Here is a 248,211-nt window from a genome sequence, read left to right as displayed (position 1 = left end):
CCTCCTCGGTAGTAGATTCATCTGACATTAATTTGCGCTGGTAGCTGATCCCGGGGGAGTCCACAACGCCTTCCGTCTGCTCTGGACGACCGAGCGATTCTCCGGCGGCCACCAACTCCTCCATGGTCACCGTGCGCCCCTGGCCAAGCAGCAGCTGTACGAAGGCTCTCTCCGGATAGATCAGACTCCCAACCGATGCCTCGAGAAAGGTTAGGTAGAGACAAATTAACACTGTCAGACGCATCCTGTACGCGGGTGAATTCAGATAACGCCGGGTCGTTTGAGGATCAAGCTCCTTTCTAGAGATAATCGAGCACAAGAAACCTTGGACAACGCGCCTCTTCCTACGCGGACACGTTCCACACTGAATGACTCGTGATATTTTCGGTCTCGAGAGCTGGCCGCGCTCGAGCTGCTGGCCCTTATCAAGGCTCTCGAACGGCTCAGTGCAAAGATGTGACCTATTGGCTCCTGCCGGTCATGCGACGTGCACCCAGGAAGATTGCAGCCATCGTGGAAGAGGACATACGATCGAAAGCCGAACGTCAGGTTTGGAAACGTGCATACGATCGAGATTCCGCTGATCCACACCGTAGGTTCATCTTTCTTATCACTTATTAGCGCTAGCAAAGGACTTCGAAGAATTCGAAACACAGACTTTTTTCCAGTCATTGGACAAGCAAGGTTTATTTGAGACCAAAGACCGAATGGCGTTGCAGGTGGCAAGAAACTTAACTTTACTGTTATACATCATACTTAACGCTACGGATCTGTAACAAACAACGGTTGAAAGAAATCCCCCCGGGCGAGTGGATAGTTTCGAAAGGTAGCCGCGATTAGGCAAGACACTCAGAAGCCCCTCTTGGATCAATTTGGGGCTGATTGTTTTTTTTTTATTTTCACAGAACAGAGGGGTTGCTCTCGTTTTGGAAGTGGTATCCGGGGCTGGTCGGCTCCATCGGACGAAAGTCAGATTCCCCGACGGCCCCACTTCTGCGCTAAATTCAAACGGGCAATCGTTTCAAGGTTGCAATAACAAAGGTGTCCGATCCTCCGCAATCACGCATCGCGCTCGTTTCCCCGTAGACATGAGCGTGTTCGAGGTCTAACCTCCGCCTGGTCACTTTCACCTGACGTGGCACGCGGCCTATTGTTGGAGGTGTTGGAGGCTTCGCGTGCCTACACCTGGAGAACGATGGATGTCCGTAAAATTAGGCACCGTTTAACGACGTGTATGCTTCCAATTAACTCGACGCCCGATGGCAAGGCTGTGGAATGATGGTTTCGTGGTTTCGTTGGGGAGGGTTTGCGTAAAAAGCAGCGTGACTTCAGCCCTACTGCAACACCGTTTGGTTGAATTGAGCCCCCGTGATAGGGCTGGTTGAATTCATCGAAGGCACCGGTAACTGAGGTCCTTCTGAGGATGGAACCGGCTGCTGTGGAGCTGGTGCTGGAGCCATCGGGAATGGAACCTGCATCGCGATCGGAATACCTCCCGGAGGAATCTGATCCCGGCGGACGTACACGATGTGGAGCAGCTTGTTCTCGTCCTGAACCATGACCGGGATCAGCTCGGAGTTTGCCAGCGGTACCGCGGGAGTAGTCACGTTACCCTCAACGGGAGTCACCGGAGTGGTCGTGGTGGAACGCCGACTCAATCGCTGCTGACGACGCATTTCCCGCTCTTGTGCACGCTGGGCCGGTGATTTGGTGACAGGCTTGACCGGTTTGACGTATGATGAAGCCGCTCCAACCACTCCAACAACGACCGCAGCCTTGACCAACTCTCGCGTGAGGCTTTTGGTCGGTTTAACGAAGTTTACGGTGAGCGAGCTGGGCTGGCTGTATCCATGCTGCATCGGCATGTAGTAGCTTGCCTGCGTTGGGTATGACTTCCTTTTGGGCTTCTGCTGGCTACCACTGCTGAAGCTCCATCCAATCGGTCGTTTTGTCACCGAAGTGCTGGCACTGAAACTCCAACCACGCTTCCGACGAGTCAATTGGGCACTCGCATCCTCGGAGTCAGGATTCGCGAACACCGCACCGACATCGCGCTGGACGAGAAACACCAAATAGAGCAGCCCGAGTAGGCGCATTTTTTCCAGAAAATCACGGTTATCAACTGCACACTAGCGCGACTGGCCACAGAATGGGCTCCGGATCTCCGGATCCTCGGGAGCGATCGAAACGTACCACCGGTTCCATCGTCGAATGTTTTCGCGAGGTTATCAAATTTTGAGCGTGGTCAATTTCTCACAAAAACTCTTATCAACTACTAACTGCCATCCGTGATCCGGTGTGACCCGACCTGGAGGCATATCACATTCGCAAAACGGCTCTTACGCCGCGCCAAAATGATACGGTCGTCGCTATCGACAAAACCAGCAGCATTGGGAAGCTTCGTTGCGCAATGACCCCGGTACTTGGGCAAGGCTGATCCGCGACCAGCTTCATCGGCACCTCGGGTAATCCCAGCTTGGTAGACCGGTCTTCGAAAACCGCATCCTCGTCCACGTCAAGGTCGGGAAGGTCTACCAAAAGCGTCACTCTTCGCTTGGGTCGTGCGTCCGTTCGAGACGACGATGGTTTGGTTGATGGGGACTCGTGCTCACCCGGCTCAGGGTTGGTCACCTCCGTCGTGGGTACAGTTGTTGAAGGTGTTGACTCCAGCGTGACAAGAGCCTTGCCCTTGCGACCATGCCTACCAGAAGGACCCTTCGATGGACCCGGCTTGGGAGGATCAAGCACCTTGGCTAGCTTCACGATGCCCACGTTCACGAAATCCGTAGCTATCCTATCGAAGGTGACGACTGTCCGGGGGTTTGTGTGACGCGAAGGAAGCAGATCAGTGATCCTTTCGCGAAGAGCCGCCCATCGTGTGGCCAGCACGGACTTGCGTTCCGCGTGTCGCTGACCGGGCGGTGGTCGCTTTGTAACGTGCTGGAAACGCACCCGATACAGCGATCGTATGTCCCAATCGTTCACGTCCGAAACACCCAAGGATCGGGCCACTTCCTGGGTCTGCTCCCCAGTGGCCTGTTCCAGTAGGCAGCTCCCACCGGCCACAAGGACCCACACGGCCAGGGCCAGCCTCAGAAAGCTCCACGAGGGTCTGGTCATCGTTTGGCTGTACGCGGCTCGATCTACGCGGTACGATCACTAACGCAGCACTAGCGTGGCCCTGCGCTGAAGCTCGCGCTACTAGCCGCAGGCCTAAGGGCTCATTAGCAGTGGGGAGACTTTTGCAATGGCCAGCGAACGCGAGCTCAAGCGCGCGTGCGAGCGCGCCTTTCGATCGGAAAAACCGGTCACGAAACACTTCTCGATCGACATTTCTCGTGTTACGCGCGGGCTGGTCTCGCTCGAGGGTCCGATACCGTGATACGGACCGCGCGGAGGTGGTTTTCTGGGTGTTTGGTGGCCCAGCGTCCAAGAAGGAAAATTCACGCCGACCTTCGCCATGGCGAAATTGAAGGCGCCCTCGAGGGTCGCCGGACGGGGCGTGCTCCGTTCTGGCCGGATTCGGAATCCGGAAGCGTGAATGTCCGCTTGGGCAGTGGGTTAAGGGCGGTTGCGTCGCATGCTCGAGATCCGAGGTCTTGAGAACGAAAGTCACCGGGCCACACGAAGCGCTGTTGCGGCCGCGGTGCCCTAATAATAGCGCACACGTCAAACCTGTTTGCGAGTGGGTCGACTTTCCTAGAATCGGACGACGGTTAATTGATGCTCGAGCCGTTGCAGAAGAAGTGTGCACACCTGCAACGCAATCGAACGCTACGGGCTCGAAATATCCGCAAAAATATCCCAACAATTCACGCTGCCTTTTGCCAAATGTGCGCCATTTTGCCGACTTCCTAGAGCTCCACCCGAACGTTCCCGAAGCGTGCAATGGCGCTGGGAGCAATGGCGCCTTTTTTGGTTCTGTTTGTGCCACCACACAGCAAAACGACAAACACGCCAGGACGAACACCGCCGGCGCCAGTCTGTCTCAGCGATTATTGATTATCATCGTGCGCTTCGCCGCTGCAGGATTCGCAGAGCACGCTAAATAGCGGCATCCTTACCGCAGACACGTTCCAGCATCCGTGGGCGCAGCATCAAGTGGTCCGGTGGCCGAAGGATACGTGCTCCTTAGGCTAGGCCGGGATGAAGCTAGTGCGGGTATTCTGGGCCGTGCTGGTTCTCTACCAGCTGTGCGGAGGTCGTGACCGAGTGGAAGCGAAGGTTCGTAACCGTGTGCAGAAGTGGCAACAACGCACCTGGAGGGCTCGCTTTGGTTCGGCCCTTCGACGGGACTGGAAGGATGCTTTCGAGCCAGCTAAAACGCATCGTCGTTTCCGGTACGGGTTGTCCCCGCGTGAGCAGGATTTCTTCTCGCCGGACACCGTCCCAAACTCGTACTCTAATTATCACTATCGACGCATGGAAACTCCCGGATCAAAGGGCCAACGAGCTGCTTCCGGTCGACGGAGGGATCACTACGATGGGCGGCTTTCTATCGCGAGCAGACCGAAACGCCACACGTTGGCACCTTCCGAGGAACTGAAGGATTACCTGGATCCGGTGGATCTAATGCTACTCGGAGACGACCCAAACGGAGATTTCATTCCATTTCAACCCGAGTTTGGCCAACAGCACGGATTCTACGGTGGGCCTGGCTCGGAAGAGATGTCCTTCCCAGCTGACTCAGATCCCACCGAACGGCACGTAGCTGCGGATGGTAAGAAGCTGAAGGAATTCAAAATCATCTTCCACCATCGACATCCGAGTGGAGGCGGCGACCAGACCGGATTGAGCCGCACTCTGCTCTTTATCGCGACGCTCTGCGCCATTCATGCAGCCCGCAGACGGCCTTTCGAGGCGTATTTCTAGTCCCATCGATGACTCCGTCCTCCGTAATCGGCAACGCGCGTCAAAAGCCCTGCCACATCTTATCGCCCTCGAAAAGCAAATACAACCAGCAATCCTTCGGCTCGGTGCAGTCTCGTGGAGGAACTGATTTCTCGCAGTATCAAATGGGCCGTTGCACGATGACGTACCAGCGAAGTTCCGTGTTCTGTTGTTCGTGGTTTGTGGTGTTGTGCTTCTTCTTGCTGCTTGGTGCCGGGGAAATGCTGTGGCAAATCGTGGCTGCAACGCCAACATCCGACTGTGGATCGCAGGCAAACGGAACAACCGAAGGGCTGATCTCTAAGCCCAACGTGCCGGCATTGGATCCTCTTCGGTGGCTTGTTTCGAAGATGGGTTCGTTTTTCAAGGGCTAGTGAGATGAATAAAAATATGGATAATGAGTTGCCAGAATCAAACAAAGTGTTGAAGTTTCTTTATTTTTTTTACGATTCCAGTTCCTTGACTTTCCTGTTGATTTCATTCGTTTTTCGCGAACTTCGGTTGGTGTTGCGCTTGAAGGAGCAACTAGAATTAGTGATTCAAGCTTTTGCGCCTGATACTATGCAACAGGCGCTACAAATATATTGGGTGGGAAAAAGCTTTCCAAATCTAACTTTCCTAGACAAGGGGTGAGAAAAACTAATCTACTAGAAGTAATCTAGTTAGTAACGAACATTACACAGATCTTGTATTCCACGAAGCTCTAGAGACAACTAGAACGGGGCATTTTGTGTTATTTCATCGTAATTTCCTAACAGCTCGATATGGTCATCCTTGAGCAAAGTCCACTTATTTTCTCCTATTTCACAATCGTCATCGTGATTCTTTTCTACGTCAACTAAGAAGCATTACAAAGTGCTCTCCGTGTCAGAATACCCTCACCTTCACTGCACTATCCAAACGTCGTCATCTGCCCATTTCATTAGCAATCAAACAAGTGCTCAGGATCGGAAATGGGAAGGCGCAATAAACGCGTCCACTAATGGTGCTGCGAGAGATCGATTCTGATCTACCACTCATTTCCACCTCGAAGGAAGGGCCACAAGGTGGAACGGTGTAGGGCCGCTACTTGTTAGGCATTGCTTGATGACAATTGCGAAGGCGTCGCGGTGGAAAATAATAATGGATAAATTACGGTAATCGCACACAAGTCATCGGCATCCCATTAGCGGCCATCGAGATACATATGCATCACACGTATGTGTCTGTGCGCTGGGAAAGGTGTGGAAATGTAATGACGATCTTCACGGGTGAATCTATGCATTAGAACGGGAATAAAGCTGACTAAACAAACGTTCCAAGGTCATCCGGCAATCTGATTCAGAGCAAAGTGGGTAATCGTATGTCTCGGCTACTTTTACAGCCTGCTGTGGTATATTTAGAGCTACCAATAGAATTGCTTCACAAGCCATGCGATTTCGTAATTTTTATTTCCTTTCTCGTCTGTTGTGGTTCGTTCTTTTCTCGATGTTGACTACAATTTAACGACATACCCGCCTTAAAAGCCACCTCAAAAAGCAGACCACTGTTGCTTTCCCCGCGGCTTGACCCAATCTTCTTCCGTTCGCTTTCGTCGTGCGAATGTCCTTTGAAGGACCTCCGAAGGGTCTGTTTGGTTCCACCTGGTACCACCTGGTGGCCGGCAAAGAAAGAAACGACACGCACACGACGAAACCAAACGCAAATCCTGAATCGAAAGAGGGTCAAACAATCCTCGGGTTTCTAGAAGGACCTCCGAGACTGCGGAACAAAAGTCGAGCGGTTACATCGCGCGTCGTCTTCTCTTGCTCACTCGCCAGCACAACGAACCGGTAGCCGTTGGAATGCGCAACACTGGGCGTTCGCAGTTGATCCGTGCAATTAACCACCCCTAGTTGTGGTGGTGGTGCCTTTGCTTTGCGGACATCGAGCCAGCAACGGCTGGAGTGCGCTCGTCCAAAGCCCGCCAGGCGGCCATTTAACGTTTTACCATCGAACGAGCAGGAGGTGTCAGTACCGAGCGGACGAAGCACCGGTTGCATTTCCCGAGCAAACGGGGCAACGAGGTAAGACAATCGTGCAGTGGAACCGTATGAAGATCCCATCATTATCGGATTACACCGTCAGCTCAAGGTGTCCATCGATAAAAGTACGCTTCGGCGCTTATCACTCGAGCGGTGTAACGCTTAACGTGGCTTACGAACCCGGTGTGTGTGTGTGCCTGTGTGAGGTTTTTGCCTTTTGTTTTTTTTTTTGTTTTGCCTCCCATAAACGACCCACGAGACACAGATGAGCCCAACCACAGGTGGTAGTGAGCAGGGAATGCAAATTTCGGCACAGCGGAACCACTCATTATCAGCTGCCTGGTTGAGTGCGGCGCAAAAACGTTGTTTGTGAAGCTACCCTTTTTTCTCATCGCATTCTTCTTCGTTTTGTATTTTGTTTCCCTCCCTACCTCCCTCTCTCCTGTACAGTGACTCACAGATAACGTCGTCGTATCTCGTCCCAGCGTCCCATTTGCCGCTCACAACCGGACCGACGACCGAGCACATCGCAACACACCTGAGCTAAAACAGCATCCGCGGGGATTGATCACGGGACCGAAGTCAGCTGTGTGAGCACCCGATACCCGGTGGTGTTGGTGGTGAACAACCGCTGAAGTGCGGACGTGTGAATTACGCGCTATTGAAAACGCTTCAAAAGCTTCGGTCGCGATCGCGATCGTGTGTCGGGAAAAGATATTACACCCTCACCGATCGGGGACAGTTGGCAGGCACTGAGATTGTATGTAAATTTCGCCACCATCCGAGTTTGAGTACTGTTCGAGCTAAGGGTGCCTCTCGAAGCTCGCTATTATTAGTTACCGCGCTATCGGTGCCCAGTGCAGACCGCAGGCTTGCTCTGCTCGAAGGCCAGATTTGCGGGTTCGATAAGACTTTGTGTGCGTGCGTGTGTCGGTGGAGGTGTCGGTGCGATCGAGCGTACGAAGAAAGTCGTGTCGCGATTTCGGTGAACATCATCCGCGAAATGGTTGCCCGTGTGGTTCGAAACCGACCGTTGTCGGTGAAAAGTAAGCAACTGCTGGCCGTCTGCTTCTGCCTGTTGCTTTCCCTCCCAAGTGCGATCGAGGGCCGAAAGGTGGCCGTGTCTCGTGTAACGAAACCAACGGCACACCGTGGGTACGCTAATGCGGACATTGCCAAGTTGAGTTATTCCCCAAGCCACTCGGCACCAGCTCCTGCCCCACGGCCCATTGCTCCCTCGTACTCGGCACCACCGCCTCAACCACCTCAATACCACGGAGGTGGTCAACCTTCGTACGGATGGAACGTCCCTGGAGGACATCCTGCTCCGGGAGCCGCGTCCGGTGGAGTGTATCCTGGCGCGGCTGCAGCTGGAGCGGCCGGAACTGGGCTGGTGGCGGGCAACGTGTACCGATCGCATGGACATAACGCAACCGCGGGAGGATTCGGTGGTGGATTGGCTCATTCGCCTCCAGGAGCATACCCGGCGTATCCTGGTCATCCGGCTCAAGGATTCCCGGGTGCGCCTGTGCAACATCCCGGTGGTGGATTCCCTGCTCAAGGATACCAACCGCAGCCCGGTGGAGGGTATGTACAGCAGCAACCGGGTGCGGGATTCCCGCACCAGCCATCATACGCTCCCGGAGGTCACTATGACCAGGGTCAACAAGGACACTATCAGGGACATCCGGGACAGACGGCCGTGCACCATTACGAGCAGCCTGCAAGTGGTGGTAGCGGAATTGGAACGATCCTTGGAGCAGGTGCAGCCGGATTGGCCGCAGGAGTCGGTGGTGCTGCCTTGTACGATGCGCTAAAGCCAAAGGAATCCAAGGAGGAAGCTCCTGCGACGACCGCTGCTACGACGACGACTGCTGCAGCCGCAGGACCAGCCAGTGAAACTCCTGCACCAGTTCCGGCCAATCCCAACGGTGATGCACCACTTGCTCCGATGCCACCAGCAAATCCCAACGGCGAAGCACCGCTTGCCCCAATGCCACCGGCCAACGCGAATGGAGACGCTCCCCTAGCGCCCATGCCGACCGAAGGCACCCCATTGGCAACGGTTCCACCAGCAGCGGCAGGAGTTACAGAAGCTGAGAGCACCAGCACCACCACCGGTGCGACCAGTTCGTCGGAGAATCCGCTGGGAATGGCTCCTCTGGCACCGATGCCGGATGCCACCTCCGGTGCCCCAGTAGACCAAGCTTCAGGAGCAGACGTTGCTGTTCGCAATTCGGCCCTCAACGTCCAGCCAGATCTATCCGCCTCGATGGCGGAACCGGCCAGTGGAGATGCGCCTGGAGCAGTGCGCCTTTCGGGTGCCCTTTCGATCGCCGCCCTTCTGCCACTGGTGGTGAAGTACCTGCGGGTGTAGGAGACCGCAGACGAGCGGGGAGAACTGTTGTGTGCCACTACTGTTTTGTAGTTCGCGCGAGGCGCCCGTATCGGTTGTACGAGCTCGAATAAGTATTGCCTGTTGCTGTAACTGTTAGTATCGTAATCGTTATTTCCGAACATCGCACATAGCTCAGCGAGCAACTGAAAGCCCTCACGGAATGTTCAATGTTTGAATTTTCGGACGAATCCTAATAAATAAGTGTACTTAAAACCACAACCACACCTTGCAGCGGTTTTTGAATTTTGTTCCGTGTTTCGAGGGGGTGAATAACTTTCCGAACAGGCGAGACGATCGAAAGCATGTTCGACTGATTATTGACAAGCGATCGTATGCCGTCGATCGGTGTACTTGGTTGCTACACAACGGGCAACTTTGCTCCTTTTTAAGGTATTTTCTTGTGGCTTATGCTAACACCCTGCCATGTCCAGCTTATCGTGTGTCGAATTCCACCAAAAACTACTCTTTCTGAGCACCAGTACGCGCATCCGCACACGAGGAATTCCAACGCGCGTATTGTTTTTGCGCGAGTCCGAGCTCTCGCGTTAACGTAACGCGTGGCGTTTCCATTGTTCGCGCACAATTTCCCGCTATTTCCCAGCGCGTAGCGCCCTGCGGAGTAGGGCTCGAAGGGCGGATGATTCAATTTTTGCCGCCAACATTCCCCATTCCCTCACCGCTTGACGATCGATTGCGATGGGTGACGTTATCCATCGGCACATCGGATTGTCCGTTGCACAATCGACGTCCGCACGAAGCGCCACTGGACCGTTTCCCTTCCCGGCGCTGTTGATTCACATGGCTATGATAATGAGCAGGAACACAAACCTTGGCGCGTTGGTCAGTGCGTCAGTCGAGCAAACGAGCGCTTTGGTGTGATGCACTAATTTAACAAAGCATTACCGGCATTGTGAGTACGGTTGTTTTTTTGTTGTTGTTTTATTTGCTTCGTGGTCTACCGTGATCTCGTGAAAGCGATCGTTTTCCTTCTCGATTTGCAAATACGCTGATCTGCAGCCACGTCTGGAGCAGCGAAATCCTCATCGAAAGCAATTTCTTTTGATTTATTACGCACACGCTGTAAAAGTGGAGAATGTTAATACAATTCTACTCAACGGCAGCTCTTTGTTGGCACCAAACACGTGCTTTAGTGTGTAGTTTGAAACGGCCCTGTCGTGGGTCGCGAAGTTGGCGAGTAGTCGCGATAGAACCTAACCTCGTTGTAAACGTTCACTACCGCGTGGACACGCGAGAAACCGATTACTCTCGAAACGGATCGAAGTCTCCGGCGAAGCTGAAAAAATCCCGCCGAACGACGACGCACCGTGCTTGCGTGGGATATCGTCATTTCCGATTCGCGATACCACGCCGTGGGGTCAATGTTGGTATCAAGCGAAGGCGGAGTAAGTTCACTAAACTGGCGCACCCTGTTGGGCGCGAATCTACATTCGAATCCGAAAATAAAGGTAGGGCCTGTGACGACGGTTTCATCAGTGACGTCACAAATAAAACTCACGGCAAGCTTTCGGCACGTTGTGAAATAGTTTTCGTGAAGGCCGAGAGCCACCCCTTTTCGAAGGGCAAACTAGCATATGACGAATTTGGCATGAAGGATCCGATGCTGTGGAGGTTGGAAACGAATTGAAATTAGTTTTGGCTTTTCTCTTGACCGTGAGAATACCATCGAAAACATGATTGACTTGGTTGTTCTGCGTTTTGACTGTACTCTCTACTAAGGGTGTTATGAATCACTGCGTTTATAAACTTCAGCATGGAGCTTTTTTTAAATAATACCAAACTTGGTTACGGATCCTCCAAGTTCCTACACGCTTCGAGACATCCTTTTACTGCATAAGATTTATCTTTTTATTACCATGTGGTGTTACATCGATTCTTGTGCAATAGTGACTATACATCATAGCATATGCGAATAAAAACACGTGTACTTTGACATCATCGTTACGCGATTTGAATCGTGCGTACGCCTACGATTACCTTCCGTAGCGTTATCGGTACCGGTACCCTTATTGATCCATCAAATAACACCTCAAGTGTAACCGCTTATGACGATATGAGTTGTTGAGCCTATGACGATGTGAAACAAAACATATATATACTTATAATATATTTCATTTTGAATATTCTTGTACTATGTTCTAAACAAATACTTCAAGCACTTTTCTTTTAATAAATGACCAATAGTAGAAGCATAGTTATGCTGCAGGGCTGCTACAGACTTTAAGGGGGTAGTTTTGTTATGTCAAATATTGAACACTATAGACGATGCAGAGACCCATATTTTGAAAATAAATCGAAACCAATTTATATGTAATATCTAATTTACGGGTAGAAAAAGAATGAATCAAACCCTAGGGATCATAAATTAAGGATAAATTTTATTCAAAAACAAACAATATTGGCGAAAAATTCGTTTAACAATCACTATATCGATGTGCGATATATTTCAAACAATTTAAAAGGCAAGATGGTTTTTGTTCCTCACTCACCTACTATGAGTGCGTAAGTGAGAGAGCGTGCTAAAGTAGAGCGAGAGAGAAATAAAAGATGGAAGGTTGGTCGAAACCAGCATTCCAATTTAGTATTAATAATCATTTTGCGTTCGCGGGCTCAAGAGGTGGCGCAGTTTACTGCGTGTTTTTTCTTCTGTAACACGCATCAGGTTTAACTTTTAGCATTGTTGTTTATTGCGAGACTAGTGTGGTAAAACATATTTGGCAATTGGTGAATAATTCGCTCAGTGTTGATAAGAGTTTTCTGAGTGCGTTTTGTCTGTGAAGGTCACAAGCCCCTATTCGTTAGGGGTGAAAATGCAATTAACAAGAGTGAAAGAGAAAGTGCATCCACACGGACTGAAGATGGGGCGATATTACGAAAATAAACGCCTGAAAGCGATGGCTATTTGCATGTTGCTCGCCATAACGACCTTGATTCCGACGACCGAAGCACTGAAGCTAAAGGGTCGCAAATCTTCCTCGTCGTCGTCATCGTCATCGTCAGGTCGTGTCTCGAAACCCAGCACCTCATCCAGCTCGTCCTCTTCCAGTTACAGTAATCCGGGCAGTCTCAGCTACAGCAACTACCAGCCGAAACCAGCCCCGAAACCATCCGCTCCTGTCGACACCTCGAACCAGCGCAACATCGGATGGAACGTAAATAGCCAGGCGAAGCCAGCAGGATCGGCCGTGGCTAACAAACCGCCCTATCCAGTGCAACAGAACGTTCCGCACCAATCCAGTGCCGTGGCCAACAAGCCGCCCTATCCGGTGCAACAGAACGTTCCGTTGCAATCCAGTGCCGTGGCCGCGAAGCCCCCGTATCCAGTGCAGTCGAGTGCCGCGAAGCCGTATCCTGTACAGGCAACGCACAACACGCACCAGACTCAGTCGGCTCCTGGAGGTGCTCCTCCACCGTATTCCTACGCACCGCCTCCGGTGTACAGCCCCGGAAACCAAGGATTTAGGCCTGGTCAGCCTGGTTTCGGACAACCCGGATCGTACGGCCAGCCCGTCCATGGTCAACCGGGCGGATTCGGTCAACCTGGAGGCTTCGGACAACCTGGAGGATACGGACAACCCGGAGGATTCGGGCAACCCGGAGGATTCGGACAACCCGGTGGATTTGGTCAACCGATGGGAGGCTACGGAGGTGGCGGATATCATCCTTCGGCAGGAGGTTTCGCAGCTCCTCACGGCACCTTCCAGGGTGGTGGCGTTGCTCCACCAGTTAACTATGCACCGGCACCTTCTTTCCCTATCTCGGCCATCCCCGCGGGAGCATACAAACCGCAGAGCTCGGGCATTGGAGTTGGAGGAATTGCTGCCGGCATCGGCACGGGCCTGTTGGCCGGAGCAGCCGGATCAGCGCTCTATAATGCCCTTCGCCCAGAGGACCGTGTGCAGTATCGCGAGCGTGTCACGATTATTCATAACCATGCTGCTCCAGCGGAATCTGCAGCTCCGGCTCAAGCGGCCGCGGCTGCTCCTGTTGCTTCTGTCCCTGTAGCCGCTCCGGTTCCAGCTCCAGCTCCGGGTGTCGCTCCAGCTATGCCTGCTGTACCTCCAGCGGCAGGTCCCGATGGCCAGGCTGCTGTACCTCTTGCTCCGATGCCCGGCACGACCGATAACTCCAATGCTCAGGCTCCACCGGCAGGCGTTCCTGATGCTCCGATAATCTTGAACCAGAACGCCACCACCGACGGACAGCAGGCAACGAATGGAACCGATCCCATGGTTACCCCCGCTGAAGGACTGGTTCAGGCCGGTCCCGTCGAAACGACCACCGTCGATCCGACTGCCAAACAGTATATCCCACCCCCCGGCCAGTACTATCCCGCAACAGGCCAATACGTGCCGCCGGGCGAATATGATCCGGCAACCGGAATCTTTACCCCCGGCCGGTACATCCCGGATACGAACATATTCCAATCGGGCCAGTACGATCCCTTGACGCAGATGTTTACTCCCGGCCGCTACGAGGCAGACGGACAGTTTATTCTGGATCCTAACCATCCTCCCCTGTCCCTGGCACCGAATGGCACCGCTCCTGACGCTGTTGCTGCTAGTGTTCCCAATCCCCCACCGGAATCTGCAGCTTCACAATTGAAAACCAACACGAGCGGGGCCAGTATGCAAACCTTCTCGCTCCTAACAACCCTGGCGGCGTTGATAGTTTCGGAAAGCTTCCGGCATCTAATGCGATTCTAAGTGTGAGTCACCACTTCCAACGCTGGATCGATCGATGAATTTTGCTGGTTTATTGCAAACATAAATTTCTACTTGCTCCCTCTTGTTTCTAGTCCTTGAAATCGATGAATGATGCGCATTGCTTATGGTTATAGGAAATCGAACAACCAATAGTATCTGGTTCAGCAGCCAATGTGTCGGATCGGCATTTAATAAGTGTAATCTCTTGAAACAACTCAGATGAACCCAGATAAGAGGGATAGAAAGACGTTAGAGCTTCAACAAAATCACGTATAGAGTTTTATATACACACACGTGCAAAACGAGTTTGCCACTTGGAAATGAAACACCAGTACCATTTAGCGCTTCGATCACGTTAGCCTTGTTTAATATTCGTCTCACTATGGTAAAAAGAAGAGAGTATATCCCCATTTCCGTTTCCGATCGAACCATGACATGGCCAACCTCATATTTTTACAACCTGCACCAGTATTCTAAACGGTGGTGACTTTGTTGTCTCTCTACGAAACGCGTTAGGATCCTTCCGCGCAATGCAATTATCGAAGCAATGTTAATCATTGCTGGTCCACTTCATTCACGATTTTATAAAACAGAACCGAGATTAAATAATACGCATTTAACTGACGCTCCTAGGCTAACATGTCTGAAGGCGTAGAGCTATGTCCATTAAAATGATGAAAAAAGCTTCTCTATCTTTACACTCTTAGTCGCAGATAGTTCAAGACTCATGAAAAGTATCTCGTTACATTTTGACTGTAATTATATAGCGACAGAAGACTTCTTTACTCTCTGAACATGTTAAACCTATTTACCCTACCGAAACAACTAACTTTACCTGCTATCTTTCGGGAATGTTGTGTCTTAGCGGAATCGAACCAATAGTAAATGATATGATACAGCTAAATTTACATCACGGTAGATTGTAAGAGTAATAGTTTTTGCGTCTATTTGTATCGATGTTTCCACAGACAAATCCATCCGGATTTGGTGGCGCCAAATGGTAAAAGAGATATACTTTTATGCAAACGTTCGGATCGCAGGTGCAGTATATGATCCCAATAATAATCGGCGTAACAATCAGTACCAGGCCAACACTATTTCTCTAGATTACATTGACGTTTTACAGCGTTCAGTTGTTCGGGAGGTATTTTGTAACTTGTATTTTACTATTGCATGCAATGCTTTTAATCTATATCAGCGGCCACATGGCCAGCTAACCATGGCTGAGGAGCGTTAATTTGTAAATTTTGTATTGGACTGTTTCTTTATGGTTTACGGATAAAGAGAAGGAACAATGATTGTGCTTTTAAAGCAACGTTAGGAATGAGATAAAATAAGTGGAAGATGAAATAGCTTTTTTTATTAATTTCGGCAGCACTTTTTTCACCTAATATTTGTAGGATGCAAAAATTAAATAAAATTTTTAATTGGATGCAATCCGTTTGGAACGTGGCGTTTCTAAGTTTCCGTCTTCAACAGCGTTTTCCATTTTTTCAAATAAAGTAAGTATGTTCGATATTTGGGCGTTCGAAGGCTTATGTTCCGGCATGTGAACAACGAGCTAGTGTTCCTTGTGCTTTGTAATTAAACTTTACCTAGCAGGATGATTCTTCCTTATACAACAAAAGTTATTCAAGATGCCACGGTGCCGCGCGTTTTGCGAGCTTAATCGCGATTCCGCTTTTACCTAATGCAATTCATCTCATTCGCAAGAAGGCAGTAGCTGCATCATTCCCATCGAGTGGTAATGATTCATAGCATTCGCGGAAAAGCAAAAAAACATGAATATGACGTCATCGTTACGCACCTTCAGCCATGCAGGTTTGCTCATGTATACAACATTCGTCTTCCGTAGCATTAGCGGTCCAACGCTCAAACTAAAGGCCAATAAATGGCAACAACGAGCTACCTTGAATGCATGTAAAGCATGTCTACAAGGTTTTCCGTGAGGCAACGCACGTGCATCCTTGAATACTTAAATCAAGGGAGTCGAGGCCCCCGCGCCTGACAAGTTATTAGTTCTAAACAAACAAGATCTAATCAATTAGTATTTTACTTTATTTTTCAATTTAAGCCAGCAAATATATCTTGATAATTGCCAAAATAATTAATTTGCCGCTGCCTTACAGCATATGTTCACCATTTGGAACCTGTTCGCTGCAAATCCAGAGACGTTTGTTCATCGATTGTATTTAAACGATTGGTTTATCATTAAAAATAAAATTGCAAAATTAGTTTTAATTTTTGTTTTCTTACAATTTGTGCTGATTGACCCTGGAAGCATCATTCCCTATGTTGCAGATTTCTTTTGCAAATTAAATGCTTGGTGCGATAGAATGTATTTAAATGATTGCATTTTAATGTCATATTGAATCATACTGAGAACTGCTCTGTTTAGTATATTTGTATTTGAAATTGTTTTTAAATTGCTTTAAAAATATGATTTACGTGTAAATCGTGATTATTTCTACGCAAAAATGCTTTACTGTTGAATTACTTAACGTACCCTTAATGTCAACTGTCACTGCGTCCTCTTTATATTGTGTAGCTCCGACTGATATTATTCCCTAAGTTTTGCACAAAATATAATAAGTAATGAGATAAATTAGGTGAATCCTAGATGGAGGATTTAAATTCAGGAAAAAAAATCAAAGCAAGATTATAGCAAATGGGCCATGTGCAGAACCAGTGTAACATAACCTCATTGACAAATGACTAGCACAAACAAACTGTAATGGAAGAAGCAAGCGCAGAGCAAATATGTAATGCTGAATAATCCTGAAAACCATTGGGCAGACGAAAAAACGTAAAAGTGCAGCTGGGTTGATTAATTTTCCCTCAACGAATGACCGCAGGAAGAAGCATAGTTTTGAAAAGTGGAATTTGACAGCAGGGCTGTGTCAAATTGTGACGGAAGAAGTCTCTCGCATTCTTACCCCTCGACCTAATATGGTTGCCATCTGTCTATGTGGCCATCTTAAAAAAAAGCAAAAAAAAGTGTGGTAAAAAGCGGAGCGCGTGGTTGCAGCGAAATTGTCGACTTTCTGAAAAGAAAAGCGAACACTGGAAAGCGCGAAGTGAACGGAACTCGGTCGGGTTTCCCACACGGTTTCGTTCTCTAGGTTTTTCCGATTATTTTTCCGTTTTTCGCGGCGGCGGCGGCCACGACGGCAGTGGGCGAAACTCGCGGTGTGTGTGTCCTCTGTCCCCGCCTTCGTTCCGTTTCGGGATTTCGGTTCTTGCCCACTCGATACCACCCTCCGCAGTGTGTGTGTGTGTCCCGTTCCGAGGCCCGGGATACCGATTGCGATAACGTCGCAGCCCCCCCGTCGTCGTCGTCATCATCACGCTTTTCCCGGCCAACAGGCACGCACGCACAGTGTGACTGGGTGCGTGCGTACGTGCGTGCGTAAAATTCCGGTGCTAAGCGAAAATAGCTCCCCGTGAGACCGTCCGGCCCGTGCCGAGGCGTAAGCCGTGGAAAAGTAAACGAAAGAAACCCGCAACCACCACGGCACCGCGTGTGCAGCAGCCGAGAGTTTCCGCAACCATCATCGCAGTAGCCGAGTGCAGTGAGCGCACCACAGACGGCAGTAGAAAGTGAGTTTCGACCCAGCAGCAGCAGGCGACCGCGTAGCAAAAATGGCACAGGAAAACGACAGCAACGAGGTGAGCGCCAAGTTCAGCACGCTCAACGTCAACGCGGTGGAGTTCGTACCCAGCTTCTGCACACCATCATCGACCGCCACGGCTGCATCGGTGGTGGCCGCCGCAGGCACCGGATCTCCTACGGCCGCAGCTCCGGCTCCGGCTCCATCGGTGGCCGCTCCGACGTCGGCCACGTCGAGCGGGGGCAGCAACAGTGGCGGGGCAGGTGGTGGTGGTGGTGCTACCACACCTACGTCCACAGCTGCCACGCCAACTCCGCCGTCCTCGTCGGCCCCAACGCCCATGGAGAGGGACGAAGATCCGGTGAAAACGCCAGAAAACAATGGTACGCATCCATCCTGTTCCTGATCCTTGTATCGTCGTGAGGAGGCGAACCAATCGAATCGCCGCTATCCTTCGCATTCTTTGCGTCACTGGACGTCTGCAGCGAGTACTAGCAGAAGAGTGGGTTGGGGGGAGGGGAGAGGGGTGCGGCAGGACTTCATTGACCGATGGTGGTGTCCCATATGGGTGCGGGAAAGCGGGAGTAGTAAAAAAATAGTAGTTCAGTGGCACTCCTGCCTCATCGATTCGTTCTCTCGCTCTATCCATCTCTCGGGCTCTGTTCCTCTCGCACATGGCCACGATCGCAGTGCGTGCATGATGTGTCAAAATGCTGTCGGCTGTTTCCTCCGCTCTTGCCTACCCCCCGATCGCGAGTTCCTGCGCCCGCCAAACGGTCCTCATTTTCGCGGTACCGGTTTGCACTGGCTCGCTCTACATCTCTCTCCGATCCTTCTCTCACTCTCTCACTCTCTCTCTCTCTCTAGAGTGTCGCGTGTGCATCGTCATTGAAACGTTGGCGGAAAACTCGTCGACGCATTCCACCGGGGGGGAGAGGGAGCACATACAACGGGCCGAATTGGCCCGAGGGGATTTCCACTGGCTGACTTGTGGTGCTTTGTGGTCTGCCGGCGGGAGCTTTGGCCTCGTTTTCATGAATGGGCACCGATCCAATGAAGGTGCAGCGGAAGACGCCAGCCGTCGCTACTTGAGCTTTTTGCCCTAAACCGAATCCGTATCCGTCCTTGTTGTGGGCGGTGGCGCGTTTTCGTCGCTGACGAAAATTAGCCGAAAAAGAAACCAAAAGTCGTTAGTGGAAAATGGCGAGTTTGTTGTTTTCTGCACCCAACCATGCGTCCCGGTGGCGGCACCCGACAAACGTGTTCGCCCACCACCCACCCACTCACCCACGAAAACGTGGAGTCAGGGGTTTCCTTCTTACCAGCTGGCGCAATTGAATTTCCACTCGTCGTCTGCCTGTGGTCGCTTCTTGGCACTTGAACATGAATTATTGAGCAGAACGGATGCAGTACACCGAACCGGGTAGATCCACATTGAAGCATAGCCGCATCATCACTCGGTAGATTATTAGTGCTGTAGGGCGACGATAACATCGTGTTCTAGAGAGCGAGTTAGTAGCTGAAGCTAATGTATTGCAGTGTCCGTTGTGGTAGGATCGGTACGTATAGTAGCGTAACTATCGAAAATGCAACTTCTGCCTTGGGGGTGTTGTAAAAACGGAAACCAAGTGCTGGCATGGGAATAGGCACCTCTATCTAATCGCGCGATACCACGGCTAGTTGGGTTATTAGCGTGTTAAAGGCCTCAACATAAAAAACCGATTAGCCAACAGTAAATTGCACCAGTTAAACCCGTCATGATGATGTCATCGAAAGGAGTTTAACAGTTTCACGAGTCGATAACGTCATCCTTGATATAATTTTAATTTTGATTGCAAAATAAGTCAAGTTTTGATCTGAGATCCAAGTTATCCCCGTTGTATAGTCAAGTTGGTATGACAGTGGACTCTGGCTTTAGTTGTCTGGAATGGTAAAGTTCTTTGTGTACGGTACGGTCTGCGTCTTAGTGGGTCAGGGAATCATCAAGGACATCAATCATGCATGCTGTAGTAGACCAGCTACCATGAATGCCCAAGTGTCTTATTCGAAACCGATTCTCAGCGCTGAATGTCCTGTAAGGTGTAGTGATTGAATAAAAATCGATGGCGAATCTCGTTTTTCCACGAAACACCCTCAAAGAGTGCCTTGTCCTGTGACCTAAATTTGGCGCCGAATGTTCTAATTCGCCACCGGTTTGTGTTGTTCGACTGCACAATGATGGCTACAGTTTGCAATGTTTGTTTTATTCAGATAGTTTACAAATAACGTGTTCAATATTGCGACACTATATTGCTATTTTAAACAGTTCAATGTTGAGCGTTATCCCCCACGGGAGGGCATTTAATTAGGTTGCTCATAGAAACGAAGATGACGCGCAAAGTAAGAGGAATTAACGTTCAACGGTAATGTAGCTTCCTACAAGCTAACAAGTGGGATTATCAGTGGGTGGTGTGACGTCCTTGTTGCTTGATATGCATCAGTTTTCGCTCTCGCATTCCAGGGAAATGCGTAGGTGTGTAGTGACTGATTGGACATCACACCATTTATTTACATCAATCGTTCAGCTCTCGCTCGATTCGGTCGGATTCTTACTCATTTCTGCAGTAACGCGGATTGGATAAACAGTAACAATGGCTTTCACGTTTGATTATCGGCACCGCAGAAAGTGAACCCCTCGACAGCTGGGACGCAGAGGAGGACTCGATCCTGACGCCGGAGGATGAGGAAATGGAATTGGATGATGGCGAGGTGGACGGAGAAACCGCGCCAAAAGTACCGAAAAAGAAGCCGCCGAAGGTAGAGGAGAGTCGAAGCAAAAAGGAACACGTGAACGTAGTTTTCATCGGGCATGTCGGTAAGTTATACATCGGTGCTAGAAAGCATGACTTGCGTCAATAACGTATTTTCCAAATGCCTGTGCTTGCAGATGCCGGTAAATCTACCATCGGTGGACAGATCATGTCGCTTACCGGAATGGTGGACAAACGAACACTCGAGAAGTACGAACGCGAAGCACGTGAAAAGTCGCGAGAAAGCTGGTACTTATCGTGGGCGCTCGATACGAATCAGGAAGGTGAGTGAACGGCAAATTGGCAAATAGTGGCCGTCCTGGAAATTCAGCTGATGTTCGTATTTGTCTTCGTCTGAAACAGAACGTGACAAGGGTAAAACGGTGGAAGTTGGTCGTGCCTATTTTGAGACTGAGAAGAAACATTTCACCATCCTCGATGCACCCGGGCACAAGAGTTTCGTGCCAAACATGATCGGAGGCGCCGCTCAAGCGGATCTAGCGGTATTGGTTATTTCTGCGCGAAAGGGTGAATTCGAGACTGGCTTCGATCGAGGAGGACAGACTCGAGAACACGCCATGCTAGCGAAGACGGCAGGCGTGAAACATTTAGTCGTGCTGGTCAACAAGATGGACGATCCAACGGTCAATTGGGACCTTGAGCGGTACAACGAATGCAAAGACAAAATCTTACCATACCTCAAGAAACTAGGGTAAGGGTGGTTTTATTAGAGAATTTTATCGTATGTGGCGTTTTGTAAACATTCTTGCTTTAATGTCTTTTTTCCTGTACACAGATTTAATCCACTTAAGGATCTAACGTTCATGCCAGTGTCCGGCATAACTGGACAGGGATTGCGAGAACCAATCGATGATTCCACGTGCCCCTGGTACCAGGGTCCGGCCTTTATTCCGTTCATTGACGAACTGCCGTCGTTGAATCGCAAAACGGACGGTCCGTTCATTATGCCCATTGTCGACAAATACAAGGATATGGGAACGGTGTTGATGGGCAAGGTGGAATCTGGCGTGGCGAAGAAGGGTACCAATCTGCTAGTGATGCCTAATAGAGTGAGTATGGAGTAAAAACTGAGCAAGGGCTCATAAACGACGAATTTTTTATTCGTATTTTTCGCGTTCATACCTGAACATTTCAGACTCAAGTGTGCGTCGATCAGCTATGGTCCGATGATGAAGAAGTGACCTCGGTGGGGCCAGGTGAAAATGTTAAAATCAAAGTTAAGGTATATTTCGTTCGCTGAGGAGCCGTACATCCATGCTTGTAGCTCGCATTACACCGTTTAACTCACGTTTCGTACGTTTCCGTAGGGCATAGAGGAGGAGGATGTTTCGCCTGGATTTGTCTTGTGCGACGCTTCCAACCCAATTAGAACAGGCAAAATTTTTGACGCACAGGTGGTCATTCTAGAGCACAAGTCTATCATTTGTGCAGGATATTCGGCCGTGATGCATATACACTGCGCTGCAGAGGAAATTACTGTTAAGGTATGTATCGATCACGTGATTAAAATGACTGTTGTGTTTGCTGTAGCCTTTTAAAACGATCTTTTTGCTAATCATTTTTTGTACAATTTGCAGGCTCTTATTTGTTTAGTGGATAAGAAGACGGGAGAAAAGTCCAAGACAAGGCCTCGCTTCGTGAAGCAGGATCAGGTCGCCATTATGAGGATTGAATGCTCCGGATTGATATGCTTAGAGCAGTTTAAACTATTCCCGCAGATGGGACGCTTCACGCTTCGAGATGAAAGTGAGTATCGGGTTCGTTGGTGGAAGCACCAAACTGATGGATGGGAGTATGGTCAGTTGTTTAATTTTGTTTCTTGTACTTTGGCAGATAAAACTATTGCTATCGGAAAAGTCCTGAAGGTCGTAGAGTAAGATGCCCTAGCTCGAGCAAACCTTCGTCTACACACCTAGTTTGATTGGCAGCGAGAACGCAGGCAGAACGCCCTTCAATCATCCAGCATACCAATCACGTACACACCAACACTCATCAGCCAATGCATTGCGCAACAAACTACGAACTACGCCACTCTTCCCCTCGTTGCGCTACGCACCGTTAAAATATTGAAGCAAAAGTTTATCCAAACCATGCTTATCCGGCAACATTTCACGGACATCGGGTCCTATTTCTGCTTTTCTCTGTCGCTTCTCTCTCTTGACTATGTGTGCTCAGCTCCTACTTCTCGATAGTGTACATCCTCAAATCATAAACTCTCATCGCCTGAGCTCGTGCAATCGTGGACGAGACAACCGGAGAACCACGTAAGGGTCAGGGGCGGACCTAAACCATCCCGACTTTGGTGTTTCTCCGATATGAGAGAAAATGAGCTAAAAACTAAGGTCCGTATTATAGGTATATTTGCGCAAACAATACATTAAATAAGAAACGAACCAATTGCAAAAGAACACTCAGCAAAAGTAATCAAGCCAGCGAATTAGTCTCTGTCCAGAAGAAGTGACGCGAACCCTTATGAGAAACCATATGGTCGTATGGTAACAATTGTGTACAGGCGTTTTTTACACCCATCCCAGCTTCCTTTCGATAGTGTTGCCGTGGGAGAACGAATGCCGGTAGAGAGCGGGGCCAGGAGAGAGCGAGGGATGAAGAATGCGGAAAAGGGACATGCAGGTTAAAAATGAAAATACAAAAAAGTAACGCATCAATCGCTTGAAATGGCGACACGGTAACAAAACTCAGAACTAACTAGAAAGTAATAAAAGGAACACCACGCCACAAACGAACCCCAAACATACATTCAAACGGACAACAGTCAAACGAAAGTCAACCGAAGCAACTAGCTAAGTACATAGGCAGGCAAACGTAAAACTGATCGCACTAGCGACGTGGACTGAATGAATAATGAAACTACAAAACACTAGTAGCGTAACGAATGCGTTAGGAACCGAAGCGACTTGCTGTGTGTTGAATCCAGTAACCACGGGATTTAGTAAGGGACAAGAGAGCACGCAACATCTAATACGCATCAGGAACAATAATATTAAACAAGATAATGTATTTGTATCGGAGTGTGTGCGCATGTTCGGCCAATCATTTCCATATACACAGGACGTATCGTGCACGCTTGAAATCCTTGCACAGGCGCCATGGTAAAATCAGTGTGCATTTGGCGGTGAACCTAAATCTCGCTGAGCGATGGCTGGATGAGCTAGGAGCAAAAGCAGCTAAAGGCAAAGGTGTGAAGTGATAGCATGGAGGACATTGGATCGGATAGTTGCCGATTGTAAAAGAAAGCATCTCCCTTTACTGTAAGCAGAGAACTTTTAAAGTCGCCGCCTGTTAATGAAGTCTTTGATTGTTTTTTGTTTTTTAATTTTCACTTTTGTGTAATTGTACGGACACGCGAAGCATAGCAACGCATGCAAATGACAGCAAAAGAAATAAGCAAAGAAAAAAACATCTCCTCTAAGAAGGATGGCTAGTAGTGGATTTTTCACCCCCGATTGAGCCATGGAATCCAAAAACAAACCTTTAACAGCTCAGAATGATCGGCTGAATTAGATATTGCTTCGTGAAACAATATTGTTACATTGATTTGTTCAACCTGATTAAGACCTAACGATAATAATGTGTGAACATTATACCTATTTTGGGAACGTTAAATGTTTCGTTTGTCACGCGCAATTTTGTTCTCCAACGTTGAGAAGCTGCTAAAATGGAACGTAAAAGAGATCGGGTTGTTAATAGAGTAGGAACGTTCAGCATGCATACCTAGAGCAAATACACTTGAACCGGTCGATCTGTTGGTTAGTAAAACGGCGTTATCTTTCTCTATCAAAGGTCGTTGTAAGCAGGGGCAAAAGAAACGTAAATCAGAAGCAAGAACTGTTGGTACAAGGAGACTAAAACATAAACCCTGGTTCGAAAAGGACTTAACGGTGGTAAAAAACGTAATACAAAGGCAGAAACGACTTTCGGTATAAAACCTACGCTACATTTAATCAAAATACGGTAAACAGAAACTTGTTGCGCATAACCATTACTGGATATTGATCATTTCCTTTTCGTCTGGTTTAGTATCGTTTCATTTCTGTTCATATTGTGTTATTTTTCGTTCTTTTAAGAGAGACACTAGAAACACGCAAATGGGACTTGTGAAAAAGAAACAGAGAACGAGATACAATGAATCATGAAAATAAAGCGGTCTCTTTTGAAAATGGAATCAAACTCTTCATCTATGTCATCTATAAGTACATCATATCCATAACTGGCACATGTTCGAGTGCGCATGAAAAGCAACACGTGTTTCTAGGCTGCACTATATTCAACCAAAAATTCTCTCCAAAAAGGTAAATCTGCGTCATAGGAGAAACTCCTTCGTGCGGTCGTTTAATTATGTTCGTCATACACCTCACGAATAGTGGGCCAGGTCCGATAAATTGCCCCGATCGATCGATCGATAATATCCACGAACGGGTCCACATACGGTTCTAAGGAGCACGCTTTTGCTTGCCCAACCGAACAAGTTTTATTCGTTTCATTATTAATTACACCCTTAATTGCAGTCGGACCCTCAATTTGACCGATATGACGTACAGCCGCGGCGGTGAATTTTGAAGTGATAGATATGAACAGATAGTTACGCTTGGCACCACCCAAACGATGTTCGATTATGCTCGTTGCAGCATGAGAACGATAAAGGGAGTTCGTTCTTTGTGTTCTGGGGATCGTCGGTGAAGTCATGTTTTGCCGTGAGTGTGTGTACGTGCATAAATGCGGGAGAACTTCACCCCTTAGGTCTGGTCATTCTCTTTTCTGGCACATACGGGTTCTTCGTCACCGGCGCATAGAATCAGTGGTGCTGGAAGAGTTCGAGCATACGTGGTTGTAAACAATACACAACCACTCATCATGCTTCCCTTTTTCGTCGCCGGGGAGATCTGCGCCTTCCCGTAGTCCGTGTCGGTAGAACGGGGAGAGCATAGCACGTGGAGTACGTCCAGCAGTGGGCGGAAGGACGGATGTGAGCACTCGCGCGCGTAATAATAAAGCCGAGAGGCGAGTCACACTGCTCGCAGGTTGCGTTCAGTTTCTGTTTGCGCGTCGAACCAAAACGTTGGCGTTAAGAACGGGCCGGTCGTGGCAGAACGTGACTGCTTGTTCGAGAGCCGGAGTGTGTGTAGCTCTTTGTTGCATTCCAGACTTTGTTTCCTGTGTCTCGTCCCTGTGCCGCTCGCTACAACGCTTCTTTGGGCGTTAATTGCTGCCGTTTGTCTGGTGATGTGAAAATTCCTTCACCTTGGGAACACCAAACCCCCTCAAGGTGCAACAGAATAGTAGTGTCATTCTTGCCAGTGTGTGATCGAAGTGTAGTTGAATCATACCCGAAAGCTAACGCTTTACGTACGATCGGATTACCTCACGCACTGTGTGTGGATCATTATTTGCACAGCGGTGGTTATTTGAGAGGTATGACATTTTCGATCCCATTCCGCTCTAGTTCTCTGCCATTTCGTTGATCCGGCGCGCTCTAACAACGTGACTAGCATTGAACAATTGTAGCAAAACATTTCTGATAAGAATTATCACTGACGTGACCTCGATTGAAGTGCTGGACCTCGCGCTGCTTTCAACTGTGTGATTCGAGCGCCTTGAAACGAGAAAATGAGGCATTACGTGAGGAAAGCTTTTTATAACGGAGATTGAATATTTGTGTCATATACCACGCAGCTGTGTTGTATGATGGCTTGCAACCGAAGAAGTATTCAGTTTATGAGCCTTTTTATCCCATTAACAACTAATAACTACTAGCAATCGACGCTTTCTGGATGACAAATGGCAGTTATAATTTGAAACGATTAAAAAAAGAGAGGAGATTGTGACTCGATTGGATACAGTCAACAACGCTCCCAGGGTTGCCACAGTCTCCCTTTGGAGTTGGCCATCTCGAAAAGCAGAAAGCCTGTCTGGTGACGTCCGTATGGTCCTTGAGATTGAATATTTATATTTCCATGTTCCAACTGCTTGCAATGTCTTCCAGTTCTATCTCGAGAGTCTCCGGTGTCTCCATGCTAGCCGGCCTGGTTGAACTTGAAGTGCACGTCGGATGACATCGAGCGAAACATTCGTTATAACTTTGGCTCTGGCGGAAGCATTCGCATGCAACAGTTGCCCTAAACTACATCTGCTCGAGACTGGAACGCTGGTCTGTGGGGCAAAATTATCCTCTCAATGATGTTTGCGTTACTAAAGACGCCGTCACCGTAAAACGATGTGCTAATTGCTGCTCTATTATCGTCAATATTTGAAAACGATGAGTGGATAGATTTTTTCTTCATTTTGAAGCGTGTGACGCGCCTTAAAAGCTTAATTAAAGTCCGCGGCACCGAACTGCGAACACGTACGGTGTGATAAACTCTGCATTGAACATTTGACAAACTTGTGAATGTTTTAATAGCATGTTTTTGTAAAACTATACGATACAAATAAGTGCTGTCCATGATGTCCATTTTAACGCTGCAGATCCTTGGCAAACAAACACTTCACGTAATGGATTATGCTAGTGGTTTTATATTCGTCATGCGTACGTCTGCACGGTAGACGACTGTTTTGAGATCGAGGCGTTGATTTCAACTTCTTTCGATTCTTCGTTGCCCTTTTTTCTTGGAAGAGGAATAGTAGCTTAAGATTGTAAAAAAGGGACGATAATCTAGGAGCTGTAGCAACGCGAATGTGATAAAACTTTACTGCGTGGTTTATTTGCGCAAGTCACCACGTTTGACGAGGCATGGCACGGGTGATGAAAACGCACCTACAATCATGCGATGGACAGAGTTTGCTGAATATTATAAAAGTGCTTCCTGAATGGAAGATAGTTATTATTCTGTCGGCAAATATTGGAAAAAAATCTGTGTACGTCATTATTCAAACATTTGAATAATCGTTTTGCGATAAGTCGTTTTGCTTCAATATCATACACTTGATTATGATTTATATAAAATAATTTGTCCAAATCCTTTCAATTTTACATTGGTTAGCTAATCCTTTAAAGTATACACTGTAAATCTAGCACTTTAATTTCTGTAAGGACTGTAATGATCATTAAAGCTTCCCTAGCGGCTGTTTTGACGAATGACCTAATTTATTGGACCCAACGTCGATGGCTTATAAATATAAAGATAAACAGCTATTCAGACGCAAGCTTTAAAAAACAATTTAAGCCGCACCTTTCAATCCGACGCTATTTAACGTTGGATAGACGGATAGACGCTGATCAGAAGCGCGATTATGACAGGCTGCGAAATAACCACAATTTTCAATTTAAGCACCGAGCTAGTCACAGTAAGAAGAAACGAAAGAACGGAACCAGCCTCCCTCTTCTGGGGGTACCTCATTGCAGTTCGAACACACAAAAGGTTCCCTGCTAGGTTCTAGGCCTGCAAGGGGCGTTTAATAACCGATCGTGAATGCTGGGTCGTTTGGTTTTCTCCACCCGGCCGGTTTCTCGAACTAGTCGCAGAGGTTAGGCAAAGTTATTAACCTTTAGGCTACTCAGGACGGTAGGGTAGGGAGTAAAACCCAAGAAGAATATTGACCCCGAAGATAGGATTCCGTAGAGAATCGACTCACGTTTAGTATGCAATTCGTTCGATCGAGCTGTGTGCGCCAGCTTGCATTGGAAATCCCAATTCCAATGCACCCGCGATAAGTCCACAACGTTGCGCAAATGCAACGAAACGATACGCAAATCTGGGCCACGCTGCGGGAGGGAACGATTCCCTCGGTCCTCCCACGGCGTGACTCATTAGCTCCGCAAAATGGGAGTAATTGTGTGGATGATTCCGGTGGTTAAAGTTCAACTAGTTTTCTCAAGGTTTCTCGATGGCCTTTTTTTCCTAAATAAAGCTAACCTCGCGAGCTCAATTTACTCGATCGCGTGTGACGGCGCGAGTTGTCGCCAGGCTGAGATTGTTTGTCATCGCGGTACAAACTTCATTTCCGATTTCATGGCGAAGTGAGCTGTTGTTGCTTGTCCATTGTTGCTGAACCTGTCACCCGTCGTGGGAACGCTGACCCGACCGTCGTCTTGGTTGCGATCATGCTAATACTATCTTTGTTGGGTTATATACCATGTTGGACTTGTTCAGAGTTTGACCTTTTGTTTTAATTTTAATAAAACTAAATTAAAGCGATTCGTTTCTCTTGCAATTTTATCGTTCTAAAAGCTTGTTTGCGACACTCTTCGGCATAAATGCTTATATTCATTTTTATTGAAGGTCATTTAGCGCGTGTTCTTTAAGGCACGTATACGTTTCACTTAGGGAATTCCTCTTTGTTCTACTATGATGTGGTTAAAGTCATCATAGCTATGAGCCGGATTAAGAACAGGAACCGGTATCAAACCGTTATGGGCCGTCAAACTCATCAAGGACTTCTTCCCATGCTTGTCGATGGTATTTCCGAATCCCTGCCTATCGTGAAATCTCACAGAAATGCTGGAGGAAATCGTTCTGAATGATCATCGCCGTGGATCGACCTTGGAGCGAACAGGCCCTCAGGAAGGTACACGCAGAGGTGAATGCCTCGACATCCAGAAGGGCCCTTTCGAGGAGGTGGCTCTCATGAGAGAGATATAGAGCGAAGGAGAGAGCTTTCAGTGGCTCGGGAACGGGAAAGCAAAAACCCGTTTGGACCTCTACGATCTATGAGTTATCCGTGACTACACGTATTCGATCGTGCCATTGTGGAGACACCTGCGGGAGTCTGTTGGACTAGAGAATTCGTTCTGCAAATCAGTTCAAATCTGGTCTCAAGCGTATCAAGCATCTTCAGGGCTTGTCTAGGACAGATTCGCATCTATCCTGTGATCGTGCATAGCAACCACAACTTGTGATCGTTTGTGAGCTGGTGGAAACGTGATCCTTTTTGACGGAAAAATCATACACGGAAGATGAATTTTGCCGCGCTACAAGCAACTCCTGTCGATGGTTGGAAAATCGTGCAGACAGGTCGAAATTTAACGAATACTGGCGCACAAAGCAGCAATGCGTGCAAGCTAAAGGTATGCCCAAAGCGGTAGTGGAAAGGTATCATCACAATAGTCGACCCTAATGATCGATCGAATTATCGATAGAAGCGTGCGTTTGCTAATCAGCTGTAATGAACACCCATCATCATGGCAGGAAGTAACCTCCAATGCTTCACGACAGGCGCGTGCATTGTCGGGTGGCACGCGATCGCACCCCCAATCGAGAGATGATCATTTCTGATGAGGACAAGCTTCAGAATTAGTGCTTCCAGTGGTATGGAATGACGCAATCCAAGGGCAACATTCGCCCAATACACGATCGTTTGGAAGATGGTGCTGAAAACGAGTTCTAACACTAGTTCTTTTTTGGCTCTCCGAAAGGTGGTAAAATCATCTTAAACTATGAGCGGTTCTGCGGTGTTATTTGAAGATTCCTCTTAAGTCAGGCATCAGGATAACCGAAGCCGGCTGTGACCTATATTGGCAGAGCACCCGGTCGTGTGGAAATCCCAATTTAAAACGGCATACTGCCGTTATCTAGGCACGTGCAGGAGGTGTCTACCTGAGTGCTGCTTATTTTCTCCACGATTGGCCCAGATTCAGATCAGGTTTTGCGGCGATCCGCCTTTTTCTCGCGACAAGCCGATGCAGCGTGCAATGCTGGTAATCGCTGTGATAATTGCTTGCGGATTTATAATAGTAGCGTTCGCGCAGGTGAGCCATCGAATGGCGGTGAACGAGTCGTCTGATTTACGATCGTCTAATGAAGCTCTCCGCATGCAGGAGACATAGCTGAAACGCGCTTCTCCACCAGAAACTGCCTCGACTAGGGCACGTACATTGCGCACGGTTAGAGCCGCTAAGGTCAGTAGCCGCCCGCTGTGTGGTCGTCTCGTGTTGGGCGTTAATGCAATTTGTTTGGCATTCTATTGGATTATGCTTTGTTTCGAAGGAGAACCCATGAAAATTAGGCCACCTGTTGTGCTGGTTGGAAAAACAAACACAGCGGAGGTGCGTGCAGTGGGCCAGTTTAACATCCTTACCGCGTAAACGATGGAGAGGGTAAATACGATCCAGAGCCTTAGAATGCCGCATGCCTTCATTCGCCATGTACCGGGCCACCTTGGTGTCGAGATGCCGTCCCTTGGTCCAAGTTCAGCGTCATGGCCCCTGAAACGGTGCCGTTGTGTAAGTTGGCAGTGGTTGAGGAATGACGGCGAGTCGCATCTATGGTGCACATTTGGACGTTAAACCAGTTCCCCGTGTCGGTAGCCCTGTTGAACTGCTGGCCCGGAGGTCACTGCTAGTTGCATTAGACCCTAAAGGGGAGTTGAGGTAGACGAATCGTCATCCCGTCAACACCCAACGAATTAAGATTGAGAACAGTTTATGACACCATTATCAGACGCGGATGTCATCGGCATGCAGTGTCGGCGACGGGTGTGTTTCGTAGTCATTTATTTTATTGTTTTGTTGCCACACTCTGCCTTTAAGTATAGACATAATTTTTTGGATCCCCATAATGCACACAATTTACATAATGAAGAGCAAATTAAGGAAAAATCTGATTATTTCAGGCTCTTGAGATACTGCAGCTTGCCGCTTAAATTTCTGTCTTTCTATTACGCCGCGTTATTTAGCCGTTGTAGATATGCAAACAAAATTTACATCAACAACAACTGCCAAACTGGTATCAGATTCTAAAGGATGTAGTAAACACTTCCATTGTAGAACTCGCATTTGCAGACAGTTGCTCTCATCCGTTTTGTAGCCAAACGCTCGTGTCTGTTGCTTGTTAAGATCTCGTTGCTCGTTATCCATTGCGTTGAAAATTAATATTAGCCAAACACTTACGGCAACTTGTTGACGATAGCCACGCAGGCGAGCGTTTGATATGGAACATTCAATTTGTCGCTGTCGACACGTGTAATGATGATCGGTCTTGTTATTGTTCAGTGACTCTTGCAACTCTTCGTACTCGAGGAAGATTTTTGGAATACAAACCTGGTTCTTTAAAGGATTATGATATTGTCAGGATTTGAAATGTTCAGGATGTACCAAACAGTTTTTTTTTCAATCTGATAGTGCTTTGCTTCTTCGAATACAATCCATCTTTGTTGAAGGATGGAACGAATTGTACGAGTAGTATTAATAACGTACGGCGTCCTTGTTATCAACCGGTTATGAAGTTATGCTTCAAATCAAATGTCGACTGTTCGTCCTTCAGAACGTCCAACGCCGTCAGTGGGTTGTCCAAAATTGATCATATGCTTCCGAGCCGCCAATTGGGTGCTAGATGGTAGTGTGTTTGGCATGCTTCATGGGTTCTTGAAGCATATCTGCACGTCTGCAGCGGCCTGCATCGATCGTTGACAGTACGCATGCATTCGTGTGTGGAAGCCAATTTGTCATTGACCGCGAAACCGATGGACCCACCCCGAAGACGCTTCAAATCGAAAGTGGTGGGAAAACGAACTGTTCCGCCGGACCGTTGGCGGCAATCAGTTGACTTTGGTCTTACGGAGCGATCACCACGGCTTTTCCGCCAGCATATATTTTGTTTTAAATTTGTGATCTTTTATCGAATGCAGTTTATCACATCAAAGTGACAAAATGGTACAGCATTTCAGTTATTCTTCTTACAGTAGCAAGTGTCATTTGATTCGTCTATAAAACCTCCTACGCGACAAGTATTACCTTTAAATATAGGGGTGACGAAAAATAAAGCAATGTGGCACAAAAAGGCAGCGCCGAAACCAAAACGCAGCCTAATCAACGCCGCATGTTGCTAATTAGTGCTTATCGGTTCATTTCTGCCGAGTTGGTTTCGTTTCGGTTCAGAAGAAGAAGTCGTAATATAACGCTAAAATGTGATTTCCAAGCAACTCATAAACTAGCCGTCATTTGGCAAAACAATGTTAGGCCATGGCATATGCAGCACTCAATCGGATGTCCTCTTTATGTGGTCTATTTTAGGTGAAGAAACAAATTGTAGCACCGACCCGCCGTCGCTCGGCGTGTCGTCTGTGGAAAGGACCTAGAATCACTTGCAGGATGCCGGAGCCAGAAGGAGTCCTTCATAAGCTGTACCTAGAGCGGGAGCTTCCACCCAAAGTCGCCGAAGTAGCTCGTGTACATGGGGAAGATCCAGACCGAACCAGCCTGTTCATCGAGGAGCTGCGCGACATGATATATGGTAAGAATCGCTATTGATTGCGTATATTCTTTGTCTTGATATTTGGTTTACTTGCTTTTTTAGAAAAAGGTGACTGCGTACCTCACCGAGTTGATGATGATTATTTGATCAAATTTTTACGCGCTCGCTTCTGGAATGTACCCAACGCCTACAATCTGATGGTTCGCTACTACGGTTTTCGAGAGAGCAATCCGGAGTTCTACGACAACGTCGACCCGATGTCCTTGCGATGCCTCGGGGATGATGACATCATTAGCATTTCGCCCTACCGCGATCAGGAGGGACGTCGTGTGATTTTCTTCAAATTCGGCAAATGGCGACCTTCCAAGATTCCGATTGTGGATTTGTTCCGGGCAACCATGCTGCTGCTGGAGGTGGGATCGTTGGAACCCCAGTCTCAGGTGCTGGGAGGTGTGGGCATTATGGACCTGGAGGGTCTAACGCTGAACCATGCCTGGAACCTCACACCCACCGTAGCTCAGAAGATGTTGGCTTTGTTGGCCACCAGCATGCCGCTGCGTACGAGCCAGATTCATATCGTCAACCAGGGTTGGGTGTTCGATACGGCATTCCAGATCTTCAAACCGTTGCTGACGGAGAAGATGCGCCAGCGGTTGTTCTTCCACGGTACGGATAGGGCTTCACTGCATAAGTACGTCGATCCGGAGGCGCTACCGGAACGTTACGGTGGCACGAAACCGGAGTACCCGTACACGTATTGGTTGGAGCATTTGAGTCGGAACGAGCAAGTTGTAGAGGAGCTGCAACAGCTGGGCTACGTATCTGACCCACTGCTGGAGTCCTGATAATCGATGACAGCGGATCGTACTGCAACGATTGGAGAGAATGTTCGTACAAGTTGATGTTGGGATGTCCTGGAGGCTAGGCAGGCTTGGGGAGCACCGGATAGAAGCCAGCATATTAGCTATAATCAGTCAATTAGGAGATCAAACCTATCAGATAGCGTGATATAGATTTTTTTCACGAAAGTACATAGCACATAAGAACATAAAACTGTATTTTTATGGCCACCATCGAATAAATAGTAATACTTTTACTGAAATGAAATTAACATTAGCTATTACTCCTATGTTATTATCCTATCCTGGCTCAGAATTATCCTGTATTCTGATTTAAAATTAAATAGCTAAAAAATGAGGTCATTTTGTAGGAATTATTTGTTAGGTTTTTAAACCAACACATTTTTTGTTCCTGAATTTAATTTACTTATAATATTTTTTTGTCAAATGATCCTACAAATTGACCATTTGTAGATATTTACCCATTGTGTGGATGGACCGAAGAGAACTATATCTGTCCCATTCATAACTGTGTTCTCTCGTTTACTCAAACATAATGCGTTTCTCGCTCTTTTAAACCCCTTTTTACAGTGCGGTGATTATAAGTAAGTCTAGGATCGCTAATCCAAAAAGGCACCGATATTAGGCTTCAAACAAGATTGCAAAAGCGTCCTGCACAATTGATTACTAGTACAAATAATAGTTTTTGCAAAACACCATTATTGGCCCATAGTACAGCAATGCAAAAAAGTCGATCAGCGAGCACCCTGCTGTCTGGTGATGTTCGTTGAACTCCACCTGCGACAGGGCCCTGAAAAGTGCAATCTTCAGCAAAACGCACCCCAAATTGCTCAGACTGGTAAACCCGACTAAAGCTAATGAAGCAAAATGCCTAAAAAGTATATGGAAACTACAAATTTCCAACGAATAGGCGGGAGCGTTCAGAAATGCTACCCAAACGCCAAGAACGATTCCGCAGACGTCAGCAGGTGGATCGCTTACGTTTGCCCATGGAATAAAACCTTCCGGACGCGTGTCGGTTGCCTACATTCGAGCTGCGTCAGTCGATCGGCACAGAAGCGAAGCGGTAGATTTAAAAGTGTGTGCCTTAGGTGTATCGAGTGATAGAGTTAGTGGTAAGTGTGTTTCCAGATTGCCGGAGCAACAGAGTCCGGCCGTAACCGCACCACCGGTGTCCGTTCGTCGCTGCCGGTTGCATTGAAGTCTCTCGTCCCATTCGAACCCTTGCGGGCGCATCAAACGCGCGCCCGCGTTAAGTAGTGGTCCACTTCGCTATCGAGGCTTATCGGGATGAAGAGAGCATTTCGAGCCTACGGCATCGTGGCCTTGGAAATATTCAACGCATCGGCCACGACGGCGAGGTGTTCACCGATCGAAACCCTTCCCTGTGACTGAGACCTGAACGCCGAAAAATGTTTCCCCCCAAAAAGGGACATCCACGAACGATGGAGGCATTCACGGTGGAGCTGTGGGTTTTCTGTTCGGTGCCGGTATTCCGTCAATATAGCGACGGTTTAGGGCGGTAGGGAGTTTTTGAAATCAGCCCCAATCGAGGGAGGCTCGGTGAAAACGGTGGTGCTCCGATCACATCCGTTAATGAGTAGGAAATTATGCAACGGCGCTCCTTCATTTCGATGGTTTCACTTTTCATTGCGTGTGATTATTATTAAGGTGAACTTGCGATTTGTCGGTGGACGGAAGAGTAACTGGCTTTTTGACCCCGCGAAACTACAGCGTGTGTTATATACCCTAAGCCCCAAACTATTGTCCATTCAAGGCCATAACGTGAGTGTTTGGTGTGTCGTGCGTTTGAAGGTGATTTGCAACAAAAATGGAGAAAAAAAACGGAACTTCAACGCCCCGTAGGTGTAGTGGGGTCTGCAGTTTTCATTTTTCTTAGTTTCGTAGTGAAGGGATGTCGAAACGTTCCGAATTGTGTCGCCTTCCAGTACAGTGGGGTTGGATTTGTGGTTGGTGCGTTTGGTTGCGTCGAATGTCCACATTATGCATGGGAATCATGTTCGACGTGCGCTGCCCCGGATGAGCATGCCCACATTCGCCCATCTAGCCTCAAGCTTATTTCTTTAAGTGAACGATTACATAGAGTTTCATATGGTGTCTTCGTTTTATAGTAGCGCTTTTACTGGCTCCTTGGACAGATTAACGTGGTGTGCCTCGTACCAAAGCGCATTGCAGTGAGTTATAATTAAACGTTTTAATGGTTTAAAGCTTACGTAATAGCTTGAGCATCTAACGATCTGACGAGAGTACTTCCAGCAATACTGCTGGGAAATTAACATACATCACGAGCTCGTGAGCATTCCGGCATTTAAAGTACATCTAATATCGACCTAATCCTAGTGAGAATAGCCGCAAGACATTACCAACCCTGTTTGAAGCGCGAGAACGACAAGACAAGTTGTCCTGGCTGGCTGACCTTGCATAAACGAATCCGCGTTGTTCGCGATCGAGCTATTTGCTATTCAGCATTAGTACAACTTTCGCTATCGGTTCGTTTTCTACTTGCTTTGGATGGCGCCTTGAGATTGCATGGGGAACCGTTATGGCTGGTAGGCTAAGTATAGACAAGAAGACTTGAAGTTTGTATGGCAATACAATGATTTTTTGTTCGGAAATCTAGTTTCTCGCGCTCCATGGCAAGCAAGGCAGGGCGTGGAATATAGGCGAAAAAAATCATAGCAAAGTGAGTGTTTCCAGCGGAAGGTGCATATGGAAAAAAAAACTAACCTTGATGGAGAGAATGCTACTCGTCAATCGAAGACAATCACAGCTTTGAGGCTGTATCGTTAGTGACTTTTAGTGAACTAAAAATCAATGCTCTTAACGGGCCGTTTACCTCGATGCATTTAAAGGCAGACTTTGTTTCTTAAGGTGTTAATTGGATGTTTTATGGTGGTTTCGTAGGCTTTACGCTGCATTGGAAGAATGAATCTGTAGTGACCAGTGTTCCGTTACTTCAGACAGTGGTAAACTCTTAGCATCCCTACGTCAAATACATCAGATGAAGAACAAACAGACAGTTTTAATTCTGCAACACTTCAGCAACAGGTTTTACTTCCAGTCAGAGCCCATTTCGAATAGCTCTAGTCGGTTATTAGTTATCAAAACATTTTTCCACCAGCTCTTTATTGCTTTGACCAAACAGATGTTTTGTCTCGGTAAACGACTTTTTCGTGAAGGGCGCATTTGAACAGTCACGGGACCTTATATTCTTTTGATGCCGAACCTTTTACGTCTCAGCATAGTTATTGAACACGCTGTGTCGACGTATTAGTTCTTCAATTTGAATAGGTAACCTGCTACGCCTAGTCAACGGTCGAGCTTCTGATCCGTCTGAACATCACACGTTCCGCGTCAGGTCGCGATGTAATTAACCTTCGACGATATTCAAACCTTCCCGGCATAGATTTCGCTGTCGTAGCAGCAACATTTGAATGCCTTAACATTCACAAGTCAGGCAACCATCAATCGATTCTAAATAACTCGCCCATTCGATGCTGGTCTCAACCTTGCTGTATTTGGAGGATTTTTATCCGACGATACCGCCAGTCAACGGCGATCGGCGATCGGTGCCGCGCGACGTGCCTGGCATTTGAATCGTAAATTACACCGGCATCCAACCGAAACCTTCATCTTCACGTATACTTCCTGTCCCGATTCGCAGCCACACGTGTCGTCACCATCAGTATGCCGGAAATAAAAACGGCAACGAAAAGTGCGCCAACCGGCAAGGAGGAGCCAACCGATGCTACCGACGTTCCAGTGACCCTTTTCGCTGACCAACCCGAACGCATGAGGAAGATCAACGAACTGCGCAAGCTGATCCAAAGTAAGTTCACTGGGTGTGTAGGGTGCTTCTAGGGCTCGTAGTGGCCAACCCTGCCAATGCAGCGTGACATTGAGCGTGCCCGTGCGTGTTAGAAACCTTAAGACTGGACCGCGGATCGAAAACCGGAAAAGCGTGCGTGGTTTTATTCATAAGCCATTCGGATGGCGATCAAAACGTCACGATGGACCCTGTGGCGATAAATGATCCCCCTCTCCGTGGCGTATTCATCGTAATCAAAGCAACCGTCGATCTCCTCGCAGCGGTGCTTCTCTTTTATTCAAGCTCTTTCTTTGTCCAATTCATCGCCTACTTGATTGAGCTTATGGGGTGATATTTTTACTCCAAAGTTACGGATCGTAAGATAACGAAACTCAAATGAAAAGAGCGTGGAAGAGGAAATAGACACGACGTTGCACTGGATGCTCTGCTGGCTGCACGTGCAATAGATGGCTCTTGTGTACTTCCCCTTTCTGTACAATTGAAAAGAAACGTGTTGGCCCTTTACGACAGTTGATTGTAGGCCGAGCGAAAGTAATTTCTATCCGCTACGGCTGCTACCGAGCCAAATGCACTTGCTCGAGGCGAAAGTATCCGGGAAGTGTGCAGAGATCTTCGTTGAACACGAGTTGAGCTAATTTAATGAGTGAGATGAGTGTGAATAAGCTCGCTAATGCAAATTGTTGCTCTTGGTGGCATTGTGCAATGTTACGAAGGAATTGTAATTTACCTCACGACAAAACTACCTCATCTCGCAGCGTTCCTTCATTGCTCATATTAAACGGCTTCCGTTATTACCGTCACCATTATACGTCCCCAGTTGAGGGTTCATGTTCAATTAAGCAGTTAGCAACGTTGCGAGCATCTAGCAGCGTGCAAACTATTAGTTAATAGCTCAATCGTTCGCGCAAATTCCAACACACGTTTCACCGTTTCGAGCTACCATATACCACCCAGAGAGACGGGCCCGATATGGCACGATACTGCTGGAAGTGGCCGTTTAAAACAACACACTTACCGTCAGCTTTGAAGCTGCTCGAGACACTTCTTGCTTGGAGGGGATCTGATGCGGTCACTGTCATGGACTGACGCCCCCGCTTTGAATGGTCACGCTTATGGCAACGGATTGGCTGAAGCGAGCTTGATGAGAAATTCCCTTCCTCTCGTTTAAACGGGGTGGCTGATTAGAGCGCTAAAATAAACAACCGCCGGTAGGGATGAAATGCGTAAGGCCTTGCAGGATGTATGAATTAATGAATATTTTGGTGAATTTTTAATGCGATCGAACGGCATTGAGAGCTTGTTTAGTGGTTATTTCCAGCGCGTACTAAAGCTGGTTTCAAACCACAACAGGAACTCTATCCATCTCAAGGTCACAGTTCTTTGTACGGGTTTGAGATAAACAAATTTGTCCATGTTCGCTGTTTTAGTTGTGCTCTGATAAACGGAATGAAGAAATGTGCCAGCTGAATCAAAATGTTAACTCTACTCGAGTAGTTTATTCGGTTACATCGAAATGAAAATATGTCCGCGAACTTCACCTTGACCTATAGTTGAGAGTCGTGCCGGCGAATTCGACTGATGCGTTAGGATGCGATATCACTCGGTAATTCACATTATCTTTGTGTTTCCTGCGTTTCAGATTACGATGATTGTAACCGAAGGTGTGACGATTTATTCCTGTGCAGGTTCCTCTACTGCTGCGATTGGGATGTCGAGGAGTCGTTTGGACGAATTGTGAAGTTGATCAAGCTGAAGGTGCGTATGTTGACGACTCTTGCGGTTAGATTTAGTGGTTTCTAAAACTCTTCGTAATTGTCTTGTTTCGCACACAGGAAGCGAATCCGGATTGGTTCTTCCACAAACCGATCGCTACCTACAGTGAGTTGCTGCATCGAAACGTCAAGTTCGCACTAGATCGGCGCGATCGTAGAGGACGAAGAGTGTTTGTGACACGACTAGGAGCGATCGATTTCTCCTCCATGGCCGTCACCGACCTGGCCAATCTGGACGACATCTGGTTCGAGCTGATGCTGAACGAGCTGGACACGCTCGAGAACGGTGTCACGTGTCTGATCGACATGAGCGGCTACTCGCTCAAGAGCTTCCGCTTCCTGACGCCGCAGAACATCCGGATCGGCTCGGCGAAGACCGATTTGCTGCCGTTGAAAAACATCGAGTTTCACGTCGTCAACTCGTCCGTGTTCATGAATGCGGCCGTCGCCATCCTCTATCCCATGTTGAGCAAGAAGGTGAAGGAAAGCGTGCGTTTTCACTACTCCAACTGGGAGTCGCTCCATGAGTACATCCCGGCCGATCTGCTGCCACAGGAGTACGGAGGGACAGCTGGAAAGTCATTCGACTTCCAAACCATCCACGGACAGGTGTTGGATAGAGCGAACGCCTTCGACAGACTGCTGACATATGGGACACGTGCGGTGCCGGTCCCTTCTGTGGCGACTTCGTTGGCTTCCAAAGGGAAGAACGCAAAGACGAAAGGAAAGCACAGGGATTCTGATAAAAAGAAATCGACAGTACCAGCGTGTGTTGTCGAGGCGTAGATTCAATTATAGCGTCGAGTCAGATAATATAGTTGATAATATGTAAGTTTTTTTAATAATGATAAGAAATAAAGTGCAAATGGGTATTAACAGCTCGTGATCTTGAATGATTTCTATGGCAGTATCAGACGTGCTCTTATTTTAGCGCGTGGAAATTCTCGGAGACTCATTCCAAGTATCAGATGGGAATACAAACGAGCGACTAGACTGGGATTTCCCATACTTACGATAGGCCCTGTTTAGCAAAGATAGCTGAAAGATAGCACACTCATGTCATCCAATTGACGACTCAATTTGTTCATTCTTTTTCTACAATTTTCAAGTAGTTTTGTCATGGGCAGTGAAGTGAGGATAAATCAAACATAGCATCGATATAAAAGGCAGTCTCAGATTCATTTCAAAAGGTTTTTTGTGTGCACTTAGACATGAAGGTGCTATCAGTCGGTGTTCTCCTCTTTTGCTTCGGCCAGGTACACTATCCGGCAGTAATTCGCAAGGTTTCGTTTATGGCAACGTGTAGTTTCAATTCCAGCTGTACGCCGGTCCGGTAGCGATCCCAGCGGAACGGGCTCTTTCGTTGAACACACGGGGAGAATTCTTCGTTGAGTTCAACAACTTGCTTGATGGCATTGCGAAAGAGGCCCTCGCAAGCCTCTCATCGTTGGAGCAAAGCACGGGTCAGCAGGTGCAATCTGTCGAAGATGCCATCCAGGAACTAGAGAATCTGTACAACGAAAAGGTGCTGAAGGAAATCGAGCGCTACGACGGTGCTCTGGATGAGCTCAGCTCAAAGGTGTCCCCATGTTTCGCTTCCGTCCGAGAAAGCATTCGCGAAATTGTCCAGGGCGCCCGTGGTAAGGCAGGCCAGTGCGCAAAGAATGCATTGGATCAAGTGCGCGGAGTACAGCAAAACATCGAGGCACACATTGGGGCTGGTGTGGAGAAGGTTAAGCAAATTGTGGATATCGGCAAGAAGTGTCTATCGGAGAACTCCTGGATCGTGGATCAAATCAACTGCGCGCTGCAGAATGTAAGCAGATGGGCATGGGGATGCGTTCAGGATGATAGCTAATGCGTAATTTTACAGGCTCCTGTAGCAGTCAGCATCGTGGAGGATATCGTCCGAGACGCAGCAGCTCTCATTAAACAAACCTCCCAGTCGGTTGGAGCATTGGCTAAGGATACCGAACAGTGTCTAGCCGTGGTGGTGCAGGACGCCGTGGAAAACTTCAATGACATGTTGGAACAGGTGGTTGAATGCTTGGGTGAAGTTGACCAAGCTGATGCTGTCGATGCGTTGTCCGGAAATTAGCGCTTTATGGCCGTAAAGCAGTAGCTCCCTAAGTTCCACGTTTAAGTTGATTAGTGAAACATTTGATGCTGTGAAATATATTTTAAATATTCCCAAGATGAGGTTCTGGTATTAATTTTGTTCAGTCGCAAGCCTATAGTTCGTATGCCATAAATGCCATAAAGTGCGCTGTAATAGTGTGACTTTGTGACTATGGGAAAGTGTTATGTGAGCTTGACGTACAAACGAGAGCTATGAAATTCTAGTATAGGCAGTGATGGTCATTTTCAACTACATAATTTTGAAATTCTATTTGATTGGTTAAGGACAACAATTGCCTTTCAGACAGTCATTGACAAACAACTGCGAATCGGGCCAACTGTACCACTCAGCTTAGCTTCGTTTGTCTAAATCAGAACTGCTTAACGCAAACATGCTTTTTTTAGTTTCACGTGACTTTTCTCGCTTGTTCTCGATTGTTTTCATCTGATTGTTGCTCTTCACCTCCAACGCAGTATTGTAGCATTATGAACCAAAAATTGTTTAAAGAGTATAAATAAAACGCCCCTCAACGGTGACAGCTGCTCGGGAGTAACGCACCGGGAAAAACATCTGTTTTCCCCATTTCCTGAGAGGAAAACAGCGAGATTGCAGGTGAGTACCGGACTTGAAGAGAGAACTGAACGCGCCCTATCGACGTGAACACTCTCGGGCGCGCTCAGGAAGCCAGCATGTGTCAGTAGGAACTGAGCAGTCGTCGCGTTTAATTCGTGAAACAGAAGAAACATCCACCCCCAATAGAAAAGGGTGTGAAAAACGAAAAGAACCCTGCTCATTTATCACGCATGCTGGGTGATTACGCGAATTTTGCCGTTTGTGTCAGGGAAACAATTCCAACTGGTCCGTGAGGGTTGTGCCGTGCGCAGAAATAATGCTGGCAGGTTCAAGGACATGACATTTCGGTGAAGATTACGTTAGGTGTGTCCTCAGGTGCCTCAGGTTGCCTTCGTATGGTGGTTGTTCATCTCGATTTCGTTTCACCTACGGGAGAAGAGCACCTTTCGTTGTAACTAAAACACCACATAGCGTAACGTTGTAACGCCAACATCAGGCATGTGCCAAGGCGATAGCTAAGAAAGTACAAACGGAAATTCACAGAAAGCAGCAGCATCCCAATTCGCAACCGGTCCTCCGCACGCGCCATGTAGTTGATGTGATATTTTAATTAATTTTCCTCCACCAACGATCTCGCAGCTCTCGGCTCGCCTCCGCCCGATTGTTACTGGTAAGTATAGGTCTAAGCCTACGTAAATCAATCTCTCAGCTTGATGATGACGGCGTAACATTTTTCACCGGGAGAACAGCGCTTTCAAGAACGAGGCAATAACGAGGCCTGATTTTTTTCACACTGCCCCATGCCATTTTCTTTCCACTCGACGAGAAAAACTAGGCGGGCGTCTGTCTCCACCGAGCTGGTGGTGTTTGTAAAATACATGCCTAGATTTTCCCTCGCACAACTTTCACTTCTGTGGGAGGCTCTCAACTGAGAAACAACTCCGAGTTTCGAACCACGATGAAGATAGTGCCGCCAGACTCATGTTACATATCCCATGGTAGTGTTCAAAAAATTGTAATTAGAGTGTTCTCCGAGAACATTTGATTGGAATTTATGGCTGGGACATCAACATATCCTGCCCTCCCTATTTTCACAACGCATTTGCCTCACAAGTCCGGCTGTTGTATCGATGCCCGGTGGAGTATGCGCCTTGAGAGCGTATCTCAACAAACCCACCGTCCTTAGAACTCTTCAGCAGGACGATGATGAGTGCGGCCCTGCTAAGGATGGCTGGCGGTAGCACGTATCAGGGAAGGATGACGCAAACCAAACACTAGTGCACACATACACGGCAGTATGTGCACGTATGTTGGTGTTGAGCTATCACCACACGAGGTTTGTTTTTGGCGCCACATTGTCTTCGGCCTGACATGGAAGCGACCTTTCTCCGTGTCGGTATGGTTAACTGCTAACGCTTGAAATTGGGCGCTTTGGGAGCTGTCGCGTGACCGCTTCCAATTATCGACTCGGACCAACCGGCACATTCGATAACGTTCAACGGTGTCGCGACCGCTGGGCTCCTGAGCAACAGGATTCGGGGCAAGGATGCATGAATCCGGTCCCGAGGATGATGGCTGTGTATGATTTGCATTGCAAAATAGCCCATGGACTAATGCCGGGCTCAAAGTACTGCTGACGAACGGGGAATCGATTCATTAGTGGCTGGCGTGCTTGGCATACGAAACGGGATCCAGAACCAACGAAACTCTGGGTGGGAATGATAGGCAGTTTCGATGGACCCTTCCCTGGCACCATACGAGCGTTTCGCTTGCGTATTGATTGGACGTTTTCTTGAACCGTTCCGGGCAGGCTGCCATTAATCAGCGGCTTAACGGGGGTTAAAATAAAATCTGAGCAAAGAGTATGCTAGTAGCTACAGCATTCGAGTACAGAATTTCTAGCGAGAGATACTAGAGATTCGGTAAGGTTGAAATTCAAACATTTTTTCTTTATAAAATACAATATAGTGAGATTGAAATGCATGTCAAGAACACGGGTACAATTTCTCAAGCAGAAAAATAAATCGAGGAAGGAAAAACCGACAATATTGATTACTTCGTCGTATGTTTTCACAAGCGCCGCTGTAAAATTATTGTCTTACTGTGGCATTCACACAAAATTGGCCCTCAACTCAATGCCACTTCGATGCACTAAAAGCGCATTATCCGCGCGATGCAATGACTCTGAACGAGCTGCTCCTCTGAAACATGATTGGCGGCATTTCGCAAGCAGGACCGGGACGAAGGTGCAAAACTACGCGCGTTGTCATGTGGCGAAAGAATCGGCGAGAATTGTTTGTTCTAAAAATAATCTTTCCCCGCTTTGTGGCCTCATCTGAGGCGTAGACGCCACTGTTCAGACCCAGGGTAGATCGGCAGGTGGTCTGGGAAGCGTATTGACGATGTTTCTTGCCGGTAAGCCTTTACGGGCGAGTTCGTTCACATCCTGAAGCAAAATGAAAAAAAAAATTAATCACTTGATTGGTAGCATGCATTATCCTTGCCGATGGGTGCGATAAGAAAAGAAACGTTTGAGACAAAACACAAAACAAATTGATCAAATGCAAATGAATGCGAACAGTTTTATATCGCATCACAAATATCGATCTCAATCGGACGAAGCATATCGATTGCACATTAGCCGAGAAATATCGGCTATAGGAAAATAAACAAATCCGTCCCATGTTTATCCGATTCGTCTACACGCCGCGGACGCCCTGGTGGAAAATCCGTTCAGCCATTGGAAGCGATCTTGTTCGAGAAAACGTTTGTGCCGTCCGGGAAGAGATAAAAATACCGATTGACCTGTAAAGAGTACCCGGACAAGCTGGTTAACGTGGACTGTTACGTCCATGCTTATCGAGGAAGGAATTATTTGTGTCTAGTGAGCACGGATGAATCATTGATAACATTCATTTCAAACCAGTCGCTAGGAATCCATCGGTTTCTCTTGGTGTAATCAATGGCATGAATATTACTCTAATGTATCACCACTCCATCTGACCTCGTACAATAATTTTCAATCGTTTTTCCAGCAAATGACGTTCAATAGCAATCAGCAGCTCAAGCACAGTAAAACGAACTGCATCTAAGTCGGATAGAAAATCTGTTACAAAAGGACTCTCTTGTCGACCAAGGGCAGATCCATTACACAGCTTCCTTCTCATTTCGAACCAAGCACCGTTCGAATTCTTTCGAACACGTAACACGGGTGTGCATTGAAACAGCAAAATAAAAAAACAAAGCGAAAAAATGTCCAGCAACGACAGCACGCCGCTGAACAGCCCGCGGAAAATCTTCGGAAAAACCGCCACGCTCGACAATAATGCAATGCTGGAGTATGAGATGAACAAAAATCTAGGTCAGTAGAGAAAATGCACGGCTGATGGGTGCATTGTCGGTGCATATTTCGCATCGCTGTGCATTTGCTGCCTCGAGCGCATACGTTGTGTTTGAGTTCGGTTTTACCTCTTTTCTTTTCTTCCATTTCCCGTACCATAGACGCCAAGTTCCGCGAAAAAGCAGACAAGGAGCTAGGCGAAACGGGTGGTGAGCTGACGTACACGAAAATCCGCCAGCTCCGGCAGCAGCTCAACATCTACAACGAGAACCACCAGAGGGTCCTCGGTTGTCGGCGGGATGATTCGTTTCTGCTGCGGTTTTTACGCGCTAAAAAGTTCGACGTTGAGAAAGCATTCAAAATGGTACGTCAGGCGTGAGAATCTGAGGTGGACAACTGTGGAGCGTGCGTTTAATTGGAACTTTTCTCCGAACGGGATAATTTCAGATGCAAAAGTACTACAAAATGAAAGAGGAGTACCCGGAAATATTCAAGGTGTCCCCACCGTCCGAGATGAAGTTCATGCTAGAGATGCAAATCCAGACGATGTTGCCGAAACAGGACGAACATGGACGACAGATCTACCTGTTTCGAGTGGGTGAGTTCTGGGAAACGGTAACTGCTGCTCTGCAAATTTACTTCAACATCCTTTCATTGCTGCTTTCGTGCAGAGAAATGCGACCCGTACAAGATCCCGGTAGATTACGTGTTTCGCAGTAACGTGTTGGCACTGGAGGACGCCGTTCGGAGCCCGGAGGTCCAGATCGGAGGTTTGGTGGTCCTGCTGGATATGGCTGGTCTCGGGTTTGCTCATGCTCGGTATGTTGCGGATATTGTACGGGGTAGCATCGGGTAGCAATGGACTTCATTAATCAAATGATTCTTCTCCATTCGCTTACTTCGGCAGCTATCTTTCGCCTCATCTAGCGAAGAAGACGGTTGAGGTGGTGCAGGAAGCGTTTCCACTGCGGTTCAAAGCGTTCCACGTGCTTCACGAACCGTTCTATTTCGATGCCATTCTTGCCGTGCTGAAACCATTCCTCAAGGATAAAATTCGACGCAGGGTAAGCAGTGCAAAGAAATCACACGAGCCGACTGTACACTATCGCCATGGTTGTTTTTCTCTTCTCTTTGTAGATACACCTTCATGGAAATAGCCTGAGCTCGCTACATAAGTACGTTTCAAAGGATCTGCTTCCGGTGGAGTATGGAGGCAACCTGGGTCCATTCGATAACACCGAATGGCGCCAGACAATACTGGACAACGAGCAGTACTTCATCGATCTAGAGACGTACAACCATCTCTCGGAGAGTTGCTATCAGCTGGGGACAGCCAATGGGGGTGATGGCGATACAGAGAGCATCGACAGCTTGCAGTTCGGAGACACGGAAACCGAGGATAGCGAGTTTGACGAGGATGATCGGCGTGTCCTGAGCCCGAAAAGGAACGCACGCTCGGTGCAGAACATTGAGGAGATCTTCCTGAAAAACGGCTTCGACGGGATCGGGCCAACTGTAGCCCGGGTGGAGCTGGAGAAGGAGGTAGAAGAGTTGAAGTAGACCGGAAATGGATGTTGTCCTCGTGCTTGTGAGCTTTAAAGTACAACTGATCAGCACGAGCAACGGAACATGGCGGCATCCTAGGATGAAGAAGCCCGTAACGCTTAAAGAGCACCAAAAGTATTATGCTACATGTAATGCGAAACTAGATGAGCCTTCGCGAACCCAAAGCCACCCTTCTGTTCTGCATGCTTTCGTTTTCGAGAGAAGTACCGTCGGGATGACGCAAACAAAACGATCACACAAATAAAAAGACTCAGGCAAATGTCGACAGCAGCTACTGGATTGAGCTTCATGCACGCGTGCAGAGGTTGATGGTACTAGACAGCTAGCTTTACATGTGATAGAGACTAGGGATAGCCAACTGCAAACCTAGAAGCAGCCTGTACGATAAGACATAGAGTTAATTATAGTCAATTTAAAAATGGTTATATATTAAGGTTACCCAGACCATCTAATCACGAATGGAGGGCAATGAAGACATAGTAAAAGTACCTGTCGGCCCCGACTACGAATGGGTGACGTGCTCAGTTTTTGCCTCGGAAAACTTGAATTGACAAAGAGTTTATAATTTGATCAAAAAATGCTCCAACTTGCGCTGCAATGTGAAAGGAAAGTTGCCCGAGGCCGTTGCGAGAGAGTATAAAAAATTTTAAAATTTTGTTCGGGCGTGAGGAAGGAAACTCGTTACACGATAGTCAATTTAGCGTAAGTGCCACTGCTGCAAAAAGTTATTCCATATAGCAAATATCTTCCACTAGGAAACATACACACATTCATACAAAAAATTGTACAACAAGCACAACGTAGCAATACGTTCCACCCGCCCCGTAAACAACTGTTACAAACAATCAAACGATAGCAAGAGTTAGGAAATGCCGTTCATATTTAGCTAGAGCCTGTTTGCTATTTACATTCAGCCCTGATAAACTTACATGGAGCTAGCGAGAACGAAATAGACGAATTCGCAATATTAAATCAAACTCTACTACGACTAGCGATTGTTGATTGACATTTTGGTGTATTATAACAAAATGAAATTGTCCGATGCAAATAAAATTGAACCTATTTTTCCATTCACCACAAACACTCACGATTCCAAAGGGTAGTAGGAATATTACTCCCCTGGTGTTTTTTTTGCAGTAACATAGACGAAAGAGTGGCGTCGGGACAAGTCAAAAAACCCATCCAAAATTCACTCAGCGTAGCTCACTAGAATGAGCTTAGGGTGGAGAAATCTGTTCATTTTCCAGCGGGTATTATGAGAGAGAATTTTCATGTGCTCTGAGGAGCGTGGCGAATAATAATGAGGCGAGAGCAAATAGCTTCCTCACGAGGACGCTGAGAAGTGGTGAGCAGTGAAAGTTGTTTGTATACAATCACGCTTGCCTTTCCTATCCCCCTAGATTCTGCCTTGTTTTCAAGCTCATGCTCGTACAGTACAAAGGATTCCGTATGGTAAACCTACGTACTAATGAACACAAACTGGAAGAGGATTACAATTTTCCTTGCAACATTTACACCATTTCCTTTGATAATCATTCAAATGGCAAAGCTATCGTGTACTGTTCCTTATATTTCGCAAACGCGCGTTAGTCAAACAACGTGTAGGCGAGATCTCAGAGGAACCCAGCAACCATGTGCCCGGTGCTAGGTTACGTCCTTCTCTCGAACTCTCACACAAACGATACGATCTCTGGCTCGCTCTTATCTGGGCGCTCTTGTTGCCGCAGGGAAAACTGCACGAATCGAAGGAAAACTCTCCGTCACTCACTCGCTCGGTCCGTTCAGGGCCACGGCATCGGGCGCCTCCATCGGTCCAGGTGGTGCAGTCAGTCTGTGAGTGAAGTTTGCCATCCTTGGACGTGTCCGCTTGGCGTGTGGCCACTCGACCGCAACGCACAGAGCCGCAGGCTGTTTGGCAGGGTTGCTGAAGTGTGTGTCCTCCATTTTGTGCCACCGTGGGGTGCGACGGGGTCATCAAGAGTCAAGCAGTGAGTGTGTACGAGCGTGTGCGTGTGTATGTTTGAGGAATTGACGTTTTTTTAGTTGTCAGTTCCGCGGTTCTCCCAGTCAGCAGTGTGCGGGTTATACCCATCGATCCTGTCACTCAACCACCGTGGATACGCGTTTCTCTAAAGAACAGCAGTCGGCCGCGACGACGAGGGCGTGCGTTATCAGACCAACAGCCCAGGCGAAGTTCATGTTATCGCTGTTCCACTAAACGCTGCCCTTGTACAGCTCGCGGTGTGGGTGTCTGGGAGCGTGCCCAGTGTATGTGCGTGTGCGTTGTGTTTGCTGAAGTGTTGGTGCTTTAGAAAAGGATTTCAGGCCGTAGGGTGAACCGTGGTCCGAAGCCCAGTCGAGCCCGCGACAAGCGTCGCTGGGGGAAATAATTTATTCCACCTTCTCTCAGCGCGAGTGCTTCATTTTAGCTCGGAATCGGAGCAGTCTTACCCGACCCGTAGGTTCGTTGGTGTGCAATTATAGTTTTCGTGCATCGATTTGTTGGTTGCGGAAACGTTTGCCTCACAAGAAATCCGCCTCGCAAGCCCAGGGATGGATGGTACTATTTCGCGCTGGGGCTCGCGTAAGAAAGCAACAGTAAAAGAAAAGCGACGACGTTACGTAATCTGATTCTTATCATTTCGCATCCTCCCACAGCAGGTACGCTTGGCGCGTGCCAAGAAACACTTCCGTTCGTTTGTCTTGAGATTTACTCGCAGATGCGTGCTGCAATCGTCAGCCCTTGAAGCCTTGTCAAAAATGTTCTTTCTTCTTCAAATGTCTTTATCCAGTGAGCTGGAGGTTGTGTCGAAGATGAGTGCTCTGCTGGAGTGTTTTGCAAGAGAAAATGAACGTGTTAAAACCCTCCGGGATAAGTAAAAACAAACAAACCTCACGCTCGAAGTGAGAAGGCAGAAGAAGTGAAATTAAATTCCAGCACGTCTGGCGGGTTGGCTGTGCAGGCGGCATATTTGAAGGTGGCTGCGGCTGACCCTTTAGGGTGGCGGGCTGGTGACACTGGAGACGTGGGACCGTGGTGCGATGAAAATAGATGCTGTCGGAAGGGATACGTTTTGGGCAGGTTGATAAAAGAGATAAAATCGATCCATTGATGATGCCTTTGCTTACCTTCGCGTACACCCAAACAAGCAGTCAGGGATGGCAGTACCAGCTTCAATGGTGATATTAGTTACCTCTTGGGATCGTATCGCTTTGTACGAGTTGAAGCACGGTTTCTTAGAAATGATAGAATCGGAATAGACGAGATGGAACACAACGAGCGTAGTAGAAATTTAATCCAGCCCCAACAGGCAGAGAGGCTATTTAGGCCGTCAAAAAAACGGATCGAATGCCACGCTTACTTTTGAACTCAAGACATAGCCTACTTCAATAGTACGCCAAACGAGCCGTGAATAATTCCAACCATTTCCCACTGCGAAACCCGACGAACGCTAAGGGTCGATTTTTTTTGCACCTTCCGTTCTGTTTCCCGCGGCTGGTGCGGAAGTTATGGAATTTTATTTGCCGCAATCCCGCTGCGACCGAAGGTCCTGCTATTGTCCAACAGACCCGTCTAGGGGTTTTGATCACCGTTTATAGGCTCGCTCTCTTGGGTGCGGGCTGCGAATCGCCCATCGTTGGCGTGTTGTGCCGCGGGGTACGATTAACGGGAAATTATTGTTTCCCAACTTGCCGGTGGCAATGGAGTTTCCATGACCTGCCTATCCGGTATGCGAACGGCAAAAAAAATGAACAGGCACGGGTATGGCAGGACGATGCGTTCCATGAAAAAGGCATTAAATGCTTCAAGGAGCAAGCGAATGAATGGTCATATTCATCACTTTCCGGATCTGGCTTCAGTAGGGCATCCTGTCGGATGGTTGAGCTTTTGCTTGGGTGATACTATAAACGGTTTACAATGTCATTAAGTGTCGTAAAATAGAAATAAATTTGGTCGCATGTCATTAATTTCCAGGGAAACCCCCGAGAGGCGTTTATTAATTTATTTTTATATATCTTGGAAAAGAACGTTCTTTTTTAAGTACTAGTGTAGTTAATTGTGGCAAGGGTAAATATTTATATCAACCAAATAAGGTCGGATTAAATAAAATATTATTTGATATTCAATATTACACATTTAAAAGGATGGATTGAATACCATAGCTTTCTTTGGAAAATGAATTCTGTAAAATAAAGTATCTGTTATTTTAAACCGATATGATCGAAACCCAAAGAAAAACGAGCTTTTCTGGTTTGCGAAAGCAGCCATGAAAAACACTGCCCTTTCACTGCGTTTTTTTTTTCAGAGTATCCATTACGCTCCAATAAATAACGGACTGTTTATTCAATCTATTCAAGCGATATTCACTGGCAGTATTTCCTTTTCAACAACGTCCTGAGCCTCAGAAGTGCACATCCAATCACGTTTCTGCAATATCCAACCACTAATATCGATCTGAAGCCCAAAATCTACCCGAGGCGAGGAAAAAAATCGCTGCCCGATGCTTCCATTGCAAGGACGCAGGCAAATAACGTCCACGCTATCCACGGGGAAAGCCAATATGTCAATATGTATGTATCCATTCGTTCGATTACGATTTCGTTCGTTCCCAAGGGAGATTAAAGGCATGCAGAAAGGCCAACCTTTGTCCGAGATCCGCATGTGGCGAATGCCCCAAAGGAAGGGCGAGAGCAGGAACGATGCAAGCGGGTTAATACTTTACCCCCATTGGAGAGTGTGTGGGTAAAGTATTTTGCCTGCTAAAATATTCATCTCGGCGACAGGAATGTGGCTGCCTGAGCCCATCTCCATACGGGAGGGTCATGGAAATGGGTTGTGATTTATGACAAACATTTTCCACGACGTTGATCGTAATTCAATTATAACGAATTCGCCGAGAACGCTTCCGTTAGCTTTTTCGTTGCATTAACTAAAACACGTTGTGAATATTTTATTTAAAGCAAGTTCTGTTCCGTGAATCCATCAAGATAAGCGGTATGCGAAAGGAAAGTTTGATTAAAATGAGTGCTTACACGCATTCGAAACATCACAAACGTGGAAAAAGGTGAAAACCTTTCGAAGCAGGATTGATAATTTCATTACCATCAAGGCAGACTATGTTTTGGAAAACTTTTCCCATCCCTTTTACCTCCCTTGCGGAAGCAAATCTTTTGCCAAAGTTTGATTCCAATCAAAGCCAACATAAATTTACCGAAAGTTTTCAAAACCATCCCCTGGGTAAGCCCGGTTCGATCAGCCTAAAAGCACAGACACATGTATCGCGAGCCCCAAAAAAACCTTTCATCTATTTATCTTTGGCTCACAACTTTCAAAAAAAAGCCCGAGGAAACGAAAGGACGAAAGCAACGCTCTTGTCTTGATTGCCATCTTGTTAGCAATAAATTCGCCAACTCATACGGAAACTCCGTTGAAACGGTTCGTCCAGTGGTGTGGTGGGAAAAAAGTTTCCACTCGGACAAACAAACTGATAGCAAGTCAGCCAAGCGTTGGGAGAAGTAGTTTTGCATATAACTCTACTATCCACCAGCCTGGCAACACTCTTGATGGGCTAAGGGCAAACTAAGTTACGCCTAATGTCACCGTGCTTCCGGTACCTTAGCGTACGCGGTTCTCTCGGAATAAAATCATGCACTGCAGCACCAACTTCATTTCCATTCAAACTCATTTCCTCCCAGCCATGCTGAAGAGAACTCGCCGGCCCAGAGGCAAGTAAGAAGTATGCAAATGTAATAAGTCGCGACAGCTAACGACCGCCACTTTGTGTGCTGAAGAAATGCTTGATTATTGAGTGTGAATTGCATTTTACAAATTACTCATGCAAAGCACTTGCACTTTAAATTCCTGCAAGAGATTTACCAACAAAGAAGGTGGCACGAAGGGGTGCAGTAAAATATAACCAACCGTAAACAGCTCATAAAAAGACCGTTTTGCGTTTCAAGTATAATTTCCGATACCATTGGTAGTATTAGTTTAGCGGAAAGTGATATGATCCTATCATCAATGTGATACTCAATGCATTTTCTGAGGACTGCATTTCGAGATAAATGCACAGCTCCGATTTCATCTCTTTTTCATCGTTTCCCAGTCCACTCAGTGCACTTATGTTGAGTAAAATTTTCTCGGGAACATCGTATTTTTTAGAAGGTAGCAGCGCTTCCAAGATATGGCACACTTGTACCTTTTTTTTATGCACATTCACATCGAGGAAGATTCTTAATTGCTCTCTCGGTACGAGCACCCATTCTGGATGGATACGGCAGCAACGTTCGGTCGTTCGGAAACATTCCGGTACAGATGGAATCTGAGGACCAGCTGCTGGAGAAGCGAGCTTCATTAGTGAGGAAATGGAGCGCAATGAGGCACCCGCCGTATCCTCTTTCACTTGACCCAATTGATCATTCTGATGCTGAAGAAGACAAATTGAAGCGACAGCAGTAAGAGCGACGCACAAACTAGAGCATATTTCAACTGCAAACCGTGAAGTAAACGTACATCAGATGCACTAGAAATGACTTACTGCTGTGGATGCTTTTCTATTCGTTTGAGTTTAGTTTTATTTCTCAACCTTCGGTAGAAGGTGCAAAATGGATGTTGAGAAGCGAAGTGAAAGTGTATCGCTACTCACGTCCCAAATGTGCCATTACATTCCACACTGAATTATTCATCGCCTGGCTCGTATTTTTATTCATTTGCTCATCTTTTTTACATCGGAAATTTGTCACTCTCGTCCCACGGTCCATGACATGAGCGACATTTTCCTGCCCATCACTGCCAGCATAAAATCCTGCCTCGAATGCTACGAATTCCAGCGGCTATTTTCGAAACACTATCCAAATCAGAACAGCTCATCCCTTGCCCGTAAATCGGTACTCGACCGTCATTAACGTAAGATTGAGTGGCCTTTTTTTCTACACACGGGTGTGCGAACGTATTAGTCAGCGACGGAACGGAACGTTGTGTCTCAAGAGACGTTTTCTTCTATTCCATGAATGGCGTTTGTGACCTAGGATGAGGTTCCCACGTTTCCACATTGCACGGTTCAAACGACCCAGTTAATCCTGAATTCGATGTTCATGAGCCGGTGAGGTGAGAAGCGTAAATCTGCTGGGAAATGCTTATAGGCCTAAGCCCAAGCCTTGATAAGCATGCGGTAACCAAGGTGTGCGAGAACCGAGAAGGGTCAAGTATTTTTAGTGAAAAACTTTCGTGCCAGGCTCACATTTTGGCAGCCACCACCAGGACGTGTCGTGAATTTTCTGCCGACAAAGCGAACGAAAGGAATACCGAACGAACTGTTGACAATGCTGACCTTTCAACGGTTATTATTATTTTTTGGCCTCGAACCTCCAGACGAATAATGCACATGTCGAGCAATTGGGTTTCCATGTAAAAGCCCTTCCCCACCTGCATTTTTCATTGTTCCTGTTCTACGTTTTCCACAGCTCCACTAGCTTCAACAGGGAGTGGAACAGATCCCCATTTATTGATTTATGCTGGCTGCTAGCTTGGGAATAGAGCAAAGCACACGAAATGCATTAGGCTAATTGAATGTTCAACAAAGTGCCAAGAATGGAGTACGCGGTTCTCGGCACTAGGCCAGTCCGTGACGATCGCCAGCGGCATTTTGCAGATGCTCCACGCGGGCCTACATCGCCGAGTGAGGGAGTCGTAAATTTCACGCTGACCTCGGGAAAAACATAATTGAAAGGTAACAACGATATACTATACCACTTTCCTGTGGCTGCACCATTTGCATTCTATCATTGCCGTCAGCGTGAGAAGAATAGGCGGAAATATTTTCCATTTTCGCGGCACAACACACCATTCATTGGCAGTGTGACGCAAATGAGAACCTCCAAACAAGAGGTGTTGGGGTGCTTTTTGGTCAGCGTTCATGATTAGATCTAGTGCACTGTGTGATTATAAATAGGTGAAGCACGACCACCCAGCGCCACCATAAATTAGCCGCAAAACATTGACTAACGTTGCAGGACGTATATAGCTCTAATTTACTTACCGTATGGCAATAGTGCTTAGGTGATGATAAAACTCGTTGGTGATTGAGAGAGCGAGAGACGAGGGAACTGCACATTTAGAAACCACAACCTACAAACTCATCGTCCAAACTTATTGCGCCCTGATAACTGTTAACACATTTGCAACGATGACGGGTGACCACTTTGTATGTTTCTGATGTTACACAGGCAGGAGTTGCTTGCTGCGCTGTGTAAAACAAACTAGCGAAATAATAATATTTTGTACCGGGAGATGGAGCGATGGAGGCGCCTGGTGTTTTTGGTCCGGTACGATGGAGACGCCTGGTGGCTGTTATCGCGGTACGAGGTGGTACACTAATCCGCACGTAAACGAGGCGCCCGGCTGTTCCGGAACGATGAGTTGAGCGAATGCATTTGTTCGTTTCCCAAGCATGCCCGGTGCCGTAAAAGTAATGCTACATTATTTGCAATACTGCGCTTCGGTTGTTGGCAATGGAATGAATGAATCCACTAGCGTACAGGGGTTCTTTCATGCCCTAGCGTGAATAAAAACAGTGAAAATCATTCGTTTTTTTGTACTGGCTATGATGCTTACCGCTAATATATTCCGCAACTAATGTAAAGTAAGCTTGTACGGTTTGCTGAACTTGCTTGTTGTGAAGCAAGCAGCTGTTCCGATGGGTTGCACCATATAATCGACTACGTTACAACAACTACCAGCAGAACGTGTTATTTTACAAACAAACAGATACATTCCTGATGAAGCTCCAAAAATGGAACATTTTATGTGAGCTATTCTTTTTTCGTTGCAAAACTTAAGAACACATCTTGCTATAAAGTTTTGCGTTAATTAATATTATAAGAACATGTGAAACTCGTTTGATTTTGTTATGAATATAGCTGTATATATTGCAATTAATTTATTGAAACACTTTAGTAGATGAAACAAAGCTTTAAAACATAGGCTTTTATGTCAATAGTAATACCTTTCCTTTGGTATAGCTGTGAAAACCTTGAGTAGTTGCGAAGTGGCTCATAAAAATCTGGTGCTTTATCAATCTCAATAATAGTCAGGTGCAGAAACGATGCGCCTCGTCGTTGATCGTAAAACGAAAATAAAACCTTAACGCAAATTGAAACTCGTGGCAACGAAGCGTATTCGCTTTACACCGATTGCAATCTGAGAGCCTGCAAAGGCCCGTAGCTATCGTGCTCGGTTGCTGGTTTTTTCTTACCTCTAGGATGTACTTTTTTTGTTTTATCCTCTTGGTGCTAGCTCACACAATTTTCAATCAATCTGCTTTGGATGTTCAATGCAGGTGTGGATTACAAAAGTATGATTGATGAATCACACAATTGAACTAATTGTGCGCTGCTTTCGTTGGTGGCGAACGCCAACGAAGCAAAAAGCAGAGTTTTCATATACATCCTGGCGCATTTCCAAAACGGAAGAAAAAGTTGAACGCTGATGAAAGTTTTCTATTCAATACCTACCATCGAAAGGCTTCGAATGATATTTATTCCCCATTCAAACAGCTAATAAATGCACGGTGTTAGATTGTTTGGCTTTTTTGAACATTCTCAAATCGGTTTTTCCTGACTTTGGTCCGTTTTTGTGCTGTCTCCTTTCACTTTCGCTGGTAATCTAGCAGGTAAACGAATCCTGCGCAAACTGCACGTTGGAGGTTTTGGAGCGTGATGGAAATGCTAAACAAAAACTAAACGTTTCAACTACAGGCCAACGGTTAACGAGCGCAAACTCGACCCTCCCGACCGGTGTTTCCGGGCTCTCGCGGCAAATTGTGTACAGTGCGCGACAGCGATAACAGTGAAAAGGATAGCAAACAGCAACGTCAAACATGTGATCTCGTTAATCAAACACCGAAGAGCGGAGCCGAAGCTCATCGAAACGAGACATCAACCGTGGGGTCCCAGAGATAGCGGCCTGTGCGAGGAAAAACCCAGTTGCAGCTAGCCTGCTGAGCGATTTACAGTCGATGATGTAGCGTCTGTGGGGAAAAGGTGAACAAAAAAACCCGGTAAATCGCGCTCCCATCGCTCCGAACATTCGTTAGCATTATCATCAACATCATCATCAACAGCAGCAGCTTCGTCGTCATTGTCGTTGTCAGCGTGACCGGCAGAAGGCGACGGACGACAGTCGATCATTTCGCCTCCCCGAACAACGCTTGTAGCCAGCAGCATAGGTATGCTGTGTGTGCACCTTTCGTCTGACATCGCGAGAAAATCGAAGCAGGCCAAGTGAACGAGTGCAAGCCTCCTCCTGAAGGCATACGACACGAGCGCGACGGCAAGGACGCTGATTGAGTGAGTGCAAGTGGAAGAACAGTGAGGCATAAAATCGAAAGACCATTGCCAGTGACGTCGAGTGACTAGCACGATGGACGGGACGATGGCGACGACGGTGGGAATAAATCAGGCAACCAGCGGTGGCGGTATCCCACTGCCCGATGCCGTCCTCGACAAGCTGTACCAGAGCTACGCACTCAAGCAGAAGCGAGTCGCGTTCCTTTGCTATCTGATCGCCTCGATCCTTTACGACTGTTGGGCCATCGCCGTGCCGCAGGGACAGAGTGTGGAATGCACAGGTAGGTGTAACGGTTACGCATCCGAGCCTGTGACATTTTTTGTCCTCCCGAACAGTCGAACACCTGCGGCGATGTAGCAGAAGGTCCCTAAAGATTGCGACAGGCTACACGCGGTACTCCAAAACCCTGGGCGGTGATTTTGTCTTGCAGATCAAATGAAGCTTTAAAACAAACCATAGCTGACCTAAGCTCCCTTTCTAACCTTTGCTGCGCTTCAGCTCTCACCGTCCCCATGAGGATGAACTTTTCTTATCGCAGCAAACTTTTCCAATTATTACGCGTCCTTCGCCATTACTTTAGCTCCACACTCAAGCTGCCAAGGCCGTTTGAGTGAAATTAACATTTGATTAAAATAAGCGAATTCATTTCCCTGGACAAGCTTGTTTCACTCAATTTAATAGTTCAATAAGCTAAGCATATGACAATAACCGATAAGAAAACTTTTGCTATCATAGATATGCACAAGCGCAAGGGGGCGTTGGAGATATTCTAGTGCTTTTGTAGCTTAAGTAAGATAGCTCACTAATCAAATAATGTATTGTAAACTGCTGAACGCTACTTGCGCTACACCGCTCGTACATCATGTACAACGGACAGAAATGCGCCGTTACTTGTTGGAGTAAATTGCATTTCGATTGGGTCAATTTGCGGCTCCATCGAAGGAAAATAAACCACAGTGGGCAAGTCGCCGCTAGAAGGACACAAAACGGAAGAGCTTTCAGCCCCACCGTAGAGCAGCACCGTACGTCACCTGTAACACGTAATCTAATCGTGGTCTTTTCTTATCTTTACTTCCTCGACGACGCTAGCCGTTACCTGTGTGTTTCTCTTCATCAACGTCTTCCTGGCGGTGGTGTTACGCTTCTTCGGGCGGAGCCGATTCCGTGGCATCATCTGGGAAATCGCCCCACATTTAGCGTGGCTGCTCGCCATTATGCAGCTCTTCCTGCAGCTCTTTCTCAAAGGCTCAGTAACACCACGGTAAGTGTTTTTCGTCATGTAGCGTGTGGGTGTGTGAATGTGTTTCTGTCCGCGACAGGGCGATAGGGCACGGCGCGAAGAAGTTGTTTTGTTAGTTCTTTCTTCAGCAAAAGAAGTACCGGGTGCACTGTTTGCCTTGCGTGGGTACCGGTTTGTGCTACACACCCCCGGGAGCTATCCGGGGCAGGAAATGCAGTCGACCAAACCAATCAAATCGATCCAGGCACGGCCAAGCCCGGGTTAAGCGGTGTCGTTAGCGGTTGCGGACAGCGCGATGTTCGTCTATTCTTCACTCGTGTCAGCGATATGCCGGCGGCGGTACACGACATGCACCGTAATGATCCTGGAACAAGTGTCCGGGGTGAATTCCTGCCAATCGTCCTCGTGCGCGGTCGCACAAATAAGATTGTGTTCCCGTTGTGATTCCGTTGCTTGGGCGGTGTTCGCCCGGCTAACGAGGGCACGAGCTCTAAAATGCCACAAAACGAGGTCAACTAGCACGAGCTTGCGGAAGGGATAAGTGGCTTAAGAAAATAACAGCCCTTTACGTCCCTGCATCCTACGCGTGAGTCGGGATTCATTTAGGACACATGTTCGAAATGGGTTCCAGTACGTGCACGACACGACCCACTGAGAGCACTCGGAAATTGAAGCCCAGCTGATAATAAATTCTATTTCCATCGTTGCACCATGGCTTGCGGCCTTTTGCCTGGATTTCCTTGCCATTTGGTGGCGCAAAATCGCTCGTCTGTCGGATTTCGCGCAGGAAAATTCATTAACGTTACTGCGCGCCGTAATTACTTCATGCCAGGTTTCCGGGAGATCTCGGTGCTGTCGAATCGACCCAGTTGATGGAATCGGTACAATGTTATCAATTTGCAACCCACTCCAACGAACTTGGAGCACGAATCGGTTGGATAATCGGTTCGGAAGCGAAAATCGCTCACTCATGGAGTCGGTGAATCAATTCCAATCTCAAAAGCTCGTCATGCATACACAATCTACACCACAAACAAGGCCCATGGAAGGATGGCAAGGCTCAGGCTAGGCCACGTGCACCAAACACCAGCCTCGCTGCAATGAGGCCACCAAAACAAGCCACAGGGCAATTCATCCCACGCCAATGGGAGCCTTCGGTCGTTCGCGAAAATTAAACCTGCCCACTCGCATCAGCATCCGTTTGGCTTTTCCCCTGTCTGGTCTGCGAACCACATCCGCTGGTCGATGCACAAGGTGGATAGCAAATATCAATTTTCGATTGACATAAGCTCGTATCAACTATCGACAACGGTGCGCTATGGGTTGCGGATGGGAGCTATTCATACTGCGGCACGGAGCCGATAAGAGCGAACTAAAAGGATGAAAAATGCGCTCGTCCTGTCGATGTAGGCCGGACAGTAGAGCAGGGCGGATGCCGCGTGCGAATGAAAAGCGAGTCCATTAATTTTATTGACAGTGTGCTTGTAACTTTATCCGTCATCGGCTGGGAACATTTTGGGAGGGATTGTGTACATGTGTGGCTCACATGGGGCTCCCTGTTTGTCCATTTCATCATACATGGCGACCACATACACACTTCCTCACCCACACGCACTCGCCACTAGCCGCGTAGAGTCGCACCTACCCGTCAAAATAATGTAAATGAATATTCATGCTAAATAGGAGACTCCCTAATTTAAACTTAATTATCCGGCAAATAGCGCGCATCCAAACGTGAGCTCGTTCTTGCGGGAACCGCTCTTTTGCTGAGCGTCTAACGTTTCCCATTTTTTCTGTGTGTGTGTGTGGGTTTTTTATCCTCTCTCCTAACACTTCTCGTCACCGTGCCGGCTGCCGGGAGCGCTACCGGTAGGGTGGGCTGATAGACTAAAAGCTTTCCGTTTATGATAATTTAGTAAGAGAGGCGGTGCTAGCGTCAGGCGCGTTGTCGCGTCCCTGACACTGCCTGGCACTTGCTGGAAGTACACAATTTTTCCCGGAGCCGGAAGTCTGACGAAAGGGAGGGGAAGGCTAATTTTTCTTTCTCTCGGACGGTTCAGGTTTGAGTAATGCGAACCGTGGCGTATAATGGATCCCAAAATGAACGCAATTTCCAGCGAGTGATTCATTCGCGTGCTGGAGCAGCAAAAAATGGGAGCTCTGTAGTTTACATCGATGACGATCAGCGCAGGAAATTGTGTTGAAAAATGTTGATACACCGACATCAATCTTGGCCGCTCGGGCTTGTTTTCCAGCGACGTCTTTGTCTCTGAGCTTACAAGAAGAAGCTCCTACGCAGCCGGCCTTTCCGTTTGGCAGCTTATGAATATTCCTAAATCATTCAATATGCTTGCTTCTTCACGGGAAATAATCCGACGGCTCGGATCCAACACGGAGAAAAGCGAAAATAATCAAACCTAATGCGAGGCTCCTGCTCCTGGAACAATCCATACAAATTTAAGGAACGGACGATTGGTGGAACACTCCTGCCCTTCCCGGGGTTCTCGCTTCCGAGCGACCTAAATCCCAAACCCAATTATTGCCTGGTAGAATTATAGCACCACGGGCCACGAGCCGGACGTGTAAAAACGGATTCTTGTTGCGAAGTCAGACGTTCTCGAGAAAAAATACAAGCTCCTCGTGCCAAGTGCAACCATCCTGTGTAATATTTAATGCGCTCGTTTCTTCTTTCTTCCAGAGATTCACTCGGATGGGCCGTGTTGCTTAATTTTTTAGTATACGTAACCCTACCAGTGCTCCTCAAGTACACCGGCCTCCTGCTCGGGCTCGGTTCGTTCGCAACCTACGTTAATGCCATTATTGGGCTCGCCAAGAAGGAGAACTATTTTTGGGAGCAGGTAAGTCGCTGAGTTCTCGACATTCTCGCCCACCTTCTTCGCAACCGGCTGGCAGCATCTTTAAAAATAAACCCCAACATTCTCCGAGCTCAATTGCAGCTTTATGATCCGGTTGCTGCCCTCCTGGGAGCCGGAGAATTCCACCTTTTCCATTAAATCCCACAGGTCACCAGGCTGTCGTCCGTAATGGTTGTCCTTTTCTTTTGCAGCAAGTGGCAAACATACTGCTGCTCGTGGCCGCCACCCTCATTGGGTTGCTATGCTACTTCCTGGCCGAGGCGAAACAACGACGAGCTTTTCTCGAAGCAAAGCAAGGCCTAGAAGTGAAGATGCTGATCGAGGAGCAGTCAGCCGAGCAGGTCAGTAACGGGTACCCGTACGACACAGGGTGTCTCATAGCCGAATTGGAATGCGGTTTTAAAATAAATCAATCATAAGCCAACCAGCCCGCAAGGGGAACTTGATTTACGACCGGCTTGCATTCACATTTGTTTCACAGCGTCGTATTTGGCTGCCGCAGGGCGTTGTGTTTTTGAAAGAGAAAACAGATGCCAGCGTAAGGCCTTTTGGCAGCATGCAAGTGGCAATAAATCAACCCTATACCGGAGGGGAACATGTGTGTGTTTGTGTATGGGACGTGTGGGTGAAGCCGAAAGCACACGAGTCGAGAGACTTTTCCATTTCCTCTGAACGGCAGCGGTCGCTTTAATGCGCCCAGAAAATGACGGCACACTTTCTCAGCAGAAACATGATAGGGGCAATCAAGCAACAGCTTGGATTATCCCTCCGAGAACCTCTCCGGAGAGCTCGGCATGCAACAGCAATGCGATCGATTAGCATATCCCTTGATAGCTGAACGCTCACGCATACGCTATGATTTCAAATCCATTTCCAAGCGGTTTTTCTCCATTACCAGCAGCTACTCTTCCGAATAGATACCCCTTTTTTACGTTGCTTCAGAACCAGTGGGATTGAATATGTAAATTTACAGTGTAAGCCAACTTGACGCCTGCGAAGGTGCCTTCTGCGTTGCCGTGCAAATTTGTCAACATGCCAATTAGTGATAGTTACCCCGGAGCTCCTAATTAATTCCAGCTAGTTGGATGGTTTAATCTGAACCGTTTAATATTCACCAACGAACTTAATGATATTGCTGCCTCGGGTGGGTCCCGAAACGAGCAAAGGAGGAGCTCAGTATTTCCTCTTTCTTGACTGCCTGGCAACGACTTTCCCGTCACCATCCACGGCCGCGACAGTGTTCCACGCGGCCGGGTTTATTTCCGGAGAAAAACAACACGTTGCATGAACTACTCCGCTCAAGGTCAAACGGTGCCGGATCCCATCAGCCGGACACTCCGAGCGAGACTCGTAAAAACGTACTCTTCTCCCTCCGGCACGCGCGTCATTTACTTGAACTATCCATGCCCTTGCCCACCCTGGCGCCACTGGCCTTCACGGGCCGGACGTCTGTAAATAGTCCGTATTTTTACTGCAGTTAGTGCGCGGAACACGATTTCGATCATCGGCGACAGGCGCGAGTCCGTTTGGTGGTGCTCAAGAAAATAGACGCCGTCAAACTCGAGTTGTCCGAGGGACATTGTTTTCCGTCACTCCGGCCCGGGGAAAGATGTTTACTGACCGGGAAGGATACCGGAGACGGCTACATTTATCAGACAAACGATCAGCAGAAAGAGGCGATGGTCGTAAACAAAGTTTTTCGTTCCGTCGACGATGGTGCCCTTTCAAAGTAGTTTCCTCGCCTGCGGTACTTAATGCTCCAGTGAGAGCAATGAACTCATTCTAATTGAATTGTCGTGAAGCGCGGATAGAGATTTTAGGAAACTGTTCTCCCTCTGTTAACCGACACACAAAGCAAGTTACTCCATTACATGCGAGGCGAAGTTAGAATAATGCGAGGCGAGCCAGAAGCAAAAACGCGATCTGATCTAATTTAGCCTACCTTTGGTATTCCAGGAACGGTTGCTGCTATCCGTGCTGCCCGAACACGTCGCGGTGAAGATGCGACAGGATCTCGGTTCCACCAACTCGGAGCAGTTTAAGAAGATCTACATGAGTCGCCACGAAAACGTCAGGTAAGTGAACGTTCGAACACAACCTGCAAGCAGCGATAAGCGCGTTGAGTTGTCGAGAGAAAGCATAATTCCTTCATGCTGGGGTTTTTTTTTTTCACGGGAGGACATCGCTACCAAAATCACACTCTGTTTACGCGACCCGTCTTGGTAGGCTCCAGGGCGATTGCGTCACTGTGGAGCCTGGCGTTTTGATTGCGCTGGAAGAGGAAGAAAAGACGCCAACCTGCGGGAGAGGGAAATGCAAACGTTGCTCGAGGTGGGGCTCGTCAAAGCACAATGAAATCCCAAAGCCGGCAAAATTCGATACGAAAATAAACACCACCACGAGCGTCGGGCGTCCTGGGAGCTGGAAAATCGAAAAACAAATCATAATAATGAAACATAAGTAAATAAACATGCCGGCAAGTTTTGACAAGAGATCGTTGGGCTCCGGAGCCGTAGCCAGAGAAGCCCTGCTAGAGTTATTGGTATGCCGAGATTGAAGCGAACGGCTCTGACACTACTTCTGGCGCGATCCGGTAACAGTCAGGGGACATTCCGTGATGTGGCTGGAGCATCAAGCTCTTAAATCAACATCAACCCGTCGCAAAACCGAGAGCTGGAAGCGAGCCCGGTGAAGGAGAATGAAGAAATTATTCTTGCAAATCGCAAACAACTCGCAGTAGCAAGACGACCCATTTTTGAAAGCACGCTCAAAAGCAGACGAGAAAAACCATTTCTTCACGGTGGATCCATATTTTCCACTTAATCAAACGACAATTACGTCATTTCGTTGGGTTGGTTTAAACGTTAATATAAATTGGTTTCCACAGTCCAACGGACAATTTCGTGGCGTTTTCCCTGCGACCAAGCTAGCAGAGAGGGCTAGCGTGCGTGTTGATAGGATCCCGTTAGGACGATTCCCAACTTCAACAGGATCTCCAATTTAGTGAAGCCGTTAACTAGATTTCCGAAACAAGCGGCTTGCCTTTAAACGATTCGTGACGGCTCGACCGACGAGGGGCACATTAGAATCTTTTCGAGGAAAATCAATCAAAACCGAGCCGATCCGATGCGGCGTAGTGCTAGGATTACATCCCGTTTCGTTTCGTTTCGTTTGAAAAATCCATTTCATGTGAAACACATTCTCGCCTTCGCCATGGAGTGAATAATCCACCCACTGTGTGCTATGGAAAAAAATAGAGAGACTGTAACCTTCATACAGGTCACAGGGCATATCATGAGCGGTGATAGTGAATCGTGACTTATTGGCTCGATGCCGATGCCGGACGTGTTTGGCTCGACCCGGATTTTAGAACCCGGTCATCATCGAGAACATTCATCGAGCTTAATTGGATGGAGAGGAATGTGAGCGAACAAAGGAACTAGAAAAAGATTTTGTTACTGTTAGTCACACAAAGTTACAGTGTTGTTTGAAACTGTTAGTCACGCATTTTGGACCACGAGAAAAGTGAAGTTATTTAATTATGCCAATTCGGAATCGTAACCGCAACGCGTGTGTCTCGCCTCCGAGACGTTCTAATTTTGGAAATGAGCTTTTCACCATGATGACATTGCCATCCCGGTCCCGGACCCGGTTTTTCACGAAACACATCGTCTCCGGCCGCAATTATTAGGCTCGAAAAACTTTTCGGCCCCATCCATTCGGGCGAAAGTTAATTGAAGAGTCTTGAACATGGGAACCCTCCTTTGGCGCTTGCACTATTAAGAATGTTCGCGACGGCCCTGCTCTCGGTTGGGTGGGAGAAACACGCGCATATACATCCTTGCGTTTGGAGGCTGTTTATGTCTGCCTTTTTATGCGGCCAATTTAGCGGAGTCTCAGAAGAACGCTACACAACCAACCGGCGTATGGAAAAGCAAGGGCGGAAACATCTGCCAAGGGGACGAAAAAGAAGTGAAAGAGATTCGCGCTCGTACCCATTGTTTGTTTAATAAGTTATGAAGAGCCAGCCGCTTTGTGCCACGCCATGCAGACCTTTTGCCAAGTTGAACACTTTTCCGACCGGGTGCGCCTTGCGCTCTCACCGTCCTTCATCTGCCGGGAAACTGTCATGCTGTGAGTCACCCCAAGAAAGCAGGAAGAAAACCAGGGTCGTCCTTTCTTTGAGCTAGTCGAACAAAAAAAAAAGGATGCATCCAACCGGGCCCGATGTAGGTGCTCGTACACACGAGTCAAGACAGGTAGTGGAGGAATTTTTTCGCAATAGCATCCACCAAGCCAACTTCTCTGTCACGCCTTGGATGCTTGTGGCGGCATTCTTTGGCCGCAGGGTGAGCTCAGCGAACGGCCCAAAGGGAGAGTGTTGTCGGAAAATTAAATTATCCTTCTTCGCCACACACTCGCGCAGCGTGTTTGGAGGGAAATATCTCCAGTGCAGCCTTTTCTGCCAACACTGGCGGCAGTGCTTCCAGGAAGGAATATAAAACTGACACCCAGGCGAGGTTGTTGATGCCAACCCACGCGACCTGCCCGACGTGCCCGTGGGCAATTTGTCATGGCGATTCGGATCCATCGAAGATCTCGGGTAGGATTTATCACTTCGTAGCTCTTATCCTTTCTTTCGGTCATGCGTTTTATTTTTGAAGCTGATTTGGATGAAGAATGAGATGAATATCTGTCTTACACCTTGCGTTAGATTGAGATCTGACAAACCGGTTGTGTCCATCGGGATGGAAATTGGATCCGTAAGGCAAGATTAATCGAAAGCAGCTGGCAGCAAAAAGGGCTGTTCCAGCTCACCTCCCAAACCCTGTAGTGTGAAAGATCAACGGTGGTTTGGTGTTATATTATGGCTCGCAAAACTATGTATATTGCCCTTCAAAGCTGAAGTTAACGCATGCCACACTGTTCGAAGCAGAGCTGCATCACGACCGATGCTGTGGCTCAAGCGCTTTTAGACCTTGCCTCGTGATCCATGAAATGCACCCCGCTGGGTGCTGCAAAATGCGATGCACAAGGATCCGCTGCACCGTAAGCAAGCTGCGGTTTCGCGGAGTCGACTGCGAACAAAGTAGCACGCGTGGAGCTTCACCCTGCCTAGAGGGCAATACACAGGTATGAAAGTCTGGGAAAAACCACAACCACCCACGACAGGATACTATAGTCTGCGGTGGGAGCGTTCACTTCTCGTCGGCATTTCAACGTTGTGCACCACGCGTAATCAAGCTGCGTGGAGCGTAGAGCAAGGCGAATGAGTGGTTTTCCCAGGAAGGTTCACCGATAACAGGTACGGAAAGGGAAGTCCATGCATCCTCTAACAACGCCATTTTGCTGCCACGCCGATGCTTAGTCAAGCAGAATTTTCCAAAAACGGAACTATAGCAACGAAAGGGTAGACACAGGCAACATAGGTGACACGGTGCTGTTTGCCGGTCGTTGATAATGTTTTCAATAATCCTCTTACAGCGTACCAGGAATCCGATATTGCTGAAACTGTGAGATAAGCGCAACACAAGCGATGGGCCTAGCAAGGGTCTATAAACGTATCAACCAAGGTAGAGTGCATATTGAATTTATTTCACTGAATAAAAAGGCAATTGAACAACTTTATGCTGGCTGCTGAGTGTTCGGCATATTTATTGGAAAACATGCAACAAAATATCAACGAATTTGTTTCCTTGAATGTGTCATTAAATTGGTAAATTTCGGTTTGCAAGGCTTTCTGCGGATTTGCTGAGTACAAATCTCGTTTCAATAAAGAGTTGATATTGCATTTGACTTGAAGCGAGTAATCCTCGAGGAATAATTGAAACAGAGCGCGAATGATAGTTTTATTTTCATCGAAAAACCAATGCTCATTGCAGTCTAGATTTTGGTGATTCCCGGGGCCACGACGCGATCGTGAAATCTCATTGCACGGTTCGAGCTGCGTGCGAGCTGGCGTGGATTAGTGCTGGGATTTTATTTTCCCAAGACCAAAATCCCACATCGAATTCCGAATTCCGAACCACGCAACGGAAAAGCAAGAAAAAAACGTGCTCTGTTTATCCCCTGCACGTCCGGAGTGGTGTGAAGTCCAAAATAACCCTCTTTTACACCTTTTTCCTCCGCTTTCGTAATGCTTTTCCAGCACTACACCAGCTCCCTTCCCATCACCAGAGCAAACATCGGAGCGATTCCCCACGAATGATTGTTTGCTCATCATAACGCGGACGAGGAAACATGTTGCCGGTGCTCCGGTCTGGTTTATTTATTTGCCAAATCTCCACACAAAACATTCGCACCGCGGAATGGTCGTTAGCAAATTAGTACCGACCCTTTGCCGGCTTTCGTGATATGGCGGCGTAAACGCGGTTTCCCGCCAGTCGGTCTGTGCCGTGGGCCGTTGGTTTTAACTATGCTGCGGTTTTATGTCGTGCGGCTTGAAGCGATCCAGCAGTGGAGCAGCAGTACGAGGCACGCAGACGGGACCGATTTTAGCGCCCTTCACCTTTCGCTAAACCCATCGATCATAGGTCGTGCATTTTCCGCGTGGGTTTAATTCACCACCGCCAGTGTTGATCGATGCGAGAACGGAAACACCTGTCGGATTTCGAGAGGGCAGATTTCAAGCAAACAGTAATTTTATTCACATTAATACGGGCAGCTCAGTCCACTCTGTATCTCTGTGTGGGAGTTTCATCGATCGGTCAGACCAAAATGGATGCCCCCTCGGCACAGGGTGACCATTAAGAAACGTTCGTCTGCGACCTGGCTGACGGGTACTTGTTTTTTTTTTTCGATTCTCTTTCAGCATTCTGTATGCAGATATCGTCGGCTTCACGGCCATCTCGTCCACCTATTCGGCACAGGACCTGGTGAAGATCCTCAACGAGCTTTTTGCTCGCTTCGACCGCCTGGCCGAGGTAAGTTCACCGCTCGTTCTCTCTAGCAGGTTCAATTTGGCTTCCCTCGTCGGCACCTTCCGAGGCTCCGAGGGGTGCTACCGGAAGGAGCTCGGAAAAAACCGCCCTATCAGCATCGGAGTGGTATGGGACGAAGCCCAGCATAAATTAAATTTCGCAGACGTCGTACCGGAGTCGGCGTTTTTGTTTGCATCGGACAAGCGAGACAAACCACTCCGAGAAAGTACTCGGGCCTCACATCCAACACGTTGGATCTGATATCTATGTCACACGAAGACGGGCAGCTTGGACGAAATAGAACAGCACAGGAAAAAAACGAAACCGTATACAGACACGACACAATGCACATCACGCAGAGCCTGGCCTCTATCGTAGTCATGGGGCTTCCGTTTTTTTTCTGCTGCCCCTATTGCCGCTGCCTACCAGAATACAAAAGTGTCTCCTGCGGAAGTGTATAGAAAAAGCATTACGGCCCACCAGACCTTCTCCGGTAAGGCCGTATCTGGGGCCGTTTTCGTTGACGTTTGAAAAGTTTCCCTACACGGCCGCACCGGAAGCGGAGTGGATTGGACCTAGACCAGACAAGTAGACTTTTATGAGGACTTTGACGAACTTTCCATGACGCCTTGGTCGGTACGCGCTTAATGGTGTTCTTCTTTTCGCGTGTGCGTTTCAGAAATATCAACAGTTGAGGATAAAAATTCTCGGCGACTGCTACTACTGCATCAGTGGGGCTCCCGTTGAGAGACCGGATCATGCCGTTCTCTGCGTGCACATGGGTCTGTCCATGGTGAAAGCGATCAAGTAAGTGTTCGATCAAGAGGCGCACCGAAGCGGTGGATTCTTTGAGGCGTTCTTACTTTCTTCATTCCCCTTCGAAGGTACGTCCAGCAGAAGACCAACTCACCCGTGGATATGCGCGTCGGCATACACACCGGAGCCGTCCTGGCCGGGATCCTGGGCCAGCGGCAGTGGCAGTTCGACGTCTACTCCAAGGACGTCGAGCTGGCGAACAAGATGGAATCGAGCGGAAAAGCCGGGTAAGGGCTTACGAATCGGCTTATACGGACTAAAACCGTCCCTGCCAGCGGGAGGGTTTACTGGCCTGAGAGGACGGATATTTGACGAAAGTGCCCCCGAGAAAATCTGCATAATCACAACCCCGTAACGAATCGCAAATCGTTCTCCAGATCGATTGGCCGATGAAAAATTTCCAAGCCTTCAGGAAACCGGGCCGCATCGACGAGCGTTATTTGCGCGTTTTTCAACACATTTTCTGCGGTGCCCTTTTTTCTCAGCCCCCAGCTCGAGCTCATTAAACTTCTTATCTCAATCAGTCAGTGTGGGATTTTATGTGTGCCCTACATCGCTTCGTGGCACTCGGTCCCCTAGGGGCGGCAGTCGATGGATGTTTGCGTTTTGCAAGCGAAACTTTCCTTATCCGCAAACACGCTCCATTTTCCTCTCGTCCGTGATTTTTATGTTTTTCCTTTCAGCTGTCAGGAGCTTAAATTTGCAATTTCGTTCGTGTTTTTCTCGTTTTTCCGCGTTCCATTTGTAAGCCCCGAAATTACCAGCCACCTTCACAACGCTGTGGAATGTGATTTACCGTCGATGGGTGTGGGAGGCGAACGCACCGAACAAGTGAACAAGTAATGCCTCAAATGAAAATACTCACCGTACGTTTCGCGTGTCACCATTTCCCATTGCAGGCGCGTCCATCTGTCGGAGAAAACGCTCAGCTTTCTGAACGGCGAGTTCGAGGTGGAGCCGGCGTTCGGCGAGAAACGCGAGGAAGCCCTCCGAATTGCGGGCCTGAAGACGTACTTCATCTCCAAAGTGCTGAAGCCGGTAAGAAATTATTATCCACCAGCTACGCCGGTACCAAGGTTTAGGGGAAACTTTTTTCCTCGCGTGCTCGTGCGTGCCCGTACGCGTGTCTTAAAGCGGTCCCATCACGACCGGCCCGAAATCTAATCACTGTAAGCACGCATGAAGTCGGTACCATTTATCACATTTTCCATGCTGGCGCATCCCGAGCCGGGAAGCATTCCGGTCCACAGAAGCACATCCTGACACGCACGTGGCTGCCATCCAGCCAGGCTGTAAAATAAGGCTTCTTCGAAGCGGATTTTCTGCTTCCTCGCGTCGTGTACCCTTGCGCTTGGGTGCTCCATTATCGGCGCACTGGGAATGCTGTTAACGGAATTTGATTTCCCATTTTCATTCGCCCATCAATTGATTCGATAATGCTCTCGGCACGACGGATGGGTACCGATCGAGAAGGCTGTGCCACGTGGGAAGCTGATGTCGTCAATCCCACGGTCGAAACTTGCGGAAAATTTGTGGTGGCGCCACACCACCGCACGCGTTCGCACGTTAAAGCGTTGTTGGGTGCTCCGGCGTGGGTTCACCGGGCGTCATTTTGTATTTTATACCGACAGTGGTGGCGGTGGAAACATATCACTCTCCCACGTAAGGACTCCGACAAATGTCTCAAGTGTCAGCTCGCCGAATAAAGACGCACAACTTCAGGAACAGCAGGAGCGAGGCGAGATAGGCGAGAGAATAGAAAAAAAAGCACGCACGAGCTTTTGTCTCATTTTGAGCACTTTGAGAGCAGGAAGAACATTTTTCTTCCCAATCGATCCAAGCCGTGTGGCACGTTACGCATCACTTGGTTCCGCGTACGCTTTAGGTAGCCCTCGAGAGGCTCGTAAGCGCACCTTTGCTGGTGTTGCTGCCACCCTGTGCGAGGGATGATAACCCAACTGGCTCAGATGTTGAATCACTGCGTGGTGGCTCAAGTTTTCATTGAGTTGTTGCCCGGCGCCGCGGGGGCCCAGCGAATATCGGCGCATTCGGGGTTTTATTTATGTTGCGTCCCTCGGAGGGACCCGGGATTTTAGGTTGAGCTTCCATGCCCACTTTGCCCAACGTTGACGACGGTCCACCCGAGCTGGGGCAGGATCTCTAAACGATGGCGACAGGATTAACGACATAAACGCCCAGTAGCCATCGTCCGCCATTTGCCGGCTCGTAGACCGCTGCCCCTGAGCCACCCTTCGGACGCCTCATGATTAATGCAATTACGTACGGAAGGCGTTGTCACTGGCTCCACCGTCACGGGTCGTTACAGTCGTCCTTGCGAGCAAGGAGTAACCGGATTGTGGTTGGTGGACGACTCCCCAGGGATCCGAAAGCTATGTGTTCCACCGGGGATGACCCATTCCAAGGACATGTAGACGGTGAGAACCGATTTGTTCGTCGCCAATTCATTAACCGCTTCGGATGCGCTTACGATGCCCTACGGGATGGTATGATTTTTCGCCGCAAGCAGCCGGTGTCTGGCTTTTCCAGTCGGTTTCGAATAAGACGTAGCAGACAAGCAACCATTTTGCCTGAGCTAACTGAGAGTCGATCCAAGCGACGTCTGTGTTGCGTCTATTTTGCGAGCTTTTAATAAATGCTACCGGCTCATAACGCCCGCGTTGGGATCCTTGGACCAAAAAGCATAAAACAAAAGACGCCCAATAAATACGGTTCTATGCTATTAAATCTGCCCCCTGACAATGGTGCTGACGAATGTGTCTCTCTTCCGGCCGCGTGAACCCTGCTGCTGGGTTTAGTTCTGCCCGTCGGAGCACAAAAATGGCTCAGCCGACCCGAAGGACGTGGTCATCGAGGCAGACGGGCCCTCGGAGACCTTCCGAGACGAGGATGAATCGAAGGTGAGTAGCTGCCGCACGTGCCAGGATGGTGTAAGCAGGAAGGTGGGCAATTAATTTCCGCCGCAGCCCGTCAGAAGCTCACCCCCGGAACATTGGCAAACGGCGTTATCTGCCGTCGCCGGTTTCAATCGCTACTCGTGAGCCTGCCTAGCCTGAGCCTGCTTACATCTTCATCTACGAGCCGTGTTGCTTTGTTGTTTGCTCAAGGGCGGTGGGTGGAACCCAACCTGACGCCCAACCCCGGTCGGTTGATGAGTCATTAATTCATGCGTTCCGTTTCGTTGTTCTGCTGTCTTCCGGCCAGGCGGCACATGGAGCTAGCGGCGACGAGCCATCGACACCAGCGACAGAGGACAAGACAGATGCGCTTGAGGACGAGCAGGCGTCCGAGGACTACAAGATGCGCCTCCGCAAGGAGCTTGTCAGCCGAGACGGGCACAGCGAAATCAGTAAGGATACGAACTGGTTCCTCACGTTCAACGACAAGACACACGAAACGGCCTACACCGAGTACCGCGAGCCGCACAGTGCTGTGCCGCTGTTGGCCGCATTGTTGGTGCAGCTCGTGGCCATCATCTACGCCATTTTGGTTCTTCCCAGGTACGTTCCGTGGCCATGCACGCGAGCTTTCGCCATCCATACTTGCGCTAATTAGTTTCGGCTCACTTTTCCGCCCACTTTCGGTCGATGGTGGTTGAGATTTCATATTTTTGTGTGTTTTATCTCTTCGTGTTTTCTGTTCGTTTCATCACACAGGACGGCGGCACATTTCGAAATCGTCACACCACCGTTGGTCATCATTTTCGCCATGGTGTTCATCTCCGTCGCGGAGAGCCTCACCGGGGTAAGCTTTTTTTCACTTTCATTCGGTCGGCAACAATGCGAATAGTGATTTAATTTAATGGGCAGAAACTTCAACGAAATCACTGGGTTTTAAATATGCAAATTGAATTGTATGAAACGAAAACGAGCAAAACCTCGCGCTGCATCGGTGCAGCTAAATTTGCATGCATTTTTCTTCCAAGGACATTTCTTTCGCCCTCGAAGAGGATGAAACAAGGCGAGTCAAAGAATCTGTTTTGTGTCCATTTCAGGCTCTTCTGAGGAACGTTGGAAACTCCATTCCAAGTTCCATTTGGCTACAGCTCGAAATCGGTGTTTTATTCGTAGCTCCGTTTCCCGCTCGTCGGAAATGGACTCCTTGGAAGCGGTGTCGATATCATTAATTTAGGATAAAGTGACCGAGCTGCTCGTTGGTCGCGGTCGGAAACGAACAGCGCGACCGGTGGATGAAACGTTCATAAAATCGAACGATTTAAACTTTTCTTGTCGTAAACTTTCAATCGCTTTCGCGTTATACAACCCACGCACCATATGGTCTGCCAGTCAGTGTGAAGCGCGAGCTGGTTAACCTCAGAGTCGTTAAGAAAGGACGCGGTGGAAAAGGATAAGGAAAAAAAGCCCTCTCTCTCTAGTTTGCCGGGGCTCGTGCAGCTAACGATAAATAACGATTTCACACCACATCGAGCGGACAGAACAATCGTTTGGCGATCATTTGGTGCGAACAGCAGAGACGGCAAGCGTAAAACAAGGTCCGTCCTGGTGACGCTTCTGCCGCCCAGATAAACGACGGCCGGACATGGCAACTTGTTCCCATTTTCGAACTGTATCCTCGCTGCCTTTCCGGCGTTTTGCTAGCTAGCGCTTTTCTAGCGCCTGACAGCTTTTGTCCCACGCGACGGGTAGTATGATTATTCGTTCCGTTTTCAATTCCCTCAACTCTCCGGCACGCGTCCTTCTGCCACGGCCCAGTCCGTGCAGCGCATAATTTTTCTTACTCCCTATCCGAACCCGGCCCAGAACGGGAGGGTGAGTTTTTAGCTGCGCAGTAAAAATTGAACAGCGTGCACAGTAAACGAGGTAGCAGCGTTGCATTAAACGAGCACATATAAATCATCCACCAAGCACGGACTGCCAGTCCGTCCGGGTGTGCTTGCAGTTGGATCTTGTCCGTGGCGCGTTTGCAGAAGAAAAACGAATATATAATTCACTTGAATGCGATTCGTAATGGTTGGTGATGGAAAAAGAATACACCTCGGCACCGAGCCGAGCTTATCATAAAGGACGACATGATGCTGCGTGGGTGCGCGCACGAGCTGACGGAAGCAGCGGAAACGAATCCACCTAGCGCTCGTTGCTCATTCGCATTCAGTAGCCATCGAATGGATACGCGGCTGGTCCCTGCATGCTGTGTGCTGGTGATTTATTCCACTTTGTCAGTGTGCTTTTTTTCCCCCGATGTCCATTACACCCGCTCGATGGTGGCATTGCCATTTTCCACCGTCCAGGCGTTTGCATACACAATCAGCCAATCCTAATCTCGTAATAGAATTTTCCCACCGAGCGTGAGGCGCGCTTCAAAGGGTTTAAGCATCGTGAAACGACACCGCGGGGAATTAGATGGTGATTTCGCTTTTATTGCATTGTTCCGGAAAGCCCTCCCCGAACAGACTGTCCTTCCCATGGAGGACGCTCCTTCGCGTGTTGGCACGCCTTTAACACTCTCGCTCTGTCTGTTTGCAGGTTTTGCCGGCGTTTGTCACTCTAAACAGCAAGCGGTACAACGACAGCACTAGCCTGCGCAAATCTACGGCCATCATTATCGTCCTGCTACTGGGCGTTTCGAACGTGAGCGACATGGTAAGTACGGACGATCGTCATTCCCGGTGGAGTGAAAGTTTTGCGATTTGCTTTTCCGGAAGATCGACCACTGTGGGCTGTTGAGAATGAGGCTCCAACCAACAGGCCACAGTTTGTCTTTTGGAACCCTGCGGGATTACCGCCAGTTCTGGAACCGTTTCGGGCGGTAAAGCAATGCAACTTGCCCATAGCAAAACCACATATTGTCACTCGCTAGACTCATGCGTTTCCTTCAAACCTTTCACCCCAAAAACCGCCCATCGGACACCATCCCCTGGAACACGCTGTGCATGCTAAACGGACCTGATGCAGCTGGCGGCCTCCCACAGGACACCGTTCGGCCTCAACATCACGAACGTCTCGTTTGCCTCGAGCGAGATGGAACCGTCGAGCGTGTGTCTGTTTCCATCGTACTTCAGTAACTATACCGTTTTAATTCTAATTGCCACCTCAATCATAACGCAATTATCGCATCTCAGCAAAATTTTATTAATGATCATCATAACCGGTAAATACAGCATTTCTCCAGCCCGTACCGTCCTGCCGCATGCACTTTTCCCTCCACCATCCGTTTTCCCGCTTTCCACCGAGCACCATCGATGACGCGTTGGACGTGAGAGTACCACGAGTACCACTCCCTTGTGCCTGGGTATGGGATTGGAAAATTGCTGGCAGGCCAGTGAGCACTGATTCGCCACAAATCGGTCCTGCAAGCGACGGAAGCTAGTGTGGCAATCGGTCCCGCAACCCGTTTCCTGTGTGCGTGGTCGCATGCAGTTTGATTAAATTTATTCATATATCCTCCGACCGGATGTCGGGTTGGAACTACCCTCGATCAGTGTAGCAGCGGGAGCATGCCATATCCAGGCGAAGACAAACCCTCACAGTCCAACTGTCGGCACATCTCTCTAACACCCTGCCACACTGCTGGCATTGTTCCACTGGGACGTCATGGGCGAGAAAAGTTACTGCCCAGTGCATCTTTTATGCCACTGTTAAGTAATGGTAGCAAACGGTTTGGCCCGTTTCACCTCTCTTGATTACTTTGCCACCAACGGCGAACGGAAGTCGTCGTTTGGATTTATGTGCTATGCATTGAATGATTCCCGCTGACCACCATTAGCACAAACTAATTAAAAAGTAATAGCTTTCCGGGTGAGGGACAGTCGACGTCTGTTTGGCTATCGCAGGATTATTTGCCCACCGTCCAATGGTTTGTGAAGAAGTTGGCATCTCGGAAGGTTTTTTTTTACGCTGCCATCTCACACGCTTCAACCCTTCCACGAGCCGAAGAAATTAGCTAAGGGAAAGCTAATCTACATGAGCTACGGGAAAACCGATTTAACTTCTTGACCCGTAATCTCCGCTCCTCCCTGTGGACTCCTTTATCCCGTCTGACACTAGTCCTACGACCTCCACGAGGAAGCATGCACACGAAGCCTGTACATCCGCACACAAGCACGTGCTTATACGGTTTTTTTTTCTTCCTTCGTCCTTCTTTTGCGGATCACCATCGATGTGGGAAATGCAGCGTCCCACTGCTACGTGAACATTTTCCACCTGGAGGAGGCGTTCCGGAACGAGGACTCTGGCATTCTCAACGCGTACGTATCATAACGGCGGTTGGGCATTTCCGTTCGTTTTTTCGTTTCCCATCCAACGTTTCTTGCAAACAAAAACCATAATCAACCCGAACTCCCGCTCAACGTTGATGAGGCTCTCGGACTAATTGGGATACGAATTGCTTCCTTATTTTTTGCTGCAGATTTCCGCTACGCTACACACTGTCCGCCCTGCTGGTGTCCGTCACGATAGCACTGTCCTTCCTGGCTAGACACGTAAGGCTCCGGAACCGAAAATTAGGCTCGCTCCCTTTCACGGCGGCCATCTGCGGTGTGTTACTAATGGGCGGGTGTGCCCGCCGTTCGTTTGCTCTGTGTTTTCTTTTTTTTTTTTGTGGCTCATCTCATTTCCGGACACAGATCGATAAGGTGGACCGGGTGATATTCATGTGGAAGACCGAGGTGATCGACCAGAAGGAGAAGGCGAGTGATATGCGGCGCCGAAACGAGGCCCTCGTGTACAACGTCCTGCCGATGCACGTGGCCGAACACTTCATGGGCAACCGGAAGCGCTCGCACGACGAGCTGTACTCACAGAGTTACGCCGAGGTTGGCGTCCTGTTTGCCAGCATGCCCAACTTTTCCGACTTCTACTCGGAGGAGACGGTCAACAATCAGGGGCTGGAGTGTTTGCGCTTTCTCAATGAGGTTATTTCCGACTTCGATGCGGTAAGTTGGTGTCGGATATCGCGATGGATAGAGAGTCCTGAACATTGGCCTTATTTCAGCTGCTGGAGTTACCGCAGTTCCAAGACATCATCAAAATTAAGACGATCGGTTCCACATACATGGCTGCGAGTGGCCTAAACCCGTCCCGTATGGTCAAACCCGATGATCCGGTATCGGTGCGATGGGCGCATCTGGCCCTGCTGGTGGAGTTCGCACTCGAGCTGAAGAAAGCCCTACAAGGCATCAACGAACAGTCCTTCAACCACTTCGTCCTGAAGATGGGCGTCAACCATGGGCCAATAACGGCCGGTGTGATTGGGGCTCGCAAGCCTCACTACGACATCTGGGGCAATACGGTGAACGTAGCGTCTCGCATGGAAAGCACAGGCAAAGCCGGGGCTATCCAGGTGACCGAGGAAACGTGCCAGATCCTGCAAACCTTCGGTTACACCTTCGAACAGCGTGGTCTGGTGGCGGTTAAGGGCAAGGGCCAGCTCATGACATACTATCTGCAGGGTAAGGTGCCACGACCGGCTGCACCAACTGCTTCACCGATCCTGCAAAACCTCACCGCTATGGAGACGGTCCAGGAGGTTGATGAATCCAAGGAAAGCCCACCAGCTCTAGCCCCTCCACCCACCGAGAGTGTCACCTCACCAGCCCACCAGCTGCATTCAGTGTCCTCTAGCACAACCAGCCCGAACAGCGTGCGGCTCAACCAGGAATACGTTGAGATGAAAGTAAGCGGTGCGACATCCTCCAGCACGACGAGCACGGTTCAGGAGATCCAAAGGCACCAGGAGCAGAAAGTTACGCAGCAAGCCAGCAGCACCCTGACGGTTGTGTCAGAGAAAACCACGACCGGCAGTATCTCCAACACGAGCAGCAGTTCGACCATCGAAACCACCGTCAGTAAAACGGCTCAATCTAGCGTGCGATCGTCAAGTCTCTTTAATGGCAGCGAACCAGCACCAACGGACGAAAGTGACGTCCAAACGCCACTGTTGGAGGGCAAAAATAGCACCAACGCCAACTCAAACCACTTCGGGGAGGGCGAAAAAGATGCCCTGTTGGAAAATGGCTCCTAAGGAGTGATCACCGTCTGAACTCTTATTTTGATGATCGTCATAGTGTAAGCTTTAATGTTACGAACAAGATGAAACGAATACTGTGGCTATACTAGAACCGATCGGGAAGCATACCTGGAGACAGAATCGAAGGTGTCAGGAGTGTGTAGCTAGCTCAAGGCGGTTTTTAAGTAAAAGTTAGCACAGTCTTTTTATCCACTCATCAATAGTCTCCATTATTTACGTTAAGCCGAGTAAGGCTACTCTTCTGAATCTGGAGGAGCTCTAACAAGTTTTGTTTCGCTTTGCGATGAAAGATAATCTATAGAGCCGATGAGTATCGTTGAGTATTTATAGGTAGACCCAATGAGTAGTCTAACCATTCATTTATGTTTCTTGTTTGGAGCAAATTTTTACACGCTTGTTGGCATTTGTAAACTTTGTTACATTGCATTGATTGTGCTAGCGACGGGGCGCGGATTTGTTGGAGAGATTATGCGAAACGACGATTTAAAAGACTGCCAGAAAATGATATGTACTTACTTTTGTACCGCAGGAACAGTTGAGTACAATCATTCACACCTAATTTTAGAATCTCTCGTTTATATTACTTAGTGTTTGCCATTTTTATGGATTTTTTTTGCCGTTGGTGTCGACCACCGATAGCGCGTGACTGCGTGCTCCTGATACGATCATTTGGTTTCGAAGCACACAACATACGATGTCGCACGATAGACTCTGATTATATTGCACACCGCAGTGCTGTGTGCTGAAAAGCATTCCACCGAACCAATTGAACTACGCGCGAACAAGGCCGCGAATATCATAGCCTGCATTGAGTTTACGATAATTACAACGCACACTTGGGATTAGTTGTACTTTTACAAGAATAGGTTTTGTGTAGTGTTCGAATGGAAAAACATATCTTATCAGCGACGCAAATGCAGAAAACCGGTGAACTAAGTACGACACAATTTTAACGCCACCAACACTAAACAAAACAACGCTATCGATGTTTTTACTTTTCGCACAAAAACTCCGTTGTGGGTTGAGGGAACTATTCTTTGCTAACGTTAAACTTCGAAACGAAACAAAAAAAAAAAAGAAACACCAGTTTTCATATGTGAAATTTGATTAGAAACAAAATTGGCAATAAAGCTGTATGAAACGACATTTGAGCAACAGGAGGAAGAAACATTAAAGAACACACTAGTAGCATTCATTAAATGTGATTAAACACGCATCGATTCATAGATATGATGTACTACTTTTTGCGCTTCGTACAAGATGGATATGTCTACGGTAAAGTTTAAGACACTTTGCAAAAGTGATATACAACAGCAAGAGTGAACAAACATGCATTCAGCAACCCAACTTACATTAAAGCAAAATCATCCGTTTAGGAAACAATTTGATGTGTATTAGAGGAAACCCAAAGCAAAACAATTTAACGGAAAGAGAAACTAGCATTAGGCGGACTACGAAACCTTTAAACATTCAAACAAAGTAAAACAAAGAAAATCCAATCAGAACAAGGATGCTGGAACTGCATTTCCTTCCTTGTAGATTACCGCGATCGTAGTATTAGAAGTAGTCGTAAAACTGAATGGAGCAACTATACAACAATCCGTAATGAGGACCGAGTGTCCATACTCAATCGTTGAGTGTGTTAACATTTTTCTTCGACGTCGTTTCTTGAATGATGAGCCATTTGTATCGGTGGGGGCGTGAGGTGAAAGAGTATAGAGAGCATCTTTGAATGGTATTTCTAGGAAGCATATTGTGAAAGGAAAAATAGCAAACTCGAAATATGGCTAAATGTAGGGCCAAACCTAAACGCCTGTAGCGAGTAAAAAAACACTGGAACCTAACCAATGAGATCCAGCCGAGAACTTCTTATAATGTTATTTTTCTATGGTGGAAGGCAGTTTAAGATGTTTTATATTGTCCTAGTCACTGTCCAGGTATACAGTAACACAACAAACTTAAGTACAAAATCGATCCCAAAACATAGTACACCGAGAAGATACGAATCTCTTTGCATGATCTCACGCGATCACCACGAAGATCGAGTACATACGTCAACTTCATGTTTATTTTAAGATCCAACCACAACCTGTAGAACTGCTTGTCTCACGTGTGTTCCTGATTGGGGCACGCGCAACTCATCCACGTTTCCTCTGTGTAAGCGAACGGGCGAGTAGAACTCGACCGACTCCCGAACGCTCTGCCATGACGAATCTAACGCAGTAATAAAATCGCTGAACAAGAGAGATGATTTGTCTCTGCGCCTTTACTGACTTATGACTTTAATGATGACAGCTTAACAACAGCTACGTCCATCACTGCCATCACTGGTGCCGCAATGCCAGTTTGCAACCAGAAATCTGACCTTTCGGTGAGGATGCACTACTAGCATTCGCAGAACTATGTCACTGACAGTTGTATTAACCGCACTTGTGTTCTCACAGCTCCCACTGGATGGTGAAAGCGTGCGCACCTGCGAAGTGAATGCTGGAAAAATCGTTCATCGGTTCTATCCGTTGCGGCACTGCCAACGTTCGAATCGAACCGTAATCGGGCTTAGCAATGTGGAATCTGTACGCGAATGCGCTGAATTTGCACGCTACAAACAAGGCCTGGCGTTCAACTATGCTGAGGCGGGACGAAACACCAGCAACCTGTTCGATGTTGTGAAGGAACGTGAGCGTAATAAAACCAACCCCACTCCATGGAAACCAAAGTCGCCTGCTGTGTCAACATCGTTGGAGTTCGAGGATTTTTACAACTGCCATGTGCTGGATTGTCCAGAGTATCGCAATCTTTCAACGATTGTCAACGACACACGGTTCGACTATTACACGCTCTATGCACGGCATTTGCGTAAGTGGATTCTGCAACGAGCAACGACGCATACATCTCAACGATTTTTCCTCCTATCGCAGCGACTATGAACTCCACTTGCATTCCATCGATTGGGATGTTTCTGTTCGAAGACACAAAGTTGAACTTTTCAAAAGCCTACAATTCTTGTCGCACTTTCGGGGGTAGTCTGGCGCATATAGCGAGCGATAGTAGAACATTTCACTTGGCAAGATATATCTCAAACGAACCACTTCTGAATGAAACAACGACCAATGCTTCGACCATCTCTCCTGGTGCGATGGATCAGTTATACTACGTCGGTCTGAACGAAACAGAGAAGAATCGGTTTTTCACTTCAGCTGAGGAGCGTTTGGATTGCTTCACCTTTCGAGCATGGGCTCCAGGACATCCGGAGTGTGTATTGGAAATAGTAAAAAAAGAATCATGCCCTTTCAATGCTAAATTCCTTTATTTCCTATTTTGCAGCCGAAATCGTCATCCTCCTAGCTGCGTTGCATTAACGGACGAAGGCTCCTGGAAAGTGTTTAACTGCAACCGTACTTTACGTTACATTTGTGAACTGCATACTTCTGGTCCGGCTTTGTACGAGCCAAAGCTTAAGCGAAACTGTTCCGTAAAGCGACCAAACAACAGAATTGCTCCTTCACGACGGCACACGGCAACGTAATGGAAAAACGCACAAAAAGGGATTGAGCTTGATAATTTCGTTATTTAATCTTATTTATTAGAACAATCTCTCCCGTGATTAGGCGCTTAGACAAAACGACAAAACTTTAAAACGCTATCTTTGGCTTGAGCTACATCTTGTACAACAGGGACAGTTGGCAAAGTTTAAATGACGATCAAAACGGCAAACATCTTTTGATAGATTATGCTACGCTAAATAAATCCTACACCGGCTTTAGTTTCACAAAATTGCTTGGATTTAACACAAACGTTCATTGCCGCTAGCATCTTACAGCTATTATTGAACTTGATAAGCGTATTTGTTTGTTATTTTTTGCCTTTTGTGATTCCTTCGGTTTGGCGGGATCACTCCGTGTTGTGTAGCACCCGGTGCGGCAAGTGTTCTTGCAAAATGCGGTCGTCTCAGATCCTGGAGGCATCCAAGAATCTCACTCCATCTTCGACCGCTGCACGTGTAGATGATTGTGCATTGATGCTGGATTGCATGCGCTGATAAAGCTAACGAACAGTATCTCTTAGCAGATTTACTTTTTGCCCTTTTTCACCATCAGCTCGTCGATGGCTTTCTCGACATCAGCGAAGATTTCCTCCGGAGCACGCTCAGCGTTAATCTGTTGGCAAACGACAACGGATATTAATATGCAACGACCAACGTGTCGTAATACTTACCCTCTTCAACTGGGTCGGGTATTGCACCAGAATCTTTTCCGTATTTTCCCGGAAGGTGGCAATGCGCGTCTTCAGAGTCTCCTCGTTATCGTCCGCACGAACCGTAGCGGATTCGGAAGCCCGTTTCATGATGCGAGCCACCAACGTTTCCTAGAAAAGCAAGCATCCTTTGTGTAGACAACGCAAGTTCTTTTATATCGTGGAAAACATTGCAGGGATTCTTTTTCGCCATCGTGGTATAAAAAAACTGCCAATGTATAACCACGACTACCAATCATTTTCCACCTTTTGGCAACCCTGAACCCATATGCTAGCTTTTCAATAATCGACACTAAGCTGTCACGGCGTTAATTGCAATGTTTAGAGTCTGAACTATCGATCGAACCCAAAAGACCTTGGTTGCAAGGCAGTTGCATTGGCAGAAATTGCATGTGCTGGCACGGGTTCGCTTCACTGCATGCACGAAAGGAACTCCTAGCCTAGTTATTGCGCGCATTCTGTTCCGTACACATCGTGAGAAACCGTTTGAAATTTACCCTAAATCATGACTAATTGGGGTGGTATGAAGATAGGACCGAAGCAGTGAGTATACTCGTTCAACCATCTGTTCATGAAGATATTTCTAATCAGACCCATTCCCCCAAAGACCTCAGTCAAACAACAAGCAAGCTCCGGTGCGTTTTTCCGACACCTTGACAGCCGCGCTTGCGAATCGCAAAAATAAGTACAAAGATGTTTCGAAAGACCTCAACAGCCTTATTAGTCGCGAAGAACTGGAAGAGGAGATCTACGTGCCCAATTATAGCATCCGCAAGATCAAAGCAATAATCGCCCGTGTTGTTAAGCAGCAGTTTGTCCTCCGAAACGAAGACGGTGATCTGCTGACGTGGGTGTACAATCCTGATAAAAATCTTGAAATGAGCCAAAACATCGCAAAGGCGGTGAAAGATCGGTTGCGTAACCTGAATCTGCCCCGTTATCGTGTCGTGTGCTTCTGCTCAATTGTGGAAAAGCAGCTGCAGGGTCTGCACTATAAAATGAAGTACATTGTTGATCCGTACATGGACGACTACGTGCAGTACGTGTATGATGGGGCGATTTTTTGGATCATAACAACCGCTTTTCTGATACACAAAGATTAAAAAACCCTCCCATCAACGAGACTGCCTGTTTAAAACTAGTGAAAAGGATATATCTGCATTTAGAATACTTACGTTCGAGCACTCAAAGTATAGCACGATGTCAACTGGGGCGATAAACTTCTCGAATTCCGGTCCTTGAGCAGGCTCACGAGGGTAGCTGAATTTGTGCGTAGAAACCAACCCGATTAGCATCCTGTAGTGCAGCACATTACTAGCAGTGATATCTGGACCACTCACCCATCAATCAGGTATCCAACGGTGCCGTTCAACGCCTTAACCATGGCAGCCTCCAACAGTTTCAACACGCTCTCGTTTGGCACAAGAATTCCCTGCTTCATCATCTCCTGCAGTTCCTTGCCCTTCTCCGAACCGGACGCAACCTCATCGCGTAGCAGATCGCCGGTGCTGAAGTGCGAGAAGTTGTACTTGGCCACGATCTTCTCACACTGGGTACCCTTACCACAGCCGGGTCCACCGAGGACCCAGATGATCGGAACGTTAGCGTCGCGCATCTACAAAGGGATAACAAAAACCGTCATCTCAACATTAACCCGCATCGTAAATGCTCCTGATGCCGTCTGTTAGACACGGTGGTGTTGAAGTGAGTGGAAAATTAGCATAAAAACACATTACGGAGGGGCATGAAGCGCATCCTGAATCGCGATGGCGAACGAATCGTCGCCCTTCATTGGCTGATGCCGTGCTAGCTGCTAGGTCATTGTTAAAAAGGCAGAAAAGCGTCTTCAAGCTCGGGAATAGCACAGGGCCTTTCGGGGAAGCTGTAGACGGTCCGGCAACTCGAAGCAACTTACATGGCCAATCGGGATGCCACTAGCGTTTGGCGTCTGCACCGCCGGTGAGCTGCTGCCGGAGGACGGCGCGGACGTTGTTGCCTTTTCCTTTGCTTTGGATTCATGCTCCAGCGCCATCTGGTGGCACATGAACAACTGAACCACGTGTAGGTAGGCAAGGAAAGATCGATCCGCAATGGAAAGCACAAACCAATAAAGGGATACAATGAAAACACGTTGATGGTCGACAGTGGTTGCCTCCCGACATAATTGGGGTTTCAGTTAAGCGTTTCAGCATCGACAAACTTTCAAAAATCAATCCAAATCTCTCAGCCCTGTAATTACTAGTATTTTTATTCCAACCGTGGAGGTCCGAACAGATGTCTACTTTTAAATTGGGGGTCAAATTTGTCCGTGTGACACTGTAACTCGAACCGGTACACTTTCAACAGGCTATTTCATGGACGATTAAGGATAATCTACATTTTTCAACAACCGGTACCACGAAAATAGAACACTCATATTATGTCCTCCGCGATAAATGATTCCCTCCGACGCATCGCTCAATCCTGCTATATTTACATCGATAAAAAATAAAGGTCTTGACGTGGTGTTTGCGTCGAAACTGTTGTGTCAGTGATAACGAATACCCTACATTAAAATTTCACTTTTCATTGCTACTGCCGGTGAGCACGCTTCGTGGCCGAGGAACAGGAAAAATCGAAGAAAAAATAGCCGTACCGTTTTCTTGCCAGAACCCAAGGAAAGGCAGGAAGGGTGAGAAAAACACAAATTAGAAAAAAAATAAAACATGTACAGTATCTGTGCTACGGGAGGTCAAAATTTCATGCCTTGAAATTGGTCGACTTATTTTTAGCCCGACGAGACTGTTGAGCGCGCCATTCGTGCCGTTCGTTCATTCGAACGAACGAACCAACCGTTCTGGCGACCATCAAACCAGATCCTGGCGTTGATGCGCTCAACCTAAATGACACCGACTGATTCAAGCAGGTTCAAGGGCCATATCCTAGATTGGGCCAAGTTTGAAGGTAAAACAAGCTAATGATTCTCCCGACCAGGTGGTGCTGAAACGCGTTACGCAACAAGGTTTGCTTAAGCTTGAGGTTGCTCATCACTACAAATATCGATCGAACAGGAATAAAATTGTCGGATACTCTTACGTTTATCCACCACTATCGGCTGACGACACACGTAATTAAAATATATTCCATCCTCGCACAGTATGAACGCACAATCGGGGATGAGGAACAAAATGCAATAGGGTACTGATGGATAGAAACCAAAATCCAGAACGAAAAAACCTTTAGCCACACCGAACACCGCAACTCACCATTATAACGAACTTTGCGAGGCTGGCCTGCTGCACGAAATCCACAAGTAATACTGACTCAAGCTCGGTTGCGAGCTTCTAAGCGGGGTCCGAGAAATGCGAAAACTCGCGGTTCGCTATTCTGCCGCCCGTGAGAACCGACCGGTGGGCCGCGCAATTTCCTCGCGTTCCACGTGTGTGCTCGCGGATGTATGCGTGCCAAAACGCGCTGTTTAGCTGGCAACCATAGAGGAAAACTCGCGGATAGGGTGAGTTAGGTGGAGACGTTTGATCGTTCGTTCGTGCGCCACCGTTGTTTATGGCGTACGGCGGACTGGGGGAGGTGGTTTTGTTTTATTTATATAATCAACCACTCTCGCCCAACCGAAGCGATATGAGCTCGCTCCCCCACGATCAGTAGATGCTGTTATGCGTAAGTACGGGAGCGAATGCGTGCGAAGCTAGCTGTAGTGGCGTTAATTTGGTCAAGTGCACTTCAACGGTCAGTTCCGTGATGATCGGCCTGGATGATCTGCGAGCGTCGGTTGGAAATGGGATGCTGAAATGAGATGCAATTGAGTATAATACATTGGACAACCTTGGCCTTGATAACGATAACTTGAATGGACTCTCGACCGAACCGTAGTAGGTTTTCGCTGACAAGGGGAACCTTATGGTATACGTTATCAATGCTTTTCATTAAAAAGTGTGAGCAGCATAATACGAAGTCAACTTAAATCTGTTCTAATTCTTCTGAAAGCGGTAGAACTTTTTCCTCGATTTGAAGGCAACTTTCTCCCATCAAACTGATGCAAAAGGCCACCCATTAATCATTGATTGTCAAGGACAACATACAACTTCCTGATGTTGACGCACGTCGTTAGCATTTAAAACATTTATGTAATAAAAACCACATACATTCATTATCACGTGACACAAAATGGAAGAAAAGAACTATTGACCAAACAATCGCTTACAACTTGTCTGATATATTTATTCACCCTCAACGATTGTCACTTGCCAGCAGCATCAGCAGACATAAGGACAAACCTGTTCCCATACCTGTGAACCGCAAATGAATTCGAACGATTATTAAAGTACACTTTTACTAGTACGATGTTCCTCGCAGCTGCATGTTCACTGAGGACATTTATTTTCTCGACTGTAATCAGTTTGTTTACATCAGTGAGCTGCATTACTGATGGAAGGGAATGCTATTCTCTCAACGGCGACGTCTCTTTCTCATTCTCGGGATACTTGCATTGTCATGTTCTAGTGATCGATGAGAGAGCAGCGTTAAGGAGTGAGCAAAGTCTCCACTGAACGCTGAAACAAGCGGAAAATACTAGAATCTACAAACAGGAGAGCGTGAAAATCCTGCTCCATTTCCGCACAGTACTATTGTGGAGAGTGCGCAATGGCAACCAAGGATGAAGTGATTCGATGCCTTCGTTCGATGCCTTGTTTACAAAACAATACAGCAAATCAGTCCCTCGAGGAAGCAACGTTGTACTATGGTGCTACTATGCTTATACGCTGAAGCGATACACTGAGAATAAGTAAGGCGAAGACTCAGCTTTATATTAGATTCTAACGAAAAAGCTAGAAGGTTTTTTATTTCATACTTTGAGAGTATCATAAACAAATGCTATTCTCCGGTTCAAATATTCAAATGTTTATGGATGTTTAAAAAAATGATAATGTACTTGTTGTGTTATACAATTCTAATAAAATGTGAGGCCTCTGCATCAAGTTACGGCTCGAATTTGAATGTCTCGTCTTTTCTCTGGTTTACTATAAACGGGTAATTTGTAGTTTTTCTTCTTTCCTCACTAAACAACTGCGCTACCCGCACAACTTTCGAGCTGAGAGGAAATATTTGTCGCACTAACGTTAATTCATGGCTTTACTATTCCCATACTCATATTGCGTTTCGCCTCGAGTTGAATTTGGTTCGATTTGGTTTTGACATTTTTGGCACTATGCCAAGATAGGAAACCGACACTAAGATCTTCTCGATCCCTACCAATTTCCACATTAAAGCTGTTAGATTCCGTTCAACGCTCGTCCTATGGAGCATATCCCTACAGGATGCGATCCCCCAAACGCTTTATAAGCTACACCTCTACAAATGCCTTCGATCCCTTTTCGATTGAGCCGATCTTTTGTACTTATTGCTAACGCTACCAGGCACCTTCCCACGAGGCCGACCTATTCTACTTCTAAATGTGCGAATCTATCGGATAGCTATCCGCTTCCTCGAGCATGTTGCGGAAGTTTGGCCGACCGTTCGGGATGTAGCCGTTCTTTGCCGGTCCTGCCTTGCCGCTGCCTGGCAAATGTCCATTCGCAAGACTGACGTGATGGCTGATCGTGGGAACAGCTCCGGGCATATCCGTGTCCAGATCGTGCACGATCGCATCCATGCTGGACTGCTGCTGGTTCCGTTGCAGTACGTGCTTGAAGGTTCCTATCTGCACCGGTGGAATGTCGTCCTTGCCGGGGTCGTTCGTGGCCACATCAGAGTTCAACACTCGCTCCATATTAACGCGAACGATCCGCTCGAACTCACGCTGCACGGACGGACTATCCGTGTCACCGTCAACCTTGAACCGGGGAAGAGCAGAAGTACGCGTGAGGTTAAACCCTGGGGTGAAGGCTGGCTAATTGTGGAGTTGTGCGGAGGCGTGGTGAATAATACAAACACCCCGAAAGGCCTCGGCATCGGCGGGAAGGACGAAACCCCGAACTCGACTGACATAGTTCGGGCGATTAATAATGCACGAGTGATATTAAGCTATCGCCGGTGGTAATGGGAGGAGTCCCAAGCGCTGCACCTCCGCACCGGAAGTCGAGGACGTTCTAGGACAATCAGGTGACGCACCACTAGAGTACTTACGATGGTGAGCCGACCTGCGGAATCCATCTCTTTCAGCATGGGTAGCGTTAGCTCCCGGAACAACTCCAACCGGCGCCGGAATGACGACACGGTGTCATCCAGACGGCCACGACCCAGCTGTAGCTTCGAGCAGTCCAGCAGAATTATGGGGGGCTTTTGATTGTACTGTGAATGCACCGAGCGAGAGGCAGAGAGAGAGATACATTGGTTATGGAAAAATGCTCCACTCGCGCTGACTCACCTTCCTTTCGAAATCGGCGACCTGGTCCATATCCCGTGGGTATCCATCGATGATGACACCTCGTTTATCGGTTAACTGAGCCAACTGACTCTGGATCAACGCATCGAGTGATTTCTTCGGTACCATCTCGCCCGCAGTTATTGCCTCCTTCACGGCGTAATTGTCTGAGCCCACTCGAGGACCTGACTCAGCTACAGCGCGCAGAGATCTCCCAACACTACTCCAGTCGATAAAAAAAAAACAAACAGATAGAGTTGATGTCCTATCTACAGTGGGAGTCACACAACAACAAAACGTTACCTGAAATGACCCCAGCCGGCATTGAGACCGACGGCCTTCATGCACAGTGTGGCTTTATTGCTGCCAGGACCTCCGATCACCCAAATGATGGGTGGTGGAGCCGCACCACGGTGGCGCAGACGTTCGGCCGATACCTCGCGGTATCCACCTACGGTGGCCGTCTCGCTGGTCTCGTTGTGCCGTGCCGTTTGGTGTAAGCTGGAGCGTGACTGTTGCCGCTGTAGCAACCCGTGCGACGTAGGACGTGCCATCTGATCAGCTGCAACCATCGGCCGAACACCGTTTGCTGGGGGCGGAGGCGTGCGAGTATGGTTTAATTCTACTTGATGTGCGGGAGCTGCAATGACCTTAGTTTGACTAGGTGCCGTGTCTACACTAACTATACTGCCGGGTATGTCATCTACGCCCCTGCCCATACCTGCGACTCCGTTCAACAGTGCTTCCTGATTTTCTTGCGCACCGAGTATGTCGAGGATAGCGGTGCGAAAGTCTTTGTACACCTCCGACGGCGATCGCTCGCCGTTGATCTGAAACGTTCGATCAGGGATCGGTTAGGCATGGAACGGATTAGAGGAAAAACTTCCCACCGGTCGCTGCTTACCGCGATCAGCATGTCGCTCTGGTCGAAGTAGTCCGCCACGGGCATCACGTGTTTGAAGAAGTTGTCCAGCTCCATCTTGGCCAACGAGAGCACCACGTGTCCCAGCTTGGCACCATAATCGATTTGCTTTTGTAGTATGGCCTGCCGCCAGGATATGAGTATCACACCGTTGATTACCTGTATCTGAAACAGGAGCCGCACCAAATAAACGTTCCCTGTGAGGCTCAAGCTTGTGTGTGTGTGTGTGTGAGAGAGAGTTTTTTTTTCATAAACCGTTTAATCAAGGGCTACTTGTGTGGCCAAGTCCTAAAGCAATTGAATGGCTATTCATAGGCCTTGAAATTATTTCCAGCGCTATTTCCCCACTACCCACGGTGAGGAACTTTAATGACTTGGGTAAACATGCTGTCAGCGCTTTTCCCATTCGATCAAATCGACAGATAAAGTTTGCAGGTTCCTTGGGCCTCTCGGTGGTAGCAACGACATATCGACAGAAGTCGATGAGAGGCTACGATCGATTTAAACCCCCTCAGCCAAAAGGTCTCTAATGATTCCGGTGATTCATCTTACCTTTTCGGAGTACTCGACGACGTCCCGCATCGATCGTGGATATCCGGAGACAAGATAGGTTTTGGCAGCTGGTGACATTTTCATTTCCAGCATCAGAACCTCGGTGACCGTTCGCGAGGAAAGCTGGGAGAAGTCTTGCATATCTGTGGGAAGTAGACGAAGAGAAAGCTGAGTTGTTAGACTTCCTAACTATCGGAACCGGCAGATACCGGAAAAAGACCTTGAAAGGACTCCCGGCACAGACCAGTGCGAGCGGATATGGTAATGTGCCGTATCGGTTAAATGATTGTGTTATGTGCGCTATTTGACCTTAATCAATATTTGATTAATTTATCAACCGTTGTTTTCCTCGTCGCTTGCCATTGTTCCCCCTGTGGTCTCCTTTTGGCCACGAAACAAGGCACAATCGGAAGCAAATCAAGGGCTATCGGAAATCGATCGGAAAAATGCTCCATGGTCAGCAGATACCGTGATACCTTCTTCGCCGGGCATTCCGTACGAAAGAGAGCCAAGACATCCATGAAAAGTTCATGCCGCAATTATCTCCCTCCGTTGAGGACACAACCGCACCCTGGTGCGGTGCAGGACGATTACTGAGGGAAAGTTTTCCTCGTCCACGTGGTCGAAGAGACGTTTTGCGGTCGTAAATCACCCGTACGAGCAGTCCCGGTGTCTCTGCCGGATGTCATCGAGTACTAATTACGGATTTATTGATTTTTATTTGCCCAGCGCTCTAGACGCTATGAACCCTACAAATTCCGGACATTAGATTATCATCACCGGTGGATTTGGTTGATTCAAAGCCCAATAATAACCGATTGGAAGGCTTGTGCTATTTGAGATATGTGATCGCGATGGGATACGAGATGGGATCGTAAGACACTGTTTGCGGGACTTTAATGGTTTTAAAGGTTCACTTACCGTTCCCTATGGCGTATTGCTGGAGCAGATCCATCATGTTGATGTGCGTAACACCGCGGCGCTCCTGCATCAGAGTATCGCAGTGCGTTACTTTACCACTACCGGGGCCACCTGTCGAAGTAGGAAATCAGGGAACGAACGGGCATTAACCACGATCACGTTACTGAACGATCGAGCGAATCCGTACCGAGCACGAATATGACGGGCACTTTCGGAGGGTCGAATTTCACCTTGCCGGTGTTCTGCATTCCTGCTATAGCACTCCTTGGGGTGCGTACCACGGCGGAACGCGAGCTCGGCCCACCGCCTTTCCAGTCTGGGTCCTCTATGTCGGACGCAGTGTTGTTTTTGTCTTAGTAATAGAATGGAAGCAAACAAATAGCTCCAAGTCAGTTTTTGATGTTTGTGCTTTTCTAATGACCCTAGATCCTGATTTAAAACGTTCTTATAGGAGTGTGTATCAAAGTGAAAATAGATGCCCCGTGATGCAGACAGGACAATACTCCAAAAGCTTCAGATTGCTTACCTGTATCTAGGCAAATACCCATTATCCATTCGAGTTATTTGTTGTATGAGAAAGGCTTTACAAAATCAATTAGATGAGGTTGTACCAACGCTCGCACCGATGGAGGTGATCTACTTATTATCAGGCTTCCTAGTGAAACACTACACTATTAGAAATGATTGTTCCAACATGCTCCATGCTAAAAGTTTTCTTCCACTCTAAGGTCACTAGTCAATCGAAATGTTGATCATATTTACGCTCGGTTTTGTTTATTTGTTAGTATGCCCTTCTTTTCTCCTAATTTTCCGTATCATGTTAACATACTATCAACAAGCAGACGAGACCTGCTCCGTGTCGTTTGGTTTTTCTCCGCATTTACAGGAAAAACCGTCATCACGGAACCCAGACTTAATTGCTGTTTGTCTATACCGATGGTTCAAAACATACGCGTGAATCGTCCTGCGCCTCCATTGGCGACATGACGGTTACAAACGCAGCCAGAAAATTTCCTACCTTTCTCTCTCTCTTTCTTTATCTCTCTCTCTCTCTCTCTCACTCACTCTCTTTCTCTTTATCTCTTTATCATACACCACGCCAGGAGTAAACACAATTATAACTCGATGAAAGTGACATTATTCTGTCAAAACAAATCATCAAAGCTGATTGAGCTCGTGTGGCCACGTTATAGTCCCCACGAGTGTTGTTCCGTCAAGGGTGACGAGAAGGACATGCGGAAAACTCGGTAGAAAACACGAATAAATTTTACACTCAACGGAGAATGCTGTTCGCAATTGAACTTTCAAATCCAAATGGAGGAAGACAAACGGGGACAGTAATAAAAGTAAAAGTGCAAGCGGATCTGAACAATTGCGTCGGAATCAGGACAAAATGTACGATGGTTGTAATGTACGTCTACTGCTACCAACGGACATGTGAATGTCGGTTGATGGTGCATGAGTAGGACTCACGCTCATAACGCGTGTTGGCAAAGCAAACGCCATGAAAAATTAACCATGTTTTGGCTTTTGGAATGTCGGACAACCAGCGTGGGGCAGGATTACTGCACCGGCTCATCATTTTATCCTCCAGTAGATCGTTTGCCAAAGGTTCGTGTGAGTGTGCCCCGAGATATGGTGTGATTGAGGGCAGCAAAATACCAGCAGGCACGAATTTTCTTTGACCACCTTTACCCATCGGTTCTGAGCATATTAATCGAAAATGAAGCTAAAACAAAACGAACCATCGATGAAACATTGATGAAATCGTATTGGCTGCCATTGCTAGGAACGACACTGGTCCAACCATGTCGATAGAGTGGCGATAAAAATGTAATATTTTCCAGAAAAATCCAATGGTAACATTCGGTAGAATTCGGTACGAACAAACAAAAGTAGTTTCACTTTGATGTATTATAAAGCATTCGTTCATTAGCTCCAACAAGTTATCTAAGAAATGACTATATGATCTTGAACATGATCGCAACAACTATTTCAGTGGAGTTTAGATTATTTGAATCACGGCTCGTTGTACGTTGAAGAACTTGCTTCAGACGTTTACACACAATTATCTCACAAACAGGTTTTCCCCGGAAAACTGTGCACCATTCAGCTGTACCAACATCAAACATCCTCTTTCTTACACACATGCACATGACTGGCTTAATAACCATTCACCTCGCCGTAAATTGCTCCTATGGTGGTGAAAAATCGATAAGTTTCATTCAAATTGTCATTCCCGTGGAAGTTGCGGGATGTTGGCGGGAAGGAGATCGTCTCATAGTGCGGAAGCGCACGCATACGCCTTCCAACGCTTAGTCATAGCATCATGCCGTCACTAATTGTTTGTCGCTAGTCCTCTTCCATTATGTCCTAGCGGGTTTCGCTTGATCGAAAGCTGATGTCCTGTCATGGCATCACGTAATGGGTAACTGTACCCAAACAAACACTAACAGAACTTGCATAGTTTCACGAAAGATCACAAATGGCGACTAATAGTACTTCTTTCCCACGCTAGAATTCAGAATATGGCAGACTAACAACTTCTAGCGGATATTTCGGTGCTCGCGAAACAATAGCACCTAACGTCTGTACAACAATACGACACGCGAACTCGTAACGCCGATCGCACCACGTGCGCACCGCTGGAAATGACGACTCTCACTGTTTGATGATGGCGATTGCGATTGCTTTTTACCGCCAGAACTTGCAGCTGAATAATTGATCGTCACGTTCGGCGTACGAGGACGAACAGAACTCGCGTGAACGGTATCAGCGTGATACTGACCCGCGTATGGTACACCTGGTGGTTTGTGTGTGAACCGCTCACAAGAACCCCTGCCAAGGACTCCGTTCTGAACTCTATTAGTATCGTATCCTTTCACCTTCGACGGGACCCGTCGACTCACTCACCCATGAGCGCGCTTGTGGTTGTAAGGTGATGGTCAACGTCGAGACTCAACAAAGTCCAACGCCAGCTTTTAAGTACAACCATACTTACGGTTTCGATGCAATTGCCTGCCGGTGGTGTCGCGGTGTATTGCCGAGGAATTTTTGCATTTCAGCAGGCTATTGTGATCTTTTATATGGCCTTGCGATGCGCAACACCGCTCTCTTCAACAAACAACGGGGGGCAGTTTCAAGTGCAAGTGCACATATTTTATAAACTATTTGATTAGGGTTAATAATGCATCAAAATTAGCTTTCGTGTTTGATCATCGGGAAAACGTCTTCAATAGAAAGCAAGACGAGAAAAATCGCAATTGCTGCGGTTGATGGAAAATTTTTGTGTACATAGAAAATGCAATTAATAATTTGGTACATTGCCTGGAACCGCTCCAGATGCTTCAAATGATCCCCACCCCTTCATCATTTCGCGCGCCGTCTGAGCCAGCTTGGATCGATTGGCTCTAATGACAATTTTCAACACCCTATCGTCCGGCTGGCATACGAAATTGATAGCGACATACGATCGGTTGGGATTGGGCAGCAAAAGGGTGGCGAGACGGGAAGCCTACCGATGGGAATATGTGTTATCTGTCACCGGTATGAACACCTTGCTGTTCCGCCTTCTCGGGAACACGTGAACTGGTTCGTATCGTCCGTGACAGGACACTTTTTCGTAGAAACAACCGGCCCGTCCAGTCAACTGGTGTGAGTATTCTCCGACCTAATTACGGCAACTCATCGTTTAAACAGCCAATTTCGTTCCGGTTACGATTTGGTTTGGATAAGCGTTCGTATCTCTCACCTACGTTTGATAGAAGATAAACACTATCATTTGGATCCTCTAATAACGAGTACAGCAGAACCTCAAGGATGATCCACCTGTTTAAAATTGAGCACTTTAAACAGGGATTTCTAATTGTAGCATTGACCTCACTTAAGAAATTCCACCTAAACGTCTGGGACGTTTCCATGATTAATTTAATTATTTAAATAAGACTTTCGTTGGACAACGATGTACCTAAAATTTGCTACCGTAGTTAAATAAACTAACCTTAAGTAATAAAATTACTACTAAACTACTTAAATCCATAACGTTCAATCATATTAACAACATTATATTGTTTTTATTATAACTCTTTCACATCATGTCCTTTTATTACCTGCTCATGAAATAACTGAGGGCAGTCTTAAAAACAGCAATTTTTTTCTTATGGAAGGCATTAACATGTCCATTATTCATGTCAAATAGCACCGAGTCCAGCTTTTCAAGGACTATAACATGTGCTGCTCTTCCCGTGGTGAATAATTCAATTCAAAACTTCTTGCATCCGACATAGTCGGAAAAGTAAAGAAAAAGGCATCTAACACAAACTGTGTCGCTGCTGTAAGACGCTCTGGTTGTCTCACTAATATTATTTATTTGTGCCAACTGAGCATACCAAGCAGATTAAGTTATGGAAACCAAACCGTATGTAAATGTTTGCTCTTAGGATTCGAGCTATGATCGAAGACATTGATAATTGACTGAATGAAGCATATAAATTAGCAAGGTCAAAATCTCAAGCTTTATAATTATGATACTTTTCAGTGACGTAAGTAGAATAAGACAAATATAATTTCAAACATGTTCGTTCTATTCCTTGACCTACATGTTTTGACTAACCTAATCATTTAATTGTAAGTATCTATGACTATGATAATTGGTAATGAAACAAAAACGAATCAAACTTTTAAACTATTGCAGAAATATATACTAATTTAAACATATAATAAAGCAAGGATTTCTATGACTGTTGAGTAATATGCAAAAGAAAGCCAAAAGCCTCGCTTTCGTTTTTTATTTCATTCAAATCTTACAAGTAAAAGATTATGCCGTACAGAATTTCTGTACTAAAGAATTCTAAGACAACCAACATACAAAGTTTTGCCAAAGGATCGTTTGAAACCATCCTGATACTCTTTGGTAGTGTCTCAACGAGTTCCGCAAAATTTCGACACCTACAGTTTTAACAATACTTTCCTTTTCTAGGAATCGAATATTTTCATAAGGTTCATGAGGTATACTATTTTCCACCAGCGAGCGACTTCATGTCTTTTTTCTTTTTGACTATATACTTTCATGTCCTTTTTCTTATTGGTATATAAGAAAACCTAGATACCAGATGAAGCCTGTGTATTCAGCAGAAACAATTTGAAAACTATCCTTTACATTGAACCTAATATTACTACCGGGTGTGTGCTTTTAATTCGATTTAGAATAATATAAATATAAATAAAAAATATATAAAATTTTGTAACGACGATGGATTTGACAGCACGTGTTTTAAAAGTGACAGACGTGCAAGAATTGTTTGTTATGTTGACAAAATATGGAAACTATCGTGATTCATTGCACCGGCATTATAAGCTCAAAAAAGAAATTATTTTATTATTTAAAAGCAGAGATTATCTCTAATTTGGTTGTGCTTCGTGGGGATAAGAATTTTGGAGATCAGTAGGTTCGATTTGTGGCACGTGTATCAACATGGAATACAGTTCAAAAACGGCACACGAACATCGGTTCGACAGAGATTTGATTTGCATTGAATATCCAGGAGTAGTTTTGAATCCCGAACGTATGATTGAATCTCTTGGTGGAATTCGGGAAATTAGTACGGCAAGTATCCGAAAGTATTTGACTATATTTCATTTATATGTCATTATAACATGTTCGTGGTATTCTTTTTTATAGACATTTGGGCAGGATAAACGCCGACTTGAGTTGCGATTTCGTCCAGATTGTATATATGCTAAACCGGCTTTCGGGGATGGTGCACCGTCAACTGGATTGCTATTAAAGGTTATTGTTCGCCGCAAAAAATCCCAGCCAAATGATGCCACCGTCCGTTTGGTACAAATTATGGGATGTGTCAAGAGATTGTACAAGTTCGACTCGCTTTGTGACTTTCAGCAGCTTCCGGCTTTTCGAAGTCAGACTAGCGGCAAAGTTGAAAATTTTCACGATGAAATAGTACCGCAAGGTGTCTGCACTATGAGTCCTTTCGACAAATCGCCCAATATTCCATTCTTTCTACCACCAGTTAGTTTCAGTCGTGCCGATCAGATCAACAACAACGTATTACGTGAAACGAAATGTCACAAAGTTGCGGCAACTGATCATTCATACAGGCGTCGACGGAAGAAGCATGGCATATATCATCCTTTCACACTGACTGAGCCCATCCCGGATAAACCATCTATACAAGCTCAAAACATGATAGACGAAAAATTGACTTCGTCGGAGGACGTAGAAAAAATTCGTTGCGCATTCAAAACACGCCCCATATGGACGAGAAACGCGTTAATAAGTGTAAATCGTATCATGATGAGCAAGCAATTGTTTGGTATCATTTTACCCACAATAGCATACTACTACGTAAACGGTCCCTGGCGTGGCACGTGGGTTCGTTACGGGTACGATCCCCGGAAACATTTTGAATCTCGTGTTTATCAAATGTTGGACTTCCGCGTTCGTTCAATTGGATCACTACACGAGTGCATCAAAATCAAACGGTTATCGGTGTCCAAGGCAAATTATCGGTTGGCGGATTCAGCGTCGAGTTCAAAAGATGGTCAGCGATCGTTCGTCAATAGTTCATTTGATGAAGACACCATTCCTCCGCACCGTGTGGTGCTTTATCAATATTGCGACATTCATTTGAAAAAGATTCAAGAAATGCTCAAAAAGGTCCCCTCTCCAAAAAGTGGGACGGTATGCGATGAGAGAAACGGTTGGCTACCGTATCGTTTCGATGACCAGTGTCGCAATATAATGATGGAAGTTTTGCTGAACAACATCCGGAAATTGCGCGCAGAGAATCCGGAAGTTTGCAGTGGGATGGAGTCCGTGGACGATGAAGACGGCGAGGGTATATCAGATTTCGATGAAGAGGAGGATCCAGAGATGGAGGACATTACTGATTCCATGGACGATGTTACGGATTAACCAAATAAAGGAGTGGGTCGTTTGAACAGCGCGGGTATTGAGTAACACTATTGTACGGCGTTGGCTCAAAAACCATCTGTGAAATAAAAAAATACACAACGTTACTGAAAACAAATGGTTAAAATGAGTTTGTACTTTAGTTTTGCTTATTTTTAACCAATTTATGCATTTAAATTTCAGAACTTTTTGAGGCAGCCCTGTATCTCCTGTCAATCCATTTGACACAAAAACATAGCATAAAAAATGACATGAAAGTAGATACGAAAATAGTATGGATGCTATTTTTCAATAGTGAGGATTATTTTACTCGATGGAGCTAATACAGGACTACGAACAACAATATGCTGTTCAAACGGCAGAAATTACTGCTCAGATTGGACGAATTGCCGTCGCAAGTGGAGGTACGAAACTACATACCAGCTAATGGGGAAAATATGGTGGCTGTTTTTTTTTGAGTAAAACCTCTCTCACAAAACTAATGATGGGTATTGTTTTGCAGCGGATCGCAACAAACTGATTTCGGACATCGATCGCCAGCTAGAAGAATCGCAGGAGCTGCTCGAGCAAATTGGGCTCGAAATTCGTGACATCCCGCAAAACTCTCGCGCTGCCTACACATCTCGGTTGAATTGCTATCAGGCCGAATGGAAACGGCTGCAGCAGGAGTTCACGAACGCCAAAGTGGCGCGATCGAAGGGTGGCTATGATTCAGCAGTGGATGATTTCGACGAGATAGGCATACAAGAGGACCAAAAGCGTCGGCTTCTTGATAACACGGAACGATTGGAACGAACCAGTAACTATCTAAATGACGCGTACCGTATTTCAGTCGAAACGGAGCAGATTGGAACACAGGTTTTATCGGACCTCAATCAACAGCGAGAAACCATACAACGTTCGCGAGGCAGGGTAAGTGGTTCAAGAAAAGCAGGTTTCATTTATCTAACGTTACAATGGTATCGTTTTTCTAGCTTCGAGAGACGGACGCGGACTTAGGCAGATCGTCAAGAATACTGAACTCTATGATTTTACGTGCAATGCGAGAAAAATTTATTCTTGTGGCAGTAGTAGTTGCCATATTTTTGGTGCTTATCTTCAGTATTTATTTTTCGATATCGTAATCATATCCTCCATGTATTATTCTATCGTGGCGTGAGATTTCATCCAATAGATTGTTGTATTCGTGTTCCAAAGGTTACACATTAGGTAGGAAATGATTTTAAATTGGATGCTTATTTGTTTTGTGATATATAATTGCGTTTCTATCTGCGATGCATCGATGGGTTGGAAAAAAGTCATGACGTAGATGTTTTACCTAAAACACATGGATGCTTGCCGAACACCTGCACTTCCTCGAAGTGCAATTGCACTTTGCCAGTCAAACAAAACACACATTTACACAATAAAGTAAACTTTACAACATTCCTTTTCAGGCATATTACCAGTGGTTGTGATTTTTTGAATAACCGTTCATATAGTTTTAATCTTTTCTAGATTTTTTACTCGCTACTTTGGTACGCTACTCGTACTTAAGTAGGTTTTCAGTATTTTTTCATTTTTCAAAAATTTAAATAGAGTAATACTGCGCTATGAGTTGATGATGTTAACAATCTGTTGTGCTGGCAACACAGCTACTTAATCTGTTCTGTCACAAATGGCATGTAAAAATATCATCAGCAGTCAGTCAATCTCTATAAGTTGCCGTGGATTCACGTTTTGTATTTCGCAAAGTTTATCTGCCGGTAAAGTGATTAAAGTATGTTAATTTTCATGCTTTTGTAATATTTTACCAATCCTAGTTCGTAGTTAGTCTACCACAATGTTGTTGTGAAGTAGACAACGGCTAGAAACATTCCTTCCGCTGTCTATCTTTGCTTTGAGCAGCAAATCTAACCTCATTTACTAAACATGATGCAATTGTTATATTCGATGAGATCAAACGAAACATTAATTTTTTTTCACTTTTATTACACTCCAGAAACATCTTAGATTAACATAATGGCAACACAGTTCCTGAATCGGATCGGGCAGCTGGGCCTAGGAGTGGCCGTTATCGGAGGAGTGGTAAACTCGGCGTTATATAATGGTATTGTGCTTATTATTGTTGCCGGTCGAGTGAAGACTCACTCTTATTGTTCTTAACTGTTCTGTAGTTGACGGTGGCCATCGCGCGGTCATTTTCGATCGATTCAGTGGAGTAAAGCAAGATGTCACGGGAGAAGGAACACACTTCTTCGTTCCCTGGGTACAACGGCCAATCATATTCGATATTCGTTCGCAACCTCGCAACGTGCCCGTAGTGACTGGTAGTAAGGATTTGCAGAACGTTAACATCACGCTGCGAATCTTGTTCCGGCCGGTTCCGGACCAGCTGCCAAAAATTTACACCATCCTCGGCCAGGACTACGACGAGCGTGTACTTCCTTCGATCACCACTGAAGTGCTGAAAGCGGTAGTGGCCCAGTTTGATGCGGGCGAGTTGATTACGCAGCGTGAGATGGTGTCGCAAAAGGTGTCAGATGATCTAACCGAACGTGCGGCCCAGTTCGGTGTGATTCTGGACGATATTTCCATCACGCATTTGACTTTCGGCAAGGAGTTCACGCAAGCCGTCGAAATGAAACAAGTAGCTCAGCAGGAAGCGGAGAAGGCACGGTTTCTCGTAGAGAAAGCAGAACAGATGAAGCAGGCGGCCATCATCACCGCTGAGGGCGATGCACAAGCCGCTCAAATGTTGGCCCGTTCGCTAAAGGAATCCGGCGATGGTTTGATCGAGCTGCGTCGAATTGAAGCCGCCGAAGATATCGCTTATCAAATGAGCCGATCACGCGGCGTAAACTATCTACCTGCCGGACAACAGACGCTGCTCAGCTTGCCACAGTAAATGAAGCACAGTTAGAATGGGGATTTACCCGTTCGTTTACGTTTTCCTGTCAGTAAAAAGAAATTGATTTAAGCTGAATGCGCAATCTTGAACCGGTGAAGGATCAATGTACCCCAATCTATTGTTCTTTAAATGATGCCCTCAAAATGCTGACTGCAATGAACGATTGAATCCTAGAGAATCGAGTTGTTTCATTGAAAGAGTCTCTAGGTCGTAGTTGATCATAAGAGGCATCGTTCTTTAAAGGACATAGAAATAGCATTTAGAACAATCGAAACCGGTGGATTATGATAGAGATGTACTATAGATTTATCGAAACCTATCCCAAGCCACATTCACGTCGCAAAAGGCATTGCTGTACAGTGCATTTACGGAAGGGGAATTAAATCATAAATTACCTTAACATACCATTTCTTCGCATGTTTCTTTGAAAGAAATCACGTAAAATGTTTTCTTTAGCTAGGATGTGGTTTCGGACGGAAAGATAAAAGACAACAATGAAAGTTCAACTTCATACCAACTGTTTTGTGTTTTATAGTTTCTTGTAGAGTGGGTTCTTAACTTTTATACACACACATAGGTATCTTGCCATTCCGATATGCGCGCGCGTCTCCAGGCACCACCTACTTCGACTTGCCGGCACCGGCTTTCGTGGGTTTGGTGGCCTTCGGGGACTTGACCGGCTTGCCAGCAGGCTTAGATTGCTGCTGAGCTCGCAGCACCTTGACGACCTTCTGTTCGTCGATAAGGAATGCACGGATGATGCGTTCCCGAAGGCAACGGTGACACAGGACACCGCCGAACGTACGCGAGACGGTTTTCAAGCGGCGGCTCATGCGGGGACGTTCACACGGCCGGGAAGGCTTAATGCCACTCAGTTCCTTCTTGCATTGACCGCATTTCGGGAGGGTACGGCGTTTCTTCTCATACAAGTAGACCAGGCGTCCACCAGGAGTGCGAACACTGAAAAAATAATTGATTATAGCACATTATGTATCATACTGAATTCAACATGTCACGATTGTAAGAACCTATGCTAGGAACAACCAACTTTCACTGTCGTTGATAAACTGTATTCCTTTTTAGAAGTACCCTGTTTCATTTTCATTAGAATTAGAGTAGGCAAATGGGGAATAACCGTTTATGTTGCACAAATTAAAGCACCGTAGCACAGATATAATGAAACGATAATAGCCTAACATTGTGCCAAGGTTTCGTGAGGATTGGATCGCTTTAAATTCATGATCAAAGAAATATTCATATATGCTTAGAAAAGTTAAAATTCATCTTCCATGATATGCTGTGTTCCAGTAAAGAAGTATCCTGTTTCATTTACATCGAAAACAGGATAGGCAAACGAGGAACATGTATTTATATTGCACAAATAGAAGCACCGTAGCACATGAATAACGATATTGTGAGACGATGTTAGTCGATTGTTGTGCGAAATTTCATGGAAAGCACTGCTCTGTTATTCTCCCAGGAAGTATCTCTCTGAACTTAAAATATTCCTTCGCTCCTAAACTAGCAAGAGACACGATTGATAAAATATAGATGTGGTAATAAGCTGCAGCGATTTTTAAAATTCCTCGAACAATAATTAAGATCGTGGCATTCCTAGACGGTACGGAAAACGAGGTAGCCTATACTTACATACGACGTTTGTTGGACTTGGTGTTGTACGACAAGCGTCGACGAAGCGTCAGTCGCTGAACCATTTTGTTGAATTACCCTACAAACAAAAGAACAGCATTAAAATTATTCAATCTATATTCAGGATCAACGAGTTGTTAGCAGCAAGACGAGATAAATCATTTCCTCGTCCGGTACCGAGCTGTCACCGGCGGAAACAGCAAGAACGGAAAGATGAAAACAAATCAACGCTGATGTGAAACAATTTATCCTGGCCCATTGCGAATTATCACACGTATTTTGAAGACAATACAACCAGGATCATTTTCAACAACAGTTTCTCGCCAATTTCGCACGAAGAAGCATTTAAAATAGATAAATAAATCGCACCTTCACGAAATGTGTCCACAACGAAGCACGTAAAGTGTCGGAAAGAGAGGGAAACATTAGACGTTAAGTGTAGGAAGCGGACTTTGACGTTTCAACGGAAACCCAACTACGCGTTTTTCACGCGATGTTTGCTTCGAATGCGTTCTTTTGACACCATGATATTGTAGTGACCAATGTATTTGTTGTGTTACGGAGATGTGAGAAATTTCGATGTAATGTATAAAATTGAATGTCTCAAAGCTATTTTCTTTTTGATACTTTATTTTCTTCCAAGTGGATTCAGTGAAATGACTTTTGATTATTCATCGGAGGGCGATGTTTTTTATCTGACGTGCGTTTCTTCATCACAATCATCATCTGTCACGTGCCGTTAATTAAATCAGTGCATAATCCTATTGACCGATTAGTCCTTATTATGATCAATTAAACTGATTAGAACGATAATTTGGTGATCAATTAAAAACATAAAAATTTCATCTATGTATGGCTTTTCGCGTGAATGGCCAGATAGTTTAATCAATACATTTTGCTCATATCCCATTCATACAGAAGCACTAATTGGCCGTTAACCATTTGTATTATTAAATATATTTTTTAATCTTGTTGGAGAAATGTTAAGGATATTCGGATTGTAAATATTTGAAAAATTAAGACCTAGAGGCTATATGATTGCTGGATTCAAAAATCTGAATTAATTTTGACGTCCGTGGTGTCAATGTGTACTGCGTGAATTCGTGTGTTGTTCATTGTTTTGGTGGGTGTTGCAGAGGAAGATTGTGAGTTATAAATTCAAAATAACTTTATCAGTCTCTTTTGATATTTCACTATAAAAATTGCGTAGGAAAACGTGTTTTACCCGTTTTTGAATAAATCCCAAGTTTATTTAAAAAAGAAAGTTTCAATAATCTGTCTTGCAAAACAAAGTAAAAGAAGACGGTGTAAAAAACGATCTAATTAGTTTTCGCATGGTGCGGTCCTTAGTTTACGTCTAAATAACCATTCTAAAGAGTTTTCCTATTCAGGAAAGCAGTCGAATTTTCGCAAATGATGGCTTCGGTGCGAATTCCGGAGCAAAAAATTATACTTTGTGGAGAATATGGCGTTGGAAAAAGCTCTATTTTTCGCCGGTTTGCGACGAATAACTTTGTGACCACTACAGATCGAAAATCGACGCTAGGATTGGATCACTATGGGAGAACGTTCAACGTTGGAGATAAAGAAATTAAAGTATGATTGAGTAGGCAAATTAGATTCCTTGGATACATTTTTTCTAATCATTCTAGCTCCAGCTGTGGGATACCGGTGGCATGGAACGGGTTGCATCTGTTACTTCCAGCTACTACAAATTTGCGGAAGCCGCTATTCTGGTGTTTGCCCTGGACAACGAATCCTCTTTTCATGCCTTGTCTCAACACATGCTGGACGTTGTGACTTATGCAGAAAATGCCAAAATTTTTCTCGTAGGCAATAAGGTAGATCTGGAGTCAAGTGGAGGTGATCCACCGGTGACTGACGCGGACATGGAGTCTTTTTGTGAGCAGTGCCACAGTTTAATCAGCGCAACGTATAAAACGTCTTGTAAAAGCGGCGATGGCCTAGAAGAGATGTTTCGAGACATTGCCAGCACTCTTGTCGAATCCAACCGATCGCGGTTGGAGCTGCAAGCTCTTGAGAGCCATGGCTTCAAAATTCATCCCCCGGATGAAGTGAATGATCCCAGCTGCTTATGCTAGTACTTCCAGATGGATGCCTCATAATTGTTCTCTAATCAATTGCTCTTACGATATCGTGCATGTTTTTCCTTAGCTTTTTAATAGCACTAGGCTTTCGTTTATTGGAATGACATGCTGGCGGTTGCGAAAACATATTGCATCCAACAATGCAAGCCGTCCATGTAAATGTAACTTGTAGGCATTTACTGCAGTAGTCGTTGCTAGACAACAGAGCATCTTGCATTCCCCTTGCCAAATTTACAGACTAAAGCGTGCTTAGCCTTGTAGGCTGATAGTTTCCAAGCAACGACCAAAAAGTGCCATTCACACTCCGGAGTAATGAGGGCTAAGTGAAGAAAAGTTCTGTTGCTCACGAGAAGAATTTTTCAAAATCTAACTTGAGTAGATCAACCGATCGTTCATTTCATCAATGCCCGGTACAATCAAACTACTAAACTGACTTGAAATCAAATCGAGTGAATTAGTTAAATCGGTTTTACTGCGTTTCGTTTGATATAAGGGCTTCTGAGTACTAGGGCAAACTAACTTCCTATGTTTTTTGTCGATGTACATGTATTTATTATTCTCATCATATTCATAGAGCTATGTTATAACATTGGAATGGAATAGTAAACCGGTCTTCGTGATCACTTTGGCTACGTATGCCGACGCTTTTTGAATAAACTGACAAAACTACATTACTCTTGATATATTTTTACTACAATATCACCGGATAAAAAAATGTACGATCGCATCAAAAAACATCGCCTGTGGCGTGTTTTGGTTGTACAAATGTCAAATGCTGGAAAAACAACGTAAGTCTCAAGTGAGGTACGATCGGTTGACCATGAGTGTTTGTGATTATTTTGTGCTATTAATGTTGTTTTCTGGAGGAATTTTGGCGGCGAGTGATCAAGGTAGGTGGACAAATGGTTATCCTACGATCTTTTTTAGTGGCATTTACTAGAAACGCATTTTATGACAATCCCGACTTTGTGGCTCCAGATGGAATCTCGACTCCGGCTTGAATCGGTTGCGTGAGTGAGATAGCGCAACTAAACTCGTCTGGGTTTGTTATGTTTTCGACGCGAGAAGATGTTATGTTTTCAATCGATCATGATGCAATGACGTACTTTTAGAAGATTAAATTCTTGAAGAAAGTATGTTTGCCCAGAAAATCTTGTGAATTTGGAATATTCTTGCAGTAGCGAGCGTAAAAATCATAATCCGAGATCCCTTGAGATACGATCAGACGAAGTGGATGCCGCAATCTTTCTCTTTCGTTTTCGCTTCTTTATTATTCCATGCATTTTTTGGTTAGAGGGCGCGATCGTTGGGAGTTTAAGCAAAGAAAATATGTTTATGTTATAATATTAAAGTCACCAAACCCAAATTACCCAAATCCCATTCTCGTATTTAAAATATTTAGTTAATGGTCAATAGCTCAGAAGACACATACAATTCACACTTGTAAAGTTGTGTATTTTTGTTTCCTGTATGATCTACCCCACGGTTGTAATTTTTTTTCAAAAACTCTTCAAATTTTAAATATAGACAATAATATTCATTTGAAATGAATCGCCAGAAAGGATGCGTTATGTGATCAACATTAGAAAGAGCATTCCTTGAAGGTCGGTTCTGGATCTGTGACTGGCCCGGCTAGCTCAGTCGGTAGAGCATGTGACGCTTAATCTCAGGGTCGTGAGTTCGAGCCCCACGTTGGGCGGCGCCTAAAATCAAACTCGTTGCTTTTTTAATTAAAAAAAAACTCGATCAAATCATTCATGCTATGAGGTCCCCATTGTGGGTCCATTCTGGCACTTCCCACGGTTGAACAGGTTATCCCTGCTGTCCCGCTGGAATCGTAATTTCCACATAAATTTGCCATATGAGTACGGAAAAACTTTCATCCATCCATTTGATTTGCACGACTTACCTGTCTCCGTTCCACTATCGGAAACTGATCTTCGCCGATTTTCGCAAAGCAATGTGGAAAAATAGTCAGGGAGAAAATGTGATAACACTTCATTTTCCTTGAAACCTTGGCTCAGACTTCTTTTTTTATCACACCCAACTGGTTCTCACGATCGATGACGAGCCAATTTTAAAACTAAAAAAAAATATGGATAAACTGGTATCTGATACATTTGTAGTCCTTATTCGTACACGATGGTAGTTTCTGAGTGTCGCTAACGGAATCTTTGCTATCGAGGACGATCACTTTCCTATCACAAGGAAAAGACGAAAGCATAAGAAAATAATGTTAATAAAATTGTTTCGTTTTGTATAAATGTACTGATTGATAGGTTATTCGATTATAAATTTATTCGATTATTGATGCTTAAGATTATTCGATTGTAAATGATACATTATTATCATTTTTATAACTGGGAGTAAAAGAACTTTAAGATAACTTAGTATTGATATTCGTAGCATCTCGTACATGTATTGAAAATAGATAGAGACGTGAATGAATGAATGAATGTACACAAAAATAAAAATTTGTTTCTCATCGTCATACAGTAGTAAAATAACGCAAGAGTTTTGTGTTTTGAAAAGTACTGAATAATATGGTTGTCTCTGCATTCAAAATATGAGAAGTTTTCGTTCGCAGATGTTTACCGATCAGCTTCTATTTACTTGCAATGACCATCTCAGACGAGTAAGCAAACAGTGCGTAAAGCGTATTTATGCAACCCCCCGAAGTGTTTGCTTGCAATTCAAATGATTGTAAATATTTATCAGCGGTATTGATGCACGTACGGTGTCGCATATCGTGGGTTGGCTCGAATCGAAGCATCCTGCCAAGACTTGGTGAGGCTCAGCTGCCGCCCTTGTCCTCGATCTTTTCCGACAGCCGTCCGACAATGCCCCGAGAAAACGGTTAAACAACAACCCGTTTTCGGAATAAACGTCTGATCATTTAGTACGGGCCGATGTGTCATACGAATATTGACACATCTTCGAGGTCTCTGCAGGAATCTTATTGTACTTTGAAATCAGGAACCTACACCAACTCTCCACAAAGTCGTTCTCCACCAGTGATGGTCTCCATGGTGTTGGTTGCCGCTTTCTCGGCCAATGCTTGGTGTAATTTTAACTGTTTTTTTTTTCACCGACCTGTGGAATTGATTTGGCCGAGTGATGTTGATCTTGGCGTATATCATTAACAGCATTATGGGAAAATGTCCTCGGGAAGAAAGATCGCATTCGAAACGAAACGACCAAACGAAGCGTCGCCGTGATTCCTCTTCTTTCTTCCTCTCTTTTTTCTCTGGCCGTTGGCAGGTCTGGGTCAGGTTTTATCGTACACAAACACATATACACAAACACACACACAATTTCCTCATATATGGTGTCGGTGGCTTCCAGTTTTCCTTGCGTACCGCCACGATCATAAATTATCGCAATTGCGCGAGCTCATGATTTTTCCAGCACGTTTTCAACGTATCCGGTGCTGCGTGATGGAAGCTCTTGTTCGCTCTGGTGTGCTATGGGATGGATCTGGCAGGAATACGGATGGATCCCTTAAAAGGAACAGCACTTCGCGAGATTCAGCAAGTACTCCCGGCGTTGGCGAAAGAAGAGTACTTTGATTTCACAAAGTGACAACGTCTCGAAGGTCTCTCTTAGCGTTCTTGACTGACAGACGTGATAGAATGGCATTGACCGTAGCATCCAATAGTGTGCACCGCAAGATCCCGATCGCGGCTCAATCGAAATGGAAGGGGAAGGCAATTTTTCTCGCCATAGGGGCATAATTTTTCACGAACGCTTCGGCGTTGTTTCCTCTGTGTGGACCATGCAAGAGAATGCGGCAATACCGGCTCGAACTAGGCTGTCCGGGCGCTGACATTTACGGGAATGCTCATCCGTTGCAGGCAATACGTGGTCCGTGAGAAACCAATCGGTATTTCCCGCTGATTCGAGAAAAGAAGGGATTCACTGCGGTCTTCTTGCACTTGATATCGTTGATATCTGCTACCAATGGCGCCAGTGCCAATGTATTAATAGCAGCAAGAATTTCGCTTCCTTTTTATGTTGAAGTACAAATTTGAAAAAAAATCAGGAACCAGCATCTGGATCGAGTTTTTACCCGTGGTGCGTGATTAAACTGCTGATTTTACAGTATTTTTCTAAACGCATCTTGCTTCCACGAAGCATATGACAAACATTCTTGAACACCGCACGGTAGCTGCCCCAGCAATGCCTTTCTGAGTCAAACGGCATGTAATGGGTGGCTATCACTCATACGGTGTCTTGTGTCGTTCGGAGACAAACGATTATCAAAGCGTGCACGGATCGGATCGACTCATACTCTTCGCGGGTTATTATAGATCGCGATATAGTTCAGGCCCTTCGCATTGCCTCTTTGAACCGGTTTGCAACTGGAAGCGGAACGACCTTGCTCGTCGAAACACGGTAGCGGGAGAGAAAGTGGACTGGCGGTCCAATTGGTTGTTTCAGTTCAACAGCCAAATCCCAGGTGTGTCCCCGGTTCGTGTTTGCTGTTCGTTAACGGGCCCATTAGGTGGAGGAAAACGCTTCCATTTCATTATAGTGATCGGTTTTCGGTCTTCCCGTTTTGAGAAGGGCAAATTTAAAAGCCGTCAAACGATCGCTCTGTAATCGATGCCCATTATTCTCGACTTGTTCTTCTTCTATTTCTCCAGATTGGTCTCCCGAATCGGAGCTCGTGAAAAACTGGATCGCTCGCCAGAGCATCTTCGTAAGCGTTATCCCGGAACAGATCGGGCCACAAAATCGAACCCTGTGCCTAAGAACCACTCGGTTGCATTCCCCTCTGGCGGATCGTTTTTTCGACACTTGAACTGACATTTAATAGACACTATCGCAAGAGCTCTCCGAATCGTCCAGACAAACCTGGTGAAGGTGATCGGTGATCGAGCCAGACAGGGCTCGTGCTTTTTTGCTTGGTCATCGAACGCCTCGCAAGATTCGAAGATGGATTCTGGATCAACTACGGTAGTTGGTCGTTTGACTTAGTTGTAGGTCATATATATGTCATGGAACTTGAACTAACTTGAAAGTGTTTTAATAAAACACGAAAAATTTTGGGTTTATCAACCAACATAAACTTCATATACCAAAAACATGTTTGTTAAAAAAAATGAGAGCTACTGAAATTCATAATTCATGCTACAATTTGAGTAACAATCGAATGTAGAATAATTAGTAAGAATTGATTGTACGCTCAATCAGCTTGCAGATCATGCTTCGACGAAAATTTAAACCCATCGTTTGATTTTAATTTTTACCAATCTTCACTGGCGTCAGCGGCATCTTGTTTGTCGGCGCCATGACGCCGCTTCTAATTAAGGTTCCGTTCAAATCTTCCCGATCTTAACAACTCGGATGAGACAATCGTTTCTACGTTAGCTTTCAACTTTGAAAGGCTTCACTGTTTTATTTATTCTGAAATTTTTGTGATCGTAACAATGAAGTCTATCGGGAGGATAGAGTTCGTTATTTTCAGCATTTGAAATTAATATCTCCACCATTAGCTCCATACAGAGGCTTCTTTGGTGGGTGCTTCAGTGGGTTGTTAGGTCTGCCTGGTTTGAGATCCTCTGAGGGGTATATCTTACATAACCCGCCTTACCAACGTCCATTCCACTGCACCAAATAGTGTAGTTTTCCTTTTCCGTGTAGCGTAAAATTCGGCATTAGCCACGGTTTGCTGACGTTCGAAAAATTTGATTAGTAGCGCAGGCGGGAAACCTTAGTTGAATTTGAATGATACGAGATCAAACAGACAAAGACGCCGAAATTTACACCATCCTCGTGACACGGTTGTCACGGGGAAGGAAATCGCCGTGACGAAATGCAGCTTAGAGAGTGTGTTTATTCATTGTTTCGCTTTCGGGCTGCCCGCTAATCCGGCACAAATGAAGGCTTAAAGCAATTTAAATATTATTGACTCTTGGCGTTCTTGGCGATCGGCATCGGTTGATGTCTCGTCTTTGCCGGGGCTTCCCTCTCTTTGTGTGCTTATTTGCTTTCTGCCGCCGAATACGAAGGACGCGCGCTTGAAGGAATACAGTGCGAGTCGGTGGCGCTGTCGATGCCTTTGATATGGATATTAGGATTCGTTCGAGAGTATTCACATTTCTCTCCGGTGACTTCGACGATTGTTGGCAGCATAGCAATCGGTGCGGCGTATCTTGTGGTATGGATTTTATGGTTTCATTTGTTCTGATGCTTCAACGAATGCCACGGAATATACTGAGTGAAATCTTTAATTGGAGATCACCACTTTATTGCGGGTTGTTGTGATTTTTTATGGGAAACCATGCACGATGATATGCAGCAGCAAAAGCAATCTCCTTCGTAGAAAGCTAGCTGCAGCTGCGTGCAGTTTAAGCCTGCAGCATGGCGATAAGGGTGAGCGAGAATGCACGTGTTCGAGATCGTTGAGGTGAGAATCATAATACACGTACGTCCAGTTTCATGATTGCTGCCATAAATAAGTATTGAAGCGCCCCCTGCAGGGTCCGTCCGCTTCGAGGATTTTTATTGCCTTCAGCGCACTCAGAGCCAATTTGCTCGATTGAAATCGCTACGTACCACGTCGAGGATGATGTGGTTTGCACTCGTAAATTATTCCTCGCATCGAAGCAACTCCAATCACAGGTGCATGTTGATCGTACGCTGCATTCGCCCAGGAACTTGCGTCCAGGTATTCGGTAGGATCTTTTTCGTGTCATGATTTATGAGTACGGGAGAAAAGCGCACGTTCGAACGGCCTCGATTTAACCTTTAGTGGCCCTTTATGGGAGTGAGGAATACGTTCACATCATAGACGATACTTGCAAATCGCTCGTGACGATTAGGCTCAAGGAATGCTGTTTCAGCAAGGTCTCCAAAGGTCGCCTGCTACCAAAAGGAATGCCTTGGGGAAGCTAAGATCCTAGTGCATACTAATTAACCTGCTCGCATCCGACGAGTGTCCGTCACGTGAAGAAGTGTTAATAGTGTTTAAAATGAGTTGTGTTTTTAATGAATGATTTTTAATCATCTTGGCAATGTTTTTGTCGATTGTCTTTCTCTGTAGGCGCATTACCATATCAATTGGAGGGATCGTTACTTTGTACCGAAAAACGTGAGATGGATGATGAATTTGATTTAGTCGTACGTGTGCCTTGGGATGTGGTCAAATCGGTATTGTAGTTGGAAACTTCGTGACGTCGATAAATCGCAATAATTAGCTGTATGTCTAGGCATGGAACGATTATACACCTTTGTTTCTCGTATGGAATAGAATATCCAACTGATGTTGTGTGTAGCCTTTTAAGGAAAAATGCTATTCTTGTTTCATCATAATAATGTTATAACTGTTGTTTTTGGGCTCAAGCAAGTCGCAAAAGCATGCAAAAAAAGTAGCAAAAAAGGTAAAATCGTTGGATGTGTTGAGCCTGCCATGTTTCGAAAATCCTGATAGAAAATTTACGATGGACCAGTGCCAGGCCAACGCATAATCATGTAAAAAGTATCTTGATTTCAAACTTCATCGTCCAGAATGGATATCGACAAGGCCCATCATATTCACATTTGGATTGCTGATGAATGAAATTATTCATCATTATGTTGCGGAGCGAGCTCACCTCAGCTCTCCGAAGGGTAGAAACATCCAATATGGAGTTTTGTTTGCAGTTTTTCCTTTCATACCTCTCGAATAGAACCTTCGCTAGAAAAAGATACAGCAGAGTGTAGTTTCTTTCCACGAATGTTTTTCTCTTGTTTTGAAATTTTAAACTAGAATAAAGAAGAACATACTATAAATTCAAGGTATCAAAGAACGGGATTTTAATGCATTTTACAGTACGCAACGCCTTATAATGGGTAGCTTACGGTTATGTTCGTGTTGCTCGCGAGCATAAATGGAAAAGAAAAAATCTTTAGGCTCAACAGAAAATGCACCATCATCATCGTTTGAGTTGTACTTTAGTCATTTGTTGCTCGAAAATTGATGCCAAAACGCAAAGCGGAAGAAATTATGAGCATAATTTAACTCCCGAGGGCAGCGGGAGTTGCTGAATGCATTGTACTGACCTGCTCCAGTAGTAACAATTTTCGAAGGCCGTCTGCAGCCGTCGTGAAGAACAGAAACAAGGTAAAGAAGAGCATAATAACTGAAGGCAGCCCCGTTAGCGCTGGCCACGGCGCTGGCGACGATGAGATCCTGGCCCCCCGAGCCTGAATGCTGTCTGGGCACGACACGGTAGTGCGATGATGATGGGCTCGAATGGCGAGATGATTTCAGGTTTGCTGTTCACCATTTTTGCGTCCCTTTTTCGTCGGGGAGTTTAGTCTTTGGAGCGTTTGGGGCACCTAACCATCCTTCCAAAGTTCAGCCGTGACTCTTGAAATGCATTCTAACAGACTTCGTCGTGAGGTTTCTCGAGCGAAAGCCATAAGAAAAAGTGTTCGATCCGTGTTCCAAAAAAAAAACCCCTTCGCCAACGTTGGCTATTATTAACCAAAGCCTGCGAGAAGGTGGTAAGAAATTAATTTTCGTAAACGTTTAATCGTTTCCCAACTTTCTTTTCCACTGCGAGACGCAAGATTGATGTCGATGGTGGTCGGCAGCTCGTTGGCACTATCCCATCACGGGAGACAAGGTTAATGCAGCTCGTTGCAGATCATTCTGACGATCGTCAACACTTTGCACGAAGCAACAAAAATTCTCATACGACGATATTGCCAGCATGTGCCGGAAGATTGTTATCGCGATCGTTGGAGACGAAGCTCGGCCAGTGGTAAAAGAGCCGTTACCGGGAGCACCATCGTAAACTGGGCATCCGAGAAGGGGAACGATCATCCTGCGCAACTACCGACCGATTAGCCATCGATCAGCGGGAAACCAGCCTCGGGAAGAGTTGCCGAAAGCAAATGGCTATTGGAGGGCAATTTATGTTTCTAAAATGTTCCGCTCGCACGTTCCGCGCGGTGTAATTGAAATTATTCGTCCCGAAACCTCAAGAAGCGCGGACGACGCAAGCGTCCACTACAAGTAATTGCCTTCCCATTGGCGGGCGTGAGTCGAGTAATTTGTAGCGACTCCTTAATGACGCCATTATGGGGTGAACGACGCTGTTCGTCGGTGAGGCAGCGAGTGTTTTTTTCGCGATACAGTGTTTCGCCTGTTCGTTTAAGTTTTCTTTCGTTGCCGAACGCTCATACTGTCCCATCGGAATGGGTACTTTCTGCGTCGAGATAAAACGTTGGCGTGATTTGTATCGTTTTGCTCGCGCGCATACTAATATGACCGGGCATGAATACATCTTGTGACCGGAGTGCGCTTTCCGGTAATAGAGGTGTATCGGGTTGCTCACTGGTCGGGAGATTTTATGCAAATTTAACAACCCGTTGTGTTCAGCAGGTTGCACTTAGTTTTGTAGATAAGTTGCAATTGAAAATTATCGATAAAGTGCCTATGTGGAAGTTGATGTTTATTGATTTGTTACGGGACAAAACAGCTGATAAGAACCAGCTGGTAATGTTGCCCGGAGAGACATGTTTATTCATTTTAAATGTCGCGCAATAAATTATTTCACTCTGCTGCGTGATGCTCGTGGGGATCATTATCGATCTGTAGAGGGATGCTCGATTCAAACACGTCTGACTGGTTTAGAATGAATATTAGCTAGTTAACGAGATAAGCACAGCTCCATTGATAGAAATTCACGCTGTTTTATGGATTTGATGCTGCTTGTTTAGTAACTCATACCATGCTTCTACCATATGATGAAGCAAACGTATTACATTTAGGAATGCAGCGTGTGAATTGTGCCTTTCAAAAAAATAACGTTAAGATATACATTTTATGCTTAATGATGCTCTGTTAACTCCTAACTGATGGTGGTTTGTCTATGTCACCCTTGAATGAGTGTTGTTGAATTTGAGTTTAATGTTGAAGTCGTAGTCTTTCAAAATTCTCAATGAATATGCAAAATAAAATAACAAAAATCACAAAGCGCACACTCAAATACTAGGAATACGGTCTTCAAGGTGCTGAATTCCCAGACAGTCTATCCTGGCGGTAGATTTTTGAAATCAAAATAATTAATTATTCAAATTAAAATCGTTGCGCTTGCGCTTGATTGATGAAAATGAGTTTTCGAGGGAGATTGTTTCATTCAGGCGATGTCGTCGTCGTTCTGAACTATTGAACTTAGCCAGCGCGAGGCGCCTACGAATGGGAACATTATAGAAGTTTCAATTAATTTAGCTCTTTTCCTTTTTCGTTATTTGCGAGGCATGACTGTGGCCGTCCGATTATGTGCATTTTTTTGTACGTTTGTTTGCCATACCTACCCAGAAGATGGGGAATCCATTTCGCGTCAACGGCATCGTATTCATAATTAGTTTGGTGCTGCATGTCCATCTTCGTCGGTTGCTCCGCTTGTCCGGATGATCGCAGGACGTTACCTTTTATCCCGGTTTCATCGACTGTAAAAACAGCCCATGCTCGACTATGTGCGAAAGAGATAAATTGTTACGATTTCCACAAAAGGTTAACCTAATGCTAACGGACGATGATGTATGACCTAGTTTACCCGAAAAGGTTTTCTTGATGAGTTGTGACGGATCGCTGTCGTTGAAGTCTTTGTTTTTATTTGCTATCCTCGCCGTGCCCTCTCTACGTTAAAGTGGATTTATTTTGTCTCGTTGCTATGCTCCGGCAGAAAACATGTTGTTTAAGTGGGTCTTTCGTAGCCATAGCAAACCGCTTCGCGAATGGGGGAATCTTTTCGGAAGGAGATTTTTCTTCCCAGAGTTTTCTAAACGAATATCCAAAAACGCGTTGAACATTTTGTGGAACTGTTCGAATGATGAACAATTATTTTTGTGGCGTTTGACTATGTTTTGCGTATTTTACAGCTAGCATCAAACAGATAAGCTTTCATAAGCATGCTGAACTTTCATTATCATAAATTCAGTAAATTAGATCCGGAAATAGTTAAGCTTATTGGTTGAGCAAGATAAGCTTACCTCGTCAGTGAAGCTCAAATGGGTTTCTTACCATCTAAACGATACCCATATATCTCTAGTAATGCTATCACTTAATTTCAAATATCCTTTTTCCACGTGCGCATGGGCAACGGCAACTGCTAGGTAATATGTGTACCCGAAGGCAATGATAATAATTTTTCAAGCACACAGGTTCGCAATATACCCGCAGCGTATCGAAACGGTGAATCTACAAATGAAAAGCCTTCCACTCGGCCACAAGCACGCTGCATCGTTGATCGACGATGCACATAAAACGATATGATACGACTGTGATGGATGATTATCACTTAGCTAAGGCGGCAATCGGTGGAAAATCTATTTTCAACTCTGCCGCCTCGGTTGCACGTGGTGCCACCAGCCTAAGGGCGATTAAACGATGCGGGTAGGGCTTTTGGTCGGACGGAATCCGGATCCCGCTGTCGCTGGACCGGCCCGAAACCCGAGATAGATAAATAAGATTTAATTGAAAGATATCAATTGCGGCAAATACCCTCCAGCTTGACCGAGTGCGCTCGCTAGATGGGTGATGGAGGAACGTGAAAACGATCCTGCCATCGTTTTGCTTAAAGCTTCCCATATTTTCGCACGCAACCCGATGGATCGTAACTCATAATTCTCGAAGGCCGACTCCGAGACAGGAGAAACCTCTTCGCCAGCATACGAGAGAAACCCTTGTGCTGATAAAAACTCGATCACTTTCCCGCGGGGCATTTCGCCGAACAAGAAGCCGTCGTCGTTTTGCAAAAGGTCAAAGCGTAGGGCCAAGAAACAAGCTGCGACGATACCGATACCGTTCCGAGGCGACACCGCATTGCGCAAACGTCGATAAAACTTTCCCCTTGATGTCGAAGTTCGAAGGCGATCGTGGCTTCGGTGGACTCGCAAGGCGCACGTCTTGACGACTCGATCCGGCAGGAAGATTGATGCCGAGAAGCTCCAACGTAAGATGGATACGATCGTGGTTCGCGGTCGTGAAGATCGCACACGCGGATCCTGTGGTTGGGATTTTTTTCCCAGATGCTACCCTGTACCCGTACCCCGTACAATACACTCTGTTCGATCGGATCCTCACTATCGGAAGGGGCCACTCTGGCCAATCTGTTTCTAATTAGATCGCTTACGGCCGTTTGCGGGCGTCTAATGACGTCGTTTCTTCTCCCGAGTGGCGAGCAAAGGCGCAAAAGAGCCCTATCGCTACAAATTGCTCCCCGGATCGACCTTCCCGGGCTGCTAATGGACGATTAACGGAAAATCTGTCGCTTCCGCCGAAGACGCGCCCCCTTTGTGCCGGCATTTTCGCTAAACGATCGATCGGTTGAAAATGAGCGAACCGTGTGGGATTTCGGGGCTCTCGGAATCGGTGTGGAAGGCCGCATCGATGTGGCTGCCCCTATCTGCGAGTGCAAGCACCCAAAACCGTTTAAGTGTGCCTGAATGGTTGCAATTATTGGTGCTCTCCCGAACCGCGGGCTCCATGGGTAAGCAAGCCGTAGTAAACCACTGCAAACACGGTACGCAGCAACAAAACGGCACCAGATGGTCGTTCTCGTGGCCCGCGCGATCCATTATGGTGGGCTCCATCTTTGCATCCCTTGCGTGGAGTGAAATCGAATCCGTGACTATTTTAGCGCTGTTCGATCGTCATCACCGTGTTGGGGATGCCTGGTGTGTGGTGGCTTTTCGGTGTTGCAGCCCCTGTTGGTCCGGTTAGCCGCATGACTTCTGGCAGCACGTTCGCTCGAAATGGGGCATGATTCGGTACGGATCACGCAACTCGTCGTGAATCACCCTGGCTGACCGGGTGTATCGAAAACCTTTCGGACCCGATCAATAGCTCGATCTGTTTCGGGCGCTCGCGTGGCCCAGTTATTTCATTTGTAGGTTAACTCCGCTGCCCAATGTTTATCATTCCAACTAGTGGGCGCTAGCGCCGGGTGAGAAATGTTGATCCCCTCGCATCGATAGCGCCTTGATTAATGAAGATTCGTAGACCATTTACGTGCACCCGGAATGGTTGAGCAAAAATTAACATTCACTTAAAATGACGGCGAATTCATTTCGGTCACCGTTCGAAACCGCGTGAAAGATAAACGAGCGTCCATTTTGCGATTTGGCCTTTTACAGCGCGTTCTGCAAAATAGGCAACCGTGGCGCAAACGTTCATGCGCAAGTGCAGTCCGCACAGCAGTCGAGTGCAATTGCGTATCGAACGGCGGACCCCTTCGAAGGCGTGTTGCTGTCGTGTGCGGCTGCTGATGGTGTGATTGGTCATATCGACCGGCTGGCTACTGCAGTTACACACTGGCCACCCTGCACCACATTGCAAGGACCAAAAACAGACCCCACTATGGCAGTGTTATGAGCGGCGGCAAAAGTCAGTCGGCGCATAATTTATCCACTCCGGCGTCGGTGCATTCCACGGATTTGGTCGACTACAAAAGAAAGCGGCCACGCCGGAGGAACGCCAGCAGGGAATTATTTATAGACCGACAGGTTCGCGTTTCATCTCGTGTCGCGACACGCTCCGCATTGCAGTAGCCATCGCTGGGCCATGATTTTGGAACCACAACCGCCTCCCGGCAGCTGTGGAGATCACAGAACAAGGCGTCATGGCGGTCGCACCGTTAGATGGCGAATGCACTCGCGACCAAAGAAGTAACATGTCCGGCCCACTGCTTCCAGTGTGCTGTCGCGGGTCTTTGCCGTTTCGTTTGTGCATGGAAATGATTCCTCCTCAAAGCGCCCATGAACGCGTGCGTACGATCAGCGTCGTGCTTCGTTGGCGGTTTGCGCGAATAAGTAATCATGTTTGCTCAGCACTACTGGTGTTTCTGCGCTTTCGAGCTCCCCACTCGGGGTGCGTTTCCTTTGAGTGCAGATTTTCCGCGGACGTGTTTTCGCCGCAGGCCGGCGGAGTCTGGAGAGAAGCTCAAGAGAGCAAACCACTGCCGGGAAGGGAACAGACTTGAGAAGACAAATAAACCTCGTTTCCCGTTCTCGAAGGCGCGTTTGCTCTACCAGTCTTTTGCGGGGGAGCAACAACAGTAATAATGGGTTGTTATAATGGAAACAAAAGCGCAAATCATAAGCCCAAAGACCTACCAGCGGAAGCATCGTTTCTACCGAAAACGTGGAGGTGGGCTCTGAACGAGCTCGTGGGTGGTAATCGACCGAGACCAAGGAAGAAAATGCTGCGCTAATGTTACGATCGAGGGTGGGCGTTTGAGTGGGCCGCATTTAGCGAGGGGCACTGAAATTATGCACACCGTTTTGAAGGGTCTGAAATTTGAAGTATCTACGATGAATGGAGCAAAAAGGAACTTTCGAGCATGAAAGAGCTTTGGGTTGGGGATGGGTTTTATGCTAGACGTAGTTCTACGAGGGATGTGCAGCATTTCTTTGATTAGAATTTCTCCAAAATAGTAGCAATCCCCTACCTATTGTTAGTTGCTGGTTGAACGGTGTTTAATATTGCAGAACTGTTGCACAACAACAGTAGCATAAATTCGAAACTCCGACAACTGAAAGCAAGCTACCAACAATCTGCTAACGATTAAATTACACATGTAACCGGTTTCCGCGCACCCTTCGTTTGGGTGGAGCAAATTTACGTTACGCTGCAACGATTTGTACCTCACTTTGGCGCGATCTGTGAACGCAACACAATAAGCACGCGCGCGCCATTTTTTTCGGTCCCACGGTCGAAGCAAAAGCACACGGCGCGAGCCAACAAAAGGGCTGCTTAACGCGATGATTTATGTGATGTAATTTAAAGTTTACACGTGTTTTCGCAAACACTCGAGACTATTCAAGGGTGCAGTTTAAAATTTGAACTTATGACACGGAACGCTATCAAAGATATGAATTGCAGCTGCAAATGGTCAGCTTAGGGTGAAGGCAAAAGACCTACGGTGCTTCACAAGGTTTCGATCGCTAGCTGCATTGGATGGCACCGAATAGGTCATATCTCCAATTCATTTATAATGTCTCGCGCATTTCGAGATGCAGAGCCCGCCTGACACCGATCGCCTTTCTCTGGAATGCGGCAGAGGCCGGTTTCGGTGGCGCTAAAAATTGCAATTTTGACGCCATTCTGACGGGGCGTTGCACCGGCCGGGATTAATGACACTCGTTCAGTCGCTCGATGATTGTAAGCAATTAATCACGCAGCCGACAAGGGTCGCGAAAACGCAAGGAAGACAACCCGTGGCGCCAGGTTAGCGCTCCCCGAAGACGACCGCCTGTTGTCACCTATCAACCTTTAGCGGCTGCATCGCACGAATGCATCACGTCCTGGGCCCTACGTCGGGCTGCTTACACACACGCTGTCACAATGCATCATCACACGGTGCGAGTGGAATGCAATTTGTGCGAATATTATTCGCTCGCATTGGATATTGTGGATCATTAATTTGGGCATATGATAAATGCATCAATTTGCGAGTCACAATGATCGAGATTAACGATTGTGCTGGTCTGTTACAAAAATAACCTGAAATAACCGTGCGAGCTAGCGATGTTCGAAAGATTGCAGCTCACAATAGGAGTATTTTCTTTTCGTTTCCAGAAACAAGCAACGGCCAGGTCTTAAAGCGTTTGTGGAAGTTAGAAATTTACAGCCCGTCAGCAAAGTGTGAAACTCCTGCTCATAGCGGTGTTTGACAAGATAAGAAAATTGTTTCTTCTGTGTTTTGCATTCAGAAGTGATAATAGGTTAACATCTCCACATCCCGTTATAACGCGCAGGTCATTTAGTGAAATTTAGAGACAATATTTCAGCGCAGTTCGATAAGTTGCTGCGTCTCAAAAAAAAGAGCTGCAATCCCTCGTCGAAGACATGTGTAGCCGGAAAACAAAAACCTCCAAAAACCTTATCAGAGGTGGTACAGTTGCTTGGTAAACGGTTGATCAGCGGTAACTTATGCTGATTGGATTTTGCTGTTTTGCGACATAACGCATAAAAACACCTCCTGCGGGTGGTTTCCGTGTCTCGGCTGCCATCGTTGGCTCCGATCTTTCACCCTCACCGTGCATGATCCTGCTTCGATCGCGCCTAATCCTGTTCCCGGCGCCTTTTGCAGCTAATCCTTAATCGAATTCCCCCTCGCGGTACGCACGTAATCGATTGGCGATTAAAAACCACCCGCGGGCTGCACATTACGGTGCACAATGTGGCTAACATCGACCGACCGGTGGTCGTCCCTGTCCGGAGAAATAGTCAAAGTTCGCACACATAATCGCCGGGCCAGGCGCGAGGTGGCTTATGGGAAATCGGCGAAACAAGACGGTCAGCGGGCGGACGGGCCTTAATTAAGAAACCGCATGCCCCGGGCCAAGCGCATTTGCATAATCTGCTAATCGAACGTCACAACAGCATCAGTCACGGGCGAGAGTGAACCCTCGGAAACAGCGCGTCCGAAGCCGAAGGATTCATAATTTTAGCGACCGTCATCGTCACCGTTCCGAGCGCCAGCGTCCTTTATTTCTTAAGTCGCCACGATCGGATTTTGGACCCGGAATCGAAAATCGATCGAAATTGATCGTTTCCTGCCGAGCTTGTGCTTGTGTGCCGTGTTTCGTCGCATTTGGCATAACGATCCCGTCCGTCCGGCGGTAGCAGTAAAACGCCATGATCCGCTGTCTGCTACCCCACGATAAGAAGGGTATCAGATCTTTCTGCGGGGTGGTGAGTTGTCGTCGCATTTGTATATTGGCGAGCGCTTTTTTATTCGTTTTGTGAAGAGGATCAACGCGCACCTCCAAATACACCACGTTACACTATTTCGAGCAGAGGCTTTCGGAACAGTGGCGTTCTCGCTGGTGGATGGACAGCAGATATGCTACGCTTCGGCCAAGCATTGGTTGGTTTCGTGCGCAAATTTATGCGCATCCCATAAAAGGGAATCACTATCACAGCGGATGCAGGCACCGGGAGGCGTGAGCTAAGCGCGCGACGTCTCAGGAGTTTGAATTCGGGCTATCACGCTCCCAGGCCTTGAAGTGATTGATTTATTTACGCATCGACATGTGGTCAATGGAATGAAGAGCGGATAAAAGGACATAATTTAACATGTTGTTTTGTCGATGTTTTAGATTGAGCCCCCGGTTATCGGTTCTTGGCTGTACGGTTTCTTGTTCGACGGTTGTAATTAATTGAAATTTATTGACGCTATTAGTGTTATTTTTTATGTTTGATTGTTATCTGTAGCGCTATTTTATCTGTGTTTAGTTTTATGTTATTTCGTGCCGAATCGTACTTTCGCTCTTTTTCTAATTCGATGTGCTGTTGTCGTGAATGTTGTTTGCCAGGAAATTTTTTCTGAGTGAGTTTTTTTCCACAATTTCGTATGAATGTAATGGGTAATTCTTTTACATGTATATGCTGCAAATTCAACGTTTCGCTTTTGAGAATAAATAAAAAAAAGTTTATATCGAGGTCTTGCTTTACTCTTGAGTGTTAGCCCGCAGGATGCCTGCTTTATATAGAGCGACTATCACCTATTTGCGAGAGTATAGAGCAAAATCTTTTTTACGAATTGACAAAAATGTTAAGGCTGCATGTTTTGGCGACGACGGCGTGAAACCTGGTGCTGAAGTTGTTTTACGTGACACCGGAGAAAATTTCCTCTTCATCCAAATTCCAGAATTCGTAACCGGTTCGCGTAGTGACAGTGTGAAAGCATTACAAATGTAATTTGTAACGATATGTATAAAAAATAGTCTGGTTCAATAATATCCTTGTTTTACAAAAGACGCCTTTCGACGATGAATTTTATGTTCATTTTATTTCTCATACTGTGTGTGTCAGTTCACTCCCACCCCATTTGTGGGTACAATACCATAAATCATTGCAATAACGATTGCAGTGTCCTATCGCCATTAAAAGATCGTTGACCAAATCGGTGCATTTCATTTCATTTCGCCGTCTATGGTCCTCTGTGGGTGCGAAGCAGTGCTCGAAGCCTCTTGTTTCGATCGGGGGCGACGGTTTAAGGCCAAAGAGTGAAAAATGAAGGATGTGGGTTGAAGTGCAATGAGATGTTTTCGGTCCAATCCCCATCCCGACGCCGCGTCACACCCCTCTCCTTCTGTGTCTGTAAGGTTCCTTCTTTGGACGACTCCTAAGGGAAACTGTATGTGACCAAGTCCACTCGTGTAAGCTGTCTCTAGCAGGTTCGATGCTTGGCTGCACTTAAAATTAAGCTGTCCTGCAGATGCCCGTGGACGGCAACAGATGGGTGGGATTGCCGAGAGGAGGACTCCGACGGATGTCTATATTCAGCAGAGGCGTTCAATATAAGGCAATAAACGAGACTTGCCTTCGAATGAGCAAACGAGCATTTGCAATTGACTTTCGGACATTTCTATCGTCCCGGTTTTTGGACGCTTGCCGTCGATCTCGTTCGCTGGATGGAGGCCCTTTTGTGTGCTTTATGGGTTGATTCCGGTTGGCTCCATAATAATCAGCTGCAACCGACTGGAAATTACCAACTACGGGAGCGGGAGAAACATTCCAAAGCCGGGTCAACAAGCACCATTGGAAATCTTTTAATTGCTGCCTGTTTGTCGTCGCCTTGGCGGGTTGGACCTTCTTCGCACGAGGGTGGCCTCAGGGCGGCGCTGATCGATCGGTTGGTTAATGTAAATGACCTGTTAGGAAAAATATTACACTCGTACGATTTTATTGAAATGCGCACTCCGCCAGCAAGTCGGCTGTGAGCCGATTGGGAAGCTAGTGGGTCGTATCGTGGAAGGAACTGGATTTATGGGCGAATTAAATTTAAATGTTATTTTCCCATTCATCCGAAGGGCGCGTGGACCGCATGCCGGATTCACCATTGCCAGCATTTTCCTCGGTCACACTTTTCGAATTCTCTAATCACACGCGTTGCGCGAAGTATGATTTATGCTCATGATAATCAACACGGTGCCCATGTAAATGAATGTACAGGGCATAATGGGTGCCGGGTTTGGGTTCTCCGTCGAGCATGATAAGCCGCGAACGCGGCAGATAAATCATCGCACCACCGGGCTGGCAGGACCCACGAGGTGGCTTAGACCGAGGCCGAAGTTTATTCTCATCATCTGCTCGAGGGCATAAGCAATTATTGCGCTGGCCTTGGCAGCCCGCTCTTCGAACCCATTCGTATGCAAATATAGTTCCACCTCATCGATCGCCGAATCACCGTGCTGTTTGTTGGAGGATTCAGTTTTGGCACCGACCCGTCGTACGAACCGTGGACGTCGCGTAAGATATCACGCACCGTGTTCCGAATTTAAATCGTGTCCTTTAGAGAATCTCCGCCGCGCTGCGCTCTACGCTTGATTCTAGTCCCCGTGAGAGCCGGTAGATCATATTTTATGCAGAAGGTTTCGCTGTTTTATTATCAATTATTACGATTTGATTTCCACTTTACGACTTCATAAATGTTATTTCAAACATCATCGGAGCAGCTTCGTCAGCCGGAGCTGTCCCAGATAGGCAGAGAGCCAGAGGGTGTTGGTGACGACTGCAGCGGAGAAGAGGATAATTTACGATGGATTTAATTGAAGCAATCATAAACGGAAACCGGTCGCCAAAGTGATCCACGGCCTCCAAGGAGCTAGCCTTCGGAATCGCAAGCGCTGCCAGCTGGGCCGTTGAACAGGTTTGTTGGGAGAGGTTCAAAATTTGGCCTGCATTAATCATCGCGCACGCCGCTCCAATCAGGGAGTGGTCTGTTTTGTTCCGGGACAGTAAAGCTCGCTTTAAAATACCCGCCCTGATGTTGTCTCTATTTCATGCGGCGAATCATTTCTCTCAGACCTCGTGGTTGCATGCAAAATGGTTGGCAAATTCAACTAACGCCAGTGTGTCACATTTCGCAAATCTCCGATCCAGCGGGACGCAGAGACCTATGCTGGTTGGCCTATGCTAATGGCTCTCATAAACATCGGTCCGAGCGAATGGATAACGGCTGGTTGGAAGGAAGGAGAAGTTATGGGCTCGTTTGTTTCCCTGATGCCTTTTTATTGATCAATTCTATTTACGACGATAACAAGCCTTAAATAAGCATGCAAAAAGAAAACGCTTTGGGGGTGGTACTGGTTTTGAGTTTTCGTTGTGTTTCTTTGCGTTTTATTTCAACTCCAGCATGCACGAAAAGCTATGAATGAATAGCGAAGTAAATGTGAAACTGTGAGGTTTTTTAGGCTACGAGTTCAAGCGAAGCTGCTCAGAGATGGAGTTTTTAGAGGGAAGCATTTATTTCGCCTGTGTGGGAGTGTTATGGTGATCAGCTTGCAAACGATGAAACCCAAACAAAAGCCCTGAACCTCAACGGGTTTTGCCTTAAAGGAAGGATCCATTGCAATTCTATCACAGCGCAGCTGGAAATTTATACCCCATTCTATATAGCGATTTTGTCGTAAGCGAGTTTCTACCAACAATTATTGGACATCATTGCTTGAAAGTTTTCATAGCGTTGTTCGTTATTTATGATGATTAGATCACATTGTCAGATTCGATAGGTGAATAACATTGTTTAATAAATACACTTAAAGTATTTTTGTTTCAATAAAACTAGAAATAAAATAATATTTGTGTTACAATTGTTACAAAATATATCGATTTAAACAACATATATGTTGCAGAAAAATTGATGATTTAGTGCATTTTTTAAGTATATTCACGTCGAGATATCGGAAAATGGAGTAACAAAAATGGTTATAAAATGCTTTACATACAAAAATAAAGAATAATGCTGAAAACACGTTCAAGCATACGCTTTCTCGATGAGCCAAACTAATTAATAAATGTCATATTTAATGATAAATTGATTGCTTTTCATCATCAGCGTCACTCGCCGCTGTCATGCTGTCTTATAAGGGTGATCATTCGTCGACGAGTTGCTTAAAACTGGGTTTATTATTGTTTTATTATTTCCTTTTTTGGCAGCAAATTATGTTTCTTGAAATAAATAATTCACCTGTACAGAGAAGGCAAAGGTGTCCGTGTATGAATGGGAAAGTTTTTAATTGAGCATCGATTTTATTCCCACTTATCCGATGTAGATAGCGCGATTCTTCATCGATCTTTGTGAACCTTGCGACATACGGTATTTCATGCCGGTTTTTTACCTCGTCGCTTTACGCCGAAATATCTCATCTCGTCTCCAGTTGTTTGTTGTACAAGAAAATGCTTTTAAATAGAACAAGACTTACAGCGGCTGCCACAGAAAACAAAATAAATTTGTTTGGTCAGATCGATTAATTCAAGAACCGCCTTCTGGTAGAGGTGAATGAAAACTTCGTCTTCTTCACCTTCCGGTGTTAAAATCTCTCGTTTGCTCCTCGATTGTGGTGCAGAATTCTCGAGGCGAAATCATGATGGTGTTCTTTTCTCATGACATCCAGGCTGAGAATTTTATCCATTTCTGGATTCGTGCGTATCTCCACGGATCGTGGTGACTGATATGGTTTTGATGGCTACGCGTCTAAGAAGGGAGATCAGATGAACGGAGTATAAAATCGGTAGTTTGTGTTTGTGATTTTACTGCATTGTGGTAGAGACAAGGGCCTAAGGGGACAAGGGTTTTTACGACCATGGAGAGGGACCCGGTTCCACACTGCGTCGTTTGAGAAGGTAATCTTTTACCTACGCTAAACTGCTGTTGAGTCTGCTGTGAAGGCAATCTGTACGCTTTGCTATCATCTGCGATCTTTTGACGAAACTTTTCTCAAGCAGGTATATAGCATAAAAAGAAATGTTATCGGGGGCTTCTGAGAAGCAACTAATCGTGAAATGTTAAATTTGCTTCAACCATTTGACTTTAGGAGTTAGAGCTTTGATGCCTCAGAATAGAAGGGAAAAAACATACTTGACCTAGCATGTGTTTTGAATCTTGAATAGTCATATGAGTTTTCAATAAGATATTGCAAACTTCAGGGAAAAGTTAGCTCAATATGTCTCCTTTTCGTTAGCACACGGTGCATGTTTTGATTGCCGGCAAAAATGAATCTTATGTTAGAAATAATCAGTATTTTAATGATAAAAAATAACAAAGAGGCAACATAACAAACACCGTGTAAACGAGTATGGGAACAATTATTCGGAAATGTGACCTCCTCCGTGCGCGTTCGTTTCCATGTTTCAACGGCAAAAATACATATTCGATCGGCACTAGGACGCATATTTTACGAAGAGTGACAAGAATCGGCACGAAATCGTTCTGGTAGTCATTCTTTTCGGTCGCGATGGTCGTTCGAAACCTCTTATTGCGTTGCATTGTCGCGGTTGTTCCAGACAGGAAAAAATATGTTCACACCTTTCTTAGCTTGTGCCGCGCTTCAATGCGACCGTTTTTCCCGCCCCGACAAAGGATCGTGCCAATTTTGTTTATGGTAGGGGTGCATGATTTCAGTCGCTACCGGGCCGTGTGTCCGTAGGAATTCTCTCGTTCAAAGTGCATATCAAGATGGGGACGCAAAATTGAATGCATTTTTCTCCATCGCTTGCCGATTCGAAACTGCGACTTGGTTATACGGGTGGATGCTGTCCAGTGACGCATTTTGGCACGCAAGCAACGTCAGCAGCAGTGTCAAGGTTTGTTTGGCACGAATGCGAAGGCATTCTAGCCTTTAATCGTCAGAAGCGACAAAGGTGTCGGTACCTTTTTTTGTAGAATGCACCGAAAAAAGCAAGCCATCCGCACGTCGTAGAATGGGTTCGATGCTGTTATGGAAAGATTTTTAAGAAGTGATTACCTTCGCATGTTTTGCTACACAACCTGAGTTGTATGTTTTAAATAAATGAAAGGTGTCATTTTTGCTATCTAAACTCGTTTGAAGGTTTTTCCTACGTTAGCTGTCTGCAGAACCAGTTCTAATTATAACCGGAAGTTTTAGCCACTCGACCTTCCTAATTCGCGAGTTCACGGTAAATTCCACGTCCAAGCGCTCGTCAGTTTGCTGGTGCATTTCCATTGCGACGCGCCCAACGTCTTATCGAGAAATGCATCCAATAAATAAGTGCAGCCGCTGCACCTTTCAATGCCCGAGTTTTTGCTCGGGTTATCGATTTTAATTACCATGTACACACTTCAGCGCGGCTCGTGGACGACGTCGCACGGTCGGTAGGCACAGGTTTGCGATAGGTGGTAAAAGCCAAGGAACCAGTCCTTTGCGTATTGCGAACGCGTGATCATATTTTTCTCGCCACTAGCTCCGCACGGTGCAGTGGTTCGTCTGGTTCTTTTGCCACCATTTCTGCAAGCCGCGTACTACGACTAGTGGTAGCGTCTCGAAGCAGCTTCCGAGCCTCTGAAAACCCAGCGAGGCTCTCTCCGTTCATTAGGCCATGGTGGAAATTATCAACTTTTTTACGCGCTACGCAAATTGATCGTTTCCAACGCCTTCCGGGTGATTTGCAACGAGAGCAGTTATCGTAAATTAGACGCTGGTTTTATTGTTGATATTTTATTTCTCCCCACTAGCACCCTGCTTCTTTGAGGCCTTACGCTATCCGGCAGCTGCGACCGCAAACCACCTCGGTTATTGCATTAACGCGCGCGAAGGTGCCTGCAAAACATTGACACGATGCGCTTGCCTGGCGAGAAAAGGAGAAGATGCAAGAAAATGGCCACCGTTGCAAGCGCTTCTGTTTCTGATGCTCCTCTTGCTCGTTTACTGTAGTCGTTATTTGTGAGTTCGCCGAACAAATGATCTGATTTCTTATACATCGATCGCTAGTGTTTTTGCAACTAATTGAAGTAACACAAGCTTTTGCGCGCACAACAGCAACGGTGATGAGGATGCGAGGTTGGGCGTTGATCACGATGAATCCAGCGGGTTTTGGAAAGTGGAAGATGGCGGTGAAGAACGAATGAACAACTCAGCTGCCCTAGAGCGTTAAAAGGGCCCGTTGATGATGCTATTTTTTTCGGGAATAAGCTTCGTAATGGTCATATGGATCGCGAAAAAAGAACATTGGCACTATGGGATTATGCCTCGGACACAGCTACTACACCATCGTGTCAACCATCATATTTTTTCTGACCTCTGTATGAATAAGCAAATTGAGGGAACTGTGCACAGATTTTGGATGTTATCAGAGGTTAGCTTAGTATTAGTATTTAATTGCAATGGGATCTATTATTGGTTTGTTAATTTCACTTGCTCATCGGGTCCACTGTGCCATTGTTTTTCATCAATTCCATGCTTAATCCCCACGATCGCTACTGACTGACGACCTTTTCCTGCCGAGATAAGGACATGTGTAGACGTCAACGGCAATTGAATTGAATTGATTTTATTTAAAATAATTTATTTATGTACGACATTTTGTCGCCTTCCGTGCCGTTACGCGCCCGATTCCGTCTGTTGTTTTCGTTGCAGCTGTATGATCTGTTGTCTTCTTTTCCTTTTATCCCGTATGCACCCACTTCCTACTATTCTGGTGCTTTTTGTTTCAGTTTTCGTAACCTCTTTTCTTGCATTTGGAATATTATATTTTGTCATCCTCGCGGTTGCTCGTGGTACTGGTGTTGCAAGCCGGTGCAGTTCGCACTGTATAAATGCAACGATTGCAGTTGCACTCCACCATCGATGGACGGTGCAGCATTGTTGGTCTCGCAGCCGGAGAATCGAACGCGATGGCAAAACAGCGATCGAACACGCGTCGGCCCAAGCCAAAGGGACCCGTGTCGGAACCTTGACCTCGGGCTTGAAGCGCATTGCGGGGCACAGTGCGCAAGCGAAGGCGGCTGGCAAATAAAAAACTCGTGCTACGTACCAACAGTGTTTCCTTTCTCTCACCTTGCCGTTTTCCGGGACTTCCCTTTTTGCGATCACTACCGACGCTCGCTACGTTTGTTGCCGGATTTCGTTTTCCAATTGCATTCGATTTATGCTTCGTTTATGCTGCTGCGCGACCAACTTGCCGGCCAAGCCCTCGATTGTCGTGTGGTGATCGCCTTTCCCATCGCCTCGTCACGCAGAGGGCTGATTTTCGTCGTCTCTTTCTATTTCTCTATGTATTCCGACGCCATTGCGGGGGGACCTGTTAGCCTTCCCTCGTTGAATTGCCTCGAGTGACAAGTTTCCTCGAGGAGCTTCTGGAGCAGTCGCGGTGCCTTTCTTCCATTAACTCCAATTTTAAGCATCAACTTGAAGCAGGCTGGATGCTGGACGGTCGAACGCCCTCTTTGGTCAGCGGTCGTTAAGAAAGCTCTCGTATATGGCCCTTTTTGGTTCAGCGTCCCTTTCGAGCGCTTGCCGATCCCGTGGAAGTGGTTGTAAATTAAACACCTAATTAAATTTATGTTTATTTGTCTTCCTTCCCTTTTTGGATGTAGTTTTTTTTTGCTTCTATTATGGGATTTCATCGAAAACGAGGTGAGAGGAAAGCGTTTGGAGAAGAAGGAAATGATGAGGTTGAATGCCTGCATTTTGGAGCCTGGGAAATTTCTTCCAGGATTTTTCTCGGAAACTTTCCCGCTAAAGTAGGAATATAATAGAATTTGTCAAAATTGATAACAAATATTGATCAGCTCATATCATCCTGCTTATTCACACTCCGCGTTCGGCTTATTGGTCATTAATTAGCGAAAAACATGCAGCTCAATCGTCTAATCCAATAGAATTGTTTCGCAACAATGGACTAGATTCAATCTGTGACAGCTTTTGGCACGTTCCGACTGATGGTAAGTACTGTTTGATCGATTGTCAATCGAAAGCTTATCTGCGCTTGTGATTTTAGCATCGCAATGCGTTGACGGGGATTATTCCTGCTCCAATCGAACTGGCGTGCAATTCAGGGTGTGTGATTTTGGAGATTAAAATATTTAAAATCCGGTGACAAACGTGCAAATTAATAAAGGCATCGCTTCATTTACGCTAGACTATAAATTTAGCTGTATAAAACGATGAATCTTGTCTCGCGCGAATTAATATGTAAAGTCGCACAAAGCAACAAAGAGCCACAAATTGTGGATCACCAGTTGCCATAAGCTGGTTGAGCGTGTGTTTTGGTTCCCCATAGCTCTCTGTGCGTGATGATATTGTACATATGCTACGGATGGCTACTGCCAAGGTTGGTTGATTGTGGTCAAAACATTTTTTCCGCCCATTGAAATGCTTCCCCAAATGTGGTTGGAAAACCCGAGGAGCATACGCAACGCGAAGGATGGTGGAAATAATCATTTAAATTCGTACAGGCGCTCATCATCGTTAGCGCAGCTCCGAGTTTCATCGTATAAGTAGATGATAACGATTCTAACACCCATATTTATGGCGAGATATTCGGTGTTTATCGATATCTGCAAAACGGGAAAATAATACCGGGGTGGTAATGCGCGTTTTGTGCTACAAAGTCTCCCCGAGGAGGCGGGCATTATTGTGTGTTTCTTAAACACTTCCACATGAACCAAGCTGCCTGTTACGTGCTGGTTCGCCACGATCAGCTGCCGCGGCGAAATCGTTGATGTTTTTCGATGAACATTTTCTTTTTTTACCGCGGTGTTGGATCCGGTCAATTTGTCAACTTATTGTCATCGCTTCGCTGACGATGAAAAGCGTTCGGCTGTTAATTTGGCATTTTATTTCCATGCGACATGATGTTTCGATTGAGCTTGGCAATGCAAACGATATGGATATTTTCTTGTTTTTACATCTGCGTAGCTCGCGCGCTGTTCGCGCTTCATCGAAGATCGCTGTGACACCTGACAAAAATAGACAGTTTTCCTTGTCCGAAACACGCGGGGCGCATCCTGTTTGACACGAGCCTTCGCATACGGTTCGGTGGATAATCCTAAGAAATGATGCGATTAGACGTTGGCATCACACCATCGCCAAAGATGCCGATAGCTTCTAAGAGCTTCAGCAGAATCTCACTGCATCACTCTTGGTAAGGCATTCGTGATCGATCAAAACCAGTCTTCGTCTCGTGAGCAAATGCCTAATTCTATAGCACCATCAAAAGAGACCTCATGTAATTATACGTTGTGGCCAAGTTTCGGAACGACCTACAACAGTAAGACATTTTCCGTGAGGTTTACGAAACGGAAGCTGAAAATATAATAATGGAGGGACTGATCGGAACAGATGATAAAAAACATTACTATCATAAACACTTATTAATGATAGTTTTGAATAAATGTTTTGTTTTAATTGATATATTTAAGACGGGCCAATTTTCATATTGTGCTAGCTACAATGCGATTGCGTAGCTAGTTTCGGAATTAATTTCACTTTAATTTTCTTCGGTTTCGTTCGATGATGTTGGTAATATTCTGTCATCTTCAGGCACATTTGTAAACGTTTCGTTCGAAACCGTATAGGTCAAATCCTCTTGCTTACCGCACTCGTTTCGATGAACCATTTGCAGTGAACTGTTAAGAGTTTTTCGGAAACACCGTAGGACGCAGTAATTGTGATAGGTCTTGTTGTTATTGCCACAAACTGGTAAATACTTCATGCTGCAGCAGCAAAGCTCAATAGTAAAAAACCCTTTTTCACAAGTAAACCCGAACACAATCGCTAGTGTTACGAGTACAACGAAACTGATTGATCGACCGTACATGTTTGGAGGAACTATGTCTTTTGCTTTTGCTTTGCTTCATTTTTATACCGGCCTAGAAAGGTGATTAAGAATGATAATTTGATGTTAACAACAGGAACGGCTTTCATAAAAAAAAAATCAATGCTATCATTTGCAGTCAATCATTTATTTTCGTACTTAGATACATCCATGTGAAATCGCATTTAGTTTCTTTTCTTAGATTACGGTTCTTCGCACCGTCCTTTTCGTACAATTTTTAGGCGCCGATCGATGTCCTTTGCACATTTGAAGGCACAAGGATTACCGTAAGACTTTCCATTGCTGGCACAAACGGGTTTAAACTGGCGTGGGCATGAGCAGGGTTTTGGGGTTGTACGCAACTCTTTCACGGGTGCTGATGCGCAGTTGACTTCAACGATCACCATCAGCATGATCAGGGCGCAAATTGATGTGATAAGCTTCATTTTTGTTGGGTTTTTCTGACAACGCCCCCTGTGTATATTTTATTTTATCCGACGCTAGTTGACACTCACGTTTACTGTTGAACCTCGTAACGCTCGGTCCCGGTTTTATATGTGCCCGGTCATTAATAGCGGTTTTTTTTATACATGATAATTTCCGAAATCATTTACCTGTAACGTGTTATTGTGAAATAATTTTATTTTTGCTACACCTTTTCCTCCCCGACCAGTAATTTGTTCATCCACAGGAAAACAATATTTTACTAAGAAATGATCGTAATTACCGTTGTGTCGTAGTGTACTCGTGGACCGCATATTGTCGAAGATTTTCGCAGCTTTAACACGGTGTTGATTCGCTGCAAATGCACGGTGTCCATTACGGTTAAGTACAGTGCTTGACACGGCATGATTGGGTAAGGAAAACAAAATCTGGAACGATGGCAACTTCGTGTTACCTTTGCACCAATTCGTTCCTCTGATCCGAGTTCTTAAATTACAGACCGCAGCCAATGGTGGAGCTATTTCCAATGAAAGCTTGGGGTCTCTGCGAGTGTTATTCTACAGCAAAGGTCAGGAGGAGGTTTCACTGGCAAAAGAAACCGCATCCATTGCAACAACGACATCGTGCCATTGTGCAATAAATCGAAACCTTAATCCTTTCTGTGCAGCAGTCAATATTAATTATAGAGCCATCAAGGGTGTCAGTGTTTGTACGCATCCTGTGGAGTGGCGTTGCTTGCAAATTAAGTACGCCTCAAAGGTGTAGCGTTGCGCTACTAGGGTGGTGCGTTACAGAGGTGAAATGAACTGGATTCGCCTTTTACTGTGTATTTTATCGTGAGGCTTTGCCGAGCGCCTCTCGCAAAGGGAAACTAATTCCATTTCTCTCGCCTGTGTCGCCTGGCAGGAAGCCGTCGATCAAAATGCTAATTAATGTCACCCGATCTGCAGCACGATGCGAGCGGATGACACGCGTCTTGGCGATTTCTTGACAGGACGGCTAGAAGCCGACCCGATTTACCCGTTTGGTGCGAAAACATAGGTTTTCCCGCTTCCCTGAACGAGTCGTTTCCGCGTCTATGCTTCACGCGAATCGAATGAAACCGTGTAGCATTGGTTGCTGCCTTTTTTCCCTGCGGATCTCTCCAAAGACGGAAGGAAAGATGATGGGTTATATCTATTTTAAAAATGATGTACTTTCGCGTACTAACCGAGTAAGTAGCTTTGGGAAGACAACATTGATCGGTCATAGCGCGTGGTGTAGCGACGAATTTATTACTCGTTTTAAGTGAATCCGTCCGGAAAGGAATCTCGTAGTAATCAAGCGACGATCAATCTTTCTACAAATGATGGTTAATGAGATTTCTAAAAATAACAGACTTTCTTCGGTTTCTTTTTACGGGTCGCTCTCCATAGTCTCCGGGAATAAATCTCCTTATCCCGACGAACTAAGTAAGTCATCTTATGCGAAAAGTTATTACGATCTCGCATTTTTCCCCTTTCTTGCTTGTCGTTTATAAAAGCCAGCTCAGCAGATTGGTCGCGAGTTTCGAAGGGTTTAATTACCGATCGCTTATCTTCCTGTCGCCCTCGGCTGCACTTTGATCAGAGCATCGGTGCAACGCACATGCAAGATGTGCACGCCTGTTGCAAAACGCTGCAAAATATTGATTAACCGGCGTGGCAAGCGTGAGCGTTTAATGACGGAGACGAGTGGTGGAGATGAGGCAAGGACAATTAGTGTGAACAGGTATGTGAATGCGTATGCGTTGCATGCTAGATAACTAATTTGAAGCCTGCGTCGTATAGACAGCATCCCATTTCTCAGTTTTCCTGCCACCTCGCGGCATGGTACAGAGGAACCCTCGAGGGTGATGAGTTTCCCCAACCCCAGTGCGTCGAGAGAGAGATGTTGCCTAGTTAAATCCTCCTCTCAAACGCGTTCCGCGGCTTGTGCACGCGATGTGCCTACGCATCGCAACAGGACGCATGAAACACATTGTTGTAGTGCGTGGGTTTCTCATTAACGCAACGAGCAGCTCGTTTGCGCACTTCAAAGCGGCTATTCACCGCCCAACCGACAGCCATCGCGATCTTAATAGCAATCGACTAATGCGGAAGTGTTTTCATCGCCGAATTGCGACAACGAGCGTGGGCTAAGCTGGGATACAGGAGGATCATTAATCGAGTACGCCAACGGGACTGTCAAATGTCACCGGTGATGTGGCAAACCTGAATCTTGTGATCATCAAATCTGTATGCATCTTCGTGTCATAATGCCATAATAGCGAAGCTAATGAGTATTACGGTTTTTTGCTCTTTACAGGTGATGACTTTGATCGAGGGTCGAACGGTGAGTAGTATATGTTGATGAATCTTTTGCAAACTGATATATATATACTTTTGTGTTGTAAATGTTATTATCTTTCAAATGTGTTGAAGGTTCAATCGAAGAAAAGCTTGGTTATATAAATGATAATCGATGTACCTGTGCAGAGCCTAGAAAAAGGCAGGCATTCGAGAACGTTGGTCAAGATCATGAATTCCCAGTGAAATTTCAAAAAAAGTGTCATTGAGTTCTATGAATACATTTTTCTTATTAGATAGTTGGTTATTATTAAACTGGTTCTCAGAAGTTTCATTTTTTACCATTCGATATGAGCTTTATTATTATGTTTTTTTTTTCACGCGACAGCCTCCCTTCGGGGTACGTTTAAAAAGAAGACATTTGGAAAGATAGAGCCGTTAAGGAAGCTACCCACTACATTTGTACATACAACGTGGCTCAAAATCTATGTCCTGCCGGTTTTAGCACACTTGTGACAACGGCGTAAACGTGGGTGTTGAAATAATGGAGATAGAGTTCCCGTTTCTCGCGATCTTCGTACAGCCGTTGTTGCCGTGAAGGTGCGAGGCGAGAAATGAGATTCACGTCGTCCAGGTTTCGTTTACGTCGGGTCGAGTTTCAGGGGCAAATGATGGCTACGCAAGACGCTAGCCCTCACACAACCGGGCGACTTGAGCGCAATAAATTTCTCCACCGATCGATTTCTGCAGAGAAATGACCCTCATCAAACTGCAGTTATCGTAAATTTGTCGATTAGTATTCATCGTGCGGCCGTGCGAGCCCACCCGGTCATCGACGAGCATCCTGTCGATCAGTGAGCCATCGAATTTATCTGGTGGGGTCCTAAGGCCTCAGGTGATAGTGAATATACCGCAAAATTTCTATCTATGGAAGGTCATGGATTTTCTCTTTGGTTTGTGTTTTTTTCTCGCAAGACGGCATACGAAACGATAACCATCGAACACAAGGACTTGGTCCATGCCGAGGCCACTCGATGGGCTCTGGAACGCCATTTGCTATGCTAATCGTTCACCATTGGCGACACCATCCGGATGGAAATATCGACGCCATTTGGGAAGGCGCAGCAAGCGCACGTTTGAGATGAATTTAGCATAAGTCACGGTGTATTTTAGAGCTCTCGTTTTCCTTCGAACCATAAAACGATCAGGCTTCTCGATTCGCTATCGGAATTTAGGCAGCTACTTCAATCAGCTTCTCCGTGTTTTCTTTACCTTTATCATAGGCAGTCACTGAGGAGGCTGAGCCTTTTTTTGTTTCATTGAATAATCATCGACTACTTTCTATGATAACACCATTGAAGTAGGATACGAAGTGGTGAATTGGAAACCAATGAAATTTGTGATTGTTTCCCGACCCAGTGGTCGGAGTTTGTCTACATTCATTCGTAAGGATTCACCACTTGGCTGCTCGGTCGCGTGGAATGGAAATTGCCTTTGTGACCGACGTCAATTGCCAGTTCGCGAACTTGCTACATGTTTCGAATTAGTGCATTACTTAGACCCGTGAGGAACACTAAACGGATTTACTGGTACTAGTAGCATAATTTGCAATTTGTACTTATTTACATGTTTAAATATTTCAGGTAGTTTTATAAATATGGTTAGGTCTAATGGAATATGCTCAGATATTTTTAATTATGACTTAGTCGTTCTATTATTCATTGGGTGCAAATTAAAGTGCACTAATTAAATTAGCGTAAACATCCATCAGTTGCTACGTTTCATGCTGTACACGATGCATAGATCGAGCGGAAGATGTCATTCTAAAAATGACCGTAAATGTCGCGGCTTTCCTAAATCTTTGGGTTGAGAACCATGCAGTGATTTCGCTGAGGCTAGCAATATGTTTTTTAACAGCTGCATCGTTATGGAACTTAGTCAGAACGCTTGCCGCGGAAATCTGGTTCATGTTTCAGTCGATCGTGGCCGCTCACAGTAGTAGAGATGGAAAAGTGTTAAGTTATGGACCCGCAATCGTTTATGTTTTCTGTACCACCTCCCAGGAGCATATTAAAACCGATCGTTACCGTTACCGCTAGTGCGTCGTGACTTCACTTATGTTGTGTGATCTTGATGCATCTTGGCGAGGCACACTATTGCTGCTTTGCGAGCGATGATTATACATATTTTCTTTATGTTTATGATGTATTAAAAAAGGATAAATGCGAGCTAACACGAGGGAACACCCAACGACCTCCGAACAAAGCAGCAAGTGGTCTCGTGGTACGCAAAAAAAACGATCTCCCACTGCACGAAGAAAAATGGGAAAAGCAATGCGCCCAGGGAACAGGTTTAACCGTATTCTTTTTACCAATGGCTGAGGGGTTTCGGCAAAAGTGCTCCATGATATACACGGCGCAAGGAAGGTAGGGCCGATGGGCTTCGAAAGGCGTCAACAAGGCGCCACGTCTCCCTGACGCCAAGGTCTGCCGAATCCAGCGAACTCGCACCGCTTTAGGTTAAGAGGGCCAATGAAGAGGAGCCGGTTCAAAGGATCGAGAATATCGCGCCCCGAAAGAGATACTTCAAACTTCTCCGAGCGAGACCCTGCACCCGTTCGCGTGAACTGAACCGAACGTGGATCGCGGCGCCGTTGTCGATCTAATCGCAAACATTGCTTCTAGAACTGTGGATGTTGTTCCTACTTTACGGTTTCTTCTACGCTGGGTATCGGCTGTCGATCACAAGTTTTCATCCATCACGTGCGCATGAATGATCAGCATCTATTGTGATGCTCTGCGCACGCATAGCGGGCAATGAACTGGGAAAACTCACAATCGACGCTTGACGATGGGAGGAAAAGCAGTAAACTCTTAATCTAAAAGCTATACCAACCCAACCTCAACCTACAAACGAAACTGTGAGCAATGGTGGAATTGAATTCTTTATAGCAATTGCGTCAAATGAAGCCCATTAAGTTTTGCTAGAAAGACAACTTGGTAGAATGTTCGATATGATAAAATAACATATAATCGATAATTACACATGCATCACCTGTAGAACGATGGGCATGGCGGCGAATGCCACAGGTCCCGGTGCTTATAATTACGCTTGCGGCTTGAGAACGAGCTTCAATATCTTCAATCACGGTTTGGCCTGCAGAAACTGAGCAATAAATTGCATCACTCATTGGGGTGGAAAAAATATGATCGATAATTATAGTTCCGGGCGTTGGGATCCGCAAAACAAAAAAAAGCTGCAAAACATCGCACAGCGGAAAACGGTGCAAAATTTAACACGAAAAGTGTTGCACCAACGGTCCTTTGGTGCCCTTTCTATAGCGAGACAAGCTATATAAAGTGGGAGTTATGTATCTTATCAGTTCATTCGCTTAACCAGGTTCTCTCAAGGACCGGTGGTCACGCTTTTTCCTCCCCGAAACTGATTAACGGCGTGCGCGAAGTGGTTAAAATGATACACGCGAACCAGCCGGGTCACCGATGCCACCCTTTGGAATGACTGGAAAGAGGTCGCGTGTCATTTTGCTCAACTTAACTTACTGATCGTAGTTGCCACTGCTTCCTGCAACCACAGGCACGGCGGGTATCGTTATCGCGATAATTGATGATATGCGTGTCTCGTTTTTGGAAAAATTACCCACTAAAATGTAATGAATCCTTTTAATAACCATAAAACTTGGACCCGGCTGTTTTGCAGTTTTAGTGCAGTTTAAAAATTATATTATTTATGGTTGCAAAAAACGGAAAATTGGCGGCACCCACCGGCGTAACAAAGGCATGGCTGATACTGGTGCAGGCTGGTCCGGGTGGCAATAAATAAATGTGCAACAGCTTGCGGAACATTCGAGCCAACATCAAACCCATTAGGCCGTTTCCGGCTCCGATGCCGACGCGTTGTTCGTCCTGTCATTGAACAAACAAACAGCAACCGGGCCGCGGTTCGAGGCCGCCGATCCTGTTGCGTAAAGTAATCCGCCCCACAGGCAGCAGCAGGAACCACCCGACTTCAAGCGTATCGAATTTCCCTTGTCGAGTACGTTTTTTTCCGTGCGGGCATCACTTTTCCACCCCACTTGACAGCAGTTCGCGGACGAAATGTCCCGAAGCGGTTCGCGGTTTCCCATTTGACACTTAACACTTTTTTGCATCAAACGACCGCTGGTGCATGGCTTGCGGTTGCACTGGGGCGCATCCCTGCCCTGCGTAGGAGATGGTGGAGGGGAATCTTTTTGGGGTGGGAGTGAGGATGCGACAGAAGAGCATGGGGCTCGTTGGCTGGTGACGGTAGAGCTGCACTTGAGGGGATTGCCGCTCAAAAGCACTTCAAGTGGAGTGGGCTCCGTGCTTCGATGCACTTCGGCCTTCAGTTGAGCTTATTTGTTTTCACCAATTTTACCTTTCGCTGCGTTTGATTGGGTTTATTACGGCACTACGCGCTGGGGAGGTGACACCTGAGATGAGCATACGCAGCTCATGCATGTAGATAATTCATTTTTTGGTGGTGAACTCTCCACATCGGAACTTCGTGACAGACACTACCGCGTTGTTTGTAAACTAAATATAAATATTGTTTTTGAGATGCATTTCTAATGAGGAAAAATATAGAACGCAAAATCCTACTTGCAGCTTCCGAGGGGAAGCGATTCAGATTGGGGGATAAAATAAACAAATGAATAGCCGATTTATGTGTGTCTTCCACTTGACGTACCACCGGCTGGCTTGAGGGTAAATGTGCAACTTGTTTGTTTTGTCACCGTCTGTGTTAGACGGAGAAGAGCTGAATAAATAGTGCAACAACTGCAGGTCTATTGGTTTGTTTTCTTAATTCCCATCGTTGCACATAAAATGCACGAAGTCGAAGGAGCCTTTCGGGTGAATTATGCATCCGAGCCTAACAAGGTTAATGTTGTGAATAGATGTATCTGACTTATTCACCCATGCGAACAACGTTCAGCAAAAAGAAACGAATTAGGCCCCGATATAGGAGCAACGTTGATTTGCTTAAGACGAATGGTCGCTACTGCCGGGATCCTTCTTGCTGTGTAGCGTCTGGGAGGTCAAGTTTGTTTGACATCATAATTAAGCGTATCTAAGATGGTAATTTGCTTTCCACCCATGGCTTGGGAGGTTTTTTCACGGGAAGGTGAAAATTTGAACTCGTCCCACAGGGGTATGGCTCGTGCCGGTGGATATGGCATGCTGGCCGATGATAAAGCATGCATGCCAATTGACACATTGGCATAATGAAGTTTAGTGTTTTATGTCGTTTTCTTCTCCTGCTCTTCCCGTGCAACATTTAAACGAAAATTTGCGATGAACACACGCGCTTGTACGAGGCTTGATGGGACCTCGAGGGACGCGTTTACGACACTCTGATAACTCTTTTCATAAAAATGGACAGAATACAAATGAGCGGTTGGTAGGGATTGTTCCGGGCTACTCGCAACCAGAAGCCTCACTAGGTAAACAATTTATGCTAATGTTATGCACAAATGTTGCGCATTACCCAGTTCGTTTGTACAACAACAAAATTAACCGTTGTTTACAGAAGAATGCCTCGATCGGCTAGCTCGAATTGAGTGGAAAGCGCGAATTGCGGGTGAAACTTTTACATCCTTCTCGTTCGGCGCGCTCGGTGGTCTCGACTCTGGATGATCTCGTTGCTTATCTTAATCCGCTGATCGCAACAATCTCCCTTTTTCCATGGCTTCCTTTGGACGAGGAATCGTGTCTCTGCGTCGTAGAAACGGGACCTAGACTGGGATTTTCTGGCAATCCGCTTCACATTCATAAATACCACCTCGTTGAAAATATAGCCCATTTCCGGACAACTTGAGGCCTGGTGGATGTTAGGTGCCTAAAACCTTGGAAGGTGCCAGGGTATATGAAGGGTTCTGCAGTGGTCGAGTTGTCTTCTCGCGAGACCAGCAAAACATCCTCTACGGCAGCACGGGCCAGCATCCGCGGTTAATCATATAACGGATAGTTTATGGTTTGGCACACTTTTCGATTTGTTAGGTAGTAGTAACCTTCCACGTTTGGGTCTGGTGGACATTTTGGGTTACGCTATCCTCTAGCTTCGCCTGGAAACCATCGAGCAATCTGCGTGGTTTTTGGAAAAGCTTCTTTGCCTAATTTTGTTGTGCTCGCACGAGGCCCAACGTTCGCGGTCGCGTGATGATCCATAAAGGGGCAAACAAACGATAATCTTTATTTACGCACGATAGGGGGCGAGCGCAGGGCGACAAGCCGTCGCGGTGGTTTCACGGACGGCAGCGGCGCCCCAAAACGGTTTTGAAATTATGGTAACCGTGGGCTAGATCTTTATTTATCCTCCCCTTCGAGGCATGGCCGCTAGCGTTGATCGGATTCAAAGGCTTTCATTTCCATCGCGAGGGCGCTGTTGCTGGCCTCTAAAATCCGCCCGAGCCTAAACCACGCTGTACGGAAGGCCCGATGATTATCGGCCGATTATGTCCTCGTAGAGACGCGCGCATGCTGAAATCCGGCAGCGTTCGTGGCGCGTGAAACATTTTTGGCGTGCTGTGTTTTAATGGCGTTTCGTTAAATTTCTCCAATCTGCCACGCTCGGTTCCGGTCACAATGCCGCTGAGAAAGTGGTGATGAGTATTCGGTGTCCTGCACAATGGAGTGGCCGTCCATTTTCTCGATTATTTCAATCGTCTTTGATTTTTTTGTTTTCGAAACTCAACCGGTTCGGCTAGCGGGCGATATTCGACAGGCGCCATCCGCAGGGGCGTCTGAATAGGCAACGAACGTGCCTTGCTACGGGTGGTGGGAAAAATATATATCTAGACGGTATTTTTTTAATGTCTTATGACATGAATGACCTATGGATGGTGGAAAATTACCATAATCTTTTGTCTTCCTCCACGCAGTAGATACGATGGAAAAAGAATCCTGTTTATGATATGTGATATGATAGTTTTGAATTTTATTTATTGAATATTTAGTTAGATATCGCTTCGCCATCTGTTTCAAATGTTAGATGAAAACGTATGAAAAAAGTAGAAGAATTTTCCTAAAATTGATGCAAGGGAAAATTTAGCTGGAAAATTACATGCACTCATTGTACTCCACCCAAAAACCGTCGTCAGTATTAACATAATTTCAGAATGATTGTTCATTAGACGAGTACAAAATTTACATTCTAGCTAAGTGCCAGGGCGTGTGAACAAACGCACGACCGTCTTACGAACCGACAAAGAAAAATGAATTCCAATTAAAGCATCACCCATGCTCGAAGACCTCCCGTGCGACAATATTTCTTTTATTATTCCACTCTGTTCCCGTTTGATGATGCCGATGAACATTCCCCCGGTGACAGGAAAAATGAACATTCTTCTACCTCGGTCATTGCGACGATATACAGAGTGTTGAACCTTTCACCACGGAGGAGCTTCTAACCGCAGAGACAAAAAAGCCGACCAATTGATTTGCATCAAACCGATCGATGGTAAAGCGGTTTAGAATTCAACCCCTCTTTATCTGGTTTCGATGCGGAGCTTTATGTTCCCTGGACGTGCCCCATGTTACGGTGTGGAACCTTATACGCGCCTCAAAGCACCCGTTCCGGTGTAATCGCTGGTCGGAAGAAATAAAGATAAGCCACGTTTGGTGATGCTTTGAGCGGAGGAGTGCATTCTAAAACCATCGCCTGTTGGCCCCACGCCTGGCAAAGACGTGAAACCGGTGGCGGAGAAATTCATTCAAAACGTGGAGCCACGTTGGAACGTTAGTGCGCGTTTTTGGGGCCAGCTATCCCGGCTGTCGGCTTGGTTAATTTATCGCACAAACGTTTAGATTAGATATGACATCTCCTTTCGCTGTTTCGAGCAATCAACCGCGCTGGCACTCTACCAGACGCGTTTTGAGGTGGCGGTGTCACCAGAATCGCGCTCTTGCCATTAATTTTCTCGGTAATAGCCTTCAATTAGCCAAATAGTGAGCGGTGATTTATAGCAAATTTATTCCATAACCATTGCCCTATCGGAGTGAGCTTCGGTTGGTCTCCGTAAGGTTTGCGCACCAGTTGCTCACGACCCAATTCGCTGATTATTTTTGGTAGATCGAACCTAAGAAGAAATGTTACGATTTTAGTAGAACAGTTTTGATGCCTCATTCAAAATATCTACCTGTATGCTAATGTAATCAAATATTTACTAGTGTAAATGTTAATATCTTTGAAAACTGGAATGACGAATGGAATGCTGAAATCAAATCGATGGCATCATTTTGTGTCATTATTACAAAATCGCTCACGAAACAAGGTTTATTCTTGTGACGTCCTATAAATCAGTAATCAAGTCTTTCTGTGAATTTATCTGCGATAAATATATTTGACATGAGAATGCATACTAGATAAACATTTCAGAATTGTGTTTAGACAAAATTTCAACTGGAAATATTATCAAGTTCGAAATTGCAGGAATGAGAAAGTGGTGGATATCGATGAGATTATAATTTAATTATACGATCCGGATCTTTTGAGGCGAATCTTCGATCGTATCTGATCGCTTTGGGATGTTTCGAATATCATATATGCTGATTAACCATCAATTGGCTTGATGCCATAAATAAAGGTGGGGCAGTCGAAAGTTGGTAGACGGTGATGAGGTACCCAGCAGAGCTATACGAACGGACACCGTGCCTGTCGTTATAGACCGTGCTAAAACGAGATGGTGTGAAAATGAGCGCTTAATTGCGAAAGATTTATCGATCGCGATGAAGACTTTAAAATATGTATCGCTATCGGTTAACAGGTTCTAGTGATTTAATCGCGATGCCCAACGGTTTGGCAATGCTTTAACACACAACTATACTAGCGAAACTATCGAAGATACATCAACAAAATTTAAGGTAGCTATGATTGTACTATTGTTTTAGTATTAATTGTGTTTTTTATGTATAAAGTAAGTGCTGCTCAAGCCTCTTTAAACAATCGCTAAAATTTCGTCGCAATGAGCAACTTTCTTGCATTGTGTTTAAAACTTGCGCCTCGAATTTCGTTGAAGTTATCGCTGGAGAAAAACAAAAGGTTGCGTTTATATTTACGCGAATGGCTAATGCGGCAGTACTTTTCTTACCAGCTTCAGTGGCCTGATCCCCATTCGACCATACACTATTCGCTGGCTTCCGTTCCACAAACCGGTACGACAATGGAGTAAAGCAAACGAAGTAAAAAAAAACATCTCGAATGACGGCAAAATGGATGCATAAATCTCTCTTCCTATTTTCGTTCAGCCAGAGCTTCTTTTCTTGTTCAACTACTGCAGTTGGCTTCTAGGGGAACAGAAACAGAGGCCGCATATTCCATGCGGAGCCTAGTGGAAATATTGAAAATATTCTCCACACGGCAAATAAATGCAAAATCTTGCAGCTTACGCCAAGGCTACCCCGCGGGGAGCGTTCGTTTTGGCGTTGGTGGTATCTCCTCGTTTCTCGTTCCTTCCGTATCCATACCCCTGGGTGCAGATGCTGCAATAAGGAGAAACGATCTACGAGCAAGCCGCCTCTTCCGTCGCGGATCTAGAACGTTGGCGTGAAGTTTTTTGAAAAGTTATCCGCCGGCCAGCATAACAATGCGGCGTATTTTTTCACCTCTTGCAGTCCGTTTCACCAACGTCCTAGCACATTTCTCTTTGTGCTGCTTCTGGCGCAAGGTTTTGGCATAAAGTGGAACGATTCGGACCGTGCACTGTTTATGTTGCCGTTTGCGCACAACCGCACGAAAAGGATGAAGTCGAATATGGATCAAGAAGAGGAACGGGCTACGCGAGATCCTCGGTTCCAGCTTTAGTAGCTGGTCCAATAATGCGAGGGCTAGATTTTTATCAATCGCCGCCAACGAGTGGCGTCCGTTTGACGCGCTTACACAAGCCGCCCTTCTTTACGAGAACGCTCTCGATAGCTGCAGCTTTCGACACAGGCAAGAAGTGTTTGTGAATGAAAGTAAACCAAAAGTATCCAAATTGGCAACGAAAAACGTCAGTTTCATAAAAACAACAGTTTGTTAAATGATGATTTTATTTTTGCAAACTCAGGTTATTTCCAAAGAATATAAGTTTATTGAAAATGCTTTTAGAAACGCAAACACTAAAATGTTTTTTGAAATACAACGCGATTGGCAAGCCTCTCGAGGCAGTGGAAGAGTTTTGTAAACGTCGTTTCTACCGCTGCTGATGGCATCTTTTATAGAGAGGACAATCGATAATGCTTGGATGTTCATTTTGATGAGTTTCGTTTGAACAAACAAATACTGGCACAGTGATGCTTTCCGTTTCAGTTGCATGAAATAGCACTTTTACTTCATTTCGCTGGCACAGGAAAACGCCGTTGAGGTCAGGGAATTTCACAAATTACCTCCGGCTATCAAATTGCATTTGCAAATGTGTGAGAATGATGTAGCCCAAACTGTTGGCCCTTTTCGGATTTCGTAAAAGTGCCCATCGAAAAAAAAACTACCGAAACGAAACGTCTGTGGTTTTGCAGCCATTCCAGGCACGGACATTCAACACCTTACGGATACGCTCGAAAGACTTCTGCATCGAAGAGGCGACGAACCCCGGAGTGCAAAAAGGCAACACTCAAATCAAGAAGGTGCAAGTGAAGCCTACGCCATGGGGCATGACCAAGTTTTCTGACCAATGTATTTTTCTTAATTCCGGCTCCCCGTCCTGGAGAAATTAGTTTTTTTCTCATGAATGACTTTGCTACATTTGTAACCATTATATTTTTTCATTCGCTGTGTAATCTTATGCTACTACATACTGATTATGCTTCGCAGTAGAGAGTGAAATGACTTTAATAACAAATCTGAAGCATCGTACGAGGGTGTGTTTTTTCATGTTAGTTATCATTCTGGAGCAACAATTTGGATAAATTTATAAAGATTAAACTTTGTACGTACAGATTTGCATTTAAGGCATCACAACATTGATAAAAAGGTAGTATGAATCAAAATTTTTAGGCAATTCACACGAACTTTCTGCAGAATTAAATGCAAATAATAAACATATATGAAATCCATCCCCCTTAAAATTCATGGCTGCTGCCATCATGTGCTTCAGCAGCGAAGCGCCAATTCCTTTCAGCACATCATCTATTTCGCCTACCCAAATTACCATCGGATAACCCACGAAGCGGTCCGATTATCTCATTTAGAAAATTTATTTACTATTCGATGAGCTTCCCCCGTCCTGGAGCATTGTTTTCCGTTTCATTCGTTTTTTGTGCCCCTAACTGTGTCCGATTGGTGGTTGTGACGATTTCGGCCAACCACGGATGGTATTTTAAACTGGCCGTAAAATAATTTAGCTTTTATTACATTTCGGGCAGCTAACGATTGCTGAATTTAAAACAAAACGTTTATCTCAAGCCAAAAACGATAGTATGGGTTTTTGAACGCTTCTTCTGCTTGCAATTGGTGGTGAATTCTGAGCCCGGGATCAAATAAATTTTGTTCAATAGGGTGAATCATCGTCCGCAAAATCTTCCCATGGACGATGAATGTGGTGTGAGAACAGTGTGGAACAGGAGGACTCTTAGAAAGGTGACATTAGTGCGAAATATGAATCGGTCGAGAATGGCCGAAAATTAATTTTATAGCCTTATTCAATCGCCCCCGTCGCGGCAAACTATATCTCTTCCGTGTAACGATTTCTTCTTTCGGACTCTTTCCATTCTCAGGCAGGGTATATTTCAACGCAAATAAGGAAAAGAAAATTTGCCATTGATTAGCCATTCATGCTGATCATCGTCACAAACGATGGCGTCTGTCAGCCAAGGATTTGGCAACTTTTCAATACTCGTGACACAATTTAGGAACTTTGTGTTGGTTGTACTACAGCTAGCCAAACCTGGCAACTGGAAAACGAAAAAAAACCCCATCCTTTTCGAGCGTGTTTCCCTTGCCGTAGGTTATTAAAGTTTTATTTTGCCTCGTTTGTTACGATCGTTTGCCACAGAAAAGCACATCGTTCGGGTGTTGGGTAGTTTTTCAGACACGAAACGTTAAGACTCGCTGATCATCGGGTATAGATTGGGGTAAAAATTTTCGCCATCCATACACGCTGTATTCGATCCACTTAACCGTTTCGTTACGACCCGCGATCATTACGGTATGCGAGCATCACGATCGATGTCCAATGCTTCAGCGTGCGTCCGTTTCCCATTCCCTGTGGTATACTGCTCCAAAATGCACGATCTTTGGAGCAAACGCTGTAAACGAATATTTTCCATGCAGCCAACAAAACGAATTGGAAAACGACGGGGTCTTCTTCGAGAAACGAGTATTCACGTACTGAGCAACCGACCGATCCTATCGCAAACTATGTTAATACGCAGGTGAGTGCAATGGAAAAGGCGCTCGTCGGCTGCAACCATGGCCTCGAACTCCATGAAATATTTGATACTTCAAAAGTGTTATCGAGATCGTTCGCAGGAAACGAGAGCGAGAGGGCAATTTGTGAATCCAAAGTCCAAAAAACCTCGCAAGGATTGCCGGAAAGCAATTGCTGATGCTTCACCCAGCAGAAAGAGCGAAATAAAACCGTTGTTCATAAATTAAAGCCATATTTCCGATTTCGAGGAATGCTGCCAAGATATTGGATTACACCGAGACGCCTGTCGCGTGTGGCTTATCCCATTTTGATTTTGCAACATGCGACGCAAAGCACGCCGTTTCAAGTTTTGGATTGTTTTCAACTCTGATTTCGGACCGAGTAGTATTTTTTTAAATAGACCGAACTTAAGAAAAGAGTGGAGCGTTAATTTTTTTAAATGAGTTCGGTATGAGATAATATAAATTGTTCGAAGAACTATCACTGTATGCTGGATTGATACCTTATTCGTTTTTCAACGTGCGGTTCGAGAATGCAACATCACCATTCACGGGGGAAACGAATCTGGTTTCGCGAAATCGGTGCTCATTCCGTACCATTGCAGGAACTGCAACGAGCCAACCAAAACTAAAATGCAAGATGACAGACAGCAGATACGAACCACTGTCGACTGTCGCCGTCTTGGTCTCATCTCGGAACGCAGCAATGCAAGGAAACGTAGGATCTCAAACAAACGAAATCCTTTTTCGCGTTTCATTTTAGGTTACCTTGACATACGTGAAAATGTGTGCCCGGTATGCGCGTTGGGCGTTTCTTAAGCTTTCTTAGCATATTTTCGATCACTGACACAAGATCGCTATAGGTTATAACCTCTGTCAGTCTGGAAACCTATGGAGAACATGCGGAGCTGTTTAACCTGGACGACAATTTATGGCAGGCGTAAAATTTGCGTAGATCAATAAAACATAATAAAAACCGCTCGTTCACGGAAACACGTGAGTGCGCATCCCAAGAGCTCGCAATGATCAAGATTTTCCCTGGAACGGAGAACAGTGCACGTGAAAGAGTCGATAGTACGAAGCGTTAAAGTAAGGCATCGAGCGCCATAAATCATATCGTTATCGATCGTCGCGGGTCCAAAAAGGCGGAATATGTTTTTTCCTACTCGAGGGCAACGGTGCGGTTGCGGATGATGCGCATATGGAAGGATTTACTCTCCCAGTGGCTTCTCGCGTCATAGATTCGTCGTGCAAGAAACTATAGGTCGAGAAATGAACACGAAATCCAACCGCGGAACAGAGTTATTGCAGCATTAAATTTTTATTTACGACCAATTCATTCCCTATCGTTTTACGATTTATCAACGTGAGGCTGGGATTGAATGATTTGGGATCGAACGAGACGATCGATTTCATTCACGAGTCGCATCGATGAGATGAGTCATTGGAGATATGAGAGGATGTAGCGCAGTATCACTGAGTTTTTATTTAAATTTTTGTTTCTTGATCAAACGTCGTATATTGTTCGAATACCTTCATGGTTGGCATAAAGTCTTCATCAGTGTGGTGTAGCTGATCGTATATTCTGATTTCTGATGGTGTAGCTGATCGTATATGATCGCATGCAGTTTATCCTAATACATCATGTGACCATTTTTTCGACAAACAAATTATTTTTCTTGACATTTTGCACGTCTTGTATCATCAAAATCGTCCGAAGACGCTAGCCAAAGCTTGGATCAATTCGATTACACTATTTTGGAGATGCTGTTATCCGTTGCTTTGCTTACTGAAACTTTTTTGAATTTTTCTGCAGTTTACAACCAGCACAAACAAAACAGACGATAAAGGAATTTCATTTGATCTTCGAATTTTTATGCTTTATCAAACTCACCGCGGCAGCGTATTGCGCAACACCTTTTTATGTAGTTTTTTTCTATGATGTGTGTTTGTTTACGCTGCGTACTCAATAATCCGATTTCCTGTTCTTCATGCCAAGCTATCATGGCAGCGCCACACCACACAGAAAGCAATTTCAGTATTACGGGCGAAAGGGCAATCCGAACGACATCGAGATGTTGGTTCCCTATGCTGCTCCCTTTTTGGATACGTTTCGAAAGGAAATCGGCGGTCGGCGACGGTGACGGCTGATATGTTGTTTGGATACTGCAGAGGCGTCAAACTGACGCGCCTTTTTTTTTTGCTTCTCTTCTTCACCCTGGCCGGTACACCTCCTTGCGCCTCTTAGTGGCAAACTGTCGGTTCAGTTCCCGCGGCACCTGGCTTGGGGATCTTCTCCAGCCTCACGCGACTCGGCAGTGTACCAGAAAACGGCACGAAACGGTGAAAAAGCAAACGATAGGGAATTACGCCAAGAATCGCCAAAACATCCGTGAACCTACACAATCGACTGGAGAGTGGGACGAGCGTTTAAAACGGACGGGCCGAAGGAACTGGCGATTGGCCAAGATACTGTACTCGGTACCTTCGTTTGGTCCACGGTGCTCAGGCCTTGGCTGGGATTGAAATAAATTGAAGTCTGCCAACCGGGCCGCGGGATACCTCCAACAGCTCTAGCGAGCCTGTCCGCTTGCTTGCCTGCCGCTGACCGAGGCCAGAACAATGATTTGCTTTTGGTTTTATTTTCTTTTTCCTCGTTTCGCTGACTGGGACAGGCTGATCCTTTTTGGGGAGACTCGCTGCAAGCGTCAGGAGCTTCGTACCCTCACTAGCTGCCCTGAATCTTCTTCTATGGCAACTTCTTCCTTCAGCTTGTCTAAAGAGCAAAAAGTTTACAAAAGGTATCCATATCCGCCTAGGCGTCGCAGGTTCGCGCGTCGTTCGTCCGTGAGGGAAGCTGGACACTCGGAAAGGCATTGAACGACGCACGGGGTATCCAAAGCGTATTGCTTCCAGCGTTTCCTTTTTGACGAATGACCGTCATTTCTGGGTTGCCGTTGGCGTGCTGGCGAGATAATAATCGTTTCAGGTGTGTTTTTTTCTTCCTCGCCACTCCCGGGCGTATGATCTCCGTTGGACAGCTCTGGAATATTTCTTACAAACACTCGGACAATGAATCCTTGCCGTGCGGGCAGCAGCAGCCGATTCGCATTAAAGAATTATTGCTCTCTGCTGGGTCCACCGTCCCCGGAAGGCCTGAAAACTACAAATCACATTAGAACCAATCATCTGGTGTTGGTCTGACGTCTCCCCATTGGAAGGGAGATCCGATCGTCTGATCTACACTACGCCTGTTCGTCAGTCAGTCAAGGCACCAAACATTTGGCTTCAACAGCCGCACCAGCAGCAACAGCAGGCGCAGCGTTATATTCGTTGCCCCCGGGGCTTCTCCGGTTCTGGGTGAAACCAGCAATTAATATTAACATAAGTGATATTTAGCCGTACCCCCTGACTACCGTTTTCGTAGCAGGATAATCACGCTTTTTTGTCCAACATGTGGCACTAGTTTTAAAAAAGCGAATAAAAACGACTGAGAGAATAAGAAAAATGAAGGAAGAAACTAAATCGCTTCTCTCCTTGGATGGTAGTATCTTGGGTGTTTTCCATTCGGGTGTCACTTCGATACGGTCGAGTGCAGTCTAATTATGGAAATGAATGTAACCATATTATGAATGCATTGTGCACTGCTTTTAAATCAACTTTGCGAATGAGTTTAGTTTCATTATGTTTTGCAGCAGTTTGCCAACAGCAATTTTCCACCTACAAAAGAGCCTGATCAAGAAGATGAATAAAAAAATAGCAATGCGTGGTATCGACGTATGATATGGAGATCATGAATGAAGTAAATAAAAAATGTTACATTTTTTAAACATCTTATAAACATTTCTCGGTAATTCATATATGTGTCACTTTCAAAATTGAACTGTTGCTCCAACACTTTTGTTCCAAAGCGGGCTCGACTAAGTTGCTGTTTTACTTTCTGTAAAAAATGACTTTCTGTTTTATTTTGCCTGTATGAATGAAACTTGTCGCGTTTCTCTCGCATTCAGACCTTTGGACAAGCCCGAGCTTCGCTGAATGTGAGCAATAAATGTGAAAAGGAACGGCCAGGAAGCTCGTGCTCGGTGCCTTTCTCTGAAAACCGCTGAATCTTTAAACTCCCGATTATTACTACCCACGATGACTGGAATGCATACGGAAACTCCACAATGTTCGAGAGGGAGTAGCATGGCGTGTGGTTGCAAAGTGGTTTCCTTCGCTATCAATTGGATGGAATAGAGTCATTTTTATCATAAAACCGAAATTGCCCTCTACTTCCGGTGTGTTGCTCAATCATGGCTTAAAACCTTTCTATAGCAAACCTTTTACGCGTCACTATCACGCTAGATAACGAGAGAGTATTTCCTTGAAACACATGAAGAGCACACGAAGACGTTTGAGAATTCTTTGAGGAGAAAAGTTTTTGTGTTATGACAAATTGGAATTCATCAGGATTGCATCAATTTCAACACGTGCGTTTTCCATGGTTGAAGCGGCTAACGTTTCTAACATCGACGTTTAGTGATAATTTATATGTTTCTGGGTAACACGAAACCGCTTTCATTGGTTCCAATTTCTCACCTTAGCCAATACGAAGGTGACCTGTAGGCCGTTGTTTACTGCACGTTTGACAATTTTTGGGAGTACAAAGCCAAGACTCATCTGGGAACCTCGGACGGAATCCACGACGGAACCGTGTTTTTGGAGATGATGTCAAACATTTGCAATTTGTCTTGATTTTCACTCATAGTTTCTCAGAAAACGGTGTCTATGGGTGCAGGTGTGACATTGAATAATTTCCAAGCGCTATCGCGATGGTCGCTGGATCACGGAAAATAGTCGTACGCTCATACAGCCAAAGGCCATCGATTCGATCAGGATATGCTCAGTAGCTTCACTCGAAAATATCAGACAGCGGTGTAGCAGCAACCTTCGACGTTATCTCTCAGATTTATCAGTCCTCGTTGGAGTGAATTAAATTTATAGCCTTGTGTCTGTTAAGGGTTTTTTAGTGAAGACAGGATATTTGTGCACGGATTAGGCCTTCTGCCGCTATCACTCATCTAATGCTAGTTTATGTTGAATCCCTTCTGTTCGATTGAATTCAATTTTACGACCTGTTTGATAGACCTAAAGGCACGCAAACAAGTTACAATCTCCGGGGCATAAAGCTGTTTCCATCTACTCGAAGATGATATTTGTTATTCACGAAAAAAAAATTTTAGATTCGAACCGATCGATGCGCATTAGTGAAACAAATTGGTAATCCATGAAAATTAAGTGCTGTTTTGCAGATCGAGCATTTTTTTCATCCTGCTCTACCACGGCTGTTAAAAGAAATCTCAAACGGTTCAACTTTACAACAACAATTTTGAAACGATGACTTTTGTTTCCCATATGCTCTTGAGTCCATTTACGAAATAACCCTTCCTGACACCGGAACTGATTGCGCTGGAAATGAATGCTGCTTTCGGTAGAGACCGCGAATGGAAAGACTAGCAGATTTCTCGGATGAAGTCAGTGAGTAATGGAAGAATACCACGTAGGCAACGAATCCCATTACCAATTAGTTATGCACTTCGCGCACGCCGCAATACTTCGAATGGTCGATGGTTGGTAGAAAGAGGTTCTCCACCAGTATTTGCTCCAACTTCTTGAGATTGCTTTTTTGCGTTTAATCAGCTCCATTGCCAACGGCCTAAAGGTGCCGTGTGTGCGGAGACCTTGATAGAGAGACAGACTGAAAAAGACGCGTGTAGTGGTTGATTTAGTTTAAAATTTTCCAAGCTACTAAAAAACCCATAAAACGCGTTTTCCCGAGGGTGATTGCATTCCGCCCGGACTTAGAACCATCCGGTACCTTTTATTCATTTACACCATTTCAAATTCTGACAGGCCTTATTTCGTATCCTTTCTTATGCCCTTTCATCCTCGGACCCGGTCCTGTCGTAATTTTCAGTCCGACTCAACGTGTCTCGTTTCGTGGTAAAGCGAACCTTCCCGTTCTTCCAACAACCATGAGATTTCAACTTGTTCTCAATTCTGGGCTCTCCTCGAGAAGGCGAGAAATTGAAGAGACCTAAACCCTGCGTTCAAGACCGGTCAACGCACCGAGACGAAGGCGGGTGAGGAAAAAGTTCATCAAAAAATTAAGATAAGCGTGAACAGCCTTTGAACGATGCCGCCGTCTCGTGGTGAACAAAGTATGTAGATACGTATTGCTCTGTTTTTTTTCTCTCTTTCTCTGCTGACTGAGGGAGCGTTTGATCTGGGGAAGGTCGGCGGTAAGAAGAAACTAAACATGAGAGAAGAGGATCGCTTTTATACGCTTGCAGCATTTTCACAGCCCTTTCAGCTTGTTTCCATAATTATTTCCGGTTCGTGTTGTTTTATACAAAAACGGATAGAATTTTGTAAAAAAGCACAACAAAAATTAATTTAAAAAATTAATACAATTAACAACAAAATAGTTTTTGAATGCTACTGAATCGGGTTCGAGAATGATGGTGAATATTTTCGAAGAAAGCGAATCATTATCCCAGGAACCCCAAAATCCAACTTCAACAAGTTCTCCACCGAATGATTTATATACAAATGTGCCTCTCGCGATCTGCCGTCCCAGGCTGAGGCCCGGAGCGTTTAACCGGTTCCTCTATACTCCGTGTCCACCCGGGTGCAGTGGAATTGAAATTCTACTCGAGAACAATGTCTCCACACGTCGCCTGTGCGGTACCAAATTTCCTCGACCGACGATTCCTGGGGCTAGCTTCCGCCACGCCGGCATGACACTAGAGAGAAGGAGCGTTGCGAGCTTCTTCCGAGAAACGAAAAAGGGAAGGCACGCAGCGAATCACACGAGAGGTGTGATAAATTTGAATTTTTAATTAAAATTATTCGGAAACACAATCTCGCCGCCTCCGTCCGGAGTTTCTCGAACGTCGACGGTTTGTCGCAGTGTTTGGTGGAACTGTCTCGTCGCCAGTTTTTTACCGGATACGATGCGCCAAATTCTAGATCCCTTTCGAAAGCATTCCGGACTACGCTGCGATGGCTCGGTGTGGGAACAACGGTTCCCAGGCATTTCCATTACAAATGCGCATAATTGCCACTCCTCGACATCGAAAATAGCTACCAAAAAGTGATCTCGCCCTGACGGCAATGGACACGTCTCTGGGCTTGGAGAAAAAGTTGATAATCATGTTAAAGCTCATACTGCCAGAGAAGTAGTTCATTTTGTTGTATTTTTTTTGGCAATCAAAGTACCTCTTTCTTGGATACTGAAAAAGCGCCTAAATTCAAGAGAAATATTTTACATGCTATGCACACCTGCTTTCATAGACATTGCAACGTCAATTGTGAAGTGATTCTTTGAAAACAACATGACCCTTAGATTCCCTAACCGTCACTGCAAGGGGTCTTGAACTGGCAGAGACTATTCTCATCGATTCTAAGGAGACACCTTTTTGCTTTTTACCACCATTCTGGTGTATGAAGATATACGGGCTAAAACATAACAAATTTGGGGTTTTATTTTAGTTTTATTTGAGGGAAATAGGGGTTGAAGTCTTTGGGCAAAGATCTTCAAAGAATGACAGCATCTTATTGTGGCTACTGTTTTCAGTTAACCGTGGGATTACGTCCATATGTACCATCACTTAAACGCAAAAATTCGCAGAATTACTGATTATAATTCGGAGAAAAACAAAACCCACCGATAGCAATCTCACGTATGCTCTAGCTACCTTGCTGGCCACATTTGCATTTCCACGGTTGGGCTCGGTGTTGGAAACCGCTACTAAATCGATCCCCCTCTCGGGTGTCGACGTAATTTATTCGATTCTATGATGGCATAGCTCGCGATGGGATTTCTCGATAGTTGTACGATTCCTATCCATATTTCTTCACCGGAACTACCAAACCCGATTGCGTGAGAGACGATCGGAGCTAGCACAAACCGTGACGCCAACCATCAGTCCCGGTACGGTGACGACGGTATCTCGTGATAGCTGTCGTTGTTGTTGCTGCCATAGAAAGTTCCAGTGAGGAATTGATTAGATTTATGTTAGAGAGTCAAACAAAGTTTTCTATTCGAATGACCACGCGATTGATTGGCATGGTTCTTGGAGGCTACTGTTTGAAGTGATGATAGACTGATTTGTTGCTTATAAATATTTCAAAATCTACGTAATATTGGCTCTATTGTGCGAAGTTCCTTTACACATTACTAGCAGCAAAGCCTGATATTGTTTTACAACTATTTCTTCGAAATGATCATTGTCGGACCACTAGAGCAACATATGAAAGCATCTTTTACGATCGAATGATCATTTGGTCATTGATAACCGGAACTGAACACTCGAAGAACTCGTTGAAGGAGAGACTGCTTAGCCAATTGAAATGATAAAGCTATGAAGTGGCAATGTGAACTGTGCTGCAGATAGAACAAAACCATTCGATAGCAAACATGCTGCAGTATGATAGAGAATAGAGTACATTTAGTCTACTCTAACAGTGCTTCAGCAAGCGTGCATCAGGTGTTAATAACTAGTTCCAATACGCGGTAACGATCGAAATCTTGTTTGCCTTCAACTACTCCCTTGCAGTGCTATTGGATAGTTTCACAACTGATAACGCAACAACGGGGCAAGGCTCGAGCTATGGCACGTATCAGAAGTGCTGATTAGACTTCACAATAACGCAGGTGCTAACATACTCTCGAGAGTAACCTGGTAAGGTTTATCTGCCTTCGACCCTATGGTTTGTTTCGCAGTCGGTTACTCAGACGCCTAATGCGTTTTCTGTTTCCATACAATCCTTTTTTGCGTTGCATTCTCGACGCTAGTCAGAAGTCGGACGGCTCTGAAATTGCAGTGACCCTTCTCTAAAAGAGCATACCGAATCACACCGGCTCCGTACTACAATTGAATAATGAGCCGATCATAAAGGGACAAAATGAGCTTCTTCCATATTTGGCCATGAGCCTGGTGCAAGTCGGGCGAATACGCATGATCAGACAGCGTGCACCGCGTTCAAGTTGGAACTCTACCAGACCTCAGCTCAGCATCGCAGCAATATGACAGCAATGATTAATTTCTCACTGCCAAATTAATGTCAACGAAATTAAGACCACGCAATCGCAAAAGGACGGCTGGGCGGTAAAAGGACTGGTTGCGTTTTGGAGCTGCATCGATCTTCTCCGTGGTATGTGCGGAAAGCCTTGCAGGGAAACCTCCCGCATCCCGTTTTGGTTCATTTGAGCTCGCTTGGGTTTAATTTGACCCCATTATTCATCGAAATGAGAAAGCCGACACCATCACGCTGTGCTGCGCACTTCGAGCCGAATGTGAGATGAGGTTAATGAGACGTGACTTCTTTGGCTGCGTGTCTCCCAGCAGACTTTCCCGCAGTGTCACGTCACTGTCCGCAGCCTGTGGTATGATGTTCGGCCATGGAAACGCCCGAAACGGTGACTACGAGCGACTGCGATCTCCTGGCTCCGTCTTCGCGCTCCTTTGGGGCTACCAGTGACGATTGCTCGATATTGGAAATCTTGTATTCGGATGGTCTGCCTGACAGGCTAGTCAACATAGACGACCATCTAAGGATAGCAGGCATGTAGCTATCATGGAGCACCGGAGCGTTTGGTCGCCATCTTGGGGGGAGAAGGGTTTAATTTTCGCAAAAAGAACTGGTGTCTCTCCAAAACATGTCCATGCTCCTAGGGGGCGGGTTTCAACTTTTTTGGAGCTTGGCGATCGATTGCCCAGAGTGTAGAATCCCTTGGGTACTAACGTTTTTGGAACAACTCCAAAATGGAATTGAAAAATGGCAATGCGCTATTTGCTTTCGGGAATTCTCTCGATTCAAGTCGTTTCTTTACTTTATGGTTTGTTTTACTACTTTTGAGAAAGTCTAATAGTTTCCTTTGAACCCTTTTATTATCAAGTCTATTCCAAAGCTATATTTGTCGTAGTAACAGGCATCTCTCAACAAAAAAAAAACAAAATCCTATGTTAGGGATCATGAATTGGAGCTGCATCCGATACGGTATAGGCTTCCCAGAAATCGATCCATCTTTATGACGGCCCCATTTTAAACGTAGCCAATCGTAAGTGCTAAAATGATGCTCATTTCCTGCCATCCGCCGCCTAACGATGGAATCGTCGCATAAAAAACGGCGATGTCTGAAATTTAACTGAAAAAAGGGAACTGAAGAAGCAATCAAGCTGCCTTTTGAGCAAAAACAGGCTAACCGAATCAGCGTGCTAAATCGAAAACCCCTTCCCAGGAACTGACCTTATGCTACACACATAGGCACGAGTGCTTACACGCAACAGCCCTGCTCTGAGCGAATCTGCCATTTTATGCTAATAAATCATAAAAAGCCAGCCCAGGCGTCATGGAGCGGCAGCGTTTCTCGGGGTGGCTTAAATGAAATTTAAACGCGCGTTCCTACGTCCTTCGGCTTCGTTTGTTGTTTGCAAGATGCATCAGACCTCTATTTGGCAATGGTGAGAAAGATAGAACAAGAGAGAGAAAGATAAAAAAGGTAGAAAGAGAAGAATCAAGAGCGAAAGAGAGAGAAGTGCTATGTTTTCTAAGCCATTCGTCTCGCTTTGGGTGTTCAAAATCCCAAAACTTATACAAAACATGTGTTGCCGAAACGCTGGGCTCTTGGGTTGTATTTCCTTTGCTTTCTGCTATCTTTCCCAAAGGTTTGTTTTTACAGTTGATCATCCTGTGAGGCCATGCTCCTTTCTCGTGCAAGGTCTCTGAGAATCCGGGACTCGAGAGTTCTGACTATTTGCCATTTTCTCACCCTCTGTCCCAAAGGATTTTCCACGCTTTGCATTGTTTGGTGGTTACTCAGGACACGCGTAAAACGATAGGCGTTCTAGGCGTTTCCTTGAGAAGAACCAGTTGCTTATGCATGCTCAAGATCTGCCTGTATCCTCGGAAACAAGGTCGACCACACGCACTGTGTGCCATGAGCAGATGTTTACTTTTTACTCAAATGCCAGAAGAGAATGTTATTTAGAAACTACACAGATAAAATAAAATACTTAAAACACTCCCTTTACAATAAGAAATACAAATTCTTTCTTTCGTGAACAATTGTTAGCGTTAGAAATGCATACGTTCGTGTGTATTGTGTATTGTAAATGAACAAAATCTTGTACGTACTACATCGGGATTGAGTTACGTCTGCAAATTGGATTGCTAAACAATTCCGTTGCGCAAAACAATTGAACCGAGTGCAATGAGAGAGCTGTAGAAATGTTCGATCGTCGTCTGTAGAATTATCGCTATCCGATCGAAATTCGAGCCAATAGGTGGTAGGATTGAACTCGTGGAAAAACGAGCTCGTGTTGTTGCACTTTCCCGTGCATTTCATACGTCGACGGTATGCCACCCGCAAGCAATTTCGCCACACACGGCTCTCTAAAGGGCAGGGCTTGAGAGCTTAAGTGCTAAAGAACACTATTTGTATCCAAGGCACGTTTGTTGCTGGTTATATTTTTCGTTTGGCGCAGTACAGAGTGTTTGTGGTGTTATGTTTCTCTCCCTTTTTTTTGCAGCATTCAACGAACAATATGTTACCGGTCACGTGTTTCATTATGTTGTATGTAAAACAACCCCACGATGGAACCCTTTACTTTCCTGCAACTGCCGGGAAAGACGGTTGACGCGCAAATGTGCATGAGCGACGAACGCAACGCTCTGGCAAACGGTGTCGCTCTGCTTTAGGGCAGAAAGGGCGCACAAAATGGGTGAAAAATCGGCTCCAAGCACACGAGGTTGTAGTTAGGCTTTCGCTACGCTTCGGAAGCCCATTATGGCAAACGGAAAGCAAACCACCAATTCGCATCACATTCCAGCTCGGTTGCGATGCATTTCCACGAACGGTCCGCCTAGTGCAGGCGCATTTTATGTTTACGTACGCCAGTCCTGATCCTTCCCCTGTCGCTCCCACGGCACGGAGGTGTTTATGCTTTCCACGGCTCAGGACGGTTGTGTTGAAATTATTGCCCACGATCGGTTGTTATTGGAGGCAAAATTGGCGCTACTCGGGTACCTCGCGTTGCACGGCAAGCAGTTGCACCAACGGTATCGTTTTGTTTTCGCCTGGTAGCCAAAGTGTTTTCTTATTTCAAACCTTGCCTTGCGCCCGATAAACGGGCGAGGGCTCGCGAATCTCCTCCCACACGTTGTACCTTGCCCTCGCTAGATGTATATCTTTCACGGCGAAGGCGTTAAGATGGAGCAGAAACTGAGGGGCGCTATTATCCTGCACAAGAAACGGACGCCCGTTAATGGTGCCCGACGGCAATTTGTTACTATGCGCAGCATAATGCGCACAGAGAGCGTGGTTTCCTGTTTAATTTGTTGCTTCGCTGGTGGCTGGCTGGTGCAAGGCACATTCCTCATTCGACCGCGAGCAGTGCGCTTCCGTGTGAGGGATGTTGCTCTCGTAAAGGTACGCTCCATCCAGGATACGTTGATTAGAAGCGGAAGCGAACCCAACCCATTTGAATGTGTACCTCGCGTACGTTTTCGAGGAAACCTCTAATCAAAATGCATTTTCATTTTCGTCTGTGGTTTTCCGACTTTACACTAAATGAGGCGCAAACGAAATCCAACATAGCCCGAGTGGAGCAATAGTAGACGATAATGCATCATTCCTCACTTTCATGTGACAAGCACTCGTCTGGTACACTTCGAGACCCGAGACCCGTCAACAAAGAGCATTCCTCGTGGAAAGGAAACCGTATGGCGGATGACTAATGACATCTTTTTGCCACCGGTGCTAGTGCACTTTAGTATACCATCAGAAGCAGCTAGAGCTCACAGGCAGATTTATGTTCTGTGATGTTGTTTTTTTTTACGTGTCTGGTGATGGTATTTATATATCTGCACTTAAAACAAAGTATTACAAATTGCATGTGCCACCGTAAGCAATCGTCTAGGTATAACTCCTAAAAGCGTATCATTTGTCTGTCTGGTGGAGCAATTTTTGGTCGTGTCGCTATGTTGGTAAAAATAAGTAGATGAATTGAACCATAGGGGTTTTCCACGAACCTCATGAAACGAAGGGTAGTTTTCTCCATAACCAATAGACTGCCACCCGAACGATAATATTCGAAACATGTTACGCACCTGTGGTAAAGGGTCGTTAAATATAAAATGCTTCTACCTGTATACAGCATATAATAAAATCGATGGCTGCTGCTGGTTCTGCTTCAGGCAATGCTTATTGTATACCCAGCTTGTTTGCCGCACCTGCACCACCAAATGCGACATACTCCAACGGATCTTAATAGCTGACCTGTAAGCAATCTGGTCTTGATTTAATAACATGCAGAAAACTCACCCAGTCATATTCGAAAGGTGGTCAGCTCCTTGGGCTTGCGTATATACACGTAGAAGGACTGACGGTTAATGTTTTAGACACAAACCTCAACAACTGCAAGCTCATGCGATCATGGCATGAGATTCGCTCCCATTTTCTCGCAGCGCAATGCCTAATGAGCAGACTGGTGCATATAGAACCCGCGCATGGTGAGCGTTGCAAAGTAGACCAATTAATCTATCAATTACAACCATTTACGGGACAGTTTGACTAAAAACAAACTGATAACAGTCTGGCACGCAACACACCATAAATAATAATTCCTACGCTGCCTAGCCCTACGCCCTATCGCTGGCGTGTGTCGCACATAATGCGATAGTGGGCTAGTTTATGTACGGCCCCTACAGCCCTTTCCGGTGGTCAATTCAAGGCGGTAGCAATGCTACTCGAGCTCGAGAGGGTGCATGATGCAAACGAGAGTTGTAAATCGTGAATCGAAGATTGTATTAATGCTCTACGAAAGGCAAGTCTCCCAATCGACCTTTAACGCCGGCCGGAGACACGTCGGGAGGAACTTCCGCCGTTACCAACATCAACAAATGCGCTTCACGAAGATTGATGTCCATCTTCTGCGTCGCTTATGCCGGGCTGCGTATCAGCGTGTCTCGTTTAGGAAACGGATCGGTCACAAAAACTAATCCATCAATCTCAGCCTGCAGTTCCATCATGGCATGAGATTTTTCATCACCATTTCCTGGCATCGCACCCAGCGTGGGATGGGATTTCAGGGCACGGTGCGAAAGATTTTTGTTTACTGTTTATTTTCCTTCTTCCGGAGAAAACCTCGGTGGCAGTATGGTGAAGGTATTTTCTCCAATTGCCGGACATACTCGCTGTTATTGGTATCCTACGTTTTGAATTCAATTTCCGGCGTATTCGAGCTAACGAACAGTACACTTATCACATACTTAGACGAACATCACAGTTTGCTTGAATTTATAGTTTTGTGATAGTTTTAGTTAAAAATATATCAAAAAAAGAAATATTGTTTTAATTTCTTCATGCTGGAGAGTCTTACATTTTTTTAAAGGCTAGCACCGAGATAGCTCTCCATTTTCTTAACCATAATTGTTGTTTGCCTCGTAAAATCATGAAAATACCTATGGGCGTGTTATGTTGTTGTACGCCTTCCATACGTAGTCCATTGAAATAACATTGGGAAAATCCGCCTGTATGCTCAATTGTCCTAAACTGTTGCTACCTTCTTTCGCTATGCCAACACATCAGCTTTTACAGCTAGGTAGTTGGTTCAGCAGGTGTACTTTTTCCATTTGGGAGGTATTTTATTTTTTTTGTGTCGTTTTATTTTTTAAACCCTTCCAATAGTATTATTCGGAGTTCATCCCATGCGTTTAATTTTCCTCCAGGCTAATTTGCCACCACTGCTCATGGCATTACTAATTAATGTCACCTTTTAATTCTCCGCATGCATAATCTTGTCCTCTGTACGACGCATAAATCCTATCGATCGATTCATTCGGCTCGAAGTTGAGCAAACCTTTTCGTCTTGACGTGCTGTAATTACTTCTTCACGTCGTCTGACGTGTCATTCCAATGGAGAACCAACCGGGAGCGCAAAAGCATGAGCGGCCATTTGAAATTGAAATCCGCATGATTCATGGGCCTTGTAAATGTTACTTCGACCAAGGGTTAGACGTTCCGCGTCACATGTCTCTGCAAGATTGATTTCTCCTTCGGAGATTAATTAGAAATAATGTGACCTAATTGCCTTAGAGACGGACCCGCATTTGCAATCGGTGGGATTGGAGAAAGGGAATGCAAATTAGAGCATCTTGGTAGGTAAACTCAGTCTCTCTGTTATCTGATCGCGAAAATATATTGACAAAATGCAAATTACGAAATAAGCAAAAATAAGCGTATTCTGTATTAGAAACTCTGTATTAGAAAAATCGAACGTTTTCCTCGATTGAATAAGCTAGATAATGATATACATTACTGCGCAATTTTTCTCATTAACTAACAATCGTGCTTAATCTTCTTTTGAATCTTTATTCTCTTAGCGGAAGGGTTGAAAGCTGCTGGACAGCTATCCTTGGACCATACGAACATACTCGATGCAGCCATGGACTCAACGACTCCTGAGGATTCGCCCGTACTAGTTGATAGCTCAGGTGAGTGCTTATTTTATTGTTTTCTCTCATCCATCATCTCCACGTAGATGACGTGAGCGGTAGCAATTTCTTATTTAAATTAGCGAATAGTGGCTACCCGTAGGGAGAGTTGCTACTGGAAACTGTTTTTGCACGCTGCAGAAAAAGTGTCACGATTGGGTGCGCGATGGCAATGTATGGTAATTGCCTAGCAGGATGATGCCTGAAGTAATTCCCGCAGTTGCGTCGTTAAAACTGCCGTTGCACTATTTTGATCTGCATGTTACACCTATGCCCTGTATCTGTTTTGTACCGTAGAAATTCGCACTATCTTGGCCACACATTTGCGTTCTCGCCATCTCCTTCAAACCATTTCAGCTTTTTATGCTGAACTAGTCACACTGCGTTGAAGTAGTAGGGCAGCTTCATTAAAAAAAACTCATCTTAATCCTTAAGCCTCGTCGCGAACGCGCCACGGCTTGCAAAGTGCTCGAATGTTGGGAACTCGTAATGGCACGGGGGAGAGGCATAATTTTGCTATAATTGTAATTTTATGTGGCACTTTTTGTGCAAGCGATAATTTACCTTCTAACGAGCAAGCCGATGCAAGTGAACCAGACTGTAGCAGGCCAATGCAACGATCGTTTGTGTGGTCATGAAGATTATTTTATGTATGTCGTGATGGTGTAGAAAGAAATTTGATTTGAATTTTATTTCCAACTCGACTTCTTTGGTCGTGTATTAACCATGCGGCTAAAGTTTATAGTTTATATATGTTTAATTGATGATTTATTTGCGTATTACATTTATTTGAGATGTTTCTGCATCTACCAGTAGATCTCGGCTTCTAAACTGCACAAGTATTACTAGCACCTTGTGCAAACAGTGCTTGCGTATGTAATCTCCCTTAACGGATGTCAAGGTTTGTGTCGTATCTGAACGATAGTGATTGTTCATGGGATTCAGGTGCAAGTGACAATGAGTAGTTTTGTAGTTTAATTGCATATTTACTGTAATCAGTGCCGTAAATAACTATGCCATGCACCTGCCTTGTCGGGCTTCGTCGAAGTCGACGTCATGCCAGTGTTACTCATGATATAAGACTTTGCCAGTAGCTGTCGTGTACGTGGCTCTCCCCTGCTTTGCAGCCATTGTATCCATTTGTTATACAATTTTATCATTTTTCCTTTTCTCGCCTCACTGGCATTTATCGCTTGTTCACAGCCGTGTCTTGCATGGTTTTATGTTCTGGTTTTACATTTTCCCTTGACTGCGTTCGCGAATATCCACGCTTACTTATATGTTCATACCATTTTTGTCATTGGTTTGACATGTGCGTGATAGTTATCTGTTTCTTTGTGATGACCAGCAGCATGTTAAATAGAGCATCGCTAGAGCAACATAAAAAGGCTATGCAAACGTTCGAGGTTCGTTCTGGCCGAACGATTAATTGGATTATAAATGTGAATAATAGTCCTTACATTTTAGGCATGGACCGTTTTTTAGATAATTTCCCGATAAACCCATTAGTTTGCTATACAACCGTTTTATTGTCGTGGGGGTTCTCCATTTAATAGATCTTCAAACTCTCTCGAGTTTGGATGTCTCGCACAATAAAGGCATTCGGAGGCGCACGCCGTCAACCCACGCAAATATCCCGTCGTCCATCAAGTGGTTTAGGCTGAGACGAAAAGCACGATATCATCCTAGTTTGATTAAAGAAAAACGGGATTCATCATCATGCTGTCCATTCGCCCTTAAACAGTCAGTCGCGCGTGGCTGATTATTCGTGAGTAATAAGTTATGCAAAATCCACCTTCAACAACGGGATCTCCTTGCCTCTTGGCTTGAACTGGTTTGACATGCTTCATAAGATCTATTTGGGTCTTCCAAGGCGAGGTGGATGGGCTGATTTACAAAAAAAAAAAGAGAAAAAAGATGTTTGGTCGCGTGGGACTCACAATCGATTCACTCCGATTGGTCGATAAGATTTATGAGCGTGTTGCTCCAAGAAAATGGTGAACATTTTTGCTTTGTTTCTCTTAAATTAGCACCATCTTACAAGCTGTTTTATAGTAGTTTCTTTTCTTTCTGTCTTCTTTGTAGAGCATAGCTTATCATTCAATGACATATTCCTTTTAAAAAACCAGAACAGATCCTTATGGTGATTAGTAATAGTTATAAATATCACGTATTGCATATCCGGCACGTTCTTTGTTGTATTCTGCCCCTGAATGTACGTGTAGTATATCACGTAAGCCCTGTACGATGACTTATTCCATGCTGATCTATCTCGGTCTTGAACCTCGTAGTGACAAATTAAATATATCAAACCGCATTCGTCATCTGTTCGTTTATTCATTTGTCAATTTCAATCAATTTTCATTGAACTCCGATGCGCAATATTATCAACCAGCCTGGCCTAGCTGGCCTAATCAAGAATGGCTTCTAGTACGCGTGCTAGAGTGATGTCACAGCTCTGACAAACTGGTATATCTTTTTAATATGAGAGTCACTTGCGTTCTGATTCACTTACTTGAAGGCTAGAACTCACGCTCATGTTGTGAAATCATTTTAAAAATATCTTTTTTATTGGGGCACACCTTTCTTGGTAAATCTGCAAATGAATTATGTGCAGAGTAATGGATTTTCCGCAAAGATCGCAACCCTATCGTTTCAAAGTCCACCCAAGACGATCTCCTCCGCAAGGAAGCAGGAAGCAGCTGTCGGGCGCATGAAGCGTCAAATAGCCAATCCTACGAGTGCATTGCTCGTGCAGTAATTGGCAACGGAGCTCGAATCTGTCGTGTCCCCGTGGGCTTGGCTTTGATATTTGTCTTCGGTAATAAATAATCACCCCACGGTGGATGAAATCGGACCGCGAGTCAAATCGAGGCAAGAACTAGCCGGTTTGAAGCGAGGCGTTGATGAATGGCAGTGGACACAGTGATGCTTCCACGGGGGCGCACTACACTTTGCAATTGCTTCCCAGTGCAAAAAAGGCAGCGCTGCTGCCTGCCAGTTCAGGTTCGTAATCTCCCGAAACAGGTGTATGTCATGGTTATGTAAGTTTATAAATAATCGCACACTTGAAATACGCTCTCGTCCGTCCATTGACACGGACTACCTTCCCCCAAATGCTCGTCCTTAAGTGCAGGTTCGCCGACTCGCTCAGCCAGCCAAAACCCCAACGACCCAAAGTCGTTCGCGATCGTCAACTGGCCAAAATGGATGCAGAGGTTTATTTGATGTATGTTGGCCAGCTCGAGCACCCGACTTGCGACCCGGTGGAACCTCGACAAATGCGCTGCATCAGGTTTAGAATATTCAAAGCGCAATTACCGGTCGGACGAGTGGTCGTACGCCAACGAAAAAGCACTTCTCCCAAAAGAATCGCCCCAATGGCGGACGGTGAGGGAACACGCTGATGGCGAGGCAAAATTTAAACTGCACTTCAAAACAAAATGTTGCCGCGATAAAACATTGAAATACAAACTAATGAACCGCCCGTGGCAGCTTCCAGCCCCGTGACGTGCCGAGTGGGTGGTTTTGCATTCGTTTCACCGGTGTGTGCTGCAATCAAGCCAAGCGAACCTGTTGAGGGAGAGAATTGGACCCCAGCATAGAGCTGCATTGGAAGCAACACCCTTGGACCATCAAACGTTCTGTCACAAGCTAAAATGACTCGGCAACTATTGCCTGCCCGTGGGAGAAACGATCTCCACTCGGTGTAATGCACAAATTTGCAGCACCACACGCTTCCACCAGCGACATGTGCATGGGTCGTGAATATCACCTGCGCGTCATGTTGCTGGGGCCATTGGCCAACCTGAAGAACTTCTTCATGAATGAAATGGTTGAATGAATCTCATTGAGAACCGTGATTTCAAACAATGTAACAAACAAGTACAACCGCGGACTGTTCAGTTCCGAAAATATATGGCCATATTTCCTAATTACGGTGCGCAACGAAGCCGCAAGTTCGCCAGGAACTCAGCGATCGATGGAATGGGACTTGCATTGAATTTTCATTCGCTCGTGCGTTTATGTCCGTCATAAATCTGCCCTCCCCTAGAAATCATCTCTTAGCGTCTAGCTTCAGGCGACGCGGAATTGCTTAGTTCCCGCCATTGGCTACGCGATCGCAATCGTGAGTTAGAGGTTCCATTTGGAGCATGGAAATTCGATGAGCACTATTCGAGGGCGCATAAATCTGTCTAGAATACTCCACTATTCGCCAAAATTGGAACCATGGAACAGGGACTGAGCGGCATAGGGTAGAGGGAGCGGGCAGGTGAAAGCCAGGCGCCGATTTTAGAATGGACATCTTAAATTAGACGCATTTGGCACCGTATTGGAATTGAAATCGGTCTCAAAATGGTGGGTGCTATTGCGACGTAGCCGTTTCGCGATGGAGGCTATAAAACAATTTTATGCCGGTGTCGTCGTCCTGTTCCCAAGGAAGCAAACCCAAAAAAGCCCAAATTCAGCTCCGGCCTACACCACCCACACCGCATGGCTAACGACCATAAACGGGTTTCTTGGCGAAAGCAAACGGGTGTTTTATTGCGCTGTCGTCGCCACTGTCAAGCCTCAGACACGCGACGTATCGGGAATCGTGGGCAGTTGATCTTTATTCAGCCGTCGAAATTTTGCTTACCCGTGTTTGGGAACTGTCCCGAGGTTGTTACCGGTCGCCAGTGACACCTCACAGCCATCTGTTCCCAAAATCTGTACCATTTCGAGAGATTTCCTCTTATATCTACAAGCAGAGACCACTTTGGCTAGTGACATTTTCTTGGCCCATCGCGTCAAATTCCACTCGTATCGGTTCTTACAATTCCGTAAGTAACAAGCATTTGTTCGCAAACTGCACCTATCTAGTAACTGGCCCGTTTGCTCGAGGATATTGGTACTTATTACCTACGGCGGCCAACAGGCATCAGCCATTATCGTCCAAGTGCAAACGCGCTACTACCTACACCGATCGTAACTGTTCTTTGTGCTGCGGTCTGTGACAAGGATAAATTCCACGGTCCATTCGCGACTTCCCCGGCACGTAGAACTCTCCTTACTCGCACAATCACTCCAACCCACAACCCTACGATCGGTGGCATCTCTTAATTTGCCCTCGCGGGCACTTGCCGTCCACTGGGTGCGACTCAGTCCCTTCGCCATTGGCGCGAGATTAAATCTCCGCGTGTTGCAAATTGCGATGGCCCTCAGAGCCCGTTTCTCTCCCCCGCACGTGTGCTCCCCTGTCCCTGGGCTCATATTTTCACAGCACCGCCTGCATTGTGCGAGCCTTATCGCGGTATGCAAAGCGTCGACATGGATTGGCAACCGGTGCACCCTACCACCATTGCTGGAGCTACACGCGCCCAACGGACGACTTACGCGAAGGTAAACCTTGCTAGGGCTGGCCGGTGTGCCAGCGATTAGCACACTTCGACTGCTCGATCGATCGTGAAAGTGGATCGTGTGTCTTGTGTCACCAGTCCGCCGTTAAAACCGCGTTAAATCACTTGTTCTAGTACCCACTGTTGTCGATATTGTCGTCTGAGGTTTTCTTGTTCTGCTACCATTGCATGATCGCGTTTTATTTACTCGGTACGTCGCGGTATCTAGAATGAATTCTACGAGTCGGGGAGAGTGCCGTGTTCCAGTGACTGGAGCGAAATGTCAACCCATAAATGTCGATCCCTTCTGTTGGAGTCTCGGGTTTGGCGCTGTGAATGGCTGTGAAAGGAAGGCAGCTGCGGGCGAATAATTGACGTGTTAATGGATTTCTAATGAAGTTGTTCTTTCTCACAGCTAGTGCGTATGGAGAAATAAACTTTGCTATTTGCCTTCCGCTGATCGTCAACGGTGGCGTGAAGTCACACACAGAGCGTACACCCTCTTATCGAACAACAGATCATGCACCCACTACAAACAACAACAAAGTGGGACCTTTTTCCGCGTTACGCTCCGGACCTCCCCGTAGAGGGGCTATTTGAGCCATTTGAATAATGCTGATATTAATCTCGAGAAAACCAATCCATCTAGTGCCAATTGATTTATCGTCGCGAGGGGAGTTTTAATCACTGCACAGCGCGCGTACCTCCCACGTTGATGCCGCGTTTGGTGGCTTTTCCGACTGAGCACTAAAAAATACATTCGTCATTGTTATTCGCCATTCAAGCAAAGCACAAAGCGATCATCCCACGGTTGGTTGAACTTTTGCTATGGAATCCGATAATTCATTGCTCATACGTGCCGAACAGTTACCCGCTGAATTTAGTCTCATGACGGGTTACGGGTGCGTTGTTGGGTAACTAAAAATATTTTACCAAACGCGCAGCTCCTTCGAGGGGTCTCTATTTATGAGTATTGTGGATGGCTTGCAGCCGAAGTTTGCAAGTTTCCTTGCACGCCTCCACCCAAAATTTAAAGTGTTTGTGGCCAATTAAAATGCTTCGCTCCGGTTCAAGTTTCTACGCTGGGATCGAGATGAGGCGTATCCACCAACGTGCCCGCCTGCGCGGACTATTCAACTCCTACTGCTTTTGCATCAGCGCCTCGCTCGGTTCGCGTGTATATTTTAACGATCCTCCAGTGTCGTGCGAGGGTTGTTCCGCATCCGCCGGCCAGGCTCAAGGGAAGCTAATTATTTGAGCTTACCCTTTGAACCACTCGCGGTGGTGGGTTGTTATGTCGGGCGAGTGGCGATTCAAGATGATGCCCGTTGGCTTGTCCGGACCATCTTCGATCTCCGCTGGCTCCGAGAAAGGGCACGCGAGGCTCCAATGTACACTTTTCGCCTGGTGTAAACATTTCAAGAAATGTTTCGTTAGTTAGGCGACTTGCTCCCGGATCGGTTAACAAATTCAAATACCTTCGAGGATTGGCAACAGCACAAAAAAGGCTCCTCGCGCGATCTTGCGTTGAGAACCGAGCAGAAACCGAGCAAACTGTCTGACGCAGGGACGAGAATATGGTGCGAATAAGTTCCCGTGCCAATGTATTCTGACGTTGGCGTTTTTTTGTTCCTCCTTCTTCGAGAAACGGTAGCTAAAGTGCTATCAGCACGGTGTGGAGCTTTTAAACTTCTTCCTCTTCGCCCAACGGCTGCTTCTGCAAGCGCCCACGGTGCTAAAACGCAGACTCCGATCAGATGCCAAAGAAGACGCCCGTTGCGTTGGCTGGCCGTGAATTGCCGGTATTCTTTCCGCGCAGTTTCTCTGCCACTTTGCCATTCTCGGTTTCGCTCTCCTTCGCTGGTTGCTATTCCCGCTTCGCCAAGAATGGATCGTCCTGAAGGAGCGAACCAGCGCAAACCAGGGAAGCTGGAGAACGCGCCAAGATCACACAATCCATCCCACAGAACGAACCGCTGGTGCTGCTGGCAGCCGCGGGGTGGTCGCACAAATTTACGCGCAGACACGAAAACACTGTTATGCTTTTAAGCATAAGCCGCGCGCGCGACGTTTTCGCGCCACACCTTTGCCTGCTCTTTGCGGTCGGAGGCTGTCGTATTTTCGAGGCCTAACAGATGAGGCTGCTCTTCGGTGGAAGTGGGAAAGAAGGAGGAAAAGTCTGCCGAGAATAGATTTTTCTTCCCGCGGCTTACGGCGACGGAGTTCAAAGGAAGTATTATGCAAATCATTTTGCGCGTTGCTTCTTATTGCTTCCACCACGGATTGCGGGATTCTATTCATTCAGTGCGACGTATGAACAACGATGCGTTTTCGTACCCTGATGACCGATCGGTTCAGCGTGCCTGAATGAACACTTTTAATAGCCGTTTCATGCTGCCGATGAAAGCAAATGGACGTAGTTCTTTTCTGACGTGAGCGTATTTTCCGGTCCCACCCAAACTGAACGTTCCGTTTGCTCAAGTGCAGTCTGCTTAGAATTTCTTGCGAATCCGCAAACGAGCACTAAGTAAAGGTTCATGCTAATAATTTTATGCAAATGCCTCAATAGCAATGCCTTCTCAGTCACCCGTCATCTCGCAAGCGGAAGCGGATTTATGGACAGCCCTTGATGTCGTGGTCGGGAGCGCGCTTTGTAGGCCCATATTGGTACGGCGACGGGAGTGCATTATATTCAAGACACCAACACGAATGGATCTCGTTTGTTTAATTGGATTATCCGCGATTATGGCCACGGGATTACGGGTACCCTCTCTTGGTCCGGGTGGGTGGTGCTGGTCTCCCAAAAGCTCCCCTGCTTAAGATAACGCATGCGTTTCCTTTTCTGTTTTTCTCTCAAATGTCCCACCGGGTCGCAGTGCAATGTTACTACTGCCGTCGTTGCTGATGATGATGAAGGTGGCAAAAGATTAACCCCAGCAGATTCGGGACAAGTAGCTGAAGACAAATGTACTAGCACATAAGTCAGTCGGCCATGGTAGACGCAATTTTCTGACAACGCGTGGTGTGGAGTAGAAAATAAATTATATGCACCCACCATCCAACGCATGCTCGAAAGCATTAGCTGATCACTGAAAAATAAAGTTGAACAGCCGGGAAATAGCCACAAATAAAGCCGGCTTACCGCAGCTTAGACCACTTGAGGCTTATGGCAAATGAAGGCAAAGGCCATGCGGAGGGAAATAATTTTCAATGTGAAGTAATACGACAGCGCGTTGATTAAAACGAATAACGATTCGAATTCACATCAAGTCGTGCACGAGGAGGACAATTAAATGCACACTTTCGCTTAGGTTCGATTTATCAACAATAAAATATGACTAGCACATAAAATTACACCACAACCTATCGTACCAACGGTAATAAAGTCATAAAATTGATGTATGAAAAATTGCCCAAAAATGTTTATTACTTCGTTTTTGCATGATATCGACTTCGCTAGAGACAGGGAATTATGCCAAAAAACATGCTTACCACAAGCTTGCTCGCATCGTCCAGTGTCAGATAAGTTCGCGCAATTTATTGGAAAAATTCTGGGCCATTTCGCTGCACTCATTACTACTCAATGAGCCGATGCTGTTTCGGTGCAGCTAGCTGTACGGTCAGTCACATCGACCCGCGAAATGCAATTAGGTGCGAGCTGTCCAATAGGCAGGGTGCGAGTGAGCCTTTTAACTTCGGCTAAAGGTGATGGAGAAATTTTAATTAAAATGCAAATTTTCAACCTCTTGTCGTCGCATTCGCGGTCGACCCCCGTGGCCGGAGGTTTAAATATAAATTAAAAAAAAGCATTCCACGATGCGATCCCGATCTGCAATCGGTGAGACCATTCCTACGTAATGCTATGCCGTCCATTCATGATGAAGGTGTTGAAAAGCGCCACCGAGGTGGGGCAGTGGACAGATTTTGAGTTCTGTCATGTTCGTGTTGCACTCTCTGCTGCCACTGTCGTATAAAATGGACTATTTTATGACAGCTTCTGACCTCATTGCGTTCCTCAAATGATCGTCCATTTCACCATATCACCACATTCCATCGCGGAAGATCGTGGTGAATAAATGAAGTTGAAAATTACGAACAATTTGCAACAGGAAATAAAATTGAGTACGAAATTAAGTGTAATACGGGTTGAGTGATATGAAATTCAACACTTGAAAGATGTATTTAAAAGTTTACCCTTGCGCTTGCCATGGGATTGCCCAAAAAAATCACGATTTAAAGATTCTAATTGTAAAACTTGATTTTTTCTACTTCTTGTTCTGAAAATTATCTTCTCCGCTATGCTCAATCTTTTCTTTCTGTAGCTTCAAAATCATCCGGCATTTTCTATGCTCGATCAACCTAACGCGTCCCATATGCATTTTCTGAGTTCGAATGCCTTAACCGTTGTCCTGTTTCATGCCCTTTCCAGCCCTTCTGCCTTGTTGTCTTCTTGGTGCTTCATCCATAGCGGGGGTTTGTTGGTCGTAAAATGAAAAGAAACGAGTGTAATAATAAAATCTGATTCCTTAACACTTGAAAAGAACGTTGCCCTCCCGGCCGCGCCCTTGCTCGTTCCCTTTTCTTAGCGCAGATGAACTCTCGCATCGTAAGGCCAGAACCTTTTCCTTTTCAGGCATGGCCCAGAGAGGTTCTGGCCGTTTCTGGCGGACAAAGGCAAACGAACGGACAGCAGGCGAACAAGAGCTGACGAATGATGATGAAGTAAAATCGAAGTAGAGAATTGGAATACAGAAAAGTAAACGCTTGGCAAACGGGGGATGAATCTGATGGAGAACGAAGAACAGGAAAAAAGCCTGCATAGTAAAGAATAAAAACAGTCAAACGTCATCCATCGTGCGCAGATACCAAAAGAGTGTTAAAGAAAGGAAAACCAAAGAAGAACGACAAGCAAGATGAATAGAAATGAGGAGTAAAAATCCTAAGAATATCTGAAAAAGACGGACAATGATGAGGATGAAGCTTTTGTTGGTGAGATCGTTTGATTGGTGCGTTTTTTTTCCTCTCGCTTTTCATACTATTTTGTATAGAACATGGGGAGAAGTAAAAAATGACGATGGTTAGCATTGAAATGAGATAAATATTACAAAATCGCCTCGCTCTTGCCAGCAGGGAGAAATCCCTAAAGTTGGCTTCGCACCGTTTTCCTCTTAAAATCTGACAGTTTTTCTATTGTGTTTTGATCGTTAGTTTCGTATCGTGCGATTCCAGCTTCCTTTGGGACGCTGTTCGCCAGCCGACGGGTGTAAAATATGATTCGACTCGAGTGTTTTGATATTCACTTTTCAGGTAAGATTAAAAATGATCGTCTGATGGATTACCTTTCGATGCCGCATGGTGGGCAAGGTATTGTAATTGCGCTCGCCTCAATTGTTGTAATCGCTTCTTGGCTGAAATTGAAGGCCTGACCAACAGTTTTATTTGCCAGCTGCTAATGTTTCGTCACCATGCGAAATGGAGTCACCAAATTGCGTTGCAGACAACGGTTTATCGCAGACTGGTTAAATAATCAAATTCCTTTCGTCCGTCGAGCACTTGCGTGGATCAGAATTTTCCGCAGCATGACAAAAAGATGCCATGCCATCGTACCTCACCGGCAACTGCTGCTGGGTGTGGAATTTCGCTGTTTTCCTTTCGTAATTCCGCTCTCCCAGACGGAAAAAGTGTGCGAAAAGATTAAGACCGAAAGTTTAATGAATTGCACAGCGCTACTCGCCACGTCCTGCGCGGCCACCACCGGAATCCTTGAGCTGCCAAAGTCAGCAACCTACTCTGGGTAGCAGACGGTACGTTTCGCGGTTTTCACCCAAGACATTTTCCCCCTCGCTCAACCGTCGGATGTAGCGACACAGACAAATATATTTCAGCGGAAAACGACCCCAGACTGATGGGTTGGAATGGATGGGGGTGGTGGTTTCCCCTACGGCCCCTGAAAGGAACCAGCAGGAAGGGAACCCCAAGCACGAATGAGCTCTCTGGCGAAGTGTAGTTTTATTTGTGGGAGATCTTAAATCAAAACAAAAACAAATACCCAGCTCATTTCGACACAACTAAATCCTTGACGGTGTAAAGAAGCGAGACATAGTAGGCTCGACGGAATCGGAACGGAAAGGACCGTCGGAGATGTCGCATCATCGGCGCACCTTTCTTCGGGACCGCGATTCGAGAGAAGCGGAACTATTTTTAGGCATACGACACTCGGTCTGGTGAGGATCTTACGAGCAGACTGAAATGCACGGGCAAGACGAATCATTAACGTCGATTCGAAGCAGCGTAATCTATGTCGTCTGTCGGTAATCTATTTTTGCGAAATACATAACAATATCGTCTGCCGCCATCTCCCTTCGGCGGTCGATCGAAGGAGGAATGTTTCGACTGTTTTGTATTGGATAAAAAACATTTTTCACCAGCCGAATTCTCTGGTCTTTGTCCGACGATTGTTGAACCTTCGGAATCGCAGGAAAAAATATCTATTTTTGAAATCGAAATGAAGTCAAGGCGGAAATTGCCCTTTTACTCACGAAAAATCATGGGAAATTGTATCGGGAAAACTGCGACGTTTTCTTTCCTCTGTTGGAAACACAATGTCGTGGATAATTTCGAATGGACATTTAGGTTATAATATTGACCGTGTAAAAAATACAGTAAAATGGCTGCCGAAAGGTATTTTGCTGCTTGTTAATGCTATGATTTATGTATGCACTGCAACATTTTATTTGTTTAACATAACATTTTGAATATTCATACTTTTTATCAAGTTTCCGACTCTCCCATTTTAGAGGAAATGATGTGAGGTTGACAACCATTCTGTGGTCGATCACACCGAATGGGGTTTGCCCTTTTACAAAACAACAACCAAAGTAGAGAAAGGAAGAAGAGAACGTGTCATCCTGTTTTCCAACAGAAACGATCTTTGGAACGCGAAGAAGATAGTTGAAGAAAGAAGAAGATTGGTTGATTTTCACTTATTTTCATGTTTGTCGTCTTTCTCACACTTTTGGGCACGCCGACAAACGTTCAACATCCCCAACATTTATGCTGCCGGAATAGCGCTGAACCAAAAGGGAAGGAAACACCAAGAATCAAATTCAATGTTTGACACCAAACGATAGTAGTGCGAAGGAGATGGGAGCGTGAAACGTGAGACGTTTGAAAATTTAAATTCTGTCTGGATCTGGTCACAACTTTTTGGAAGCCGTGGAAGCCCCCCTCCCTGCACCTTCCATCCAAACCATCTCCTTGCTTTACACGCCTCGACACAACAGTTTGCTTTTTGTGCCTTTCGTTACATCGATCGGCGGGCTGGATTGCGGGTTTTCCGGTGGTTTTATTCCAGGAACCTATCAGTTGTCGTTTACGATTGACTTATCTTACTCCGTTTCGTAGATAGAATTTTCTCTTGTCACTGTCTCTTGTAGAAATTAAGGGTATTTTTCTATATGAAAGCCAAATAATATTATTAACTAATTGATCGCAGCCGAGTTTCCACGAGAAAAACTACTACGTACCAAAATTTCAAACGCTTCAGTTAAAGGATGTGAGCAAAACATGCTACATAAGCAAGCGAGAGAGAGAAAAAGAAAGAGAGAGAAAGAGAGCTCTCTCAAAAATTGAATCTGTCAGAATGAGAAATGCACGAGACGAGTTCTCACTCAAAATCCGAGTGCCAAGAGCTGATTTGTGAGCGCTATCTTACGATGTGTCTACACGCATATTCTCTTTTTCTATTGTGTCTAAACGGTAGATTGTACGACTGTTGAAATAAACGGCTGATTTAAGCTCTCATTGTTTTATTTTTTTCTTTCTAAAAATGTGGCTATAAACTCGTATTTTTTCTATTGTGCTATGTATGATTCGTATAGATGGGAAATGTATCCAGCGAAATGTGTACTGGATTCCTCTTGGAAACTAAACGTAACCATCGAGCCGCGCTTTTCGAAGCCAAGAAGCTCGTGTAGACGGTGTAGCAATACGCTCAGAGCAGTCTACTTGAGATGGAGCTTGGCGCTCACTTTTTCATTTCTGTTAAGACCAGTGAACCGAGAGGACGCACGTCGCGTCACACGGGATTTAAATCGCCAATAAGACGCAGTGATACAAATCTCCGGTGTATATCAATACCGGTGTACCTCGAGTTTGTTAGTGAACTACAATTTGTGTACCGTGTTGTGATATAATCAGATCGTAGGAATAGCTAAAAAGAATTCTGACAGCTGCGCGGTAAACACTGCTATGACGCGAGTCATATTTTGACAGCGCTATAACACAGTGAATGGTAGTGTTTTGTTTACGTATCACGGAGGGTGGAAAAGTGCACGAATTCTTGTTCAGCGGTGTGGTTTTACAATTTCGCGAAAACCTTTTGAACTATACGAGTAAACGCGCCTTAGTAGCAGTGCGCTTATTATTCCGGTAGCCATTGTTTGCCTGCATTGCTCGTTGCATTTGCGCATTGGTTCAAACCGAATGGTTTGTTGATGCAGCCATTTCGATTGGATAGCCTTTTTACTTACCAAAACAATACAGCATAGCAGTCATCAATCTTAATTACGTCTGTCTTATTCGAAACATCCTACGGTGCATGAGTTTCCATGCCGTTTTGGTCGGGGTGATGATAAGCAAACAAAACAAGGTGGCATCTCTAACTCCAGCATCTTGTGGCTTCGTGATAAGGCGCGAGTGACGGAGGTAGTTTGATTCTCGTAGCAGTGCGATGATGCGGTGAAAAAAGTCTTCGAATGAAAAGCCCTCTCACAAGGAGGATGGGCCTAGTCAGTGTCAGTGTTTGGGAAATCATCTACACCGAAGTGATAACACATAGTCTTTTACTAGAGTGTCATAGGTCGCATGATTGAATGTGACGCGAGGATAAATTCAATGCTTAAGTTCGAAAAATCGTCGCTAATTTACATTCACGAAGCGGTCAACAAGGTCAATAGTGCGGTACCTTTTGTGCTAAGGTGTTCGAATATGCGGCAGTGAGTTATTGGTTGAAAAGGTAGAGGAAAAGTATTAAAACGAACGAAAAAAGGCTTTTTGAAAAGGAAAGCATCACCTTCGAGGCTGAAGAATATTAAGAAACCAAAATCAACAATTCCTTTTGTGGTTTGCTCCACAAAGCACCCGATCGACAGACACACCAGCAACCAGCGCAGACATGGCGCCGAAAATGAGGAAAAAGAAGGCAAACGGTAAATAATAAATTAGAAAAAATATATTTTCCTTTCCACTCTCCTGTCCACACGATAGTACGAAGCGCGAGCCCGATCGTCGCACATATGATTCTCGCAACGATTGAATTCCATTTTCCACCGTCGTCGTCGCCCCAGCCAGCGAACTGGCCAGCACTGTGAAGTCGTTTGTTCTGGAGTTTCAATCCGTTTTATTTTTTCCTCCATATCTTCAACATCCCTACCGTCGCGGTGGGGTAAAATCTGGATTGTTTTCGTTGGACGTTCCGAGGCACCAGATACGGTGCTCCTTTACGGAAACTGCATCAGACCGGCCCTGTGTGCAGTTATCATGTACAACGATCGTCTGGAGAGCTTGCGTCGTTTACCAGCCCTTTTTCTCGTTGAGCATCCGAAGAATGGAAAGTGGATGTCGTGAGCATAATTCGTTCGATCGTTTTCTCAAGCCCTGCGGGGTGAGAGAAGCCGCGAATTGCGGCATTGAATCGAAAGAATCATATTTTATAACTGCGATGTTATGATTAGACCATGCTCGTGCCTGTGCATGTGCCACGCTTTTCCAAACTGAATTTCGCGCTTCGAAGACTACGAAAGCGTTATGGATCGTGTGGCTTCTGCCATGTTTATCTTCCTTATTTCTGAAACTCTTCGTCCTTATTTTTACGATTATTTCTGTTCTCTCAAGCTGGTTGATCACTTCTGACTCGTTGTTCCGATTTTTTGTTATTCAAAAATTCTTGTATTCAATCGCTTTTCAACATTTTCAATCGCTTTTGATTCGCTACACAAATGCGTAGTTTTGTGTTGATCATCTCCAAAAACGAGTTTAATTTAGAAACCCGAGAATATTTGCCATAAAGAAAGGAAGAAAGGTTAAAAATGTCGTCGTACACGTGAGAATGTTTTTAATTAGGTACAGACCTTACCAAGATCGCTTTTCCTCTCATAGCATCGCTGTGACTCGTTTCCGCTTCGATGTTTTTGGTTTGTAAACATTTTCTTCTGGTGCGTTTCGTTCATTTTCTATGCGTAACGCTCTCTCTTTTACGTTGTAGAAAGATAAGGAAAGTGATTGGTTATTCCATCGGATCGGAATCAGGATTTCAGGCAACTGAACAACATTAAATCTGAACAGAGTTGTAAAAAAATGAAATCATTAAACTGCTTCCCTTCCGGTTTGTTGATAATAGGCATAGGCAAAACATGTACTGAACGACAGGCGCGTAAATTTGATGGAAAAGTATTAATATTTTTATAGTAGTACAGCCATACCAAAAATTTTTCATGATTATATTTCCATCACATGAAGATGTTTCTTTAAAATATCAAATCCTTGTGTATTCCATATAGAAAAAAAGATTTTTGTTTTAACACAAATCTTTCTCAGTAGCTTATATAAGCATCCTGTGATAAGTTGCAGTGTTTACCTCGCCTCTCCTAGTTTTCATACTTCGTTATTTGTTCAGGCCATAGACTCGTAATACTCGAATCCTTAGAGTTATCCTACCTGCTTTTCTGCAAAAAGAAAACTTTGTTGCCCTTGGATTGCTTGCGTTCGAAGACTCTTCTGAGGGCTTCCTACCACGTTTCGGCCTTGAAAATCGCCCAAAGATTCCGTGATCGTGCAGCAAAAAAGATAAAGCAGGACGAACGGGCAAAGGAAAGACCCAACGACGGTATGGTGGTATGGTATGGCGATGGTGCGAAGAAAGACAAATGTGCTCGACCTCGGAAACCACGCTCGGCAGCACCGCTAGCTCTCGAGAAGCTACAGGATAATATTCCTTCTGACGCTAAGATGCACGAGAACAAGACGGAGAAAACAAGTATAACTCTGCGGGCAATAGAGGCAGACGTTGGCTTCGTACGACCCATGCCCACACCGATGCCGAAAGGCCCTTGGCAGAAATGGTGCGAAAACAGATGAATGCCACCAGTAGGGAAAATAATAAAAATGACGCCCGAAGGAGAGTCGCCGCAAACGCGGGAACTGGAATTTATTTTTCGATTTTTCTCATAAAAATTGTCTTAGTTGTAGCCGTTGGTATGGCGGAGAAAATCGTTTCGAATTTTTCGAGTCGTAACTCAGCATTCGATGTCGCCTTGGAGACACAACATACCCGTGAACTGGTAGCGGTAGTAAAATTTAAAACATTTTTTTCGTTTTCGAGGAAAACAATTTTATGAAATCCTACACTTTGAGCATTTTTATGTGCTTCTACACTGTGATTATGTTTATGCACTTTCATTTTTGCTTTACAAATGCATGCATTTACAAATTACATGCTGCTTTGACTTTAAAACCGAAGATAAAACTGCTCAAATTGTTCCAAAATCGTTAAACTCATTTACAGGCCCATTACTTGTTTCCAACAGAGCCTTCGTAGGTGGAAAACCCCTGGGATTGTTCAACCTGACGGATGCGTTTCAAAATACATTGGAAAAATGAACGATCCTCCTCCATTTTCCTTGGTCCTTATTTCGACCCATTTCCGTCTATGTCAGGTCGGTGTCACGGGTGTTAAATTTCTCGAGCGCATGGGTTTGTCATGGTTGGCACAGGAATGAAAGGGATTTTTTGTTAGGGTCGAAGAAGTAGCCACTCTAGCGTAACAAGACTGTTCGGATTTGGCTCTTTTTTAACCTGATCAAATCGGTCATCGGATCCTTCAGCTCCGCCCGGAAAAGATTTATACGCAAACCCAAATCGCCCTGTTCGAAAAAAGAACATTTTGTGCTTGTATAAATTATTACCAAATGGAGCAAGTTACACATGACTAGTTTTTAGACTTTTTTTGAAATTCTGCTCTAGTGCAGGATTTATTTCCTACCCATGGGAAAGAGCAGTTCAAGTTTCGTTTCTGAGGCGTCAAGTAGACGTCACGTGCTAGAAGGGTATTCATTAGCCTATGTTGCTTTATGATATATCCTTTTGTTACTATCAATCCTTACGATTGATTTGTAATTCTAATCCGAAACATATACGATCGGATGTCATGGTTAAACCATGGTTAAGGTATCGTAAGCACGCTGTTTCTTGTTTCCTAAATCTGAATACGCTGCTATTTGGCACGTGATCGCACAGGGCAAGTATTAAGCCTATTCTTCTTAAAATGATTAATCATCACCGTGTAGGCTTGACACCGGATTCAATCTCACGATGACTTGGCACCGAGGGATGCGATTCTAGTGACTAATTGCCTTAATTATCGGCGTATGTTACACGAGCTGCGCGTGTAAAATGCTGTAAATGATTGGCATGTTGAGAGTGTTTCCTTGTCCATTAGAAAAAAAAGTATAATTCTTTTATCTATTGGCAACAAGCGTAATGGCATGCGAGATGTTTCTCGTGTTTTACAAAATTCTATTAAGAAGTACTGCCTAGCATTGTGCCACCTGTTGAGCGGTCGTGATTGTGACTGTTATGTGGTTAAAAAAACATTGAAACAGGTTTAATACTATCATTATTGTAATTATTCTGTTTTTCCAGGTGTTGCTTTGCAGTTATTATCAAACTGCTACGAATGGAATTTTGCTGAAGAAGTCGAATGTTTCGATACTGTTAGTTTTTAATGCTGAGCCGTTGCTGTATTTTCTGTGTATCTCTCCTGCGTGTAAAGCGGTATTTGTTTTTGGCTCGCATGTTCTGCTTTTCCCCGAGAGTGCTAGATAGAGCCACGCCTGTCGCGTTTTATGGTACGACCTGTTAGCTATCTTTCCTTTCCAAATACTCCGCTTCTCGTGGAAACATCACTTGTCAAAATGTTTCTTTATCTCTTTTTTAGCGCGTGACACATATGGGTCGAATCGTTGTGGAGCAGTGTTGTTCAGTTCGCTCTCCAATTCGTACATTTTTTACATCGATCGAAAGATGTACAAGCCGAGCTTGTTGGTTCGTAAATTATGTACATTTTTGCAGAAGAAAGAGGAACCCGTCGGCCAGGGTAAACATAGTCCCTAACCGACATGTAAATATTTTGCCCGAGAAACAATAATACATCGTTTCTGGATGGTGACGACGAAATGGACTATCGTCGCAGAGGCGTGATTCCGATATTTTTGAGCTACCCCGGACGCTGAACAGTTCGCCATTTCCCGTAGCTGTTGGTTGGTAAAAGCGAACAGAATTAATAACATGCACCGAAAGGTACAAACCCAAACATCAACAGGAACACTGTTTCTTCGATTTTTCCGCCGCTGTCGCTTCCTGCGTGTGGGTGGGATAGGTTTTATCGTGAAACATATTTTTTGCATTTTCGAAAATTTGGCCTTTTTTTTGACACGAGCCAAGATTGACGCGGGATTGAAAAAGAAACTTAACATTTATTGACGGCATAATTTGCGGCGGAATGCTTTCGGTACAAGTCACGGTCAAAATGGATTAAACTGCTAGAATGTATTCCTGAGTTTCTTGGCTTTCGGCGGTTTGTTTCGCTTACGTCCATACATGGTGCCTTGATTCTGCGGTCGCGCTAAAGCCGTTAAATTTCAACACTCTCCTGCGTGTGGCACCACCGACACCATATGTTCGCGTGCTAGTACCGTATGGTAAAATATTAGCATTTAACGCAAACCAAAAACGGACCTCCTGCCGGTGAAAGGTCTTACCTGAACCGGGGGTGTTTCTTGGGTGGGTTGAAATAATCACCATTTTAGTATCGCTTCGGATAAAATGAATAAAACGTCTCGAGGGAAGCTGGCCCGCAAGGGTTTACACTCAGAGATGCATAACTTATCGATGCCATAAATGAGTAATTTTCCACAATCAGCATAACTTTTGTTCGGTTAATTATGAACCCACGTGTGTGACTTAGTAACACGCGACCTAGCGTTTATTTACCTTTTCTATCTTTCGTGGCGTCGTTATTTTCCTCCGCACAGATGGGGTTTATTGTTTTATGGAGTAGAATATTGGCAGTAAAACGGTCTTCCAAACGACGCACTTTTGTCAGTTGATTTTACTGCTTCGCCGATTGCAACTACAACAAATCCCGCATGGTTTACTTTCGTTTTTAGTGTTCTTTGTAACAGTGTATTAAACCCGTAGCTGTGACACTACTATATCAAGGAGAATCGCCACAAAAAACACGCAGCATCCAAAACGGGTGCGTTTCACTTTCGATTCGCTTCATCAGCTAATTTGCGCAAATGTGTGACAGACAGTTGCTGATTAGGGATCGTCACTGATTTCGCTTGGGATGATCTTTTTTTTTTTCGTTGAGGAAACCCTTGAACGCTTCCATCCTACCGACTTTACGATCGCCGATGTCCTCTTTTTTGTCTGTATGTTTTGTGATTGACCCCCTTGCAAAGGTCTGCCACGGAACTCGTGATCGCTAAACGGCAGCTTTTGCGGGCTCCTCGTTATCAAGCCTTTTTTTGGCTTTATTGGCTAAGCTTTGTAAAGCATAAACCGGTGTCTCTTTTTGACTGGGGCGGCGGGCTTCTTATCAATTCGCTCCACCAGCAAGTTTCGCGCGAAATTTACAAATCGCGGACTAGCTGAACGACTTGAAGGCGCACGCTAATCGATGGGAGCAAAGTTTATGTTGCGTCGTTTATGTTTAGCGAAAAAAAGGCAAAACAAAACAAATAAGCATGACGAAAAAGTATTAAAACACAACTATATCTTCGAACGGACCGACCCGGGACCCCCTGTTGAGATGAATGTAGCCTTAATCTACTATCGTGCACATGCAGAGCTGATCTGTCGCCGAGACAATCAGCTTCCAACAGAGAAGAATGAATGCATTTCCTGATGAGTGGAAAAACAGGAACCATGAGTCCCATCGTGAGCGCTCTAGATGTGAAAAATTGTTTATGGCTTTCGATGTTTCCACCGGCCGCGTCGCGGGGCAGTTGGAAGAAAAACGATGCTAGGTTGTTTTACGATGTGTTACGAAATGTTTCGAATTTTGTATACTATTCTTTCTACCCACACGGTCGTTCCATTTCGTTCCCCCGAGGGCGTCTCGCAATGATTTACTACGGGTTCCGAAATCGTACCGCTGCTCAAGTTTTCCAGTGCCACTATCCGAGCTGCATTTCTGGTTTTTTATTTCATGTAAAATGCTATGGGGAATATGCATGGGGAAACAGACAAAACAGGATGAAGGAAACGTGTGGAATCTTCTTCCGGAGTAGCGCCAGCACAAGAATAATAAGCAATGCGATTAGGCAATGGTGAACTGTAGGTATTGGAATGTCGATGTTTAAAGCCAATAGTTTCAATACCCTGGTTTGTGCGTTCTTTTGTGCAGCTGTATGATTACAATTTTCGGTCAATATCGATCATCCGCTCCCGTGGGTGTGCCTGAAACTCCAGTATTTCTTTTCTCGTATTTTATGCTTTTAGATTGAGGAGAAAATGTTCGGAGCTGGGTAGAAAATTATTATGCTTTCTAATTTTCTCGTTTTTGTGATTCATGCGATGCAGCTGCACATAATTATTCATAGCTCACGCCTTTACCATCCGAACCGTTTTTTTTTTGCGTCTGTTTGCCTATTGCATAGCTTCAGATGCCCACGGCATCAAATCGTTTATCTTTTTAATCATCATCATCATCATGCTTTATGCTGATCGCCCCCGCGACTTCTGCGCAGCGAGAGAGAGGGATTATTATTGTCATGCTTTTTATGTAGGCAGCGACAAAGGCTGGGCTAGGGGTAATGCTCTTTTAACGGGGTAAGCTACTCCCCCGGAATATCGTAGCTTGATAAACGAGGAAATGTCAGCTCCGAGCCGAAGTTGCCCATGGGCGACAGACGTGATGCCGGTCCCTCTCCGTGAGGGTGCGTGCGTTCGTGATCGATCCTTATGGTTATCGTTCGTGCGCTCCACCTTTGCATTTGATCCGTTTTTAGCACGCTTTCAGTATGAATCCGTAGCGGTTCGGGGAACGAAACACCCGCGTACGAGACTCTCGGCGGCTAGCAGCAATGTGCATTTCCGGTTTGAACGAAGAGAACCACCTCTGCCAAGCGACGCACTCGAGATGGCATCGTCCGTGTCGGCTTAACGGTTGCTGCTTCGTTAGCCAGTTGCGTGGTTTGATGGTTGCGTTGGTTGCAGCATGATTCCGTCCCACGAATCGAGGTAGATGAGCCAACTAAAGCCATGCGAAAGGCTGTCCTTTGGCGTGCGCGTAGGCCGTCGAAAGACTCCCTCTTGCTAATGTTCCCCGGCAGCCGTCCGAGCAGCGGCCACAGCCTTATGGTGCTAAATAAGCGAGTAAATACAAATGAGAATTATGCTTCGATGATGATGGCAGCAGATTTATGAAATATGAGTGGGTACACGGCCCGCGGTGGACTGTGCACGTTTCGCCCCCATGCACATACCATGCTCTCAGAAGCATGGGATTGAATTTAAATTTTCTGTTGACTTTTTGACCGGTAACAGAAGCCACCCCATGGAATCCTATGATACATGCCCTTTACGTGTAAGAAGGCTTAGAAAATCGCCCCCTACCGGCACTGGCTATGGAGCCGGTGTATCCCATGTATGTTTTGGGCTGAGTGAAGGAATTTTACCTATTTGAAGTATCCATTAGCGTCGTACGAGCGTTCTTTTCAAACGGAGACGAAGAAAACTATGCTGCTTTAAATCCCATCCTTTTCCATCTCAACAGCCCCGCACTGTAAAGGAGCTAACTTCATTAGCCAACATAAAACTAAATTGCTCGCAGCTGTTTCAAATGAACACTTCCCACCGAACAAACAACGTTGACTAATGGGTCGTTTTTTTCTTTCTTTCTTTGCTCCGCTTTAGGTATGTTGACACGATTTGTTAGCGAGGAGCGGCTAGGGCAACACAACCCACGTTCAAATCTAAGGAAACGTTCTGGTACAATCAATAATACACCTTTGGCACGTCAATTACGATAAGACAAAACCCACGTCCAATAACCTGGGAAAGAATGTTGTCGTGAACTGAAGTGTAGACAAGAGTCAACTTCAAAACGAAGGGCTGTAGAATGCGCTAAGCTATTACGCTCTGACTATCTCAGCTCAAGCTCAACCGGAAGTTGCGGTTACTACTAACCCTTTTTGCACACGAGCCTACAAGCAATACGCGATCATCTGGCTCTAATGACATCATCGCCATGTGCTGTTATCATCATTTTTCGTTCATTCATTTTGGAGAAGGGGAAAAAATCGAATCGCTTCAATCGAAGCATAGCCATTTGGTGGTATTTTGGCATTCCCAATCTATGACAGTCGGTTTGTGATTACTGATCGATGTTCGGCGCTTTTGGGAAAAGGACTTTTCTTTCTTTCTATAAATAATTTGCTTCGACATACCCAATGTAGCTAATTCGTGCGTAAATTCCCGCAAATTGAGTCTAGAAGTTTCGCGATATTTAATGAATTTGTGTAAATATATACTTCTTTGATAAAGTGATGCTTGTTTGATGCATCATCGCTTAGTGAAACTGTTTGTCCCCAGTCGAAATTGTAAGACTGATCGAGAGGGCGACCATTGGCAGCTCCCACGCAATTTATCGTTGTTGTGTTGGTCGTCGGTTGCGATTGGTTGGATTGCGCAACGGAATGGAATGGCATACCCCTCATTCCCCCATTGCTAGTGTTGGCGGGGCCAGAGAGAGAAGCAGTTGGCCAAAGGAGGAATCTAAGAGGGGCGTTTTAATTTTAAAAATAGTGCATCATCTCTCTCTCATCGACCGCGCCACGAGCGCTTGTTTGTGCTTGTGTGTCCCCATTGCAGCTGTTTTTTTACTGCCATCGTCGATTTGCGCTACCGATTCGCGCACTCTCGCGCACGTTTGCCTTTCGTGTCTTGCCCATGCGCATCGATGCACACGCGTGGTGGCGTGCGACGACACGAATGCATCCTGCATGATGAGGAATCATTACAGCAGCACTCTGCCTCTCAAGCGGCGCGTGCTGTACTGGCACTGGCGCGTTGATGACTGATCCTACCAACAGTGCAGAATTCCACTCAACGGCTTGTGACTAAGGCGCAGGCGATGCATAAGAAATTGGCGTGGGCATGTAACTGTGTGTGGCCACGCGAAGGAAATTTTATGAATGAAATCTCACCGTTTTGCTAAGAGTGCCACCACCATATCACCGTCAGGTTGAGTGGCTTCCATTTGCCAGGCAAAATGGTTCAAAGGGGCCGATGTTTTTGCATGCATTCTTATTTGCAGTTTTCCCACAAAACCGACCAGCTCCCGTTCAGTGCTCACACACACACACGTCTGTTTTCGGGAAACCGTTTTCCTTCTCATGGAACATTTCCTCGAAACCGGCATGTTCGTGACGGTGCTTCGTTTGTTTCTTCGAAACTCGCTCATAATAGACAAAGCGGGGCTTAGGATAAATTAGCTTCATCCTCGGCCTCAGATCTTCAAGAGTCAATCAATTCGATCCACAACCTCACCTCACCGCGCTGGTCCCTTCTTTGCACCGCCACACCCGCCTGTTCTTCAATCAACAAATTATCCACGATTGAATCCGTTATTTAAAGACCTTCACGTTGCCCACTAATGGTACGGTTTAATTGATGCACTTCTCAAATCAAACTCAATTTAAAGCGATCGACATGGAAATTGCGTCAAGCAGGGCTCGTGCGATCACCAAGGGAGAGAAGAGGCCGCACGCTCGCGCGCCCTGGTTTATGTATTCAAATTCATCGACGATTTTATTTTCGTCCCAGTGTGTTAAAACGCACGCGACCGAGGTCCCAAGACGAGCATATGGGTTAGCTGCGTATCTTGGCTGGGTCGCGTCTTTTGCGCGCTTCAGTTCGTTTCCAATAACACTGTCCCATAAATTACGCGACGGTAGATTATTACGAGCCTATAAAGTGATAAAACTCGAGCAAAAGAAGGTTCTTCGCAGACCGCTCGCGTTTCGCTGGTTGCGGGGACGGCTTTTAGCATTTTTTTTCCTCATTATTTGAAGCGCGTAGCAACGCACCACGAGCTGGAATATGCGTGGCATGCTTTATTATTCGACCCACCGGCACAGGTTGTGGTAGCTGGTTCGTTTTTTTTTGTTTTTTGTCTTAATTCTTGAAAGCTCTCTTACGAGAGATAAGCAAATTTGGTAAAGAGCAACCGGTAAATCGTCAACGACAGGTGGCTTCCATTTTTGGTCCTTTCGGCTTATCAGTGCTCCGGTTTCTTCGGTTTATGCGGGGACAAGAGAAACTCCCTAGCAGCAGCGACCGGAACGATAAATCCAATAATAGTACCCGGATCTCTGTCATGTCTGTTTTGAAAGCTCCCTGAAAACCGTTCAAGATAGAGTTACCTGTCGATCCTGTTTCGTCGCAGTGTAATTTAATTTCATCATCCTTCCACTATTCAAGCACTGATCAAGCTGGATGATGTTTTACATTCCATTACACAGTTCATTCGTTAGCAAAACTCCCGCTATGCCGAAGGAAAAGAAGGAATGGCAAAAATTACTGCCGATCAATCTAGGTCCATCTCTGTTTCTTGCTGCTCCTATTATCGCTCGGCTTGTTGATGCAATTTCGCGTCATCTTGAGGCCTGCAAACGAGCGAAGATCATGTTTCGCTGCTGCTAATTATGGATGATCTTCATTCGCATTTGCTCGCTCGTCTCGTGCTCTTGTCCCGTATTTATGTACCGATTCTATGGCACATGATGAGTACAGTGTCGGATTGTGCATCCTTTCACAATTCCACGTTTTGTCGGTCAACGTCTGTCTTGCCCTCAATTGCTCTAAAAACACGGGAAGTTTATGAATTATGCCATGATCCAAGGATTTGTCCAAGTCGATGGTGTGATGGAAAGCAGCTCTTAAAATACCATAGGTCCTAACAACGCCATTGAAATGCAGAAGCAGCTCACCCCTAATGCATCTTCCGCTTAAAACGGAACAACAAGAAGTGTCTGCTTCGTTAGACAGAGAATAATCATCGCCACTTAGTGCCACAAGCCTGGTGTATTTTATTTTCTGTATTTTGTTTTCGCGTACGATCATATGATGCCCATATTTTCTCCCCCCATCCGTCTGTATGTGTTCGTAGAACGGGCGACGGGTGAAAAGCGAACGAAAACCGTTTAATAACATCGCGAGCAAACGCGCGCGCGCGCGCGTGATCTCGCGCCGGAGCCTCGTTCTGAATGAGCGCGAGTGAAAAACCGCGTTCGAAAAACAAAACCGCGCCTACAGCTGAAGATGAATAATGGAACGTGGAGCGGCAAAAAGATGGAGCCAGCAGCAGCTTCGTTGGATGATTACAAACATATGGGCCCGGAGGCGTCTGATGCTGTCGTTTACCTTCCAACACGATCCGGCTTTGGTCTGGCGTTTGTGAGTGGTTGTGTAGTAGCGTTCTTGTGTTTGTGTGCACGAGAGAATGATCCCCCTTGGCCCCATGCGAGTGGAGCTTGAGATTGATCTCGTCTAATGACGCGCTCCACAGCTGGAACGGGGCTAATTTCGAGTATCTCCTTACGAATGCGCGTTGGCTTTTAGCGATCACCAGAGCAGGACAGCGAGCTCTAGCTGGCTCCTTGTTCGCCCCTCCATGAGGGTTGATGGATATCCTGTTTTGCTCGCGATCGGGGGTGGGGCTTTCCACGATCCGCTTCTTCGCCCCACCACCAGGGTGCGATCGTCCGGCTGCCGGAGATAAAAAGCAAACCAGTTCTCCATTCTCCCCCGGGGCAATTGTACGCGAGAACGCGATCATGCTGCTCTTGGGGAATCTCCTCACGCAATGTGTCACACACACACACAGACGCGCCTTCAAGTACGGAAAAAGGGGGGGGATCAGTGAGATCGAGAGAAGGAGAGAGAGAGAGAAAGAGAGCGAGAGAGAGACCCAAAAGAGGGTGCTGCAGAAACTGTAGATCATAATCAATTGGCTCGTTTTGTGGAGTCCGATCTTCGTAGCCATGGAGCCTTTGGAGAAACTCCAACCCGTCCCCCATTAGATGGTAGTGGTGTGTAGTTCCCCCTCCAAACTACTGTCGGGGCTTCCAGAAGCGCCTCGGTGTTGCGGTGGTGGTAGTAATAAACAATAATCGCTCATTTGAACGGAGTTTCCGCGGCCAAGATCACGATCGCGCGATTTTGGAATCCCCACGAGCACGCGTGCCCGTTTGTGCCGCGGGGTGGATACGCTTACTTCCTGTTATTATTGCACTCTCGGGCGTTCGATGGAGGCTTTCTATTATGTGCCTTGCTTTTCACTGCTCGCATCCTGCTATCCCGCACGCTTCGGTACGTTTTTGTTGCTTTATTGTGTTCAGCCTTCTTACCTTCATCTAATGGTTTGAAAGTTTTTGGCTACGTCCTTCTCTTCGTCTTCCATTATTTCGATTGGCTAGGGTTGAGGAGCTTAATAGTGTTAATCGGATATTAGTAGACGCTTAATTTAAAGCTCCCGAGTTTTCGGGAGACCTTGGCAAGGTTGCTGAAATAGGATATCACCTTGCCGCAGGGTATGCGGTGGATTGGAATCTTTCCAAACAAAAAATGATACTTCGTTTTGATAACACTGGCTAGAGATGAGACATGTAAATGTCCATAATAGAGGCAAAGCCCGTAGTAGAGACGTTTATCGGTTGCCATTTTACTGTGCCATTAGTTTTTGGTTCCAACGAAGACCAATAGGGAATAATTTCTCTATTCTGAATGAAAGCCACGTTAATTGTGTGTGTATTTTTTCTTCTTCCTGATAAAATCGCATCCCCCACGACAAAACGATCGACGGATGCGCGTGGTTTGAATTAGTGTGCGAGTGTGATAAAAACGCGCCACGAACTAGCTTTCCGGACCGGTTCCGGATGACGACGGGCCTTGTCTGAGGATGGTTGTTGTTCGTGGGGTTGCTTTATGCTTTTCCTGCCCCCGTCGAACTCACCCTGCGAATGTATAATTTATGGTATTCATTTTCGGTTGATCGAAATGATTAATTGACACCAATTGTTGCCAGTTGGTATCGCGGCCGTGCTGTTGGCCCGAAACAGCATGGAAGATACTGTCGGGTGCCGTTTGAAAATTGATTGAAATTTATGTGCGGTTCGGTAGCCCGCGGTGTGGCAGCCTCGCGATAGACGCTAAGGTACATTCGCAACGTATTTCCCAAAGCCACGGCAGGACAGGACATCGTAGCAATGGTCCCTACAGCCTGGCCCAAGACCGGTTCTTTAACTTCCCGAATGGTCGGGAAAGAAGTATATCGCTAGCTCCAGCTAAGCGACAGTGATCTATTAGGGTTTTGGTGTAAAATTTTTGCTTCTGGTGTTGTTACCTAGTTGGTTCGCACCCTCACTTAGAGATATTGTACAGTTTTCCCTTAGTTTCCTTATGGATTTCTTGCATAAAGAGCACTATTCATACCAATGCGCGATGATGTGTTTACCTCTGCAATGAAGCTCTCTGATCTTTTACATCAGTTTGTCTCAGGCACTGATCGTTTGGAAATACAGATGTTTAACCTGATTTGTGAACCAGAAAAGGGCGAAATGTTGTGTAGACATTTATCACCTCAATTTGAGCGCTGCACAAACAGTTGATCCCAAAATGTTTGGCTTGATCATTATCGTAGTCGATGAGCTAACGAAAAAGGAACTCGTACTTCACATCACTCTATTCCCATATTACGGTGCAACGGTCGATGATGGATTGCCCATTGGAAGAAAATGTACAACAAATCGTTTTTCTACTAGATATCATGGGCTAGAGCATAGTGTTCCATGAGGAAACCTTCAACTAATTCTTCTTCATATTCCTATCATGGTACACCTCGTTCGGTTCGTTCGGTGGAATAAGAATCGTAAATGCTTTGCTCCAAAGCACACGAAGGCCCGGTGTAATGTATTCATATTTCTCTTTTTGCCCAAGAGCCAAATATCGCGAAGCAGAAATTTGTGTGCTGCATAATAACTAGCACACGCCCGGCATGTGCTTCGTTCGTGCGGTTAAATATTCCGCCAGGCGAGAGGCGCGCGTGGGAGGTACTTAACACACGGCGGAACAATTATTATAATGCTGCCTACATAAATACCGCGCCACGATCCACAGGGATAGAAGCGGTACTACTCTCGCTAGCGATCGTGCCGCAGAGATCTCGTTTCCTATCCGATCGAATGATCGATTCGTGCCGCAAAGAGTCAGCACCATATTGTGCACGTGAAGCCATTTGCGCTGGCGGTCGCTGGAGTGCGAGTTCTTCGCGTCTCGTGGAGGGTGAACGGGCACCAGGAAATTGGGAGTCGAAGGAAAAAATGGTTTATTCAAATTATCTTCACTCCGACCCACCTCCCGTCTGGACCGGAGTCTGGAGGATTGAGTTTTAGATCGATCAACGATCGGATCGCCGGATGCTGAACGCGCACGATCTGCAGCAGCTGGCCTGCTTTGATTCGTATGGCCCCTTATGCTGGCGATCGATCGCTGGATGGTATAATAGATGTGTAGGCGTCGAAGCTGGTACGCGTCGCGATTGGGTGAGCGAAAAGGGGCTAAAAACCCCTGCTGAACTCCGTTACTGATGAGATCATGGCCACGCACACGGTGATGTTGGAGAGCAAAAAAAAAACGGGGTAGTTCTGGTGCAGCTGTACCACCCGATTCTGTCGATCGATAAACGTTTGGCGGGTTCAGTGTGTGTGAGTGAGTGTCTGTGTGCGATCACTCGAACATGTGTTTTAGTCCGTTTTCCACCGGCTCTCGCAGAGCAGGCTCAGGAAGCATATGGTTTTGATTTATCACTCACTAATCACCAACACGGGCGTTGGGAGTTCGACCCGCGGAGCATCAATCAGCATTTTCGGACCAGATGTGTTGTCGGTTGATTATGTTTGCTTGCCCTGGACGTTTGAAACCCCCCCGTGGGCTGGCTTATGTTTTGGCTTCTGGTTTTCAGTGGTAGAGATATTTTCGGTACATTGTGCGTGGAGCAACTTTCCATAAATGGTATGCCGTTGACAGATACTCGTAGACATCGAGGGATCCAAAAAAGGACCTTCTGCTTGAGAGAGAAAGAGATCCACTTCAAACCGAGCAAAAAGGGAGGCAAATGATACGAGGGTGTATTTCACCCGCGGCGCAACGTCTCATTAGGTGGATAGTTATGTACCCTTACATCGGTACCGAACGCACAGCTGGCATTAGCGCGATTAGGGGCCAACATGTCTGCCAGGCTGGCTGGTGCAATCTCCTCAACGATCCGCACGTGTCGCTGCGTATACGTAGCCATCTATTCGATCGTAACAATCGCCGGACGTTTTGGGGCGTACAACACAAAATTGCCCTTACGTCAACGGGCCTTACTTTGTCACATGATTTCCGTGCGTCCGTTTCCGACTGACGTCAACGTTACGTACCAGCCGCGGGAGGTGCAGCAAATCGGCACGGCGGTAATCTTCCGGTTCTGGTGTTGTCAATGAAGTAGACAAATTGGATTGTGTTAACTACGTTAGCGTGTGTGCCTCGGCCGGAAACCTTGCCGCGAGTAGAGCATGCATCAGGTACTAGTCCACAACACACACTCACACATTCGGTCAGGACGGGAAACGAACAGGATTACACCCCACTTAACACAATGCTGGTGGTTAGGTTTTGAGAAATATTCGCATGCATGCTTATGAAACGTTGACCCTAATTTTTCGCAATCTTGCAGGGGTGAAAAGGGCGCACTTACGTCCAGAGCCTGTTGAACCTACCACTATCGAACGCTTAAGGTTTCGCCACGGTTCGTCAAACAAGAAAATCGTTCACAAATTGCTTGACGCTCTGCTTCCTCGGTTGTGCATATCTACACCTACAACACGATGTCACGTTAGAATTCCGATGCATAAAAAGACCATATTGTGTTGTTGTCTATATGAATTCCGTGACTCAAATGCTGTGACGTTCGACTTTTGACTCTCCGTTTGACCTTTTAACGGTTTTGTAGCAATTCTTCTCAGTTCTCAGTTTGATTATCTCAATCACAACCAGTAGAACTACGCCGAATGCCGTTGGCTACCATTTCTGCCACCCTCCAGTATCGTCCAGTTTCGATTGCTGCGTGGTTTTAGGCTTACGTCGTAAAAATGGACATTTACGGCAGTTTTGATACGGCCCGAAAAATCGGTGACACATTCGCGGTTGATCCGGGGCCATTTATGGTATTTTTGTTTCCTTTTTTCCGATCGAGGCCTGATTCATTCACCGAATAACGCGGCGTTTGCTTTCTGCTCGTACCGAAGCGATATGGGTCCGCGATCGATCGAGTATCTTCGCCTCGGATCGATCGATGAGTCAGGCGCGATACGTAATAAATATGCTAATATCCGCACGCCCGCCGCTGGTGGACAGGAATCGATCGGGCATCGATCGCGCGCGGAGGTGATCAAAATGGTGGCACAAAAGCGAATCACATTGGACGTTCGCGCGCGAGATTCGATTAATGCTTTTCGGACTTTTTGAATGGGTGTGCGCAGGAATGCCTGTTCCGCGCGGGTTCCTTCGAGGCTGTCGAACCGGCTTAAAAAGGCGTGCAGGCGGCCCCCGAGGTGTGCCTGCTGTCAATCCAGCCCTCCGACGGGGGGTCCTGTCGGTTCTCAACCCCAAAATGCGTCGCTTCTCGCTCCTCCCGGTCGGTCGGTTGAATCTCGTCACGCTGTGCGGTGTGTGATTGATCGAAAAGCTTCAACGATGACGGTTTGTTGTTCTCCTCGTGTCGATTTGGCGCAGCAGGACGGCAGGGATCGAGCGATGTAAACAAGGAAGTCGTCGATGGGGTCGCCTGCTAGATGTTCTTTATTTCTCGGGCTCCTTTGTAAGTTATTTTCAGGTATTACTTTTTATTGCTTCTAGCGGGATGATGCGAACGATATTTTTGTCTACAGCTGACAAAAGTTTTACAACCCTCTTTCATTCCGAGTGGGGCGCTTGCGTGAGAGAAAAGCTCCCTTGATTCCCTTGATCAATGGAAGCGTAGTTTTCCCAGCCACATAACAGCAGTTTTCCAGCACTGCTTTCTCGTCACTCATTTAACAACACACATGCGACTCTTTTCTCATCGTCCATCATCCTTAGACGGGGAAAAGGCTGGGGCCGGGAATGAGATTCCGTCATGACGCGAAGCAAATATTGATCTTATGGCCTCGCTGCACACAAAAACAACGTTGTTAGTCGTTCGACAAATGTCATCCCAGAGGCCAGCATCAGTAGCGCTCTCGGTGGCAATATTGTCTCGACGTTGTCGTCGTCGTGGCTGTTGTCATCGTTGCGCTGAGTTATTCACTTTCGGGGTTGCGCCCCGTGGGTGGATGGGGTGGCATGCGTCTCAGACCCGGAACGCGCCGCCTACCTTCTCTCACGTGTTTTTATGTTAGACCCCAGATTCGCAGGGAAAAAGGGGCAGCTAATGTCCACTCGCCCGTGACGTGGCGATGCTGTCAGTGTCCGCTGTGTCCTCGTGTGTTGCGCCCTGCTGTCTGTGTTGTCGAATTGCGCCGCCTGCTGTTGCGCGTCGCCATGACAGGATATTAATAGAAGCTTTGAGCTCTGCGGATGGGGCGCGTGCGATGCTATTAAGGAAGAAGCGAAAAAAATGACGCCCCTCAGTTCAGCGGAAAAAGGAAACGTACGTGCTGCTGTGTGATGTATTCGGTGCTACAAAGTGTCACAATGTAGTCAGGAAAGAAAGATGTGTGTGGCCCAACCAATCAGCCCACGATACGCGCGACAAGAGGGGTTGCTGTTCACTCCCCTTGGCTGCGTCTCGGTAAATGGTCTTTGCCTCGCACCATGTAACGGCGTGTAAAGAAAGCAGCTCATCTCGGGCTCCCTCGAGAGCTCTGACAAAAAGCATCATTATGCGGATAGAATGAAACGACCCGAAGATAAATTAACGTGCGTTTCAACCTGATAGCGACCCCTCCCACCCACCCAAACGGTCCGGGCCTTGTTCAATATTGAAAACTATTCCTCGAAAAACATTGAAAACGGATGCATCATCCCAGTGCTATCATCGTCGTCATCTTCAACGACGTGGTATTCCGGTGCGCGCGTTCGCCACGGTTCGTTTGTGCTGCAGGAGATTCATAACGATAAAGCAACAGCTTCCCTTCGTTCTGGCTGCTCGCTCAATAGTCGCCTTCTTCCATAACATTTGTTCTGACTCGTGGTGAGGGCGAAACGCACGCGTTCGCTGCCGTCTCTGACGTGTCTGACGCTTGCCCATTTTTCAAAACCTTCTTCAGGATGGACAGGAACGTGTACGCACAGGGCATCCAGTCGAAGATCAAGTCAAACATGTGTTTTGTTATGCAAATTCTGACCGACAGGCGAACATACTGTTTGTCATCCACTGCAAGAAAGCAGAACGAGAGAGCGAGAGAGAGAGAGAGAGACAGTAACTTCATGTGTCTCGTCTGTGTCGAAGAAAATCACACCGAAACTACGAAGAAACCACTGAGAGATCTCCAGAACGTCGTGGAAAACGGGTGTCCGATGAGCCGAAACAATTCAGGGCCTTCTCTTAGCTACGGAGCGTTGGCTAGTGTTGGTCGGGTGGTTTTGGGAGATAATTTATGATAGATAAGGGTTCTCTTGCTTCTCGTTGCGTTGTTCCACGGACTTTGTTGAGATTCATGGGCTGGATGCAGGGATTGGTGGGCACAATATTTATATACTACTGCTTGTGTTTCATTTAATACATTATCCCTTAGTTACTCGCCCCAAAAGCCAACAGAAGTTGAAAGTTATAAGCAACCTAGGTGATGCCTCGTGCGTATTTGTTCTTTTTTGTACATCTCAAGCCTGACAAACCACTCGCACTACGAATTTTTGTAGATGACGACGCGTTGTCCTGTTTGTGCAGTTTTTCTCCAAGCCTATGATGCTACGAACCGTGCCGTGTCAACAATGAAGCGGAGAGCAGTTTGTTTGACGTATACACGGCTTGCTGAGCTCAACAAATGCCGCCTCCGCAGTGGCAGATCTTTGAACATCTACAACTGTCGCAGCAGGCGTCGGACGATGGAGAAGTTGATGCAGTATCTTGCGCTAGCTCTCATCCACGTGTTGAGTTTTGATTAGCTCATCGCTTCGTTCGTCGAAGACGTAACGGGGTGTAAACGAGCCCCGTAGCTGACCGAGAACCCTCAAGAATAGCATAAACTGCGTTCTTTATAAGAACCAGCTTCGAAAGATTCCGCTGTGCCAATCCATTCAATAAGGGTACGATTATAATACTCGAAACGCTGGACTGACGGGTGAAACAATTAGCATATATTGGTTGCTCTAACAGCTAAGATCACCCATGTTGGAAGTTCTGGATGGTACAGCATCCGGATTGTCTGCTCCCCTGGTTCTTGCTTCTCTCTCTCGAATGTCAGCTGGCTGTCAGCTTAGGTTGTTGTGACGCAAAACTGTTCGTTCGCTGTCCAGAGCGTCCAGAGAATGAGCAGATCCCGTGGTCTTATCACCGCCTAGTGGCAGCAAAGCAAATTCCAAATTGCAGCACTGTTCAAACGATGACCACTAAACCAAGCATCGCACTGGTTTCAAGGCACTATTTGAGAGGAAGTTTGAATACATTTTTCATTTATTCACTTTATTCAGCCCGTCTCGAACGGAAGTCGGTGCTGCGTATAGACAAGTCAAGGGTTTATCCATGTGGTGTTGGTGCGTTTGTTTGTTGCATTATGCTGTCCAGGGTGCTGCCCAAACACCGGTGCCTGTGACGTAAAGGGAAGAAGGAAGAATATATAAATAATATTTTTGTTTATCTTCACCACCGCCCCGCGGATTTCCAGGCCATGTGTGGTGGCCCTGGTGGTAGTATCGTCGACTAGAAGGGTTTTTTACGGCGATGAGGTAACCTTTCTCCAGGAAAAAAAGGGCACGCCGAAGACATGAAAACACGCGCACCGCATGTTCGCTTCCCGGGGAATACGTGCTAGTGAAGCAATCCAGAACTCCCAAAAACAGCCCCGGAATCTCGCCCATCGGAAACGATTCCCCGGTCTACTTCGCAAGAGATTAGGGCATCATTTTACAACACCAATAATGTGGGACTGAATAAAACCCCAGCCCAGGCTAGCCATCACGTTGATGCCAAACGGGCCCTATAACATAAAACATGGTACAGCACCACGAGTTCATTATCGTTTTTTGTCCCTTCTACGGTCGGCAAGTTTTCCGTGTTCCCCGTGTGCTCTTATCTACCATGATATGATGGTGTACAGCGCATCGAGCCCTTCTGGCGGGCGTGATAGGCCGTCTGTGCTACAACGTTCTAGTTGGCTTCGCCCTCGGGACCAGGTGCGCACGATGATAGACCACCGCTGTGGGCTCAATTTGTCAAAACGCTCGCTCTATCGCTGATAAACTTATCACTTGTCACACACTTGAACGCGCGCGGCAACGACGGAGCTGTTTGGTTACGGCGAAGTTGCGACCCTTTCGGTTGCAGAGAAAGGCCGCTGAATCTCGGTTAAAAGGGCGGTTGTGTTTCGTTAAAACACTGCCGTTTAACAACGACACACTCTCCTCGTGTCATTGGTTTTTTGTCGCAAATTTGAAATGTCATGTTTTCGTTCCCTCGATGTCTCTCCAGCCAGGTACCAAAGAAGGACATTCGAACCAATATCCGTCTTCACAGTGCCAAAAGGTGTCTAGTAATCGAAAGAGGGTGACACAGGAAATGCGTGGCATATGTTTGCTCGTCTAAAAGTTCGATTCACGCACCTTCTTTGTCGATCGATCGATCTGCCCAAGACCTAAGGCACCATTATGATTGATCGATAGAGAAACACCCGCAAGCCTGTATCACGCATGTAATTCGCAATAGTTTCTTTGAGCCAAGACGCGTGGAGACGCCATCCCAGTCGCTGTTGGCTTTATCTCTCGAAACAATTTGACGGCGAGACAACTACCCGGCACCACCTTCTCGAGTGGCTGGCGTCAGTCCTCTTATGTCGCCAGTTGATCGATGGGTTTGCGACAGATCTCCCCTACGGCGTCTGCTGGGATTTATGTACCCCGGAAGGTGTTCCTTTCCTCGCGGAGGTAAAATTGCAAACGTACTGCGATTTTGGGTGAAAAGCATGGAAAAATGATGATCCCATGAAACGACGAAAGAGAACAGAGACCGAAGCGCTAACCCTCTGGCGACGCTAGGTAGCGATGCCTGTTTTGCTTATGAAAATTAATGTAGGACATGGTCAGGGTCGCGCCAGACGTCGCCACGAAATGTCAGCAAAAGCCCTGCATTCGCTACTGCTGCCTTAGCTTCCGGACCGATGTCCTGTGGTGCGTTTCACACTTCACGAAGAAACGGTCGCGAACACGCGGTAAAGTGTCATACATTCGTCTGTTGAAAAGGGGTGTAATTTACAACCCCCTCCAGCCTCGGTTGGTTTCGTTCTTCCTTCCAGCTCACGTTAAAAGTATCAAAAATCCACTATACTACGGCGAACGACGAGTTTTGGCGCTCGAATCAGCTGGTCACGACTCCACTCAGCCGTAAGATGAGACGGCCACCTGAGCAAAGGATTAATGTTGTGTTTGTTTTGATTTCTACTACCCTCCCGATCAGGGCGCAAGCGTGTAATGGACCGGAATCGTGACACAGTCGTCACACACGTGCCCTCTTCAAAGGGGTTTTGTTTTGTTGTCGTTTCTGGTGGCTTTTTTTTGCCGCGTGGAACACAGATCCACACGATATCTGTGTACACGGCTTTGCGCACGGTCACCTGCAGGCGGATGATAACATGCACCTCCAGGATGCCGCTTATCTTAATGTCGGTCAAACCCACCCGGCAATGAACTTGCGCCTTGGGAAAAGCAAAAAAAAGGCAGACCTCGTCGTTTAGGTGGTGCATGGTGATGAGCAGCTCGGGTGCAAGTGCCTTGCAAATGGATACGTGCGCTTTTCGGTAGGAGTGTCACAAAGCTTACTTTCATTTTAACGGGGGCTCGTTATCAATGCCGAAAAAGAACACGAACCTTGTGTGTCTGTGTTTGCGCAAAAACCTCTCGCAAGTCCAGCTGGATTGGGGCTTAATCTTTCGATCACGATGCGCACACGGAAGAGGCTCCCGTTTTTTGGGGAAACGAACTGTTCCTCCTCTACTCAATGCCTTAATTTATGACCCCAACGCGATCGGTTCCACCTTTGAAACGTTTTGATGAAGTGGGATTAAAAGGCGATCCATCGTCAATCGGTGATTCGCTTTCGCGGTGATCGCGAGGGTGCGAATGTGCGGCCATTACACGCACCCAAAAACTCGATTCGCGGGACATTCGTCAATTTGTTTATTTTTGCGCAGCTTTATCATCACATCACCGATAAATCACACCCCACTGCCAATCGGTGTATCGTGTGAGTCCCCAATCCTGCCCTGATCAACACGGTATGGGGTGAGTTTTACGAAATCGGATAGTCCGATACAGAACACCGCCGAATGCCGCCGAGAACGGATATCGCAGAATGTCGCCCCAACAAATGTTGCATTTGCTGAGCAGGAGCTTATCTTTTTCCTACCACTCGCCTCGGGTTCTACGGCTACTGGCCTCCGAGAGGATTATCACCACCGGTCAGTTCAGGGTAATGCCATGCGATAACTTATACGATCGAGAGCCTAATTAAGACCCGCCCCGATCAATCGACGGGCGGGAATTATCGATCAACCCCGGGAGTTGGTGGATTCAATTACATCGGCACGGGGAAAACAACTTCATTCATTACAAGATCGGACGAACTGATACGCGTCGGAACGACCCGGAGTCCGAGCGGGAGGTTATTTATGTACCAACTCCGGATTCGATCCGAAGCAACTCATAATCGATCCGGTGGAGTGCGTCGTTCCACATTACTTCCTTGCTATCGCAGCAAATCGATCGCGTGTTATGTTTGTCGTCGTCGATCTGGGGAGAAAGGCTGCTACCAGCCTAGCACAAAGTCCCTTTCCCTTACGATCGTCGGCCACGGTGCAGGGCGTGAGCCTGGATTTTTATGCCATTTTGTTTCCCCTTTACTTTGCTCGATACTTCCTACGGTGGTGAACCTTTCTAACCTATAATTTTACCTCTCCACTTCACAGCACGCGTGCTACAGTGCTACTGCGAAGGTCACTGTCCGGGAAATGTGCAGAATGGAACGTGCGAGACGCGACCCGGCGGTTCCTGCTTCGTCTCGGTCGAAGAGGTGATGGACGAGGAAACGAAACAGTTTGTGCCGGAATGGAGCCACGGCTGTATGTCCCCGGAACAGGGCGGTGGATTGCTACAGGTAAGCCTCAATAATCCTCACAACCCCTGCTGACGGTTTTTCTAACGTGTAAACCCCTCTCAATCTTCTTCCGTTGCAGTGCAAAGTAGGAACGATCTCACCGCAGATCCACGGCAAAAGCATCGTATGCTGCGACAACGAGGACCTCTGTAACCGTGATCTACCGCTCGAGTATAGCCCGCGTACGACCACCACACCGGAACCACCGCTAGTGAACACGAACAGTGTGCCACTGCTTGCGCTCATCACCTCCGTTATCCTGTGCCTAGCGGGACTGATCGTGGTCCTTGGAGCCATCTACTGCGTGTACCGAAGGCGTGAGAAGCGAAAGCCTGCCTACCTGATGAACTCGCTGTACAACACGGGCAACGGTCACATGCCGATCGCGGATTTGGTGGAGCAAACGAGTGGCAGTGGGTCTGGGTTGCCGCTGCTCGTCCAGCGAACCATTGCCAAGCAGATCCAGATGGTGCACTCGGTCGGCAAGGGCCGGTACGGTGAGGTGTGGCTGGCCAAGTGGCGTGACGAGAAGGTGGCCGTGAAGATCTTCTTCACCACCGAGGAAGCGTCCTGGTTCCGGGAAACGGAGATCTATCAGACGGTGCTGATGCGTAACGAGAACATCCTTGGATTTATTGCCGCTGACATCAAGGGCACGGGCTCGTGGACGCAAATGTTGCTGATCACCGACTACCACGAGCTGGGTTCGCTGCACGACTACCTCCAGAAGCGAGTCCTTAACCCGCACATGCTGAAAACACTCGCACTTTCGCTGTCCTCCGGTGTGGCACATCTGCACACGGAGATCTTCGGTACACCTGGCAAGCCCTCGATCGCGCACCGAGACATCAAGAGCAAGAACATCCTGGTCAAGCGAAACGGACAGTGTGCGATCGCGGATTTCGGCCTCGCGGTTAAGTACACGAGCGAATCGGACGAGATTCAGATTGCGCCAAATACGCGTGTCGGAACACGCCGCTATATGGCACCCGAGGTGCTGAGCGAAACGCTCGATCACAAGGTGTTCGAAGGCTTCAAGATGGCCGACATGTACTCGGTGGGGCTGGTGTTCTGGGAAATGGCACGTCGCTGCATCACGACGGTGCGAGGTGCAAAGAATACGACCACCTGCGAGGACTACGCTCTACCGTACCAGGACGTGGTGCCATCCGATCCCAGCTTCGAGGACATGTACGCAGTGGTGTGCGTGAAAGGCGTGCGACCACCGATCCCCCAGCGATGGCAGGACGAGGACATCCTCGTAGTATTATCGAAGATCATGCAGGAATGTTGGCACCCGAGCCCGGCCGTACGGTTAACTGCGCTGCGAGTCAAGAAGACGCTCGTGAAGCTCGAAACGGACTGTACGATTAAGATAGTGTAAGCGCTGCGAGATTCGCAGAGTTCGCGAAGAGTTTTATTTATTTATCGCGCCGTCACACCACACCGGTTGGGGGAGGGGAGAGAATAGAAAGCTCTGCTCGTGGAAAAGAACCGGCAACAGGAGAAGATCCATTTGTAAATACGTTCATGCCACCACTGGTCAACCCTTCGTCGACCTTCGAATCATCTGCTCCTGTCGTCCATCCCGTCCTCGTCATCCCGTTCTCCTGCCATCCGGTTCCGGCCAACGCACACCACCGCCCAACGGAAGCAACCCTCCCCAGTTGACACACGGTACGGTGGCGAACTCTCTGTGTCTATGATGTATTTGCCATAACTTAACCATTAAGCTGCGTTAGATGTAAGTGAGGCAGTAGGCGACCATGTATGTGCGTGTGTGCTGCCAAAAGCACCACCAGAACGAGCCAAATCACCCTTCGGAAGAGAAAGATGCACCGGCAATGGTGCATCCGAGCTCTCCTTCGCTATCGGAAGTGCGAAGCCTTTTTCAACTCAGTGCTTTAAATCCACGCAGGATCTTGGCACGTGAGCGAGAGAGATGGTTAGGAAAGCAAGATTACTCCCAGCGAGAACCGTCCCTCACTTGTTTGCGTACTGCAGAAGATGCGCTGTAGATTTGAGTTAGATTTAGCGTGCTAATAAGCGGCCACGGCCACGATCACGAGATACGACGACCGAGCAATTGTTACGACAAAGAGGCACACATTTTAGGGCTACGTAATTGTTTTCCTGTTTTTCGCTAGCGGCCATTCGAAGAAGGGAGGGCAACGGCTCATTTCCGGTTGTTCCGCATGCCACGTGGCAAGGACCCGCTGTGTGTACATACTTTTTACAGCCGACCTGGTAGGGACGCAGGTGTTTTATTGTTAATAGCGTTGCGCTCTGGGCTCTTCGTTTTTGATAAGAGCCATCCGCCAGGACCGGCCTGGCGTGTAAGTTAGCTGAGTAGGATTTAGCAAGCCATTCGCTTCTGTGCGCGTACCTTTCCTTTTGCCGAAAGAAACAAAAAACACAAATCAGTGCATAGTTTAGGAGGCCGACGAGGCCGCGTGTACGTTTAGCGAGCTGCGTAGACATACTGCGATGTTAGGAGGTTGAGTTTTTCTTTCTGATACATTTGTAAACTAGTTTTTACCTTAAATCTAGCGTAGCGAAAGAAGCGATTCAACAAATTGGCTAAACACGAACACATGTTGCCTTCCACACATACATAATTCGACCCCAGTTGTGCTGCTCGTTGCTTTTTCTTTCATTTCGGTTGCGATGCGGAATTGTTAGGAGAGCTTTTCGGATAGTTGTACGAACACAAAAGAGATAGATCTATTTTTTAGAGCAAAATTTATTATCCCACGCTATTTACGGCACCTCGTGTTTGTGTAGCGTGTTAGGAAACGTGAAAATCTAATTCGAAATGAAGCCACATTAGACGTTTGAGTAACAAATTTAGAAGCAAAAGGATATCCGTAGCATAATGTGGAGCGTAAATAAATGTGTTACCCCTGTACGACAGCTGTGTAATAATTGGAATAAACAATCGAAAATCAAGTACTTTCTAAATATCAAACTGCCTTTATTCTTCATTCATCATGGTGCAAATATCACAAAATTATTGAAAGAAACGAATGCTTAAAGCGAACGAATGAGGAAAAAAAATGAACGAGATAAAAATTTAGACACGCTCGGTACGCCCAAAACAGCGAAAATTGTTCACAAAAGTAACAGGAGAACATACTAGTTAAGAGGTGTAAACATCCGCAAAATGTGGTCGCGCATCGATCGGCGAAACAACGAAAATTTTTCACAAAAGTAACAGGAGAGCATACCAGTCAGGAGGTAACACCAGGCGCAAAATTTTCCGAAAAAAAATATTCCGTATAACACTTCGAATATAACAGCTGCTCGAAAATTAATTTCGAAAACTCACTCATAGATGGCGCTAACAAAAAGGCCACGCTATAAAATTAAATTTCATCAACATCAGCGCCATCTGTTCGACAAATTTAAAAACAAATTGTTGTGATCAGCGCCATCTGTTAGTCGGATTTTGAAGCACAATTTTGACAGCACCATCTATTGATCAGTAATAAAAGCTTGCTGTTATGCTCTCCTGTTACTTATGCGAAAAATTTTCGCTGTTTCAACCGATCGGTGCGCGAACAAATTTTGCGACTGTTTACTACCTCTTGACTGGTATGTTCTCCTGTTACTTTTGTGAATAATTTTCGCCGTTTTGGCCGTGCCGTACGTTTCCAAATTTTGGTCTGGTATATTTTTTTCTTTCGTTTGTTCTATGCGAATACATTTGAAGACTCACAACGCAGGAATTTTTTTTTTATATTTTACCTCAATGTTTGGTCTTTATTCGTTTGAATGAGCATATTCTTTTCGAGTTTTTACAATATTCAGAGCGTATTGTTTAATTAATTCGCAAATAGTAGTGCAAAACTGCTGACAACTGTTTGGAAAGCCTAAACTATTTTTTTGCCTACTAACATGTATTGCTGCGCTTATATATCCTAAAACGACAACTACTGGGCACCACCATCGTATGTCAGTTCAATGTTTTATTGTACTAAACTATTAATTGTAATATATATTTACATTTATTCCACTACGTGCATTCTAATGACTCTGTGTGCCAGCGTAAGACCTTTATTATAATTTTGGCTATTTTTGAAACACCTCTTTTTCTCTTCTGGCCCGCTCACAATTGAGCACGTCGTACTAACATGGCCAGGTCACCAATCGTAGCTCCAGGTAGCTCGATCCATGGCTGCAGTTCTCCATTCCCGGTCGCATCCGATATCTCGCAGGTTCTGCTTCACTTGGTTCATCCACCGAGCACGCTGAGCTCCTCGTCGTCTTCTGCCGGATGGGTCGCTGATTAGCACCCTTCTTGGTGGGGCATGAGTCCGGCATCCTCATGGCATGACCCATCCACTGAATTCTGCTGGCCTTCGTCACCGTCAGGATATCGGGTTGCGGATGTCAAAGCCCACGTTCCTCATGACACCTTCCACAGCGATGTTGAATAGAAGGCAGGAAAGCCATTCATCGTGGCCCTCAACAGGCGTACCAGCTTCCCAGGAAAACCGTACTGCTGCATGGTGTTCCATAGTTCAGTCCGATCTATGTTAACACAGGCCGCCTTGAAGTCAATGAAGAGATGATGCGTCTGGATCTGGTGCTCTCGGCACTTCTGGAGCATCTGCCGTAGAGTGAAGATCTGCTGGGTGGTGGATTTGGCTGCAACAAACCCAGCTTGGTAGCTTCCGACGAACTCTGTAGGCAGCATAAAGGGCTGTGATGGCTCTAAAGATGACACAGTCCATTCTGTTAGCCTTCTTGTACACTGGGTTGATGGCACCTAGCTTCCAGTCCTCCGGTATCCTTTCCTGCTCCCAGAATTTCACAATTAGCTGGTGCATACTGACGGCAAGCTGTACTGAACCCATTTTGAATAGTTTTGCCACCAGCCCATCGCTGCCTCGTTCAAGAATGGTGGGAGCACATCGTCATCTATCTCCCGGCAAATGTGCTGCTTGATTCTGCCTGAACCGTTGTTGGCCTCCTCCAAATCCGCTGCGTTTAGTTGCCCGTTGAAGTAGCACATCCATCTTTCGATCATCTCTCGTACTCGTACGTAAGAATGTTGCCCTCCTTGCCTCGACACATTACGACGTTTGAAAACCCTAAAACAGAATAAAAAATCCTCTTGAAAACACTAAAACAACAAAGAAATCATGAATGAAACCATGAATAACATCCACTGGGCGCCTTCATCGTATGTCGGTACAATGAAATTGAAATTTTGGTTATTTTAAAAACAAATAAACAAAAATAAAATCGTGAATTAAATCATGTGTAACATCCACTGGGCGCCTCCATCACATTACAAAAAAAATGGTTTCGATATAGATTCGTTTTTAAACTGAATCTTCACTAGCTTCGATCATTTAGCAGGTCCTTAAGCGGAGCCATCTGTTAGTCGGCAAGTCATGTTCCTCACTCGTTCCGATTTCCCATCAAAACTGTCCTTCGATTTTCAGTCCCAGGTCACTACATGCTAACCTAATCAAGTAGGCATCTCGTAAAAAGGAATACTTTGTTACTCACACATTTTAACACGTATAAAAGACCATCCTACCTTGCGGCATTCCTTCTTGCTGTCGCTAATTAACATTCCCGATCGAAGACCGCGATGGTTTGTTTTGCCAATCCATCCTCACGCAGCTCTCCAATCGGGGTGGGAAAATGCGTCATTTCCCGCACCCGCGTGGAGTGGGAAATGAGTTATAAAGTGCGATGATGATAGTGATACGCGCGCTGGGCTGGCTTCTCGCTTCGTTTTGTTTATTTTTAGTCACCCGGGTTCGCCATTTTTTAAAGCGCGCGATGGAAAGGAATTCATCTTCACCTCCTGCTCCCTCTCTCTCGTTCTCCCCCCCCCCTAGCACCTCACGCCAGCAGAGCAGTTTCTGGAAAATTACACCCAACCTGGAGCGTTGAGATGCGCTTCTTGATTTTTTTTTGCAATTTCACTTCACAAACAGCTGCTCATCCTTGGCCATCAGCTTGTTCGCGGAAAATGCGAGTTTCCGATTGGAATTTCCACGCGGAATGCGCAAGAAAGCGAGCGCCCGTCGGAAAACTCGCACCACCCTCTCAGACAGGAGTTTGGAATTTCCGCGTTTCAGTCCGTTTTTGCGAGCAGATTCACGCCGAATAAACAACGCGGCTACTCCTTATCGTACGACTGCCCCACCGGAAAAGCCGAACGCGTTGATCCAAGGTGGCGCAGAGTTTTCTCTGCGTGCGTGCGTGCGTGTGTGTAAGTGAGGTGGCTTTTTTCCTCCTTCATTGCCCCGACCGACGGAAAGGCATTTATTTCAAGCGTGTTTTGACGCCCGTCATCGCAGCAAATGGGCCAATCGAGTTGAACCGGCGCTTGGAATGTGGCCACCCGGTTCGACCGGATGATAAGACGGTGGAGGGCATTCTTGGCGTTTCATGTGTCAGGATGGGTATTTTCCAAACGCGTCGAGTTTGTTGGGTTCGTGGCTAAAAATACGCACTTCCAGACGGTTGGATTCCCACGACTTTGTCGCGCAAAAACTCGAGCATAGGGAAAGAAAAACTTCTTTTCCTCCGGCGACGTCTTAGCAAAGCACACACAACGTTGCATTTTCTTCGGCCCATTCGCTTGGACCAACGACGCCTTTTGGGTGGGCTGATAACCTGGTGACATGAGCGGGGTTTTATTACACCGAGGTGTATTAGCGCTCCATCGACGAGATCGTTGGGTTTTGCGAACGAGTTTAATTACTTTCCTACACACGACAACACCGGGAACGAGCCTTCACGTGAACGAAACAACGAACGCTGGGTGTAATTAGTTTCCAAAGCCATTGCGCTAGTTTACACGCCATGCCGAGGGATTGCAATATATTGTAAACGGACGGATGTAATTACATGGCGCTTACTGGGGCCACAGTGCAAGCGAGAAGTGAATGAAAATCTCTACGTGATGTTAACAGTCGAGGGAAAATGTCCCTTCGGATAAGTAGGTCTGAAAAAACTCGCCCACGTTTGTTATTCTACAACCCTCCGACACCTAATCCATCGTAAAACCTTGGAAGAAGAGCTGCACAGCAACATGGGACAGCTGTAATTGCTCCATGGAAAAGAATAACAACGCGAAAGATCACTTCGAGCGTTGTTTTTGTTGTTGGCTCGATCTGCCCTATATTGCACTGGCGGCGCTTGGTTCATCTTTCGAACGAGCTGTCCATCAAACTCGCCAAGGTGACGTGGAGACAGTGTCGTGCACAAATTTAGCCGCCCTTGCTGATCGCGAGCGCCATTTTTGTTTAGAACGAGCTATAATAGATGAGGCAACTCGGTGGGATCTGCTACACGCAAGCGGCTTCAAAAATGGACCAATTTTGGTTGCGACCGAAAGAGAACGAAAAAGACGGACGGTTTTAAAAATGGCTTCTCCGTTTTGTAACGGAACGCTGTCAATCAAGCGTTATCACCGCATGTGTGCGTTGACGTGTCGTTCAATCACGGACAAGGAGCGAGAATATGGCGGCCGCGTGGTGAAAGGTGTCCCCAGGGCAGGTAGAAACAAAAAATACCACGTGCAAATGGAGGTCCCATGCAGCGTGGACGTTAGGATCGCGTTTCGTTGCAAGTGTTTTTCCCTCAGCGACGTTCGGGAAGCTAATTGCGGTACGTCATCACAACGCCTACTATGTGTGCGACTGAGCAGCCAAACGTCAGCGACCGCGCGAAGGTGTCAAAGTGTCAAAAAGGCGCGTTTCTCCTGCGTCTCTCGACGATTCACCAACACGAACTTGCGAACTGGCAGGCCTTTTTTGCATACGAATTTCAGGCAATGAATCTTGTTTGCCCTCGGGCTTTTACAAACTGCTTTCCCTTCCATTAGAGCCGAGTTGAGTTTAGAGTTCAATAGCCGCCAATGAAATTACAATCAATCGGTAAGCTATAAATCTGAACATCAATCATAAAACGGCATACACACAAACGCACACGATGGCGCCTTTTTGCAACCATAAAACTTCAAAACACTCGCATTAAACTGGCACATAATCGTAGCAACACAGCCAATCACCCGCCAGCTCTCGATAGCCGTTTTTTCACATCACCCAGCCGCCACGTGCTTGTCCTGGGGAGTGAGTAAACTTTGAAGCTCGTCAAATTTTTACGGCTCCTCGTAAAACGACATGGAAAAAAGACGAACAAGGCTGCAAGCTGCAACCATATTGCGCTGCATCGGGTTCACTGGTGGCGCCACAAACGAGAAGTTCCACGAAGTAAGGAACAGTTTTCCATCCGAGTGCAGTTGCAGTCACAGCGGGAGAGCTCTAAACTCCGACCCGGAAAATGCTGCCCTCCTCTGGAGTGGCTGGTAATTTAATTGACGCCACATTAACGACCCAACAGGAACAAACTCGGTTAGACAACTCGGTCTACAGAGAGATTGAGAGATGGAAAAAATAAGTCCTCATAAATAGTGCACCATTAAGCGCATCTCGTTTAACGCGGGACTTGAACCAATCAATCTCAATGCTCAACCCCAGACGCGTCCGATTCAAGCAATATTGATTTGAAGAGACATAAGCGCACCGTTTATGAGTACGGATGCAGCTCTGGGAAGGTTATTTCGTGTGGCGGAACATAAAAACAAGCATCCAGCTACGGCCAGCCAGCTAGTTAGCGACTAATAATGTCATTAACAGTTCACATGAGCCACTCGTCACGCTCATTATATCGCCGGTTGGCTTGCGGCCTCGTTCCAGATCACATTTCCGTGGACTTGCAGATAATCAATCAGCCTGTCATGGCGTCCGTCCGACCAGCTTCCGGCTCTGGAAACGAAACGTGAGCACTCACACACCAATGCGTGCTCGGACGGCCAATTAGCCGCGCGTAATGGAAAAACAAAGCGGCTCGGAATGGAAAACAAATTCCGTTCGTAGGACGCATGTGGGAAGGACGTGAAGTTTCCGACCACCTTCATTCCGTCACGCACATGCCTGCAACAATAAATTTGCCCAATTTATGCACTATTTTAAGAGCAAATCATTAGTTATCGCGAGCGACTGCTCGTGTGGTGGAAAACTGTCGTCGCTGAGGTTGGCATCGGGACGTGAACACCTGGTGTTGCCATTTTGAGGTGATGACTAGAAAAAAAAAATAAACGATTAGATACTAAGAAAGGGTTAACTTATTTGTGTGAGGTAATATCATATTAGTACAATAAATAACGTATTCATGCTAAAATGCTCCATTTTCTATCACACCTATTCTAACGCGTTTTTGCAAATGCACTGTTAATTGAATCCCATATTTTTTAATAAATCACAACCCAACTGCTCACGCACTGTGGCAGCCAATCAACAGCAGACCCTTTTTCCATCAGTGCTTCCGGATCGGGGTGAATTTTCCAGCTTCCGACCAATCCACCATTCTGACACCCACCCATGGGAGCAAGCACACACTCACCCTCTATCCCGCCCCGAGGACTCGTCGAGCGCACCTGTATTTATAGTGGATTATCACCAAACAAACGAACTGTGCGAACGCGAACGTCTCGAAGGACGGCAGACGACGGTGGTTCGAGAGTTCTTCTCCTTTTCCCGACGCTTTCCACGCCACGGCTCGCCAGTTGGAATGCGCCACTTGGCTCGAGGTGTGATTCCTCCCTCCACGCTCTCCGAACCCGTTTCCCCCTTCTCAACAACGAGCAACCTCGACCAACACCTGGCATCGCCGGTGGCAGATTCATCGGAGAACGATGCCGAAACATAGCAGCGACGTTTGGAAAATCACCACATCCACCATCACTATCGCTGGTGCACGCATACACGCACTGCAGACCATCCGAACGAACCAGTTCATGCATGTGTGTGTGTGGCTCTTCGAGTGTCAAAGAGCGGATTTCCCGTTTGGAATGATGGATCGAGGGATGCCATGATCGGCAACGGTTGGGAGCGGGGGGGGCGGATCTGGGCGGAAAGCTTGCAAAAAAAAACAAGAAAACGGAAAGAAAAACACCGCATGGGAAACGAACCAGTGCAGGTGATTTTCTTCCTCAACGCCTGTCCTCGCATTGCGTGGTGAAGCATGCGGAAGGGCAAGAGGTTTTCCACCACTCCTTAGGCCCATCTCCACCCTCCTCCGCCATTCCCCCGAGCTGGGAGGTTGCATCGTGTGCTCACAGCGCGTTTCCAACGCCGGGAGCGTCGAGTGGAGATCGTTGCCGCACCCAGAAGGCCGAATGGAAAAATATACACGCTTGCTAGAGCTACTTATAGCGATTTTTCCTGCCCATTGCGGCCGGTGCCGATGGTGCCGAAAACGTCATACACCTTCTCCTCGCCTGCTGGCGCTTTTTTTCTCTCGTTCTTGCACGGGAGTTTCAGGCAGCGGTCTGGACTCGACAACCGATCGCGGGACCGGGAAAATGCTCACGATCGAGGGCGGAATACTCTTCGCTTCGCATGCACGAGCGGTCGGACTCCTCACGCATGCTACGACTCATAAGGAGCACCTCCCCCGCAATCACTTCCACTCCACTTCATCCCCTTCCCCACGAAGCGCCGGCAGCCAATATTGTGCGGAGGAGTTTTTAAATATAAATGATGTTGAATGATATTTTTCGCCTTTAGTTGCCTATTGAACCGCCTTCGGTAAATTAACTGTTTCGCTTCGGAGCGTGTTTCCACTTGACGGAGTGGAGTCAAGAGTCGGCCGGTGTCACTCGGTGCGTTCAGTACGGTTCCGTTCGACGGGCGCGTTTGCCGTTCCAGTGCGTTACTTCACCGCAGCAGCCGCAGAAGCATAACCGACGGTTAGCAGTGTTCCGGACTCCTACACGATCGCCCAAGGCCCACACGCGACAAAATGGTAATGTACACGTGCCCGGGAGTGACGAATTACGAACGAGAAAGCGAGTACGCCTCCTGGCTGCCCACACAAGCGCGTACGCAGCCAGCTGGCGCAGCTATTGTGCGGCACCAGGCGTCTCCATTCCACAGCCACAGGACGTTGGGAAGGGATTTAAAAAAAAACCACCTTACGAGCGTCAGTCGCTCATGCAACGCCCACGGTGGGGCATCATTACGGCCAGTAAAAGTTGCAATCAATCAAAAAACGCGAACAGACGGGACGAACAAAAAAATAAATGGGAAGTGAATCGTGTGGTATTTATTTTCCGTTCATGCCGTGCTTTGTTTTTCCCGATCCGGTCACGAGTTAACGTGTTGAAAGGAACGGTTCTCCCCACGTACGGTGAAACTGCCAAGTGGGAATTATTTTGACATTCAGTCGTCAAGCCCACTGGGCACGTATTAATTAAGCTCCCCACGAATCGATGGTGAGATCGCGAACTGATCGCACATGGAGTGGAAGGACGACGGTGTCGCTTGGCTCACCGAAGCGAGCGTGTTGAACTATGAAAAAGGGCGTGAAATTGAGCATTCCTTGCTGGTTCACGCTGCGTGAGGGTCCTGTGGCACGAGACCCGTCCTTTGCCAGGGATGGGAAAGCCGCGTTCGTTTTGTTGCGACAGCCAGTTTTCGGGGAGGTTTTATTAATAAATCTCAACTCATTCCACGGTTATTAATCATCAGCTATGCCTCCGCTTGAGTGATGGGCTCGGCAAATGATTCATTAACGGTGGCATGCAACAGCGACACGTTTTTTTTCTTCATTTGACATAATCGAGGAGCAAATTGTGACCATTTTTTGAGAAATTATGCCCTCTCGTGACCCTTTTTTTCGTTATGACAACTGCGTTAGAACAGAACACTTGCTAAGCACAGCAAACAACGAAAAAATTATCAATCCATGGATCGCGCTTGAATCAATTTCGCAACACCGACGGCAGCAGGCAATCGATCAAAAATTTGCCTTCCGGGTGTAGTTTTCACGATGGAAACCACTCCAGTGCCGCCGTATGGCTGTGCTTTAACGGCGTAAACCAATAAACGCGTTCTTTGAAGTGCTCACAGTAATTATCACTAACCAACAGAAGCGGTGCGATCTGTCGGTTGATTTTCCAACGAAATTAAAAGAAAAAAACATGACATAAATATTGTTGTTCACGATCGACGATATATTTAGCGTCGGACTGGAAGATGTGGCGAGTTTTGCACTCGGGAACAGCTCCCTCGCACAGGGATGCAAATAAACATTTCCTTTTTATTAGCCTGCCTCACCTCAAACTCATACTTCCCGCAGATGCACTCGTATCGAAAATAATTGCGTTCAATCAAGCGCAACGAAACGACGCCGTCTTTTTTTCACGCTAAACATAATTCATCGCCCAAGTATCGGCTTCCCGCAAGCCGCTTTATGCAACCGAGCATCCGGGAGGTGGGTCGGATTAATTAATGAGTCGTTATTTTTAATTCATCTTTGCGGGATTTATTTAGCTCTCGTCCATTGCCGTGAACGAAGGCAAGGGCTGTAATGGCGGAGTGCCCCATTTTAGGGAGATGAAATATTCGCGCTCATCCATCTTCGCTCGCTCACCTGCCTAACCAAAGGGCTCCACGAGTGGCCACGATCACCTCCAGCCGCGGAAAGGTTCATAATTTTCTCGCAAAAGGGCACCCCGTCGTTTGAGGTTGGTGTTATGTTTTATCTCACACAGCAACGGAAGGCATGCTCGTTGTGAAACGTCGACCTTCGCCGCAGGTGCAGAAGTAAATAAATATCAACTAGACATTCCATTCCATCGTTGCATCCATGCTCCAGTCTTCCTGTGGGGATGAGGAGAGATGTTTTGCTTGTCTTCTGAAGCACTAGCACCGGAAGGGGTTTCGATCGAGTTGAATTCCCTCCCGAAGCCGATCGAGCAGGCGGATATAGCTATGCCTCTTCGCTCTCACGCAGAATACATTTGAGAGCATCAGATACACAAGGCGCGTGAAAGAGAGCAGGCGTGTGCAATTAACTGCAGCTGCAAGGTAAGCGACATCTTTGTTCGGCCAATCCTGCACCTGGCCTCCTCAGCGGCCGACCGGGAGGTGTCGAGTTTTGGTTCGATATCGAACCGCGGTTCTCGATCGATCGTTCGGTGGTGTGGAAGGGTTTGATGAAGGAAGATAGAGCGGGTTGCATTCACACTTGCAAATACTGCATCCGGGGCTATGGCGGAATTGAGCCAACGAGCTCAGTTGAGAGTCGATCTCCGCCACAAAAAGGTAGTGGTCGAGCCTGACGGAAAAAGCCAAGTGAATCGATCGCGTAAAATCCTCGAGAATCAGGACCAGGTGCAGTGTGGGTTTCCTGTTCGAAAGCTGCCCCAAGATGTCGGATTATTTTGTGAGTTTTTCCGCAGTCCCAGTGCAACCCGGATGGATTTCCGGCAACGGAAGGCGTCGATTGCAATTAGTGTCCGTTTGAGGGAAAGTTCAATCGAGAACGATCTGTCATAAAAGTATGGTATCCTGGGACATCACTTAATTAGTGGCCAGTGACGAAAAGCGGCCCTAGCTCCCCAGTTCAATTAAAATGAGCTTTCTTAGGCGTATCCTTTTGATGTGGGAAACCTTCATCTGGCCAGCAACAGGGGAACAGTTTTGCCTATTAGACTGCCATTATCGCCATTTTGCCTATTTAAAACCCGATCTAACTCACTGTGAAAGCATTCAATTTGCTGTAACAATACTTGGGCGACTATTTGTCTCAACTCAACACCGCCCATCGATCAATACAGCCTCCGTCCGGCCCATTTACTTGGTGACGCAAATTTAAGTCGAACCACGCTGACAAAAAATCCCACTCGATTTGTCCGCAATACATGTTCCTATCATGTTGCTGACAATGTTTGTCTAGTGCTCGATTTCAACCCCTCGAGCGTCCGGGACGTCCATTGTTTATTGTGACAAGTCGAACCGCTCGGACAGCTGCCTTCTGATGCCGCTGCTGTTGGGCCGGGAAGGAAAATCAATAAATCATGGCACTGCGGCAGGATACCATTTTCGCGGTCACCGCACACGCAACCCATTGAATGGAGGAGTGGATAGTGGATGGTGGGGATCGACGCCCACCGAGGGATGAAGTGTCAATCAAAAATCCAAACCGCACCCGCGGAGATCAAAAACCCAAAAAACCGACCGTCACGGATCGTTTCCCTACTCGATAGGAATAGGGGTGGATATTTTTAACGCCACGACTAACGGACGACCCCTTGCTTGGGGAACGACCGAAGGAAAGACGACCGAAGAGGCCACCGGGTGTAATAAACGAAACACGAGAAGCTCAAGGGCCCTCCCCCAGTACGATCGTGATCGTGTCACCCCGTGTGATGATCATGAATCAATCGTTAATAATTACATCAGGGCGGTTGAGGCGGTTCTGGTGGAATCATCCCTGGCAACGGGCCAGCCGGGATGGCCTCGCAGCTGCCAAATGGCCCGCCATGTGGAAGGGACGGCAGTGGTGGTACGGAGCAGAAGATGATTAATGCCGCAACATGGCGGGCCAGTTGTGGGCCAGCAGTCGAAATTCCTCTCCATTAATATTTATAACGGAATCGCATCTTGGCGAATCGCTTTGATTTTCGGCACCGTATGCAAGAGGGACTGGTGAGTGAACGATAGGAAAGGGCGATTAAGATGGCCGAAACGACCGAGAAAGGAATGCCATTTAGCGACCGACACCGCACGTTGCCTCTGGCACGACATCCGGCATTCGGAAAAGTCGGGAAATGGTCGATCTCGAGTGGGGAGATGGGTTTCGATTTCACAGCCCATTTGAGCGCTGTGGACGGGTGCTTCCTTGCACCGACCTTCTGCTGCGAGTGGTCGCGAGTGGACAGCTTGATCGACACCTGTTTATACGCCCGCCTGTTTATACGGTGCTCCAGCATCGAGAGGCACGGCACGTTCGATGTTCGATCGATCGGAAATGTCACGCCATCATGCCATGGCAGGGGATTAAAAGGTCTTCTTTCGAAGCCGCACAAGCGCCTGAGCTGGCGAGCAACAATGTATCGGTTGTATGGGAAGCTACCGGTAGATACTAACGCCTGCCTCGTCTACTTTCGACTCCTCACCAACAGGATGATGAAGAGCAAAGGATGCTGATCATGCGCAAGGCGTTCCAGATGTTTGACACGCAGAAGACCGGCTTTATCGAGACGATAAAGATCTCGACCATTCTCAACACGATGGGCCAGCTGTTCGACGAGGGTGAGCTGCAGGATCTGATCGATGAGGAGGACCCCGAAAGCACGGGTCGCGTCAACTTCGACGGGTTCGCCAACATCGCGTCCAACTTCCTGCAAGAGGAAGAAGATGCCGAGGCGATGCAGCAGGAACTGAAGGAAGCCTTCCGGTTGTACGACCGCGAAGGTAACGGCTACATCACCACGAGGTAAGCACCACACGTCGCGATGCCGTGACAAGGCGTCACTTCGCATGCTCGCGTCCGGAAAACCCCTCCGTTCTCCAAAAAGGACCTCTAATTTATCGCCCACCCAGGGCTCGGTCTCGGTCTCGGGCGTCTTTTGGCGAGTTGTGGCGGTTGATTTATCGCTGTTTACGCTTTCGCGTAGTCGGGTGTTTGTTCGTGCCTCAGACACTCTGACAACTGGCCACCGTGTCCTGGTGGGGGTAGCGAGGATGCATGTTATCTGCGCGGAATAAAATATAAAAATGGCAGCTAGCGAACAAATAGCCTCACGAGCCCCCTAACCGAAACCGATGGTGGACCCAACGAGCGAGTGATAAAGCGCCAAGCGGTGTTTCCGGAAGTGGCCGTCTCTTCCGTCCATGCCCTTACCAGCCACGTGTGTGTGTGTGTGTGTGTGGTGTGATTCGGTGTCCAAAAATAAAAGAACAACGTCGTGCCGGTCGGTTACCGAAAAGTTGCCCCTTGCTAATATCGTTCTGGGCCACCACGTGAGCGCTTTTTGTACGCTCGTTTCCTTCATCCTTGATCCTTGCAAAGGGTTGAGTGCTTGCCAAGAGACCGCTGCCAACCGGGTGCAAGACTTTGGCCTTCTTTCCCCGGGCTTGGCCTACTGGGACCGTTCGCTCGAAGCCATTGCCCAGATGTTTGTGGTAAAAATTTGTTCACACCTCGTCTAGTGAACCTTGGCTCCGGGGAGCCATCGAGTTGTTGGTCGCTTGGTACCGCCTTCGTGAGGGCAAGGGACAAAAAGAAAAAAAAAACCACCATCGTTGCCACCCCTTTTTTATTGCCGTCGGTGAAACGAGCGGCGCACAAAATACGCTTACCGAATGGTGGAAAACTAATTACGGTGAAAAGTAGTTGAAACACACATACACCCACACACACACACACCGCGCCCGCACGCATCGTTTCCGTTGTGTGGTTGGGTTGGGAAATTTATTACCACCATATGTACGCCTCGTGGTCGCCCCGCCTTCGCCCGTGACCGGAAATGCTTTAAATCCAAACGAGCTCAATAAAGTGTCCTCTTTGCCCGACGATCGCATCCACGCGTGGCGTCCGTGTCCCGAAGGCGACATCGACAACAGCGAATTAAAAAAAAGAACCACGCAATAAATAACGCTTTCCACGCCCGCGACTCATTTCGGTATCATATTTTCATCGCCAAGCCAGCCAGAAGCAGATTATGGCCGAGATGGGGGAAGTTAATTTTGCATCACTGACAAAATATTTCGAAATGTTCGCCCACCGACGGTAAGAATTGGGTGCGAAGAAGATGGGAGAAGAAGGGGAAAGACGAAAATTCCAACGGTCTGTCAAATGCCGGCCTACGCACCCTTGGAGTGGCTGGCAGCGAATGAGAGGGAAAAACGGACGGCTGAGCAGGCGCCGGGCGGATGAAGTATTTTCTGCTTTTCATCTTGGAAAATCCACTTAATCCACGCGTCACCTGGAACCGAGCTCTTCCGTTCCGTTGCACGAACAAACGGCTCAGTTTCGCGTGGACGTTGGGTGAGTGTGCGAGCGTGCGGACAGTACGCAGCCATTTTTCATGCCATAAGCGACCAGGCGCCTCCATCGCGTCGTGAAGGTGAACGAAATAGCGGCAAAGCAGCGATCGTCCCGTCTCATTCAGCACGAAACGGCATGACTTGGTGCCGGTGTTTATCGGAAACAGGAATTCCACGTAGCCGCTTGGTTCCGTTTGGCTGGGTTGCAGGGCTGAGAAGGAAAATGGTGAACGCAAACGGAGCTAGCATAAATATCATCATTCTCGGTGATGCGCAACCTCGTCACTCGGAATCGCGCTGGTTGTGTTTTTCTTTGCTGGCTTTTCTCTCGCTGCAGAAGCACCGGCACCCTAATGGCCCTTCATTTCCCCGGCTACGAAGGCAACCGGCCGCGAAAAGCCATCGGTCGGCCGTTGCTTAAATTATAAATGCTCCGGGTGGCTGTTGGCCCGAGTTATGTGCCGTACCTGTTATACGCGGTTCCTGGCAAGTTGCAAGATGAATCGATGCTACGCTTCGTGTGAGAACCAACTCAAAAAGGGCCACAACAGTGCCACAGGGCCCACGTGGATCTGCTTATCTGCAACGTCGCTGAAACCCCCGATCTCGGTCTCTTTGCAGCACGCTGAAGGAAATTCTGAAAGCACTCGACGATAAACTATCCAGCGAGGACCTGGACGGCATCATCGGAGAAATCGATACTGATGGTTCCGGAACGGTGGACTTTGATGGTGAGTAGAGCTCCACCCCTTGGTGGGCCCTCTTCCTTCCCTTCCACTGACACATATGTGCTAACGCGTCTCATATCGCTTCACAGAGTTCATGGAGATGATGACGGGCGAGTAAGCTAACGCGGAAGCTGCACAACGCTGACCCGCGGCCTTCCGGTTTACCCTACTTCCGGATCCACCCAGGAGTGCCAGGACGAAAGAGGTTTGCCGGCGTGGAAGGCAGTTGATGACGCTCGTTTAGTTACTATCGAATCGCAGCTCTGTGCCTTCCTTCCTGATCCTTAATTCCCCTCCAAACCAGTGTCGTTTGTGTGAGTTCCCTGTGAATATCAACGTGTCTAATGCATAAAAAGTACCAAACCCCCTCGAAATCGACCACGCGTAGGTGTTTGACTAATTTCCAAGCCGCTGAAAAACGGCGCAAGCAAGCGAATTCCTAATTCCAGCATCAATTTCGATCTATTGTCGAAACGGTCCTTGCTGTGCTATTCATAATCGGAGCCGGAAAACTCCTCCCTTCCAACGCCCATCGGTTCAATATTCTCTTCAGTGAATGCGTCGAACGTGCAGACATACATGCACACAGTCAAAACAAGCGAAGCCTCTGAGGCCAATCAAAAAGCATTTCACAAACAATCCGCTTCCTGTTTGCTGAGAGGGACGTGGAATCCATCCCACTTCTTCCTTGTCTCCGAACGCTGTCAGGATTTCCATAATCCTATTGTGTCGGTCGGTCCTGCTGCTCGTGAATATTTATTTCCACATCAATCTACCTTTTTTTCGATCCGGCAGTGACTCTTGTTTTCCTCTGTTGGTTCTTTTTCGCGCTAGTTTTGCTGCCACGAGTCCCTTCTCTGCGTCGTTCCTCAGCGGGTTCTATCCATCGCCTCAGCGTTTGTTTGTGATGCATGTTTTTTTCCAGGTTCAACCCAAACAGGATGCAACGGGAATTGCAATTTGAATTTCATTTGAAAGTATTATCACCTTTATTGCAGGAAAAGCGCAAGAGACTCCGAAAGAACGAAAACAACAACGCAAAAACGAGCACCAAACCAATCACACCGCGCTAGTCCGGAGATAAACGATATCACGTTTGCTTTTTCTTTCGGTTAATTCCAGCTAGTGTTCTGGGCGAGCGACAAAAGAACTGAATTATTTCCGCGAGCAGAAGGAAAGAAAGGAATCATTTCACCCATCCCATACACCGGAGGTAGCGTTTTCTTGCTCTGCGCTGTCCTCCATTACTTTTGTGAGCGTGCTTTCGCAAGAAAGCATCTTGCTGCTTTCATTCCACCATATTCTCCCCTTCGTGTGGTGTGGATTTATTCGATTTAATTTTAATACAAATAAAGCGACCATATTTTGCACCTATTCGGGACCAGGTCTGTTTGGCTTCATTTCGTTGTGGAAGGCTTCTGCGAGAAGATCAGCCGCTGGGAATTGAGGATTGCCGTTGATGGAAATTAATGATAGCAAAATCAATTACACTTTCCAAAGTACGACGTTGTGAGCAAGAGCATCGCAAAAGAAAAAAACAGTCATAGTTATGGCCAGCTAATAGGACCATTAACTTGCCGGGCTGCCAGCACGATGGGAAACCGCTGGAAGAGGCTAATTATTTTAAACTGGCGGCAGTTAGCAGCGAGATCCATGCAGCCGCCCTTTGTTTCATGGCGTTGTATGACTTTGTCTTTCGGACGAGCACCGTAGAAAGAGATGGCAAAATGTCTACATCCATTCCCATCGATTATTAAGGACCACGATGGAAGAATATGCTCGGCGCGACTACAATTGACCACATGGTACATCTTTTAGAGGATCTCATAATTTTGCGCCCGAAGGTATGCAACCAAGAGTCTTCGAGCTCATCTGTAACCCTCACTCAATTATTCGGCTATCGATCTTGGGCGTGTCATTTTCCGTGGAAATTCCTCTCAGTCATTCGCCCCAGTAAACAGACGCGTGTCCTAGCCAAGGGGTGTACTAAAACAAGATTCGTAAGCGAACATTAATTAATCCGAGCGGCCATTAACCCCACTTCCAGATCCTGGCCTGAAGGTTATCTCCGGATTGAGGAGTTTCTTATGTTCTCTTTAATTTCCTCATGAAAAATGACATACTCATCCATAATTTAGCGAACCCTTTGCCACACGGTCGTCTCCATCCTGTCGCTTTGGGCCCGTGACAAGTATGTGCTCGTGTATAATAAAGCATCGGTTTTAATTAATATTTTATAAGCCACCAATTAATCATACTTATCCGACAACAAATAGCCACGAGACGGATGGAGCCTTCCGCAAAAGGCCAAAAGCTCGCTGAGTCGCAAGAAAGGAAGGTTTTGTAAAATCAATTTCCTTTCCTCTTTCGTCCTTAAGAAAGCCAAGACTCGTGTCGCATCTCGTGCGGGTCACAATTTGGCGTGCAACATGAAAGAAGCATAAGGCGAGGGACGATTTACATTATTCAACATTAGGTTGTCGCCGGTCCGACGAGTCGTTGGCCGTTCCGGGCGTTTGACTTCAAAATTTTCATTCACTTCCACCGGCCGCATCATAACGGTTGGCTTCCTTTTTTTTTCCTTCCACCGGAAAAGCCGCTGCCGGCTGCTGTAAGGACCTAAAGAAAGCAGGTCGACTCTATTCGAGCGAAATGATGGCACATCTCCTGTTTAGTTTTAACAACCGGTCGTAAAATCGAACGAAGGCAGGAGCTCACCTTCCAAGCCAGTGGTGGGGTATTTTCCAAGCGTCGAATGCATTCCGCCAGATAACCTTAAGCCCATTTCCTACGCCCTGTTCACACGCCCTAGCCCTGCCCGGGGCTTATCTCGGTCGGGCCATTAAATCCGAGCCATCCCAACCTGGCGCGGTAGCTAGGCGACGGCGTGCGACATTTTAATCCCACGGGGCATTTAGAAGGCGTCAAAGTTTCGGCCCCGCAATACGCCACCGCATGCAGGTGAAAAGCCTCCCTTTGCATCCGGTGGTGGGTGAAACAGGGTGCCCTTTGTGGGCAACCAAAACGACCGAGATAGGAGCTGGAAACGGCCTCACCTAGCGCTGTGAGCTTAGGCTGTTTTTTGTTGTTGTTGCATCGATTATCCTTCACGCAGCGACTGTGTGATCCTTGCGAATTTTTCTGTCGATCCTCTCGTGGCACATACGCATAGGTGTTTTACATGCACACGCATTTCCCATCACACCGCATTGCAGAAAATGCGCACCATGGAAACTTTAATTCAATAAAGCCAAATTTACGCATCTCTATTAGCGGCTGCCAGAAACGATCCGCTCTCAACAGATGGGAATGTGCTGCGGGTCGTATGAGAACCCCTTTTTGACCGACAAAATTCCACTTCGAGACTGGGAACGCGACACCCGGGAAAGTGGAAAACTTTCACCGCCGCCGGAACGAGTGCTTTCATTCTGGGTGCGGAATTGTGGTCGTTCCGGGGTGCGTTTTCTTTTTTTCTTCGAGCCTTTCTCTTCTATCTTTTTGTAGTGGAAGGGACAATATACGTGGAAGGACACGCAACACACTTCGCTGAATGTGAGTGCGTCTGGTCGATTGTGCTCCTGGTCCGGGCAAAGTTCGGCCGAAGCTCTTACGAAGAAAAATACGCCGAGAGGAAAATAAAGTGCTAGATAAAACATTCCTCGTCTGTCAGCTGGACAGTTGGTTGGGAACGGGCAAAAAGAAGCGGGGAATGGGAAGAGTGGCAACTTGGGAATCAGCACTCCCAAATTATAATACACCACGTGCAGAGACACTGGCAGCGCCGGAGGCGACCATAAAAAAGGAAAACCCAATGCTTGCGGAGGGAGAAAAAAAACGAAACCTTGGAACAACGCTCAAGAGCAACATGCTCGCATTATGTAAGGACCAAGTTGCTCCATGTCCTGTCGGTCTCAACCTCACACCCCATCCATACACGCTCGTGCATCACGCTTCTTGTTCCTCGATTATGCAAGCACCACAGAGCACTTGCTGCCTCGACGTTCTCGATCCCTTGCAACGCCGCTTTCCTCTGTCGAAAATCGAAAAAGAATTGTTCACCCAGTTGGGCGCGGAAAAACTACCCCAAAAACCGACCACAACTACTGACGTCAGCGTCTCGCGGCCACGCAGTTCCAGTGGCGTGGAGCCTCACGAATCCAGCCGTCGGTTAAGTGATCGCAATCCGTCGAGTATTCGATTATCGATTGTGTACGCGATGTTTATCCTCGCACGTGCCGTAGAAGAACTGCCGCAATCTGGGCTTGTACCATGCTACACCGAAGCTCCAAGGAAAGCAGCTACCAGCGGCGGATAAATCGCAGATAATTATGCATTCCCATGGAAAAGGAATGTCCTTTCGTCAACAAAAGACGCAAAGTGTAGTCGCTGCGGTATCGTGTCAAGCATGCATGTAGGAAAATCTTACCGATAGAGGCGGTAGAGAAATGGAGGACAAAAAAACAACTCAGAAAAGCCCTTCCGTAGCGTACCTCGCACTTGTTCTGTTGCCCTTCGGTCGGTGTTGTGTTGCGCTACCTAATCTACCCATTTCCCAGTCATTATCGTGTCGCCTCTCCCATGCGTTTCTCGCCACCAATGGCGCGGATTATGGTTGAATCGGAAAATCGCACCCTTACGGGGCGTTGAGCGAGCGGACAGGTGCATCATTTCAAAGCCCGCAACCCGACGATGCGCGAGAGCCTCGCAGCCTCCCGTGTGAGGATCGGTGCCGTTGTGTGCGAAATGTGTGTCATTGCGATGAACGCCCGAGCGCCTGGTTCCACTTCTCGGGCGTCTCCATCCGTGCACCCCAAATGAATACGATAATGCAATGCCGCGTGCCGTGACCGTGCAACACACGCGCACTCACACAATAGTGCGCGAGAAATTGCCCGAAAACACACACTACGCGAGGGTGAGCGAGTGTGAGCGAGAAGGCACGATGGAAAGGGATGTTGATGTGCGGCCAAAGGAAAAGCGCGCCCGAAGACGCCCGGTTACGGGAGATGCGAGCGTGAGAGATGCCTACCGAAAAGGTTGAGAGCATCCGCGAGCCATCTCATCCAGCCAGCACAGAACGAGCACTCTCTCTCTCGCTCGCTCTCTCTGGATGGTGGAAAATTCGTTTTCCCGTAGGCCCGAACCGAACTCTCGGCCTCAGTCGAACGGAGACGCCATTTCGGAGTGCACGTGCGCCGCCATCCCAGCCCACGCGGAAGTGTGCGAGGGTCCGCCGATTTTCCAGCACTTTTCCGAAGCCACCAAGCGTGCGGTTCAATCCCAGTTTTCCCGGTCGTTAGTGTGGTGTTTTAAGTGCTGCTAGCTGCTAGCAGAGGTCCTGTGCAGTGGGACACGCACGCACGCACGGCCACGGCCATCGTTCCGGACCCCCGCAAGAAGCTCCGGGCGGAAAGTAGGACAAACCGGGGGCTCCGAGCCGAACCCGGATCCCGAGCAACGCCAAACCGCGCGCCCCAGTGAGAGACAGAGCGAGGCAGTGCGAGAACGAGACAAAGAGCGAGCGAGGAAAAGCCAACAAGGGCTTTTCGGGGCTGCGTGTGCGAGGGTGCGTTGGGCTAATTGAGCCGGATACTGCACCAAAGGATTAGGCCGTACCGCGAGAGCGTGGAAAACCGACGACGGCCATTTCCCACTGCCCAAGAAGCAACAAGACGCGGCGTGCGGTGGCGGGCGTAAACATGAGCCAGCGTGCAGCTTGGTCGACAGTTGCGGAAAATCCAACCTACTAACGGACGCGAAAAGCGACCAAAGGTGCACAAACCATCCCTCGAACGGGCGGCAAGAGAGCGCAAGAGGGCACTAGAGAGGAAAAGCGGGTGGAAAACTTCGCGTGGGTTTTCGATTGCGTGCGCGCGCGTGTGTGTTCCTCGTTGACCCATCAGTGTGTGAGTGCGATGGCAAGTGCGTTCCGACGCTAGCAAGTGCTTCCTTGTGCTCACGCTCGGGCGTGGTAGTGGTGGTGGGAAAATCGCTCTACGTCATCACCGTTGTGGCGCGGGTTTTTGTCGCGTTCCGTGCCGTTTTTGTTCGCCCATAGCGCGCTGGCTACGTCACTGCTTCGCTCCGTAACGCTGTAAGGCGAAGGACCGTCTTCGGCTTCTGGTCAAATCGGAAAACCGAAAAACCACCCACCCACCCATTCATCCAATCGTTCGAGCGGAGGAAACGATGCCAAGGTAAAAATTCATCCTTTCAGTCACTTTACCCAGTGGGGGATTGGCGCATGGAGAGGGAAACTCATCCGCAATTGAATTTTACTTCGTCCTGCGCCGGTGGTACGCAATCGCTGGCGTTGTCTCGCGTTGCGTGTTGATTATTCTCCTCTCGGGAAAATGGGCCCCACCATTTGCTTATCGTTATGGGTGATGCAGCGCGTGCTCGGCTTTCCACCGGCCGTCCTGTTGCTGGCGGTGGAAATTGGCTCCGGGGAAGGAGAAATAGCCGTCGTTTGCACGTGCTTCTGGCGGCAGCAGAGGTACTCTAATCTTGATACGCTCCCACACTCAAGGTACGCACTATTTGCATTTTAACTATGCTGGGGCTGCTGGGCAAGCTGTTGCTGGTGAGCTGGAGTACGTGAGTCCGGAAAATCTCACCCGCAATTCCAAGGAGCAGCCGGTGTCGTTGGGTTTCAAATCAGATCCACTCCTGGGGGAAATTCTTCTCACCAGCCCTCTTATCGGTGTTTTGCAAACTGATTTACTGCACCTCGGCGATGTAACGTATCGATCGCTCGCTATTACATCACCGAATTACCTCAACGTTGCTTTGCGTTCAACACAACCCATCCCACGCTGCTGGTATCGTGTTAGGAGAAAAATCAGCCCCAAAGCTATCTTCCCGAGCATCCTTCTGACGAAGAGAACCTTCGTCCGTCACATAAGAACAGACACAATGCAACTCCATCGTCCCTGCTGGGGGCAGAATATTGGCATAGAGCTTCAATTATTATTCCGATGATTACGTCTCGACTATGGGTTTTCCGGGAAAGCCCGATTCGTTCCGGGTTAGCATTCACCCAACCCGAGACGAGATACCCTTCCGGGTCAAGACGACGGGGTGGCAAATCCCAAACGGCACCCGTGCGGATGATTTCTGCCACTCCTTTCTAACCGATTGTCCTACATAAAATGCCGCCAATAATGGCGCACGCTGGGAGCTTTCCTTCTGGGAATCGTTGGGAAATCTTTTGCAATCCATCGACGCGGAATCGTCACGTGCCTTCAATCGTCGGTGCAACTGAGAAAAAGGCGCCTCGAATCGATCGGCTTACGGCGCCGTTTTTCACGCTCGAACAACGTCCCCAACAACTGCTTGATGTGACACATTTGGCACGAGACCGTGTTGAGTTAGAAATTAAATGTCACTTGCGTTTTCAGCGTTCTCTGCTCGGTCGTGCGATTCTCTGAGACGAATGTCAACCGTACGCGGAATGGGATCCTCACATTTAGGTCATCGTTCTTTGGTACCCCGCTGGCCTACCCGGCATAACGCTTTTCCTGGCAAAAAACGCCCCCAAACGGAACGAAAGGACGTAGAGCACGCACGTTGCACATTCCCGCGACAGCCACGATGCAGCCGGCAGCGGAAATGGGGCAAATCTGGGCTGCATTGATTTTTAATTTGCATCTCATCCGTTTGGATGGTGGCGCGCATGCGGAAAGAAGGGAGACTGGAGTTCAGAATTGTTTCGCCGGAATTCGGTACCGGTCTCCATTGCATTTATTTTTCATCCACTTCCCACGCGACATCGCATAGTTACGGCCTCGTGATGTTGACACGTTTATTTCAATAGCCCGCGTGAGGAAAAACCGAGGCTCATTGGGCCTTTCGGCCGGCAGGGAGGATAATCTAATATTTAGCCCTTTTCCATCGCTGCCATCGCGCTTGAAAACTTCAAATCGCTCAACGGAGCAAAAAACAAGCTTTCTCAACACCAAGCAGAAGGAGAAATTTGGCTCGCCGGCAAAGTTGAATTCACGAAACAGCAAAACTCACCCGAATTATAATCAATTTTCACGACTTCATTAGAGCACCGTGGTCCTCGGCAACCGTTTGCTGCACGGTCGGCCTTCTGGATGATGAAAACCCGCCAGAACTCTAAGCCAACACCCAAAATCTTGCCCAACTTGGACGAAAAAAAAACGCTCCCTCCTTTGTCCTCCATTCAGGAGAGTTCGAAGCGTCATCGCTCGCGGCTCGTCTAAAAATCGGCCCTTTCCGGTTTTTAATTATCACTCTTCGCTCAAGCCACCCACCGGCCGCGGGAGAAGGGCTGCCAAACTTTGGTTACTCTCCGGTCGATCTTGCCCTCGCTTCCACGTCCGTTTGCACCGATTGATTCCGTGGGTGGTTCCCTTTCCAGCTTGCACAGTGAACGAATCCAACAAAGCAAAGGCACAAATAGGATAGAGACAGCGAGAGAGAGGGCAAAAACGAGCGCTGATCTGAAATGAATTCAACACGCGCCCTCGGGATGCTTAATTGCTCGGAAAGGGCGCCCGAGGACCGGAACGTCCGATGAAGCGCCCGGTGAACATCGGAAACGGCCCCCGTAGGGCTCGAGGTCAAGCGGGGTTAATTATTTCCAATGTTTTGATAATCCCTTTTGGTCGGGCGTGTTTTTCCTTGCTCTTTCTCTTTCTCTCCTCCGCGCATCAACCGTTACGAATCGATGTTATGATTCGATGGCCACGGGTGATCTGCTTAGCGGGCTAACGATTTACGAGCTACGTTCGTTTTATTAGCCCTTCACGAATCACAACTTCAGGCCGCAGTTTCAATAAACGTGCACATAAAACTAAAAACCTCCCATGCACGCACGGCTGGGTGGGCTTTGATGAAAATTTAATTTAAAACCCATGCACCAAACGGCTGGCAAAAAGAGGCCTTTTTCTGCGAGAGAAAGTGCGGCTCATATAAAGTTAAAAACCACATTTTGCTGATCCCAATCGAACCGACATCATCAAGGAAGGGCTGGAGTCGGGTGCTGCATTATTAACCGGTTCGATTGATGGTAATGATTGATTGGGTATCGTGCCGCCTGAAGGCACCCTGGCCATCGGCCTCATGCATACTGGATGGCTCGAGGCTATCCTGTGCCGTTTCGCAAACCCCAACTGGAGGCAATGGCTTTTCCCAACGAAACCTCCTTCAATAATGTATTTCCCTGGTACGGGGTGTAGCCAAGAGAGCGCCAGGTTTTCCGGTGAACCGTCGACCGGCGCCAGGCCGGATAAAAATAGCACGGTTTCATTCGCGTCGATAATGATAAGTAGAAACGAATCGAAACGGTCATCCCGAGGCGCGGAAGCGTCCGTTGCCTGCGCGAACGGTTGCACTGAAGTACCAGCGAAAATAAAAACACACCAGCGAGAGGGCGCGGGCATTAGCGGGAAAGGAAAAACAGCCGCCCATCGAACGATGGGGCGGGCAAAGGCACCCACGAAGGGCCGCTGGCGGGAGCTCGCACACCACCGTGATAACGGGCGCCTTCTACGCAGAGAGCCCGCTGGCGACAAAATGGGAGCATAAAAAAGCAACCTTTATTGTTCGATACATTTATTCAATAGCCCAGGCGCACCCGCCGCCCACTCGCCGGTTTGGGTTATAAATTTAGATTCGAGCCGAACGGACGGCGAAGGAAATCAAGGACGTATGGCTGCGCCAGCCAACCAGAAGGCCGCTTTATTGCTTAACGTGTTCACTTTGCTTTGCTTTTATTATCTTCATCGTCGCTTCCGGACGTCAGCAAATTGAGCCGACCGGGGAAAATTATGGCCTTATCCCCCGTCCTTCGCCTGTGGTGGATTTTCGTCGCATGGGTGTCCTCGATGGAGGCGCCCACCGGCTTTCCCCGAACATTGCTGGAGGGCTCATCAAATGCGCGTTTTCAGGCGCATTCGGATGCTCGCCCCATCCGCTCCCCAAAGGGACGCCATTGTTATGTTTCTGTCGCGTTCGTGTTTATTTTGGGGACTTTTTTCCTTCGTTCCTCTCGAAACGAAAACGCAGCTGGCAAACATTCGGTGCCTGATGTTTATGTCGGTTGAGTTTGTTTATTTATTTCAGGCTAAAATGGCTCGACAAAAAAATGCTTCTGTTCCGATGGCTGGTTGACCCACTTTATTCAACACCCTAGCGCATCCTACCTCAACTAGGTGAACGCTTCTATTCTACCCTCAATGAACGCAGCCAAGTTCAGTGACCCATTCTTCCGAACGCAAAAGAAACCGAGCGATACATAAATCTTTGCAATCGCAGCTCCCCCTTGCTTATGCAATTGGATTCGGATCGATTTCTCGATCTCCGCACCATCCGTAGTCGTTGGCTGGGTTAGGGAACGTTAGACAAGCGAACACAATTTCATAAATCGCTCCCAATTTGCGCCGCCCTCGATTGTATTCGGTCCGTTGTCAATTTGCGCGAACCCGAAGGTATCAAAATTAATTGAATTGAAAATTTATTGATACATCTGAAACGCGAGCAAGGCATCGTCAAATGGTAACGCATTGAAACGGCAAATATAAACCTCGAACTACAGGGTGCGAGCTGTTTATTGCAACGCCTACCTCGTTGCCAGTTTCTTGAACTCCTCGAAACAATGGTCTCATTACGTGCTGCTCTCTCGCCCTTGCTCTCGCGCTCACCCTCTTCTGTAGTCTCTCGTCCGATCTTGCGTTTATTGAATTTTGCAATTTAATTCCCTATAAAATCCGCATCATGCCGCGTCCCTGAACCGAAACCGTACAATTACATTTACAATGGATCCCCTCGAGCCGTATCCCTTTCCACAGGCGGTTACGAGCTGTTTGCAGCACCAGCAGGTCCTGGCCCTGGCACGGCCATCCCATTCCAATCACAATGACAGAGATTTTCACACTCAACCTCGTCTCTATCGATGTCCGACGGAGCGCTCCGACGCGAGGCCAATCCTATTAAGTGAGAACACTCTCTCCATCACATTTTAAGCCACATAAATCCGTTAATGCCTCGCAGCAGCGTAACGACGGCCCTTCGGGCTTCCGGCGAATGAAAGCCGTCTCTTAAACTGCGCACCCACTCTAGCTCCACAGCTGGGACTGCGGACAATGTTGGACGGTGGAAAAGGCGAAAAGTAATCTCTTATGTAAGCGCAAGTCAGCAGAGGCCACGCGCACCAACTGTGAAAAATCTCCCATCTCCCAGTGGATGGACTCGGTGAAACCCCGGTTGGCCCATCCGTCACCGAATGCTGCAATATAAAACATTACTATTTAAGAGGGGACCGATCGCCGCGCATCCATCTCGAGTTTCGTGCTCTCGCTCACGGGTCGAGTCCCGTGGGAGGACAGCATTACACCTGACATTATCTAATCGAAACCTGTCCCGACTAATGTGACCGCACCGATGCCGGTTTGTCATGTGACATTTTCAATCATTTCGTTAGCGCACGTAAATCTTACTGCAGGCGGCTTCCGCCGGAGGCCCATCGAGGGGAAACCGGTCCATTTATCTCGCGCAACCGAGAAGGGCAGAACGTTGAGCGTGACAGCTGTCGTCGAGCACGAAGAACCCAACCCTTCGCTGGGGAATCGAGCGGGAAGGTCTTTATCGGATTTAACCCTCCAACGACGTGGGAAGCAGCATCCCTTAATGGCGGCATCCCCAGTCACAGGCGACACGAGTAACCCCTTCATGGAGACGCCTGGTCACGCGTGTGATGCGCTTAGCCTGCGTGCTGATTCCCTTCGCTTCGGGTCAAGGGTCATTCATCGGATCAGAACACGGAATAAGGGAGCATTTTCCGGGCATAATTGCAACCAAATGGAGTGGATATCAAAGCGAGGCGTGCCGGTTGCTAATAATGGAACCGTGCCGGTAGATGTCGCTGGCGTGACGTGGAAATGAGCTCGTATAAAAGCATGACTACACATTTTGTTATTCACACACCTCTCTCTCTCTCTCTCTCTCTCTCTCTCTCTCTCTCTCTTTCTTTTCCTCTACACAATACAGGTCAACGTGACTTTGCGCTTGAAGGGAAATGAAAGTTGATTTACACCACAACAATAGCTACAGCTCATCGCCGCATTTTTGGATTGTAAGTATCGCCACACGACCATCATCCCACGTCCTCGGGTAGTCATTTTCCGAATACACCCACCAGCACCACAGCTCACTAATTTACCCACGCACTATTGTCTCTGGCCTTGCTGCCAATGGGAGGAAAACTTTTGCTCGGCACATTTTTCATCCCGCTGCTGGGCCCTTTTCCGGCCGTCGTGCCCCATGGCCCTAAGTCACAAAATGAACAAAATTTATTGCCCCGGCACATCAAAGCGTGACGGGCAGGGCCAACTTTTGGGTCCCAAAATGCTCACCGTTCGTTTCGACGATGTCCCTGGAAAAGGCAGGTTGCCAAGCGACCGGTTGGTTGCTTTGCTCGAACCGTGTATACGAAATGAAGTGCAAATTAAATGAGTTGCCGAGGCAAAGAAACGATATTTCAATCTAACCCCATCCAAGCAGCCAGGTGCGTACGCAACCGAGTGTGGTTTTCTCTCCCATGGATTTCGGAGACAGTTTTCCGTAAAACATTTTCCCGTGCTCGAAATTATTAGTGCCAGCTTATCATCCGTTATGATGTTTGCAAGTGCGGACATGCACACGCATCACCTTGGTTGTTGGCTTTAGCCCTTTTTTTCCTCCACTCTTGATACTGGGTAAGTAAAACGTGTGTCTATGTGTGCAACATATCGAGGATTTTGATCCCTTCGAACAGCAAAATTACGTAGCGGAAAAGTCGCTGCCACCCATATTCGCCCCAATGTCCCCAAACAAGCTAAGGTTTTTTTTTCTTGTATTCTACGACTTTGATTAAATTGCTCTCCGTTTATTCTCCCCTCTCGCTCTCTTCCACCCCTAGGGTGCACTCTGGTGTACGGTCGGTATCATCATATTCGGCGCTGTGGCTGTGATTTCATGTTGGATAAAACGATGCAGGTAAATATGGCACAGCCAAGCAGCAAAGGCTTTAAAAAACGGAACATTCTGCTCGCATAGCAAGCATGGGGCCACCCGGGAATGTTTACAGCATGCACATACGTCGGCTGCGTGTGTGTGTGTGCGCCAGGGAGTAGCGGGAAAAAGCGCACCTCGCATGTGGACGACGACGAACCAACAAACTTTGCGCACGACCAGAGCATCGTGCCAAGTGTGCACATCGAGTGCAATGTAATGAAATGCAGTGTATGGTGAATTGTGCAAAAATATGCCACAAACAGTGTATCAACAGCCGGGGCAGGGCCACGTGCTTGTGGAGGGATTGGTTGTACTCTTTTTTTTTTGTTTTTTTTTTCGACCCTTGGGGCTGAGCAGCATAAAATGTTGCAACCGGCACGAACACCGGTACCGTAGTCATGTCTGACAAGCTGAGCTGGGCGAGGGCTGGTAAATGGTGCTGTAACAATCGATTCCCTGAGGCACGTGGGTGATGCAGTATTCGACTGGGACGTGCGGGGAAGGAAACGCTTACAACAAATCAAACACAGCCCTCCCAGCAACCCGAAGAACGCCAGCAAGGTGAACGCAGTGACAGTGACAGCTCGAAACACAAAACTATTTCTGGCAGGGCTTTCGGCTAACCCTCGGTGCTCAATCGAATCCACCGCACACCCGACCAATCCCATTCAAATCACATTTCAGGGCTCCGTTGCGAATACCAAATGAAATTTACATCCCTTGCCAGCGGCAACGTAATCTCTTTTCGCTTCCTTTCCGACGCCCTTTCGGTATCATTGCATTACCATTCGCCACCAATTTCTTGCTTTTCCAGTTCGTTAGACACCACCAACGCGGCTTGACGAGTGCCCATGGCCAGTAGCAAGTAAATATAAATTGGAAAACAGCATAACAATGAGGGAGTGAAAGGGAAAGGCCAGAAAAGCGAAGGCAAGCGTCAAAAACGCGTTCTTCCCCCAAATACGGCTCAATAGTATGCAAAAAAAGACCACACGGTATATCAAATGAATCCCACGGCCCTCTCTAGTAGGGCTTTTCTGGCAAACGATACAATTATTCGACAGACCAAAAATGAGACAAAGAAACCAACCAAATACACGTACACACTCGGATAGCCAAAAAAGGTCCTGGAACGTTGGCGGGAAGCCGATCCGGAAGAACTGACAGGATGGTGGAAAGGCTGTAAAAAAGGACACGCAAATGCCAGTGGTGCCACTGGTGGTTCAGCTTTTTCCATTCCGTTTGGGCTCATGTTCCTCTATTCGGCCGGATCTCTTTGCCACCGGCTCCATATTTCCATGTTTATTTTTAATCCATCCTTTCCGGTAATGAATCGCGCCCGGTAGTTTACGGGAGTCCGGCAGAAGGATTGAAAGGAGTGCTGGAGGCCTGAAAACCAACCTTCATTCTGAAACGCTGCCTTCCCGCTTGCACTATGCTCGTTCGCCTGAAGGGCAACCGTTACTTTTTGCTTTCCCCGAGTATCGGAAGGAAAAAGGATGATTGATTATTTTGTAACCGATCGAAATTGATTTTAGATTATCTCGACCCACCCGGAGCCCTGACGTTCCAACAGTCCTGTTGTGGTTAGTTCCGGAGCACTTTTTCAGGCAAATAAACTATCGAAGAACCTACGAGCCCACGTGCCCAAGGGCCTACGGTTGAACCTGAGCCGGGCTGGTAAGCCACCCACATGAAACAACTCAAACACGGTGTCCCCCGAGATCGTTGCGGTTGTGGCATTTAGGGGTGCCCGCTTTACCCATTTGTTTGCAGATCCACCAGAAAAAGGGTTTGTTTTCCCGGAAAACCCCCCGAGTCTCTTTGTGGCTCTATTAAAGTGCGCCTGCCGGTTGCGATGATGGAACGCCTTTTGTAGTGCGGTAACGAGTTTTTAACGACGACATTACACTTGACCTGGTTGTTACATCGCAAAGGCTGTAGCATCGAACACTAAAGAAACTATCACCTTTCGAATAGTAAATCGATAGAATTATTCCACGATGGCGTCTTGAACTGCAGGGTTTTTTCCGTACACAAAAAACGCCTTCTACTTTCGAATGATATCCCAATTTCAAGTTGCACATTTGCTCCAAAAGTATTCATCTTGCATTCTAGCAGTTGCGATAAAACTCCTTCGTGTACGTGTGCTTGCAAACGTACACGATTTATTGTACATGCACCACCGAACATCCTTATTCGGCACCCGGATTTGTTTGCCACGATGACACTTCTAGGCCTACCGGGGGGTCGGCAAGAAACCACGGCACTTGAAACCGGGCCTAGCTTTTTCGAGCGGATGTGGATAAGCGACTTTCAATGAGGGATTGCTATCGTTATCCGGTCGAAGAACCACGGCTAGCTGGTCGTGGTTTGTAGAATCATTTTTTGTTCTTCTTCGTTCCGTACATTCAGGCGAAAAAGGGCTCTCGCAAAACCGAGCAAGATTTATGTCGACGCCTTTCGGGGGAGGCTTATCTTTGCGGTTGGCTGCGCCGAAGCACCAAGGCACAATTTTCCAACGACTATTCGACCCACGGCGTCTTTCTCTAGAGGGACCACCAAATCCCCCTACGAAGACTCACTTTGTAGACCACCCAAGCGGCGATGCATTTGCCGACATTTTCCTCCCTTGAGATCCACACTCAACCTTTCCCAGCTCGCCCACTTCGCTGGGTTCGGCCAGAGCAAAAGGTCAAAGGGTAACCAGCGTTTCTCGAACGCAATTCCTTTCCACCACGGGCAAACTTACGTCGGTTGCGCCTCGCTAGCCTTGCAAAGCTTCCATCCCGCTGCGGGAGAAAAACCACACACCGAAAGTAACGCAGCTGGAAAAATTACAACGCTCTCTAGCCCGCCTCATTTTCCGAAGCGTTTCTGCGTGCGTAGGACCTTCGCTTTCCCGGAGGGCTTTCGAAGGGTTTGTTTTTTGTTTGGAAATTTTAATTTTGACATTTCACGTCCACTTTTGTGCCAGCGCTATCTGCTGCGCCCTGAAATGGTTCGAAACGCTCGTGTTCACCCGGGCGAAACTTCTGCGAACGATCGGCGTAGTGATGTGGGCGCATCGTTCAAAGCGGTCCGAACGAATCGAAGGGCAGTCCAGCGGCCGGAAAACGGTCCTGACATGCTCCACTTGTTGATGGGCTTTCGACGGGAACAAACGGAAACATAAAACGGTTTACGGTTCGTGGTGCCAGGCCGCTGTGACACGAGACCGGCCGTGCGCTAAATCTCAATGGGTGTTGGTGAAATGAAATTTTAAAAATTCATAACTCAAACCTCCCAACAGCCGAAGCCGTTTGATGGAATGCAGCCCGGGTGCTGGTGCTGGGTTTCCATCAAAGTGTCATTCTTTGGTCATCTAGTTCCCTACATCTCGCATTCCGTCTTCGCTTTCCTTCACTCTCTCTCTCTCTCTCTCGATCGCTCGCTCGACCAAACACACTCCGAAAGGTGCCCCGGGAAAATGGTGCCTAAGAAGCCTACCCTGCGACTGGGCCCACGGTTCCGAATAATGAATCCAACTCAGTGACAGCTCCTATGTGCCTGGACATCCGCGCGCATCCTTCGCAGCTGCTTTGGGCTCTAACGGCCCGGATCCGCTTGTTCGTTCATCTCGCTCACTTTCATGGTTACGCTGCTTGCTCTCATTTCCCACCCACGTAGGCTCGAGCGTAGGCCCAGGCGGACCGTGAAAAATTATCCTCCAAGAACGGGCTGGCACTTTTCGCGAACACAAACACATCAACCGAAATAAGAAAATGCCGCCCCGATGTCGATGTGTGCCCGGGCCGTTTCTCCGGAGCGTGCTACGATCGTTTCTTCGCGGAATGCGAAACCCAGCGCGGCCTACGCACCGGCGTTCTTGGACGTGGCAGCGTTCTACTTCAACTTTGCTAAATGGCAAAGGTTGAAATTGCCCTCCGGAGGTGGATGGATCCGTTTTTGCCTTCCCAAACGGCTACAGTAGCATTTCTGAGCCAGAACATTTTAACTCGTTTCGTGTAATTTTACATCGGAAGCTCACAGTGTGCCTAATCCCTGCCCAGTTCCGATGTCCACGTCGATGTCGCAGTCCCGTGGCGTCCAAATCGAAGTCAGCAAATTGACTGCAAATTGGTGACATGATTAATTGGCATCGGCAAACGCCGCGAAACTGAAACACTGTAAACCCCCACACCAGCAAGGCAAAAGGACCGGCACCTTCCCCGAGGCGCCTGTTCCACGGACACCGTAGAACTTCTCCTCCTCCTCTTCCTCCTCATCCTCCTCATCCATTACATCGGGTGGGTGGAAAAGCTTGTTTGCTCGGCGCATCAACACGCACACGTTCTCGGCACCACCCACGCCCAAAAAGGGCCACGGCAGCGAGTTGGCTTCACTGGGCGAACCGCTCGAGTCATATCCGTCCCGTCCGTCGACGTTGACAGGTGGTGCCTTTTTTCCGCGTGCCAAGCAAGCTGGCTGATGTGTGTGCGGCGCGAAGAAAATCGGTCCATCTACGATCTAGTGTGGCGCTGAAGTGGCAACGAATGTTGGAATTTAGAAAATGTTTGCATAAAAGTGCCAGCGCGAAATTGCGGAATAAGCCACCGAACTCGCTTGGCCAGCCTTTCCACAGTTCCAGTCCTGATGTGTGTGTGTGTATGAGTGGAAGTGCATCGTTGCGTTAGTGCGTTGGTTCGTCCTTGGCGAACATTTCCAGCCCGTGTCGAACGTTGATCCGTGGCTTCCGACGTTGGATGGTAAAGTGATGCATGGTAAAGTCACGCTTGTGGATACGATCCCTTTATCGACTGGCAGACTGGGCTCTGCGCTGGAAGCGAGTAGAATTGAAAGTGTAACGAGTGCATGGAGTGATGGTAACGTACCTGAGCGGAGGAATTTAGGCGATGTACAAGACCGATTGAAGGCATTTTCTGGTATACCTGCCTCGTTCAGCTCTATTGGGAAGTGTCCGTTTCGTTTTTTACATGAGCAAGTTTTTACCATTTCCCTAGACATCGCTTTGGGACAACATTGCAATATACCAACAAGGGTTGCTTTCTCAAGCGAGAATGAACCTCCGCTGGTAGTTGAGCGAAATGCAATGGCTCCAATAGGGCTACAACGAAGTAATAGTCTTCTATTTTTCACTTAATATGAAATAATGTCCTTTTTTCGAATGCGCCTCCTGTAGCGATGCAATGCAGCGGTTTACATTGGTGCAATTGGTAAATGTAACCTGAGAGCACAATTTGCAAGGATCACACCAATACATAACACATTAGGATACCATATCCCGGTGTCCCTAATTGTTACCCCACTCCAAACTGACGGCACGTGACCCTTCAGTCGCTGACAGTCTGCGGGCGGAGGTATCTTAATGCGCTTACTTGCACGCCTTTTTTCCCGGCTTGGTGAACGCGACCCGGCAACATTGTGCCATTGGCTTCTCGTGCCAACACGTGGCACGTCCAGGTGAGGAAATGGAGCTACTTTTAAAGGTTCACCGGCAGAGTACGGCTTGCTGTTTCTGGATGTATGTTCACCGGTCGCTATGTGCAAGTGTGATTCAGGTTTAAAACGCGCGTTTGTCGACAGATGAGACGCACGTTTCCTTGCACGGTTGGCACGTGCAGTAAGGCCCAAGTTCCCCCGAAAATCCGTCACGTCACCGCACTCCAAAGTCACATTCGAATCCATTCCTCAACGGTACCGTAGTAGAAGACTTCGGACACGTGTGTTTCTGAAACGCTTTACAAATCCCTCGCCCTTGGTCCTTTCCGCCTTACCAACCAACCCTTGCAGGATACAACGAACAAACGTCAGCCATCATCTGCTAGATCGCACCATCAGAAAACTCATCCTGAACAGCAGCAAAAGCTACGTTCGCCGGATTCATCACTTCCATCACAGCAACCGAGTGCGGTACAAAGGGATCAACAGCAGGCTCCGCCGACGCTGCCACCGTCGTTGCCACAGCAACAACAGGAGCATCAGGAGCACGAGCTATCGGCAATACAGGAAAAACCGTCAGAAAACGTCCAAACGCCTTGTCAACCGGTGGCACCGCGACTCGAAACACCGAGCAAGCCATCCAAGGACGGCACGCCGGTCGGCGGCCCGGTGTCCTTTTCCTTCTACAAGACAATCAATACGGTGATCAAGAGCAGCCGCAAGATAATAGTGCGTGTTTGCGAGGTGACCAATGTAAAGACCAAGCTCAAGATGTTCAATCTTTACTCCACGATGAACAAGCGCAATGGCGCAGACGATAAGGAGGCGAAGGAGGTCGAAACGACCGGGCACGATCGCTTCTGTCAGGAACGACCCTCGAGGTAAGTCCTGTGTCCTCCTGTCGGCGCCAGTGGCGGAACGGTGGAGCCATCACTTCGATGCAGGTGTCGGTGCAGGTCCTTCCGTGTGCAGCAGCAGTAGAACCCGTTCGCCATGTGTCCGATAAAGTGTGGCTCGTTTGCGACCAACCGAGCTGAGCTCCTTCAGCTAGTCAACGGAGAACGGAGCTAACAGTTTGACAGTTTAGTCCGACGGTCATCATAAAAATGGTGGAGAATCTCCGAAAGCGAACTAAAAGAATGGCTTGGGTTGCAGGGCAACAGAAAATCTTTTATTTAAACTGCTCTAAAGCAAACGGATCTATAAAAAACTCCAAGGATGATTTGCTCTTTTGAGCATTCTCTTGCAGCTTGTGTTAATTTTGTGCACTTCATCTCATTATCATATTTTCTTCTTCACTCTATCGCTCCATCGAACAAATGTTCTAAGAGTCATAAATCTGCCCCACAAATAGGCCTGCCTAAGGTCAAAAGCGATTTAAACGCGGTTCAGAGCCTCTTTTTATTTGTCAATCGCAATTACACACACAAACACATCCACACCGACTCAATGGTGAGAGAAGAAAAAACGGATTGCTCGATCATTTTCTCCAGGACAATAGCGCAACTTGTTTTCTAACGATGCCCGCTTTTTTCTGACCCTCCACTGCTCTCTTCCATCTACTGCATCTGCTGCACTGCGGGAGGAGCTTGCACTCGGCCGCAACCCTGCAACCACCACCACCTCCCCCGGAGACCTTGACAACATGGCACAACGCTCGCACGAAGCTTATTAAAACTAAAATTGCGTTTGCTTTCATTTTCTCTTCCTTTTCTTTCTCTCTCTCTCTCTCTCCATCCGTCCCTTTCGTTTCTTCTCATTTCCGCTTCCTGCTCCTTGTTGCATCGTTACCGCGACTGTTTGCGCCATCTGTTATATCCGCACTTTTTCACGCGGTTGCATTCGATTGCATCTTTCCTGGCTAATTTCCCGACTAATGTTGCGAATCGAAAATAAAAAAAAAACCACCCACACACGCTTCCCTCGTTCTGCCTGTGCATGCGCCTGGCCTTGATCGAAATGACGATGAAAAATCTACACACATACACGCGCCCGCACATAATAACCTTTCCTAGGTCGAGTTACCGACGGAAGAAGAGAAAAATGAGACGTGCCCAGTCGGCGGCCGAGTTTCAGGAGCCGCGAGCCGAACCGCCTCTCACTGCGGCCAACAAGCGCATGCTATTCAGGTAATTCAATGTTCTAACCGTCCGCCTCCCAACTTATGCAAATGCCAAGCTTTGGACCTGGTTTCCTCAAGTCCTTTTTTCCCTAGCTACAGCTTTTCCCTAGACAAAGAGCCTGACTCCTGAATTGTCTTTTGTTCGTGGCCGTTGGCCTGCTTAATTGTTTCTCGCCCTTTGCGTCTCATAATTTCAGTCCCTTGCCTCAGGCTCATCCTTCCGACTTGAACTCGCAGTCCTTGAGTCCTCGAGTCCTTGCCATTCGCTTATCATTCGCTCCACTCTGCTCTTCGTCTTTCAGGGGTAGATCGATCAGTTCCGAGCACGACAACAACTCCGAAACCGAACATTCCGAACGATCGCCGCTGGTCAGCGCCAAGCTCGACTCGCTGGCTAAGTTCCTGTTCAGCCGGAGCCTGCTGCAGGATAGCACAAGCGCGGCTAAAGAGAACGAGTCGCCGACAAGGTTTCTATGCCCTTCATACTACTCCATACCTACTACTTCTTCATGCTACCTACTACCTTCTTCTACTACTGCTACCACTACTACTACTACCACTAATACCGCTACAACAATTGTTCAACTGTACCCTCTACCAATATAGTAGCCACTTTATCAATTTACTTCATTGTTGGTTAATGTTACGTATCTGCATTTGAATGTATACATGCACAGTCTACTCATACATGGTTACACATTCCTCCTCGTCTCCATGTCCCTTTTTCCGTCCATGAGAGAGAAGCAGTTTACGGATGAAAATTGTTCAAAATTTATCAACCAAAAAATATACCTAAGCTATCGTTAGTTTTGACTTTTCAAATCAAATGCTTTTCCTTTTTACCTATCCTCCTTTTCCTTAGCATAATTCACATTACACACATACACATTACATACATAACACCCATTCCTAGAGTGTTGCTTTGCTGAGCAAAATAGATAAATCATTCGATAAGCATTTACATTCCCTAGAGCTACGAGACAGACGTACAGCCAAAGGACCTCAGGTCAAGTGCCCGTGTTTAGTCGTGCATAGTTCAGTTACCGTTTTCTTTTTCTATACGTTGTGCCTTTCTTTCTTCAACTCTCTGAATATCATTCTCACTTTCTTTATTTGTTATTTTTACCATTTATCCATATGAAATGTAAGATACTAGAGTTATTTTCTTGTAATTCAATATGGTTCTAAATTTTAAAACAACTTTGAAATCCTCTACTTTACTAGAATAGCGTTGATTTATAAAAACCTAGCAATGATTAGAACAATCTGTACAAAATTTTGGTTGCCGAAAGAAATTAGCACGAGCTCCATCCAGCCGCTCGAGTGTGAGCCAGTGACTAGCGGAAGAAAACTGACTTGGTTTACGCTTAAGCGAATCATAAATAGCTCAAATAGATTCAGGCTCAAATTTGTTAGCAAGCACTTCAAATTTTCTGGGAAAGAACGGAAGTCATTTCTCGCACTTGCTCCGGTAACCGAAAGGATCGTCTGAAAAGGGGTCAACGACTAGTACTTCATGCTAATTGGGATTCGCGCTTATTTGCCACCATCATTGGCCTCCATCTTGGACCTATATTTTTTGCTTCGTGTAAATCTTGAAACATCTCACAAAAACTTCAACAGATGTGGTAGCTTTTCCTTAACAATTGTTTCAGAGTAAAATGGTAAAAAAAGGGTATAAAAGAGAAACGTTATCGCCGCAAAAAGTTGCTTCGTGCTTTGCGGCCATGAGGCACGATCCGTTTCCATCCCGGTGACATCTAATAAATCTCGCAGCTCTGAGTTGAAACACGACTGCACCGACGAGAAAAGAATTCTTGCACTCGAGCGTGGCTGGATAGATGAAAAGTTTCATTACGCTCGCCAATCCATCAGAAAACATTTCGTTTTATATCATTGTTCCTATTCATTTTCGTGTTTGTTACCTGTTCATCTGCCCTGAACAATCAGTAGTATCTCTATTTTACTTTACATTATCTTCTTAATCTTATCAGTAATCATCTATTTCTCTTCTCTTCTCTCATTTTCCCACTGTCTTCCTGTTTATCTTCCTCCTATTCTTTTTCGTCCCGTATTGATGACCACTTTTTACAATTTGGATAGAAAACGACATTTTGTTTTCTTCTTTTATATTCAACTTGCCTCACTCCATAATTGAAACAGAAAATGTACGAACTAAATTCAAAAAGCAAGCAATTTTAGAAAACAGAACTACTACTCTACTCTCTCTCTCTCTCTCACAATTAGTGACAAAAAAACTCATAAACATACAAAAAATCACAACTACACGTGGCAAAGAAAAAGTGCAATTAATCAACAATAAGTAATATAAGTAATAATACCTCCAACAACGAAAAACAATTGTAAAATAAGCCAAAAATGAAAAGACAATAAACTAGCCCACCGATTTGTGGTCCCAATCCAATCGATTCCAAATTCCTAGTCTACACAAGATTGGAGTAGGCGTCAAAGGAGTTGATAGCCATCGTCCAATTGTCAATTGACTTGTCAAAAACTACACCACGTTCACGTAAATACTGTCAATGATATACCAAACTGTTGGTATATTTCTACTCCACACACAACATACTGCACACACGCGAACAGCCACAGTTTAACTAAAATAAGCACAATTTGAGCACGAAATCGAACCCACGAAGTATCCAAGCCGGATGCAATTCGATAATGGAGTGCTATTTGTTTAAATTATTTGCTCCAATGACGATTCATTGACGTTCTCCCATTTCCCGGTCGCTTCCATTATGGACACCATCGAGCTTACGTGTCTTTTTTCATCAATTTTCTCCTTGCGTTGCTCGTTCTTTTCTTCTCCATCTGCTGTCATGTTACGTTTTACAAGCCTCTACTATCTATCGCTATCATTTTCGCTTCACATCTTTTTGAATTAAACTCGTTTTATCATCTCTAGCTCAATCTGCGATAGCCGTCTAGCATCTATACTAGTTTTGTTTGCTCTCTTTTTCTGATTGTTTGAGTTTTACTTTTGCATTTACCCTCTTTTGTTTTTAGCAAATAGTGATGACTACTTATTGCATTGTCATAAAATGCACTGGATAGAAACGGAAAGTAATTAAAATTCAGCGCTCAGCTTTCGCCTTGTGTTGCTGTCATTCGCGCCGCTCTCCTCGATAAGGCCATCCACATTCCTTATTTGATTCCTTCATTCGCTATCCTTCAGAAATGAAAGGCTTAATGGTTCTGAATCCGTTGCATTCTTTATCCATTCACTGGTGGAGAATCACAGCAAGAAATAACGCCTGGAATTCTTTATTTTTCTAACTAGTGTCCGTTTTTCTGCTAGATGAAACTCACTCTAGCATAATGGGGAATAAAACCACTCCAGAAGAAATCCAGGCACTATGAATGCGGCAGCCAAGTGTGTGAATATTACATTACCACTCGGAGTAACTTTCGTGCTAATCTTTTCGCTTGAGCTATTTATGTTCTGCCATGCCATCCACACAGCCGCCCGTTGCTGATTCAGCTGACAAGTGACTTGAAGGTCACGCTTTCCTTTACATTCCCAATGCGGGAAAGAAAATTACCGTTATCAATTTAGTGGAAAACTTTTACCCCATCTGTCAGTTACACCGTGCCACCATGTTGGCATGGCAGCCATTGGTCTTGGCATTTATTTCACTCGATCTTAATCTACTGGACTGGCGATACACGCTACTGCCCGACGAAACGCGTATCGTTCTACCTATGCATTTACTCTTCACTGCGCTCAATCACTCTCACTCACTCTCTCTCTTCTTCTCTCTCAATGCCTCTCTCATTCCAGATCCCATCTTGCTTATTCTCTATTATTTAGAATTCCTTTTTCTTGCTACAGACATGCATCTTTTGTGTCGCCTTTGACGGATTGCTGATTTGCGAAATGAATGTGTCCTTGCTATCAATATGTTTCAATCTTTGCTTGGCATAACCACATTGTTCACCCTTTTCTTTGTCCGATGATGTTCTTGCCCCTTGACGAGCGTTTCGATGTACATTCATTTCTTAACGTAATCTGTTTCAATGTTTACCCGTTTGTATGCAATGTCCTGTCGGTATACCTCAGCTCATCATCAGCCAACAAATCGAATTCGTTTGCATGACCAACAAATAATACGAAATACATTTGCCATTTGCCGGAAGTTATAGTGTTAAAGGTGATTCTCCTAGACCGTCCATTTATGGGATGCATCTCCATATTACTTCAGACACGTTATTTTGTTTATGTTACCAAAAACCGGCAATTGCCCAGGTCAATCCTCCCAGGCAAGGGAAACCTCATTGATATCGATGGAGGCGCCTGGTCATTGTCCCATGCAGTGAGCGTATGTTGGCGGACACTAATGCGATTAGAGCGCTTTGTGCCGCCACAAGTGTCCACGTGGGCCAAGGTAACCTGGGCAATGAGTGCCGTATCTACCGATTAGCACTAGCCAACCACCGTGTAAGAATCCACGTACCGCCATGTCACCAGCGGACCCACGTGTGAGCACGTGGCTCGGTGTTTCGCTCAAAACTGGGGTTGAGGAGTTTTCCGTCCATGGGTGAAGCCATGTGCCTTGTCAGCAGTCTGTACATACGCGTTGTCGTATCGCAATCGATGGTCAAATCGATGCCCGTTTGAGATCTCCCTCCCGGTCCGTCTTTCCTGCCCGGTCCAGCGGTGTCGAATGTAGCCGTTCCAATGCAACTTATCGCCTAGCTCAAGCTCATCATTTTCTGTACATACAAGTGCCCGATAGCCCGTTGACTAGCGTCAAATTAGCTCGCACGATTAGTATACCCTAGAGGCGGCTAGGCGCCAGGTTTGCCACACAGTTGGAGGCAAACGAGCAAAAAAAAAAAGCCAACAGCTACAGGTTTGTATAGTCGTGTTCCGGTGTTGTTGCGTTCGATATTTCGATATGTTGTATTTCTTTCTCTCTTTATCTCTCTCTCTCTCTCTCACTCTCAATAGCGTTTCCATTTAGTTTTTCTTCTCCAAAACCCATACATTAGTGATCGTATAGTGCTGTTGGGAAAAACGTTGTGGTTGTGGTGGCTAAATGGGCTGGGAAACTGGGTGTAGGGAACGTGGGAGGGAAAAGGAAGACTGGACCCTACCGTACATTAACTAGTCTATACTAACCGCTATCGTGGTCTTTGTCCATGTTTTTTTCTCTTTTTTGTTTCCCTTCACGCAGACACAGCGTGCGCTACCAGCAGTATACGGCCCTGGACAGTGGAATAGGGGCTCCAGATCGCAGTCCAAGGGAGCGAGCGGCTCGGGAGCGGGCATACGCCGCGTCCCAGGAATGGTTGCAGAACACGGGTGGCCGATACGAGTCCATCGCACACCTAGATGACATCGGATCGCGCTCGAATAAGCACTGGTTCCTACTGAACGACTGCACGGTACGTCATCCTGTTAGGTCCGGGCCTTTTTTGAGCAGGCCCAATAATCGCAGGTGTCCCACCCACTACGACGTTCTGCATCTATCCACAGATACGCACCGATCGGCTCATGACACTGCTACCATTACCTCCCGATTGTATTGCCTTAGAAGAATTGCCGCCGTCTGAATGTCCCCAGGGAGTGCTGATGGAGCTGCTCGGCTCGCTGCAGCATCCGTACATCTACCCGGTACTAGATCTAGGTTTTTTCCCCTCCGATTCACACCAGTACACCAGCCTCGTGATGCCATTCAATCCCCGCGGCAGTCTCAAGGATCTCATCTACAAGGTGCCAACACCGAACGCTGCAGGATCCGGCGTGCAGAAGCAGTAACGATTGTCGCTTTTCTCTCTTTCTCTCTTTCGCTCTCGGTCGAGCAGTCTCAATGGAACGAACCGTGGAGTCGCAAGTACACGCGAAAGTCCACCTGTTTGCCTTTGTCGCAAGTGCAGCGACTCGGGCGGCAGATTCTGGAAGCACTGTTGTTTCTTCGCGAGCGCGGCATTCCCTCGCACGGTCACCTGCACAGTGGCAACGTCATCCTGCAGAATGGAGTCGCCCGGTAAGTTTCAGTTCAAATGCAAATATTGACACATTATAAATTGTGGAATGAGCAGCAACTAAGACGGCACCTACCCTGACGAGGCTACATTATCTAGCGAACCTCATTCACTTGCAATGGCTTTCTTAGTAATGTTTTTACGTCAAAAAAAGAGCGAGTATATCGTACCGAAAGTAACAACTTGAAGTCGAAAGCAATCCATAATAATTTCACTTAATGCAACGTAAAGTGCAACCAAATCCCGTTTGAGACCATTGCAATCAGGCGAGTTGGCGTGTACCTGATCCTTTCAATCCGGCTGCGATTGAAAAACTTTTCAAATCAAACAAAGTTCAATGCACTTCGCATCGCCGTGACCTGAGCTGCGGTCGAGGCCCCAAACCACCTCACCGTACATTGTCCGAACCGACATGACATCGTACCACACTGTGCTTCCGGAGTTGGTCCATTCTGGTGTGACCAGCACGTACTTCGTAGCCATGTCCGTCCGTTCATTTGTCGGTCCGTATGTCCGTGCGCCAGGAAGTGATCTATTCAAGTGCTGAAATGCCACCACACACACGTGCGCGTGGGTTTTTCACGTGCCCTTTTATGCGCGCCGACCCGAATGGGTCGTATTTCCAGCTGGAATGGGAAACTTCCGAGCATGACCGGTTTCAGACTACTCGCACGCCGTGTCGGACAGCGAACGGTGACACATTATGGTGACGTTAATGTGACTTTCAATGCATTCAACGTCGAACCTCGAACCGTTTCTCTGCATTCTACTCTTCCCGCGCATTTCTCGGAAATGAGTTTGACAAATGAAGCTCCCGGCATTAGAGGCTGAATAAAAAAGCACACAAATGGTCAACCCATTGGTCCGCGAAGGTGCCTCTCGTAGCGGTTTCGAACGAACAGCGCCCAGGACTGGAAAAATATGGCAAACAAAAAAAAGAATGGACCAATGGAGCTACAGTTTCGACCCTTCCGGACATACGTGCGGTTCGGAGACATAGAAAAAAGGTCACAAGTCATGATGACAATGGTGTCTCTCAGCGGGAGGAATGTTTATTGTGGTACCGGTATACTTCACCCAAGACTAAGCAGTGATGGATGAAACTTGTCACCCTCGGACACCTCCACATTTAGGTGGGAGAACCACCATTGAATCGACGCAACACTCTACACGAGTATTGGAATCCCATAGTAGCTTCCTAACGATCCTTCAATGGTGTTGATAAACATTTTGACTCTATTTTGAAAATTTCACTGAACATGAGAAAACACAAAGCGTATAGTCAAGTGCTCCAAGATGGCTGGCAATTATTTCAATTACGAATTTCAAACCGTATGTGCAATAATAGATATGGTTTTTCACTTTGCTAGACTTTCCGGCTTGGAGAACGGACTGCTTGGGTTGAACTCGCGCGTGAACGCCGTCGTTTGGGCTCAGTCCGCGCCAGACATCGACAACATTGATGTTATCTGCTTCGGTCACCTGCTATTCGAAATGTGCGCCGGATACGAGCTGACATCACCGCAGCCTACTCCTGGACACTATCAGCTTGATCTCGAGCGATACCCACAGGTAAGAAGAGACCGGAAACTGACATTCTTGGTGCATAGCAGCCGCATACTTTATCCTTTAAGAAACTCTTGAACATGAAGCTAAAGTAAACCAACTCCTCAATGTTTGCCTTCCATTTCTTTTTCATCACACGAACAGGTCGTAGATGTTCTGCAGATGATCTTCGAGTCACCGGATGGCCGCTACCCGACGGTGGAGGAGCTCGTGCTCTGTGATATTTTCCGCAATATCGATTTAAGAGAAATGCGAGGAACATGTGTGCCTGTACGTATCGTGTGCTTCTCGCTTTTAATTGGAACCAATTTTTATGTGTCGCATCTGGGCCACCCGTCGGTTTGCTCTTCTACCTCTTGCAGTCCTTCAAACACGGTTTGAGCAGCTCCACCTTGAGCTTACTGAATGCGGTCCGACGTCGCCAAGGAGCCATCCTTAGCACATCGTACAGTGAGGGCAGCTCACCGTGCACACCACCATCGACCCCACGAGATCGGAAAACCGGGTGTGTAGTCTCTGTCTAGCTACTGCTGCTCTCTGCTCCGCTTTTCATCATCATCATCATCCTCATGACCAACTACTCCACCAACGCATTCTCTCACTTCATGTCGCCTCATTATCACGACACTTTCTCTTCACCTTTTCTCCCTCTCTGTTTCTGTCTCTTTCTCTCTATTTCTCTCATTCACACACGTACAATCACACCCAAGCAAGCGACCACGACGAAGACGATGATGATGACAGCTCATCTCACTGACAGGAGAATTCATCCTTTCGCTCATTCATTCATATCCTCATCAAGACACCGCTCATCGCCCAAACTGTTTGTGTAGTAGATTTTAGTTTTGAGCGTCACTTTGCAAGGACATTGCAGGATTGTTTTGCTTTTGGGACATTTTTTGATTTTTTATCTCTCATGTTGTCCAGCATAAATGTATTCGCGCGCGAATGTCTTTCACGAGGCAGCCTTAGCATTCTACCAACGGCGACCATTGCATTTTTCTTTCGCCAATTAGTGGCCAACCGCGTGTTTGAGTGTGTCTTATCTGTTCCATTGCATTGTTTCGATTCATGCACCTCATGTAAGACCGAGCAATTATCTCAACCTTCAGCCATGCTCTTGCGCAATTCTAATATGTAACCGTTATCCGTTATATGTCTTTATCATCCGATGTTATGCCAACAACTGTGTCTACGTACTACGTACTACAACTACAATACAAAACCACCAAAACAAATTCCCCCTCCAACACGAACCGCGCTCCTCCCCCGGTCGTCTTGTTTAATGTAAAGCAAGCAGAAAACGATGTGAATCCTTTCTAATTTATCGACCGCTTGAAGAGCCTTCATCACATTCGCATGATGCATCCCTCGTGCAAGTGAAGAAGTGCAGCGCCTGATAGAGAGATAGTAGTTTCCAGTGCTTAGCCCAGTCTCCAATAGAGCGACTAGCTTGAATACGGGCTCTATTTTATACTTCTTCCTAAATGAGTGTTTATGATTTTCCTTTATTTGTCAAGCATTCCACTCGCCAATGCGAAAGCATTTGGTTTTCCAACCATGTAACAAGCTAGAAAGCAAATAGAAAGCAAACATACATCTTGAAGCAAAGATCAGATCAAGTATTACTCAGTGGGAAAGAAATACCGTTACGATGTTAGTCCCTCCGAAAGGATTCGATTGCAATGCTTCTTGCTCCCAAAACCGAATCTCTCTACCCATCCTTCCATCTAGCCCAATTTGCGCCAGGTAGGACACCCCGACGATGCGCTTCCCAAGGCAATATGTATGATGATCGACAGTAAGTAAAAATTAAAATGCCACAAAATGCAAGCGAACGCAGAAAGCATTGACCAGTTCATCCATTTCACCAGCCCGTTGAGGAACACACTGGTCGCTTCTTTTCCGGTTCGGTTGCGTGCTTTGT

General features: G+C 46.6%; 20 protein-coding genes and 1 non-coding gene across 23 annotated transcripts in view; 18 read left to right on the top strand and 3 right to left on the bottom strand.

Annotated features, from left to right (window-relative positions):
• Positions 1-7,464: 7,464 nt before the first annotated feature.
• On the top strand, positions 7,465-9,510 carry LOC128727781 (translation initiation factor IF-2-like; the record flags this gene model as incomplete). The annotated part of the gene is made up of 1 exon (XM_053821724.1): positions 7,465-9,510. A coding segment is annotated over one exon (1,806 nt), but the record flags the coding sequence as incomplete, so codon positions are not given.
• Positions 9,511-12,117: 2,607 nt separating this feature from the next.
• LOC128727318 (trithorax group protein osa-like) lies at positions 12,118-15,452 on the top strand. The gene has a single exon (XM_053821213.1). It carries the CDS (start codon positions 12,120-12,122, stop codon positions 14,013-14,015), a length of 1,896 nt encoding a protein of 631 aa, XP_053677188.1. The 5' UTR covers positions 12,118-12,119; the 3' UTR covers positions 14,016-15,452.
• Positions 15,453-17,512: 2,060 nt separating this feature from the next.
• On the top strand, positions 17,513-24,619 carry LOC128726529 (eukaryotic peptide chain release factor GTP-binding subunit ERF3A). The gene is made up of 9 exons (XM_053820344.1): positions 17,513-18,009; positions 20,289-20,480; positions 20,553-20,699; positions 20,779-21,127; positions 21,212-21,485; positions 21,572-21,658; positions 21,744-21,920; positions 22,014-22,182; positions 22,270-24,619. The coding sequence occupies exons 1-9, from the start codon at positions 17,658-17,660 to the stop codon at positions 22,311-22,313; spliced, it is 1,791 nt and encodes a 596-aa protein (XP_053676319.1). The 5' UTR covers positions 17,513-17,657; the 3' UTR covers positions 22,314-24,619.
• Positions 24,620-32,443: 7,824 nt separating this feature from the next.
• Positions 32,444-33,694, top strand: LOC128723716 (alpha-tocopherol transfer protein-like). Its single transcript, XM_053817482.1, has 2 exons — positions 32,444-32,621; positions 32,685-33,694. The coding sequence occupies exons 1-2, from the start codon at positions 32,480-32,482 to the stop codon at positions 33,425-33,427; spliced, it is 885 nt and encodes a 294-aa protein (XP_053673457.1). The 5' UTR covers positions 32,444-32,479; the 3' UTR covers positions 33,428-33,694.
• A 791-nt stretch (positions 33,695-34,485) lies between these two features.
• LOC128723619 (clavesin-2) lies at positions 34,486-39,934 on the top strand. Its single transcript, XM_053817376.1, has 4 exons — positions 34,486-34,557; positions 37,128-37,292; positions 38,932-39,047; positions 39,125-39,934. Exons 2-4 carry the CDS (start codon positions 37,151-37,153, stop codon positions 39,848-39,850), a joined length of 984 nt encoding a protein of 327 aa, XP_053673351.1. The 5' UTR covers positions 34,486-34,557; positions 37,128-37,150; the 3' UTR covers positions 39,851-39,934.
• A 332-nt stretch (positions 39,935-40,266) lies between these two features.
• On the top strand, positions 40,267-41,263 carry LOC128725247 (uncharacterized). The gene is made up of 3 exons (XM_053818975.1): positions 40,267-40,320; positions 40,383-40,880; positions 40,938-41,263. Exons 1-3 carry the CDS (start codon positions 40,276-40,278, stop codon positions 41,160-41,162), a joined length of 768 nt encoding a protein of 255 aa, XP_053674950.1. The 5' UTR covers positions 40,267-40,275; the 3' UTR covers positions 41,163-41,263.
• A 3,676-nt stretch (positions 41,264-44,939) lies between these two features.
• LOC128723605 (alpha-tocopherol transfer protein-like) lies at positions 44,940-47,716 on the top strand. Its single transcript, XM_053817363.1, has 6 exons — positions 44,940-45,117; positions 45,258-45,460; positions 45,544-45,694; positions 45,768-45,915; positions 46,004-46,160; positions 46,234-47,716. The coding sequence occupies exons 1-6, from the start codon at positions 45,009-45,011 to the stop codon at positions 46,654-46,656; spliced, it is 1,191 nt and encodes a 396-aa protein (XP_053673338.1). The 5' UTR covers positions 44,940-45,008; the 3' UTR covers positions 46,657-47,716.
• A 9,366-nt stretch (positions 47,717-57,082) lies between these two features.
• Positions 57,083-77,859, top strand: LOC128723591 (adenylate cyclase type 3). Its single transcript, XM_053817348.1, has 18 exons — positions 57,083-57,290; positions 58,100-58,271; positions 60,949-61,108; positions 61,318-61,467; positions 63,083-63,201; positions 67,938-68,049; positions 68,726-68,853; positions 68,931-69,089; positions 69,762-69,900; positions 71,679-71,780; positions 72,085-72,380; positions 72,537-72,624; positions 74,364-74,480; positions 74,793-74,988; positions 76,012-76,084; positions 76,246-76,318; positions 76,463-76,771; positions 76,831-77,859. The coding sequence occupies exons 1-18, from the start codon at positions 57,083-57,085 to the stop codon at positions 77,857-77,859; spliced, it is 3,630 nt and encodes a 1,209-aa protein (XP_053673323.1).
• Positions 77,860-80,267: 2,408 nt separating this feature from the next.
• On the top strand, positions 80,268-81,391 carry LOC128727778 (uncharacterized). The gene is made up of 3 exons (XM_053821719.1): positions 80,268-80,721; positions 80,784-81,117; positions 81,190-81,391. The coding sequence occupies exons 1-3, from the start codon at positions 80,268-80,270 to the stop codon at positions 81,389-81,391; spliced, it is 990 nt and encodes a 329-aa protein (XP_053677694.1).
• A 28-nt stretch (positions 81,392-81,419) lies between these two features.
• Positions 81,420-85,771, bottom strand: LOC128722888 (adenylate kinase isoenzyme 1). Of its 2 annotated transcripts, XM_053816574.1 has the most exons (6): positions 85,365-85,398; positions 84,035-84,169; positions 83,460-83,734; positions 83,295-83,379; positions 82,081-82,230; positions 81,420-82,022 (listed from the first exon to the last, which is right to left on the bottom strand). In XM_053816574.1, the coding sequence occupies exons 1-6, from the start codon at positions 85,365-85,367 to the stop codon at positions 81,936-81,938; spliced, it is 735 nt and encodes a 244-aa protein (XP_053672549.1). In that variant the 5' UTR covers positions 85,368-85,398; the 3' UTR covers positions 81,420-81,935. The 2 variants fall into 2 exon arrangements, with proteins under 2 accessions (XP_053672549.1, XP_053672550.1); XM_053816575.1 differs by lacking the exon at positions 84,035-84,169 and having other exon boundaries at positions 85,365-85,771.
• Positions 82,625-83,222, top strand: LOC128722889 (uncharacterized). The gene is made up of 2 exons (XM_053816576.1): positions 82,625-82,662; positions 82,727-83,222. The coding sequence occupies exons 1-2, from the start codon at positions 82,625-82,627 to the stop codon at positions 83,220-83,222; spliced, it is 534 nt and encodes a 177-aa protein (XP_053672551.1).
• Positions 85,772-87,565: 1,794 nt separating the features above from the next.
• Positions 87,566-91,423, bottom strand: LOC128726079 (uncharacterized). Its single transcript, XM_053819865.1, has 9 exons — positions 91,402-91,423; positions 91,063-91,227; positions 90,876-90,986; positions 89,955-90,097; positions 89,385-89,567; positions 88,784-89,310; positions 88,484-88,700; positions 88,243-88,407; positions 87,566-87,949 (listed from the first exon to the last, which is right to left on the bottom strand). The coding sequence occupies exons 1-9, from the start codon at positions 91,421-91,423 to the stop codon at positions 87,566-87,568; spliced, it is 1,917 nt and encodes a 638-aa protein (XP_053675840.1).
• Positions 91,424-96,348: 4,925 nt separating this feature from the next.
• Positions 96,349-97,809, top strand: LOC128726677 (general transcription factor 3C polypeptide 5). The gene is made up of 2 exons (XM_053820497.1): positions 96,349-96,480; positions 96,556-97,809. The coding sequence occupies exons 1-2, from the start codon at positions 96,349-96,351 to the stop codon at positions 97,807-97,809; spliced, it is 1,386 nt and encodes a 461-aa protein (XP_053676472.1).
• A 310-nt stretch (positions 97,810-98,119) lies between these two features.
• LOC128725898 (vesicle transport through interaction with t-SNAREs homolog 1A) lies at positions 98,120-99,222 on the top strand. The gene is made up of 3 exons (XM_053819671.1): positions 98,120-98,210; positions 98,309-98,718; positions 98,781-99,222. Exons 1-3 carry the CDS (start codon positions 98,120-98,122, stop codon positions 98,928-98,930), a joined length of 651 nt encoding a protein of 216 aa, XP_053675646.1. The 3' UTR covers positions 98,931-99,222.
• A 585-nt stretch (positions 99,223-99,807) lies between these two features.
• Positions 99,808-101,085, top strand: LOC128722549 (protein l(2)37Cc). Its single transcript, XM_053816219.1, has 2 exons — positions 99,808-99,895; positions 99,963-101,085. The coding sequence occupies exons 1-2, from the start codon at positions 99,808-99,810 to the stop codon at positions 100,691-100,693; spliced, it is 819 nt and encodes a 272-aa protein (XP_053672194.1). The 3' UTR covers positions 100,694-101,085.
• A 120-nt stretch (positions 101,086-101,205) lies between these two features.
• Positions 101,206-102,755, bottom strand: LOC128722540 (60S ribosomal protein L34-like). The gene is made up of 3 exons (XM_053816209.1): positions 102,716-102,755; positions 102,347-102,425; positions 101,206-101,656 (listed from the first exon to the last, which is right to left on the bottom strand). The coding sequence occupies exons 2-3, from the start codon at positions 102,409-102,411 to the stop codon at positions 101,317-101,319; spliced, it is 405 nt and encodes a 134-aa protein (XP_053672184.1). The 5' UTR covers positions 102,412-102,425; positions 102,716-102,755; the 3' UTR covers positions 101,206-101,316.
• Positions 102,756-103,759: 1,004 nt separating this feature from the next.
• LOC128723353 (ras-related protein Rab-30) lies at positions 103,760-105,093 on the top strand. Its single transcript, XM_053817083.1, has 2 exons — positions 103,760-103,942; positions 103,999-105,093. The coding sequence occupies exons 1-2, from the start codon at positions 103,760-103,762 to the stop codon at positions 104,446-104,448; spliced, it is 633 nt and encodes a 210-aa protein (XP_053673058.1). The 3' UTR covers positions 104,449-105,093.
• Positions 105,094-105,274: 181 nt separating this feature from the next.
• LOC128726889 (bone morphogenetic protein receptor type-1B) lies at positions 105,275-202,110 on the top strand. Its single transcript, XM_053820731.1, is given in 5 exon segments — positions 105,275-105,348; positions 197,486-197,509; positions 199,761-199,786; positions 200,285-200,523; positions 200,603-202,110. Coding segments are annotated over 5 exon segments (1,668 nt in total). The 3' UTR covers positions 201,908-202,110.
• On the top strand, positions 106,081-106,153 carry Trnak-cuu (transfer RNA lysine (anticodon CUU)). The gene has a single exon. It is a non-coding gene; the product is annotated as a tRNA-Lys (tRNA).
• A 9,121-nt stretch (positions 202,111-211,231) lies between the features above and the next one.
• LOC128726724 (troponin C) lies at positions 211,232-218,484 on the top strand. 2 transcript variants are annotated; one of them, XM_053820549.1, is made up of 4 exons: positions 211,232-211,362; positions 215,528-215,841; positions 218,016-218,125; positions 218,212-218,484. In XM_053820549.1, exons 1-4 carry the CDS (start codon positions 211,360-211,362, stop codon positions 218,238-218,240), a joined length of 456 nt encoding a protein of 151 aa, XP_053676524.1. In that variant the 5' UTR covers positions 211,232-211,359; the 3' UTR covers positions 218,241-218,484. The 2 variants fall into 2 exon arrangements, with proteins under 2 accessions (XP_053676524.1, XP_053676522.1); XM_053820547.1 differs by lacking the exon at positions 211,232-211,362 and adding an exon at positions 213,651-213,786.
• Positions 218,485-231,103: 12,619 nt separating this feature from the next.
• The window catches only part of LOC128727622 (uncharacterized), a 21,872-nt gene continuing 4,764 nt past the window's right edge, over positions 231,104-248,211 (top strand). The window contains exons 1-10 of the mRNA XM_053821551.1: positions 231,104-231,124; positions 236,936-237,465; positions 238,600-238,713; positions 239,009-239,173; positions 243,908-244,118; positions 244,210-244,446; positions 244,539-244,720; positions 246,089-246,290; positions 246,429-246,554; positions 246,647-246,789. Of these exons, the coding sequence (XP_053677526.1) occupies positions 231,104-231,124; positions 236,936-237,465; positions 238,600-238,713; positions 239,009-239,173; positions 243,908-244,118; positions 244,210-244,446; positions 244,539-244,720; positions 246,089-246,290; positions 246,429-246,554; positions 246,647-246,789 (1,931 nt within the window). The remainder of the gene's footprint in view (positions 231,125-236,935; positions 237,466-238,599; positions 238,714-239,008; positions 239,174-243,907; positions 244,119-244,209; positions 244,447-244,538; positions 244,721-246,088; positions 246,291-246,428; positions 246,555-246,646; positions 246,790-248,211) is intronic.

The sequence above is a fragment of the Anopheles nili genome, chromosome 3, assembly GCF_943737925.1.
Source record: "Anopheles nili chromosome 3, idAnoNiliSN_F5_01, whole genome shotgun sequence".
In the NCBI taxonomy this organism is placed as follows: Eukaryota; Metazoa; Arthropoda; class Insecta; order Diptera; family Culicidae; genus Anopheles; species Anopheles nili.
Note: the sequence above shows the minus strand (reverse complement) of the source record. Positions and strands in the feature narration are given on the sequence as shown.

Bases quoted from the DNA above. Each gene is read 5' to 3' on its own strand.
- LOC128722549 (XM_053816219.1), top strand. From the start codon at position 99,808: ATGGCAACACAGTTCCTGAATCGGATCGGGCAGCTGGGCCTAGGAGTG. The intron at 99,896-99,962 runs GTATTGTGCTTA...ACTGTTCTGTAG, and splicing joins AAACTCGGCGTTATATAATG to TTGACGGTGGCCATCGCGCG.
- LOC128723591 (XM_053817348.1), top strand. From the start codon at position 57,083: ATGGACGGGACGATGGCGACGACGGTGGGAATAAATCAGGCAACCAGC. The intron at 69,901-71,678 runs GTAAGAAATTAT...TGCTGGGTTTAG, and splicing joins TCTCCAAAGTGCTGAAGCCG to TTCTGCCCGTCGGAGCACAA. The intron at 74,481-74,792 runs GTAAGTACGGAC...GACCTGATGCAG, and splicing joins TTTCGAACGTGAGCGACATG to CTGGCGGCCTCCCACAGGAC.
- LOC128725247 (XM_053818975.1), top strand. From the start codon at position 40,276: ATGAAGGTGCTATCAGTCGGTGTTCTCCTCTTTTGCTTCGGCCAG. The intron at 40,321-40,382 runs GTACACTATCCG...TTTCAATTCCAG, and splicing joins TCCTCTTTTGCTTCGGCCAG to CTGTACGCCGGTCCGGTAGC. The intron at 40,881-40,937 runs GTAAGCAGATGG...GTAATTTTACAG, and splicing joins TCAACTGCGCGCTGCAGAAT to GCTCCTGTAGCAGTCAGCAT.
- LOC128722888 (XM_053816574.1), bottom strand. The intron at 83,735-84,034 runs GTAAGTTGCTTC...ATCCCTTTGTAG, and splicing joins GTGGCATCCCGATTGGCCAT to ATGCGCGACGCTAACGTTCC. The intron at 82,231-83,294 runs GTAAGTATTCTA...TTGCTTTTCTAG, and splicing joins TATACTTTGAGTGCTCGAAC to GAAACGTTGGTGGCTCGCAT.
- LOC128723353 (XM_053817083.1), top strand. From the start codon at position 103,760: ATGATGGCTTCGGTGCGAATTCCGGAGCAAAAAATTATACTTTGTGGA. The intron at 103,943-103,998 runs GTATGATTGAGT...TAATCATTCTAG, and splicing joins TTGGAGATAAAGAAATTAAA to CTCCAGCTGTGGGATACCGG.
- LOC128725898 (XM_053819671.1), top strand. From the start codon at position 98,120: ATGGAGCTAATACAGGACTACGAACAACAATATGCTGTTCAAACGGCA. The intron at 98,211-98,308 runs GTACGAAACTAC...ATTGTTTTGCAG, and splicing joins AATTGCCGTCGCAAGTGGAG to CGGATCGCAACAAACTGATT. The intron at 98,719-98,780 runs GTAAGTGGTTCA...TCGTTTTTCTAG, and splicing joins TACAACGTTCGCGAGGCAGG to CTTCGAGAGACGGACGCGGA.
- LOC128726724 (XM_053820547.1), top strand. The intron at 215,842-218,015 runs GTAAGCACCACA...GTCTCTTTGCAG, and splicing joins AACGGCTACATCACCACGAG to CACGCTGAAGGAAATTCTGA. The intron at 218,126-218,211 runs GTGAGTAGAGCT...ATCGCTTCACAG, and splicing joins CGGAACGGTGGACTTTGATG to AGTTCATGGAGATGATGACG.
- LOC128723619 (XM_053817376.1), top strand. From the start codon at position 37,151: ATGCCGGAAATAAAAACGGCAACGAAAAGTGCGCCAACCGGCAAGGAG. The intron at 37,293-38,931 runs GTAAGTTCACTG...CCTGCGTTTCAG, and splicing joins ACTGCGCAAGCTGATCCAAA to ATTACGATGATTGTAACCGA. The intron at 39,048-39,124 runs GTGCGTATGTTG...TTTCGCACACAG, and splicing joins TGAAGTTGATCAAGCTGAAG to GAAGCGAATCCGGATTGGTT.
- LOC128727318 (XM_053821213.1), top strand. From the start codon at position 12,120: ATGCAATTAACAAGAGTGAAAGAGAAAGTGCATCCACACGGACTGAAG.
- LOC128723716 (XM_053817482.1), top strand. From the start codon at position 32,480: ATGCCGGAGCCAGAAGGAGTCCTTCATAAGCTGTACCTAGAGCGGGAG. The intron at 32,622-32,684 runs GTAAGAATCGCT...TTGCTTTTTTAG, and splicing joins GCTGCGCGACATGATATATG to AAAAAGGTGACTGCGTACCT.
- LOC128723605 (XM_053817363.1), top strand. From the start codon at position 45,009: ATGTCCAGCAACGACAGCACGCCGCTGAACAGCCCGCGGAAAATCTTC. The intron at 45,461-45,543 runs GTACGTCAGGCG...GGATAATTTCAG, and splicing joins TTGAGAAAGCATTCAAAATG to ATGCAAAAGTACTACAAAAT. The intron at 46,161-46,233 runs GTAAGCAGTGCA...TTCTCTTTGTAG, and splicing joins AGGATAAAATTCGACGCAGG to ATACACCTTCATGGAAATAG.
- LOC128726079 (XM_053819865.1), bottom strand. From the start codon at position 91,423: ATGGGTATTTGCCTAGATACAG. The intron at 90,987-91,062 runs GTACGGATTCGC...CTACTTCGACAG, and splicing joins GCCCGTCATATTCGTGCTCG to GTGGCCCCGGTAGTGGTAAA. The intron at 88,408-88,483 runs GTGAGTCAGCGC...GTGCATTCACAG, and splicing joins TCGCCGATTTCGAAAGGAAG to TACAATCAAAAGCCCCCCAT.
- LOC128727778 (XM_053821719.1), top strand. From the start codon at position 80,268: ATGTCACTGACAGTTGTATTAACCGCACTTGTGTTCTCACAGCTCCCA. The intron at 80,722-80,783 runs GTAAGTGGATTC...CTCCTATCGCAG, and splicing joins GCTCTATGCACGGCATTTGC to CGACTATGAACTCCACTTGC. The intron at 81,118-81,189 runs GTGTGTATTGGA...CCTATTTTGCAG, and splicing joins TGGGCTCCAGGACATCCGGA to CCGAAATCGTCATCCTCCTA.
- LOC128722540 (XM_053816209.1), bottom strand. From the start codon at position 102,411: ATGGTTCAGCGACTGACGCTTCGTCGACGCTTGTCGTACAACACCAAG. The intron at 101,657-102,346 runs GTAAGTATAGGC...TTATTTTTTCAG, and splicing joins AAGTCCAACAAACGTCGTAT to TGTTCGCACTCCTGGTGGAC.
- LOC128722889 (XM_053816576.1), top strand. From the start codon at position 82,625: ATGACTAATTGGGGTGGTATGAAGATAGGACCGAAGCA. The intron at 82,663-82,726 runs GTGAGTATACTC...ATTCCCCCAAAG, and splicing joins ATGAAGATAGGACCGAAGCA to ACCTCAGTCAAACAACAAGC.
- LOC128726677 (XM_053820497.1), top strand. From the start codon at position 96,349: ATGGAATACAGTTCAAAAACGGCACACGAACATCGGTTCGACAGAGAT. The intron at 96,481-96,555 runs GCAAGTATCCGA...TCTTTTTTATAG, and splicing joins GAATTCGGGAAATTAGTACG to ACATTTGGGCAGGATAAACG.
- LOC128726529 (XM_053820344.1), top strand. From the start codon at position 17,658: ATGGCACAGGAAAACGACAGCAACGAGGTGAGCGCCAAGTTCAGCACG. The intron at 21,128-21,211 runs GTAAGGGTGGTT...TCCTGTACACAG, and splicing joins CCATACCTCAAGAAACTAGG to ATTTAATCCACTTAAGGATC. The intron at 21,486-21,571 runs GTGAGTATGGAG...TGAACATTTCAG, and splicing joins TGCTAGTGATGCCTAATAGA to ACTCAAGTGTGCGTCGATCA.